Source organism: Malaclemys terrapin, chromosome 7 (genome assembly GCF_027887155.1).
Source record: "Malaclemys terrapin pileata isolate rMalTer1 chromosome 7, rMalTer1.hap1, whole genome shotgun sequence".
NCBI lineage: Eukaryota > Metazoa > Chordata > Testudines > Emydidae > Malaclemys > Malaclemys terrapin.
The window spans coordinates 18,863,032-19,121,418 of NC_071511.1; the positions used below are offsets into that span (position 1 = coordinate 18,863,032).

General features: G+C 43.3%; 1 protein-coding gene across 2 annotated transcripts; it reads right to left on the reverse strand.

Moving 5' to 3' along the window:
• Nucleotides 1-4,421: 4,421 nt before the first annotated feature.
• TMCC1 (transmembrane and coiled-coil domain family 1) lies at nt 4,422-204,957 on the reverse strand. 2 transcript variants are annotated; one of them, XM_054035730.1, is made up of 6 exons: nt 204,868-204,957; nt 197,780-198,040; nt 172,515-172,572; nt 20,325-21,250; nt 12,150-12,285; nt 4,422-8,677 (listed from the first exon to the last, which is right to left on the reverse strand). In XM_054035730.1, exons 3-6 carry the CDS (start codon nt 172,518-172,520, stop codon nt 8,363-8,365), a joined length of 1,383 nt encoding a protein of 460 aa, XP_053891705.1. In that variant the 5' UTR covers nt 172,521-172,572; nt 197,780-198,040; nt 204,868-204,957; the 3' UTR covers nt 4,422-8,362. The 2 variants fall into 2 exon arrangements, with proteins under 2 accessions (XP_053891705.1, XP_053891704.1); XM_054035729.1 differs by lacking the exons at nt 172,515-172,572; nt 197,780-198,040; nt 204,868-204,957 and adding an exon at nt 168,671-169,370.
• Nucleotides 204,958-258,387: the final 53,430 nt, after the last annotated feature.

The following is a 258,387-nucleotide window of genomic DNA, read 5'->3' on the forward strand; positions in this document are numbered from 1 at the left end:
TGTATGGAAGGAACCTCTGCTTTACCAGCACTCCTCTTCCACACCCCACCAAGTCACAGGGAACTCAAGTAATTGCTGATTCCCCCAAGAGCAACCCCTTCAAACTGTCAGGGGAATGGCAGCCTGCCCCCCCAGAGCCCAGTCAGCCCTCACAGTGGCCTTCCCTGCTCATATCCCAGCGTTAGAATATAAGTACGTGTGACATCTTTGCCACTAGGCCCTACCTTTAAAACAGGAGCAATGGCCTCTCAGCTGGTTCTTTGGGGGCAGGTTGGCAAACGAGTATCCTTCCTTTGACCTGACTTACCTAATTGTATTTTATAAGCCATTTTTGAGTTAAACTAAAAGACTTTTAAAAAAAAAATTACTCTTCACCACAAGGTAAATTTGTATCACACCATAAAACAAAGGGGAGGTTTTTGTTTGTGCAGTTTTAAAATATATTTTACAGAGACTATCTGGTAAAAGAATTGTGCTCATCCCCTGGTGGATAGTTTATTGGGGAACCTTCTACTTATTGTGGTCCCTAAAGTAGCTCTCGAACAAGTGTATATATCCATATAATATATACACACACCCTACAATGTGTAGCAACAGGATTGTCTTTAACTAGTTTTTTTTTTTTTTTTTTTTTACCTAGAGCCGCCCCTGCTTCCACCCTCTAACTTCACCATCTCAACCAAGCTTCACAATCATAACGGTGACCAGCATTAAATTGTTTGTTTAAAACGAATACTGTGTGTATACCTATATAATATATAGTTTTTTGTCTGGTGAAAAAAATTTCCTTGGAACCTAACCCCCCCACCATTTACATTAATTCTTATGGGGAAATTGGATTCACTTAACATCGTTTTGCTTAAAGTTGCATTTTTCAGGAACATCAATACAACGTTAAGCGACGAGTTACTGTAGATAGAGCGTACTTAGATTTTCAGAAAGCCTTTGACAAAGTCCCTCACCAAAGGCTGTTAAGCAAAATAAGCTGTCATGGGATAAGAGCAGGGGTGGGCAAACTTTTTGGGCTTAGGGCCACATCAGGGTTCTGAAACTGAATGGAGAGCCAGGTAGGGAAGGTTATGCCACCCCAAACAGCCTGGCCCCCGCCCCCATCCACCCCCTCCCACTTCCTGCCCCCCGACTGTCCCCCTCAGAACTCCTGACCCATCCACCCCCCCCCGCTTCTTGTCCCCTAACCGCCCCCCCTGAGATAACACCCCCTATCCAACCCCCCCTGCTCCCTGACCCCTATCCACAGCCCCAGACCCTGACAGGCCGTCCAGAACTCCCACGCCTATCCAACCCCCCCGTTCCCTGACCGCTCCCCCCCCCGCCCCCTGGGACCTTCTGCCCTTTATCCAGCCCCCCCTGCTCCCCGCCCCCTTACAATGCTGCTCAGAATACCAGGACTGGCAGACGCACCACCCGGCAGGAGCTTGCAGCCCCGCCACCCAGAGTGCTGGTAAAAGATAAGAAACGAAGGATAGGAATAAATGGTCAGTTTTCAGAATGGAGAGTTAAATAGTGGTGGCCCCCAGGGGTCTGTTGTGGGCCCAGTCCTATTCAACATATATATAAATGATCTGGAAAAAGGGGTAAACAGTGAGGTGCCAAAATTTGCAGAGGATACAAAATTGCTCAAGATAATTAAGGCCCAGGCAGACTGTGCAGAGCTACAAAAGGATCTCTCAAAACTGGGTGACTGGGCAACAAAATGGCAGATTAAATTCAATGTTGATAAATGCAAAGTAATGCACATTGGAAAACATAATCCCAACTATACATATAAAATGATGGGGTCTAAATTAGCTATTACCACTCAAGAGAGAGATCTTGGGAGTTATTGTGGATAGTTCTTTGAAAACATCCACTCAACGTACAGCGGCAGTCCAAAAAAAGAACAGAATGTTGGGAATCATTAAGAAAAGGATAGATAAGACAGAAAAAATCATATTACTTCTATATAAATGCATGGTACGCCCACATCTTGAATACTGTGTGCAGATGTGGTCGCTCCATCTCAAAAAAGGTATGTTGGAATTGGAAAAGGTTCAGAAAAGGGCAACAAAAATGCCCCTAATCATTTTTGTTGCCCTTTTCTGAACCCAGAGCGCTGGCGGCACGGTGAGCTGAGGCTGGGGGGAGAGGGAACAGCAGGGGAGGGGCTGGGGGCTAGCCTCCCTGGCCGGGAGCTCAAGGGCCGGGCAGGACGGTCCCGCGGCCGGATGTAGCCCATGGGCCACAGTTTGCCCACCTCTGCCATATGAGGAGAGATTAATAAGACTAGGACTTTTCAGGTTGGAAAAGAGATGGCTAAGGGGAGATATGATAGAGGTCTATAAAATCATGACTGGTGTAGAGAAAGTAAATAAGGAAGTGTTATTTACTTCTTCTCATAACACAAGAACTAGGAGTCACCACATGAAATTAATAGGCAGCAGGTTTAAAACAAACAAAAGGAAGTATTTTTTCATACACCGCACAGTCAACCTGTGGAACTCCTTGCCAGAGGATGTTGTGAAGGCCAAGACTATAACAGGGCTCAAAAATGAACTAGATAAATTCATGGATGATAGATCCATCAATGGCTATTGGCCAGGATGGACAGGGATGGTGTCCCTAGCCTCTGTTTGCTGGAAGCTTGGAATGGGCAACAGGGGATGGATCATTTGGTGATTCCCTGTTCTGTTCATTCCCTCTGGGGCACCTGGCATTGGCCACTGTCGGAAGACAGGATACTGGGCTAGATGGACCTTGGTCTGACCCAGTAGGGCCGTTCTTATGTTTTTATAGACCTTTGTAAAGCATCCAGATGGTAATGACTCCTAGTCCCCCAACTAGGCTGGATTTAAAACTGTTGACCTGAAGGACCACAGCCAACACTCTGAGCCATCCAGTCCCTCCCTTGTTTTCTGCTCTTGAGCTAATAGCAATAAGACTACTTTGCTCTAAGTAGCACCTTCCAGAGGAACCCAGAAGTAATACAGGAACATTGAGCCTCACACCAACCCTATAAGGCATTATGCCCATTTTACAGCTGTCCCAGGGCTCTAGCAGGAGAAGAAAAGGAATGAATATTTAATCTCTAGTACAATGCTGGAATTAACACTATGGCCCCATGAAGATGTGTGGGGAGTTAACATCTGGCAAACAGCCGCCTTTGCTTTTTGATCTCTAACTCATTCTGTGCCATTTGTCTGTTTCTCTAAGAATCCCAGGAAACTACCAGTCTATTCCCCCTATGTAATGTTAGTGCTTAGATTTGCAGACAGTTGCTCTAGTGCAGTGGTTCTCGAACTAGGGCCTCCGCTTGTTCAGGGAAAGCCCCTGGCGGGCCGGGCCGGCTTGTTTACCTGCTGCGCCTGCAGGTTCGGCCGATCGCGGCTCCCACTGGCGCCCCTTCCTGCAGCCCCCATTGGTCTGGAGCAGCGAACCATGGCCAGTGGGAGCCGCAATCAGCTGAACCTGGGGACGCAGCAGGTAAACAGGGAAAGCCCCTGGAGGGCCCGGCCAGTTTGAACAAGCGGTGCCCTAGTTTGAGAACCACTGCTCTAGTGGATGGCTTCTTTTTTTTTTTTTTTTTAAACTGCTCAGCTTGCTGACAGTCAAGAAGAGTACGAATCTCCCCTCCAGTAACGCCAAACTTAGTGCACATGTCCATTCCCATGTGTGCAAGTACCAAAAGGGATTCTGGGCATTGAGTTCCAGAGACTGGGAGGAATGGTTGAGTGATTAGAGTGCTAGCTTGGGACTTATGAGACCAGGTTCAATTCCTTGCTCTGCCATAGGCTGTGTGACCTTGGGCAAGTAATTTAGCCTCTCTGGGTATATGTACACTGCAGCTGGGAGTGAGCTGCCCAGCCCTGGTAGTCAGACTCACTAAATAGCGGTGCAGGTGTGGCAGCTCAGACTCTCAAGCCTACGGAGTTGGATGGGCTTTAGAGCCCAAGCTACATCATTGATACGACTATTTTTAGCATGATCCCCACTAGTGCAAGTCTGTCTATCCAGGCTAGGGGGCTCACTTTGAGCTGCAGTATGGACGTACCCTCTTTGCTTCAGTTCCCCAGCTGTAAAATGGGGATAATAGTACCTCCCTACTTCACAAGGGTGTTGTGAGGATAAATACACTAAAGATTGTGGGGTATCCTATCACCATAATGGGGGCCAGATAAATACAGATGGCTAGACAGAGGGAAATGGCCAAGACTCCACACACATTGGTGGTGGTTCTTCCTGTGTGATAGCCCACCCTGTATGTCTTTGATTACAGGGTGGTGTCCAGTTTGGGGACTTCTGGAGAACTTGACTTGAATTCTACGTGGTTATGAAATGTCTCAGTGCATTACAATAGGCCCTCTCACCATTTCCCTGTCTTCAGTCACCCACACTACCTTTGAAAACAACCAAACCACAAACAGTTAATAGCTGAGGTCTTTATTTAAATTTTTTTATATACAGTAAAAGTGTCGCAGATAATCTGTGACGATCAGACAAGACATATGTAAATCTCTCTCAACAATTAGCAGCTTAAGATCTATAAACTACAGTGTTACGTTCACAAGTGTCATTTCTGTACTTTTCAGACCGTGCAAGTGAGTTTTTCTGTTTTTGTTTATTTTTTTTACACTTAAAAAACACACTTACAGCTAAGTCAATTGCCTACTACGATACCACCTGGCATACACAACACAGACACACGTAGGGTTTTTAACTCTAGCCACATTCAGAATTCACTTAAAACTGGCAAAGCCATCCAATCTCAACACAGATCCCTTCATAGCTTGGCTTCTTCTGTTATAATGCTGCTTTTTGTTTAATATTTTAAAAATGCATATTTTTCAAAGCTGAAAGACAGTCTCTCTTCTGGCCCAGTGCAACAATGTACAGAACTCACCATTTAATCTGATCAGATCTTAAGTATTCACTAGATTGGAATAAACCAATAAAGTAATTGCTGTGAACATGCTCAGCATAATTAAATTAATGAAGCTCAAGGGAAGGAGAATTTTGTAAACCTGTCTAAAAATGGAATTTTTTTTTTTTTTTAAAACACGAGACAGGAGATGGGGGAGCAGGTGAACTTCATTTGAACCATGGAATATCATTTAACAGTCACTTCTTTTTGAACTAATGCAGATTATAGTCTCTCCTTCCTTATATGCCCCCGTGATATGTGCTAAACATATCTAAGCAATTTCAGAATTGTTTCGATTCCCAACATGAAATGTTCTGCAACTCAAAGAGATGGTCACACAAGTTTACATACATAGGGAAGGATGATAAAAGGTTCACATGCACACACACCCATGGAAGATACTGTCTTCTACAAGTCATCCAGGAATGCTTCACCTTAAAGAGAATGAACACAACCCACATACAAGGAAAAGGAGCTTTAAAGCTAGAATCACATTTTCAACAATATAATCATTGTTAAACTATTAGAAGTCATCACAGAACTTCCGATTGAAGGGGGAGGAAATAAACCAAACATTCTGCTAATGAAAGGCAAAAAAAACCTCACACTAGTCCTGTTAGAATATTAAAAAATAAAAATGGATGCAGCATCACATATGGCATTAACTGCAGACAACTTTTTGGAATGGAAAACTGTTGGAGAGAGACACACAGACAGACAACATTGTCCAGGACCAAGTAAATGGCCTTCACAAAACAGTTTTGGGGTGAACGTTCCATTACTTCTGGCAAATTGCTTCTTTACTAAAGAAGATTAAACACAACAACACCCAGAGACTGTAACTGAAGGTAGGGTACCTAGCAGAAAACAGGCAAATACTTCCTTCAGACATTACCAGGATGTGGGATAAATGAGTGTAAAGATCGGCTGGCTTTTAATTCATTCCCAAGTTTGTTCATGCACTAAACCAACTGTAAACTTTTATAGTGTGACCTAAACTATAAAGAGGTGCAAAAACTGGGCTTCAGAAATATTGAGGCAACAAAGCTCTTAGATCATGTGTCAAGGGTTTATTACTCTGATCTCCCTACTTTGTTTCTGAGGAAACCTAACAGGAACAGAGTATTTTTATATGGGTGGATGAAAATTACAGATCTAATTTAGTCAGACAAGGGCATTAAACCCCACTGAGTTTTGCCGTAGCTGGCAACTGTCATCTGTTAAGGGAATTGTTTATATATACCTGCTCTCTATCTGCAACTTTTGTGGAAATAGAAATGATTATTTTTGGCTTGAGTCAGTTGCAACTGGCAACTTGTTTTTAACAAAGACAGTAGTGGATTAGTGCACAGTGACAAAGTGAGGTGTGCTGGAATTGTCACAGGGTACCTGAGTTTAAAGACAGAAGTGTGGCTAAAAGGTGACAAACAATCTCTGAAGGAGGAACAAGGATGGTTGGGCAGCAGAGAACTTTCCTCTCCTGGCTGGCAGTGATCAGAGTATTAGGACCTTCTTCCCAGCAGAGAGGGAGGTGCTAACCTAGATCTGGGGAATTTCCTGGGGCTTAGGGTAGGCACAATAGCATGAATTCCTATACTTGCTATTACATATCATTTTAAGTCACTTGGCCATAATTTGGTTCCTACATAGAATTTAGGCCAAGGGAGAAGGAGAACAAGTCTGATTAAATACTGCAAACCATGTGAAAGAGAATCCACGAGTCTTATTTGTGCTCAAGGACTTTCACTGGAACTAAAAACGACTTTTTCCAGTGGAAACAGATACTGAGCCAGATTTTTTTTTAAAAAATCCTTCAATATGAAAACTTGCCAGTAACAACAGATCACTGGGAAAAGATGTTGCTGTGACTTGAGTCATATTTGTAACTGACATTTCCTCTAGTGCTTTGACAACGGAACTGTATTAAGTCCTTGCCTTCACGGCTGCAGGAAAGGGGGCTCTATGTGGCAGGCTACATGGATACACAGCATACAAAGAAGTTCTAAACATAAAGACAATGATCTTACCACAGTCTAATGGGATGACAACTTTGGTTTCAGTTATCAGAGGTGCATTTAAAAATAAATTATCAGGGATAATATGAGAGGATCAGTTGTTTAAACGAACTATCCTTTTAATAGTTATTCTCTCTTTAAGAATCTGTCTTTCCCCAAAAAGGGATGAGGAGAAATTCCTTGTTCTAAGGAAAACATTCTGAGGCCAGGTGGACAGATTTGGGAATGAGAAATCTAACACCCCATGCCTCTCTCACACCCACAAAAAGGACAGGAAAAAAATTGCATGACAAAAATGTGCGGAGAAGGAGGAAGTTATCATGATGCTGCATCTGCAAGCCCAGGAGGACAGTTAAATGGCATGGGAATAGATCTTCCTTCCTCAGACCGGTGTCAAGAGGAAACTACTTTCCGTCCTCCTCAAAACTGTTTCAGGACAAGACTGCTCACACTTAATTATTCACGCAATTCTTCATTTAAAAAACATCACTTCTTTATTAAAGAGGAAAATAATGACCCTCCCAACCCCTTCCAAAAAAACCCCCAATAATAATAATAATAATTATAATAAAAAATCCTATTATAGAAACAATAAGGAAGCACTGAGAGTTTGAGTATTACACTCTTCAAGTATGCTGTTCGGATTTTTTTTAAATCTGTGAATATACATATATAAAAAAAACCTTAAAAGTGCGACCAAGGGCTTTTGCTTAAAGATAAGTATTTAAAGGGCTACTTCAAAATACTGTAGTATGACTGTGCAGTTACTGTGTGTACAGCATGACGCTTCCACTTTGTATGCTTAGCAAGACTTAACAGGCCTCCTAGAAAATTATTGTATGTCAGGTCAGCACAAATGGCCGACCCAGAAGCTGAGTTGGGGGAGATCCGTGCGTTGTTTTTTCTCTCATTAAGGAAAAAAACAAGCCACCCTGAATCCATACATTCGGACATGGAATGTGAGCAGGCTTCACAGTAAACATTAGCGTTACAGATTCGCTGTGGTACCATTGTACAAGGCTGTGCACACTAGCTTAATCTTTGCTATTTTTAAGCTAACCATGTTCTCCTCTTCCTAACAGGTTTAGTACTGTAGTTCAAGCCATAATTTAAATTGCCCATTGGTGTGCTCCAAATTTTTAATTTATTCTTTTGTACACTTAAGAATCTTAAGATTTGCATCCAAAGAGAACCATGCTACATAAAAATTATCCAGGATTCTTGCCAAAAAGAGTTCTTGAATAAAATCTAAAAAATACTATTGCAATGCATCTCGCAGAGAAAAATGTTATTCTAAATGTAAACAAATTCACTCGGACACTTTAAAATTTCAGCGGAAGAGTTGCTGACTAATCTTTGCTGCGCTCACTTGCCCGTGAGCGCCAGGGTAGGTGGGTCAGTGGGGCGATGCAGCTGATTCCTTGCGCCATCATCTGGGGGGCGACAAGAATCGTTCCAAGTAGCCAGCGACGGCGTCCCAGTGCTTCCACATAAAGGCAATGAAAACCACCACAAATAAAGTGCTGAACGTCCTGTTGCGAGTTTTCATGAGGGGGACAACGCAGTTGGCCACGGTAGAGACGAAGACTAGGAGAACAGCCATGACCGCCAGAAGGATGTTGATGAATTTACCCAGCAGGTTTCTGGCAGTGGCATTTTCCAGGCCCTCCAGCTGCACCACTTGTTGCTGTTGCTGCTGAAGTTCCATCTTGGAGATCCTGGTCTGACAGGCTTCTAGCGCCTCCTGTTGGGAAGAATGGAATGGTTATGTTTTCAGTGTTCACATGGTGAATCACAGTGGTACTTAAAGACTAATTGGTGCCTACTGTCATGTGGCTACATTCTTTGGGTCCTGCTCATCTGCTGCAGGATATGAGTCACCCAAACTGATTTCATATCCTGCAGCAGGAGCAGAGGAACCCCGTGCCATTTCTCATGATTTATGAGTGTCCCTCATTAAGTAGGAACTGCAGGTTGCAGCAAAATACCTGATTCTGATCTCATTTACGAGTGTTTCTCCACTGACTGCTCCATTGACTTTAAATTCTTGATTTACTGTGGTTTTCACGTGTGTGACAGGCTAGGGGTTATATCTGCTTCCTCAAATTGATTTTGTGGAAAAAACCCACCATGTTTTATTTCAGCCTCCCTTTTGAGTGTTAACTTGTGTTTCACTGTATATTGGAACAGTTTTATTAGACTGCATCATCCCTCTTGTGTTGGAGGAACCTGACACGTAGCTGTCTAACCCTGAATGAAGATCATCAACAATTGAATAAGCTTCCCATATTAGGATGATGGAGGCCCTCCTCCGCTTACTGTTAATGAACCTCTAAGCAATCCCACAGAGGGTGGGAGAATGGAAAAACTCACCAGAAGGACCACGAGGTGTTAGAAACTGGTTTCAAAAAAAGAGACTCTCTCTGCCAGAATGAGTAAGGTTGGCTGGGAGGGATCTGGTCCCCTGCAGGACACTGACCAAAATCCAAATGATATTCAGGAATGGCAAGGACACTGAATGGAGGGTCTTGTGTTCAGGTGTTTGTTACTCTTCCACAGATCTGTAAATCACATGTACCTCCTAATAGTGAAGTGTGTGGGTGTTTAAGAAGCTACTTTGCAAAGCCCATCTGGTATTTCCTGTAACCGTCACCTAGTTCCCAATGAATTAAACTATGAACCAGAGCGCTCGTGTGGGTTGGGTCTAATACCCCAGCCTGGTGACTGCTCACCAGAGGAAATTCAACCAGGGTTGTAACAGAGGCAAAAGCATTTTCCACCTCTTCAGTGCTATCAGACATTTTAGAAACAAAACCAGATTCTGCTTAGAGAAATCAGAGATGGGAGCTTTTCAATTTTTTATTCCTCTGTTCTAATGCCATTTGGGTCAGTAGGTACCATCTGACAGCATCCTATGCAAAATGAGTGTGTGGCACTCATTGTGTTACCTTGGTTGGCAATCTCAGAGATATGTAGGACTGAATGGGCTATGGAAACTGAATTATCCCCTCTTGTTCCTAGAGATAATCCCTTCGCGTAAGAGACTCTTGCGTTACTTCTGCCTTTACTTTGCCTGTTTTGGAGCGAGAGGGCTGTTGTCCAGAGCCCAATGTCCAGGGCTGTTAATCTAGCTCCTTTTACCAACATTTTCTAAAATATTGTCTCTGATTCTTCCTCCTTTTCCCCAGTGGCCATCATTCTCACAACCCTGAGGAACCCCTCATTTGAACTGAGCAGCACTCAGAGATGATCCCTAATTGGCTTGGGGAGCCACTTTTGAGCAATCTTATTTCCACTACGATAAATCCGAACTCAGGTATCCTACACTGTGCTGCAGACTACAGAGCAACCATTAGGCCAGAGTCCAGGGAGAAACAGGTTCTATCTACCACTTCATTATTTTTAAAATTAGATTTCAGTACCCTATTATGAGAAGTTGTACATTGATTTCCTATTTAGCCAAATGAACTCTCTCTCCCAATTGTGTCATGTCACCACCCTGCCTAAATCTGGTGTGCTGAAGAATGCAGCACTGGCTAGTGGGTGGATCACAGGACTGAGAGCCAGGATTTCCTGAATTATAGTCTCTGTTCTGTCACTTCAGGCAAGTTACTCAGTTTCCTCATCTGAAAAATAGGACTAAGATTTACCTCTCTCACAGCAGCATTGAGGATTAAGTCATGTTTACAAAGTGCCTCATCAACATGGAAAATGTACATCAGAAATGCTGAATCATGAAACTGAGGTTAAGGAAAAGGCTACTGATGAATCCCACCTCATTTTAAGCTTCCTGTCCTACTCTTTTCTCCTGCCTGGGTAAATTTGAGAGAGGTGTACAGCCGGGTCCCTGTAGCACATTTAAAAGTGAAAATCTGATATTTGATAGGGTAAAGGCCATGGTACCACTGTCCCCAGACATTTATTTATTTTAGCTTTACTCTAGAAAGGTCATTGTTACTTGTTACATTTCTGCACTATTGCGTAAAACTCTGATATTGCTGTGGAGGTCAACTTATCGAGGGCTTCCCAGAGGTTACATAATTGGAAAGCAATAGGCAAAACTGATTCAACCAATCGTGCAGTTGGGTCAACAAATGTAGCCCAAAAGATATCACTGCCCCTGTCTGGTGGAACTAGCTTGTAAGACTCATCTGTGCAAAGGACAGACTGCACTTTGACCTAAAATTCTCCTCACACACAAAAAATATCCCAAGTCCTTTCCTCAAAACTGAGAAGCCTGTTTAAACCAACAATGTGAATTTAAAATAGCTTAGAGCTTGTTTCTAAATGGGCCTTTGTAAGGCTTAGCTAAAGCCCAGGTACTTTCCCAGATCACTTGACTTTTGTCTGCAGAAGCTCCTCCAACTCTATAAATCCCGTTTCCACAGGCTACTGGACTCTAGATACTTCACATACTGAAAGAAACTTCTCTTGCAAACACCTCCTTATTTGGGCATGAAAAACAGAATGGATTTTTTTTCCTGACTGAACACAATGGATACAGAAAGCCAGCCACTGTTTTCCCTTCAATATCTGTGCTGATTGCTCAAAAATTAGTGACACGCCCTAGAGCAGTCTACTGGGAACACTACCATAAAAACTTCCTGCTCATGTCTCTGCCCACTGGTTTCCAATACATGTGCAAATACTTGTATTATGGCCACCGCCAAAAATGGGAGCACGTTCCCACTGGGCCATAACCTAAAAAATCCCATGATGGGGCAGGTTCCTCTGAACATGGATACATGAACAGTCATGCATATATAGTTGGCAAATACACAATGACTTCCCCTGCATCAAGGCTGTTAGAGAATTTTGAGAGCTAAAGGTAGATTAAGGTGCTCTTGAAAGCTCAAGGTGCATGACTCTCCCATTAGCCTTTGTTATACTGCTATTAAAACACACACATATGGAACCAAGAACATTTTGGAAAACTAGGGAAATAGGGGGGAGGGATAGCTCAGTGGTTTGAGCATTGGCTTGCTAAACCCAGGGTTGTGAGTTCAGTCCTTGAGGGGACCACTTAGGGATCTGGGGCAAAATCAGTACTTGGTCCTGCTAGTGAAGGCAGGGGGCTGGACTCGACTCGACGACCCTTCAGGGTCCTTTCCAGTTCTATGAGATAGATATATCTCCATATATATAGCCATTGCTACTGCGTGCTTGAGTATTCTGAAGTGGAAGCAGGAACTTGCTAAGCCCAGCCTCTCACCAACCTGGATGTCTCGAGCTCGCTCATAGGACTGATAAGCTATTTTCTCTTCCATGCTGGCCAACTCTTGCTTTAGATTAAGGATCTCATTCTGGTGGAGCTCTGTCAGGTCATTTAGCTGCTCTTCTAGTCGTTCACATCTAGAAGTGAGAAACGTAGGGGAGTTATTTTAGTGAGAACACAAAGGTAAAATTACACCAACAAGAATCAAGAGATGAATCGTGGAGATTTTCCTTGAAAATCAGCATGGCTGATATTAAATTATTTACCTTTTCCTTGCCCCTTCACTCTGTGGATCTCAGAGTGATTTCGGACAACAAACTATGCCTCCTCACTGTGAGATAGGTAAATCTTGCCCATGAGGTAGGCAAACAGCCCTATTTCAAAGAGGGAGAAACAGGCACAGAGAGACTAAATGACTTTCCCAAGTTTACAAAGGAAGTTAAGGACAGATGTGGAAATAGAATTCAGAACTCCTTAGTCTCAGTCTTGTGTTTTAATCACCAATCACCCTCCATACAACACTAACACACAGTTTCTCCCCCCACCTCGCCCCGTTATACTCAGTGAAGCAATGTGGAGGATAACAACTCAGTAATTAATAAGACTGATGTCTAAGTCAGAGAATGTGATGGTCTTGTTTGGCATTACATCACTACATGTAAGATCACATGGATAGATTTTTTTCTGAGAGTGATTCTGTCTGATTGGCAAAATTACCATGTTCTATTATTTATGAGAAGAACATGTAAATCAGTAGCTTGTCGACTAATTTTTTAAGATTTCCAGTTGCAAGCGGACTGCAAGTGATTCCCATTTCGGGGACAAAGGTTTGAAATGTGAGTTATTCTAAAGGTGAAAAAAGTCTCTTCTATTAGCAAAACATGCAGTAATTGTGCAGCACTAATCCCACAATGCAATTGTAACCTATCAAATGTGAAGTATTTTGCATTTATACATAGCCCTTTCATTTGAAGATTTCAAAGTGCTTTACAAGCAATTAGGTTTCAATATCCTCTGTGAATTTAGTTAAAATATTCACATACTTTCTGAAGAGTAAACTGAAGAACAGAGAACAAGGACCCAGAAATCCTAAATCATAGGCACTGTTTAGACTGGCCTTTTTTCCCCTCTAAAGTTTCCCTCCATTACTACCACTGGTTCAACTGCATGAGTGGTAGCTATTGTGAGAACACTCACAATGCAACATAAAACTTCTGCTCTCCTGTTAGAGTTAATATTTGATGGTTCACTAACAAATAGTGGCTGACTGACTCACAGGCTTCTGACTCTATGAACCTGAGATACCTTTAGCATTAATTTTTTGCAATGAAAAGAACAAAACTCAGAAGATGTTTGTTACCTCAAATAGTGGGGCTTTACTTAAAGACCTGACTTTTTAAGGTACACCTCTACCCCAATATAACGCTGTCCTCAGGAGCCAAAAATTCTTACTGCGTTATAAGTGAAACCGCGTTATATCCAACTTGCTTTGATCCGCCGGAGTGCGCAGCCCCGCCCCCCCGGAGCGCTGCTTTACTGCGTCATATTCAAATTCATGTTATACTGGGTCGCGTTATATCGGGGTAGAGGTGTAGTTTGTGGTTGAAACAGACAGCTTTGGTACCTGAGAGTCTCAAACAATGACAATCATACATGGTCAACCAGTTGGGATGCAAGAGCACATCACTGACTGATGCTGCTCATTCTGAAAAAAGTTCCCAGGCATCTTCGTTGTCAAGATACACCATTGGAAAAAACAAAAGAAAGACAACAAAAGCACCTTGTCAGCACCGGGGAATCAAACAACATGAGTAGCAATGTAGAGATGGATTGGTGAAAAGTTTGGCCAGTTATTTATAATATAGCTGGTTGCTCCCACCTCACTTCCCTTTCCCCAAAATACTTAATTAAAAAAATAGTCTGCCACCAGCCAAGCACTCAGGATCTAAATTAACACCCCCCCCCCCAAAAAAAATCAATACAAACCCCTACGTGCAGCATAAATTAGGAGGGAAAGTATTCTGCATGTTAATACTTCAAATTTCAAGCTTTTCCAAAGGGTTTGTTAAACCAAAAGGGACTTGAACTTTTACAAAAAATACAGTGATTATGTCTTTATAAGAGACATACACCATAGAACAGTTGTTGCCAGGAATCTTAAATCCTGTTTTATTACAAACAACTGGATTTGGATAACTTCAGAACATATATCAATCGACCGGAAACATAAGAAAACCCTGCAAATCTGTAAACCTCAGGATTTGGGCTAACATAATTAGCAAAGAAGCTGGCATCATGCTTCCTGGACCCTGGAATGCAGGGCTACTGGTTTATTCCGAAACCAAAATGAACCTCAGTGACTCCTGCTTGCTAACTTAACAATGCTGTCCCCACTTACAGGAAGGAGCCATCCCCAGCTTTTGCAGATTGATTTGTTCCCATACTCCAACTCAACAATTATCCAATATACAGATTTTAGATATACTTATTGGGACTAACCTTACTCTGTTTATTTGATTTTAATTTCCTATTTTGTTTGTAACATCTGTGAGTTTAAGAGTTGGGGTTTTTTTGGGCTATCACATTGGAAAAGATGAAGAGTTGGTCTTATGACAAAAACGCAGGACTGGGAGCCAAAATTGATTTGAGAAAAGAGAGAAGTTTAGATTAGGTGGTATTACAAAGTAAATGCCTTATTTTGTCCCTTGTAAAGTCATCTGTAAAGAGGGTCTCTCTCTATATATACACACATACACATACACACACAACATATGTGAGGGTGGTAACATCCATGTGATAATTTTCCTTTATCAGACACATCTGGCTGCCTCATCTGTGCTAATCCTCAATGGGCTATTTAACATTCCTAGCCCCTGAGCAGATTTTAAGAGCTGCCATTTCTTTTTACTCGTCAACCATAAAACTGAAAATCTGGCCCAGTAGTTCTAGAAGTCAAAGGTTATCCCAGCCGTCTTTTAAACAAATATAATTAGTATGAGGTCAAACCAGTTCCAACGACAAAAGAATCGGATACAAAAATTAACGCATAATATTGTAGCAATTTGGTCAATGGGTTTCTGCGAGAGCTAACTGTCCTTTCCAGTGATGCTGGCCTGGCTTAAACCCTCCCCCCCCCGTGAGCTGGACACATCCCAACTATATGAGCTCATGATTTTGCTGTGTGCAAACAGGTTCCCCTAATGGGACAGGAACCATGAAAAAAAACTCCGCAGGAGCTTTATTTCGGGTTCTCCACAGAACGGAAAGTCCCTGCTTCTCTCAGTAAACAACTGCCACCTTTCAAAGGATGAGATAAGCAACAGGCTATATTGGAGTTTGTTCCAGCTGAAAAAGAAAGACTGCAGAGGACCAGAGCAGGATCTTCCTTTCTGGATGATTCAATTCTAAGAGGAGTGGTTAAACTGCCTGAGGCCATATCAGCTGGCCAATGGGCAGGTAGCACAGGCTTTCACACAGCCTTGGCAATGTGTACACTGGGACAGCTGGAGCAACCTGCAGTGCAGGGGAAATAAAAAGACAGACACAGGAAGAACTGGAGAGACTGCACTAATACCACCCCACCCCACCCCAGGGCTAGTTAGCACAAGAGCTATACTGATAGTCAAGAGCTGAAAAGGGGAGGGAATCAGGCAGGTCACGGGAAAACCTGCAGTGTAAGTATTGGCTGGTAAATAGAAACTAAGGCAACATAAAACAAAGGCCATCCACCTGCAAAAAAGGGTTGGGGTGGGAAGGAATTTAAGAAGACTGAGCTGGACACAGAAGTTTGATGGAAAAAGATTATAGCGCTTGTATTCTTCCAATTGCCAAGACAGATGTAAACACTCAGCAAGAGGTTCTCTCTCTCTCTTTTTTTTTTTTAAATTAAGAAGTATTTTAGAACATCTGCACTTTGTGCTAGTATCTGAAAGGTTCTCCAGAAATAGCACACACCTGTTAGCTATTCATAGCTTTTAAGGCCAGGTATGATCAATACAAATCCCCAGCCTGATAAATTAAACCACAATCTGTGTCTCCATCTTCCCTGGAGGATTTATTTTAAGGAAAAAGAGTGGACTAACAACAGGACTAGGAGTCAGGCGTTCCAGAGTTCTAATCTGAGCTAGGACAGTGGCTTCCTCTATGGCCTTGGGCAAAGTATTTAGCAGGACTAACTAGCTCAGCTGACAAAATATTAAAGCCCGACTGCCTATATTGTATTAGTTCAGGCTGCCATTTTGCTTGTGCTGTAGTTTGTATGCAGCATTGTTACCTAAATATGGATGGCTAGTGCTTCATGTGTCCAACAAAATACTAAATTGAAACAAACAAGCAGAACCTCTCTTTATTATGGATTGGCAGATCAGACTTCACATCACTTTGCTAAGGGACCGTAGGATAAAACGTAGGGCCCTACCAAATTCATGTCCTTGAAAAATGCATCACGGACAATGAAATCTTGTCTTGTGGGTGCTTTTACCCTATACTATACAGATTTTGCAGGGGAGACCAGTATTTCTCAAATTGAGGGTCCTGACCCAAAAGGGAGTTGCAGGCGGGGTCACAAGGTTATTTTAGGAGGGGTCGCAGTATTACCATCCTTACTTCTGCACTGCCCTAGAGCTGGGCAGCTGGAGAGCAGCGGCTATTGGCCGGGCGCCCAGCTCTGAAGGCAGCGCCTCACCAGCAGGAGCACAGAAGTAAGGGTGGCAATACGATACCATGCCATGCCACCCTTACTTCTGTGCTGCTGCCTTCAGAGCCAGGCGGCCGGAGAGTGACAGCTGCTGACTGAGGGCCAAGCTCTGCAGGTAGCAGTGCAAAAGTAAGGGTGGCAATACCATACCATGCCATCCTTACTTCTGTGTGGCTGCTGGTGGTGGTGCTGACTTCAGAGGTGGGCTCCCTGCCAGCAGCCGCTGCTCTCCAGCTGCCAAGCTCTGAAGCCAGCGCCGCCACCAGCAGCAGTGCAGAAGCTGTTTCGCAACCCTCTTCCCCCCCACAGCTCCTTTATGGGTCAAGACCCCTTCAATAGCTGAAATCATGACATTTACGATTTTTAAAATCCTATGACCGTGAAATTGACTAAAACGGACCGAAAATTTGATAGGGCCCTAATGATGAGCACTGGAAATGAGCTCTTGTGCTGGGCTCTGGTATCAAGCAAAAGCCTGATCACAACAAAAGAGAATTTGATGACGACACTGGCTTGGGCCATCCAGGTTTGCAAAACATACAGAAAACTCACTGCCACTTCAAGATTACAGTAGCCTAAACCCTTTCACATGGCTTCCAGGACACCAGCATCTCTAAGAGAGCTAGAAGGTGATGCTGAAGACATGGTGCAAATCTACACTAATCCCTGGCTGCTGTCCTCCCCTTTGGGGTGAAGAGTTGGGTCCCCTCTCATTTCTTGTTTTTCTCAGAGACCTTAGAAGGCACAGCTCAAGAATTCCATCGGATCTGGGCTCTGGTGCCTGGAGAAGCTGGCAGGGGACCTGCCTACAAAGCCATAGCAAGATACTGCTGGGGAGGAGTCCTAGAGTGTGAGGAGTAAGATCCAACGTGTTTTGATGGGGAGACTACTTGGCTTTGGTAGGTGGAGCCTGTAACTGATGGAGAGGAGTGGGTTCCTTTCGGCACCCTTTTCTTTGTACCAGTGGCACTGGCTGAGGGAGGTGCTGCTGCAATAGCTGCCACCCCTCCGGGTTGCTCCACTGAGGCCTTTGGAGTGCAGCCATGGTACCTACTACTTCCCCGCTGTGGCTTTCTCCACCTTCTCCTCCTTGGCTGATACTCTGTAGAGCTTAAGGCACTGGAGGGTAGGAGACACTGCTGTTGGAATGGCTCCACCTCCCTTCTGCCCCCTACAAAATGGCGGACATGAGATATGTAAACTACAGGGATACCCTCTGCTTCCACACCATCTCTGCACTGGGAATGCAACTGTTGTGTGGAATGATTGACAATACATTCTATTTAACCTTCTTTTGCCACTGTGGAGCAGGGGGGCACAGAACCCGGGTCTTTGGATACATTGACAATAGCATGCCTTCTGAGGGAGCTGCTGGACATATGGGAGGAAGGGTTGGGGTTAGGCTTCACTGTTCCCATTTTCCTAGCCAGATGCAGGTCCTCGTCTGAATGGTTGGAGGAGGCAGGGTTTCTTCTACTTTACCTGGGAGCAGGTACAGTTTTTTCAGGGGACAGCAAGGGTTCGATAGCTACAACTGAGGTAGGGAGCACTAGTTGTAGTACATTTGCCTCCAAACCCTCTTTAGTTAACTGCTTATCTTGGAGGGGCTCTGTAAGGGGAGACTCTTCCTTGCTATTCGCTTCTTGATCAGGAAAGAGGAGCGGAGCAGTGAGAGGGCAGAATTTATAGGAGTTATTATGACAGTCAAGCCCGAGAAGACCATGAGGAACTTCAGAGGTGAATTGGCAACATGATGGCAGATGAAGTTCAATGTTGATAAATGGTAAAGTAAGGAACACTAGAGGGAAAATTCTGAACTACTCATACTACTTCTACATTAACTGCATCAGCTCAAGAAAAGGACCTACGCATCAGTGTACACAGCTCAGTGGAGATTTCTGCTCAATGAGCAGTTGCAGTCAAAAGGCAAACAAGACACCAGGATGCATAAAAGTGGGTTTGAGAACATAGAAAATGTTATATAAATCAACCATGAGGTCTTGCCTATAATTTCATGCGTGGATCTGATCACCCTATTTCAAAACGTATACTGCAGAGTTAGACTGATTCAGAGTGTGGCACAGAACAATTAGAGGCATGGAAAAACTCCCTGATGAGAGATTGTTTATCTGAGAAGGGAGATGACAAGGGAACAAGTATATAAAATAACAAATGGTATAAATATTGTAAATGGAGAGTTTCTGTTCTCCCTGTCTCATAACATAAGAACAAAGGAGACAGATTCAAAACTCAAAATCCTCAGCTTGTATGGAAGGATACAGTGGCATTGGAACAATTTTTATAGTGCAGCACCCCCAGCACTTCTAGTTCCAGCCCCTCTGGAAGGATACTGCAATGCTTGCTAGGTTTGGGCCTAGCAGCCTATGCACATGCTGGAGAAGGCCCCGGCTCTCTTGTTCAGTTCAGCCATGATATCAGAGAGGAAGCTTGGAGCATGTAGGTCCCATAGGGCACTGATTCCTCAGAGGCTATAGTAGCAGCTTTATATACAGATGTATGGCGAAGGGGTTCTACGCCTCTGGGGCTGCTTTCTGACTTTAAGCAGTCTGCCTGATGGATATAGCTCTTCCAATTAAGTGAAGCTCAAGAGATGGTCAGACCCACATATAGAGGTGACACACACTGCAGGGAGTGAGCCTGCTCTCTGGTCATTTAGATGCTAAGTAATGCCCCAGGAGAAGCTGACTGGAGGCAACTAACTGATCAAGCTGGTGGGCTGGGTGGGGCAGAACTCAATTGGCCCCCTCAGACCAGGGCTGATAAAAGATATACAAGAAGGAAGTACAGGGGGAGAGAGGGAGGAACAGGGCTAGCTGAGTTGAGTCATACAGAGGCCTCAGAATGGGGAGACTTCTGTTCCCCTCAGGTCCTGCTGAGAGGGCTAAAGACCAGCCAATATTGTAAATAGGTGGTAGCATGGGAGATTGTGGTGATCTTGGTGAAGGGGATTTGAAATAAAGTTTCACTGAGAGCACACCCAGTGGAGTCTGTGCAGTTTCTGAAGGGAAGAGGACAAGGGCATAGTGGGGCCCTGTTATAAGGGGATGTGTCATAAAAGACTTCTTATTCTGTCTCCATCTGTTGGCTGGGAAGAATTATAATTGGAACATTTGGACTGGTACAGAAGATCACAGAGAACGTTTCCCTTGGTGAAGCTAACAAGTATTGCAGGGTGGCTTCCTGGAGATAGATATTTCCACCCAAAATATTCTAAAAAGATAAATGCAGATCTGCACTCACAAAAGCATTCCCACTGTCTCAATTTCTAACCCTGATTTCTATACTGGGAACATAATGATGGAATTTCCACTACACAAGTATACTCAGTTAGCATTGTCCTGGGAAAGGCACAATACATTGCCTGCCCTAAACTGTTTATAGTCTGCCGAGTGCTTTAGATTTTTACTGCTCTGTAACTCCTCAGTATTTAATATGGGGACTAATTAATAAAATGCCTACCTGTACCGCTCCTCTTGCAGAGCCTGCATTATTAACGAATAATCCCTCTGATAGTGAGCCTTAAGGTTCTCAAAGGATTCTTCCAGTCTTGCCTGTGTCTCTCGGATCTCTTGAATCTCATGTAGTATTGCATCAAACCCTGAGCTCTGCATATCCAGAGTGTTTGTTTTGGAGCTAGAAGCTCCCACTGGACCCCCTGTGGTGCTATTAGCTCCAACTGAACCAGATGTGGCACTTGAACAGTCCTCCTCACTACCATATTTTGGGCTTGACTGAAAGTTATGAATAACACCTAGAGTCTTCCCATCTTCCTGACCCTCTTCCAAAGAGTCCTTTAGATTAGCAATATTGTCCGCACTCCCAAATTTGTTCCTTATCAGGGAGGCAATCTCCCGGGGTTTGGAGACCACAGCCCCTGCTGCCGAATGTGTGGCTTGGGAGAAGCTGGAAAGCCCACCTTTAACACTGTCTACAACTCCTTCACTAAAGCCAGTGACCTTTGCTCCCACATCCTTCAAGCCCTGGTGCATATCCCTGAAGACATCCTTTGGCTGCCGAGGGATTCCATTTTGTTCAACCTCACGAAGCTTCCGATGGTAGTGCTCTAGCTTCTTCTGCAGCTGCAAAATGGTTTGGGCCGATTTCTGGTTCTTCTTCTCAAACACTTGCTTGATGCGGGCGCTCTGCTGCTTGTCAGCATTGTTGGCTAGTTTCAGGTATTCTGCCACATTGTCATCCCGGGCTGTTTGCTCAATTTTGATCTGCTCTGTCAACTTCAGTATCTTCTGCTGCAAATGAGTGATGGCCACTTTTGTCCGCTGTGGATCCGGGGTCCCATCAACAGAGTCTGCATTGATGCTGCCATCAGTGCTTGAGGCCACTGCATTAGGGGTTTGTGCTAGGCTGCTTACTTCTGACCGCTCGATCTAGACAAAGGGGGAAAGAATATGAAGGTTAAACATTGGCTCTCCTAATTCAAAACCCATCCACTTTGCTGGGCAGTAACAGTCAATGATCATAAACTGTATTCCAAGATCTTCAAAACTAAAAACTTTATTTAGAGTCATTGATACTGCACAGAGAACTCTACAGTACACAAAGTTACTCTAACTTTGATTTTTAAAATCAGTCATTTCCATCTCATCACCCACATTTCATTTTTCCATTTCGCTTTAATTCCCATCCTACAATGTGGGGAGAAGAGCATTTGTGAGCCCTATGTTGTTCCTGGGCATCTAAAGGGATGATGCTCAAAAGCCACCTCAATCAATTGTGCTAAAAAAATGATGCAGTCTTCAAAAAACCAACTGCTTAAGGAGGGTTTTTTTTGGTGGGGGGGGAGGAGGAGGTAGAAGTAGGGACTGATCTATAGGATGTAGTGTATCAATGCTGGGGGAGAAATACAAAGAAAGGAGAACAATGGTAGGCCAAAAGCCACATATTTCAAATACATTATACTGAACAGAGGCAATTCCTGACAACAATTTTTATTGCTGCAATAAATGCAAGTGACAACACTGCAATTCAGAGAACAAGAAATAAGAACTACTTAAGGTAGGCCATTGAAAATATGCACATGTATACTTCATGTTCTCAGCTCTGCAAAACGTGCTATTATCATAACAAGAAAGCATTCAAATCAAGTCCTAAAGTGAGTGCACACCCTCCTTCTCCTGCAGGGGGAACAGATCATGTCCTGAAATGCCAGCGTTTCAAAAATATAATTTACTTGGACTCTTTAAAACTCTTAATGCCTTGCAGTAAATAAATTTTAAACAATTATGGGACAGAAAAAGTGCCAAGCCTTGTTTCCATTCAGAACAGGAACGGACCAGTGCCCTTGAGTTGAAGCATCACACTTTTCTTTCTGAATTCAGACTTTATTACTATAGATTTTTTATTCTGCCAAGACTAAGACTGGTTTGGATCATACAATGAAATGAAGTGAGTTGAAAAACGAGCCGGGGCAGACTGTTTGCCATCTGCAAAAAAGTGCGATTGGTAACTATCCAACATACCAATAGCAATAAAAGTGAATGGGGAATTCTAAAGTATTTCTTCTCAGTACTAACAGCACTTGTTAGTCTCTAAGGTGCCACAAGTACTCCTGTTCTTCTTTTTGCGGATACAGACTAACACGGCTGTTACTCTGAAACTTAGCACTTATATACACATTAATGGCAATTTGCTTAGTAACCAGAAACAGACTCCAGCATATTCGCCTTTGAAAAAATGTCTTAATGTTGACGAAAAATAAAAGCATAAAATTTATTTTCACTACAGAATCTCCAATATCAACAACCCATGTTCTCAGTGTTTTTCCTGCCTCAGTCTTGTTTCCGTTATCTGGTCCCTTTCAACATTCTTACTGTTTGTATGCACTTTGTAAGGGGACATCACAACACATCTCTAAGTGTAGAGCACCAACCACTAGTCTGTCCAAGACTTTTCACTTTAGAAGAAAAGGAAATTGACAACTCTTTGTAGTTAATCAAAAGAAACTAACAACTAACTGATGCACTGTTACAACTCTTCAAGGAGGTGGAAGCTGATTTTAATGTAGGCTAACATTTTTGAAAGTGTCAGATTTAGGAGTCTAGACCCATTTTCAAAAGTGACATGCATTTAGGATTCTGTTTAGCTCCTAAGTGCCTAAATCACTTTTGAAAATGAGACTGGCTCTTAAATCTCTTAGTAACCTTTGAAAATTCTACCTGGTATCCTTAAAATTGACTACCAAGTGTATACAGTATGTCTGTACACAAACAATGATTTTTTGAGGAGAGACTACACGACTTCCGACCCCTACAGGCAGGTTTCCTTTAACATCTTTGAACAGGTATATTGATTTAAGCCATAAATGTTCACACCCCATGGATTTGCAGAGATGGCAATATATAGAAGCAGACACTGAAGTTATCCGCAGGAGGAAGCAATATAAGTTAATTCACAAAGCAGACATATACTGATCTACATTGGCAACAAAGTGCAAAAGGAGAATGAAGAAGAGTGTTTGTTACATTTAGCTTCCTAATAAAGTGGAAAATACTGAACCCTTAGAGTTGAAAATCTCTTTAGATTTTGCACTCCCTGCCCTCCACCCCGCAAGTACAAGAATGTGCTGTCTCTCATCTAGCCTACCTTGGCTTTTCTGAGCTGCAATAAATTTTCCCAGTGCATGGCTTCCACAAAGAAGAGTTAACATGCCTACAACCGCTCTACTAAAAGCCAAGCTCTTGTTCTGATCTGAGTCCAGCAAAACTAACCAACTGTCTGAAGGTAGCTCACTAAGTCACTACCTGAAACCATGAATCATGTAATTACTCAGTAACTCCTCCCCTTCAAGAGGAAAGGCATTATCCCTGCATCAGGCTTGGGGGTGAGAAATAAAAACATGACATCATCCAAGGCATGAAAAAAATATTAAAGGGACAGCTCATTTTTATAGCATTCAAAGTAAAGCATTAATGCAATCCTGCACATGAATGGCAATATCCAAAAGCATGAATTTCCATCTTACCCACTGGACTCGGTTGTGTAATTATAGAAGAGCAATCCCATTTTCACATACAACCTAGCTCATAGCTGCTGCTTTGTATGGAGCAAAAAGTGCTAGAGATATAGACAATGCAAAAGTTTGCTCTCTTTCTACCAGTCATGCTCCTTCCCCACAGCTTATGCTGTAAAACAAGCGTCACACAAGACAAAGGTCATGACAGAGTCATGGCCATACAGAACAAATTACCTAACTCTGATAAGAGCAGTATTAATACAGCACTGCTGAAAGAAAGGTCACAGCACTGTTTATTCCTGCGTTTGCCATGCAGGACACCAGCATAAAACAAGTTAGACAAAGAGAAAACAATGGAAAACACGTTTAATTTAATTAGGGCTACTATTTTTTGCTGCTTCTGATGACAGCACTTGGCCCAAACTCCTGGAGGGAAGTTTATTTTATAAAGCCCATTACACCCTCTAGAAAATATTTATCAATGAGCAGGGCAATTATAAGCCTCCGTTTTCCAGACGCAGTTCTTTTCCTGCACAGCATTCAATACATTTCCTCGGTCACAGTGAAGAAACAGTGGGGAATGACACTCAAACAATGCAGCTTTTAAAACTCTCTTTCTTTGGAAGTCCAACGTTTTTCCTTAGAAGTCCCTGGGGCTGTGTATTTCAGGAACCTGGTTACTAGGTAAAATGTAACTCCTGCTCTGTCCCCTAGACTTGACTGCTTTCTTTATGCCAGAGGGCTTTTTCTTTCTCATTGCTCACTGTAATCTGTTCAGTGCTCTGTGCCTAGAATGTATCAATTTACTAGCCCCTATTTTTATTGAAGTCTCTCATCTGAACACAATGAAATGGTGGAATGTAAAGAAACAAATAACCATGAATAATACGAAAGCTCAAACAAAGGACAAATGAAATGTTTGCAAGAGTGAATTGCTTTGAGTTGCCATTGTTAACACAGCATTCCCAAACTGGCCTATCAGTTATTAATAACTAATAACGTCTACTTGTAACGCATTCTGGAGATTAAAAGTACTACATAATGTTCAATAAAGAACACTTCCCTTGGACTACGCAATTTGTCCCCCCCCCCCTTTTTTTTTTTTTTTTTTTTTTTTTTTGAGATGGGGACACTGAGGCTGAGGTTATGTGACTCAGGAATTTGGGCTCAGGGCTGGGAAACAAAACCATCCTTTTGCCACTCCCTTCATGTCCAGCATTTGTACAAAAGGAGGCAAACAGTAGTAACTTATCCATTTAAAACAATCTAATCCCTTTCTCATTCTTGAAACTTTGTTGTACAAGCTGCAGGAAAAGCAAACAACGAAAAGCCCATTTCATGTTTGTTTCTAGACTTTTTCCACCACCAGGTTCTTATGCGCTAGTACAATGCGGCTGTGTTTGGTACAGTGTTTTATAAACTGCTTCCACTGGAATAAATAGAATCAGTGAAACATTTCTACTGGACTAAAGCGTTTAAAAACAAACCTGCATTTTGGGCTTCATGTGACCTTTAAAGCTCTACGTAAATAGGTTGTTAGATTTGCAAAGCATGGATCACAAACACTATAATGGTGCTCATTCTTTTCTCCCTGACTAGCCTGCTGACTGTCTTAAACACTTGGCAGCACTCCTCACTAGTCTATTTAGATAATTATTTTAATTCAATTTATATCTCAATCTGTAAACACCACAGGAAACATTCCTGCATTCATTTTAAGAACATGCACTTTGTCAAGCACAAAAAAAAATATCTATTCGAATAGATAGATTTCCTCCCTCCATGAAGTTTAATATACCTTTGACACAATGCAGTATACATACAGTAAGTTGTAATAAATACCCTCCATCAGATAGGCAGCACTCTACTGCACTGTCATAACACAAATTAGTGCTGGGCAGGGTCACTAGCTAGTAACCTAGCACTGAAGTTCACTGTATTATTACACAAAATCTTGTCTGACATTTGGAAGTTTAAGTGTTTGACGTTTCATTTTATGTTCTAAAGGACTCTGGTTGCTGGAAACCTAGGAATATTATTCTTCAGTCTGGCGTGACTATGGAAATAGCTACTGACTGAAGCAACCTTAGTCATAGCAATTGCTTGGTAATCAAGAGGGGATACTTTTTTTTTTATTAAAGGTTTCTAGGCAGCACCAAGAGTTAGTATTAATCTGTTCTGCTAATGGCACATAGGTTAGCAATACTACACAGAGAATATTAAATCTCTGCGATACAGGCTTACATGTATTTTGGAAGAGTATATAATTAAGTTTCTCTCCTGGGAATTTGTGATTTTCATCAATCTTTCCTTAGGATTGTAGCTCTGATATCTAATTACCTAATCAAGCTGTATATCGAACATGGCCCTTGTGCGGGATCCCAAACCGAGTCAACAAATACTTTATGTGCAGTTGTAGTTCAGTTTACAATTTCTCTCACTTGGTACTTCTGTAAGAATGTCAACACAGCCCAGTTTACTCAGCGTGTTGATATGATCTTATCACTCCTCTCAAATGCCTTATACAGCAGTTTTGCAGCTCCAGTGAGAGGAGTCTTTATTAAACTGTTCACAAAGATTTACCCTTATTGCTGGAGTAGGGAAAATACCAAGTGCATGTGAAAATGAAAAACTGAAAACTAATGCAAAATTCTCAGAAAATAATGGTTCTGAAAGAGATCAATTTCTTCCATAAATTAAGACGGTCTCTCTTAAGAGCACAAGGTGCAAAAAGTGAGCGGTTGTGGAATCTATCCAGGACATGAGACACAAACCTGTACAGAGCAACACAATTATGTTACAGTGGAGTCACATCTTACACAGGGGTTAGGTTCTAAAGTCAGCGCGTAAGGCAAAAATCGCATATAGTCAAAATTACCCTTGAAAATCCCTTAAATCGCCCATAAAGTATAGTATACTGTACATGGTTGTGTATACAACCCTGTATAGTAATATGTATAAATGTATAATGTATACAGTAATGTACAGTATATAATAAAAAGTACATATGCAAAATATAATTTTATAGTACTGTATTTTTAATTACAGGGTGTAATTACAGGGGGTCGTCAGGGCTTGATGTCGATCCAGGAAACGGAGGTGACGGAGAGCGAGTTATAGATGAAGTGGTTGGCTGTGGTTCAGCTCGAGAAGTTGATTGCGTAGGCTCGTCTGCTGCTGGCTGTTTTTCCTTGAAAAACATGGTGACCGGCAACTGTCGCTGTTGTCTCTTGAGCTGCTCAAATCGTCCGTAATACGTCGTGTGATTTTGAGACTTCGTTCCATAGAGGGATCGTATTCAGAAATTAAATTATTCGAGTGTTTCGCTGCTTGGAACACTTCGGCAAATTTATGAAGATTCCAACTTGCTGGCTCTTCCGGTTCGTCGTCGTCATCTTCGTCTTCTGTAGATGATTTCATCAGTTCCTCTAACTTTTCGTTAGTCGATGTTTCTCTATGGCTCTCAATTAATTCTTCAATTTCTTCCTCAAGGATGTCGACAAAGCCATCACCACCCACTTGCCTGGCCACCTGAAAAATGTGTTTCACTTCTTTGTCAATGGTCGGGAAACCCTTAAAATCTTTCACATTCTTTCCATAGGTTTCGCCAACATGCATTGACTGTTTCAGGCTTGATTGCATTCATTGCCTGTTTAATATAAGTGATGCAATCGGCAATGTTGAAGGACTTCCAACACTATCACATTAAGATTGGGATCAGCATCCATAGTGCTACGTATCTGTGAGAATGTAAGCCTTGTATACGTGGCCTTGAAACAGCGAATCATTCCTTGGTCGAGAGATTGGAGGATGGAGGTGGTATTGGGCGGGGAGAAAGATGACTTTAACGTAGTTATGTGCAAACCGGAGTGCCACAGGGTGGCCAGGAGCATTGTCTACAATCAGCAACACTTTAAAAGTCAAGTCCTTTCTCTTCAAGGTACTGCTTGACCTCCGGAATGAAACACTTATGGAACCAATCCAGAAATAATGCTACCATCACTCAAGCCTTTTTATTTGATTGCTAGAACATAGGCAGGAGATTTTTGTTCTTGCCTTTTAGGGCACGGGGATTTGCAGCCCTCTAGAGCAAGCCTGGCTTTATTAAATGCCCAGCCGCACTGCCACAAAACAATACAGTCTTTAGCTGCTTTGAAGCCAGGGGCTTTTCTTTCTGATTTCAAAATGTAAGTGCGGTTGGACATTTTTTTCCAGAAGAGCCCAGTCTCGTCAGCATTAAAAACTTGTTCTGGAAGATAGCCCTTTTCTTCTATGATTTTCTTTAATTGTTCGGGGTAGGCTTTTGCTGCCTCTTCATTGGCAGATGCAGCTTCACCAGGAGTCTGCACGTTTTTGAGACTGAAGTGGTTCCTAAAACTGTTAAGCCAACCTTGGCTGGCTTTGAATTCCTTCTCATCAGAAGGCTGTCCCTCTTTGGCGGGAGGTTTGAACAGCGCGTAGAGGCTAAGAGCCTTTTCATGCAACGTGTTGCCATCGATAGGCACACGTTTACGATTCATGTCTTCCAGCCATAAGTTTAATGCCTTTTCAGTCTTCACTAAGGTCTTATCACGCACCTGGCTTGTCACCTTAGCAGTTATTGGAGCACTTGATGCCACGGCTTGATGAATTTCTCTCTCTCCCCAATCTTGATGGCACGGATGCTAGATTCGTTGCGGCCATATTTACGCGCCACGTTGGAGACCGACATACAGTCTCTCAATAAGTTCAATACAGCCAGTTTTTTCTCCAGTGTTGGAGCAGATCGCTGTTTCTTCGGTTGAGTACCAGATGAAGTAGTTGGCTTGAGTTTAGGGGCCATGTTGTATGAAAAATACGTATCTTTAAACACTAGAATCACACTCAGCACAGCGAGATGCTCACACTATGAGAGGCATTCGGGAACTGAGACTGACTGAGGGAACAGCAGATTCACATTTCCCATCTCACGCTCACTCCAGGGCATACGCTCATTGGGTGGAATTGCCCGCACTATTTACAGGTATCTTGTTGTTTTTCTTGTGTCCAAAACTAATGATTTAGGATTACTAAAAAAATCTAACCTGGGTGGATGCTATGGGGATGCTGGTGGATGGAATAGAATATGTTCAATGTGAACACCTGAAAGTAAGTTAACATTCAATTGCTCATATCTCAAATGTGTTTCCCCAATGTCCTAATAAGTCAGTCCAGACAGGCTAGTATGACCTCCTACCAGCATATGAAGACAAGAAATGTACAGCTGTTAAATCCCCATTATTAAAAGGGAACTGGGCCACGTGAGGACCCCAGTTCTTTCCCTACTTCCTAGCAGGTGGAGATTGTCTTCGGGATGCCTTAGCTAAAGAGTTTAATTCATTGTTAATTCCCCCACTGTTCAAATTGCCAGGATTACTCCCCTGCAAGAGTTTTTCTACATATCTACTCCACAGTGCAGAGCCTATGAAGAATCAGTTTTTTCCCCTCATCCCCCCCAGTCTTTCTATAGATTATATATACACAGAGTCTTATTTACAGTGTGGTGGGTCTTCTTAAAAAACCTTGGTGGGAACATTACACACACACACAGGTACCTGCTGACTCATTGAAAATCCAGACTTACTTTGTTTCCAAGTAGGGCAGCTGGCTTTAAGCCAGTAACAGCAGTGCTCCGGGCACACATGGTTTTAGGAGCCGTTTATTGCAGCTTCTATTCCCTCTTCTCTGCTTGAAGCTTTGAAAACGTGACCGAGAAGTGTCGTGTTTCTTAGAATAAAAAAAACTAGGGCAAGGTGAGAGAGGATCTGGCTGTTGCAAAGGGAAGGATGACTCTGCTGGGAGCAGCTCTGGGAAGGTGCATAGCTAGTTTCTGAGCAGACTGGACTAGTCATGTCTCCTGATGATCAAGATCTCTCCTTACATGATAAACATTCACAACAACTAAACACTCAAGTGTTTGCACTGTACCGCCTTCTCCCCCCCCCCCAAAAAACACCCAGCGTCTCCCCACCCCCTGAAAAAAACCAACAACCCACACCACAGAATCAGAACAGAAGTCATGAGTCTGATTTCCTGCTGAAACTTCCCCTCTCTAATGAACAAATTCATTAAAGTACATTTAAGACAACGGATACACAGTAGGTGGAGAGAGAATCAGAGGATTGGTATTGAAATTCCTAGTAGCCAAGAGCTAACAAATTCACAAGGAATAGACAGACTGACTTATTTCCTCAAAGCATACAGGAGGGTAGAGACTCTTGGGATCCACTGATGGTTAAGAGGCAGTCAATCCATTAGTAAAGTGAGAGCTGTAATCACCACCTTTAGGGGAACAAAAATTAAAGAGGCGAAAACTCCTCTGATCAGGTCTACACTACGGACCCATATCAGTATAACTACATTGCTCAGGACTGTGAAAAATCCTCAACCCATAGTGATGTAGTTATATTGACTTAACCCGCCCCCCCAGTCCGTGTAGACAGCACTATGTCCCCTGTTCACATAGCTATCGCCTTTCTGGGAGGTGGATTAACTAGGCTGATGGCAGAAGCTCTCCTGTTCGCACAGGAGCATCTTCACTAAAGTGGTGCTGCTGTAGCACTGTACGTGAAGACAAGCCTTTTTCATGTTTAACTGAATCGCCAGCCTACAACTCTTTAAAGAATCACGTCTGCAGTCACACCTCCTCACGTTGTAATCTCATCTATTCCCCAAAGCAAAGGTGGTTAGGGTCAGATCAGTAGCTAGCACTACTTAACCAGGGCCTCAGAGTCATGGTAGCGACACCTGGAGTAGCAGTCTTTCAGGCGAAATGTAAAAGTGTGGTCCTGACCACTTATCTTTAGAGCTCCCATGGTAAAGTTCTGCAGTAGTTAAAACTGACAACCAAATGTTCAGTGTGAGTAATTACATTCTGCCTCTCTGAATTTCCCCTGCAATTTCAACTGTTGTGTAGTGGCACTGTGCTATGAGTTGACACATTCTTTTAAATGCACTTTTAGGCTAAGTCTTCACTGCCAAAAAGATAGTGTATTTTTTAAACAAGGTGGGATAGCTAATACCTGTTGCCCTGAGGTTTAAAAACAACGACAATGAAGCCCAAAAACCAACAAAACAAACTTTTTTTTTTAAGTCATGAAGACAAAGCCTGTGAAAGTAGGAGACAACATACAAAACCAACAGTTATTCTATTCTTAAGAGATTACCTGCTTTTAGAGAGAACAAAGTATTACCATAAAATCTGATAAAACTTGTTTCTTTGAAAATATTTTATTCATTACAATAGACAGATTTATCTTTCCACCTGTATAAATCACATAGCCCATTTTCTACATGCAATTAGAAATGCAGGTGTCCCCAGGGAACAGTAAGGTTTGTGTATATAAACTCAGTTTTTAAGCTCGGTTTAATTAGCTTTTTACAGCAACAAGGGGAAAAGATAATGCTGCAATCCCATTCCTGGGAATCTGGCATAGACAGACAGATGGGGGTGTGGGGAGATAGACAAAAATGCCAAGATATGGTACTAAAATAATCAGTTATCTGACATTAGTCAAAAGACCACTGATGTCCAATAGATTGAGTGCTTTCATCATCTTAAAGATTTAAAGTACCCTGGACAAGAAGAAAGTGGCTATGACTGAATTCTAGCAAAGCTGAAATGATTGCATTAGACAGGCATTGTAAATAAACAGCAGCAGCTTTCTGATTTTTTGGCAGAGAGTTTTCAGAGGGCCAGTGCAGGACACACTATCAATGTATATGTGTGTTGATGTTTTTTTATTAGGGCTGTAGAGGATCAGGAGTCAATTGTGGCCAGTGTCATTACCATTGCCACCACCTGACTAAGACACTTCCTCTTGCATTCTGATCTGGTTACTGTGAGGCATGGGTATGCAGTATTATGCATGAGTCACTATATGGGACTAACCTCCTCACAGTCCCAAGCAGCTGCTACAGGAGGTAAAAACAAGGTAAAAGGAAATTCTGTTTACCTACTGCTTTTCTGTGTACTAACTGCTGGTTGGAACATGGGTAAACTGTAAGGTTCCAAATGGATTCAGACCCAAGTATGTTAATGCCTAGCTCTTATCTGGAGCTCTCCAGACATTTTTATAAATGAGGTCAGTATTATCCCATTTTACATAAGGGGAAACTGAGGCACAGAGGGGCAAAGTGACTTGCACAAGGACATCCAGCAGCCCACTGGCAGGGCTAGGAGTAGAACAGTCTCTTGAATCCCAGACAAGTACTCTAACCATGAGGCCACACTGACCTCCTGGATGTTCCATATATTATTTTAACCTTTAAGAACACTGAGAACAGGGCTATTTATACTGAGGTAGGTTAAAGAGGAAGAACAGGTACAGCTATATCTCAACTCTCCTGGCATTTCTGAGCTTGAAAAATCCCTCTGAGCTTGAGAAATGATACTTTATAAAGGGTCTCACGTTTATTTAAAATAAAACATATACCAGGCATGGTCTCTGATTTAGCTTTAGTTGCTTTGTTCCATTTTAATATCAGTATTTCTTATTTTGGCGAGCAATGTTCCTTAAAAAGAGAACTTTTCACATCTTACTAATTACATAATACAGTTAATGAAAAACAGGCAACATTAGATATCCATTCAACAAACCTCAAGTGCAACATGAAGTGGTATTCTCTTTGAAGATGTCACTGTTCCCTTTGAATGAGTAATGAACCAATACTCTAGTATGGCTCTAGGGAGTGCTGTGCTGTGCTTCTGGAGGTGCAGTCTCACCCTAGGTGTAAGGGTATGTCTACACTACGGGATTAATCCGAATTTAGATAATTCGGATTTGAAAAACAGGTTGTATAAAGTCGAAATGGATGCGGCCACACTAAGCACATTACTTCGGTGGTGTGCGTCCAAGTACCGGGGCTAGCGTCGATTTCTGCACCATTGCACTGTGGGTAGCAATTCCATAGCTATCCCATAGTTCCCGCAGTCTCCCGCGCCCATTGGGATTGTGGGTTAAGATCCCAGTGCCTGATGGGACAAAAAACATCGTCGCAGGTGGTTCTGGGTACAGCCTCACCTCCTCCCTCCCTCCCTGCATGAAAGCAACGGACGGCAGACAACCATTTTCGCGCCTTTTTTCCTGGGTGGGTGAACACTGCAGACTCCATACCACGGCAAGCATGGAGCCCGCTGAGCTCAAGACAGCAGTCATGAATATTGTAAACACCTCGCGCGTTCTCGTGGAGTTTATGCTCAGCCAGGACCAGAAAAACGAGGCGAGGAGGCAGCGGCGGCGGCAGCGCAGCGACAAGCATGAGGAGGACACGGACACGGATACAGAATTCAGTGAAACCACGGGCCCCGGAGCTTTGGAGATCATGTTGTTAATGGGGCAGATTCTATCCATGGAACGCCGATTCTGGGCAAGGGAAACAAGCACAGACTGGTGGGACCGCATAGTGTTGCAGGTCTGGGACGATTCCCAGTGGCTGCAGAACTTTCGCATGCATAAGGGCACTTTCATGGAACTTTGTGACTTGCTGTCCCCTGCCCTGAAACGCCAGAATACCAAGATGAGAGCAGCCCTCACAGTTGAGAAGCGCGTGGCGATAGCCCTGTGGAAGCTTGCAACGCCAGACAGCTACCGGTCAGTCGGGAATCAATTTGGAGTGGGCAAATCTACTGTGGGGGCTGCTGTGATGCAAGTAGCCAAAGCAATCACTCAGGTGCTGCTACGAAAGTGTGTGACTCTGGGAAATGTGCAGGCTATAGTGGATGGTTTTGCTGCAATGGGATTCCCTAACTGTGGTGGGGCAATAGACGGAACCCATATCCCTATCTTGGCACCGGAGCACCAAGCCACCGAGTACATAAACCGCAAGGGGTACTTTTCAATGGTGCTGCAAGCACTTGTGGATCACAAGGGACGTTTCACCAACATCAACGCGGGCTGGGCGGGAAGGGTTCATGACGCTCGCGTCTTCAGGAACACTACTCTGTTTAAAGGGCTGCAGCAAGGGACTTACTTTCTGGACCAGAAAATAACCGTTGGGGATGTTGAAATGCCCATAGTTATTCTTGGGGACCCAGCCTACCCCTTAATGCCATGGCTTATGAAGCCGTACACAGGCAGCCTGGACAGGAGTCAGGAGCTGTTTAACTACAGGCTAAGCAAGTGCAGAATGTGCATTTGGCCGTTTAAAAGGTCGCTGGCGTTCATTATTGACTCGCTCTGACCTCAGCCAAAGAAATCTCCCCATTGTTATTTCTGCTTGCTGTGTGCTCCACAATCTCTGTGAAAGTAAGGGGGAGACCTTTATGGCGGGGTGGGAGGCTGAGGCAAACCGCCTGGCTGCTGATTACGTGCAGCCAGACACCAGGGCGATTAGAAGAGCACACCATGAAGCGCTGTGCATCAGAGAAGCTTTAAAAACCAGTTTCATGGCTGGCCAGGGTACAGTGTGAAATATTTGTTTGTTTCTCCTTCATGAAAACCCGCCCCCTTTATTGACTGATTTTCTGTAAGGAACCCACCCTGCCCCTTCCCCCAGCTTTCTTTCAAACCAAATAAAGTCACTATCATTTAAAAATCATTTATTCTTTATTAATAGATTAGAAAACGAGGGAGGGAACCCGGGTGGTATTTGGGAGGAGGATTGCTGGGAAGGAAAAAGCCACAAAGAAAAGCTTAAAAAAATGACAGCCTTTTGCTTGGGCTGTCTACTGGGGTGGAATGGGAAGGTGTACGGAGCCTCCCCCCCCGCGTTCTTACACGTCTGGGTGAGGAGGATACGGAACATGGGGAGGGGGGAGGGTGGAACAGGGGCTGAAGCGGCAGTCTGTTTTCCAGCAGCCGTTCCTGAACCTCCACCAGACGCTGGAGCAGCCCCAGCGTTGCATCCTTCATCCTCTGGTCTTCCTGCCGCCACCTCTCATCTCGAGCGTCTCTCCTCTCCTCACGTTGGTCCCTCCTCTCCTCACGTTCACTGACTTCTTTCCTCTACTTTGAAACTGTTTCCTTCCACTCATTCACATGAGCTCTGTCACTGCGGCTGGATTCCATAATTTCAGAAAACATCTCGTCTCGCGTTTTCTTCTTACGACGCCTTATCTGTGATAACCTTCGGGATGGAGGGGGGAGGCTTGAGGAATTTGCAGCTGCTGTAGGGAGGGGAAAAAAGAGAGAATCGTTTTAAAAGCTACATTTTGCAGAACAATGCTTATACTCTTTCACGGTGACCAACACTGTTCACATTACATAGCACGTGTGATTTCTGTGCAAGGTCGCATTTTGCCTCTTAATGCTGAGTGCCTGTGGCTTTGCTGCTAGAGATCACAGGTCTGGGCAACAGAATTCGGCTTGCATGCGGCCATGGTAAGCTTCTGCCCTCCTTTCCCACATACCAAGCATAGCTTGTAGAGTGCTGCAGAAGCCTGGCCAATCTAAGCCAGTTGGGGGGGGGGGGGGGGGGGGGGGCAGTGGGGGTGGGGCTTGTCTGGGCCCCTTCAGGCAAGTAGAGTGCTGCGGTTTTTCTGTTAACATTCAGCAGCACCAGAAAACAAACTAACCACCCCCCCCCCCCCACCATGAATTCTCTGGGATGATCACGGTACCCCTCCCCCCACCGCGTGGCTGGTAACAGGGAAGATCCCTGCTAGCCTAATGCAAAAAGCTCTGGGCCAATTCCCCCCCTGCGCTTGGCTAACTTCAGGGAAGGATTTCTTTTCAGACACAGGCAAACAGCCGAATAGGAACTGCCACCTCTGTCCCCTTAATTAAGTTCCCGTATTTCAACCAGGTTACCAGGAGTGATATCACTCTCCTGAGGATTACACAACAAGATAAAGAACGGATGTTGCTTGAATGCCAGCAAACACCGGGACCATACGCTGCCAGGCTTTGTCAGGCAATGATACCAGATTACTTGCTGCAAGCATGGCGTGGTCAAGTGTCCTACCATGGAGGAGGCAATAAGGATGCACTGCCCAGAAACCTTCTGGCAAGGCTTTCGGAGTACCTCCAGGAGAGCTTCATGGAGATGTCCCTGGAGGATTTCCGCTCCATCCCCATACACGTTAACAGACTTTTCCAGTAGCTACAGACTTTTCCAGTAGCTGAACTGACCGCGAATGCAAAGTCAGGCAAAGTAATCATTAAAAAACGTTTGCTTTTAAAACAAGTTTTATATTTTAAAAGGTAAACTCACCTGAGGTCCCTTCCATGGGGTCAGAGTCTTGGGTACTGGCTTGGGAGGGTACTTCAGTCAGGGTGATAAAAAGATCCTGGCTGTTGGGGAGAATGGAGTGCTGTGTGCTCTCTGCAAGCTCATCCTCCTCCTCCTCCTCCTCTACCCCATCGGCAGAATCCTCAGGCATCGCTGATGAGACTATCCCCGACCCAGAATCCACGAACACAGGTGGGGTAGTGGTGGCAGCCCCCCCTAGAATTGCATGCAGCTCGGCGTAGAAGCGGTATGTCCGCGGCTCTGACCCGGAGCGACCGTTTGCCTCCTTTGTTTTTTGATAGGCTTGTCTGAGCTCCTTGACTTTCACGCGGCACTGATCTGAGTCCCTACTGTGGCCTCTCTCCATCATGCCCTTGGAGATTTTTTCAAAAGTTTTTGCATTTCGTCTTTTAGAACGAAGTTCTGCAAGCACTGAATCCTCTCCCCATACAGCGATCAGATCCAGTATCTCCCTCACGGTCCATGCTGGTGCTCTTTTTCGATTATCAGCCTGCATGGTTACCTGTGCTGATGAGCTATCTGTGGTCACCTGTGCTCTCCACGCTGGGCAAACAGGAAATGGAATTCAAATGTTCGCGGGGCTTTTCCTGTCTACCTGGCCAGTGCATCCGAGTTTAGATTGCTGTCCAGAGCGGTCACAATGATGCACTGCACTGTGGGATAGCTCCCGGAGGCCAATACCATCGAATTGCGGCCACACTAACCCTAATTCGAATTGCTAAAATCGATTTTGGCACTACTCCGCTCGTCGGGGTGGAGTACAGAAATCGATTTAAAGGGCCCTTTACATCGAAATAAATAGCGTCGTTGTGTGGACGGTTGCAGGGTTAATTCGGATTAAACCTGATAAATCTGAATTAAAGTCGTAGTGTAGACCAGGCCAAAGACTGAAATCCTGACAGCCCGTGGTTGCTGAAAATACTATAACACTTGTTGCAGATTAACAAGAGTTAACCCCAATGCCCTGTGCTAAATTCCAATTAGTTTTTGTAGCATTCCTAACATAGGACAGAAATAACAGCATCTATCCCATATATGACGGTGCATCTCTATTTGACCATCCAACTACATACTGCATGAAAAAGCACATAGTAATCCTTCTCAATGGGAGGAGATATGCAAATACCAGGGATTACTACAAATCAGCTTCAAAACACACAATTAAATATAATTTGTGATCAACAGAAGGAAGACAGGTTCTTCCCTTAGTTGAGCAATAGTTGGATTAAGATGGTACCAGCCCTAAAGACATCACATTTCTAAGATTAACAACATGTGAGAAAGAAAGAAAGAAAAACTGTCAACCTCCATGCTAGAAGTTTTAAAATTGTGGTCTACAGACCACAGGTGGTTTGAAGAGAGCTGGCTGATCACATAGTGCTTCCTCATTTGCCACTGCTAAACTGAATTAAAAGATCGCTCAAATATATTAAATGCTTTCCTAATATTACTTTTCCATGCAGGCAATTGCTGTATATGCCACAGGGATGTTATGCAACTGTGAATGGTAGTAAAGGTACTCCATAAGATTGTGAAAGGAAAAGCGTGTGGTTCACATTATGTGTGTCCTTAATATGAAAAAATCTGAAAACCTCTGATCTATGGAAACAGTTAATCTCAGCTCTGCAAGGCTGGCACAAATAACCACATTCAAAAGTAAAAGTAAAACAAACTTTATAAGCCACCAGGAAGTCTTTGACATATGCATCGAGGCTAGTACATTGTCCATCCTAGCTGAAGTCAGGTCACTTGTGTAATAAAACCCTTCTCTTCAGTCCCAACTGCATTCCACAGAGAAGTAATGAGGAGATTACTTACCTGTAATTGGAGGTTCTTCAATGTGTGATCCCTATCTGTATTCCACTGTGTCCGAAGTTGGAGAATTTGTGAGCCAGGTGCATGCACGGACCAATGGACATTACTTTCAAATTCTCCAACTCCGGACGCATAGTGTGCAGGCGTAGCCCTCTCAGTGGACTACAATAGGGACCATCACTTGAAGCAGCAGCATTTTTCCTGCAAGATTTCACTTTGTGAGAAGCCTTCTTGGTATTAATTATTATTATTAATCTCAATAAAAAAATGTCATTGTGCTTTGGTGCTCCATCTACTCAGATTCTAAGTCAGAAATGCAAATAGTCTGAGGGGACATTATGGCTCACCCGAAGTGGTTTGAGAAATTCTTTGGCTACTTCAGCGTTTATTCAACAGTTAGCCTTTTGCTAGAACATGGAAGATACCCCAGTTGGTATCCATGACAGATAGGGTTGCAACAACCTACAGGCTAGGCATTGTGTTGGTGCTCTGTGATATCAAAAAAGGATAATCAGAAAATGTCATGAAGGTGGCTGGCTTCAGATGGAATAGGACAATTAAGGTGCATTCATGTGTGTAACAGTGAAACATCAGAACTGAACACAGCCCTGGTCTGAAGGCACAACACAGTAGGTGTGACACTTCTAGATTTTAATGGAAACAATATTCACATGAACTACAGAAGAGCAGCTTTGTTAGTGTAAGGCGCTATTCAGAGTCTCATTTTTATTTCACTTTTTTAATGCTACACCTGCTTCTTGGAGGCTGCTTATTAAATCTGCACAAAATATCTCTAAAGGTACGAGGACCCTCCCCCCGCATCACAAGTCTTTGTTTGTCCAGTGCAGAACTTCACACGTTCTCAGTCACCAGCCTTCCGGTTCATTGTTTATGAAACACCCAGACTTAATCATTCTTAGATTCTCCATACACATCAAGGAGGGGCCCTACAGTATAGATGTAAATAGTGGGTATGAATGAGGAAATTTCTGTTAACATGCAAGTCTGGATCACTGCAAGAACAGGTTGAAGGTCTAGAAAATGATAAAGTCAATGATTCACGGAGACATTCTTTTAACAAGGTTTTCCACACAATGCAAAGGAACATACACAACCATATCTTAAGGCAAACTGCCGACAGATGTACGGTGAAACAGGAGTTCCTAAAGGCTGAGTCTTCAGCACCCCACACATTCTTTACAGCTCCACACTATAACATATTCCATTCCACTTATAGAGAGGAGCCTTCGGTAAGTCAGCATCTAAGAATTGTTTTGAGCAACTCCCATTATGATCTTTACATTCAAATTCTCAATATATTCAGATCTAGAAGACAGAGCTTGCTAAATCAGACATGTGAACAGAAGCATAGACATGAGAGCCTTGCTAGTATTTTTAATACTCAGGCTAGTCAGTCAGGTCTAATTGGCATTAACAGGACCTCCCATAAGCAGTAGCATTCTTTGCCTGCAGCCAACTGTCCCTCACGGAGGTATGAAGTTCTTTCCTATCTTAGAAAAAGAAAAATCAGAAAAATTGCTTCCAATTTGATTCTTTTGCTTGCCCCAGCTACATAGTATGCGGGACCAACAACTTAGCACCAAGAGGAAATGGCTTTGTAATTTATTCATAGAAACTAAATGACCACTAAAGCAGTTCTATTGTATATGGTGCTTTACATCTTCAAAACACTATATAGACATTAATCACGCCTCAGTATCTCTGCCTGGTAAACATTTATCACCACCAATTTACAGAAGGAGGAATGACAGAAGGTACGTAACTAACCAGGGGCATAAGGACTACTTGCCCATCTACATTATAGGCAAAAATTTTAATAGCACTTAAATGAACTATGAGATGTAGGCTCCTAAGTGCCTAAATCACTTTGAAACTAGGACTTAAGCAACCTTGAAAATTTGCACCCTACAGTTTTAACTGTTGCGGGAGCCAGTAACAATATAGCTGTCCTGACCCAGTCAATAACTGGTTCTATTTTGTAATGTAGACATGCCCTAACTTGCTGGTTTAAGTGACAGAGCAACCAGCTTTATTTTCCATAGATTTGCAATGTACGAGAGTTCCAGAAAGGGACCAATATTTGAGCATTAGTAAGAGAAATGAAAGAAAAAAATGTTTAATGTTGCTACTGCCATGACGTTACCTGTCTGATCAGAAAGAATTACCTGTGGTGTCAGTTACCACATAACCAACACATTTCACATTTCTGCAGCTTTACTTAGTGCACTAACACACAAACACACTGCACAAACCAACCAGTACACCCCACATTAAACCTGGTTATTTCCTGGCTTGTTGAGGTCTACAAATCTGGTACCCCTTGGAAGATTCTATATTTTTCTCACTTCCCACTTGGCTGAAGCCCTGAATCTTGGTCACCATTCTTCTGGTCTAAGACTGGAATGGACTCTTAAGAATCAGTCACTACTAGTTGCTAGAAGGTAAGAGTTGAGTGACAAGAAACACCTTCTCCCTGGGGAATATATATGGTTCAACCACTGCCCAAGAAGCAGAAGCAGGTGGGGTGTGTGGAAAGGGATGAGACAAAGGTGAATATTTATTATGTAGGTGCTATATAGACATAGGATGAGACATGGTCCCCACTCTAAGGAGAGAGGAAAGGGCACAACATACAAGTGTTCAACAGGTGATTATTCACACACTTTACATTTTTAAAAATGATTAAAACTACCTCCAAATACCCCGCCATTGAGGCATGATCAGCCAGTTTGACTTCTTGTAGGTGTCACAGTAGAAGTGGGTCTTCAGGAAGGTCTTGAATGCACAGAATAATGATTTGGTGGATCAATTCAGGAATGACTTCCCATATGTAAAGAGGAGTGTGGAAGAAAATCACTGGTGATAGGCGAACAAGTGGGACATTAAGACTGGCATCATAGGCAACAAATTACAAGAATCTAGAGGTAGATAAATGAGGATAGAATTATGTGCAGGGCCTTGAAGGAGCTTAATCTTGGAGAGGAAAGAGGAAGAGATCGTAATAGACATTGCCAGAGCAATGGACAAGGAATATTATCTTAGCAGCTGCCTTTTTTTTTTTTTATTTATTTTTTTTTTTTAAATCAACCGAAGGGAAACCATGTGGGTGTCAGGAAGTCCAGGGAGCAGGCGGTTACACTAATAAAAACAGGAGAGGAGGTGGATGAATTTTAATAATAGGGATGGTTATCTTGAAAACAAGTCCATTTATTTGAAATACAGGGTATAATCATAGGAATGACTACATAAAATGGCACTCTTTTCACTCATTTCCGTTTCCCTTGTGTATCTGAGACGTATTTGCTTAATTTACTGACAAAACAAAGCTTTTACTGCTGCTAGCTTTGCAGAGCCAGTACAGTCTATTTTGTCTCACACATCAACCTGCTATCTAATAAACTAATGCAGAATATTAGTGGTGAATGTGTAAGGCATAGTAAAGAACAGAGCTTGGTTTTCAGATTGCAGGCTGCAAGTTAAATTTGACTTGTAAAATGAGTGAGCAAATTGGATATGGAATTGAATATCCAACTTCACAAGGTCATTTTTACAGGATCATTTTACACAGTACAACCACACTTAAAACAAGGGTTTGTCCCCCTTTAAAGAGGAGTCTTCTCTGTTGAAATCTAATTTGTCTTGTTATGTAACCATTTAATAGATCTTTTCTATTGCAATTCATCTCTGACAAAGTAGTCATTTTGAAGAGTTCAACTATATTTCCATACATTTTTTTGTTTGATACATGGAGAACTTAATTTTAGAAGTCTTCTTTCTTTTGCAGATATAACTGTCATTTAACGGAGCTGCACAGTAACCAAAAGCCATTCCCTAACCTTATTTCTGGGTTAATGTAATCAACAAATCAACAAAATTTCTTTTTTTGCCAGGAAGCTAGGCAATAGTTTGGATACTGCAGAGGTTCCTTTACTACCAAAATCTGCAGTGTTGTTCAAGCTCTAAATGCTGTATGGGAGCCACACTAACATCATGCTAGTGTCATGAGATAAGGAAGTGGCAAAGAGAAGACTAGCTCAGCTAGTCAAAGACAATGGAGAGCTAATATATGCCACTACAGCACAAAGAAAAAGCCTGCCTGTCAACAGCTCCTCCTGCTGGGCTGCCACACACTTAGGCCTGGTCCACACTAACCCCCCACTTTGAACTAAGGTACGCAAATTCAGCTACGTTAATAACGTAGCTGAATTCGAAGTACCTTCGTTCGAACTTACCGCGGGTCCAGACACGGCAGGCAGGCTCCCCCGTTGACGCCACGTACTCCTCTCGCCGAGCTGGAGTACCGGCGTCGACGGCAAGCACTTCCGGGATCGATTTATCGCGTCTAGACAAGACGCGATAAATCAATCCCAGAAGATCGATTGCTTACCGCCGGACCCGGAGGTAAGTGTAGACCTACCCATACATATGCCTTTGGAGACCTGAAAGGGACAAGCCATATTTAATGAGGAAGTTTCATTCAAGAGACAGGAGTCTCCAGCAGAGAAAGGCAGTGGAGAAACTTGTTTAAAAGTCTACAGTAAATACTATATTAACTGAAAGCTGAAATCAATATATTTACTGCAAACTATTCAATATATTTACTGCAAACTATCTGCAACAAACAAAGGCAGATTTGGAACTCCATCTCAGGAGGCCCTGCTAAGAACAAGTACTGTTGCTAATATTAGAAGAGGATCTATGAACAAGCAGGAACTGTGCAACAGAAGCAGTAATGGGAACAGATTCTAAAGCTGTATTTAAGGCAATATGGTGTGAATCTTCAGTCTTATATAAGATCCAGGTGTTGTATTCACTAGGAACAGACTGATGTATCCAACTGTAGTCCAGCAGGTATTTCCCCTGAAACTCCCCCAGAAACCTGAATACAAATAAAATGCTAGTGTCAATGGTAAACACAAAACCCTTCCCTGCCTCCAATCCACCCCCCATAGCTGCTTCCTGGCACAATTTCAGCTCTCAATTTTTGTTTTAACGGGTACTAGCAGTAGCCACCTCTACATTACTTTTATTAAAGAGACTGACAAATACAGTAAGAGAAAGAAAATGCGCTTCTCACGAGAACTGGTTGCTCTTAAAGAAAATGATGGGTATAGGCAGTAAGTGGGATTAGATATATATGCCTCAAACACAACACTAGCCACTGCTTAAATATGTGCATCATGTATTTAGGGACTGTTAATAAATCCAAGAAAATATCCCCTCCTCCCCCACATGGTAAAACCAAAATGTCAGGCGCCTGTGTTTCTCCTCCCTCCTTCTGTACACTGGAGTCACAGCAGATCAGAGAACCACTGGCAAGAACTTATATACATTTTTCATAAACGATCAGACTCCCAACCCCCGCTACAGGTTTCTCATACAGTAAATGTAAGTGGGGAATAGGTCTTGCTGTAACACACTTTTGTGGAGGGGGCAATTCCTGACTACACTGCTTATAAAGGCCAAAGAATTACACATTTATTTGTGAAGGTCACCAGGCACTCTGAGAACCCAGATGCCAATTTCTTTGCCTAGTGTCAGATATGATTCTGCAATATGTTTATGTCCTCCTGGAAATGCTTTTTACACAGCTGAAAAAGCAAAGCATGCATTCATATTTAAAGATACGTCTGATCAAAATACCCCCTGTGATACTGGGCTGCTTTTACTAGCCCTAGATTTCATCCTTCATTGTACTATGCAAGCACATATTTGATCTTGATTATAAATTGAAACACTCACTCAGACAGAAGCCTTTTCCATACTTTCCAGCTTCCAAGACGAATAAAACTAGATATATAAAAATAAGACCACAGAAATATAACCGTCAAGCCTGGAGGAAAACACGGTTTCCAAGAATAATGCTATAAATGAGGTCATGTGCTACTGTACTGGAGATTTAAAGAAAACAGCCAAATAGGATGCACTGATGTTCCATGATCTTCTCACCTTCACCGGCTCGCAGAAGTGCTTGTCGCAGCACATACAGGTACAGCAGCACCACATAAACATCACCGCATGGCCAATCTGCAAAGTCCTCCTCAGTGCTAGGTACTGCTTGGACAGTCTCCCACACTGACTACACTGCTCCCTACATCTGAGAGACAGAGGGCTCTGGACACTTGCTTTATAAACAGAAAGCCTTTGCCAAAACAAGCATCACTGTGTGCAGACCTCCAGTGCTGTTGATGCAAATGGTTACACTCAGCACTCACGCACAGTATATGCCTCTCTCCTCCAGCCCCACTGGGAGCATTTTGTTTACATACAAAAGCATCAGGATTGTTAGATTTAAAGCTACAGGGCATTCAATTCTATATTAATTACACTACACTATATTTACACTATATTTTATTTCTGCAGCACTCTCAAAAACACTGAGAAAGATAAACGGACAAAGTAAAAACATCAACTGACAAGATAACTGGCATCCCCGAGGGAGTGCAAAATATTGGGTTTACAAGAAAATTCTGAGATAGGCTTAAAAATACCCCCAAATATCCACCCACACAGCAGGGTATAAATTACACACCCCATTAAATCTCAATTGAAACAATTTTCAGCAGATTAGTTTGACAGCACACCAGAAAGAAACTCTGGTATGAAGGTAACATGGTCTGGTGCAGGGTTCTCAAACTTCATTGCACTGAGACCCCTTTCTAGCAAAAATTACTACACAACCCCAGGAGTGGGGGGAAATGAAGCCTGAGCCTGCCCAAGCCCCGCCACTCTGGGCAGGGGGGGCCAAAGCCGAAGCCCAAGGGCTTCAGCCCATGTGGGGGGCCTGTAAACTGAGCCCCGCCACCCAGGGCTGAAGCCCTTAGGCTCTGGCTTTGACCCCGGGTGGTGGGGCTCAGGTTTTGGCAAGTCTAATGCCAGCCCGGGCGACCCCACTTTGGGGTCCTGACCCACAGTTTGAGAACCGCCGGTCTAGTGGGCCAAGCACAGACCAGGAGGAAAGAACTGAGTTCTAATCCTGGCCCTGTCATTGATGCAGAGCAAACTTTGTCAAGTCACTTAATCACGGTACACCTCAGTTTCTCCGTCTGCTAAAGGGGATGCTTCAACACCATTGCTTGTTACAGTATCTCCCCACCCCAGCCATTTTCTTCCTCCAGACCTCACACCAACTTCATCTTTATTAAAAACAACTTTTTTTTCCTTTCTTGGTCTTTGCATCTCCATTCCGTGGTTGCTCCCCAGCCCAGTCCGTCACTCAGCCTGCTACTTACTGCTGGGAGTGGGAGGCTCATATTAGTGGCTCTATGAGGTTCAGACACATGCTGTTGATCCTGAGCCGTGTAGACTAACCTAGCGTGGGCAGTGAACTGCTGAAGAGCCCACGGTCCAGAATGTGCTAACGGCTCCTGACTCCAGCTGTATTAGGGACCAGCAGGAAGGGAAAGTGGGTTACAAGAGATTGCCTCTGCTTTAGCCACAGCAGCATATTTGCATCAGAGTGGATTCGAGGACATACAGCTTTTCCCAACTCTTTTGCTTCTCTTTTCTGCTCCTTATCCTCTGGACTACTCTGCTGAGCAGCAGATACCCTCATGCGTTATACAAGCGTGGAGTATATTAGCCAAGCTAAAACACAACTTTGAGCTTTTCCCCTTATGCTGTTTTGTAAAATCCATGTAATTCTTTGTGCCGTGAAGAAAATCTACAATTAGTTTATAAAAAGGAGACAACACCCCAGCTAAGGGGCAAATTCTAGAATAGCCCAGCATATGAGCAACGAGAAGGAAAACATTACATGGGGAAAAATTCACTTTCAGCTTTCAACTGCGGGAAAGAGGAATTAAAAAAAGAGGTTTGGATGTATTCTCTTAATGCACGTTTATTTGATTTGAGATGGTACTACTAGATCAGCACTCCGGGGAAGGAGCACCAAGTGCCTGAAGGGGGACAGAGACCAAAAGAGTGGTTGGGGTGGCAGCAGCAGGAAGTCTGTTGAGATTCAGAGAAAAAAACCCAGACAGTATTGTTATAAAGCAGTTAAAAGGTACTTCAGCTTCACGGAAGCTGCTGTAAAATTAGTTCTCAGGTTGAAAGCTTTTATCTAGCATGTATTCTTCATTTTGAGTCAGAAAAAATGGGGACACTGAGCAAAATAAATTAGTAGGCACCCAAAGCAATCGTATGTTATGGGCCACCTATTTCAAGCCCAGACTCAGAATGGGTGGTTCAACACAGAGTAGTTGAGCACCAAACCTCTGTGTGTGTAAAGGTAGGCATGCAAGACTGGAGACCTGGTGGACACCTGGTTCTTGCAAACTCCTGGATGCAAAGCCTCCTCATTATTACATTTCTGTTTGGTGAAAGTTCAAACCTTTAATTGGGATTGTCACAAGAAGATGACCTCAAAGAATTCCTATCAAGCTTTCAAACAATGGCGTCTGTGTCTAAGTCCTGCTGTGCTACTGTATATTGAACTTAATGCAAGAATTTCCTTATATAGAATGATATACACGATAGCAGGTACTTGGACAACAGGTGAGTTCTGTTGCTCAAACACTTTTTCAGAAAGTTTAGATGTAAAACTTCAAATTTCTACTTCTGCCTTGCCACCAAGTCACCTTAAATGTGGCTAAAAAAACATTATCTCCAGTGAGAATAAATATGATTAGTAGAGAAAGGCGACTTAGGCCTTGTCTACCTGTAGTGTTTACTCTAGATTAACTATTTCAGTTGGGGGAGGGTTATTTTTCTATTGAAATAGTTAAACTGATATAATGCCCAATTGTGGATGCATTCATATCAGTATAAAATTGCCTTATACTGGTATCGCTATTATTCCCCCTTTCTACAGGAATAGCTACCCCTTTGTACACAATGCCATTGACTCCTAGAAGTTGTTTATACCATGCAAAAACCCACTAGTTGGAACACTGAGCATATAACACTTGTACAGCATTGTGTGTCTACATACAGCTGCCGTCTTGCGTGTTTTACAAGTGCTGATTGCAACACTAGGAAGCAGATCTTTACCATAGATTAGTTGCCAATTTTGGTTGGATGTATTCCTGGAGATTTCATCATGACATAACCTTTAATTAAAGATTAATCTTAAATTCTTGGAGACTCCAGGCCAATTCTTGGCAACCCTACTGTAGGTCTGGCTATGCAGCACAGTCTACAATGGTTTCATCTAGTCTGAACAGGTAGAAACAATTACTGCAGCTGCACTACTTCAGTTGGTCTCTCTCACCTCATTCTACACTGCATTGCCACAACGCCCCTCCTTCCAGCAACAGTGTAGGGGAGCTTCAGTAGTCAAACAATGGAAAGGAGTGGCATTCACTCTACATTTATACAGCACCTAGCAGAATAAGGAACCAATCTTGTTGGGTCTCGGCACGACCATGATAAAACGTTAAATAGTAATATGAAAGGTTGCCATCAAAATGGTTTCAAGAATAGAAGATGCAAGAATAATTTCATAGAATTGATGTTATTACTGTTTCCTTGCTTAGTTTGGAAAAGCTCCGATATCTTTAGTCAGGTTGTTCAAAATACTGTAAATGATAAAAGATCATCAGGGATATGAGACGTTGAGACACACTGATCACTAGAAAGCACCGCTCTAAGAAGTGAAGTACAGCATTTAATCTAGGGCTTTCCTATATGGTGCCAGCAAACGTGCTCAAAGGTGCGATTCGTAAAGCACACTGACATGCTGTCCTCTAATTACCTTCTGTAGACCCTGCTGGCACAGGTTTCAAACAGGACTACGTTAATGCAAACAAGGTACCTTTAGTGAGTGCCAGCAGGGTCCACATGGCATCAGCAGAGAAATTTAAGAATCAAACCCTCTGCACCATGTAAACAAGGCCCCAGAGAAAGGATCCTAGGAAAGCTGTAGGTAAAAGCTGCTAGTATTCTAGCCAACACAAAAATCTACTCACTAGCTCTTTACCAGATTATGATATTTTTCTCATCTGCAAAAAAAGCTCATCTGAGACATGTGTGAGAAGAATTTTACAAAGCTGCAATCCACAGTATTCTCCCAGTAGTTTGACTAAGTTTAGGATTCCTTCCCTCTTCAGCTGTGTTACAGGACAACTGAGAATATGAATCCTGGGCCACCCAGAGGAATCAGGGTGCCTGGGGCAAAGCAATTTAGGGGGTCCCTTCCATAAAAAAAGTTGCAATACTATACAATACTATATTCTCGTGGGGGGCCGGGGCAAATTGCCCCACTAGCCCCCTCCTTGGGCAGCCCTGTATGAATCAATTCAAAGACATCTAGTCTCAGTTTTAAAGCTGGTACAAGGGCAGATGCTATCACCACTGTTGTGTACTTAGTATCACACACAAACAACAAGTTCAGTGAAAATTACATATTGTTTTCATTTCAAAAGTTAAGCTATGCCTGGGTTAGAAAAAGTTATAAAATTCTTTCAGCAGACATTTCTTAAACGGAACTTCATTAGTAAAACAGATTTCATTAACACACACACACACACACACACACACACGGGGAACAACAAGAAAAAGATCAATCTTTCTGGGTAAAATCCTAGTTCAGATAGCAGTGGAATCCCTATGGAGTAGACTCACCATAATGAAGCAACAAAAAGTGCAAACAACCCCCAAACCCTCTCTTCAATTGTCCCTATCATCATAGTATCTGAGAGTCTTCCTAAACCTTACAGAACAACAAGATTATTGAAAAATTAATCAACCTACCAGGCTCAGTATCACCTCCATTAAGAAAAATCAGTCACATTCCCCATTCAAGATGAGGGTATGTTTCTTCTTTAAGTTTTGTTAGTTATGCTTCCGAATCTCAGCCACACCGCATTGAGGTTCAATGGCATTAAGAATGGATTTCTACCTTCACAAATGTACTGAAACATCATCTTTATAAGAATGCCAAGAAACAAGTCTTCGTTATAAACAAAATTGAAAAGGTTCTTTCCACTCACTAACAAGCTGTAACCTGGCAGTCCGAATGTAAAGCCTCACATCTGCAATGAATTCTCTAGTGTTTCACTGCCGATTGTCATGTTTCCCCCTCACCTCTTCTCTCTTGCCTTTGTTCTCAATATGAAGCCATGTACAGTGGCAGACACTGCTTGCAGCAGTTTAACTACTTCAGCAGAAGCCAGATGACTTGATCAAGTCTTTAACTAATGTCAGGGACATTAATGTTTCATGGATCCTAGCCAAAAACAGAAAAAGCCTAATCAATACACAGCCTCCGCAATGCTATGGAGGAGATCATTCAGAAGGTCTTATGTGACGAAAACACTTGGGTTAAAAAGCCCCAGCTTGAGAGTAGTTCTTGTATACTCCAAAAGGCCTCTTCTTTCCCCTCCCACTCAGATTCCTGTTCCGGCTATTGAGTCCCTAATTGAATTAGGGACTCAGGAGGCCCAAAGAAGAGTTGCTGTCTTTGTCTGCCTGCAGCATTTCCTCTGAGCTGAAGTCACTTAGTGGAACTGAAAGCGGAGGGAGGAGGGCTGAGAAAACAAAGCACATGAATTTTGATGCGGCTTAAAAACTTTTGAGATTAGATGCTCATATGACTACAGTAACAAGAGGCGGCCTCTTTCCAGGGCTGCTTGAACCCAATTAGTTTAGAAAAGGGGGATAGAGGCTAGAGTACTGCATGTGCTTTGGAAGTTGGCTGTTGCCAAAAATTAAATAATGTAAAAATCAAGTAGCAGCAAGAGGCGGAGGGAACACTTCAGAGCGGAGTTAAACTCGTAAGCTTTATTGTGCATTTCCCCAAAGTGATGCTTAACATGTGAAATAAGACCTATTTAGAGAGCAATTTTTCAAGAATCCAGAGCGTTTTGCACATTAAAAGTATTTGTATATAGCACCACAGGTGATGCTCTGATACTTTTAGGCCATGTCTACACTATTGACCTTACAGCGACAGCTGTACCGATGCAGCTGTAAGATTGCTCGTGTAGCTGCTCTATGCTGACAGGAGAGAGCTCTCTCGTTGACATACTAAAACCATCTCCACAAGTGGTGGTAGTTACATCGGCGGTAAAAGGTCTCCTGTTGACATACTTGCGTTTCTGTTGATGTAACTTAACTCACTCAGGGGTGTGTTTTTTCACACCCGGAGTGACAGCAGTTGTACTGACAAAAGTGGTAGTGTAGACATGACCTTAGTGACATAAAAACTAGAAACAGGATCACCAGCCATCAAAGTGCAGCAACAGTTTAACAGCACACAATGCATAAATAAAGTTGGAATAGTAACAAAGTTAGGACAACCATTAAGGGAAAACACACTGAAGCAGCACAGGAATTTAGGGAGGGAGAATAATTACCAGTGATGGAACCTAGCCAGCATTGACAGAACATCCCTAATTCTTGCTACAAGTGCCACTAAGTCTTCAGTAAACAAGTGGTGAGGAGCTCAGGTTACATCTCATTTGAAAACCAGCACCTCCAGCCAGTGGCATCATACCAGCTAAAACCACCCAGAGGCACTGATTGAGGAGTAAGGGAAGTCCAACTTTTAGGGTATGCCTACACTTCAAATTATGGTGTAACTGGAGCATGGGTAGACATATGGATACTAGCTTTAATCTAGCGAGTGCACATAATAAGAACAGTGAAGACGTGATGGCATGGACTCCAGCACAGGCCAGCAACCTGAATATGTACCCAGAATCTCCGGCGGGCTTGTATTGGGGGCAACTAGCCCACACTGAAGCCTGTGTTGCTTTGTCTTCACTACTATTGTTACTCATGCTACAATTAAGTGAATCTACTGTGAATTATACTCAACACCACCACCTTCTGTACTTAAGCAAATGCTAGAGTTCTCTCATTCAAGTACTGAACTGACCCTGTTTGGCCTGTGGGGTCTTATGGGATTATAACAGAGACGGTGTGGCTGCAGTCATATGACAAATTATTCAGAGTGAAGAATTAATTGGTTCATTGCTGAACACAAATGCAACCTCTGTATAGATGTAGCATGTGACTTGTCAGTATTGCAGGTGCATTTTCCTCCTCATGTACCTGGTCTGCTAGACAGCACTCCAGAAGTTAAATCCTGAAATAGTTAAGGCAAATTTCTGTAGAGAAAGTTTTATTCTGAATTTACTAATTCATTAGACAGTCTTTGTCCTAGTTAAATTTCAAATCATACTTCTGTTTCTAATGTTTGTTTGATCAAGATTCCCTAATTAGGCCTTTCACTACTTGAATTTGAAACAACTGCATGTAAAGACATAGGGACTCTAGGTACAATCTACAAGCAGCAGGAGACAAATGGAAAAAAGAATGAAATGAAAAAAGAAAAGACAAATGGAAAAAAAACCTAACTCATGGCCCAATGCCAAAGCAGCATTCTTTTTAGAAACCACCACAGCTCCTCCAGCATGTGCAAGAGAAATTGGTTTGCTCCACTTAGTTCAAAGCTATATAGTGGTACAAGAGAAAGGGAATCTGGTTAAGGGAGCACTTACAGGCTAGGTGAATTCCAACCATGGTAAACTGCAAATTACTGATCTATGTCATAATAAATACACAGTTCCTCTTCTCCAATATTGAAAGTTAGTCATCAGTTGGTTAAGCTAGTTATTTTACTAGCTACTTACACTAAAGTTTTATATACAGACTCTTTCCATTACTCAATAATTCAGGATGGACTACTAGAAGGCTGACCTAGTGTTTGTGCCAAGCTACTCTGTGAATGAACTTGCGCTGTGGTACCAGTCCCATTCTGCCATTGCCTGGGGCCAGAAGAGCTGCAATCCCTGAGGAATCAAGACACTTGCATCCAATTATCTTGTGGAAGGAGGATAGACTGGTAAAGCCAAGAGGGTGGTATGGACTAAGCCATAGGTGGGGAAAAAAGTGTACACATTTGGGTGAATCAAATTATGAATATTAGAATTTACTTTGATATACATCACCAGGGCTGCCCAGAGGATTCAGGGGGCCCCTTCTATAAAAAAAAGTTGCAATACTATAGAATACTATATTCTCGTGGGGGCCCCTGTGGGGCCCGGAGCAAATTGCCCCACTTGCCCCCCGCTCTGGGCGGCCCTGTACATCATACAGTCCTAACACATTAAGGAACTGATATTCAGCATAGACCTCTCTCACACATGCAATTTTATTTGTGCTTCTGTGCACTAAGGATTTCATGCTCAGGCATCAGAATATGCCTGGATTAAATCATATCAAAATCAATTTTTTGTTAAACACATAAGTGTATAAAAGACTTATAGGAAAATTTAGGAAATTTTTACTGTATATGAGATGCCAATGAAGAGAAAGATGCCAATGCAGAGAAACACATGCAAAACTGTATGTGCACAAGTGGAGGCTGAGGTGCCACAGAAGACCAAGATGTAAGCGCTACTATAAACCAGTGTTTCCCAAACAGTGGGTCAATGGTTCTAGATGGGTGGCCATATCCTGGCCAGATTAACCCATCCCTGGGCCCTGGCTGGGGAGGGTGAGGGGGAAGAGAGAGCACAAGCGTGTGTGTCTGTTTTGAAGAGTGAGGCTGCCCCACGCTCATCCTGCAGTGGCAGCTCCAGTCCTGCGAAGTTGAGCCTGGCTCTCTGATCCTGGCATCGTGACCTGGTACAGAGTTGCAGCACCATGCAGGTTTAGTCCAGCTGCCTCTACACTGGGTCAGGATTAGGACTGTAGTACTGTGGTAGAGGTGTACATATGTAATGGTGGATCGCAAAAAAATGGAGAAAATGCAATTGGTAAAAAGTTTGGGAACCACTGCTGTAAGCCATAAGACGCAGCCAAAAATTTTCAAGTGTAGAAGAAGAGGATTCCTGTATTATAGTTTATGTCTATCATATCAAAATAAATTTGCATAAGAACCTCTAATTTAAAAAAAAAAGAAAAAAAAAAAAGGAAAGAGGTAGCTCGGAATCAAGTTAAGTGTACCAAGGAAAAGTCTCCAGCTGTGATTGTTCTGAAAAGCGGCTGTGTAACATGAACACAGCTTGCAGATTCAGATGTTTAACTATGGGATCAAACTGTCCTTATGCAGCTGTTTCCTAAAGTCTCAAACAGTATTACTTCAAAATAGAGGTACTTACTCCACACATTAGTATTTACGTCCTAAGATTTTTGTACATACACACAAAAGATGGATGCTACAGCTTTCAGAACATGCAACCCCTCAAAAAACGTTATGTAACTGCACAAGATGAAAGAACAGATACAGATGGATGGAGCAAAGTCGCTCTCCAAAGGAAGCATGGTCTTTAAGGAAACATGCACGACTGCCTATTATGCACAGAAAGTTCCAGGAAATGAACAATATTCAGCAGCTGCGGAAGGCTGAAGGGACACCAGTGAGTTAAGATTGAGACAGAGAGAATGTGTGTGAGTCATGGATCCACAGGATCTGTACTATGCCCCTTGGAGGAACTCCTATGTGACAGACCCCCAAGGGGTCCCAATCTTCCTTAAGGGTAGGCCCCACGGCCTTAATGCCTCCGAGACAGACTCTAGGCTCCAGCACTCTGGTTTCATGCAGGGAGCTTTGGCCAATGAGATAGACTCCTCGTCAGGCTTTTATGCCCTTCAGGGACCAATGCCCCATAGCAAGTATTTGCAGTGATGCCAGCAGCCTTTTCAAAACAGTAGGATTCATTAGCCAACTGTAAGGACAGCCTTGCAAAGTCTTTAGTTTAGAATAACCTTTAGAGCTAGTCCATTCCGGCCCCATAAGTGCAATCAGCCAGCCAAGCTGATACACACTCTACTTCTAGGCCCTCTCCTTCCAACTCCTTGTCAGTTCAAGGTGATGGTCCTATGTCTCTTCAAAGGGCTGCCCTTATGTCAGCCATCTGACACCTTTCCCCTTTGTTGATTGTTCGGTCCTTGGGCTTCTCATTGTCCCTCTGGAGCCCCCTGTTGATATTTGTCAGTTTTGACCAGTTCTTTAAATGACCCATTCATTCCACTCCAGGTGGTTGGATGAGAGAGACCTCCTGTCTCCTGCTCTGCTCTGAGAGCAGGTTTAACCCTTTTGCACAACTGAGTAGCAATGCAAAGTACAGAGGGAAACTGAGGCACGCACGATTCATAAAAATATTACAGAAAATTCCCACTTCGTCATAGCGTACGTTAATGAATATTTTAATGCACAGAGGTTTGGGGTCCAAAAATATCCTCTCTACATGCTGCAGGAGTCTCTTTCATTATTTGTTTAAAATAAATGGTCACTGTCTAGAAAAGGATTGGGGGAAGGCGGGGGCCGGGGGGAGAAAGAGGGAAGGATACGCATTCCAGAGCTTTATTCTTTGGAACTTATTCATTGGACCAATAAAAGGGATAACTGTAGTAAAAATGATGCAACTTTTTTTTTTTTTTAAAGGGACATGCAGCTATTATTTCTCGCTGAAGTAGATTATGTAATATGATCCTTGTAACATGATGTCTAATGCACTTGGAAATACTTCTATATGTGCATGTAAAATGTATAGGAATTACTAAAGCCCCTAAGAATGAACTGAAAAGCCAGGAAGAGGACAGGCTAGGAAGTAAGGGTTCTGTGTCCCCTACCTCAACTGACAACTTTGCTAGCACTTTAAGCAGTCAGTAAGCTTTATTTCTGATCTCCCTCAGTGATATCTTACATTGTCTCAGGGCAGACAAAGAACCATGAGATCAGGTCTAGGCAGGTAAATGAAGGAGAAAATGGAGTTTGGTTTTAAAACGTACAGTTTTTGCAATATGTAAATCGGTTTCTGCAATATTGGATATTAAATATTGGTTTGAAAACAGATTTAGCTAAACTTCTACAAACCATGTATGGACACACTTACAGCAGTTTAGATTGCATGTGTTAGTTTACCGACGCAAGCTAAACCTATATAAGGAGCATCCACACAGCATTTTACATTGGTTTATATGAAACAATCAAAATGATATGGGCTTGGCTTTCCAAAACTGGGGTTATTCACAGGAAATCATACAAACAGGACAATTGCTTGCCTTTCTTTTCTAAGAGGCAGAAGGGAGCTACAGGGAGCTGAAAGTAAGCAAGCAGCAGCAACAATCAACTCTATATACATTATAATTGCTTGTATTACAATAATGATTAAAGGCCTTAATCAGGACTGAGGCCCCACTGTGCTATGTACAAACATAACCATTCTGAAGACCTTACACTGTAAAACGAAAAGTTGCACACAAATTAACCAAAAAGGCACCTAATGGTTGCTGTGCCTATTGAAACCAATCACAGATTAGTCACTCGCCATCTGACATCTAACTTTGCAGGGAACAGATAAGAACAAGCAAAGCTCTCCTCTCCAAAGGTCCTTTGATTTAAACTTCAACAAGCCATGATGTAGCTGCCAGATTGTACATGACACTGTGAATGGCAAAGGAGTTGCACAGGAATAAACGGGTTTGTCCCCTTTCTATTTCTTTATGACATATAAAGAAGGCATAAAAGTTTTTTTCACCTGCTCAGTTTTAACATTAGAAGTATCAAGAATATCATTTCTGATCTCCTGTGGTTTTGCTGGAGGATTCAAAGGCTGCGTATGTGCCCACAACTAATGAAAAGATGGAGATGCTGAATCTTTTCTCCTACATGGCACTTGAGCTAAATAGAGGCTAATTGAAAAAGTTTTAAACCAGGGGTCGGCAACCTACGGCACGTGTGCCAAACACGGCACACGAGCCAATTCTGAGTAGCACGCAGCTCCCTGCCGCGGTCCCGGCCCCCAGCCCCACTCAGACCCCCCGCCCAGCGCTCCCCCCTGCGGGGGCAGGAGACAGAAGCTTGGTTCTGTGGCAGCCAAGCTTCCCCTCTCCCCAGCTTTTCGCCAGCGTGGTGCTTTCTGGCCCCGCCTCCTCTCCATCCCTGGCCAATCAGCTGATGGCCCTAGCAAGGGGGAGGGGGGAAGAGTGGCAGCGTGCACACAGCTCTGTAGAGGACGCAGAGAGAGGTAGGGACTGTAGAGGACGCAGAGAGAGGTAGGGACGGAGCCTGGGGGAAGGGGGTGGAACAGGGCATATCCCTTCCAGCCCCCTGCCATGAGCCGCTCAGGGCAGGGGGCTGGGAGCACCCCTACGAGCCGAGCACCTCAGCCTTCTGCCTTGCACCCCCCAACCCTCTGCCCTGAACCCCCCCCCACACACTCAGCCTTCTGCCCTGCACCCCCCAACCCTCTGCCCTGATCTCTGAACCCCCGCCACACACCCCAGCCTTCTGCCCTGAACCCCCTCCCCCCAGCCCTCTGCCCTGACCCCTGAAACACCCCCTCCCCCCAAGGTCTGGGGTCCCGGCTGCAGGCCCTGATCAGCCCTCTGCCGGCCTAGGTGAATAGAACCCCAGGCTGGCAGCGAGCTGAGCAGGCTGGCGGCGTAAGATCAGCATTTTAATTTAATTTTAAATGACGCTTCTTAAACATTTTGAAAACCTTGTTTTCTTTACATACAATAGTTTAGTTATATAATATAGACTTCTAGAAAGAGACCTTCTAAAAACGTTAAAAATGTATTACTGGCATGCAAAACCTTAAATTAGAGTGAATAAATGAAGACTCAGCACACCACTTCTGAAAGGTTGCCGACCCCGGTTTTAAACTATCTGAATAAAAATTACTAACTTTTATTTGCATAATATCGCTGATGTCATAGCCCTACTGGTTCTTTAGTTAGTTACAGAATCCAAGAAAAAACAAGAGATATTTCTAGTTTACTTTTTAAACTTTTTCTGGAGAAAACCCTTCAGGGCTTTTTATTTATTTATTTAAAGTATCTTGCACATTTTAAAAAACTCACAAACCACGTGATCTTTAAAGGGATTCTATCAAGACTGAAAAGACCAGGATCTGATCATCTTGGCTTCTCAGACATATTTGCAAAGTCAATTGGTTTGTCTTCAAAAATAAATATTTAAAAGCCACTGCAACTCAACATCAAACCCATGTATAAGATGAGAAACACAATTTTGCTAAAAAACAGATTTTAGGTTCAAGCTTCTAAGATGTTATTTACAAACAACTGAAGGGGAAAGCATATTAAAGTTATTTAAAATGCCACAATTGGGTTCTTTGAAATGAATGCTTTTTAAATACAGAGGACACAAGCTGAACCATAGTACTGCACTAGTGCTAGGGACAGGACATCTGATGGACAGTTACTATCATACTTTACAATGAACACAGATTACTGAGAGTTCAATGGCCACAAGAATGCCTGCAGTAACTACAGCTCTGATAGCCCACAAAGAGTTAACAATCATAAACCTAATTACTCACAGCATCTATAATCTCAGTGATACCAGACATCTTGTAAAATGCTTTGTTTAATCATGTGGTAATTAGCAAGTTTTTACACTGTCGCAAGAGGAACTAATCATCAAGATCTGGTCTTGACCCACATAACCCCCAAACACAAAGATGACAGTCTGTTTCCGTGCTTATTGTAATCCAGAAAGGCTGCAGAGGCTTAAAAACAAGCCCCCTTAACTTCCCACTGGCATATATGCAAGTTAGGAAACAGCATGCAAGAAATAATCAAGTTATTATGTAGACTTTCAAATGGTGGAGTTTTGTCTGGAGAACTTTAAATTAAACATGCATTTTATTTAATATTTACCTTCTAATCTAAGCTCAGGCATCTAGGGTTCTCACTATATCAGAGTTTCTCCTTGAACTTTATCTAGATGACAAGTTTCAGAGTAACAGCCGTGTTAGTCTGTATCCGCAAAAAGAAGAACAGGAGTACTTGTGGCACCTTAGAGACTAACAAATTTATTAGAGCATAAGCTTTCGTGGACTACAGCCCACTTCTTCGGATGCATATAGAATGGAACATATAATGAGGAGATATATATACACACATACAGAGAGCATAAACAGGTGGGAGTTGTCTTACCAACTCTGAGAGGCCAATTAATTAAGAGGAAAAAAAAAAAAATATATACTCACCAGCAACCACACATCACTGAACAAAACCACTAACCCAGGAACCTATCCTTGTAACAAACCCCGATGCCAACTCTGTCCACATATCCATTCAAGTGACGACATCATAGGACCTAATCACATCAGCCATACCATCAGGGGCTCGTTCACCTGCACATCTACCAATGTGATATATGCCATCATGTGCCAGCAATGCCCCTCTGCCATGTACATTGGCCAAACCGGACAGTCTCTACGCAAAAGAATTAATGGACACAAATCTGACATCAGGAATCAAAATACTCAAAAACCAGTGGGAGAACACTTTAACCTGTCTGGTCATTCAGTGACAGACTTGCGGGTGGCTATATTACAACAGAAAAACTTCAAAAACAGACTCCAAAGAGAGACTGCAGAGCTAGAATTGATATGCAAACTAGACACAATCAACTCCGGTTTGAATAAGGACTGGGAATGGCTGAGCCATTACAAACGTTGACTATCTCCCCTTGTAAGTACTCTCACACTTCTTATCACACTGTCTGTACTCGGCTAGCTTGATTATCACTTCAAAAGTTTTTTTTTTTTTTTCCTCTTAATTAATTGGCCTCTCAGAGTTGGTAAGACAACTCCCACCTGTTTATGCTCTCTGTATGTGTGTATATATATCTCCTCATTATATGTTCCATTCTATATGCATCCGAAGAAGTGGGCTGTAGTCCACGAAAGCTTATGCTCTAATAAATTTGTTAGTCTCTAAGGTGCCACAAGTACTCCTGTTCTTTTTATCTAGATGGACATTCATAGTCAACTCCATCTGTCTTTTAAGGATTTCAGGGGCTTGCTTCTCCTAGTCATCTGTCCCAGTCTCTTCAACCCATTATTAACCCCCATATGAAACCCTTTCTTCATTAATCAACTTTTTTTTAATATAATTATGGTTATTCTCATATATGGAACTTGTCCCTTCTTCCTGTACAGACTCCCATAAACAGTTTTCTTATCTGGTCTGTGTGATCTTAGCAAGGTGTTCCTATTGCATTTTAAAGTGTTTTTAATAATTAGTTTAGCTTCAGTCACTGTGCAGCATCCTGAATATCAAGGGAGTGCGGGAGGGTACTTTATTAACAAATTCCAATCCCAGATGTCTAAATAATAAGGTACACCCAACTTCCCACTTTCAAGCTACAAAATGTAGTTAACAGATTTCACAGTAGCAGCCATGTTAGTCTGTATCCGCAAAAAGAACAGGAGTACTTGTGGCACCTTAGAGACTAACAAATTTATTAGAGCATAAGCTTTCGTGGACTACAGCCCACTTCTTCGGATGCATACAGAGTGGAATAAATATTGAGGAGATATATATATACACACATACAGAGAGCATAAACAGGTGGGAGTTGTCTTACCAATTCTGAGAGAAAAAAATGTAGTCATGGTTATAATTAGCCAGTAGAGGGCTCCCTGTACTAAGTTAAGAGAATAAAGTGTGTGTAAAGAGGCAGATCATTTTAGGCCCTGTCTATAAATATTCCTGATCATTGCTAACAGTTCAACTTTACCAGTGTTAGCAAAATTGGGAGTACCACCATAGCTAGCTGCTGATCATGTTTTAGACATATTCTGATTAGGGTTTATGACAGGGGTGAGCAAACTTTTTGGCCTGAGGGCCACATCTGGGGTATGGAAGTTATATGGCGGGCCATGAATGCTCACAAAATGGGGGTTGGGGTGTGGCAGGGGGTGAGGGCTCCAGCTGGAGATGCGGGCACTGCGGTTGGGGCCAGAAATGAGTTCAGGATGTGGGAGGGGACTATGGCATGGCAGGGGGTTGGGGTGTGTGTGGGGGGAGGGAGGGCTCCGGCTGCGGTTGTGGACTCCGGGGTGCAGGAGCGGGATCAGAGTTGAGGCATGGGAGGTGGTCAGGGATGCAGGCTCCGCGCAGTGCTTACCTCAAGAAGCTCCCAGAAGCAACAGCATGTCCCCCCTCAGGCTCCTACGCGGAGGTGCAGCACTGGACGGCTGGCTCTGCATGCTGCCTTGTCCGCAGGCACCGCCCCTGCAGCTCCCCTTGGCCGCGGATCCCGGGCAAGGGAAGCTGCGGGGGGCAGCGCTTGGGGTGGGGCAGTGTGTGGATTGCAGAGCCTCCTGGCTGCCCCTACATGTAGGGACATGCCGCTGCTTCTGGGAGCTGCGCGGAGCAGGGCAAGCCCCCGACCCGCTCCCCGACAGGAGTGCTGGAGCTGGGCAAGCCCCAGACCCCTCTCCCTAGTGGGAGCTCGATTAAAACGTCTGATGGGTCAGACGTGGCCCATAGTTTGCCCACCCCTGGTTTATGCCATGGTGCTTCAAAATGCTGGCAGCCAGTTTAATTAAGGGATGTCCGATGTTGCAAACAGCCAGTGGAGCTGAACCAGTATAAACAAATGCAAGACATTTTTGAAAAACTCCTCTAGTATAGACAGGGCCGGGGTTGTGAAGGTACTGATTACTACACAGTACAGTATGTGGAAGATACATCATTAGTGCTGCTGAAGTTCTGTTTCAGATGCACAATTACAGTATTTTCATACAAATAACGTATATAGGCATAATGCAGAATGGCATTTGGCTATAGTACAAAGGAGTCTTTCACTGTGACCTTTCAGTTCTCATTTCAGGGTTCAATACCAATACAAAAGGCAACGGAGGTTTGGGAACTTGCTCTATTTGGGGCTGGAAATGGGCCTGTTTGTTCAATAGCTTCTCTGCTCAGAACATTCCCAACAAGCCTAAATACCCTGATCTTTTGTTGTCTGAGTGGTAGAGGGAGGAGGATTCAGTGACCTGCAATCCCTACTACCGCCAGTGTTTTTAGGGGTGGTCCCATTCTCATCATTCTCTTCCTGGAGAGGCTTGGCAAGGTAAACCCATTCTCCTTCACTATAACCAAATCCCCATTCAGCAGTAATGGAATCCACCAGCTCACCTTGTTTCAGAGGCTGTACTGAACTTGCTACCTCCACAGCAATGAAAAAGTCAAAAGAGAACATGAATAGAGCTAAAATCATACTTTCCTCAGAAAGAGATTTGCAACTTCAGCAAGAGACTGCAAAATGACCACTTTAGAGCTGCTGCTGGTTATCTCCCAAGCCTGCTATTAAAAGGTAAATACAAACTGCAGAGTTCAGCAATCGCCAGGTGGAGAGAAGGTAGCGCTTCAAGAAAGGGGCTGAATTCCCAGCTACCTGAAGGGGTACGACGGAAAAGCATTCTGAGATTTCCTAAGAGAGACAGCCTAGTGCTATATGCCTTCAAGCCACATAGCTGTCCTTTATTTTACTATGATCTTAATGTTGATACTAAGCAGACAGTGGTTCTCTCTTCAGACAGGTTTGTCTGTTACTGCTGGAACCTACAATACACCCACTTTCTATAATTTTATGGGCTAAATTCCATTAGCTGGAATGAGGCATCTCAAAATTACCTTATATTTCTCCAGACTTGAGGCCTCATACCCACTGTCAGTACTCAGGGTTTGTCTTGGGCTGTGCATTGCTGGTGACTGAGTCCACCCTCACCACAATCAACTTTTCAACTGCCATGGAACCTTCTGGGTTCTTTCCCTTTCCTTCTAGCTAAGCAGCTCCTGTGGAGTGAACTGGTATCTCCTAAGAAAGACTAATGACCTTTTATTGACCGGAGTGAAAAGTCAATGTTCAAATTTCTTCCCTTCCCATACCCAAACTGGTTTCTGCAGTTCATAAGGGAATCACTATCAAATTTCTAGATCCCAGTTCAAGGTGAACAATTTTTATGTCACCTGTTACAACTGTCTGTTGGCAACATAAAAATCTCTATTCCTTTTGGATATTATTTGGATTTTATTCCCCACTCTGCAGTTAACTAGCTTTGTGAATTTGGGAAATCACTTCACCTCCCTCCTCCCTGTGTTTTACTTCACTCATCTGTAAAATTGAAGTAATAAAAGCCTCTTTTCTAAAGTGCATGGAAATCTGTGGGTGTGACTGTGTATGATATATAACTGAATTTTATTGTTAATAAGGATTAACGGCCAATCACAGGTCACTTATCTAACTTTTGGGGCCTGATACCCTTCCCTCCTCCTGTACGCATTATACTACTTTCTTAATAGCTAATTAATCCCTCCAGTTCACAAAGACAAAGTGACCCATTAATCATTTCAGATTAGACACTGCATAGAAAAGATGAGATTTCACTCCAGGAATTTCTAATCAATGAACTGTAATCTCTATACTCACATAGGCTTCCTCCAATGTGTCTCTTCATACATTACGTAAGTGGGCTAATTGGCCAAGCGAATTGAGGCCCTACACTCAACTTGATGACATTTCTTTGTATGTAATATAATGTTTGAATGGTGCATCCAATCAACGCCAATTTTAGGGACACGGTCTAGACAGCAGTGGGCAGAATCGTATTGATTTTGCTGAAAATAGGAAAACTAGAAGGGAGAGACATCCTGAGCGCCAACAGCTTCAACCAGGTCTGTAACTGCATATAGATCAAAGACCCAGCTGATGAAACCGTTAACACTTTCCATCAGAACATCCCCCAGCTCAGCTCTGCCCATCATCCCAAGAGCCTTTAAAATGTTGACCCCCCTAAATAGCCTATCTTCGAGTCAGAAAAAAGAAATAAGGGGGGGTGGGGAGGTGGGGGTGGAAGAGATGAAGGGGAAATGGAGGAGAATGGGGGAAGGGAGGGAGACCGAAAACCCCTGGTGTGCACAATGAGAGCGGCCTGCAGAAGCAATGAAGTGTGTAACCTTCTAATTCCAGTATCAGGGGGTAGCCGTGTTAGTCTGTATCCACAAAAACAACAAGGAGTCCGGTGGCACCTTAAAGAGTAACAGATTTATTTGGATATAAGCTTTTGTGGGTAAAAAAACTTCACTTCAGCCTTGCATGTCCCAAATTCCCCCCACCCCCTCTTCTCAGCCCACTGCCCCCTCCCACCTACCCCGTATTCCCCCCAAGGCAAACAGCTCACCTTACATCTGCATCTTCTCCAGGGCCAGGCACCTAATTAGGGGAGCTACGCCTGCGCGGCTCCACTAATTAGGTGGGTGGCTCTTCATTCCCTTATGTGCGGCCAGTGAGGCACGCACTTGAGAGGGAACTATCCGCAGACCAACTGAATGGAGCTCGCGGACCACAATTTGAGAACCTCTGCTCTAAGACAAGGAAGCAAAAATCACCCTACAATCAATTAAAGCTCCTGGGCGGTGTGCAGTGTAGCTTACATTCATGAATATTACTCAGATTTGCTTAAAAGTAAGTAATAGAGTATTTTCTAATAAAGTAAAAATAAAAGATGCTCCCAGAAAGTCTTTCATGATTTCTAAAGGCGTTCCAAGTCCCTGCCAAAGATTATGGAGCCAGAATTCCCGTGCAAAGCATCAGTACAGGGTTTATTTTTTTCTGTTGCACTAGTTAATGTTCACATGACTGCTGTTTTATCAGCAATGGACTGGGATAAAAACACCCTATAAGTGAAAATCTGAAGCAACTATAATTTTGTTAGATATTCAGTACAACGTTGGTACCTGCAGAGCAAATCTCTGCAAAAATACTACTAACAGAAAGACTAATGAAACCTTTACGTCACTAAGTAATTTTCACATTAACCAAGTCCATTTGCCAGAGTTGCTCACTGTAATTAATTAAACAGTTGATTAAGACCATGCATTAGTTGCTAATAACTTCATGCCAGTCTAAAAATGATCTACTATCTGCTGTAAATTAGCCATGAATGAATCATCTAGAAAGACTCCATTACCTCAGATTACAAAAACCAAGCATGTGAACGTAAACTATGGACAAGGACACTGATTACACAGAGAATATCAGAAAATTTTGTTGCTGTTGCAAAACTTCAGAGATAGTGTTCAGTGCTAAGTACTGATCAGAATTTCTTTACGTGCCAGCGTTTGGATTATGGAATAGGCTGTCAAAGTCAGTGACTGGCACACAGCAATTTCTCTTTACATTTTTCTTAAAAAAAAAAAAAAAAAAAGATTAAGAATAATTTGCAAGACATCATTGCTGAATTACTCCCCAATGTGGCATAATTGCTAAACTCAGGGCTGGTCTACACTGGGAATTTACATTGGCATAGATGTGTCTCGCAGGCATGGAAAAAAATCAACCCCCCCCCCCCTAAGAGATGTAACTATGCCAACCTAACCTCTGGTGTAGATAGTGCTAGGCTGGTGGAAGAATTCTTCTGTAGACAAAGCTACCCTTTCCAGGAGATGGATTACCTATGCCGACAGGAGAACAGCTAGCTGTGCCACCGTAGCAGTTTAAGTGTAGACCTGGCACCCTTCATGAACTGAGGGTCTTATCCCAGAAGCGTATGAAGTTTCACCTGACTAACTAGTGACATGGACAAAAGCCTCTGATAAAATTTGACAATAAGATCAGCTGTTACCAGCGATCTGTTAAAACTCAATTCACTGACAGAAGAGGTTCCATCCCATTCTCACTGGCTGTAAAGTTGACTGGCCATCGGATTACCTGATGTTTCTTTTCTCTTTTTCTTTAACCCTTTCTGCCTCCACCAGTCTTTCCCTAAAATATGCACCCCCTTCATCCCACGTAACTGTTCGTCCACAGGGCAAAGTGTAGAGGAAGTTAAATGCAAGCCAGACACATTCGTGACAAATAAGAGATTGCTAAAATGATGTGGAATTAAGATGCTGATAAAGGAGGAGACATCAGCTTTTGCTTCTCTCTCCATGTCAGGACAGTTTTCAATACTATGGATTAGTGAACAAGAACTCATTGTCTCCAACTGGTTTGAATCCCACCTCTTCAAATGCTTCCCTCTCATTTCCGGGTTAGGCTTTAGGTCTTCCCCTCTCTTATGGAATTGCATGAAAGTTCTGTTCTTGGCTCTATACTCTTAATCATCTCCCATCTTCCTCTGGGATACCTCCAAACTAGTTCCAGCCTTGGTTACCTGTTCTGTTCCCTCATCTGCTTGTGAGCTTTGGAGTGTACCATAATCACAACTTACTGCATGCTTCATGAGACAAAGCCTTCCTTTAGGTAAAAAATCCTGACTGTCATTCTCATCTCCACTCTCAAGGTCAGAAATCTTTGGAGTCATCTTTGACCATGAAATGCCTTTTTCTCCTACAGCTTTCTTGCTGATATCTTACCTCTGGAAAATTGCCAGAACTACTTCTTACCTCCCACTTCTGAAATCTTTACCATCCATACATCACTTCCCCCTCAACTACTGCAGTTCTTCCATGATTTTCTAAGGCCTAATCACAACCTTTAAGCAGTGAAAGGACGTGTTGGGATGGCTGCAACCGTCGTTTAAATTGCCAACCATGTGGTGTGTCAGTCATCCTTAACGCTATAATGCTTCCAGTCAGGAGCACAGTTAGTACATAATGATATTCAAATGCCCCAAGGCAGAAAGAGGAAAAAGAAAACCCTCAGGAGCTGAGTATCGTAAAACAAAAGGCTGAGAAAGAAAAGGACCAAGCAAAACAGCAGGGATCCTTCTTGAAATATTTCTCTTTAATCCAAATAAAGATGGGAGCAGTTCACAGCATACAGAAGAAGGAATTTTACTTGGAGAGGAGGTTAGCTCACATCTGCATGGAAGCAGTTTGGAACATCAAGATTAAGGTATATTACTTTGAGATGAGGGTAGCTCACATCCACAAAAAAGCAGTTTGGAAACTCAAGATGATGGAAACTTACTTCTAGATGAAGGCAGCTCACAGCATCAGACTGATATGGAAGTGGAGAAAATTTATTCACCTTCAGAGAGACATGCAGAAATTGAAGTAAATGAAGTAGAAGGAAGGAAGGATGAGGAAGTTACAAACAAATTACAGAATGGGGATCCAGCTTCATGGCCCAGATGTGATGACAGTGTGCAGCAAATTCTTGTGGAACATGGACCCGAACAAGTTCATGAATTTCCCTTTCCTAAGGATGGAAATAAAATTCTCTGCTCAGAATTACAAGAGGAAACTCATTAATGGGGAAGAAATTCATCGAAACTGGTTCCAAAATTCAGTGTCAAAGGACTGTTTTGCTTTTGATGCAAATTGTTTAGAAATCAAGCAATTGGTATATCACACTTCCTGAAAATGGTTCAAAGGACTGGAAAAACAACTTCAATTCTCTCTTTACATGAAAGTAGTACAGAACATTTGGAATGTTTTCAAAATTGGAAAGAACTTGAATTATGATTGAAAAAAGGAAAAACTATCGAAGAAAATTTGTGTGTGACCAAGGAAAAAGAAGAATATTGGCAACAAATATTAGAGCGTCTGATTGCTTTAGTGAGAGTTCTTGATGGGCAAAAGTTTGCATTCCACGGCAGAAATGAAAAATTATACACTCCAGGTAATGGAAACTTTTTAAAATTTGTTGAATACCTAGCTTTGTTTGATCCAGTCATTAAGGAGCATCTATGTAAAATAATTGATCATAAAACACAGGTTCATTACTTAGGAAAAAAATATGCAGAATGAACTCATTCAAATCCTAGCAAATGCCATTAAAAAGAAAATTGTAGAAGCTACCCATTCTGCAAAATACTTTTCAATAATACTGGACTGTACACCAGATGTGAGTCATGTTGAACAAATGACTATGATCATTTGTTTTGTGGATATGGAAAAGTCTGCAGATTAAGATAATGCTGAAGTGCTCATAAAGGAACATTTTTGTGTTTCGTACCACTGAAGGAGATGACTGGAGCATTTATGACAAATTATTCTACAAGAGCTTGTGTCATCATCTGTTGAAAACTCACTTGGCCAAGGCTATTATAATGGGGGTAATATGAAGGGTAAAGACAATGGTGTGCAAAGAATGATGGAAATCAATCCTAGGGCTTTTTTCGTTCCTTGCAGTGCGCATTCTCTGAATTTGGTTATCAATGATGCTGCTAGATGCTGTTTGGAGGCAAGCAATTTCTTTGACCTTGTGCAACGTGTTTATCTCAGGCTCAACACGCCGTTGGGAGATTCTGACTCGCAATGTGAATTCTCTAACTGTGAAACCACTTAGTCAGACAAGATGGGAGAGTCACATTGATGCTTTGAAGCCTCTTCGCTATGAACTTGGAAACATTTATGATGCCCTCATTGAAATTTCTGATGACACTTCCTTTACTGGATCATCTGGCACATTCAGATGCAGAAGCTCTTGCAAATGGCCTTTCCAAGTTCAAATTTGTGACTTCACCCATTTTAAGGTATAATATGCTTTTTGAGATTAACCTCACTAGTAAGCAGCTTCAGGAAAAGAACTTGAACATACATTCTGCTATTCAAAAACTGCAGCAAACTAAAAATATTCTGGAGTGATGAAGGGTTCAAAAGAACACTGGTAGATTCTTTCGAGCTTGCTGAAGAAATAGACTTTCCAACAGAATTTGAACCAGAGCAAGTTTGCATTCGGCAAAAGAAACAGCAGTTTTCATATGAAGGATGAGACACACCGATTCAGAACCCAAAACAAAGGTTCAAAGTGAATTTCTACTTCGCAGTCCTTGTTTCTGCTATTTACTCCGATGATGAACGATTTCAACAGATGCAACAGCTACAGTCAGTATTTGGTTTTCTATACGATATCCACAGCAAAACTGATAAGAGAATTTTGTATAAAACTGGAGTCGGCATTGACTCAGGAAAATTCAAGACATTGATGCTACAGATTTGTGTAGTGAGCTTCAGGCTTTTTCAAGATGACTTAAGAAACATTCCACTCCTGAAGAAATTCTGAAGTTTGTTTGTGAAAATAAACTCAGTTTTCCAAACATTTGTATAGCTCTACGCATTCTTTTAACTTTGCCAGTTTCCGTAGCTAGTGGGGAACGTAGCTTCTCAAAGTTAAAATTGATAAAAAGAACTAGTGACTGAATTTTCAAAACTTAAAGCAAGAAAAGTCATGTTTTTAGAGCACAGATCGTTTTTTATTCAGAGTGTTTTGTAAATACAGGTTAAAGTTCATTGAAGAGTTCTCTTATTTCTTTCTATATTGGATGTGGTGGTAATGGCAGTTAAAGCAGAATAGCGTAATGGATGATTTCGGATTTGTAATAATAAAAATTGTAATTAACATTTTTAATGCATTTTTATTTGAAATTGGACTGAAATAATATCTAGCTGTCATGTACAAATCTATTCTGAAAAATTCGTCTCTATTTTATCTGATCTCAGAAACATTGGTTGGACAGACTGACGGACAAACTTGAATAATTAAGCCTCTGTTTAAAAAAAAACCAACTTAAAAAACATTAAAGGAAAAAAGGGGCAAAATGTTTCCCAGTTTACCAAAAATCTCAGCCTAGATCTGCCCTTGGAGTTTGGGGGTGTGCCGATTGCATGGTTTGCTTAGGGTGCCAGCTGCTGACAGCTAGTCTAGGGCCGCCCCTGGTGCTCAGACTTTAGTGACCTAATATAAAAATCTCAGAACTGCAACACCAAAGATAAACATTTTCTTAATGCACAGATCCCAATTCTGCAATTTTTTTTTTTTTTTTTGAGATATCCTATCTTCTAGAACTGGAAGGGACCTTGAAAAGTCATCGAGTCCAGCCCCCTGCCTTCACTAGCAGGACCAAGTACTAATTTGCCCCAGATCCCTAAGTGGCCCCCTCAAGGATTGAACTCACAACCCTGGGTTTAGCAGGCCAATGCTCAAACCACTGAGCTATCCCTCCCCCCATTTTCAGCAATAAAACGATTTTCCTTCCATTAAAGTTGACTTGCAAAGTGCTTCCCTGTCCCCTTTTCTTATAAACTTTAGAAATAGGAGGACTGCAAAGGATGCTTTGTTTTGGGCCGTGGCTACAATCAAAACTCCAAAGCGAGTGTGGAGAGAGCTCTTCCAGTGCTGCAGGTACTCCATCTCCATGGGGGGATTAGTTTACAGCGCTGGGAGCCATGCTGGGGCACTGTTTACACTGGCGCTTCACAGCACTTGCGCTCAGGGGGTTGTTTTTTCACACCCAAGCGAGAAAGTTGCAGCGCTGTAAAGCGCCAGTGATGTTGGGAGAACTATTAGTAGGCCTGCAGGCTGTTTACTGAGAGATCTCAGTTGAACGGCATAAAGGTGCTAAATCTTTAACAAAACTTCCTTAGTCAAAATATGACTTACTAAATTACAGAGGTATCACCAAAAATTTTTTTAGCAGATGGACTAAAAGGTCCTTCCCCTCTAAACAACTCAGCTTTCATTAGTCTCTCAGGCCTTGTCTTCACTTACCGGAGGGTCCGGCGGCACGCAATCGATGTTCTGGGATCGATTTATCGCGTCTGGAAGTGCTCGCAGTCGGCGCCGGTACTCCAGCTCGCCGAGAGGAGTACGCGGCATCGATGTGGGGAGCCTTCCTGCCACGTCTGGACCGCGGTAAGTTCGGACTAAGGTACTTCGAATTCAGCTACGTTATTAACGTAGCTGAATTTGCGTACCTTAGTCCGAAGTAGGGACTTAGTGGGGACCAGGCCTCACACTAGTTCTCCAGTCAGAGCCTGCCAGCCTAGACATCATCTGAATTTCTAATTCAAAAAACCAAAACAATTGTTTTTTTAAATTTTCAGGCCTTCTTGATAAATCATAAAAACCAACATGTGCACAAGCCCAATTTCTTTCCTTGCAAGTCACCTTTGGAGTTGTAATGGCTCAACATTCTAGTCTGGTGATTTATCAGAGCAGTATAAAAGAAAGCATATTCAAGTAAAAGCAAATAGTTTAAATGCTTTGACTATTTTCATGTTCTGTCCCAACAAAGCAGCTCTGTGCTCTGCGAGCAAGAGCACAGAGGCCAATACAGTATGTCATTTTCATTCCTATGGATCTCCATTTATTTGCAGCCACCGCTCCACCCCTCCCTCTCTGATATTTCCTGATACAAATTGTAGTTGGATGTTAAGCTAGATGCAGCCACAGCAAGCTGACCTTTTATAACCTCTGAACAAATGGAGATGTGTCAGTATTGCTGACTCAAAAGAGGGAGCATTAAAAAACCCAACAGTTTCAAACAAAGCCTACATTGAAAACATTAACCGTTAAGACAGAAAATAAATTAAGTTTAAACTTGCTGTGTGGAAAAATCTTTATTTGGATCCCACAAACTAGTAAACATTGTTTCAGAGTAACAGCCGTGTTAGTCTGTATCCGCAAAAAGAAGAACAGGAGTACTTGTGGCACCTTAGAGACTAACAAATTTATTAGAGCATAAGCTTTCGTGGACTACAGCCCACTTCTTCGGATGCATATGCATCCGAAGAAGTGGGCTGTAGTCCACGAAAGCTTATGCTCTAATAAATTTGTTAGTCTCTAAGGTGCCACAAGTACTCCTGTTCTTCTTTTTTAGTAAACATTGTGTATTTTCACTCCTAGTAGCATTAACAGACCATTTTAGTTACTGCAAAAATAACAATCTTCACCTCGTTTTAAGAAGACAGTTTTACTTGCCGGGAGTCAGAGAAGCATCACTGTTCTATTGTTCAAGCACCTGGTTTCAAAGCCATCCATAAAGACTGCTTGTAAAACCAGGAGAGACAGTTGGATGGATGCCAGAAGAGGTAGATTCTTGGCTTGAAGAGCAAGGAGTTATGTGAATAAACTGCCTACATACTAGGATCAGAATACATTTTATGCTATTTAAAAAACAATTCTAATATTAAAGCAAGTATATTTGCTTCCTCTGGACCTACTGACAGGCAAATCTGTGCTTTGCATTTTTTGTCAAATTCTGAACATTCTATGCTGCTTGAGACGCAAGTTCAGCATCTCTGTTGCGTACTGCTGCAGGAAAGTCTGACCTCAGCTATCAAGGGGAAAAAAAAGTCACTTACCATAGCTGGAACAACCCTAACAAGGAGACAAAAGACAAGGACCTTTTGAATTAAAAATGATTTCTAATAAGTCATCAAACCAAAACAGCTTCATTTTGCACACGAGCCATCTCTCATCACGAGAGCCACCCACACAGTAAAACTGAACAAACCTTTTAAAAACAAGTAGTCCATCAGTAGCCCAATTGGTTTTCTAGTTTTTAATACTCAGAGTTGGGGCAACAACAGATAAGGCAATATACAAGTCCCAAGTCTCTCTCCTCACAAATCCAAAGAGATGAAGAAATGTGGTTTAATTAGTTATACAAGAGAAAGTACATGATATATATTTAATTTTGTTTCTTTCGTAGTAGTAAATAGCAGCCATTATACAGAATTTTAGAGTGCAAATACCAAAGTTGTAAGCTGTGCCTGACGGAAATGCTGTGCCTAGATATTCATTGCCTATTCACATGTCTATCTAGCAAACTAGCCATATTTACAACTCAATATCACCACATTCGAGGGGAAAAGAAAAAACATACTGTTTCAGAAGAAGTCAATGAAGTTTCCATACTGGTTCTGAAGTAAGTGAAAGAATTTGCAGTCTACGCAAATGCCTCTCCTTAGCTTGAGCATGCTGTACTACGGAATGAGGTTAGCAGAGACAGGCTCCAGCCATGCTGGGCTGAATTCTACCCTGACAAAGCAGTGTCACTGTAATATGAAACAGGAGTACCCTGTGTATGTTGGCAAAAGCCCTGAATGGATATTCTAGAAATCAACAGCAACTCCAAACAAGTGAACTGCCCTTGTCACATGAACACATCACAAACATTTCTGAGCCCACTAAAAATACTTCCAGTCACTGACACAGACAGGAGGAGATTTGAAGATAGGCTTTTGGTCTCTGAAAATTAATAAAGCAAGAGGGAAGGTGCTTCTTGTTAACCTGAAAGTGATCAGGGCAGCTATAAAAAAAAGTGTTTTTATAAAGGGGGAAGAAATAATGTTTTGTTGAAACCTAGGTAGTGTCAAATGATCAGAGCACAGGACTGAAAGCCAGAACTCCTAAATCCTCACCCCACATTTTACATCAATTTCGTCTGGGAAATGTGGGCAAACTGTATCCTCTGCCTTAGTTTCTCCATCTATGGGGGGCGGGGGGGGGGGGGGGGGAAGGGAGTGATTCTTTACTTCCCGGGCCCTTTAACAACAGATGCAGAAATGAGTAATCAAGTAGATTTAAGCACCTACAAGGTGAAGGACAGTGTGGAAAGTTGTGAATTACGTGGACAAGTGTGGCAAACAAAGCCACCGTTGCCCCTTCTGCCAGAACTGAAAATATTTCGCTATTTTTAATCAGAGCATTTATGGAAAGCTTTGAATGGCTGAAAATGGGGTCACTGAGTGTGGTAAAACCAGCTACAATCTCAGACCCAAGTGGACAGAGGCTGCAAGTCTGCATGACCTCTTCTGGGCAATCTAGAAACTACACTAACAAGCTCTTGGAACCGGCTTCCAGTCTTAATTCTGAGGAAGACAGAACAGAATAGATTCTGAGGGTTCTAACATGGATACAGACCTCTTCCAAGAGGCAAAGGATTTAGACAAGAGCTGCATCCTCTTAACTAGGAGACTAATGGGTGCCTTATGTGTTTTAGGGGATCATTAGTTGAAAGTGAGGCAGTGACTTATAATCATTTTGGGGGGTCTCGTGATCAGCTGCTCAATGATAAATGACCTTCAAATAACCCCTCCGAAGGGCAGACCCACCCCAAAGGAGGAAGTTATTTTAAGACATGTTAATTTATTGTCCAGACAGTACCAGAACACAGCACCTGTGTTCAGTTAATTGCTAATCAGCTTGGCTGTCAGTAATGTATGCACTCAAAGGATGGAGGTGGGGGGATCAGTGCCAAGAGAACGTAGTGCATTATACACTTCTTTCATTCAGGAGCATGTCACTAGCTCTGTAGATAGGCCATATACTGTTCATCTTGGGGCTTGTAACCATTATCTACTTCACAGTGGTTCCAACTAACTTCTGAAATGAACAAATTCAGTTCCTGGTTTGGAGAGCTCCATGCCACGGTATACTCTGATGCCAAGCTAATTATTCCCACCAATCAAATTTCCACATTTGGTAAGCATCTCTGCCAAATAGTAACATGAGCAATTGCCCTAATTTAGAGAAAAAAATATTGGAAGACAGGTAATATCTTCACAGAACAGTGAGATTGAGCTATAACTTGAGTGTTAACCCTGACTTGACTCTGTCCACACAATCTCTAGCTCAAGTTAAGTGGAGCTTTTTAAGCTTGCGCTAACTGGCCGGGGTAAGGGTGGTGGGGCTGGGTTTTGAAGCTCGAGTGATGCTGATGCTCGAGTTAGTAATGAAGTTGTAATGCAACAGCTCAAGTTACGAACTCGTCAGCAGCTAATACAATCATTCAGGGTAGACTCAGGGCTAATCTACACTGGCAACACTAAATCACTGCCGCGGCAGCGCTTTAACGTGCCTTGTGTGGTTGTGGCGCAGCGCTGGGAAAGAGCTCTCCCAGCGCTCTTAAAAAAACCCACCTCAACGAGGGGCGTAACTCCCAGCACTGGGGCATTGTTTACACTGGTGCTTTACACTGCTGAAACTTGCTGCACTCAGGGCTGTGTTTTTTCATACCCCTGAGCGAGAAAGTTGCAGCGCTGTAAAATGCCAGTGTAGACAAGCCCTCAGACACCTGCAGCTGGCCCATACCAGCTGACTTGGGCTTGCAGGGCTCAGGCTAAGGGGCTGTTTCATTGTGGTGTAGATGTTTGGGCTTGGGGATCATCCCACCTCGCAGGGTCTTCGAGTCCAGGCTCCAGCCCGAGCCTGGAAGTCTACACCACAATGAAACAGCCCCTTAGCCTGAGCTAGCTGGCATGTGCCAGCCACAGTTGTCTAACTGCAGTGTAGACATACTCTCATTGTAACTCCAGTGTTGTTTTGAAGGCCTGGTCCCCACTAAGTCCCTACTTTGGACTAAGGTACGCAAATTCAGCTACGTTAATAACGTAGCTGAATTCGAAGTACCTTAGTCCGAACTTACCGCGGTCCAGACGCGGCAGGAAGGCTCCCCCCGTCGATGCCGCGTACTCCTCTCGGCGAGCTGGAGTACCGGCGCCGACTGCGAGCACTTCTGGGATCGATTTATCGCGTCTTAGCCAGACGCGATAAATCGATCCCAGAACATCGATTGCGTGCCGCCGGACCCTCCGGTAAGTGAAGACAAGGCCGAAGTGTGGCCTCTCTCACTGAAGCTAGGCTAGCTTGAGTGCAGTAACAGATGTGTACTAACTTGTGCTAACATTGCAGTGAAGACAAGCCCAGGAACACGATCAGAAAATCTTCAGACATAACTGATGACTCAAAAAAACATGGGCGTGGAATATCAAGCACATGGGTTTTCCCCATGTCAAAACACAAGCCTGATATTTTGCCTCAGCTTCTACCTTTTCTGGGTTTTACTAGTCTTAGGTGTCATTTCTCACTTCTTCTCTGTCGGAGTGGTAACCACCTTCCACTATTCCATAGCAATCTCTGCAGGATGATCAGGATGAAGTTGCTGAACTTTGAAGGGAACCTCATCCTGTCTCACTGCCCAGATGCTGTGTGGCCAATCTTTCAGGGCAGGCTCTTCATTTTACAATGTGCTGAAATGCCTTTCACCTTTCTGTCCCCAGTTGGCTAGGTTTTAATATTTCTACTCATTTAGAAACGTAAACATTGGTGGTTTTATATCAGGAAGCTCTAAATATTGCTGTATGAATAAAGGGTATTTAAAACATGTTATAAACAGCAATTACAGCAAATTAAAAATGCTGTTGGTACAGCTTACACGGGTATACGTCCATGTTCTAACAAAATTAATTATCCACCCCAATAACTATTCCTCTCATCCCACGTTGCCTATCACGAGGAGCAGTTCAGTTTTAATGACTGTGTTGGTAAGGTGGTGACTTTCCCAAGATGCAGCTGTTCTCAGAAGTTAGTGCTGTACATTGTAGAAGATTAGAGTCTGAACAGGTGGCTACAGAAGCTTTTGGGACAGTGAACAACTAGAGGGCAAGTGAATATCCCTTAAACTCAACATTCCTATGTTCTGTTGGTATAAATATCCACCCATTGTAACCATCCCTCAATTTCATTCTCTACAAACCACGTCCCCCATACATGATTTGATCTGATTGTTGGATCTAGTAGCCTGGAGTATTTCTGTATATGACAATATTTAGTCTTCTTTGCTGACAGATCTATAGTCCTCTTGTATCTTCAAGAAAACAAACTGACCTGAAGCCTTATGTTCTTTGATAGAAATATATAATCTGCAAGTTTTTGACTCCTGGATCAGTAGATGGGTTGAAGTCTGCTGCTGTGTGTATTTTAAAGATCCTTATTTGGAACCGGAAGAGGCCTTAGGTGATGGAGCTGGGCTGTAAGGGCACAGAGATTACCAGGATCCCTCAGCCAACACAGCCATCTGAATAAGGAACGCCTAAGTCTTCAGCTCTTCTTCTTGGCTCACCATAACAGCAAACCATGCGAGACTTTGTACTGCAGCACTTGACTTGTTTGGTGCAAAGAAAGGGAAACACTGGGGCAGAGACAAGGATTAGTTCAAATACTGTGTCTCTGCTCACATACAGAGAGCAGGACAGGGCAACTCAGAAAGGCCCAGACACATGCAGAGCTAGATCTGAAGAAGAGCTCCATGTAGCTCAAAAGCTTGTCTCTTTCACCATCAGAAGTTGGTCCAATAAAAGATATTGCCTCACCCACCTTGTTTCTCTAATATCCTGGGGACCAACCTGGTTATACCACCACAGCAAATTAGTGTTTGGCAGTTACTAGCCATGCTGCTCAGTAGCTGTTTCTGAAGCTGTACAGGAAGTTTTCAAAGTGAGTAAGCCACCAGACAGGTCACACACCTAGTTACCCTGTCAGAGCATCTTGAGGGATGGCTGTCAGATTCTAAATATAGACGTTAAAGACAGCCCTATGGACTCAGAGGCTGACTGATGTGAAACCAAGAGATGTCTGAAATGAGGGCTGGATGGGTCATTACTTTGGTGGTGAAACAAATCGGCAGCCTGTATCCAATGTAGGACCAGTCAACTATTAACTCAAGGGCTGGAATGATGCAAGCTGTGGAGATCCCGACTGTTTATCTACCAACAGGGTTTTGAAGAGATTGAAAGGATTGTGATGCTGCCATTCTTCTCAAGCTGTTAAGAGTTGAGGTGACACACTATGTATGATCACTCTATAAAGACTGAAATAACTACGTTCAGAGGGGAATGTGTATGCATGTGCACATGCATGCTAAAAGTGGGGAAATCTATACATGGAACACTAGTAGACTTACTGCCTAGCAGTTTTTGTTTAAAAGTTAGCCGTAGTATTCCAAATACTATTTACAATGCTTTATACTACTTATGATAATAAATAAACTTTAAATGCACACAGAAATTAAGAAACTATATGGCAGTCCCTTTGAAGTCTACTGAGAATTAACAACACTTGTTTATCATGGCTTTACATACAACAGCCCTGAAGTTTAACTTTGTGTAATGGTTTCAGGAAAGTCCTAAAAAAAAAAAAAAAAAAAGGGGGATACAATCTTTGTCTGGTATCAGGAGGTAGCCGTGTTAGTCAGTATCTACAAAAACAACAAGGAGTCTGGTGGCACCTTAAAGACTAAGGAATTTTTTTACCCACGAAAGCTTATGCCCAAATAAATCTGTTAGTCTTTAAGGTGCCACCAGACTCCTTGTTGTTTTTGTAATCTTTGTCTGTGCTTCAGCAAAGAATTAAGCTGAGGTGCAGGAAGACCGGGAGGGTAATAAAGTTATACATAATATTGCCTCAACATTCCCCTAACCCTGTTACAAAACCTTTGAAAGAAAGTCCTTTGCAAAGGTGCTGCAAAGTTATATGCCTGTAGTGACTCATTTATTTACACTTTTGGAAAACAGAATATTAGGCTTGAGGGATATGCACAAAACCTCGCACGGGATGCACTACTCAGGAAGGCTCCATGACTGCATGACCAGCCTCACAAGTATGGGTCTGAGAAGGCAATCTCATAATGGAGAAAATACCTAGCTCTAGAGCTAAAGTGAATCTGCTGGCTATGGAGATTAGCTCTGAACAACTAATTTATCTATCAGTGTTTGCCATGAAGGTAATAGCCATCTTCAGTAGCATAGTCTAGACAGTGGATGACAAAGACGCCAAATCTTCTTAGGGTATGTCTACACAGCAGCTGGGAATTCCCAGCACACACAGACATACGTGCACTAGTTCTGCTTGAGTTAGTGCCTAAATATAGCAGTGCAGTTGCAGTGGCACAGGAGGCAGCTCAGTCTAGCTGCTCAAGTATGTACCCAGGTGGTCAGACAGGGTTGTACTTGGATGGCCAGCCTAAGCCACCACAGCCTGCCACACTACTATTTTAGGCATTTGCTCAAGTAGAGGAATTCCTGTGCTCGGAATTACATCTCCCAGCTGCTGTGTAGACATGGTGATTTCTATCCAAAGTATTCTATTTTCCAGAGGGATACATTCAGTTTGTGTCTTGCACAAGGTCACAGTGCTAGTCAGTGGCATATTAAAGGATGGCATCCAGGAGTCCTGACTTCCAGTCCTTGTTCTGACTCTTTAACAACTCTCCCGGGCTCAAAATCTGATTTTTCAAAGCATAGAATATATTATGTCTAAAATATGTACTTGCTCCTTAACTTGAGAGTTTTCATCATAGCTATTAATGGGAATGGCTCCTTTGATTAGTTGAAAAGCTTAATCATAAACTTTAACAACTAAGAGTGCACAAGAAAAATTACACACTTAAGCCTTACCCAGGAGAGTCAAAAGTGGTGCATGAAAATGCACTCTCAAAAGTTAGTCTGGTGCCTAATTCCACAGGGGTTTTCTTATGCTGTCAAAAATAGAACTAATTTCTACATTGACAGATAGAGTTTCAATCAAAATATCCACTGATCCCACTTACATAATTGAAAGCTACTTTTCTCTGGCATAATGCATAAAATCTAGCATAATTTACTTGTCTTTTTATAAATGTAATATAAATATTGGTTGCTAATTATTCAGTAATGACATTAATGGGAAGAAAAGGTTTATACCACTTAAAAGTACTGCATAAGAAGCCTCTGCTGAAATATCATCAAGGCTGCCAAGACATCAACACCATTCTTTACAAACAGGCTATTTAATCCTTCAATTAATTAGCCCTTGGAACAGAGCTGTGGTTTAATCTAGAAATCAGGTTTGCTCAGAAAGGAAGAAGAAGAAATTCTTGACTGTTAATCCTTAGTAACTTGAAATATGTGGCTAGAAAGCATGACAAGGTAGTACTTGACACAATGTGAGATTTCCCCACCCCCATTATGATAAACTGGGGAAAAATTAAATACATAATTAAATTAAAATATTAAATACATAAAATATAATGCTTTTATGACAACTCAGACCTGCCCCCTCCTCTGTATCACTGCTGGAATTTTTGAGAACTGTGTGAAGTTTTCCTTTTCAGTCTTTCTCGGCTATTCATCTCTTTGGGCAAGCTTCAAAAGGCTAGTATGTAAACGGAGGCTATCTCCATGAGGAAAATTATAGCAACGACCACCTTATTTTTTTATTTCAGCATCTAGGATAATCAGCTATGTACTATTATATGTAGTTCCATTTGACCTATATCCAAGAACAATGTATTTTTCTTTGCTCCCATTCCCCTCCCTTCCAGTGTTCATAACTTCACTTTTTCAGTCCATTTGTGAAGGGTAGAGAGGATGAGGAATTAAAAAAACAACCAACAGGGTTCGCACCCAACCCTGTCTTTCACTATAGGGGGCCTCCCTGTAACCTCCTGTGTTACTATAACAAATTACCTAAAATAATCAAAAAAATTCATGGAGGTATAATGACCTCAATAGTACTGTGAGAAAGATACACACAGCTTAGTTAAAGGTCACCAGCTCATTTGAGTTCCACCCATTATTAGCTTATGCCGCTAATCAGAATGTGAGAATTACTAAACATCTTTAAGCTTCACCTGTATTGAAACTGTTCAGTGTGAAGTCATGGAAGATGTATGGAAGGAATTAATATTTAAAGTGCCAGTATGATCAGCAAAGTACTCATGTAGTAAAGATCAATAGATCTGCTCCCTGTGGGTATTTTGAGGCATAGCTTTATGACTCATACAGGTTTTCACTCCTGATAGCACTGCAAAGCCAGTACAACTATGGGGGAGCTGGATTTTATTCTAATTCACATATAATCATTAAAGTTCCAACTTCAGAATTACTGGTAATCAATGTTCCCTCTAATTTTTTACATCCATGTGCGGAATGAATTTTGTCATGTGCACCAATATGGAGATGATGTGTGGCAGGGCTGAGGAGTTCGGCATGTGTGGCAGGGCTGGGGCAGAGGCTCTTGGTGGGGGTATGGGCACTGGGGTGGGGCCAGGGATGAAGGTGGGGTGCAGGAGGGGCAGGGGCTGGCATGCAGGGGGTGAGGGCTCCGTCTGGGGGTGTGGGCTCTGGGATGGAGCCGGGGATGAGGGGTTTAGGGTGCAGGCCTACCTGGGGGCTGCAGTGGGGAGAGAGGACTCCCCCCCAGCTCTCTCTTGCCACAGCAGCCAGGGCTGAGAGGTGCCTCTCCCCAGTTGCAGCAGCTCCAGGGCTGGGGAAGAGGTGCCCCGCTTGTGCGGCCCTTGATAGCTTGCTGCATTGCAGCACAGCTTAGAGGGAATTTAGCTGGCAATGTGTGCGCCATCAAAAATCCAGCTTGATTTTCAGATCCCAGGGGGAGCTTTCAGGCCAATGGTTAGAAAAACATTTTCACTTATAAACTGGCAAATTTGATTCTGAAGTCACTAAGAGGAAAAAATGGAACTCCATGATATCATTTTAAGAAACATTTCCAAAAGTATAGCCACACTTAAAATTATCGACCCACATTTCCAAAGCATACAATACCCTAAGTTCAGGGCCTAAAGGCAATTACATGTATGGCAATTTGGACCAGTAGATTTTCTGTGAACTCTCCCCACCAGTGTGGATAGTGGAATTATACTTCCCTTCTCATTCATATTAGAGGCAGGATGACAAAAACTCTTCCAGAGAGGATGCCTCTTGCTACTACTTCAGTCTGTAAAGTATCTTCATAGAAATCTCCGCTCTAGAGAAATCTAGATCTCATGTATCTACTTTTTCAGTTTGGTGGGGACACATTTTGAAACACATTTTTCCTGATTTTGAATACTTACAGCTATGCCAGACTCATTGTATTCAGAGGTGGCTCCTTTAAAAGCCAGCGTAGACTTGTTGCCAAACCAAAATTAAGAGCCCCTTTGACTTCAGTTATTAGTTTTTCCACTTTCACAAAATTGCCTTAATCCCCTCTCATTTCGGTTACTGATTACTTTTATTTTATTAAAGGTATGTTTAAATAACTGAAAAACAATCAGAACAAAGACTAGGAAGAGCTGCAGCGAAAGTAGAGGCTGAAGCACAAGATGTAGCAGGCAGTACACAGCAACCACTAAAGGTCTGACTTTTTTTCTTTCGGCTACATTGCTATTGAACAAGAACAAACTTTGCTTTTATCTGGATAATCAACCTAACAATTCAGAACAGGACTCTGAGGGACAAGTTGAGGGGCTTATATGATTAGCAAACTTTACCCATATGCCAAAGTGAAATCACAATGACTTAAAGGGGACTGAAAGATGTTTAACTTGCCAAAAACTGAATTCAAGGTTCTGTGTTTATAATCTTGTAATAAACATCTGACATCACTGACACCTAAAATAGAGGCGCTCCCTGCTCTGCTTTAGGAGTTACTGATGTTATCACTGGAGAAACAGAATCCTGACTTGGCAGGTAAATGAGAGAAAATAATTGGAGTGGAAATTCAACTTTTTCTTGCTGTAAGGAATATTTTTCAAACCCAGGCCCTAAACCTGGCAAAAGTTATACTCGTAGAATGATCACATACTGACCAAAAATTATTTGAGGCCTCACACAAACTAGCTCCTACAAGATCAGATCTCCCATACAAGGCATTTTTCCACCACTAGGCATAGATAGGACTTTCATCTGTAAATTGTGCAATGAATTAACAGTACGAGTTTGCAGTCCTGATTAAAGAACCTGTTTGGCATTGAAGTTCAGATAACCTAAGATGTTTATTCCCCTATGTACCACAGTACCTGCTGCAAAGAGCCTGTACAGCCACTCCGTGTAGGAGCCAGGGAGGCAGGAGGGAGGGAGAGAAGCCGGACTAGAGATATAACTGATCTCTTGCTGATTACCAAAAGGCCAGTCGGACATCAGGACCCTCAAACACTCTCATTCTATGATAGCAGTATGGAGGGGTGAATCCTAAAATAAAAGTGGAACCACTTTATTTTCTTAAAAGATAACTATATGATATCAGTATCAGATTCTTCCTCTATTGGGGTACTACATCCTGCCCTTAAAGAGGAATGACTTGCTCTAATAGTTTTTTTTCCCAGTTCCCAAGTACTATGTTAAAAAAATTAATATTTTGATTAGGGTTAGTGTTTCAAACCGCACTGACAAGAGAGAGCTAACCTATTCTAGCAGCAGAGGAATGAAGCACAACCTAGCAATGGTAAGATGTCAAACCCACTTTAGATGTAAAGTAGTGTTGGAAATCCAGTCCAAAAGCACCACTGCAGAACAGGAAATACAAGCTGGTCTGAGGAAATTGTAGACCAATCAATGATAAATACAATGAGACAAGTCAGCATTATTTCAATGCAATATTTCAAGCGTTCAGGGAGCCGGCTCCAACTTACCATCTCTCTCTCTTGGCAGTTTTGGATTGCATAGCATTTCATTGCAGCTTCCCTCAATTTTCTCCCTCTAGCTTCCTTTGGTCCTGAACTTCTCCTCCTTACCTCTGTGCGAACAGCTTTATGGGGGGTGTCATGCTGTGGTGCTAAGGCAGGGGACTTCATAGTGAAGACCAGCCTATACCAATAAAGATTTGGTGCACATCGCAGCTCAGCTTTTCAGTGGAATCCTTCTCAGCAGTACAAATTGCTCTGAAAAGAAACCTACAGCTACAGTGATCAGCCTCTAGGTGCAGGGTTGCCAGACATCCTGGTTCCCAGGGGAAGGGGGGGGGGGGAAGAAGAGGAGGAGGGAGGTTGCTGTCTTTCTGATCTCTCACAGTTTTACTTTCCTGCTGCAGTATGTTGATGCAGTTGTATGAAAGAAAATCATAGGATTTTAGAATTCAACAGGCCTTTTCTTCCTTGATTAGTGTTCAAAATACATTGGTGGGGAAAAATATCCTGGTGCTTATTTTTATTCTTTAAAATAGTGCTCACGAATGCTAAGCTAACTGAACCTCAGATCATGCTAAATTCTCAGCATAGCTACATCCAAATTCTGGGCTGAGTAAGGTCACCAGAGCTATCTGTAAAGGATTTTCTATTTCACCAACAATAAAAACCATAGGGGATGCACAATGTTTACTGCAACTACTTTATTCAAGTAGCATTACCGAGGAATTTAAGGGAGTTAGGCGTCCAACTCCCATTGAAACTTCATCACTTTCAGTAACTACATTTCACTCTTTACTTTCTGAAGATTTTTGTGCAAGATTATGGGATAGCCTGAGCAGATGCGGCCTTTATGAGTTACCATAACAAATATTAGATAATGTTTTTACAAATATTACACAGAGCTTCACTGAACAAAGACAGATGACTTGAATGGCGATGAGGTGACTAAGCACAAAGTATTTTACGAACTCAAGGCAACAGACTAATGTGAGTATGTATTCCAGGGAGGTTTTAGCAGCAAAGGGCTGCCTCTCCCAGAGGTAACTCCAGCACAATGAAGAAAGACAACACTGAAAACATACACGCTGTTTCACAGGTCTGCGAAAGAAAAAACTGCAGAGGAATGATATACTCAGAACAGTTTGTATGAAGATGCCAAATACATGGAAGTGAAGGAGGAGAAGGAAATAAATTGCTCAGTACGACACTGGTGGAGTTCTGTTGACCAATTAATCAGAAGGATTTAATAAGGAGCCAACAAAGGACATATACACAGCCCAACTTTGGGAAAGGCATGCAGAAACAACTGTTCTGGGGTGTTCTTAGAGGCCCACTGTTGAAAGCAATTGTGTTACTTTTGAAAACACCCAAGAGCTAGTTTACAGCATAAAGTTTGATTAGAAATATCACAGAAAGCTCCCAGGTTTGTGGCTGGCTGAAGAAAAAGAATGCACATTAAAAATTGTGTTATACTACCCAATCCTAAATTTTCATTTTACAACAATGTAGTAGTGTGTCCTAACCCAGAACACAGCATACTGTGGCATTTTCAACACGTACAGAACAAAGCACCACCTATTGAATCAAAAGGAGACTATTTCTTGAAGGTCTCTTATCGAAGTACTGACCCTGACCCATCCTGCCCATCAGATCACAGAGCTGGAGAAGGAAAAAAGCAGGAAAAAAAAAGATTGAATAATAGAAACTGAGAATCCATTATAATCCAGCAAAAAATCAGAGAAGTTAATGGGACTGCTTCAAAATTACTGGCTTTGGGGATGAATTTTAATTACTCTACTATATGTAATGTAGGCTCTAATGCCAAGCTCACTCAAGCAGTAGATGGGCATTTATCAATAATTATATTGATTTAACTGAATTAAAGGCTACATAGCATCATTAATTGTGAAGAAACTGATTTTATGGAATTGAAAATTTCATACCACCCAACATCAAATTAGAAAAGACAGCAGCAATGAGAGATTTCGAATGCCACACAGTGCCCCTTAAGTTATTTGATAATATAGAATAACTTTAGTGACACAAAAAGAACAGGAGTACTTGTGGCACCTTAGAGACTAACAAATTTATTAGAGCATAAGCTTTCGTGGGCTACAGCCCACTTCTTCGGATGTAGTCCACGAAAGCTTATGCTCTAATAAATTTGTTAATCTCTAAGGTGCCACAAGTACTCCTGTTCCTTTTGCGGATACAGACTAACACGGCTTCTACTCTGAAACCTGTCATTTAGTGACACAGACTACCAAGCACATACTGGAAAATAAAGATTCGTTTAAGCGGTGCATGTAACTTTAACGTGCTGAAGAGCAAAACTAACTAGTTACAACAATTTCTCTTTAACAAAATGTAAATTAAATTACAAAATGTAAAAAAGGAGCAAAGGTCACATTTTAGGTTGGCTAGTACCATTATCCTGACAAACGCAACTGATACAATCTGATACTGAAGAATTTAGGCATAAGTGAGGTAATAACAGGGGTGGATCCTGAGAAATAGTACAACAGAATGAAAAAATACCCACAGGGTGAAATGTGACAAGACACAGAAAATTCAAAGATTGTATCTAGAAATTGCACAATAGCTTGGAATAAGCAGTTTAAGGCACCATACTCAGCAAAAGGACAGCGCACCAAAAATACCAGTAGTGTAAGCTCCCTGATTGCAAGAAGTGATTATACGTTTAACTTACTAAATGCTTGTTTCATATTTGATAGTTCAAAGAGCTTTGCTACATGAGTTCGCTTTTATAACATGATATGACACAGAAGGCAGTAGATAATCAGCTGTACTTTGTATTCATGGCTACGTCATCTTTAGGAAAGCTTAAGGCTCAAGGTCTCCCCTTGATTTCTACACCAAGGTATTATCTGTGTGTGGCAGGAGATTTTCTTTATATACTTTTCAACCTGGGATTCTCCCAGTTTCCCCAACAAAAAAACCAACCAACCAAACAAAAAAATCAACATTTTTCCAAGTTGTGCCAATAGGGGGAACTTGGCTTCCTTTATTCTGAAACCAAACAGCCTGTGTGAGAGTGTTACCACATCAGGCCATTTAGAATATCTGCATACTACTCCAGTACTGGTAAGGAAAGACAACTCTCCCACCCCCTCAGGGGTGTATCATATCTTGGGTAATCCAGCACTACACAGCTGTCAGCAAGAAATTGATCCAAGCTCCATAAGGATGGAGACAGCTTTTTGAACTAGAGATAATTCAGCACACAGTATCAAACAAATTCATCTTGCCGGGAGGTGGAGGGGAAGGTTTACAAACCTAGTCTGTCCACCATAAGCTTTTCCTCCACTTAAAAAACTGTGAAGTAATGTTGAACTTTATCCCCTCCATCTCCATAACTGTACTTTCACCAATACATCAAACTGCAGTTCTGCAATAGGAGTAGGCATATACTGTATATGGACTTCAACACGCTGTTGGTACAAAGAAACTAAAGTACAACAAACTATCAACTAAAATAGCATTCTTCTTCCAAGAGATAAATTTATTTAAAAATAAGATATCTTGATTAAAAAAGTGTATTAACACTCTAAAGAACCCATCTGGAAACATCAGTGCAAGCTTTGTTTCAGTCCATTTTATAAAAATCCAAGCTCTAATCTACTTAAAACATCAGAATGCAAATGTCTTAATGAAAAAGATCAATTAAAGCCAAAACATTATTGTAAGCAAGTAAGTAAATAAAGGTAACTTTCAGAAGAATAGCCAGTCACATTTTCCTGGGAGATGAGGATAGAGGACTAAGGACAAGTCTACACTTAAAATGCTGCATCAGCACAGCTGCACCAATAAACTTGTGCTGCTGTAGCACTTTAATGAAGATGCTCTAAGTCGATGGGAAAGAGCGTAGTTAATCCACCTGTCCAAGAGCCAGTAGCTATATCAGCAGGATAAGCTCTCCAACCAACTTAGTGCTATCTACACAGGGGACTCGGCTGGTAAAACTATATTGCTGTGGGGTGTGGATTTTTCACACCCAAGCCAGGGCCGGATTTAGAGGCAGGTGACCGACTGCGGTGCTGGGCTTGGCGGGGTGTTGGGATCAGTGTGCTGATTTTGTTGTTAGCGACAAAGGGGAAAACTGAATGTTTGAAGTAACATATTTCAGGTATTCTCTATGTGGATTCATTTCTCACTAACCTCTTCCAGAATGTTCTGGACCTTTGTAGAATGTTGTGGAACCTTCCCGACTTTGAGAACTACATTTTCCTTGAATCTCTTAGAACATTGTCAGCCATGCCCTTGTGGATATACAAGGGGCAGGGTGTCACCAGTCAGTCACTGAGATATAAGAATGAAGTGAAGTGAGAGCCCAGCTGCGATATCATGAACCTTGTTTAATTGTGTAATTGTGAAAGTGTACTTGTGTTTTAAGACTAGAAGAGTGTAAGCAGTGACTAATAAAACTGCCAGCTTTCTACTGACAAAACCGAACACCATTTCCCCACCCACTCCAACCCCCCCTCCCTCTGTCACTCACTTTTCCCCACCCTCACTTACTTGCTCATTTTCACCAGGCTGGCTCAAGCAGTTGGGGTACAGGAGGGGATGAGGGCTCCTGCTGGGGGGTGTGGGCTCTGGGGTCAGGCCAGGGTTGAGGGGTTTGGAGTGCAGGAGGAGACTCTGGGCTGGGGCAGGGGGTTGAGGTGTGGGAGGGAGTTTGGGTGGGGGGGGCGCCTCAGGGCTGGGGCAAGGGGGTGAGGTGTGGGAGGGAGTTTCGGTGCAGGGGGGGGCTCAGGGCTGGGGGAAGGGGGTGGGATGCAGGCTGTGGGCAGTGCTTGTGGACATGTTCCCCCTCCAACTCCTATGCGCAAGGCCCTGTCTGCAGGTGCCACTCCCACTGGCTGCGGTTCTGCCAATGAGAGCTGTGGAGCCAGTTCTTGGGGTGGGGGCAGTGCGCGGAGCCCCTTGGTTGACCCTATGCCTAGGAGCCTGAGGGGAGACTTGCCACTGCTTCTGGGAGCCACAGGGAGCCTGTCTTAGCCCCATTGCACTGTCGACGGGTTGAAAACTGGACACCTGGCAACCCTAAATAAAGGACACATATCTCTAGCATCTCATTAAATATCAAACCCCATCTACACAATATAAAAGAAATACCATTACTTCTTTTCCCATGCTGAACATGCAACATTTGATGACTTTCTATGACTGAGGAATAGACTTTTTGCTCACCCTAATACTGTCTGAGATAGTTTGGTTATGAGGGCGGAGATGAGGTGATCAGAAGCGTGGAAGAAAAATGTAAGAGGGTCTTTTGTTTCTTTTAAACTTGTTTATTGACCCTGCTCGAGTGTCCATCGAAGAAAGGTTTGGACAAATGAAGCACCACGAAAGACACCTGTTTTTTTTTGTTTTTTTTTGTAGGACCTTAGTAAGCTGCCGGCAGACAGGAAAACACTCTTGAACAATTGTACAGACCTTTACTGGACGCTAACACATGGGGTAGTCTGACTTCAACAATAAAGACCTCTATGTCGAATTGGACAACATCAGTCACACTTTGCAACATGGAAAGCACTCTCCATTCCAAGTTCTCCAATTCATTCATGATGCAGAGCTGAAGGATGCTTTCATATTGTTATAGGCATAATGGTACTGCCCAACTTGTTAAAGCTAAATGTGAGACAATGACCCAACAAGTGGAACAAATCTTAGAAGGAGAAGAGTAGACTGTAAAACAATTTAGGCCCAAAATACACAATTACAAAACCTAGTATTAAGATTAATGTATTTATCCTCAACACCCTTAGGAGGAAAAATACAAACATTTAAGATTATGAAATGCTTTGAGATCTACTGAAGAAAAGCACTATACAAGAACAGGGGATTATTATTGTGTGAAATTCTTTGTTTTATTTTGATGAAAACACTTTCTGGTCTAGATTGCATCATCCTTTGCAATGTTTTCAATGCAAACACTACATCACTATACTAATCTAGGAGTTCTAGAACGTGAAACTAACTAGAAACAAAACTAAAAACTTGATATCTATTTTCAGTGTCCAAAGAGCATGAAATGGAGAAGTAAACAGTGAATAGTAAATTCATTTTAAAAACTTTCATCTTTAATGATATACGGTGAGGTAAAAACAGGTATGGAAATTTACTTTCTAATAGGTGTTCCTTAAAGCTGATGTATATAAGCTGAGTTTCAAATTCAAACCCTCAGATAATGATGCATGTCAGGTCTCTGTGAAATATGGTAAATCAGTGTTCAAATGAGGGACAGAAGAGTTCTGTCTACCTTAGTGTTTTGTACTGCAACTAATCACCATAATATCGGAGTGCCTACATGTAAAACTGATAGCAGTAGTGAAATCCTTAGTTGACTTCATGCAGTTTCTGCCACCTCCATCTTTTTGGGGGTAAAAACTCTGCTTGTGATAGGGTTTCTGTTTTTGATGGCGTGAAACGCTCTCAGACTTTGCATTGTTAAAATGCACTGGTATTGCTTTTTGTACATATACTTGTTATAAGAAAACCAAACTTTTAAAATTAAAACTTGTAGGACAATTAAAAAAAAATTAAGACTTCAAATTATCAGCTAGTAATCTTTTGGAAAAGCAAGTTTTTAATTTTCACATGATATCAACAGAAATGAAGCAGCATCTCCCTTTACAAGTTCTCATCCTAAAGGAAAATACATTGGAGGCCAGTTTGAAATTTTTTTCACATAAGTGAAAACAGTTTTATTAACTCAAAGCAAGAGTAATTTCTACACTGAAATTTTATTGAACAAAACAAGCCCAGTATTCAAGGCAGAATTTTTCCTTCCTTCAAAGTTTGAACAGAGTGATGTAACCTTCCCGTTCTAAGATTATCTAGGATAAAGTTCACTGTAAACACAGATGTCAACAAAAGTAATAACACTACAGCTATTATCTCTCATTCTCTTCATGTGTAAAGGGATAAAATACAGCTATTTGGAATGCTTTGTGTTCAAAGCATCTAGTGCTTCAAAATATGGACTTTTAATTTACCAAACACAAAAGCAGGGTGTGTAAGGGAAACTGGGACTAAACTAGATGGGCACTAGATAGTTTAGGACACCACCCAGCCTAGCATTTAATTTAAGAGTTTTACAAATTAGTTTCCTGGTTAGTGAACCATTCCACACTGTCCACCCTCTCAAAAAATATTATAATCCCTCCTTCAATTACTCCTTTACCTGTCATTACTATAAACATTGCTGGATTTCAATCCACCATGTACAGACCAATTAGAAACATCTGGTCTCTTTACTAATCTAAATGCTCCACAGTTGGGAAACAAATATAATTTTAAGCCAAGCAACCAACATAACAAAAAAGCAGTATGAAGATTTACTGGCTAAAGCATATAATCTACTCTCTCGCTTTTTACTTGATAATTGATACAGGGTTTTTATTTTTGGTACGGGAAAATAAAACGTGTGCAAAGCTCTGTTAAACCATCTTTAGAGTGGATAAAAAAAATCACCATCTTGAAGTCCAATAGCCATTCTGAAAAGGGTTCCTCTGCTTAGAAATTTCTTTGTTTCTCTTTTGGGTGGGAGAGGTGCATATGAGGAAGAATACGAAAAGTATCTATAAAACAGTATAGTGCACTCCAAATAAAAATAAATATTAAGACACTATTTAACTATTCATCAACACAATGGCAGAGCTCAAGAACTAAGCAGAAGAGTGTAGGTAAGATCGATCTAAATTTCTGAAGGTATGCTTCAATATAAAGTGACAAAATATAAGGAAACCTTTGTACAATGCGTGGAGAAAATATGCTTCGGTGTGCTGGGGAGTTAGACAATTTTAAGTGTCCCTTCTATTTTGTCTGCCTCCCCTTCAATATTTATTCAAGGATCAGAACATGGAGGAAGGCTGTTTCCAGTGCTGGTGACAAGAAAATTGTATTATAGAAGCTCTCACCATTTAATCTAGGATCTAAAGTGACGAATTATTGCTGCAACAGTGGTAATAGGTAAGGCTACGTTTTAGTCACAGGTATTTTTAGTAAAAGTCACGGACAGGTCACAGGCAGTAAACAAAAATTCATGGCCCGTGACCTGTCCATGACTTTTACTATATACCCCTGACTAAAACTTGTGCGTGTGTGTGTGGTGGTGGGGGGAGACGTGCAGCTCGGGAGGGTGGCCCTGGGGGTGCTGCGGGGCGTAGCCAAGGGGGCGTTGTGGGTGCCACGGGCAGGCTCCCTACCCAGATTCTGGGAAGTGGCAACCCCAGCTCCTAGCTCCACATGCTGCCTCCGCTCCGCCCCAAGCCCCTGGTTCTGCAGCTCCCATTGGGTGGGAACCGCGGTCAATGGGAGCTGTGGCGGAGGTGCCTGCGGGCAGCGGTAGCATGTGGAGCTAGGAGCTGAGGGAGGGGAGTTGCTGTCACCCTTCCAGGGAGCTCCCCCAGGTAAGCACCACCCCCCGCTCCCCAGCCCTGAGCCCCTCCCCCCCCAAACTCCTGCTGCTAGAGGTGTGGGGGGCCCTGAGCTGCTCAGGTGGCCCCCGGCCAGGCACACCAACTGCTGCAGAAGTCATGGAGGTCATGGCCTCCATGACAAACACGGAGCCTTAGTAACTGAAGCATCTTCTTGGAATAGGTCCTAACAGCTAATTTAAGGAGTTAAAAAGTCTATTTTACAGGTGCAAATTCATGCAGGCTGAAGGAATCTTGAAACAGGCACAAAGGACTGAACACCACAAGGAAAACTATTTGTAAAAACAATGAACTTATAATAGCAGGATCATCACAGGAGTGCAATGCCAAATGAGGTCCTGACACTAGCTGCTCTCTAGTTTTCTCACAGAAACCATAGCTCTGCTTTTAAGGCAGTAGCTCCAACCCTTCATCTGGAAGTCTGTTCCATTCTGCGAGGCCACAAAGGATTACACAGACATTTAAACTGAATAAACATCAAGTGTTTGCCTCCTGTAGACCTAAAATACACCACTGGTGTGATCCACTGTAGCAATTCCTAAGTTTAGGACCTAAACTATTTAAGGCACTTTTATTTAGAAAGTACTGGAGCAAAAATATTCTTGCAAAAATTTAAGAAATGAGTAAATGCTCTGAGAGCCTATAGTTGACCAATTTCTAGAAAAAGCCCCATTTTCCTATTCTGAGCCTTCTCTATCCAGTACCACTCTGGCACTACGAAGTACTCTTTCAGGTACATAAGCAGATCGCCTTTAATCTTAGTAACAAGGTATCAGATGTAAAGAAATGAAAGGAAACATCCTGTATATGATCTGCTGTATTCTTTTCTCATCAGTTACTGTTGTCTCCCCTCCCTACTTCAGTCACCAATTGTGTTAATGGATTTGTCTAATATTTTAAGATCTTCAGGGACCTTTTCTTCCTGTACACCTGTAAAATATCATGCCCATCAGTGGCCCTGTAAATAAGATACAAGAAATGTGATATAATCTAGAATTTTAATTAGCTTGCAAAATGCTTAAGTCTAGGCCTATTTAGAAAGGCACTTTGTGGGATCTCCACAACTGTCCTGGGTCCCAATTTTTCTCTTTTTCTATTGACTTTCAATTAATGGTGATGTAAAATTTGAAAAGCCTAACTATCTTCTAAACACCACAGAAATTTCTCTTACCATCCTCCTGCAACAAGTTGAAGAACTTTACATGATATCGTACATACCACTACAATACTTGAGATTGTACATCAGACATAGCTATTTACTGAAGATAGAGCAACAAATCTCAAGAACTTATACAGGCGGAAATCAGGATCTCCCCAAGAAACCTCAAGACATATTCATCAACACTATTCCTGGACTAGGAAGCTGATTAGAATACATTCAGTGGAAGAATGTATTCTAAACTCGCTTAAAGGAAAGCATAATCAAAAAGCAATTTAAATGACAAACGTTCTGAAAAACGATACCCCTTCTATTTTAGCCTATTAAGCCATAGTCAGACCGTTTATTGCAAACTACAGATTTTTGTTTATATGTTGCTTATTTGATTTTTCTAAAGTCAAAAGGTCCAGTTACGTTTAACTTCTTCCCTAATCAGAAAAACCACACCTGTGTTACTGTTTATATAGCGAAAGAGAAAGACCATGTTTACAGTGACCCCTTATCTACCTATGAATAAACTGCAGATAAAATTACATTATGTGAACTGTGTTTGAACTCCAACTGTCAATCTAAGTCCCTTACCTTCTCTTTAGCCCAAACTGCAAGTTAATTTTCAGTCTCAAATGACACACAGATATTAAATAGAAGGCAATCTCATGATAACTAAACACTAGATCCATGGCTTCTGTGCTCAGGCATGAAAAAGGATTTAAAGGTAAATACATCTTGGTTCGGAGGGTTCTAACAACAAAATTCTGTGGTGGAAAAACTGGTTAACATCTCCTCTACCTGCTAACAGCTTCTTCAGCCGTGTGTAAGATTTGGGTCACAGTGTGTGCCTGATTACAAACTAGAGCTATTAAAAAAAACATGCAATTGCTTTTGCACTTCTACATTATTTTGCACCATCTTTAGAAAACACTAATTAGGTCAGGCACTCTTAATATTGGCTCCAATTTCTACCAGCGTGAGAGGTTAAGCTCTCACTCTTCATTTCAACTCTCTCAGGTTATTTAACGGACAACATTTTTAAATCAAACACAAATAAGCTTCATTTTGGAAGAAAAGTTATTCACTAATGCCCGCAAGCAAATTATGACTGATTCTATGCAAACTAAGGACTTTATGCAGGGTGCTGAGTAGCCCAACTCTCAGTAGATAGCCGTTGTAAGGTGGTAAGATGTTAAACATTTATTGTATTTGTAACAGTGACAGCCATTTCTTCAAACTTAACCAACTGTACAGTAGTTTCACACATTCCCTGCATGTAATCTTCTCCATGGTTTGAGCCAACAACATGCATTTTAGTATCCCAGAACACAGAACAAATGGGGTAATATTCACAAAGCCACATTATTTTCAATTGTGACCACTGCATTAGAGTGTGATGAAGGTATTTTTAAAGGATTTGAATTGGTATTGATGATTCCTATCACCTAAGCATACATGGTGCCCCACAACACATGAAAAGACCCTACCGCCAAAGGATTTGCCATCTCAATACACACAAAATGGAGTGCGACCATTAAAACTTGAATTCTTCAGAGAATATTTGTAGGTGGGTTTTTAGGAAATTCTGAAGTGAGGAGAAGGAAGGAAGCTTGGTTTGTGTTGGGTTGAATGATGTTCCAAGCACATGGGATAGTATGGAATAAGATCCTGAGTTGACAGACGAGAGTGGTAAGGAAGGTTGGATGAAATATGAAAGCAGGGGTGTGGGCAGAAACAGAGAGAGAGATCTTTGAGGTGAAGGAGAGGCGGCATAACATACATCCACTAATATTTTATCAATAGTTTACCTACATAAAGTAAAAGGTGTGGGCATCATATTGAAGAACCAAAAAGAAGAACAGGAGTACTTGTGGCACCTTAGAGACTAACAAATTTATTAGAGCATAAGCTTCTTCGGATGCAGAAGTGGGCTGTAGTCCACGAAAGCTTATGCTCTAATAAATTTGTTAGTCTCTAAGGTGCCACAAGTACTCCTGTTCTTCTTTTTGCGGATACAGACTAACACGGCTGTTACTCTGAAAATTGAAGAACCAGGAGACTGAGGTATAGAAAAGATCAGAAATTTGAATTCTTCCTGGAAAAGATCTGTTACCTATGCCCCTGAAGTAATAAACAAGAAGGACAAAAAAAAAATTATGCACTTGGTTTGATTAAAGAGCTCTTTGATTTTGACCCCATTATTCCTCTCAAGCCCCCACCCCAATGGTTTTTATGGGATATTTCAGGTCAGATCACAGTGAGCCTTCAGGTTAAGCAAGACATACACAGAGCAGAGGAAAAAGAAAAACCACTCCAGCTGGTTATAAAATGAGGCATACTAATGTTACCAGACCTTTCCTTGAAGCACTAATACTGGGTGTAGCAGTCACTGTTGGGTGCACTGGCCTCATCTGTTACTGTGTAAAGTCATCCTTTATTTTTCCTTCAATGGGGGGGCGGGGAGGGGGAAATCAGAGAAAGGAAAAGAAGTTCTACACAGGAACTTTACTGAACTCCCTCTGGGCACTGAAAGGGCATCTCTGAGCAACCTCTTTTCCATGAGAGCAGTGTGTTGCTTAAATTGACTGCATTTATGCAAGAAGCAATTCTAAAGTGGATTTGCCTGTTTATCTGTGGATTATAGGAGATATTTATTCAAGAGAGACCTTTAACAAATACTCCCTTCAAGAGGGCTGAGCTGCTTTAGAAGTTACACTGCAAAGGCTGGAGTAAAGGAACAGACAAAAAACAACACACCGGAGAATTTAACAGCCAATGTGTACCTGGACAAATAATTTGACAAAATCCTTGAATTATTTTTTTTCTTCCTTGGAAATACCAGTTATCTGAAATGCCGTGAATACAAAGCCTTTGCTAAGTCTCTTATTTGCAGAGGGGAAAAATGAAGCACAAGGTCACACAGAAATACAACAGAGCTGAGAACGCAACCCAAGTCTCTGAACTCAGTCCTATACTTTAACCATTAAACCAGTGCTGGCAGCTTTTTAAAACAGATACCACCATGCTTCAAGTTCTATCTACAATCAAAACAAAAACAAAACAAAAAAAAACCCCATTTATACTAGGGAAATCTGCTAGAACATAGTAGCCCTGGACATGGCTAAAATAGGGTTACCATACGTCCGGATTTTCCCGGACATGTCCGGCTTTTTGGGCTCCAAATCCCCGTCCGGGGGGAAATCCCAAAAAGCCAGACATGTCCGGGAAGATCAGGACATGTGGGCGGCGGTGCTGGGCCGGGGGCGCCCAGCGCCGGCGGGGCAGAGCGCCGGCGCTGCCGGGGGCCGGGGAGCCGGGGACACCGAGCGCCGGCACTGCCGGGGGCCGGCGGGGCAGAGCGCCGGCCGGCGCTGCCGGGGGACCGGGAGCCGGCGGGGCCGAGCGCCGGCGCTGCCGGGGGCCGGCGGGGCCGAGCGCCGGCGCTGCCGGGGAGCCGGGGGCACCGAGCGCCGGCGCTGCCGGGGGCCGGCGGGGCATAGCGCCGGCCGGCGCTGCCGGGGGACCGGGAGCCGGCGGGGCAGAGTGCCGGCCAGCGCTGCCGGGGGCACCGAGCGCCGGCGCTGCCGGGGGCACCAAGTGCCGGCGCTGCCAGGGGCCGGCGGGGCAGAGCGCCGGCCGGCGCTGCCGGGGAGCCGGGGACACCGAGCACCGGCGCTACCGGGGGCCGGCGGGGCAGAGCGCCGGCCGGCGCTGCCAGGGGCACCGAGCACCGGCCGGCGCTGCCGGGGGACCGGGGGCCGGCGGGGCAGAGTGCCGGCGCTGCCGGGGGCACCGAGCGCCAGCGCTGCCGGGGGGGCTGAGCGCTGGCCGGCGCTGCCAGGGACCGGGAGCGCCGAGAGCCAGCGGGGCCAGGGGGTGCTCGGCAGGGAGTTCAGGGGGTGCTGAGGGGGCCGGGGGGCCGGCGGGGCTGGGGGATGCTCAGCCGGGGGGCCGGCGGGGCCAGGGGGTGCTCGGCCGGGGGCCGGCCCAGGCTGGAAACGCGGGGGGGGGGCAGCCTGGGCCGCTCCTCCTCCCCCCACACTCCCCCTTACCTGCTTCAGGCTTCCCGCGAATCAAATGTTCGCAGGAAGCAGGGGAGGGGGCGGAGTTGGGGCGGGGACTTTGGAGAAGGGGCGGAGTTGGAGCGTGGGCGTGGGCGGGGCTGGGGCCGGGGTCCGGTGGAGTGTCCTCCTTTTGGAGGCTTGAAATATGGTAACCCTAGCTAAAAGAATACAAATCCTGCAGCATGGGACAGAATGAATCATGTTTTTATGGGTTCCTGACTTGTGCTATAGTTGTGGACATTTAGAGGGCTAAAGGATGGTTGGAGACCAAAGTTAATGCATGGTTTGATCCAACTTATGCTGCCAGAGTTTGAACCATTCCCAAGACTAGTATTGTAGCAGTGTTCCCCAAAATGATGTTTTCTTTTTTAGTGCAGGTCACTGAGCAAGATTTTCTAAATTTGGAAGCCACGATTTAGACTCTGTTCATTTCCAGGCAGGGCTTGTCTTCCCTTTGCTTGGAAAGCTCTTAGTATGTTTTGGGCAATACATAAATCAAAATAAATAGTAGTAGTAGTAGTAGTAAATACTGCCTCCAGCAAGAAAACCCTGTCAATGTTAGTCAGGGAAGTTGTGCTAATAAACCGTGTTGTTGTTTGCTTAGTGCAGTGGCCCCCAACTTTTTCCATCTTGTACCGCCTTATGGAATTGAACCTGTCCATGTCGCCCCCGGGAACCGCAGCGGGGGCTGTGAGCGAGGCTGTGGCCAGGGCCCGAGCTGGTCTGGGGCTGGGCCAGAGCAGAGCTGGAGGTAGAATGGGACTGGGTGTTGCTCCCTCCCTGTCCCCCCCCACCCCGTGGGGACTGGCCTGGGCCCCTCTGTGTCCCCCCCAACAGACATTTCTCCACGCCCCACAGTTTGGGGACCACTGGCTTAGTGTATGGTTTCAGCAGCAGCATTCACAATGCCTACAAGGATTTGTTATAACCAACCCTCGCTCGTACCTTAATATAGAACTTCTTTACAACTCTCAAAACGCTCTGCTCCCAAGCATAGTCTGAGAATGAAGTTAAGTTAGTATTTGATTTTGAGAAAATCAGATTTACAGTCCTTAAGTCCCTTGGCCTCCATTTACAAATAAGAGATTATGCATAATCGTGTGTGGAATGTTTTGTTTTTAAAAGCGTATTCAGTTACACAGAAGTCAGCCTCATCACCTCAGCAGTTTGGCAGCAACTCTACTTAAAATCACAACTGTAAGCAGAATCTTCCCTTAACCACACAGTTCACACAGCAGTGATGTGAGAGAAGAGACCAAGAGGAGCATTTACGTTTTCCTGAGTTCTAAAATGAGTGCTTTGTAACTGTAGCCGATTTCAATGTTGGATGCAACATCTAATATCTGACGCCCTGGTCTCATTAGCGGTGGTTTCTTCATCTGTGTACTAAAGTGCTTCTGATTATTAAGAATATCCAGCAGAGGTCCTTAATGAAATTAAGATTTCTGAAAGTAAGATTAATGAAAAAAAGAGTCTGCTTTCAAATGTCACATCAAAATTAAAAATATACCCTTAAAAAAATACCATATGTACAGAACGTTAAGCATGTCACACAAACACTATTTTCTATTTCTCTGTAAACATAGTTCTGTTTAATGTGCTAGGCAGATATGTTGCTCTGTAGACACTTTCCCACATTCCTTTCACTTAAGCCACTAAGCAACTATCAGATAGTAATGGTCTTTCAGTCACTACTGACCTGGGCAGGATTTGAACGAATGACCTGAAAGAGGTAAACGATATTATCCTATTAATAATGTATTGAGCCATACAGTCTCTCTTTTCCTTTAGATGTATATTCCTATGAAGAACAGAGGCGATCGATGCTAGTCATGTTGCTTAATGCATCAGCACAGTTTAAGAATCTGAATACAGTTAGAACAGTGAACATGCACGGAATATTTTCTCTTTAGCTTTTAAAGAAAAAAAAGAACCACTTATAAAAGAGTTGCCCACCCCCCTTAAAAAAATCCAAAGATCTGAACAGGACTAAAATATCAACCTAGTCTGAACTAGTTTCATAAAGGAGGAAAAGATAAAATTGGTATCTCAACAATAAAAAAAACTAGGTTAAAAAGTCTGACACCAAAGAAAGCAGCATTCCATTTTCCTCCTGTCTGATCAAATCATAGATTTTAATAATTCATAGCCTGCTCTAGTCAAGTTCCAAGACAGGTGTTGGTGCTGCACACAGTCAAATCTCAGTTAAGTTACCTGTGATGTGCCCAGTGTGAATAAAAACTGTGCAACTCCAGTTTTTATATGCATTATTGATGATCACACTAGATTCCAGAAGGACACACCCCTTTGAAAAGCCCCTTGCATAGAGTGCACATATGATTATTTAAGGGGGAGGGGGAGGAGAGAGACTTAATTAAAACTAGGGCTGTTGATTAATTGCAGTTAACTCACGAGATTAACTCAAAAAAATTAATGTCGATTAATTGCAGTTTTAATCGCACTGTTAAACAATAGAATACCAATTGAAATCTATTAAATGTTTTTCTACATTTTCAAATACACCTCTACCCCGATATAACGCGACCCGATACAACATGAATTCAGATTGAATGCAGTAAAGCAGCGCCCCGGGGGGGGGGGGGGGGGGGAAGGAGGGAGGGCTGCGCACACAGACGGATCAAAGTAAGTTTGATATAATGCAGTAAGATTTTTTGGCTCCCGAGGACAGCGTTATATCCGGGTAGAGGTGTATACTGATTTAAATTACAACACAGAATACAAAGTGTACAGTACTCACTTTATATTTTTATTACAAATATTTGCACTGTAAAAATGATAAAGAAATAGTATTTTTCAATTCACCTCATACAAGTACTGTAGTGCAATCTCTATCGTGAAAGCACAACTTATAAATGTAAATTTGTTACATAACTTCACTCAAAAACAAAACAATGTAAAACTTTAGAGCTTCAAATCCACTCAGTCCTACTTCTTGTTCAGCCAATCGCTAAGAGAAACAAGTTCGTTTACATTTACGGGACATAATACTGCCTTCTTATTTACAATGTCACCTGAAAGTGAGAACAGACATTCGCATGGCACTTTTGTAGCCGACAAGGTATTTACGTGGCAGATATGCGAAACATTCATATGCTCCTTCATGCTTTGGCCACTATTCCAGCGGACATGCTTCCATGCTGATGACGCTCATTAAAAATATAGTGCATTAATTAAATTTGTGACTGAACTCCTTAGGGGAGAATTGTGCGTCTCCTGCTCTGTTTTACCCGCATTCTCCCACATTTTTCATGTTATAGCAGTCTCTGATGATGACCCAGCATATTGTTCGTTTTAAGAACACTTTCACTGCAGATTTGACAAAAGGCAAAGAAGATACCAATGTGAGATTTCTAGAGATAGCTACAGCACTCGACTCAAGACTTAAGAATCTGAAGTGCCTTCCAAAATCTGATCGGGATGGAGTGTGGAGCATGCTTTCAGAAGTCTTAAAAGAGCAACACTCTGATGCGGAAACTACGGACCCCAAACTGCCAAAAAAGAAAATCAACCTTCTGCTGGTGGCATCTGACTCAGATATTGAAAATGGACATGCGTTGGTCTGCACTGCTTTGGATTGTTATCAAGCAGAACCCATCATCAGCATGGAAGCTGTCCTCTAAAATGGTGGTTGAAGCATGAAGGGACATATGAATCTTTAGCGCATCTGGCACGTAAATATCTTGCAACGCTGGCTACAACAGTGCCATGCGAACGCCTGTTCTCACTTTCAGGTGACATTGTAAACAAGAAGTGGGCAGCATTATCTCCTGCAAATGTAAACAAACTTGTTTGAGCGATTGGTTGAACAAGAAGTAGGACTGAGTGGACTTGTAGTCTCTAAAGTTTTACATTGTTTTATTTTTGAATGTAGTTTTTTTTGTACATAATTCTACATTTGTAAGTTCTGATTTCATGTTAAAGAGATTGCACTACAGTATTTGTATTAAGTGAATTGAAAAATACTATCTTATTTTTACAGTGCAAATATTTATAATAAAATATAAATATAAAGTGAGCACTGTACATTTTATATTCTATGTTGTAATTGAAATCAATATATTTGAAAATGTGGAAAACATCCAAAAATATTTATATAAATAGTATTCTATTGTTTAATCGCACTATTAATCGTGATTAATTTTTTAATTGCTTGACAGGCCTAATTAAAAACACAATTGTGCAATATGCATAAGTTGCCTCTAAGACAAGCTTGTTAATAAGAGTCCCTAAAAATGTTCAGTTACTTGTTCCTTAAGTCAGTGAATAGCACGCACTTTTGGAAATGGAGCCCTTTATTCCTCCACATTTTAGTTAATTTGTTTCAATGGGAGAGAAAGGGGGCGCTTTGAGGAGATTCTTACCCCTGAAGAAAACCTGGGAGAAGTGTCTTACATTCTCTCTCAACGGACATGATATTGTTGAAAGAATACTGGAATGAAAATCTGTTGCCATGGATGTCACAAAAACTTCAGATTTAAATACATCACCAAACCATACAGTAACCTACATTCCCAAGGATTCCAAAGGGCTTCACAAATGAATACCTGCATAGAATGAACTCTAAATTTAACAGAGCAAGAGACCTCTGTTTCCCCATCACCTCCTAAACAGAGAAGCTAATCCATTTTGCAATCAAATGAGGGGGTGCTAATCCAGTGAGAAACCAGGACTAAAAAATTTTCAAGAATTGGGTTCCAAGCAAAGATTCTAGTACATAGAGGATCACACTGAAGTAAATTCTTCAGCATTGGGCTCAAGTTGTAAAAGGTTTCCTGGAATAGAGTTGATATTTCAAGTCATAAAACCACACAACTTCCAAAAACATTACAGTTCTCAGATTTTCAGATGTAAGGGCTGTATATGTCTATAAATCTTGTCAAGATGTAAACTGAGCACTAAAGAAGTGATCTAATCAACATTTAGTGTTTTTAAAATAGTTCTGAATGATTAGATCTTAACTTTCCTTCCCTTCTATTGTTTGAGCCTAGAATAGGGGTGGACAAACTTTTTGGCCCAAAGGCCACATCTGGGTGGGGAAATTGCATGCAGGGCCATGAATGTAGGGCCGGGGCAGGGGTGTGGGAGGGAATGCGAGGTGTGGGAGGGGATGCAGTGTGCAGAAAGGGGCTCAATGCAAGGGGTTGGGGCAGAGGAGGGGTGCAGGGTGTACGAGGGAGCTCAGTGCAGGGAGTTGGGCTGCAGGAGGGGTGTGGGCTCCGGGGGGCTGGGGGGAGGAGCAGAGAGCTCCGTGTGCGCTGCCCTCGCCTGTGAGTACTTCCTCCGAAGCTCTCATTGGCTGTGGTTCCCTGTTTCCGGCCAATGGGAGCTGCAGGGGAGGTACCCGCAGGCGAGAGCAGCACATGGAGCCCTCTGCCCCCCACCTCACCTCCAGGGGCCGCAGGGAGGTGGTGCCGTCCGCTTCCGGGAGTGGTGCGGGCCCCGCGTCGCCATGGGGGTGGCAATCCTGCGGGCCAGATCCGGCCCGCAGTTTGCCCACCCCAGTCTAGAAACTGAAACCAGCGGTTCTTAGTTTCACTCGAAGAACAAGGCTCTAGAAGCAAGTCTTAAAAACAAAAAAAAACCCTGACTTTTTCATTCATGATGGAAATAGAACTGCATAATGCGCTATATATAATCTCCCTTTTTTGTAACCTTTTTATAGACTGTAGAAGATGCCAAATGGCACAGTATGGCCACATCTTACTCCCTCTTATGGAAAGGAGGGATTACTGAAATTTGTTATACAGTTTAAGTCTGTCTTCTATTATGGGTTGAAAAATCCTTTGACTGTGATTCTTAGAGAAACAAACATGAGACACTCAATTTCATTTCCTACTGTCAAACTAGACAATAGAGAGATTCTTCTCTTAAATTGTGTACCGAACATAGCCTTCTCGCTAACCCTCAGACTACAACATAATTTCAAGATTTACACAGCAGTTTGGTTGTTAACAGACTACAGAATGCCACCTTTAATAGAATAGCTGGGGTTGTCCTCTCAGTGCACATTCTACGTGCACCGAAAATAGATGCAAGGACAGGGCCCCCAAGTTTACATATTCTGCTTGAATCTAGTTCACAAAGCCAAAGAAATGAGGAATGGGCCTGTCTGCTGAAGCATGAACCTTCAGTTAATTATCAACTCACTACATCATCAGAATGTGCTAATGGAAAAACTCAATGAAAGCAACTTGGCTTGTTGGGGTGTAAGGAGGGGGAAGCAGAGGGGGCCCACACAATAACATGCATTAATGTGCAATAGTCCAAATTGGAAACAGTATTTAATTAACCAGCACTAATCCCAAGGGCCAAGATATGAAACATACAGAACACTCAATCCAAAGTACCCACGTACTTGTGCAAGGGTCCCCAAGAGGTTGTTTTCAACAGCCAAGAATTGCTAGTGACCACTCCATAGATGGAAAATTTGACCTCAAGTTGCTGCCATTCATTATTTGATCTTTGTGTTCTGCAAACAAAGTACTTCTATATTTTTGGTTTATTATTCACCTTATAAACAAGCACTTAAAATAATCAATGTAACTGATTTTTTTTAAATACTCTTCCAAATGGACAGTTTTATGCTCCTGATCTCTCTGAAGGTTGCTACTATAGCCATGAAATCCAGCTGGTTCAACTAAAAATGGATGTTGATGCTATGTGGAAATTTTAAGCTATGTACTCATTTCCCCTCCCTCAAAGTCTGAGCATAGTATGCTGCAGCTCACAGGACCGCTTGGATAATTGAGCAACAACCAGACACACGCCAGAACTAAGGACCCAGAGCGCACTGAAGCGCCATTGCCAGTGCCAATTCTTCTATGCTACCACCCTCTCATTTTAGCGTAACTTATTCTTCTTCTTTACTCTGTTGACACCTGAACTTTTGTTTTTTCTTTTAAAAAGACACACAGAAGCAGTGACACTATAATGATTTCTTTGGTTGTTTTATAGAAGTTTTCCAGGAAGGCGATATGAATGTGATTATTTTGTTAACTAAAGCAACACTAGTGTTAATTTTAGTAAAAACAACAGTCAAAAGGAAATCTAAAAGACATACTCAGTGATTTTACAACTCTGGCAATGGGTATTACAATGTTAACAATCATTTTGTTGTTACACAGAATCTTACATCCCCCAAAAAATCCCAAAGCATTTGAGGAACTAAATACAAACAAGCACCACCACGTCATTGAAGTGTGAACACTCCTGGGATCGTGGGAAGTAGCCAGTGCAACACCACTCCACAGTACACTGCACAAGTGTGACGGCAGAAGAAGTAGGAATGTCATGCGATCTCTAGTGTCCATCCATAGCAGATAGGACCTGTGTTTATGAAGTCCTTCAGTAGTCTTACCTGAAATTCAGTTTATTTACCTTGGAAGACTGAAGGGCTGAATCAAACCTGTTCCAGGGTGTTCAGGTGTTTCAAATCTGATGTTCAGATAACAAACCCAGTCAGTTGGGTGAACTGAAAGTGATCTTTGTGGCCCTCATGCATCATTGTAAATCCTATATTTCCACTTCCCGTGCAAGGGATGGCTTTTTCCCCTCTATGTTCCACTTCCCAACAGTGCGGTTTGTTTGCACTGCCACCTGTTGCTGATTTTGAGGAAAACAATCACTTGCAACTTTGCCCCACCACCAATGTTCATGATTCACTTTCCACACCAAAGCTGGAATGTAAGTGATAAATTGTGCAATGATTCTATTCTCTGATCTTGAAGTTTTATTTGCATAAAAAATGTTCTCTCTCCAGATAGTCTTCAAGCTGTCAAATTAAGCTTTGTAGGTTCTCCATCTCAGATTGCGCTGTGACAAACCACTTGCACATACCTCTCTGCCAGAAAATGGTATTTAAGAAAAGTTGCCCTCTGTTACTGATGCAAAATTAGCGCAGCATCTCCCTCCTCCATTCTGCATAACTACTATATCTAGATTTAGAAGAAAAATGCATGGCATTATTGTATCTGTCTATTATACACAATATATTGCATGTCACTGCACAGTTTTTCAAATCCTGTACTAATCTTAAAATTTTACTAAGGAATGCCTTGGATTTCTACGCTAATGAATGCTAGAGCTTTAAGAACTCTTAACAAGATAGCCCGGAGGCTGCATCGTGGTTGCAAAATTTTGTGATGTCTTATTTTTCTCTGACGGGGGAGTGGGGGGGAGGGGAAATCAACCTCCTCTCACACTTGCACGACACTATAAAGGCAAAAAATTGGGCGACTTCGGGCCCCTTTCTCCAAAGGATTTGTATTGCATCTTAGCCAAAGGTTCCCACATATAAAAAATAAAGCAAATGTCTGGGTACCAGGTTAACTAGCATAATTGCCATAAAATTATCTTCTTTTACACGCCCACCCACCCACTTCATTACCACACCTTGCCATTTTCCACAAATATTGTGCCTCTCCCTTCCCAGCAGTAATATCAGTAACATGCACAGAAAGGAATATTCCACAAGTGATGTCTATGGCCAGTCATTTGTTTTTGTTTCCTCACCACCCCACCTCATTAAATCTTAGTACTCATGAAAAGCACTGGATTTACAGTCCTGGAAACTGAAGCATCTATTTACAGCCCTGACTGTCATAGAACACAATTCCCATATTCACTGTTCAAAACCTTTATTAAGGCAGAGTTAAAGTTGATGACAAACTTTGTACTTTTCCAGAATGTCAAGTATACCTACACTTAACTCTCTATTTCCTGATTTTGAGATGTTTGAGCCCCACCCTGCAACCTTAATTCTGACCTCTTTGTCCAACCTTCCTCTGGATTGATTAATGGGTAAGTCTAAATTCTACCCATGCAATTGCTATGAAGTCAATGGGAATGTGACTGAAGGCAAAAGTTGGCCATGATCAGCAGACGATGGTTCAACGGTCCTTCAGCAATGCTATACCTACTGTTCAAATCCTGAAAATAGTAAATGTTTAAATGCATTAAAAAGCTAGGATGATTTTTTGAACTATTTAAAAACAAAGTTCTTAAATTATGCAGCACTGCAAGAGATTCATTTGTCATCTGTAACCTGGTATCAGTTCTGGTCATTCAGGTCTGTATGGTAAGATAAAAGCTATCTGAAAAAGGCTGAAATGGTGTTCAGTTGAGCAATGCAGCAGTTGCTCAAACCTGTGACATACATTTTTGTTGGCTACAGATAGTATCTGAGGTACATACAATTAGAGGGAGACATGACAGTACGAAATTGAAGGATATTTGGAACACAGTCTCTTCTCTTTCAGAATTAGCAACTTGTTTAACTAGGGCTGCTGTCACTTAGCAAAGGAGAGTCAGAGTGGTTTAGATTTTCTCTAGAATGGCACTGACAATATGAGCTGGGGAATTCTCATGTCTAAAAATAACAGTATATGAAAAGAATGGGCTTTTAAGACCGTCCTTTGTTCAGTGGATGAGCCTCTTTCACCTTCTCAAAACAGAGGTGCCCAATTATCTACATAGCTTGGATGAACTTCTCCACCTGCTACTTTGAGGAGATTACCCAGCTTTTACTATACCATCTAGTCATGCCTCTCTGCTCAATTGTATTATATTGCTATGGAAGGATCATTGTTACACACTGTATGACAGAATGAAGGCATACAGGAGGCTACAGCACAATCTGAATTGCTGTAGATAACAAGCAACAAACAACACACACCACCACCACCACACCAACAACAACTGAGTTGCCACTTCTAGGTTAGTGATACCAAACATGACTCGCATTTTTAAACCGGCAGGGAGAGTACAGACAAAATTATCAGTGAAGTATTTTTAAAAGATGTGCTAGCAATACATTGTTTTTCTGTTCAGACTCTTTACACTCCGAGGTCTGAACTTGAACCTGTGTAGAAGAGCTGTTAATTTCACAAATACTTCAACTTACAATAGCTTCTCCTTCCTGGAAGAGTTCAGCTTTCTATAACTGTATATTACGACTCAGAGTATGTACTTTCTACAGTAGGAAGTACTTCCCCAGGGCCCAGGACACCTCACCCTCATTATATACTAGGTATTGTTTCTTATATTAATGGGCCTGATCCTGAGAGATGCCAAGCTCCCACAACTCCGACTACGGTTAATGCTGTACCTGCTATCCAAAACAGGAGAAGAACGTGTCTTGATTTTATCTTAACATAAAAAAATAATAGACAATCTAAATCCTGTTGGAACAAGTGCATTCCTATGAAAAGCTCATTTTAAAGCAAGAGAAATGCTTGCAAGTTTCAGACCCATTCCAGAACACTGAGACCAAACACTGAAGACCAATGGGCAACAGTTCTGGACTAATATTTCATGTTTTGCAATCCAACCTCAAATGAACTACCTCCTCCTTACCAACTTGAAGCTTTTCATTTCCTCTGCTTCTAGTGTTCCACAGCCCATGTGATCAGGCTAAAACAATTTATTCCTGCTGAAAGAAGGTTTTCTTCCCCGTGACTCCTTTGTTCTCCACCAATAGGGCCCTGCTTCTTTTGCATTGGTGACGTAGGCAGTAGGCTTCAGTGCCCTTCACAGGCATGCACACTTAAGCAAGCAAAAAAATTTAACACCATTTTCCCACCTGAAGTTTTGCAAAAACCAAAAGAGACCAGGCTTCTGAGCATAGCGTCTTTGCAACTAGAAAGAAACATTTGTTTTTTAGCCTTTGAGAAGCATGGATAATTTGAGGAGACATTTTAGTGTTTTGCGTGTGCTTGGGGAAAAATTTTCATTAAAAACAGTAACAGCCACAAATTGCAACATATTATCTATAGGATCTTTCCCCTCTCCCCCCAATGGTTGTTTCCATATCAGCAGTATCTAAACAATGGTACAATAAACCACTTTAGCCATCAAGCTGCTTTGAAGTTCCCTTCTATAACTATTGTACACTGGTCTCCAACTTCACGAATATCCACTACAAATCATCTTTTTTCTCCTCTTTCAAAAATAATTTTTAGCTGTAGTCATTAGCCATCCATACAGTCAACATGCTTAAGTGGGTGAAAACATGTGCTGACAATGGACACTTAAGGCAGATGACAAGTTCACAATGGACTCTTTCAAAATCAGGATTAATCTTCCACTTTTACTTCCCCACACCATATGTACAGTTCATGTTACAGTGATTTTTTTAGCTGGCAAAATAACAAGCCAATACATTAAATAATGTTCATCTTTCATTCTTGAAGGATTCCAAAGTGCTTTACAGGTTGTGTGTAAGGAGATCATGTCGCCCAGGATTAAGCAGCAGTTACCCAATGGTGATGAAAATACAGAATGTGGCTTTCCAGCGTGCCTTATCACTTCTGCTGGTCAAAGCACAGATATACTGTAGAGAACCATCCCACACTCGCAGTGAGAGAGACTGGGTGGCCCAGTAGATTTTCATCACTATAGTGATGCGGGCAGAAGTTACTCAAGTACACAAAGCACATATGGCCCAATACTTCCATAGCAAGTACCAGAGGTATCATAGGAGGGTAATGATGTGATGTTGCATCATAATTACTACCTTAATATTGAGCTTCAAACGAGAGAGCTGACATCACTTAAGTGCTTTTGGACCCAAACATAACCAGTAGATAATCTTTAGGAACATGCCAGCAACGTGTAGTGAAATAGCATTTTTCAAGTTAGAATCACGTAAAAAGAAGTAGGTTCCAGCACATCCGTATACTGCCCATATTCACACACAGGCATTCTGTAGTTGTGTTGTTTTGTAGAAGGCATTGAACCTGGGCTCAAAAATATTTCAGCCCCTTCTTTAGGAACCCATTTAGGGCCTCACTCGTCTATCAGTATTCAAGTCTTTCAATGCACGAGAATCAATATTGACTGTAGAACTGGTTTGCCATGTTCAACCTTCAAACAGGTTAGTTCTTCACATTTTGTTTTCAACAACAGTTTTTACCCCTCAGAGGTGTTAAAAGTTGTGAATTTTCCACTCCTACAACCCCGGTTGCCTTTTGTGATTTAAATAATGCATATGCAGATGATATGGAAGAAGCATACTTTCTTCTATTACTGAATGCTTTTTCATTAAGGGAAGTTTTAGACCTTGAGCCTTATAACTTCTCATTTCTGTATTCTTATGATCTTGGCCTTAACTTGTCAAGGGCATACTCTTTGAATGACCCTTACTATGAATCTCAAATGTTAGCAGTTACCTTGTGCTGCTATAATAGGTTACTTAAAATTGCAGACTGAATTTAGATAGTGTATTTTTCCCTCTTTTTAAAACTTGCTACTGTTTGTAGCAATACCTCAAGTGATTAAAATCTTGTTCCACTTCTTTATCAAATTTCTCCATTAACTTTCTAGATCCCCAGAGCCTCACAATTCAAATAAATAGCAAAAACACCCAAAATGTTTGTAATCTGAATTCCTGATCCAACGGTCATGGAAATTATCAGAAAGCCTCCCACTGATTTCAATGGGCTCTCGATTAGGCCTTAAATGACTGTATGGAACTTTTACTATAATTTTCACGTTAGCACAACAAATTATATAGCTTCTTGGTTTGTGCCTGGAAGTAAAATGAATGTCTAAGTTTAGAGAACAAGTTCCCAAATGATTGAAATGTCTGCCTCAAACTCTGCATGCAAGTTTATTTACCTCAGAGTAATAAGAGCTCCCATTGTTTTAATTATCTTGGTAACAAAATTATTCTGAAATGATTACTTTCAAATCTGTATCCTATCATGAACTTTATTTACAGGAACTTTAATTTGGAGCCTAGAAATTCTGTTTCCCCCTCTTAAAATTGGTAGGAGGGGAAGATTTGTAGTAATTACATATCAGTGGTGTCTGAACATTTTACTTATTGTAAAACTAAACCAGCTGTTCAGATGAAACCATTTTTATAACCATAAAAGAAAAGCTATGGAACTACAGAAAAGATGAAAACTAGAATAAAGTAAAGTATTTCAGGTAACTTAACCAACAGAGCTCCACCAAATTCACGTCTTTGTCATGGGACACATTTGTATGCTCCCTCCCACCACAACCTCCCCCTCCCCCCACTGCTGTATAGTTTTAAACTTAAATAGCAGGTCACCAACAATTACAGCACATGGAAAAGATGTTCTATGTTCTATAAATGTCAAAGAGTTGATGGGACAAGTGACAGCTACTCTGCTTTGGTGGTCAGGAAAATAGCTGCTATTTCATCTGTTAATATTCCAACAAACCAAATTAAAAAATTATATATGAATCAGAAGAGTGCAAACACTTGCCAAGAAACATTCTGGCCGAGCAAGGACCCAGGAAGAACGTGTGCCATTGCACACAGCTGTCTTACTCAGATTAGGTTTTCAGTTCAGCTCCTAGTGCACAGTCTGTCCGTTGTCGGATTTATTTCCTTTTCCGACATATGTTTTATTTAGGAAGGGGACAGAGACGAGAGATTGCTGTGGATAAGAATTTCACTTTTTTAGCCAAACACTAATTTAAAGAAAGATTCTATGATGCAGATTTGTGGAGAGCTCTCTAATTCCGGGGCTATACTACTGTCTTCTCAGACAGTTGCATACCTTGCAATCTACAGTCCAGTAGTTACTTGCAGCAGCAGAACACCTCCTTCCCCAGTGTAGATGGTATCTTCAAGTCATCTGGCAGAAAGACTTGCAGAAGATCTAACATTTTAAAGATTCCCTTTGGTTTGTCAACATGCATGGCAGTTTTATGTGCTGCCTTATTACTTATTCTATGTTTGGTTATGCAAGGGAAACTTTAATTCATTATTTTCCCAGAAGCAGTTATTGGACGCTAACCTACTTATGTTTGTTCATATCAGTGAATTTGCTTACTGAAAACAAACTGGAGATTTCCTTTGGGTGTCTAAGAACAGAAGTATGTATGAAGAGGATGAAAGAAAAGGTCACAGACTGCATTTTTCCTAGGACCCCAAAGGCATTAAGAGACCTGAGGCCAAGACATAGAAGTATTTCCACAGTAAAAGTGTCTATACTGGATATTTCTTGGTCTTAAAATAAATAAGTGAATTTAGTGCTGATGAAGTGTTCTCCATTGACAACCCTGCAGACAAATCCTATTTAACAGACAGAAAAGGCACAGTCCAGGAGTGTCCCTAATGCCCTGCCAACGTGACTTAAATATAACCTGCAGGAAGAAGCTATGGGGTGTGTGTGAAAGGATTACTTAAGGTTTTATGGTCGATTCAGATATTGACCTCTCTGCTAGAGGGGTATCAATTATGGTAGGTTTTTTTTTTTTTTAATAAAGATATGACCATTTATCTATGAGGAACGAGACAGACCATCAACGCATTTCAAGGACAAATACCAGTCTTCAGACGATAACTTTCAAAACAACTGGGCCATATTTGAACTGCTGATGTAGAGGGTCAGAGGTTCTGGATCCCATCACCATTTCCCTGAACCACACAGGGTCTTACAGCTGAAGCTTTGGAAAGTGCTTTGTCTGCTAACCAGCAAGCACCTTTTACAAAAGCACAAACACACCTGTTACCAGAATTATTTCGAAGATTCTCACAATTCTAATCATGCACCCTATCCAAGCTACTGGTCAATGCAAACTAAAACTAGGTGTCAGGTAAGTGCTATAGACAAATTTTAATCAAGTCCTTTCTTCCTTGTACCCCATGAGTTGTTCCATTAAAAAAAAAAAAAAAAAAGATCAAGAATTGGGCTTTGTTATCCTTTCCCTCAAAGATCTTTCCCATCCTTTCTGAAACAGGCCTGTGAGTGTGTGAGAGAGAGAGAGAGAGAGAGAGAGAGAGAGAGAGAGAGAGAGAGAATGTTATCCTGGACTGCCACCCTGCAAAAAGAAAAGGTAACAGCCAACTAAGATCAAAATCTTTCCCATCTGCAGAGTTTGGAAACAAGCTGGGGGAAAAGGCAAACCAGTTATATCGTAAGGTGCTAGACCTAGGGGTGCTGCTGCACCCAATGGCTTGAAGTGGTTTCCATAATATACAGGGTTTACAGATTGGTTCAATGGCTCTCAGCACCCCCGCTATAAAAACCTGTTCCAGCACTCCTTTTTAATACTTCCTTTGATCACTGCTGGGGGGAAATTCCAATTGTTATTGCTATCCACCCCCACACAGGCATCTATTATAATGTATGATTATATTCTACAAAGTATACAACCATGAGCAGCAAAATATCACTATAAGAATGCATTATTTTAAGAGGCAGACTACAAGTGGAATGTGTTTATATCCATTAAGGTCATAAGTCTATTTGGCAATGAATCATCATATACAATTTACCAGGCCCCCAGCTGGTATGTAAATGTGTAATGGGGGTTCTTTGGATTATCTAAAGTTTTTCTTAGAGACATGCAGATTCCTGCCTCTAAACTCTCTTTAGATACAAACTTATTTTCACCAGGTACAGCTAAATACCTGCATCATGGAGCAGGGGAGGCAGTGCTCCTCTGAGTTCATCAGGGCCTATTTCATTTCTGCACCCTCATTTCATCCAAGACTTTGCCAACGGTGTTGGGAGTTCTGTCCCGTCTCAACGTTTCAAAACTTGTCAATCCTGCTCTTTTAATTGGATGGAGGGGTTACTTCAGGAGCTGAACATGCTACTAACACTAGATATTCCTGGGAACAAGAGTATGCAATGGAAGTTATTCCCAGTCTCAAGAGCCACGACTACATTAGTTTAGCTCCACCATTGCGAGCATTAGCGTTTGTATCCCATCACCTGCCAAAACTGTTTAGATCAGTGTTTTGTCCAGTCATCAACTGATGTCCACAATACAGTATTAGATAGTGTTAATGCAGTTAATAGTGTTATCTGACATGATGCTGAAAAAGCTGGTAGCAGCTGATGGATTTGTCTCAACTAGGGCTTCCACCATTGTTAACGTGAGTGGACAAACAGGAAATTTTTTGCCATCCTTGCCCCTAGTGAAGATGGGGAAAGCATGGCAACAGGCTATCACTTAAGAAAGCTCCGGCTAGTTTGGATTGTCCAATTTCTCCACACTCTGCAATATGTAGGATTGCAGTTACTTGCCACCATTTAGACAAAGAATGGAGCAATGTTTGAAAAAAACATATTAAAACTATTTTCCTAATGACCTATTTAACATGATGTGGCCAGGATCAAGAAGAGTCAGAACAGGGATTAAACACAATACATTAACTCCTCGCTTAACGTTGTAGTTATGTTCCTGAAAAATGTGACTTTAAGCGAAATGATGTCAAGCAAATCCAATTTCCCCATAAGAATTAATGTAAATGGGGTGGGGGCGTTAGGTTCCAGGGAAATGTTTTTCACCAGACAAAAAACTATATATTATATAGATATACACACAGTATACGTTTTAAACAAAATTTAATACCGTTCACAGCTATGATGATTATGAAGCTTGGTTGAGGTGGTGAAGTGAAAGGGTGGAAGAGGAGGGATATTTCCCAGGGAATGCCTTGCTGCTAAATGATGAACTAGCACTCGACTGAGCCCTCAAGGGTTAACACATCGTTGTTAATGTAGCCTCTCACACAAGGCAGCATGAACACGAGGGAGGGGAAACAGCATAGCAGACAGACAGACACACACCTTGTGTGTGTGTGTGTGTGTGGGGGGGGAGAGATGCACACTGCCCCTTTAAGTAAGCTGACCCACTCTTAAGTGCATCAGGAAGTTGAGACAGCAGCTGCTGCCCAAGCTCTGTCTCTCAGTCGGTATCCCCTCCCTGCTCTATATGGAGAAGGGGTAAGCGGGGTGCAGGAGCAGGCAATTGATAGCCTGCTGGGTGACTGCAGCACAGGGAATTTAGGGGGAGCTGATAGGGGGCTGCCGGTCCACCCTGATTACAAGCCTCCACCAGCTAGCTTTAACGGGCTGCTCTTCCTGCAAGCAGTGGACAAAGCAGGCAGCTGCCAAACCACATTAGCTGCCAAACGACGTTAGAAGGGAGCATTGCACAACTTTAAATGAGCATGTTCCCTAATTGATCAGCAACATAACGAAACAACTTGAAGTTTCTGTATTTGGAATCTTGAAAGCATTTGCCCCCACCTCCCCATCAGCTAAATCACACTAGATATCAGCTCAGCAAGAGGTATATATACCATGTTTTAAACAGTTTCCAAATACTGCTTAATTTGGAATATATATTCAAGTTTGATGCTATATAACAAAATCCAGCATGTCAAAATAAACAGTATTGCTCTTCCAGCCATTTGACACATGAAAACATGGATTGTGATCATACCCCACCCGAATGTAATTTATGGCTTGGGTATTAAATACTACCAGAGTTTCTGCCTTGCCAGACCAGATGGCACTGCCAGCTTTTTACAATGTGCTTCAGTGGGTGGAGGTGGAGGGGCTTGTTAATGAATCACACTGCTAGAAAAATGAGCCTCCTTCATCCAGGAACAGATTCATCTTAAAAGACAAGCAGTACCAATTTTTTTTTTAAATGGATTCTGTATAAGTGCATTTCTTAAATCACAGAGATCACATTAAAGCTTGCTGTCATGATATAGCCCTGACAGATGGGAGACAGCCACATGAGCCCTGGCTCCTGAACCCTGGGGAATACAGCCACTCTACCATTAACTTACCGGGAGACTATTCCATTAATGAAAAATGAGTGAGTCTGATTTATTTTCTCACTACAAACTCTTCAAGTCACAGGCAGACATATGTGAAGAGTTCAAGCCCTTGACTCTGGCAAATTGAAAAAGGACTGTGATTTCCCTTTTACCCTAGGCAAAAGGATTCCTGGCTCTTTAAGAATCATGATCTCCACCTTAGAACATATTTTGGTTAGGGATTCCAATTTCAGGCTTGTAGTTGTCAGAGTTTAAGACCAGAAGGGACCACTAGATCTAGTCTAACCTCCTCTATATCACACCACCCAGCATGACACACTAAACCCAACAACTGAAAATTTCATGTTCAACCGAAATTAGACCAAAGTATTACAGCCCACAGCAGACTAGACTATTATGTTCCACAAGCAGAGAATAGGAGGGAAGGTGTACCAGTGTCCAAGGCCCCTGCAACGACAAGGAAGTGAGATATACCCAGATAATCCTGACAAGTGACCTGCACTCATATGCTACAGAGGAAGGGGGGAAAAAATCCTAAAGTCACCACCAATCTGACTGGGCGAAAATTCCTTCCCAGCAACACATGGGGTGATCGGTTAATCCCTGAGCATGCAAGGATCGGTCAGCCAAGCAACTGGGACAGAGAATGCTCAGTGTCACTCAAAGGCCTAGCCCTCCTCATCCAATGTCTTATGTCTAGCCATGGCCATCCCTGATGCGTCAGAGGAGATAAAACCCAGAGGAGATAAAAAATCTAGAATACAATGGTGGTGAGAGAGAATCCATTCCTGACCCCAGATGGCGTCCAGCTGAAACCTTGAAGCATGAGCTTTTAGGAACATAAAACGTAAGCCAAAAGTGAGCCCAGAACTGCTGAGCCCTGCCCCCTACCATTACAAGCAACCCCATTATACAATCACACTCAAATGTGTCCAGTTCTCTCTAAAAACTAATTCAGTTTTTTACCTCTACAACTCCTATTGGGAAGTTATTCCAGAACTTCATCCCTCTCATGGTTAGAAACCTTTTAATTTCCAGCCTGAATTTGTTCATGGCCAGTTTATATCCATTTGTTCTTGTGCCCACATTGTCCATTAGCTTAAGTAAGCTCTGATAATTAGCCCCTTAATATATTTATGGAGAACAATCACATCACCACTCAGCCTTCTTTTTGCTAGACTAAACAAACCAAGCTCTTCCAGTCTTCTCTCATAAGGTAGACCCCCGCATTCCTCATCATCCTAGTAGCTCTTCTCTGCACCTGTTCCAGTTTGAATTAATCATTTTTGAGCATGGGTGACCAGAATTGTACACAGTGTTCCAAAGGAGGTCTTACAGTGCCTTGTACAATAGCATTAATGATTCTCTAACTCTATTGGAAATGTCTCGCCTGATACACCTTACAATTGCATCTGTGTGGCTCAGTCATCCTGTGATCGACCCACACACCCTCTCTCCTCCTCTGTCGCTTCCAACTGAGTAGACCCCAGCTTATAGCAGAAATTATTATTGGACCCTAAGTGCATGACCTTGCACTTCATACTACTGAATTTCATCCTAAAACTGTCACATCAGTCTTCCAGATCTTCCTGTACAATATTCCATTCCTCCTCTGCATTGACGATGCCTCCCACCTTTATGGTGTAAAATCACTGGGTTTTCTTAAATAATCAATATCATATGCTAGTATCTGCTTGTACAGAGGAAATTTAAATTACAGGAATCCCCAGGTTTAGACTACATTCCTCTGCACAATATTCCTGGTTTCTATTCCAGAAGGGCTGAGATGAGTGTACTAAAAGAGTCCCCTCAAGTGCTCTAGGTTAATAAAAACAGAGATCAGTAGCAACCAGAATGAAGGAAGTGATCAGTAGACAACTAGCATAAAACAGACCCTCAATGGACCTGGCTTTGAGTGTTATGCCTTACCTGTCCGGAGTCAGACTCAATGAGGTAGGAAGGAATATAAGGTGGAGAAAGCTGTTCTGAGTAAGCATGGTAGGGGAAAAAAACCTGCTTATGGAAATGGGAAAGTAGGAATGTAAAACTCCGCACTGGGAGCAACATAGCCAATTCATGCTCTTCAACACTACAGCTAGATTACTACTTCCTTCAGTGAATAACCTGACATCTTTCAGTTTTAATGTAGTATGATCCCAACCTCTTATTTTGCCATGATCAGTTTAAGTTCCAGTCCCCCAAGTAAAACTTGGTTCACATGAGCAAGAAGGAAAAAACTCAGATGTTGATAACCCACTCAGTGCTTCAGGGCAACGTAGTAATAGGCCACTTTTTAAGAGGCCTGTTTGTCCATAAGAAGTGCCTCAAATGCAGGGCCATTCCAAGACTTTGCAACATTCTGGTTAAACTCACTCAATACCATTCCACTTCAAGGAAGGGTCTAGTCAGACAAAATTAGTAATGTCCTTCACTTAGTCAAAGTGCAGCTACATAGAAACACTGCATTTGGCATATCTAAGGGTTGGTCACATTGACCTGACTATGTCAGTGTCTACACTACAGCCTTGCTCCCGCGGATATCCTCCACAGACATAACAACTTTACCTCCATACGAGGAATAGGGCTTATGTTGATGTAGTTAGGGCAATGCAGCATCTGCGTAGATGCTGCCTTACTTACATTGGCTGACAAATTTTAGTTTGTCAATTTCACAGCTCCCTGCTGGAGCCCTGAAAGGACAAGAAAGTCTGGTAAGTTTCCTAGTAGAAACCCTGCACCTGGCTCACAGCTGGGGCTGTCACACCCCAAATTGGATGGGGGACTCCAGCTAGAAACCAGCTGCTCCCCTGGGCTCTTAGTAGGTTGCTGCCGGGGTTCCCCTCTCCACACTGGGAGCCCTGCTGCCCCTGGTGCTCCCAGCTGGGCTGCTGCCTGGGCTCCCCACTCCAAACCCAGCTGTCAGACCCTGACAGCCTGGGCTCCCAGCTCTCCAGAGAGTTCCTAGAGCTGTCAGAGTGTGTCTGCTTTGAGTGGAGACAATAGCAGTGGGAAATTGAGAAGAAAGTCAATTTCACTGCTGGTAGATTCTGTGCTGAGAAACTGAGCACCTCTGGGGCTCACAGCTGGGGCTGTCACCCCACACAGCTGTCAGTGCCCCACAATCCCCCCATTTCAGTCGGTGCAAGCACTCCTGGTGAGGATACACTCCACCAGCAGAAAGGGGGGGGGTAGTGTGGACACCAACAGCTGTTTGAATTACTGCAGTGGCTGTAGGTCAACCTTAGGCCCCGTCTACACTGGCAAGTTTGTACTCAGTAAAGCAGCTTTGAGCACTGTAACTCCCGATGTGTACACACTGGCAAGCCACTTAGTGCGCAGAAACTGCGCAGATATAACGCTCTAAAAAAACCACCCCGATGAGAGGGGTAAAGTTTTCTGCGCTGTGGCTACAGCGCTGCGATGCCAGTGTAGACGCTGTGGTGATTACTGTGCTGCGATTGGCCTCCGGGAGGTGTCCCACAATGCCTGTTCTCACCTCTCTGGCCATCGGTTTGAACTCTACTGCCTGCCCTCAGATGACCAACCATCAGCCCCACCCCATACATTCCTTTGCAAATTTGAAAGTCCACTTCCTGTTTGCTCGGTGATATGTCCAGTGGTCTCAGCACATCTTTCCAGGTGGCCATGCCTGCTCCATGCCCGGCTTGGAGCATTGCCAAGCTGCTACACCTCATCAGCGTTTGGGGAGAGGAGGCAGTGCAGTCACAGCAGTGCTCCAGCCGTTGGAATTACGATAACTACAGACAGATTTCTAAATGCATGATAGAAATGGGCCATGACCAGGACACTTTGCGGTGCAGGGTCAAAGTGAAGGAGCTGCGGAACGCCTACCACAAGGCGCGGGAGGCAAACCGCTGCTCCAGTGCTGCACCCACGAGCTGCTGGCTCTACAAAGAACTGGACGCAATACTCGGTGGCGATCCCACCTCCACTGTGAAGGACCCTGTGGATACTTCATTGGCTTGCGTGCCAGTCGAGAGTGAACCGAGCCAGGAGGAGGCAATCTTGGATGAAGAGGGGGAGGGGGACCCAGAGGCAGAAGATGACTCGGAGGCCAGAGATGCATGCAGTCAGGAGCTCTTTTCTACCCCGGAGGAGCCTAGCCGGCCACAGCAGTCGGAGCTTGGCGAAGCGCGAACAGGAGAAGAGGCCCCTGGTAAGTGGATCTGATTTTGGGAATTGCTGAAGCTAGTTGTTGGGATCAGGAAAGTTCCAGAAAGCAGGCTTGTCTCCCATCTCATGCCTAGCCTGAGCGGTGGAACAGGCTGTTAATACACTCCCTCACTTCACGGGAATCTCCCTCAGAGATCTCCAGGAATCTATCGTGGAGATACTGGGCAATCCGCTCCCGCAGGTTCCTCAGCAGGACTGCTTTGTTTCTTGCCCCATTAACAGTAACTTTCCCACCCCACTGTGCTGTCACGGGGGGGAGGAAGGTGTCCATTGATGCACATAGGCTATCCGCATAAGCGCCAGGGCAGAAGCTGCAGGTTTGGAGAAGACACTCCCTTGATTCCCTGCTCACCCTCAGCAGCAAAATATCTTCCATAATGATCACCTCCTGTGGAAAGTGTGGGGACAGGAATGATTATCAGGCCCACCCTAGAGTGCTGGCTCTCCAAGAGCCACGTCCCCAGTGTACAGGAGGGTCCTGCAACAGTGATTTACCCTGACCCTGCAGCTACTCACCATTGTGGGAGTCTTGTGGCTCATGTGTGCTTGCCTGGTGTCAGCCAGTTAGTGACAGGTATGTGAATACTGGCTGTGTTTTAAAGCACTGAAACAGTGTTGTCTGTGTTGCAAACAATACTGCTTCTGTAAAATGTTGCATTTAAACTTCACAGAGATGACCTTGGGAGCACAGCCTCCCTCTGTTATCGGCGGCAGACCAGCTGCACAGAATTAGAAAGCATCCAAGAAGAACTAAAGACGACTTCATGCGTGATGTTATGATGCACTCTGCCGCCGAGAAAAGAGAATTGAAGGAGTGGCGGGATAGCGAGAAGAGGAACCGAAAGGAGAACGTGACACCAGAAAGAAGCCAAGGAGCGGCTCTTAACAGCGCCAAGCGGACATGCTCCAGGCAATACTAGCTCTTCAAACAGAGCAGCTCCGCGCCCGCCCGCGCTCCCCTGCAGCCACCATCGCAAAACTCTTACCTATGCGCCCCCCAACACACTTAAACTCCTGGCTCCACTCTCTACCCACAGCATTCCACTCCTCCCTCCTCACAGTCCAGCAGTGTGGACACCCACTACACTCAACACCCATCCCTCTTGAGTTTGGCCCTGCTGAAGTCCAGCACCCGCTGCATCATACTCCAAAGGAGGAGGTTGGGTATGATCCCTGGACATACACAAATCTGTAGCCAACCCAGTACCCCATCTCCTCTTGATTCCTTCTCTTCCCCCATCACCCTTCCTGATGATTTTTTTTTGTTTGACTCTCTCCTCGGTTTGTTGTCTTTCAATAAAAGAATTGTTTGTTTGAAAGCAATCTTTATTCTATTAAGTGAAAGCAAAAAGAGCACTGCAAAGCAACATACAATTATGTGAAGGGCCCTTCTTGCATCATGTGCACCAATCACCTCCTAGCATTACAAGCACTGCAATCCCAAGCATAGCAACAAATATTAGTGACTTTCAGGTTCAAATTGCTGCCTCAAAGCATCCCTGATCCTTATGGCCCCACGCTGTGCCCCTCTAATAGCCCTGGTCTCTGGTTGTTCAAACTCAGCCTCCAGGCGCTGAGCCTCTGCGGTCCAGCTCTGAGTGAAGCTTTCACCCTTCCCTTCACAAATATTATGGAGTGTACAGCATGCATCTATAAGCATAGGAATATTGTCATCAGCCATGTCCAGCTTCCCATACAGGCATCTTCAGCGGGCTTTTAAACAGCCAAATGCACACTCCACAGTCATTCTGCACTTGCTCAGCCTGTTAGTGAACCGCTTCTTGCTGCTGTCAAGTTGCCCCGTATATGGCTTCATGAGCCACGGCATTAAGGGGTAGACGGGGTCTCCCAGGATCACAATGGGCATTTCGACTTCCCCTACAGTGATCTTCTGGTCAGGGAAGAAAGTCCCTGCTTGCAGCTTCTTGAACAGGCCAGTGATCTGAAAGATGCATGCGTCATGCACCTTCCTGGACCAGCCTGCGTTAATGTCTGAAATGCTCACGGTGATTCACAAGCACCTGGAGAACCGTTGAGAAATATCCCTTGCGATTTATGTACTCGGTGGCTAGGTGATCTGGTGCCAAAATTGGAATGTGTGTGTTGGTCAATGCGAGCAGCATACTAGTCAACAGCTCAGGATTCATTCCTGCAGCCCGAAAGAGGCAGGGCAGGGCGTGCGCAGTACACAAACCATTGAAAGATGGCACCAAATGCAGACGGAAGCACAGGGATTGCTGGGATGCAAAGCAATGCATCAAGGGGCATTGGGACAGGACCCAGGATGCCCTGCGACCCCTTCCACCTTCCCACAAGTCTTAGCGACAAAAGAGAAAGAGGTGCTCTGTGGGATAGCTGTCCAGAGAGCACCGCTCCGAATAGCGCCGCAAGTGTGACCATGCTATTGCTCAGGCAGCTGTCAGTGTGAACAAACAAGTGGTTTTCCTTTGGCGCTCTGAGCAGCGCTGTAACTTTGCTAATGTAGATGTAAGTTAAGTCAAGTCAACCTAATTTTGTAGTGTAGACAAGCCCTCAATCTTCACAAGCAGACCTAAAATGTATACATAAAATGAAATGGCATGTTTTTTATTTGGAAGATGCTTCCTTGAACATGGTTCCATTTATTTCCATTATTTTGCTTTTCACAACCTTGGGTTAAACATATGGAGAAAGTCAAGCCACATAAAGCTAGATAAAGTTGTGCTCCTTCTTTCAAGAGAAAATCAGAATATCAGGGTTGGAAGGGACCTCAGGAGGTCATCTAGTCCAACCCCCTGCTCAAAGCAGGACCAATCCCCAGACAGATTTTTGCCCCAGATCCCTAAATGGCCCCCTCAAGGATTGAATTCACAACCCTGGCTTTAGCAGGCTAATGCTCAAACCACTGAGCTATCCCTCCTCCCCAAGTGAAGGAATTCCCATGTTACAAACAAGGCAGCAGGAGCACTTCTTGAGATTTTGCTATTGGGCTGACAGTACTTCTTAGCTGTTTAGGGGTCTTTAAAGAATTGAAGGGCGACGATGAAAATTAACACACTTGAAAAGGCCTAAAGAAATTTTTTTTTGTAGTATTCCACACTATAACGCAAAAATTAAGATAAGGTTTATCCAAAATCAAATGCATAACTGGAATTTGGCATGTTCAGCTATTTATTGAAACAAATTCACATGCCACGAAGTGTTTTGCCTTTTTAAGATTTTAGAGTGAAAGATAAATATACTAAGGCCCCAGTTTCTACCACAGGAGACTTCCTAGGATGTCCAAAATTCCATATATGGACACTCAAATTGGTAGAAAGAGGCAAAGAACAGGCAGTTACACACAAGTGCACCTCTACCCCGCTATAACACGAATTCGGATATAACGCAGTAAAGCAGTGCTCCGGGGGGGGGGGGGGGGGGGGGGGCACGCTGCGCACTCTGGAGGATCAAAGGAAGTTCCACATAACGCGGTTTCACCTATAACGCGGTAAGATTTTTTGACTCCTGAGGACAGTTTTATATCGGGGTAGAGCTGTATCAATATGCACCTCTAAAAAGACACCAATATTTAGTCCTTTTAAAGTGCATGACACAAATGCAACTCAAAGGAATCAGTAACAAAATTGATTTCTTCTGGTAAAAGCTTTTTCTTGTGGAGTGGACATTTCATAGCTCAATACAACATTATATACTTCTACGGCTCTGATACGTATAGTATCCGAGCACCTCATAACCATTAGTTAATACTACTTCCCTTTCTCAATTAGGTTATCCCCATTTTACAGATGAGGAATGGAGGGCCAGAGAGATTAAGTGACTTGCCCAAGGGTCATGCAGGACATGTGTGGTAAAGTTGGAAATTGAAGCTAGCTCTTTGACTCTCAGTCCTGTGCCAAAAGGCCACCTTTTCTCCCTTTCTGTGGCTCTAGATTCCCCTTGCTAGTTTTATATTCAGTGGTGACAATTTCTCAGCATTTGTAAACCATAATTCTGTGTCGTTCCATGCTCCCAACTTAAATTCCTCTCCTTCAGATTCAGCTGGAGACTATCTTTACTTCCTGACCTTAAGAGTTCATGACATTATACACCCATTTAACATGTCACATTTAATCCAAGAGGTGACTGCCTGTCAATGATGGGTGAGCCAATACCTTATCACTTTGCCTACTTTACACACATTAAGGTTAAACTGCCATGTAAAGCTTTGAGATCTTAGTATGAAGGGACTGTAAAATTGTTTTATATGATCTATGCATTCCAGCTTCAGTCATTCTGCTGCCAAGACTGCTCATAATAAATATCACCTACCTTTTATATAGCACTTAGCAGATCTCAAAGTGCATTAGAAAGGGTATCATCTTCCCCATCCTTGCAGATTGAGAAACTGAGGCACAGAAAAAGGATAAGTGACTTGCCCAAGGCCACCCAGCAGGCCATTGGCAGAACCAGGAACAGAACCCAGCTCTCTTGAGTTCCAGTCCACATGAGAGTGAGATCCATTTTGATTGTTCCTTTATGTAACTATGCTTTCAAACCAACCTAACAAGCTTATGATGTGAGTAGGCAGGTCCTATTTGGGGCTAACGGAACACTGCATGAACCATTTTGTAAACTGGTGGGATATAATTCAGGCTAATTCAGTTTAAAACACTGTTAAGCCTGCTAGCGTGAAAAGGGCCAGATGTGTTTAAAACCCCTAGGAACAGGTTTCCTAGGCTAGAAGTTGAACTCTGTTTAAACAGAATGCTCCCATTCACTCTGTTTGGCTCTGTTAGCCAGAATGGCTTTTAAAACAGAGTTCAAACTGATTCAAGTAATACTAGGGCAACTAAAATGCTAGGCTCATTATTAACCACACAGTCATTTTTTAGGGGGAAATTAAATGTGTATTGCCTCCGAAGATTTGCTTTGTTTGAAGGCACAGTTTCTGGCACGAAACAACAATGTGAACAATTAAAGGGAAAAGATATAGGTTTTTCCTTTTCACGGCCACTTGGAATGCCCATGGTTCAGTATTTTACAGATGCTGATGAACTCCAAGGGACATAAAGAACAACAGTTTATTGCAACATCATAGCCTTTCCCAACATACTGTCTGCAGGGAACAAGTTTTGACCTATTTTAACTGCTGATCACAGTGTTTTTTTTTTTTTTTAAGTTAAAAACCCTTTAAACACACTTTAGAAAAGAGCTTCAAATGTCAAATATTTTTTAAATACTAGGTTAACTATGATAATCTCTCTTTTCAGAGACAAGTCTGCATAATCTACATGATTAGAAAGAAAAGAATGGGGTTGCTATGTCTGGCTTGTAGCACCAGCATACTTACCTGAAGGGCACTGCATACCCTCATTTTATTTATGGGCTGATTTTCCTGAAGCAGACTTAAGTGTTTTTCAGATTAAACACATTGGATTTATTCTATGACAAATCTACAAAACATGGATTAAATACTCACACCTCCAGAATCTCTTCTTAAAACAAAGAGGCACACACATATAGTTATTAAGCAGCAAAATCTCTTAGCTCCTCCTTTGTTCTTAATTAATATTATAGTCAGAAAGCCCTGCCTAATACTTCAACGTGAGGAGTACAAGCTTTCAGGTGGATGCCTGGGACACTTTGTGGTCTCTCCTACTGGCTACCCCTATTACTTAAACTGTAAGTTACATAGAGCATATGTCTAAGTGACCATGTTTTAATTTTGTGTATGTCCACATTCTGGCATAACTGTTAATTAGATTCCCTCTTTCCCATAGCCCCCTCTACCCCAAACACATCAGCAATTCAAGTTAAGAGAGGAAGCTGCAGCCTCCCACAAATCTGCAGCTCCAGTTCCAACCTAAAGGGAACAAAACCTGTGCCTACCAATGGACAGTCCGCCTTAAAAACCTTTGTCTGTCTAAGAGAAGAGAACAAAAGGCAGAGCTGCATCTCCCACACGGACTCACCCACCTCTGTATAAGCAGAGATTTTACTGCTCTGTAATCAGAAAGGAAGCTATAAGTGTCATGCATATCACAATTACAGATACAACCCACCTTTGATAGCTGCCTCCTGAGGCTAAAGCGCTGAACCATGGTCACCCTCTGTCTTCAGACAAAGCAGTCCACAAGAGGGGAAAGGGGAAAAAAAAAAAAAAGAGGGCAAGATTGACAGCTACCTATAATTGTCTGAAGAAACACATCCTCCAGGCTGTCAGAGGGACACGACTAAGTGAATTTCTTGGCAGTCCTAAAACTTAAAGCCACTTCATTGTTCTTCAAAGAGATCCTGGGAAACCTACAAGCAGGGAAAGAGGGAGGAGCAGAAGCCTGGAGCTGCTCACCCTGTGCCAAGCTTTTTTAGCACTTCCTGTGAGTCAGCTGTGAGGGGTCCAGACAGATGGACCACCCCCTCCCCAGATTCATTAGCTGAGCATTACTGTGGAGCCACCTGAGCCTTTGAGGGACTGACTGGCTGCTCTGGTTATTGCAGGGTGGGGTTTGCAAAGCATCTGCCTGAAGTGCAGATAAGGAGGTTAACCAGCAGCCAAAAAATCCTCCCAGTGATTAACCCCCCCTCCCCATCCCCGCAGAGGAGCTGTCAGCTTCCTTCTCAACCCCCATCCAACCCCAGACACAAATTAACCAGCTCACCCCTCTGAGGGAGAAGAAAGGGTTACTGTGGCTAGAGGAAGCAACTCACTCCCACCCTTGGGCTCAGCAGCTGCAAGGCTTTGTGTAACACAACTGGCTAGAGATTTCCTCTTATTCATAGGGAGGGGCAGCCCTTCAGGAATGAATATCAGGTGAAGGGATGCATATTACAGCAGTGATTTCAACTTTGACTCCTTAAATAAACCTAAGAGCTGACTCCAGCGGTGTTTGCTTTGTTCTGGAGGTTTAGCAACCAGGAGAAAGATTAATACAAAACATGTCAGTGTAAGCACAGTGACAGGAAAGCCAAACCACCACCATCCTGAAGGTAACAAAGGGCTTTAAGTTATAAACCCTGTTACTACAATTAATCAGTTTAACTCCCTCCTCCCCATCAACCCCTTCTTGATTTAATCCCATCATGAGTTACTCTAGATGATGCATAAGCCACCTTCCTATGAAGGTGGAGGCTAAAAATTCATTTCAATTCAATGTACTAGCTGTGCGTACACCCCCATACCCCCTAAACTATTTGGTGAGTGAGCCATGAAGGGGCACGAGTGGAGCAGTGCCAATCTGCATGCCTAGTAAAAAAAAAAACAAAAAAAAAAACCATGTTTCTGGCACGAAGGTTGTTTCAGGGAAGGCAGCCATAAGGCACTGAACCTTTGGAAATAAGCAGCATATGCTACTGATCACAGCACACATGTGAGGCAGCTAGAAACATGGCCACAACCCTCTGTGGGCTGATCAGTCCAGGGCTTGGTGTGATGACCAGTAAGGTAGCCAGGCCATCTCAACATTTTCATTCGGTGGGTAAAAATCTTTCCTATGACAGGCACAGGGGTTTCCTAAAAGCACCTTCTTATCCCACACCTGGTCTAGCCCATGAATTACCTACCGTTATGCTACAGTTATAATTGCCTACAAAGATTTATGGGGCAGGAACTGTAATTTATTATATGTTCATACAGCACCAAGCACAATGGGGCCCTGATCTAGCTGTAATGTGGGCAGTGTAGACACTCGTAGGCCCAAATCCTGGTCCCCACTGACATCAATAGGAGTTTTGCTACTGAGTGGTGCCAGGACATCATGCTTTGTTTTTAACCCTTTCCCTGCCCCACCTTTATTGTAAGTGCTTCTGATTTAAATAACCCTCCCACTGACATCAAAGGGCTTCTAAATGTACCAGGTATGGTCAGCAGAGATTTTGGTTTCTTCCTACTTATTACAAATTTACAGCAAGGAAACATACATGTAAACAACAAAAAGAAACCATTATTTCAGGATACTCTTGTTCATATAAATGTCCTGGTAAATCAGGGTTTTTATGTTCTTACAATGTCCTCTCTATTGGATTTGGGATAGGCAATACTATCCACATGCAGCTCTCCAACCTGGAGACTTTCATAAATAACCAACCCTCCACACAAATGGACTTTACTAAAATAAGACAGGAGATCTACATTACACACTTCGCCTCTCTACAAAGGAAAAAGGACCGTAAGCTGTCTAAAATCCTACCTGCCACATGGGGCCACAACAGGGGTACCCCTAACTCACCCAGCAATATCGTCAATTTATCCAGCTACACACTCAACCCAGCAGAAGAGTCTGTCCTATCTCGGGGACTCTCCTTTTGCCCCAGCACCCCCACGAACATGATACAGTTCTGTGGTGATCTGGAAGCCTACTTTCGCCGCCTCCGACTCAAAGAATACTTTCATGATAACACTGAACAGCGCACTGATACACAGATACCCTCCCACCAACAACACAGGAAGAAGAACTCCACATGGACTCCTCCTGAGGGTCGAAATGACAGTCTGGACCTATACATAGAATGCTTCCGCCGACGTGCACAGGCAGAAATTGTGGAAAAACAACATCGCTTGCCTCATAACCTAAGTCGTGCAGAACGCAATGCCATCCACAGCCTCAGAAACCACCCTGACTTTATCATCAAAGAGGCTGATAAAGGAGGTACTGTTGTCATCATGAACAGGTCTGACTACCAGAAGGAGGCTGCCAGACAACTCTCCAATACCAAATTCTACAGGCCGCTTTCCTCAGATCCCACTGAGGAATACACTAAGAAACTGCACCATCTACTCAGGACACTCCCTACACTAACACAGGAACAAATCAACATACCCTTAGAATAACCCCGGTCGGGGCTCTATCTACTACCTAAGATCCACAAACCTGGAAATCCTGGACGCCCCATCATCTCGGGCATTGGCACTCTCACTGAAGGACTGTCTGGATATGTGGACTCCCTACTCAGACCCTACGCCACCAGCACTCCCAGCTATCTCCGTGACACCACAGATTTCCTGAGAAAACTACAATGCATTGGTGACCTCCCAGAAAACACCATCCTAGCCACCATGGATGTAGAGGCTCTCTACACAAACATCCCACATACAGATGGAATACAAGCTGTCAGGAACAGTATCCCTGATGATGACACAGCACAACTTATTGCTGAGCTCTGTGACTTTATCCTCACGCACAATTATTTCAAATTTGGTGACAATATATACCTCCAGACCAGTGGCACCGCTATGGGCACCCGCATGGCCCCACAATATGCCAACATTTTTATGGCTGACCTGGAACAACGCTTCCTCAGCTTTCGTCCACTCATGCCCCTTCTCTACCTACGCTATATTGATGACATCTTCATCATCTGGACCCATGGGAAGGAGGCCCTGGAAGAATTCCACCATGCTTTCAACAGCTTCCACCCCACCATCAACCTCAGCCTGGACCAATCTACACGGGAGGTCCACTTCCTGGACACCACCATACAAATAAGCGATGGCCACATTAACACCACCCTATACTGAAAACCCACCGACCGCTACGCCTACCTTCATGCCTCCAGCTTCCACCCCGGTCACACCACACGATCCATCGTCTACAGCCAAGCACTGAGGTACAATCGCATCTGCTCCAACCCCTCAGACAGAGACCAACACCTACAAGATCTTCACCAAGCATTCTCAAAACTACGATACCCACACAAGGAAATAAAGAAACAAATCAACAGAGCCAGACGTGCACCCAGAAGCCTCCTGCTACAAGACAGGCCCAGAAGAGAAACCAACAGAACTCCACTGGCCATCACCTACAGTCCTCAGCTTAAACCTCTCCAACGCATCATCAGTGATCTACAACCCATCCTGGACAATGATCCCTCACTTTCACAGACCTTGGGAGGCAGGCCAGTCCTCGCCCACAGACAACCTGCCAACCTTAAGCATATTCTCACCAGCAACCACGCACCGCACCATAACAACTCTAACTCAGGAACCAACCCATGCAACAAACCTCGATGCCAACTCTGCCCACATATCTACACCAGCAACACCATCACTGGACCTAACCAGATCAGCTACAACATCACTGGCTCATTCACCTGCACGTCCACCAATGTTATATATGCCATCATATGCCAGCAATGCCCCTCTGCTATGTACATTGGCCAAACTGGACAGTCACTACGCAAGAGGATAAATGGACACAAATCAGATATCAGGAATGGCAATATACAAAAACCTGTAGGAGAACACTTCAACCTCCCTGGCCACACAATAGCAGATGTAAAGGTAGCCATCTTACAGCAAAAAAACTTCAGGACCAGACTCCAAAGAGAAACTGCTGAGCTCCAGTTCATTTGCAAATTTGACACCATCAGATCAGGATTAAACAAAGACTGTGAATGGCTATCCAACTACAGAAACAGTTTCTCCTCCCTTGGTGTTCACACCTCAACTGCTAGCAGAGCACTCACCCTCCCTGATTGAACTAACCTCGTTATCTCCACACTGATATATACCTGCCTCTGGAGATTTCCATTACTTGCATCTGAAGAAGTGAGGTTCTTACCCACGAAAGCTTATGCTCCCAGTACTTCTGTTAGTCTCAAAGGTGCCACAGGACCCTCTGTTGCTATCCACATGCAGAGAAGGAGCAGTAGATAAAATGGGGATTACAGATCCCCATTAGTGTGTTATAATAGCCTGCAGTGATGCTTTAGAAGGGAGCAGAGGCATGTGCATTTCCAGTTTGCACCATACAGCAAGGAACCAGATCTTAATGGATCAACACACACTTCTACCAGGATGCTGCCTGGTGGGGAGAAGCTGAGGAAATGAAGTAAAATACAATCAGTTCCCAAAATGTATTGGAAATAAGTGACTCATAGTCTAAACACAGGCCTGCCAATATCTAATCCTAGCTCCATATTTTCAAATTCAAGCTGCTTGGCCTTTCTTTTGAGCCTCTTTGTAATTGCTTCCTACCTACAACTTTGCTCATTTCCTCCTACTCCCCATCCTAAAATCCCTTACAGTCCATTCTTGTTGTCATGCTTTCTTCCAAGTAGGAAGAATACATTAGATGTATTTAGCCAAGCAGTCTTTCCACAATGATGCATTAAAGGAAGTATGCAACAATTTGATACAATGCCATGTAAATTTAAACACAGAATAAATGTTTGTTTCAAAAAATAAATTAAAAATAGAATGTGTCCATGATTTTTCTTATAAAATTGTGACAGAATATAAAGGAATATAATATTACATAGCCGCAACTGGAATATCTTGCTAGTGTCTGAGCACTAGCTAGTGCAAATGATTTGGTGAATAGTCTCTGAAATATTGACTAGTCTGTGTGCTCAGCTTAGAGAGCTGGGGAAAATAAAAAAACAAAACAAAAATCCTAAACAGCACAAATGGTGAAAAGGTAGATTTAAAATACATATATATTTATTATCTAAGGTAGTATTAGTAACACTGGCAAAGAAATTTTTCTAAAATGTAAAATGCAATGTGACAGTGCCTATTTGGGATTTGCCTACAGTCTGGCATATATGTATCTTTAGGCGCTGTCCTGCTAACACTTACTACTTTGTGTGTGACCGGGGGTAGGTTGCCTCGTCTCTATAACCCAGTTCCCCCATTTGCAAAGTGGGAATAATGATGTCACATTACACGACAGAATATGCATTGATGCAGACAACGAGGACAAGACGCATGCATTAAGCAGCAGGCTGGAAATTATTAAATTTTAACAAGGGGCGGGGAGCTACCTGCCCATCACCCATACTCTCCCATATCATGAATTTAATTGGTTCCAGTGCAGAGGTTACAGGGCTCCTTAGCATATTATCCGTAACTCAGGGTAGGCTCTCCTTAATCCACCCTCCAAGAACTCGGCTCTCAAAATCCTAGCACACCATCCCTCACCCCCACAAGAGAGACAGTGGGTGCAGAAGGGTGGGGACCTCGGGCTGTGAGGGCCATAAGATCTGACCTCAGTTCATGAAGGCCACAAGGTCTCATCCTATCCCATGAGCTCAAGGCCCACTGCCAAAATCCCACATTTTACCTCTGGGGACTGTTCATGTTATCCTTTCAAAAACACTGGAAACTGGCCACAAATTGTAACAAATTAACAACTCAACCCACCTACCTCAGATACTAAGCACATTCCTACTTAACCCACTGTGGCTTGATGGTGCTGCGAGGAAGGCAAAAAAATTCACTGGTCTTCTACCAATTGGTCCATGGGAGAAAAAAATCTTTCCTGACCCCCAAACAGGCAATTAACTAGGAATGGGATGCTGGAGGTCTAGCTCAGGGTGGGGCTACTGGAACAGAGACGAAAAAGACTCCACATGACCCCCACTCCAGGTTAAATCCTGGGAACCAGGGAATGTTGGCCAATCAGAACCCTCCCTTGCAGCTGGTTAATGGGTACCAAAGACTATGGGGAAGGGGAGAGGGAGGGCGGAAAGCTACCTGGTGTCCCTTGGTGCATGTCTCCTTCCCTTGCTGCTGGGACTGTTCCCGTTCACTGGCATCCCCATCGAGTTCCCCCACCCATTGAGCTAGGTGGGTGGCATTTTCAATTCAATTCTTGCCCTAAGAATGGTAAGTGTATGTGGAAATGCACTAGGCTGAATGGGGCTTGGTACCTAAGACTAATGCCTTAAAAACTATATTTGTAAATCATTTACACATTTTGCATGAATGGCAGCTGTTGTACAAATGACTAACCAAAGATGACAGGTTTCAGAGGGGTAGCCGTGTTAGTCTATCAGCAGAAAGAACGAGGAGTACCTGTGGCACCTTAGAGACTAACAAATGTATTTGAGCATAAGCTTTCGTGGGCTAAAGCCCAAAGATGGAAGCTCATACAGTATCAGTGTTCTGACGCAACGCTGAGGCAGTATGTTTGGAGAAACCTGCTCAGTAAGGGTGTGTACTTTATTATTCCACGTTGCAAATAGACAAAATTAATCTTTCAGTAATTCAAGTTCTGATGTTATCAGTTCATAAACATCACTTCTAGTAGTTATATGTACACATGTATATAACTTCTGGACAATGTCACAATGTACATTTTGAAACAGAATATGCAATAGTTGTTACACACCCTTCCCCCCCAAAAAAGGAAATGGACAAAAAAATATACCACCACTTTCTATCCAGACCATCTTGTACTACCAGCCACACTGGAAAACTCATAATCCCATTGTCATTCATTCATTCAATGATTGCTTTAAAAGACACATGGGTAGAATTTTGCATTTAAAAGATATAAAACTAGATGAATTGCAATTAAAAAGACGCAAGATTTGATGGGCAGAAGAATTAACTAACATACTTAAATATATTAGTAGTTACTTCCGTATCTACAATAGATAGTTTAGAAGATTTGAAAACAAGGGTTCCTGGCTTTTGGTCTTGTACTAAGATCACCTGTGTCAGCGGAAACACTTATAGTTTTTGATTATTTTAGTGACCACAGTGCACTAGTTACTTCAAACAAACAATCATTCACTATCATGAAGGGCGTGTAACTTAAATGAGACATCACAAGTGAGCGCAGCAAACAGTGGGGAAAAAAAGAGTTCTATTAATAAGGTAATGAGGTTACTCACATTAATTATGCACATATCACTTAATCTTCTCTTTATGTCTCCTCACTGGAAACAATGGCAAATTTTAGGCCATGTCTACACTACTAAATTATGTCAAGCTAACTTACATCAGCATACAGCCACTAGTTATTAAATTGCTTGTGTGTGCACACTTACCTCCTTGTGTCAGTGGTGCGTGTTCTCACCAGGAGCACTTGTATGGATTGTATTGTCAGTGTGGGGCATAGTGGAATGTCTTGTGAAAGCCACTAGCAGTCTATGTAAGCAATGCAGTTTCTACACCAACACTGCGTCAACCTAATTATGTTGACTGACTACGCTGCTTGGGGAGGTAGTGTTACTAAATTGGTGTAGAGAGGCGCTTATGTTGGCAGGAGCCAAATTTAAATGAAGACACTTCTACAGTTAGTCAACACAAGGCAGCTTACGTCGACCTAACCATGTAGCGTAGACTGGGCCTTCGCTTCAGGACTGAGGTAACCCATGCTAGCTAAAAATGCAGTGAGCAGATTTCTAACCAGGATGGAATGAAACAAGGTGTTAAAATTTGATCACCACCAGAAATCCAAAACACAGAAAATGGGCAAAATTCATGGCACTGGGAGATAAAATGACATTTCTAAGCATTGAGCTCTCATTTCCAATGGATAGTTCTCTCACTCATACTGCTGGTACCTTGTAATGTGAAGGGACACTGGACACTAAAATCTCAGCAGATGATACAGCCGCCTTCTTTTAAAAGACAAAGCATCTGTGCTTTATTTTCAGCCTCACTCACATTCCACTGCAATTCAGTTCAATGTCCTTTTTTGCAGAGATGAAAGAGACAGTGCATGCTTCCTTAGAGTCTTATTTCAGTGTTGCTTGACAGTTCTTTATGATAAAAAGCTAGCCTAAGAAATGCACTGCTTGCGTTCAAAACACTTCCTATGGCGAGATGAGCCCCATGTATACTTCTGTCAGGGATGCGAAACAGCATGCCCCTTAGCCCCCCACCCCATACTTACAAAATCAGTGGCCAATATTAGACACCTACTTTAGTGCTATTTTGACATTTTGCTGTGGTAGTTGGATATTCCAATTCAAAATTTTCAAATGTGATTACCAAGATGAAAAAGAAAAGAAATCCTATCTGGATGAATTTGTAAAACCTACTCAAAGATTCTTTTTTGACGTTGGAAACAGGCTGCAGTAACGTTTTGTCCAAACTATATGTTCAAATATTTTCACTATAGAACACACTTGAAAATATAAGTTCTCAGGTATCAGAGCTCAGACGTAACCCATTTATTTGGTCAGACCTCTAGGTTACTTCCATTTTCTCACACCACATTTTTGAACTCTCAGATCGATGTCTCTTCACTGTATATACGTTGTACCTCTCAGGTCACCCAAGAAAGACATGCCACCAGTTTGGCTGATGGAGTGGGAGAGCAAAGAGCAAGCTACTGAACACCACAAAAGATTCATTACTCCAAATATAATTAAACAAAGCTTATTGTTCAAACACCACTGTGGGTTTAAACTAGTTTTCTCTGATCATCCACAATAGCAGCAGTTATTCAGTGCCAGCTACACATACTGATTTGCCAATAAAACTTAAAACCTTTAATAGGCTCTCATTCAGCTCAAAAAGAACATGAGGCAAGCATCCGGAACTAGGTCATGAAGTTTGCTTGAGGTGGATGAGCTACTGGGCAGATTAAACAAGCACTCATGATTGCCTTTCAACATCCTTACTCACAAAAAACACCTGCTGCACCACCATCATGGGAGCCATCTGAATGCTGTTTGAATTTACATGAGGTTAGCATGTAGTTAAAGTACAATACTTCTCTTTCCTGACTGAATATATTGGTATTTCACATATCTGAAGTCCAATGATACACATATGGTGTCTAACTTCCACCCATATGGAAATTACCTTAGCATGAAAGATTTTGGATTATCTTTTACCCTGAAACGGGAGAGAAAAACAATGAGTCACTTACTGCTTGACAATTTCAGCAAGAAATTTAAAAAGATTAAACTAGAGACCCGAGTTAACTATGTGGTGAAGATATACTGGATGCTTTGGAGTGTCCAACTGAAGCTTCTCCCAACTGCTGGAGTCAGGAGCAACTTCAGTAGAATCCAGAAGCTCTGTATAGAGGTTGTGATATCACCAAATGCCCAGTGTTCTTCTATCTCCACCTACTGCTGCGTCCATCACTTGGGGTTTAGGCTAGCACGAGGATAGAGAAACAACTGCCTCTAACCACAGGGTCCCTGCTGAGAACTTAAGAATCAGATACAACTTTATACAAATACACCACTTTCTTCAAAGCACTGTCTATGGATGATGGCACTACGTTCCATATCTCTCAACTTGCCAAAACCCAAATGAGGGACACCATCTGTAACAAAAAGACCCAAAATAAGGGGCACATTCATACAGGACATTTTAAATCCTACAAGAATTCTTCCTTTAGCATAAGGCCTTGTCCACACAGGAAAGTTCTCTGTACAACTTAAGGCGTGACTTTAAACCAATACAGCTAGAGCATTATAGCCCCCCTGCGCCGCTGCCCCCCCCCCAACATATACTCCACGTAGGTACTCTTATTGCAGTATAAGAGTGCCTTACTTTAAATCATCAAATTAGCTTATGTCACTTAGAAAGGGGTTTACATTACACTGAGGAAAAAAACACAAAAAACAGAATAAGAGTGTCCACATATGGAACTGTAGAGGTATAACTATGACATGTAAACAAGGCCTAAGTAACTCCTAAAACTACCGTTTCAAGATTCTTTATTTCTGATGTAAACAACTGTCAACAATAAAATTCATTGGATGTCAAATGTGTGGCACAGAACGTTGGAACTAAAATAAATGACCTCATCTCTCAAAATGAGGGACACTTGAGAGGTATGCTTTATTCCCATGCATGCTTGCATAAAGTCACATGCAAGGATGTAGATGGGTGTAAGGCTACAGTGCCAGTCTCTTCAAGCCATCAGACAACACTGTGGATCAAGTCAAAAAGGCACTTGGATGGGCTAGGGAAGAGCTATGGGAAGGTCATTACATTTCTCTCTCTAGAATGCTCTAAGGGAAAATTGAGGAAAGTGAGTTACATAAACACCTGTATTTAATATCATCCAGGATTAACATTTCAAAATTCATGCTATGCATATTTCAGCATCTACATTTCAGCTGCAACATCCCAGTTCAAACCACTGTTCAATGGCATCCTGCTTCTAGCAGTGGCAAGTCCATGATGTATCAGAATGCAGGAAACAGCCTCCCCCTTCCCCCACATACAGTACATACAGAAGGTATTCCTTCTAGATCCCTTTCCAAAATGTTCTCTTTTCTACAGCAAAAGAAAGTAGTATGCAACCCAATTACTACCACATTTTGTACTTGTCATGCAAAGGGTCCATAGTGATGGAATTACCTGTAAATGACAGAACTGAAATCCTAGAAAATCCTGAGATTCTTGGGGGCACATACCAGACATTCACTGGATTCCATATATAATAGGTGCACCATTTTGCCTTTAGCAGTGGGTTCAGATCTTTTTGATCTGCAGTTTCATTACATTCCAAAGCCCTTGTATGTTCCATTCAATTCTTATTGCAGGAAATAGATATATTTTAGCTACTCTCTTTACTTGGAAAATTGCCACAAAATTATTGCTGTTAAGACCAGTAGGCTTTTCAGCATTCCTGATGCAATATCACCTCTTGGGTTGAAAGTAACTTCTCTGATGAACTCTCTCCATAGTATATTGAGCTCTTATTTGTGCTGGAAATACATCTGGTAGCTTCCAAGTGAAACGTGGAAACAGATTACCAATAACAAAGCTTGAGAAGAAAGTGTGGTTAGATATTCTCACATTAGCCGACTTAACTAGTAGTAGCAGCATACCCATTAGGTTCACTGTCCTTTTAACTCTTGCATCTATATTTTCCTGTGTTCAGTCCTATCTCAACAAAAGAAGGGACAGTATTGGCTAACTGCTCTACTCCCCCCCGCCCCAATCCTTTTTGGCCAGGAGACAAATAGTTTTCCTTAAGTGGACCTTTTTTGTCAAGGTCCAGATTTCTTGGTTAAGGCATAATACAAGAAGTGTTAAAACTACAGTAATAGGATCTTTAGAAGTGTCTGGCCTACTCAGATTCATAGATTAGAGGCCATTAACTATCAAGTGCAGGCAGCATGTATGTACTAATTGGCTAGGAATCAAGAACTCGTTCTTCCTTTGCTCTGCCACAGACTTGCTGTGTGACCGTGAGCAACTCACTTAACTACTCTGTACCTCAGTTTTCGTCACTGTAAAATGAAGTTATTTCCTGGCCTCAGAGAGGTGCTGGGAAGTAAGTTATTATGTGCACAGTGTCATCAAGTTTTAAAGCATGATGCAAGTATCACCATAACTAGGGCTGGAATCTAATGAATCTTTCAATGGGACAAGAGCTGGCTGGCTGTTTCTTCTGACAGCAGCTACCTCCCTCATGACACTGTTGTGCTAGAAGGTGTGGTGGCTGCCAGCAAGCATGTCTCATCTATAGGCATCACAACCTCACAGAGGGATAGATTCCCAGACAAGAAGGGACCACTGATCACTGTCATAGAACCTCCCAGAAACAATTCCTGTTTGAACTAGAGCACATTTTAGAAACCCATCTGATCTTGATTTAAAAATCACCAGTGATGAAGAACCCAATACAACCCTTGGTAAATTGTTCCAATAATTAGCAACCCTTACTGTTAAAAAATGTATGCCTTATTTCCAGTCTGAACACGCCTAGCTTCAACTTCTAACCAATGGATCTTGTTATGCCTTTAACTGCTAGACAGAAGAGCCCATTATCAAATATTTGTTCCCAAGCCCCCTTAGCCTTCTCTTTAAGATAAATAGATTGAGTTCCTTGAGTCTATCACTATACTATAACTCCTTAAAGCCGATGGTCTCTCTCACTAGCAGAAGTTGGTCCAGTAAAAGATGTTTAAAAAAAGTGAACAATACAGAGTTTAAGCATAAATAAATAAATAAAATAAATAAATAAGCATAGAAGTTTCTGGTTATCAGGGAATAACGTACAGATTATTGAGGGGTGCAAAGTTCGGTTTAAGATCGGGTGGCATAAGGAATACATAATCTGCAATATCCCCGATTGGGGGTAAAAGGTTGATGCGTCAAAGTACAGACATTGAGATATGAGGGTATGAAGTTCATATAATGGCTATGTTCGGGGTTACCTTGTCTCTAATATCCTGGGCCAACATGGCTACACCACCACTGCATGCTAGCCACCTTTCATTCAAACTAAATGGAAGAATAATTAATCTCCTTTATAGAATAAATGCTGAAACAATAGAAGCCATGGTCGTAGGCTCTGGGATGCACACGGAAGGCCTGAGCAAAAACTAACTCAGAGAAAAAGAGTGGTTTTCCTGGGGGCTGACTGCAAATGCAGGGGCTGGGCACTGATTGGCTGCGTGTGTCTGTCTGTGGGTCAGAACAAGGAGAAAACCAGCAGAAAGCGAAGGAAAAAGCAGAAAGCCAGGGAATCACTGGTGAACGTGGCTCTGGGAGGAAAATACGTTTCTTTTGGGCACAAGACTGGCTGGAAAGCAGGCTTAGATTTCTCTGAGCAAGGAAACTGCCTGTCTGTTTCTGCTGTGTTCAGAGCCGGGCCGGATTAACCTTTTGTTAATCCGGCCCGCAATAGAGCATGGTGTGGGGAGATCAGTCCCCAGACCAAAGTGCTGGCCGGGGCAATGAGGCTGCCTGGCACCTCAGATGGTGGCCCTGCTCCGCTTAGTGCGAGGGCACTGTTTACAAACTGGCAGTCGCCAGACGCACGCTGGCCTGCCCAGCCCTGTGCTGCCAGTATGCCCCCTCCCCTCGGGGGCAGGCCCATGCCACCCCACACAGCCCCTCTGCCCAACACCCCCTGGACCCACTATGCCCAACACCCTTCCCCACACAGACCCTCCACCACTACTGCCCACCGCCCTGCACACCACCACCACTGCCCAGCGCCCTCCCACCTACTGTCTCAAAAGTAAGAAAAGTAAATCCTTTTCTAGTAGGACATGGTCTTTTATTACAAGAGTCTAGAACACATCTGTGAAGAAACATTCTTCCCTCCCCCCTCCCCACCTAAAGAAGTTTTACAAATGGAATCAACGTTTTAAAAATATTTATGTTGGTGGGTGCAAAAACATTCCAATGCATGTCAAATCATAACTTTCACATTGTATATATACAAACTCCTACATCATACCTTCTACAGAATGAAGAAAGTAAAGTGAGAATAATCAATGCTCAAACTCTGGCTTCATTCTCATTGAAACTGAGGTGGGTGATATGCCTTTTGATTTAGCAGCATTATATGGAAAGAAGTTTTAGTTATTTTACTTGTGTCTCTGCCAGTTATGTATTTTGCTTAAGTCACTAGATGAGCTTCAACAAACTTACCAAATGGTTTAAAATGCATTTTCTTTGTGGCTCAAAACATCAAGAGCTCTCTTCCGGGAGGAATGAAGCTTCATCTTCCTTTTTACAAACTGGTAGATTTTGTTAAACTCAACTGTACATTTTAGCATGAAACCAAGACTTTCAGTTGCAGAACTTCACTCCAGAGCCCCAAATTTCCTGGGTTACTTGTGATTTGTCATTGGTTACACTTGTAAACGGCAAGTCATCCCCTTGTTATAGCTACAAGCAGGAGAGAGCCTTGCGATTGCTAGAAGTTACTTTTTCTCTATTGTTTCATACAGATCAAGATTCATTACTCCAGTGTTTGATAGTAGAACATAAAAACCATCACAAGCAATAATAATGTACTTCTCATTACATGCTCTTGTCATGTAAAACAAAGTTTACTAGCTAACCTTGACAGGTTAGCTAACAGAACCCCAACTTTTCTGCACCCAAGAAAGTTGGACATGCAGTAAACAAGATATGGGACTCCCCCAGACTCCATGGAGGCAAATCACAAGGTGACAGAAGGAGACGGGGGATGGGGGAAACCAGCTAGCCAATAGGAGTGAAACTTTGATGGAGTTAATGTCTCTGTCAAAGACAACTAATGTTATTTCACCATGCACATGGCACCCAGATTTGGTAACAGTAGCGAATGAATTAGAAGAGGGGCAAGAAAAGAAAATAGACTCACCAGGAGGGAATAGGCAAAGAAAAAAAAAAAAACACACCAAAACACTTTACATTCTATCAATGCTCCAGAACCAGACATAGATCTTAGATAGGTGGAAAAAGCTTTCAAAGCAATGCTATATTTAGCAAAAGCTAGGCAATTAAGGTTTACACAAGAGGGTATGCTCGCTCTCTCTCTCTCTCTTCCCCTCCCTCTAGTTTACACAGGTCTAAAACCCTTGCAGCAGAATTTAGGGCCTTATTAAGAGCTCTTCCAACAAAGCCAGCCAAATGGAGAGAAATAGCAAGACTGCTGTGTAATCAAGCCTGGCAGAAACAAAGACAGGAATCCTGATTGCAGCACAGCCTTCAATTAACAGGAGACACCATTTGGTATTACTGGTTTAGGAATATCACACCATAAATCTTTTAGCATACTACAGGTCTCAAGCCACACAGCAAGATTCCCCCCCCCTTCCCCCCCGGCTTAAATCAATGACCATCAAATTCTAAAAATGATAAGATTACAGAGGAAATTAATTAGCTCACACTAAATACCTTCCATTAATATAGTGTATGAATTAATTCACACTGTTTAAATGGAGCCACTGTGCAGTGAAAACTTGCAGCTGTTTAACCTAGCACTATACCACCACACAACGGTTTAGGTCAAAAAGGGAAGGCTGCCCCAGTCAGTTGAAACTACAGGAGGAATTTAGGGAAGCAGAACGTAAATAGCAAAAGCAAAAGAATTGTGGTCCCCAGGTCACCGGGACTAATATGCTACAACTCCTGCAAAGTGCACCATGTGCTCTTTAGTGACAAGGAGTGGTTAGGATAATCTTACTAAGAACATTTGTGCTGAAGTATAAAGTTGTAAACCAAGAGAAGAGATTTCATTCAGATTAAGAAAAGGAATCTAAAACACCTAGTTAATGTGTTAGGGTTGCCAGGTATCTGGTTATTGACCGGAAAGTCCAGTCACCCACAATAACCGGCCTCTGCCACCGAGGGTGGGAGAGGAGCAGCTACTGTTGGAGAGAGCAGCGAGCAATGCTGGGGAGGGGAAAGAGGTGGAGCAGAGGATGGGGGAGGTTTCAGCGCTCAGTATCCACTTTTCACAAATTAGACAGTTGGCCCCCTACCCCACTGTGCATAGAACTTGCACCTCTAGATCCTTTTAGGGAATGTCTACACAGCAAAGAAAAACCCGCGGCTAGCCCATGCCACCTGGTTGCGGAGCTTCTTTCATTGCTTTGTAGACATCAGCCCTAGGGCCCTGTGAGGTAGGAGGGTCCCAGAGCCTGGGCTTGTAAGTCTACACTGCAATGAAACAACGCTGCCAGCTGAGCCCTGTGAGAGCCCCAGGCAGCTGGCACGGGCCAGCTACAGGATTTTCTTTGCTGTGTAGACATACCCAAAGAGGCCCCTGAAAAGGCCTCTGCATGCAAATGAGCTTTATCCTGTGACAGCAGTTCTCAAACTTCATTGCATCATGACCCCCTTCTGACAACAAAAATTACTACACAACCCCAGGAGGGGGGGGGGACCAAAGACCGAGCCTGCCCAAGCTCCGCTGCCCCAGGCAGGGTCCAAAGCTGAAGGCCAAGGGCTTCTGCCCTGGGCGGGGTGCATGTAACCTTAACCTTGGGCGGTGGGGCTCGGGCTTCAGACTTGTTGGGGCCCAGGGCCAACACCAGCCTTGGTGACCCCATTAAAATGGGGTCACAACCCACTTTGGGGTCCCAACCCACAGTTTGAGAACCCCTGCCTTACTACAATATATGGTTGTAGCAGATAACATTACCTTATGGTGCTGCAAGGCCAAGTTCCTTCAACAACCTGAAGCACCACACATTACTTATCTTGTATGCTTTAGGTGATTATTAGGTTGGGGATTTGTTTTTGTTTTTTGTTACTTTTAAAAAGTTGACTACATTTTTGTATTGGCTGAAGAACTGTTCCCAAACAGCTCTAATACCTATTGCTATCAGCCACCAAGCTGCCTCCCTGGAGAATAACTGGTAACCCCAAACCGCAATATTTTGGCTAGATGTGCTGCCACCTTTAAGAAGCGAGTCTCTCCTTTCAGCTTTGTCACAGACTTTTCCCCACTAAGATACTGTCCTCTGGATTAGACTTTACATATAGGTCATGTATAACGTTCAATTTGAGTGAAAGAGTACACTAGCCCATCTATGAAACAACAACCCAGCTCTTTAACAATGTAACCTCCACTCTCCTACTCAGTTTGCTGCTTACCAAGGAAATGTTGCTCTCTCAAAGTATCTGAATGTTTTCCATGTAAGCATGAGTCTCCAATCCTGCCAACACTTACATACTTAACTTTACATATTAAAGCATATATGTTTATGTTTACAGGATTCAGGCATATAGTGTCCATTATGGCTCTACCCTCAGCTATTCTGACCCTGGTTTCTAACAGTCACTACTGATGTGTATCAGTGACTTGTAACAGAAGAATATATTTTCTGCCACATACATAATTTCTACTCCTCAGGGTGGACATTACAACTCCACTTGTGGAAAAATTTAAAGGAATACTTCACCAATGCCAGAAATTCACTCAACTACACCTCTACCCCGATATAACGCGACCCAATATATAACATTAATTCAGATATAATGCGGTAAAGCAGTGCTCGGGGGTGGGGGAGGGGGGGCTGCGCACTCCGGTGGATCAAAGCAAGTTCGATATAACGTGGTTTCACCTATAACGCGATAAGATTTTTTGGCTCCTGAGGACAGCGTTATATCAAGGTAGAGGTGTATTTCACTAAATGAAAATGGGAATTTAATGTACAAGATTCTAATTTCTATACATCCAAAAAAGTAAAATGACTCAATTTTTTTAAACCAATTGTCAAAAAAGCAGCTTCCTGTTTGTCTTAGCCTCCTGAGATAGGTCAGGATGGAGAAAATTCAGATCTAGCTAGAATCCACTGGAAGAGACTTTCAAAGTTGTTTAAGGTAAATTTGATATTTCTATTAATAGTTTGGTTCAACTGCCAGTGGTCTTTTTATACGCACACACTGATTATATAATATATAGTCATTTAAAAACAATTTACCTTAGACTACATTTCCAACTGTTTCTAATGAGACTTGAATTTTCTGTCTTAAACTGCCTCCTGCTGGGAACTTGCATTGGCAGTGGCTTCACATTTCAGCTACTTTAAGCAGTAATTGCACTAATTCTTAGCTTTAGAAAATAAGACGAGCAAGTAGTTTAGGTAAGAAAGCAAAGTCACCACTATCTCTAAACACGCAGATGAACAGCTCCATGTCTTATTGGAAAAAAGTGTTAGAAAATGGTGTGGTGGGATGACAGGCCTGGCTAATCTTGAGCTATAGTAACTTTCTATTTGAGTAAGAAGCAGAAAGACTGTAAAAAGATAAGAGATTTGTTAATGTATTCAAATATATACCCACACAACTTACATTTCATTGAACTACAGGAAAAGTAAGACTTATACATGTTACAAAAAAGATATAATAATAATTTGTATATTTTAAATTTGTTAATATCACAGACTTACATTTTGTTCAGGAAAACAGTGTTCTGTTCAAAACATAAATTGCACAAATTTCTTTTTAACATTTTAAAATTAAATCCTTTTTATAATTACTAGTCATTTATGTTTTGCTGGAAAATGTACATGCATTTCCATACCTGCTGTAGTGAGATAACTTTACTTCTAAAATGTTACCTATACTATAATCATTTAGCATAGTCTGTCTCTGAATACCAAATTAGCTCAAAACAACTTATTTTTAGAATGATGGTAAAGTGAACCATTTGTAGTGTCATGAATTTTCAGAAAAGGTCCACAGCTCCCTCTTTTGGCAAAATAAGGGCTGCTGCGGAATTGATTTTAGAACAGATTTTGGAAGCATCAATTAAAATGGTTTTTTTTTAAACCCATTTTGTTTTAAAAAACTGCAGGCCACTTTTACTTTGAGTAAAGTAAGAAATCCAACTGACAGTGTTGTTGCTGTACAGATACAATTTACTTACTGAGAAAAACTAACATTTATAAAACATTTCTGTTCTAGTCTGACTGCTCAGTCAGAAACAAAGGTACAGAAGTGACTTCCGCCAAATTTACATAAAAAGTCTAACAGAATAAAAACCAAGATCTCTTGCGTCCTCATCTCAAATTTTAACCAATAAACACAGCTCCCTCAAATTAGCATTTATTTGCTTTACTAGAAACTTAATGCAAACAAAACAAAATATGAACACTTCTAGGATGTTCAGATTTCTCTGCCCACTGTATTTTGTTCTGTTTTAGGTGGTTTGGTTGGGGGGAGGGGTTGGTTTTTTTTGTTTGTTTAACGTGTCTGCCCTGGACACACAACTGTATAAAAGTACAGTTCACAGGATATAAACATTGAATTTTCATATTGCTGAACTGTTAATTTTTTTTTTAAGAAGTCACTATCAATGGTGGGAGGGAGGATTTTAGTTAATAGACTTGGGGCATGTCTACAATCCCCTGCATTTTGAACTACGGGGGGGGGGGGGGGGGGAGGGGCATGAATTATAGCATGTACCAAAGTGCCACGCTATAACTCCCCTATGCGAACACTGCAATTGCAAACAAGCTCCTCTTCAAACAGGACTACATTAATGCAATCCCAGTCCTTAAAAGTTTGTGCCCACAGCATCCACATGGGGGAGTTACAGCACAGCCCTCTGGTGCACACTGCTATTTACACCCCTATAGACTGAACTACAGGGCAGTGTAGACATGTCCTAAATCAGGAGACCAGGTCTATTCCAGCCACTGACAGACAAATCACTATACCTCTCAGCTTACTCATCTCTAAACATAGTATCCCCACTGCCCCATCATTATCAGCACAGACACTGAAAGACACTATTACCATGAGTCCCAGTAAATTATTTTTTCTTTATTGCATTTTAGATCCAAATTATTTGTTTTTTCATTTAGGGCTCCTGGCTGCAAGAAACATGCAAGAAATACAAGGTTGTGCTGCAAGCCTATGTGCCTTGAGCTCTCTGGGAAATAATGTTATGTTTATATTAGGTCCTGGTCTATACCAGAGGTGCTCAACCAGTGGGGTATGTGTACTCCAGGGGTACTTTGAGGTCTTCCAGGGGGTACATCAACTCATGTAGATATTTGCCTAGTTTTACAATAGGCTATATAAAAAGCAGTAGCGAAGTCAGTACAAAATAAAATTTCCAAGACAATGATTTGTTTATACTGCTCTGTATACCATACACTGAAATGTAAGTACAATATTTATATTTCAATTGATTTGTTTTAGAAAGTATGCAATTTTTCACTAATAGTGTGCTGTGACATTTTTGTATTTTTGTGTCTGATTTTGTATGTTTTTAAGTGAGGTGAAACTTGGGGGTACACAAGACAAATCAGACTCTCGGAAGGTGTACAATAGTCTGGAAAGGTTGAGCACCACTAGTCTACGCTACACGGTTAGGTTGACCTAAGGCAATTTACGTCAACCTAATTAAGTCTGTGTCTTCATTACAGCCTTGCTCCCACAGATTAAAGTGCCCTACTACACCAACACAATAACACCCCTCCACAAGAGACGTAGGGCTTATGTTGGTGTAGTTAGGGTGACACACTGCTTACTTACATCTGCTGTTGGCTGTCTTGTCAATTTAATGGCTCAGCCAGGTAATTGACAAGGCTGCGCGGCTCCCAGCAGGGGAATCAAGAAGCTGGGGTAACTGGACCCCACTCCTCGGGGGGCAAGAAACCTCAGGCAGCTTTCCCCCACTCCTGGTGGAGAATGGGGAAGCAAGAAGCCAGAGGTAGCCTCCCCTGCCCCCAGCGGGGAATGGGGACCTGGGGGGAGGATGGCTGGGATCCTGTGGGGCAGCCAGGCTCCCAGCAGGAAGCTGCCAGCGGAGTTAAGAGACTGAGCTCTCAGCTCCCCACACTGCCTCTCTTAGGTTGGTGGAAACACTCCTGAAGAGGACGCACACCACTGATTCAAGGAGGGTAGTGTGGACGTGCATCACTGCAGTAATTACTGTGGTGGCTGTAAGTCGAACTAATATCGATCAACTTAGGTTTCTAGGATAAACGAACTGTAGGATTTCCTCACCCTACCCCACATAGTTGCATCTCCATCAAGGGTAGTAATGGTGGGTAAATTAGTGCCAACAAGGTGCCAGTGACTACTGGTGTTTTACCCACAGTGTAACATACATCTGCTTTTCAAAATTCAGGCTGGGTTCTTTATATAATGGTTGCAACAATTACAAAACTTTTGTGCCTCAGAAGTACTGGGATATGACTGATGAGTGCTCAGAAGTAACTATGTATAAGAAACAATAGCACACAGTCAGATGGGTGGGCACATTTACCAAGAACTACATGGAAAATCAAAAGCTTGTGTGTGAGTTAACTACAATATACTAGTACTGCCACTGGAAACAATGGGAAATGGAAGTATCTGTTACCACCACAGTTCATACCAATAAGAAGAAAATAATCTCACTTAAATGAAATTAAGGTTTCAGGTAGTTTGACTAGTTAAGTACAATCTAGTTCTTAGGCAAATTTCTTGACTTGAATGGTTTTGGATGGTCTTTTGTTCTCTGAAGTGGAAGTAACACTGCCCATAATGCCAGACATCCAAGAAAGTAGTCTTGTTACCAGCGATTATGTGTGTCTGCAATTCACTTTCTTGTGCCTCTGAAATGCCTCAGTTAAGGATGTATGGCTGGGTTTTAACAGCACTGCCTATAGAAAATTGAGTTTTCAGCTTCATAATTGAGCAACCATGCAACATTTGTGGAGGAAGTGATAACCACAAATAGCATATACTCTGAGCTAAAAATCATAGTACTATATTACAGAGAAGTTTGAGATAGAAACGGCCTATTAGGTCATCCAATCCACTTCCTCACCAATAGAGGATTGTTACCTACAGTACATATTTAGTGCCTTGCCCATTTCAGTTCTCACGGTCATTAAGCACCCCCACTCCAGCTATTCAGTCTGGATTTCCTCTGTCTGAATTTTATCCTGTTATTCCTAGTGATGCTCCCTTGATCTCCCTGACCTTTTCAGTCTGTGCACTATTATTTATTGTATTAAATACTTGCAGATAATTATATAAACAGTGTAATACAAATCCTTATAAAGCATTGGGTAACTACACTATATGGCATCTTTCTATTTTTGGAGGTAGAGAAGGAAAGGGAATTTATGTAATAGCCAACATACCAAACATGAGGAAAAGATGCCCCACACATTAATTTGCCCCATTGAAAGCCCCTAAATTCCACTGCTCTGGTTTCAACCTACAGCATTATAGCCCTGAATCTATTTATCTTCCCATAAAACTAATGCCATCTTAAAAGCAATAGCTCCTTTACAGAAATTATCTTTAACCTCTCTCACAAAGCAATAGTTAGCTGTAATCTGAAAAGCACTAGGAATATTGAGATAAGGTTAGTTATTCAGTAAGGACAGATGACTACCGAAGCACAAAAACTGGTCCAAGAAAAAAGAGTCAGTTAATGGCTTGTTAAATCAGCCAACTTCTTATGGAAAGCTCATCTGCTTACTCACTGGTTCTCAAGTACCAACATAATGCTGAGATGTTTGAGTTACAAGCTATGCATATTAGCTCTGAACCAAAAAAAAACCCCAAACATAGAACTCCACATAAAACACACCAAAAAAAAAAAAAAAAAAAAGGAATTTTGAATATTGACAGAGGTCTGTAGATCTTAGATTTCATAAAAACCTCAATTTTATGAAAGCTAAGCTTTAGGCCTATTCTGACATGTCCCAGTAATTAGAGACATAAGGTGAGTGATGTAATATCTTTTATTCGACCAGCTTCAGTTGGTGAGAAAGACAAGCTTTCCAGCTAGAGACCTAAAGAAGAGCTCTGTGTGGTTCAGAAGCTCGTCTCTCTTGCCAACAGAAGTTGGTCCAATAGAAGATATTAAACTGATAAGAACAGATATAACTTAGATAATATTTTTACTTCAAGGTCCTAGAGACAGACAAAGTTTTCATCTCGAGGCCAAAAGACCAAAAACATCAAGACACTTGATCACAGCCTTGGATAGGCCAAGAGACTACTGACACTTGACCTTATTTTACCTCACCTATCTTGTCTCTCCAATATCCTGGGACCAAGACGGCTACAAATACACTGCATACATGTCCCTCCCAGTCATGATATTTTGACAACAGGGCTTTTGTTTCTTAATGATAAAGACTAAGGGAAGACAGAATGATGCAAATTATTGTTTCTAAGCAGTACATTTAACATTTTCTGAGACGTGTGAATTACTTTTTAAATGTAGAAATAAGGGAGGCATAGGGGTACAGGGAATCAATCCTTCTCTCCTTACATTGTGTATGGCTTTGATCACCAGGTGTTTTTAAACCTCCAAGATGTCATTACTATTGCTCAGTAAAGTAATTCTAGATGTGATACATTGTGCTGAGGATTTAATGGAGTTAAATCTAATTGATTTACTCTGCCTGGCCCTTTTATTGTTCAATAAAATAAGATTTGCTTCTCCTATCATGGAGTCCAAAACTGACGCTCCAGTACTTTGGAATGGAATTAAGCACTAACAAATTCAAATTTTAATGAAGCATTTTTCTTCCTTATTGTAAACCCACAAACCTCTCCGTATAATTACATGTAGCTATTGCCAACTAAACTCATGCTGAAAATCAGAAGCTTGATTTCACCACCCCTTGGGGTCCAATTCTTATGGCAGTAATACATTAATACACCTGTACAATGGGTTATGGAATCTCTTGTATTATCAGCCCTGCTGTTGTAAACAGATTTTTACACAAATGCACTCTAGCTTCAACTTAGACAAGGTCCTATTGCTTACTCAGCAATCCTGGGGTAATGGGATAAGTTAGTTCTTGCAAATTCCTGCCTGATCACATTTTCTTGGTGTTGGAGGCTTTACAGAGCATTAAATACTCTTCACATTACCCAATTACCTCAATTTTATTTTTAGAACCACTTATCTAACTCTGTGGGGCCAATCTTTGTACACACAGTTTTAAAGAGTTGCTCATGCTTCATGGATATACTCAGAAAATCATTCTGCTTCTCTCGTTTTCTGTATTTCTTCTCTGTTTATTCAGACAGACATGCATGCAGTCAAATATTACCCACTTGAAGCCATAAGACTTGCTGAAAGTTTTGTTTCTGTGAAAACTGAGGATAATGTAGGATGAGGCTGGGTCAGTAAACTTTAGATATGAAACATCCAGTTTAGATTAAGGGGGTTTCATCTTTTAAAAAAAGGTAAAACAGACTGAGAACTTGTGGTCATTGAAGAACTCAGAGTTCATTATGAGAAATCCCAGTGTGCTGTCCAAACTAACTCACAGGGTACGTCCAAACTACCCACCGGATCGGCGGGTGGGGATTGATATATCACGTCATCGATCCCCGAACGCGCTCCTGTCGACTCCGGAACTCCACCGGGGCGAGTGGCGGTAGCGTAGTCGATGGGGGAGCCACGGCCGTCGATCCCGCACCATGAGGACAGGAGGTAAGTCGAAATAAGATATGTCGACTTCAGCTACGCTAATCCCGTAGCTGAAGTTGCGTATCTTACATCGACTCCCCCCACCCCCAGTGTAGACAAGGCCACAGAATCAGTCTACTGACATGTCCCATGGAATTTCAAGGTATTCAAATTCCTCTCCTAAATTGCTGTGTAGCATATGTTAAATAGCTGCTGCATTCCACTACAGAGGTGGCTGAAGTGTCCATATACACCCTACCTACTTCACATCAGTGTGTGGCTTAGTTAACATTTGTAAAATATATTTTGAAAACCTCAAAGACATTACAACAGAATCTTTATTAATTCATGTGGATACCCCTAATGTTTATTCAAAAGCAGCATTGCTTCTAACTGGTTTCCAAGGTTTGATATGAGGCATGTCTGGATGTTTGTTTCCCTACAAAGGGCAGTAAGAGAGCTTCCTCATCTCATCTCCTACTCCATAACAACTAAAGATGGCCAGTGTCACTGGATGTCGTCATTTAATGCGGTCAGGATTGGATCCTATTAAAAAGAAGCCTGCTAAGATCAGCAGCCTAGTCAGAAAATGCATCGTATAAGCTATTTAATTTAAGTATTTAGTGATTCCCAGTTCACTGTGCTGTAAAGTCAAATCGTGTAGTACAACTGTCACTGTGCAGGAAGGAACACAGTCTGATGCAGTGGTAGGGGCAAGGAGAATCTGAGGAGGTATTTTGCAGTATAGTAGCATTTGCTATAATTACCTGCCAGCATTTCTATTAAGAATCCTATTTTTGGGTGATTTATGACGACTAAGAATTTACTGTAAGCTCAAAAGGTGGCATGGAGAAAAGAGCTTAAGGGGCTGATGTTTTTTGTTTCTAATGACATACTTTGGGATGCTTGTAAATCAAACTGCCTCTTCCTCCCCCCAGTCCCTCCACCCAAGAGGACAGTTAAGGCCAAAATACCAGCCCAGATTTTCAGCCTAAACCCTTAAATCCAGTTCTTCTGTAGATTTATGCTAGAGTCATGGTATGAAATGTAATTGCTTGTAGTTGGTATTACAGATACATAAGAACCAGACTTCAGAGTAGCAGCCGTGTTAGTCTGTATCCGCAAAAAGAACAGGAGTACTTGTGGCACCGTACTCCTGTTCTTCTTTTTAAGAACCAGACTGAAATCCTTAGGGTTTGTCTATTCAGGGAAATTTACCAGCATAATTGTAACAGTTATACTGCTAGGTATGCTGTATAACTCCCCAGAATAAGAAGTGTCCACATGGGGAGTTACACCAGTATACTTGGACTGGTAAATTTCCCCACACAGACAAACCCTTAAAGAGTTGTATACACATGGGAGTTATTCAAATACAACTATTTCTTAATAATTCTATGTGGAGACTCTTATTGCAGAATAATTATTCAGGAATAGCTATTGCACTTTAAATTCACAACCTACCTTAATCCAAAACAACTGTCAAGTGTAGACAAGCCCTTAGATACATTAGATAGTCTCATTCGAGAATGCACCTCACATTGTTCAAAGATTTCTCCAGGTCTCTATGGGTATATCTAGGCTGCAATTACAAACCTGTGGCCGAACCAGGCCAGCTGACTCAGGCTCTTAGGGTTGTTGAATTATGGTGTAAATGTTCAGGCTTGGGATGGAGCCCGGGCTCTAGGACCCTACGAAGTGGGAGGGTCCCACAGCCCAAGCCTGAACGTCTACACCACAGTTAAACAGCCCCTTAGCCCAAGACCCTCGAAACAGAGTCAGCTGGCACAGGCCAGCCACAGAAATCCAAATACAGTGTAGAGATACCCTGACAAACTACAAAGCATCACCGTCTACTACTTCTGAGCTGGAAAGATAGTAGTTCCAGCTTGGAACCTGGAGTGACTGGTATATGAGGGGAATGGAAGGAAGGGAGAAGATCAGAGTCTTCAGTGTTTCAAAAGGAAAGATCACTGTCAGCAAGTAGGGGAAGGTTTAAAAAGGATCTTTAAGTCTCCCATAGGATTTACATTTCTATATTGCAGAACTCGATCCTCCAACTAGAGAAAAGTTTAATTAAAAAAGCAGTTAGTGACAATAACTGCCACATTCTTGAAGGATGGGCAGATCTTATTTCTACAGATGGATAACAAATCTGTGGATTTTTGTATCTTTGGGATCTTCTGCAAGGAAAAGATACCACGTACCAAAGTAATTATTTAGCAATACAGAGAGTCATCAACTGTCTGGGACTGGATGAAATCTACTTATTGTTAGAGATAGTGAAAATAAAAGCAGGGTCTTGCAAACACAAATATTCTAATAAGCATTATTCTCTCTTCTCATATAAGCAGTATTTCAGACAATTAGCAGTTAAACAAAATTGCAGAGTTTTATTGCTCCACTCTTATGCTTTACAAAGGTTACTGTATTCAGGCAGGGAACAGAAGTGCCTGGTACAGCCATGGTCTTTCACTGCAATTCAGGAACTGGGAGATTAATTTCTGAGCTTGTAAAACAATCTTCCGCCTGCTCTTGACCTATCAAATCTGCAATTAAGCCACTTGCTGGGATTTGACAGTTTATCTTATCTTGATGTCAGACTCACACAATGCAATCCTATCTTTGTACAAACCATCAACAACCAGTCATGGCTTTTTAATTGTTCAGAAAAAACAACACTCACTGTTACATGGTCTGGTCGTCAGATTTTTGTTAAGACATGCACAATTGTTTATTTAGGTTTGCTGGAAGCCTATATCCATAAATCCAGGCACTTACACCACTAGCTTGAGGTAAGGGTTACCTGCTACTGTCCTGAAATTCTCCCTATCTATCCATCCAAGGCTTCCATACTGCCTTGTTTCTTCCCCTCTCAATACGTTGCCTAAGTCTTCAAATGAACACAAGCCTTCTTTCCATTATACTTATAACCCTGACAACTACTTTGGTTTCAATAAAACTCCATTCCGCATACTGGAAGCGGTGTGCACGCATATACAAATGCAAATTTTTAGATGGGCAGACACTCTACAGCAAAAGTTTGATGCAAGGACCTTGAGCATATCCATTATCTTAAGATCCAGGTTAAACCTGACAAATAGTAGTTTGGTATTAAGACATTTAAAAGTGCACACTTACTTTTCTAAATATCAGTTTAGCAATACTAGATACAAATTTCTACCCACAATCTTAGGAAGGCAGTGTTCCCAGGGAAGTCAAAGGGGGGTTAGGTCAAAGGGAGCACTAAATGGTCTATCAAGTTAAATACTAATCATTTTAGATATCAGCTTGTTTAAAGTTGTAAGCAAACAAATTATGCTATTCACCTCCAGCTCTCAAAATTATACCAAGACTGCACAGTCAGATTTTTTTTTTTAAGTCACTACTCTAGAAGCATACATGAGAGCATTTCTGGAAAGACTACATAAACACAGACTCTAAGTAAGTTTGATACATAAATGAACTTCAGTCTGAAGTTAGTAACCAAAAATCCAAAGCTATTTCAAGCAGTCACAAATGATCATCAAAACTTTTAGGACAGTCCCCAAATACAGAACATTCCAACAGGAAGCAAGAGAAATGAATGCTACCTTAGAAAGCTGCCATATCAGGGTCTCTCTACAGGAAAGTACATTGAACTACACTTGCAGTGACAGGCTTTGAAGTCATACTGTCTACAGAATTTGTATCAGATATCCATGGCAACTTTTCTGACAAAAGCAAAAATCTTCAAAATGTACACTAATCTTAACCCAGAATCTTATCTCGTTAACATTTCAATTTGAGAAGAATGAGCAGGGCTTTTGCCAACATTGCAAAGTTAAGAATTAGTTTAAACCCCACTCTTCCTTAACCAGGAAGGCAACCAAGTGACGGTTTTGAAATAGCTGTATCAGAGCTAGAGTGTATTCAAAAACTCCAAAGAATTGTGAGTAGCTGTAGGTCATGTAGAGGAATGTGCTATAGTGAATTAATATCAATCTAACTTCTTGGCAATACCAGAAGATATCAGCCAAGGGCTTCCACCAACTGGTCTGCCAAGACTGAGGCAGACAATGCTTTCCACAGCAGTGTTTACTTCCTGAATGAATGAAGTCATACCAGTAACACCTTTTCATAAGACTGAAGCTTGGTGTGCAAGATGAAAAGATGAGAATTTGGTGGAAGAACCTTATTCAGAAAGAAACAGTTGTTGCTCTTTTGCAGTCATCTTTTCTTTTGTGAAGACAGAATGTTTGTTCCGTAAGCCTAGTGTCCATCTGTTTAATATTTCTGCTTAATAAATGAAAACCAGACAAAGAAATTATCTACTATCAGAAGTTCATAAGCATCCTCTCCTCTATTTTCTGAAGGAGCCACCCAATATTAGTATTTGCTGTAAGTCATCTCATCATTCCAGAGATAGTAGTTACCTCTGTTTTTCTGGCCCCTCCTTCAAATTAACTGAAAAATAGTTTAAAAAAAAGTAAACTTTGACCAAAGTAAGTAATCCTTACTCTGCTCACCTCACCTCTGGTTCCTTTGTGATCCAGGTGCTTGTCCATTGCTCACTAAATCTCAGGAGCCTGGCCAGTTTCAAGAATATTTTGTATTCAGCTACACTGTGTTAATACTAATTTTTTCCTACTCATTACCAGCTAGGCAAAGATAACAAGCCTCACACCGGGAGGAGGAAAAACAGATATTAAGCATCCCACTCCAATATCTGCGAGGAAAGTCCTATTTGGCAAATGTAACAGCACCTAGGGCAAGTCTCCTACTTGATGTGGAGTGGAGGGGGCAGGGAGAGAACATTTGCTGCATAAAGTGCCTGGGGCTGGCACCTTCCACTCCCATTTCATTTAATGGGAACTAAGGATGGAGATCGGGCATGGCTACACTGGAAGCTTCAAAGCGTTATCGTGGGAATGCTCCTGCAGCACCGCTTTGAAGTGCAAGTGTGGTCACGCGTGAGTGCTGGGAGAGAACTCTCCCAGCGTTCCTGGTAATCCACCTCCACAAGGGGATTAGATCTGAGCGCTGGGAGCAGAGCCTGTCTACACTAGTGCTTTTAAGCGCTCAGACTTGCTGCGCTCAGGCGGGTGATTTTTCGCACCCCATAGCCAGCAAATTAGAGCGCTGTAAAATGTAACTGTAGACAAGCCCTCAGGATCTGGTCCCACGGGTAAAACTCTCCTTTTGGATCTCTACAGTGGATTTTAATTTCCAATATATTACTCTCCTAACAGGAAACCTGTGCTTGTCTGGAGAGAGCAGAATATCAATCAAGATCCACTGTGTACGAGAAAAGAATTTTGCCTTTTAAGGTAACAAGCACCATACAGGTGAAGGATGTGCAATGGTTCAGGCACTATCACTGCCCTCATGGCCCTAAGAGATTTCAGAATGATACTTCTGGTCATGGAGCCCACAGAAACTGTCTACAAATTGTCCATTTGGATACCGTAGTTTTGGGATGGGGGAGACTTCAGTGCATCCATCACTCCATGGGTGACTCATTATCCCCAATAAGAGCTGTGCATATACAGCGATATAAGAATCCCATGTATGTCATGCCAATAATTTTTAAGCCACCACAATTCTGATTTCTCAGCTCAGTAGGATGATTATGAGGACAGTTTTATGCAAAAATATTTAAATTCACACTGATTAAAATAAAAAGCGACTGAAGAATCTCAACGTAAGACTTTATTATATTATCTTCATGCGACGACGCTTTCATTTGTCAATTTCTTCATGGAGCCTGACAACATGCAGCAGGAATATTACACATGCAAAATTATGTAAAGGAGATGTTAGAACAAATGCAATTTGTGGTTTTGTGATGACATATTACCCTTCTATTTCAATAGCAAACAGAGAGCAGAAAAATGGAACAATACAGCAGAGACTATAAAAAAAATACTTCAGATAGTTAAGATTATTAAGAACCTACGAGGCCTTATACTGCAAAGTACTCAATGTCATCAATTCCCAGTGGCAGTTGAGGGTCTCCAATCCACAAAGAATTGGGCCCATCTAGTGTTTTGCATCTTCGAAGTGTTGAGCTGACATTAACTAGCCCTTGTAACACCCATCCATTCTTAAACACATCTGAAGCAGATGACATAAGCACTTCTGCAGTTCTCCAAAGAAAATCTTGAAGGGAACTTATGACTTATTTCTCAGCATGTCCAACCACCTGTCCTTGTGATACAATATGAACAGCTCCACTGGCCCAAATTAAAAAATTATAGCACTGTGCAGATACGAAGAATCCTTGTTATGCCTTAGTTGGTACAGTAAGAAGAATCTTCTGCATTGTACCAAAATATCAAGATAATTTTGTTGCCTTCAATAATACTCTAGCTTATATATAGCGTTTAATTTAATAAGTACTGACACAGTGTTAGGCATTCTATAGAATGTGGAGGAAATACGGTACTTGCCCCCAAAAGCTCACATTTCAATAGACAAAGCATCCAGAGACCAGAAGATTGATTTACTACACCAGTAAGTGTTCTCTAATATATGGAAGCAATACTTTGCAGTGATTAGCCCTGATTGGCTTCCTGGAATTATGTTTTATACAGGTGGCTGAAAGAGGTGAACAGGAGTACTTGTGGCACCTTAGAGACTAACAAATTTATTAGAGCATAAGCTTTCGTGGACTACAGCCCACTTCTTCGGATGCATATAGAATGGAACATATAATGAGGAGATATATATACACACATACAGAGAGCATAAACAGGTGGGAGTTGTCTTACTAACTCTGAGAGGCCAATTAATTAAGAGAAAAAGAAAAAAAACTTTTGAAGTGATAATCAAGCTAGCCGAGTACAGACAGTGTGATAAGAAGTGTGAGAGTATACTCAAAAACCAGTGGGAGAACACTTTAACCTGTCTGGTCATTCAGTGACAGACCTGCGGGTGGCTATATTACAACAGAAAAACTTCAAAAACAGACTCCAAAGAGAGACTGCAGAGCTAGAATTGATATGCAAACTAGACACAATCAACTCCGGTTTGAATAAGGACTGGGAATGGCTGAGCCATTACAAACGTTGACTATCTCCCCTTGTAAGTACTCTCACACTTCTTATCACACTGTCTGTACTTGGCTAGCTTGATTATCACTTCAAAAGTTTTTTTTCTTTTTCTCTTAATTAATTGGCCTCTCAGAGTTAGTAAGACAACTCCCACCTGTTTATGCTCTCTGTATGTGTGTATATATATCTCCTCATTATATGTTCCATTCTATATGCATCCGAAGAAGTGGGCTGTAGTCCACGAAAGCTTATGCTCTAATAAATTTGTTAGTCTCTAAGGTGCCACAAGTACTCCTGTTCTTCTTTTTGCGGATACAGACTAACACGGCTGTTACTCTGAAACTTGAAAGAGGTGAGAACTGAGTCTAGCACATAAAGAAAGGAAGTTAGGTGCAGGCATAAGGGACAACATGGAAGAAGACACAAAGGGGAGAGAGGATATGGGCAGAGAAGTTTGATGTGCTTAAAACTCTCACCTAACAGTGAGGGATGGCAAAGATGCCCAACAGACTAGATACCAGCAGGCAAAAACTAAAAAATACATAATTTAAATTACATAAGACAGGCACTCTCCCAATACAGAGAGAGAGCACGGGTGACGGGTAGAGCCCCCTTTGAGGAGGCTAGCCCCCAGCTTGGCCCCTTCCCCCTGTGACCCCACCCCATGGCCGGAGCCCCAAGACCCCCTTATCCCCGTGGCCAGAGCCCCAAGCACCCCTCCCCCCCTGGCTGGAGGAGCCTCAGTCTACCCAAAGCCCTGAACCCCCCCTCGGCTGGAGGAGCCCCAGACCACCCGAAGCCCCGAGCCGCCCTCCCCCAGCTGCCCAGAGGAACCCTGGGCCAACTGCAGCTGCGCCTCCCCTACCCAGACCCCAAGCCGACCCGGGGAAAAGCCTCTCGTCCCAAAGAAGCTTTTGATATGCCCCATGCAGGTTCCAGGATGACTGAGGAGGCAGAATTTGCTATTCAGCTTCCAGGGTTCATCAGTAATCTCTCTGGAGTCCAGGGAGGTTACTGATGAACCTGGGAATCTGTCACATTCCATAGTCAGTAGTTCAATTTTTCTTTGGCACTGTCCAGATGGCCAGTGTATGGCTCATAAGCCAGGAAGCTAGATGTAGGCTGGGACCCCCAGAATTACTATGAGCATGTCTACATCCCTAGTGGCAATCTGCCACATGGGAAAGAAATGTCCCTGCATGCAGTTTTCTGAACACTACTATGTTCCTAAAGATGCAAGCATCATGCACCTTTCTCTGTCCAATCCACACTGATGTCAGTAAAGTGTCCTCACTGATCCACTAGCACTGGCACAACAATGAAAAACTCTCTCTTTCTGTTTGTGTACTCAGCAACAAGGTGGGCCGGTGCCACAATAGGGATATGCATCCAGAAATCCCATTGCTGCAAATCCATCCACTATTTCTTGCACACTGCCAGGAGTGAGAGATGATTAATGGCCCTACACACTTGCCTGACAAGAGTCCCAGTGTGGATTTTCCAACCTCAAAATTATTTCCCACTCACTGGTAGCAATCTGGTATTGCAAGCTTCCAAAGCATGTTCAATACTCACTTCACTGCCAAAACAGCTCCCATTATGCTGTTCATGCACTGCAGGGCTGGGGCTAGGGCAAGGGCAACCTTGATGCAGGAATGAGGTTTTTTTGCATCCAAGAGTGCTATAGCCAACGCTCTTCATCCCAAACCTGGATTACTAAGTGACCCACCAATCAGTGCTTGTCTCAAGCCCAGAAGTGGTGCTTCATTGTCTGCAGCTGCTCTGTGAATATCACCAGCAAGCTGGATTTATTTCCCCCCCCATGTCCAACAAACTCTCCTCAAAGATATCCTCATCTTCCTCATTGTCAGCCCAGTTGTTGCAGTGCTATTTGGAGGTCTGTATTTACAATAGGAGTACTTGTGGCACCTTAGAGACTAACAAATTTATTAGAGCATAAGCTTTCATGGACTACAGCCCACTTCTTCAGATGCATACAGAAGTGGGCTGTAGTCCACGAAAGCTTATGCTCTAATAAATTTGTTAGTCTCTAAGGTGCCACAAGTACTCCTGTTCTTTTTGTGGATACAGACTAACACGGCTGCTACTCTGAAACCTGTATTTACAATGCTCATGAGAACAGTGCTGAGTTCAGTGGACTCCACGCTTCTGTCAGAGAATGAAAAGCCCTATGTGGGTTTGTTGGATGTTTTAAAAAGGCACAAAAATTAGGGGATGTGGAAGGTATTCTGGCATCGAGAACATTGCATACTGGGAACTTGACTCTTACCTCCCAGAGATCCCTGGATGAATCATTACTATCCCACAAAACATTGCAAAAGTGTCCCAAAAAGGCACTGTGACAGACAGCAACGCAGGGCACACAGGGATACCTTCCCATGTTGCACAGCACTCTACAGATACACAAACACTCCTGGCAAGTATGTGCATCACTGATACAAGCAGCCAAGTATGCACATGTCCGAGTGATATACAAATTTAGGCAGCTGTATGCCCATATAACTTGTGTTTGTAGTGTAGACATGGCCTAAGTGTAGCAAAATGTTTACAACTCACAGCTCAGAATTAGGACTTTGTGGCAATATTTAACTGAACATTAGCACTTTTGTAAATAAAGGGGTGAATTGCCACTTATTTCAACATGTTACAGTGTGATTACAGAATCTTTGGCCAAAAACAAAACAAAACAGGAAGCAGCACTACTCCTCCAAAATGAAAAAGGGAATGATCTGAAGACTGGAAGAAAATATCTAAGATGTGGAGTCCAGAGAGGGTGTGTCCATTGGAAGAGTACGTGTGTTTGATTTGAAAAAAATCTCTAAGGACATAAAGGATCTGGGCAAGAAAAAACCCAAACCAAAACACTTCCACCCCCCAAAAACCCTAAGCAGTATTGTATAACTCTGATACAAACAAATCTTGCAGTCACATACCTGATGGAAACAGAAGAGCTACACAACGTCAGACATTCTATTGTAAGCAACAACAAAAAGTGTTGTCCCATGACCGCTGTAAGTGGGTGACAGCCCAACTGAGGAGAAAATATGGAAAACCAGAAGAAAAAAAGTTCTGACTGAAATTCCTGTTTTTTATGTAATTGCATCAATATTAAATCACAGGCCCCATATGGCAGCTTCACTTGCTATTTGCATCCAATTATCCCTTGAAGAAAGTACACAGCAGTGACAATGTAAGTTACAGTCTTTCCTCAGACACTGCCATTCAACTGCCATCAGTATCAAGAAAATGAAACACTATTAGTGTTATTTCTAGGATTAATAATACTTTTTAAAATGATTTAAGAGCTTAGGCCACAAAGGGCTAACATGGTCAGTTAAGCAAAACCACTGAAGATTGCTGAGTATTTTTCACTTGAAACTCAATCTGAAATTTGCTACTTTTTTTTTTAAATTAAAATAGCACAACAGCTTCACCTTTTGTGTTCAAGAACTCCTAGCAGCTTTTATTTGGATTGCAATTATTTTAAAAGATTCAAAGTACACTCAATTGACATAGGCTGGAACAGGACCCAGGAGTCTCAACTCTGAGCCCCCGATCTGATCATTACCCGCTGCCTTCCACTTAGGTCTCCTTAAGTTGCCTATGTACTTCACACAAAATCAACCATGATTCCGGATGCAAAGCTTTTACAGTCTCAAGTCAGACTAGACAAAGAGGGTTAGAAAAACTAAAAGTTAAAAATATGAATTGCACATAAAAAAAATCAGACTTACAGAATTTATTGGGTTCACTATTTTTAGCTTCATTTCAATTCTATCTTACTTTTTCCTCCATTAAATATACTTTTCACCTCTTCCCAGTGCTATCATTTGAATTACATTGTACTAATTCTGCAGTATAAATTGTAGCAAAAAGTGTGAGCACCAAATTTTGGCAATACAAATCATGCACGACTCTTGCAGAAAAATCCCTCTAAATGGCCACAGCGAGGCAGACTGAATGCTGAATTAGTTTTTCAAAAGAGCAAAACACATTTTGAAATGTGTCGAATGATGTTATTGTGCTTGTACTGAATCATAAAGCAATGAACTCTGCTAGTAAACATGTATCAGTGACTTGAAATGTACATGTAGTTTTTTTTAATGCACCACACATTTATACTGTAATATTAGCCAAATATTGCAGCTTTAAGTAATTTTTTAACATTTTAGACTGAATGCTTAATCTATGGAACAGATTACAATAAAATTCTCATTTCAGGCAGAACCAATATGCCTACATCATTTCTGCAAACAGCCATTTATGCAAATCCCAGGCATGTTGCTCACTTGTTAGTTTTGTAGCAATTTTTTTTGTTTTTCACTTAGAAATTTCAACCAATAGGGCAACATTTCTGCTTTACTTCCAATGGAATAGAAGCTATTTCCCCCCAACCCCATCCCATCACGCAGATTAGTTTTAAGGGCAGGTCATATGTCTAGTAAGATCTCTGAGTAAAATTATTCAGCTTTCATAGCATTACTGTAATAGACCTTTTAGAGCCCTGTAGGATAGAGAGATCACCTTCAACCCTATCTTTGTGAGACATTTTAAACTCTGGATTAAGGTAGCATGAAGAACGAGCATACCTCTTCCAATCTCCACTGCCTGACAGTCTGCAACACAGCATTGGTATCTGCTCTAGGGAAACAAGTGGGGCTTCTCACTTGTAACATGTAAAATTTGTCTAGAGAAGAGAGAAGGAGCTGCTCCTCCTAAAGCTTTTTCTCTCTATTTTATTCCCGTGGACTAGTTTACTGTTCATTAAAAGAGCCATGTGCAGTGCCAGAAACTGCACAGGCAGGTACCATGGCATCTTCTGCCAATGAATCACAGTCCTGATCCGCAGCAATTTTAATTCAAGGTCCCATTCTCAACAGTCATGACAAATTAGGTCAAAGGGTGGATTTGTTTTAGGATGTGGATTATCATCCACCAATAAATCAAATGGGATCAGTAAATTCATTCTCACGTGTAACCCTAATAGTATTTGAAAGTTTATAGAAAGATCTTATTAAAAGATGGGGAAGGGACAAAGGGAGTTGCCCATCTAAATACTAATGACTTCCTTCTCTTGGTTTCTACACTGTCCCCACCACAGTGGTATTTAAGGCCTTGGCTACACTTTTGGATTCACAGCGCTGCCGCGGTAGCGCTGTGAAAAACCAGTGTAGTTGCGCTGCCAGAGCTCTCTCGCAGTGCTACAAGTACTCCACCTCTCCGAGGGGAATAACTTGCAGCGCTGCGAGCGAGCGTGCAGCGCTGCAGGCGCTGATTACACTGGCACTTTACAGCGCTGCACTCGCTGCACTCGGGGGGGGGGGGGGTGTTTTTTCACACCCCCAAGTGCAGCACTGTGAATTGCCAATGTAGCCAAGGCCTAAGTATTTAAAATCCTGCAGGTGGTCTACAGAGAGGCGACTTACTTTCTGCTTCTCTCCCTGTACAGAAGAGGATTGATTAGAGCATTCCGTCCCTTTCATTCTTCTGCCTAGGTCTTCTCTCCCCCATACGAAGAGTAGGCAGAAGCATATGCATGTCTCACTGATGTTCCACAGATACTAGAAGAGCTTTAGCATGTGACATGCCAGGATCTCATGGTAGCCACTGGGGACTGTCATTGAAAAATCAAACACTATAGGGCAGGGTGCCTGCTTTCCTAAAGAGAATGGTCACTAAACACATATTCAAGAAACCAACCAACACTAATGACATAGCCAGTTATTGCTATATTAGAATTGCTTATTTTAGTTAAGGTTATGGTAACTTGACCAGAGTAACAAGAACTGAAGTTCTTATTGATGACCTTTCTTTCACTAAAAGACATCACTGTAGATTTGAAGCAGCCTTTGAAACCAGAGTTTGTTGCCTTCTGCAGAGTTTGGTTGGTGTAGAAGTGATTTTGGGAGGGAAAGCGAAGGAACATGCTTTTGTAGTGGGATAAGACTTCAGTTCAAAAACTGTTTATATTTTGCATGAGGACTCTGATGGACATTTATATAAAATGAAAATTACCACATATTCTTAGACCCCTTTTAATCCTTCAAGTGCACCTCATAGATGACAGACCTGGCTTCCTGCACCTCAATCTGGGTGCAACCATGCTATGCAATGACTCTCAGACAACTTCTGGGCTGCAGCCCCCATTTCCCAACCATGTTAACGCAACTGGGCCAGCTCTGTTTTGGCCCCTCTTGTCGCTATGGGTAGCTATGACCAGAAAAGTGGTTAATGGAACTCCAAAACAAAGCATTGTTTATTTACTCACCCAATAGTACAAAGCACGCAGAGCAAAGGGTAAAAAAAAAGTGTCTACATGCATATTTCCCTTCACATAACCCTTAAATCTTTCCTGCGTTTCACCTAGACTACTTATCTCCACTGCTGGATTGTGAGAAGCCAACTGCCCCCTGTAATGCTGCCTGCAGCCACTCAAAGGTATGGAGTACCAACCTCAGGGCACAAACCTCAAATTGGTTGTGAGTTCTAGTCTTAGACTTTACCAACCAATCATCAAATGGAAACTCTTCAAGCACTATAACAGCCTTAACATGGAATCACACACAGATCGGCGTACTCAAGGGGACTATCTCTTCACCCAGGTGACCATACCTTTGTGATAGATGGTCCCTTACACCAAAAATCACAGCAATATTCAGGTTACTCCTTGTTCCAAAGAACCAGTCATCTACCCCTGGTCAATTGCAGCTTAGTTCTCACACGAAAGACAATGCTACTAGCCAGTCCTATAATAAACTGTATAAAGATTTATTAAATAGGAAAAGGAATTTAGCGAGTTATCTACAAAGTTAAAGCAAGCAAACAGACACAGGAATGAGTTACAGTCTTAGGTTTCAAAAGGTAATATAGGCGTCTATAGTCAGCAAGTTCTATTTGACCCTTAGGGCTAACCCACTCTAAGCAGCTGGGGATTTCTTGCTTATGCCTAGAAACACTGCCTCCCCAGAGTCCAAGCAGCAGAGATATCTAGTTCCTTTTGTTGTTTTTTTTTTTTTTAAATCCCTCTCCTTCCATGTGCTCTGAGCTGCAAACCAAGTTGATCGGAGGAATCCACTTGCAGGACTCCTTGATGGGAAGCAGGACAGAACAATGAAAGTCTTTTGAGCTCTTATTAACAGTACATAGGGAAATTCCAGTTGCAATGTAGTCTTCTGCAATTGGTTTAATCAGCCAGGTATGCTGACAGATGGGGCAATCAGGGCTTCCGCTCCAACTTAAAACATCTAGACTAGTCTGAAGACACTTATTTCAGCCCAACACTTTATGAATCTTCATTCTTTGGTCTTTGAGCAGAATGTTATTTGTGCAAACTATGGAAGAGCTGACATTTAATTGAAGCTAACTAATAGAGTTAAGTTACTGTGACATTACACCCCATATTCTTTATTGAAATATGGTTATGATATGAATATGATATAACTAAGATATATTGTATGCAAGATGGGTCTTGTAAGATATCATTGGAAAGGTTATAATTTACTGAATGTTTATCCAATTTGTATGCATGTATCATTTTTGTATCTGAAACTGGGAATATTGACCATGTCTCTGTATATCAAATGTGCTACATTGGATGAGGCCAAACAATGTTAGTGGCTTACTGAAGAAATGCACACAAGCATAAGGATTACCCCATGAAATGTGCAATAGAAACCTCTCAGAGATAGCTCTATACAATGGGAACTGTTTGACCGAGGTCACAGCAAAAAAGCTTTCCAGCAAGTGGGGAGAAGATATAAAAGAAGGACAATCACAACAAGGGGCCCTCACTCTCCCTACACCACCACATCTAAAGAACAAAGACTGAACTGTGAGAAGTGATGGTCCCAGGCTAAGATCTTTAGCCTGTGTAAGAAAACCTGGGGAAGTCAAGGCAACTTGTGCCTTAAGAATCTGCTAGCCTGTTTATCACTCAGGGTGAGAATCTGTTAAATTTATATCCTACCTATCTAGTGCGTTAAACAAAAACTGCAGACTGAGCTTATTTACTAAGGTAATCTGCTTTGTTCTGTCTGCTATCCCTCTAACCACTTAAAATTCACCTTTTGTAGTTAATAAATGTATTTCTTGTTTATAATAAAACCCAGTTTATGTAATTTCTAACAGGGGACAGGGCAAGAAGTCATGCACATCTCTCTTCACATTGAGAAAGAGGTCGGATTTTTATTAGCTTGTGCTGTGCAGATTTTTCTATACAGTGCAAGACAGTATTATTTTGGGTTTATCTCCAAAAGGGGTGTGCAGGTGAGTGTTGGGGGAGGCCACTCACACAGAGCTGACTTCAGTCTGTGACTGCAGCGGGGTATGGTCCTGTGTGTCTGCCCTGCAAAAGCCCAGAGAGCCTAATTTAGCAAAGCAGGGAGCGGGAACCCTGGCTGGTTGAGCAAGAGAGGCTCAGTGAAATTCCAGTACATCAGGTGGCACCCCAGAATGGGAGTCCAACCTGTCAGATACCCAGTCATAAAATGAGAAATTCAAGGCACATATTAACTTGAATATATTTTTAACTGACTAATTTAAAAATAAAAGCAGATTCTGAAACATCACCTTTTAAAGTTCCTTAAAAAAAAAAAAAAAAAAAAAAGGTGTGCCTTTTCTGCTCCCCGCATAATTTTAACTGCCTTTTCAGCTGGGGAGAAGCTGACTATATGGGCAAAACAGTGAAACTGACAATGTAAAAGGCTGGTAAATGCACAAAGTGAACTGAAATTTTTTCCCTACTAACTTCTCAGCTGTAGTGTTCTTACACGTTCCTTATTTTACTGGGTACAACATAGGACTTTCAACCTGCTATGCCACTTTAACACAAAATGGAGTCTGTGTGCTACATTCTGCCACCCTTATTCACAGAGTAGCATCCTGCTCCACAAATATTCCCAATAAAGTAAGGGTGGCAAACACAGACCTGTAACATGAGTCCAGAAGAACACTGCAGTGGTCTTAATTTGCTAAACCTCGAGTACAATCGGTATTGCCCAATAGTAGGTTTTTTCGATTGGGTTGGTGAAAAAGAATTGGAGTTTCTTCAGTGTATGAATTGTTATCAAAGATTAATAACTAAGAATTAACACAGTTACTGCAATACCTACATTTGTTTTATTTTCCTTCCCATAATCCACTCTTCACTTGCTATTTCTGCAAAATTAAAACATGTCTTAAGAGCAAACACATTTGAAATCCATAGTTCCGGGTAGTCTGATGCACTGGCCACTTTCCCCTTTTATTACTCTGAGGCTAGGTCTACACTGGGGGGGAAATCGATTTAAGATACGCAAATTCAGCTACGCAAATAGCGTAGCTGAATTTGACGTATCCGAGCCGACTTACCCCACTGTGAGGACGGCGGCAAATCGACCACCGCGGCTCCCCCATCGACGGCGCTTACTCCTACCTGCGCTGGTGGAGTATGCGCATCGATTTGGGGATTGATTGTCGCGTCCCGAGGAAACACGATAATTCAATCCCCGAGAGATCGATTTCTACCCGCCGATCCAGGCGGGTAGTGAAGACAAGCCCTGATTGTCTTTGATGATGCACTTATAGACAACTGTAAAGGCATTTGAAACTAGAAGTCTAATGACAGGTTTAGATGACACTTTGAAAGAAAGTAATCTGAAGATTCAAAAAATATCTATTCAGCCTGCAAATCCATCTCGTCCCCTGGAAGTTTCAATTAGTAACATTATTATTTACTTTGTATCTTGAACTGTTCTAGTGATGCTGTACATTCCACCTGCAAAGGCTCTTGATTAGAGAACATGGTTATGGTGCTGTCTACACAACAAAATGGAACAGTATGGAAATGTGTCATGGGGGACTCAGGTTGTAACTGCATCCCCAACTTAACTGGAACTAGTGTAGATGGGACTCAAGCATGTTCTCCAAAACTTATGGTATGTACTGAGCAGGTATTTTAGACAACAACTATTTTCCATCTCTAATTTCCATTATTTTAACTCATCTGAATGTTTCTTAAAGTATATTAAATCCCACAAACAAAATAGGAAGTTGGAGTAAATGTGTCAAAGGACCAACAGCCATATCAAATAATGTTTTGCTCCTGAAGATTTTATTCAATATACCTAAAGAGGCCTCAAAATACTACAGAATGTCCTGTAGGAACAATCCTTCACTGCCACGGATGGATTGGTTGATCTAATGGATCTTTTCCACTTTTAAATTCTAATGATTTTAAAACTATTTCTACACAGGCACATGAGAAGCTGTAGCTTCTTCTACTCAAAACTTGCCTTGCTGCACAGATTCCATCTATACCCAGAGATCAGTGGCCTGGGTTCAAAGGGCAACTCAGAGATGACAATCTGTATAATGCAATAGTCCTGTTGTCTGTCCTTTCCATTGTTACCTTTTCAGCAAAGGTACAAAAAGTTGATTTCTGTGAATGATCAGTGAAATAGTTCAGACAAGTCCTCTAGGACTTCTGACAAAGATTGTAAAATACAAAAAAGGTAGAAAAAACCAAATATACAAGCTGTACACTTCCACAGAGCATGACCCAGACCTTTCTCCGGTTATATATCTTCAGACATTGGGATAACGAACATCCTTCTCACTTTGACAGAAAAATGGTGCAATACGCAAATATAAAAAAGCAGATGGCACCAATCCAAGAAAATCCAGAACGAGGCCCAAGAAGGGAACCTGATCACTGAAGCCTCTGAATTGTTTAGACCCAGGAGACACTCTTCTTTTATGTGGCACAACATAACTCACTATCACAGAACTTTACAACAGGCAAAAATGTAACCTTCCTTCTACTGTTATTCACATTCTGTTTTGACAGTGAAAACATGAATCCCAATATTATTATTTTAAATTGCATAAAAGAATGAACGACTCACACCTCGCTACAGTGGGGTTTGCTGCAATAGTTCACTTGTCACCAAGCAGTTACATAGTTTTTGTTCCTGACATACAGTAGCAGTGACAACTTTTTACTACTCCTGGGGAACTGGAAAATCTACACTCCTCACAGTTCATACTGCACAGTAACATTGTTATTATCTGTTCTGTCTCTCTGCTACGGGCAGCCCATGCCTACGAAAATATCCAGCACAACACCTGACTTGATTCTTATATTGATTCCTCACTCTAAATTAGTGCATGGAATGCCTGTATTTCATGATCATGCTAATCTTCTAACGGGGCAATCAGCAGAGACAGAGATTAGCATCCCACCATTATCGCAGTACTTCAAAAAGGGGAGTGAACATGTTCGGCAGATGACAACCCAGCAGCAAAAATCTCATAAAAATTAGACTCTTCATCCTCGCTTTCAGTCAGCAGACTCAGTTGGCTGACAGGGTTAGTGGAAGTCATGCAAATCACTATTCCAGACTGGGAAAAAAAAGAATCCTCGGTAAACCAGGTGGTTTTGGAAAGGGGCTCCCAGACTAGGGAGAAAACCATGACAAAATTAACATTTAAAGCATGCTAAAATACGCAATATCTTACTAATCAAAAAGTATTTTGGATGATTAGCTTTTCAGGGCAAGGACAGTGTCTTACTATACATCTGTACAGCACCCAGCACAGTGCGGTGCTGATACTGATTGGAACCTTTGGGTGATACCATAATACAAATAGGTAGGATACAGACCACGGACACTAGGTGCTGATTCTAGCAGTAGTAGTAAAAAAAAAGTTACCAGGTTACAGCACAGTTAGGGATCAAACAAATCATATACAGAATCAATATCCAGTGACCATGGTATGTATCCTATCTTTTATATATTAGGTACAAAACCAAGCAAGGAGAGTTTCAGCTCAAATGCCCTACCATTTCCAGTGAAAACATCAATCAATCACATTCGTTTCCCAGCAAGTATGCTCTAAGGTAGTGGTTCTCAAAGCCGGTCTGCCGCTTGTTCAGGGAAAGCCCCTGGCAGGCCGGGCTGGTTTGTTTACCTGCCGCGTCTGCAGGTTCAGCCGATGGCGGCTCCCACTGACCGCAGTTCGCCGCTCCAGACCAATGCGGGCTGCAGGAAGTGGCATGGGCCGAGGGATGTGCCGGCAGACCGGCTTTGAGAACCACTGTTCTACGGCACAAGCAATGTCTCCTGCAGATAATTAAGTTTAAAGCCAGGGTTATTTAAGTTCAGCCCCAGTGATAGGCTGTCAGTCACCTTAACCTTTAATGAACTACAAACAGTGCTACTACAGTTTTCAGCTTTGGGTTATGGGTAATTAGGTCCTTAGGAGTTCTTATGTCTATTACCTCCCCCTAAAGTCACACAAAATATGAGCCTTCTCTTGACAAAAAGGGAGCCACTATGTAAACTAATTTAAAACCAGAGAAAGGGCTATCTTTGGTAGAGTTCAAGTATGAAGCCAACTACTCTTGTAAGGATGTACATTCTACATTACTATTTATTGCTATTCGATTAATTTCTGTCATGAAATTAAAGTCACAGATACCGCTCCAGGCATTGAAGCAGTCTGCCTATCTCAGGTGGGATCTTTATTCTATTGATACATCTGCCTTAGAATGAAATTGTAATTGATGCTACTACTATAATTACTGGCTATATATAAACAGAACATGATACGCTAATTTTTGGCTAAATACCAGGGAAAGCGTAGACAGCAAGACATATTAGACTGGAATAGTCCAAGGAAAGTAGTTGCACTTTTGTGATTTGGAGCATTTAAAAGTAAAGTAATAGTTTAACAGTTCAAACCCTGTGAAGTCTGGTAGCAATTGATAACCGCCTCTACAGAACAGTCAGATGTAAGCAGTGACCACCACCCAAAAATTCACATACACAAGTGGTACCATTTACCACCATTCTTGGAAGTCTCAAGGGAGAACCCATGGACTACTTTCTCACTTCTCAGGTGGCCACTCCAAAACAAGGTTTAGTCTCATCATTGGAGCAAACTTTCAACCATTACTGTTGTACCCATTCTGTAATTTAAGAATCTCAGTCTCCACTACTATTAATTTGAGAGGTTTTGTATTTACTAAAATGGCTTCAAGCTCTTAAAGAAATCTAATTCTCCATCTGGCTAATTATACTAGTTTATATTAAATCAAATTAGACTTGGAAATCAGTTTTGTGTATTTGAAAAATACTGTCCTAATTAGAGTATTTTTTCATCTTTGACAAAGCATGATGAAACAAGTAGTAATGAAGTGGTTGGTATTCCTTATATCTTTAACAATAAACTAATTCCAAGATCTTGTCCCTAACACATGGATTTATTAGGGTCCTCATCCTTCAAAAGCTATACTTGATAAAAATTATATCAACATTGTACAAACATAAAATCCTATAGTGCATCAGTTCTGCATGTGATTTGTTCTGAACTATATTCTTACAAGCGTTACCTTAATAAAGAACATGAAAACCAGAATATATTTAACAGCACAGCATGTTTTCATTATCACATTTATTCTCCTGTGAATAAAAAGTATACCGTTACAACACTTATCTGGACATATGAAGGCTTTTTATTAATAGCACCACGTATATTCCGAGCAATAGCCTTGGTTAAATCAGAAGGCTAATTTTTCAAATGGAGGAAGTTTAACAGGCAGAGATGAATCTTTGCTTTGCTCAGTCAGCACTTTTAAATGTACCAAGTAAATCGATGTAGAATAGAAGAAAAGTGCAAGACAGACTTTTCTCAACCTTACCCCCATCAATCCACTAACTGAAATAGCTTTGCAAGCATAAGTTGGAACAGATACCACTAGACAGAGACTACATCACTTGCAAACATTTTTCCACATGGATTAGGTAAACTAAGACACTATTAATACAATGCAGCTTCCTGGCTGCTCTAAACAGGATTAATCAATCAGTATACATGGCAGCGTGAAAACATCTTAAATAGAGTCCCACGCTGGGTTCACTAAAAAACCCAGGTTTGTGGATGCTGAGCCTATCCCCAGTCTACTTGGATGGAGCCATAGTTCCATTCACACAAACTAAACTGTCAATTTTTCTGTAATTGAAAGAAGGCTAAAGAGTTACCCAACTTTCTAAATAAAGATTAGAATGACAGATGCTAGCAAGAGGTAGAACTAAAACAATTGTTGGGGTCACCACCATTTCTTCTTTGATTATGGAACACAACACGACCAATATACTGCACTAAGTGTAGCTCTCCAGTTCTGGAGATCAAACGCATACAAAATAAGCCACACACCATTTGAGAAAAGACCTAATGTTGGAATCTTTTCAAGCTCCTTGCTCCATTGGTGAAGATGCTATTTTACATAGTAGCTCTAGTCTATGGCAAGAGAAAAACTTGCTTTAAAACAGAATTCAAACAATTTAACAAAGCCTACAAGTGGACTGATAATAAATAAAGATCAGTCTGGGTAACTTACCCGCTCCGCTGCTGAGGCCTCCTCACCAGCTACACAAACCGAAGTCATCTCCAGCACAGACAGGTTAGTAGGAGCATCAGTGGTGGAGGAAGACCTGGGCCGGCCTGAATGAATATCTTGGGAAGATTTCCTGTTGATCTGTGGGCTTCCCTTTGGGACATCCGATTTGCCCCGCCTGCTATGCAGGCTTGTCCCTCTCTTCATCTTAGGTGGCACTCTGATCTGCTGAAGCACTCGATTCAGAGCTGTGGGGTGGGTGGAGACACCATCAATTTCAGTACAGGCGCTTTGGCTTTCCAAATCCATTTCGGGCTCCATATCAGCCTGAGTTTGTTGCACATCATGTGGAGACACCGAGGACCTCCTGCGCTGGTGCTGGAAAAGTTGCTTCAAGCCTTGGCCAATGACATTAATGTTCTCCAAAGCATTATGAGTAATTTTGGACAACTTTTGCTCAGATTCGTGTTGCTTTTTGGTATCTTGATCTTGGGATTTGCCTCCAGGATCAGGGTCATCATAGATCTGTTCACTGCCAGAAGGCTCCATTAGATGACACCCAACACGTTTATTTGACAACTCATAAATACAGATGTCCCCTGTCTTTATATATTTTTTTTAAATGCCAAGATTGTCAGCCAATTAGGTGTGCAATTGCTTCAAGAGCGACTACACATGCAGCTGTGCCACGGAGGTCTCATGCTTATCTAATGTTAAACAAAAGAGCCAATATTACACATCCATGCAGAAACTAGCAGGTTAAAAAAATCAATACAGAAAACATGCTGTTAAAGTCTCTCTCTCTCTCTCTCTCTCTCATTCAAGCATCCTTCAGCCATTATATTAGAAACATTTATGCTGTATGCAGAACACAGAGGCTATGAAAGGACTGCTCATTCTTTATCAATGAGAAAATGTCCAAGACAGGAGGTGGAGCTGGGGAAGTGAGAAAAAAGTTAAAAATGCTGCTCATGAAGAACAGGGAGTGCATGCAATAGAGCCCAGAACAGTACCTGACAGAACTTGAGCCACTGGGATTCATAGTTACATCAGTTATGCCATAATAGGTTAATCCCCACTGCAAGGTTAATTGCTTTCCTTATCAATGATCTGATCTTCAAATGTAGTAGCTGTTCTAACACCTATCATATTTTAGATATACTGGAAAACATAGTAATGAGTCCACAGCTCATTACCAACCACAGCTGTTTATTTCCAATCAAATACGGTGGAATGGCTCATTACTACTAGTATCCATCAAGGCTACTGGTAACTGGATGCTAAAGCTTGCCTTCAAGTGGGGACAGGGAAACTACTTAGGTGTAACTGGTATAATTTTGTCTATAAAAGTATCTGAGCAAACAAAATATGCCTTTCTAAAAGCAGATTACTAAGTGACTAGACAGGCAGAGGCAGCAGCACAGACGTTTCTAGCTCAGACATTTGAGAAGAGAAAGTGTTCAGCTTCTCCCAGCAAGTCTCAACCCCGCCTCCTCCCTTGCTTCAGATGGGAGTTGCCTACACAACGCTGACTGCAGTTGAGTGCTAAGATGGTAGCACACTGCAGGAGGAGTGCAGCAAGGGGATGAGGAAGGGAGCACAAAGGATCTTTTAATATTAAAGCAGAATATTTAATGGGGGCTGGAGTAAGTGTGGGAAGGTTCACATTATTGCCATGGTTAATGAGATCACATGCACAGAAATTGGAGGTTGTTTTCTTGCGGGAGAAGATTTTGATTGTGCTTGTATAAATATAAACACCAAATCACAGAAGTCCGCTCTCAATCTTGGCAGGAGACACCATGAAAAAAACATGATCTTATTAAAAATGCAACATATGTTTAGGATTTATTAGAACATTCATTTTAATCTTAACATAGCTGTATTGAGAAGGGATTATGATCCAAGATCTCCCTCAGTTTTGTGCACCTTAGACATAACACAATGGGTTAAACTGACATTCCAAGGTACAATTATAGCAGGCAGCACAGCAAGACCAACCAAATGAGCTGCATCAAGCTCCTCCTCTTGGATGCCTTAGCAGATAGAGGCAAAGTGAATTACAATATTTAATAGGAAACAAATACTTTGTGTTGTACTTTTCCTCTGAAGATTTCAAAGCACATTGCAAGCCTAAGTCTCAAAAACTTTGGGGGTAAGTTTATAACCCCATTTTACACAAAATGGTAGACTGAGGCACAGAAAGGTTAATGACTTGACCAAATTCATACAGTAATTCAGTGGCAGAGCTAGTAATTAAATCTAGGAGCCCCAACTCCCAGTGGCTTAGTTTTAACTGCTTAACACAACCCTTCTCAAGTGACCTGTGTCTTTATGACTAAGGCTACGATTATGTCACAGAGGTCGCAGAAGTCACAGAATCCATGACTTCCAGTGACCACCATGACACATTGGGGCCCCCCGCAGCTGACCAGCCGCCGTGTAGTGTGAAAAACCACTATCTGACTGAATTTGCTACATGGGGTGTACTGAGCATGCTCAGTAACCTCTGCTGACGCCAGCAGCGGGCGACCCCTGCAGCAGCCCAGCCTCCTCGGGGGAACCCTCCTGCAGCTGCTCCAGTCCAAATCTAGGTCTCCATTCAGGATGAATTTTGGAAGAAAAGACAAAACTAGGAAACATTTTCCATTTCGTTCAATAGGCAAAATGGTCCAGTGAACAAATGTCAGTGGTTAACAAGAGAGCCCCCAAAACTGTTTGGCACTAAATGTATAACTTGACATATGATCCATACCTCCATATTTACTTTAAGATTCCCAAAATTCATTATTCAGGCAGTCCTTGTTGAACTGCAATTAAGAACAAAGATGGCCAACTTATTCACTAAATAATACATATATCGTCTCCTGCCATAGCACGTTTAATAGCTTACTGCTGGTAGCTTTGTTGATCAGTTAAAACACCCGTAACTAGAGGTGCATTAATTATTTGGTGAAAATCACTTATCTGACTAATGTAGCCCTTTTTTTTGTGTACAAACTAACCACAAATAGATGATTTTAACCTTTTTATATTTGAAAATAGTTTGATGAATGAATAAGCTTGTTTGCACACAGTGTTTGCAAACTGGTCATTAAGTATTCTCTATGTGCATTTATGACTGGACTACTAAAATGCCTTGACTTGTTCCTGGTTCCTTAGTGGCAAACATAAGGAAGTCCCTTTTTCTGTTTGCAAGTTATCTGCCTAACTTTGTATTTTTGTTTAATGTGAACCTACTGTTGAGCAAAAAGTCCTTTTAAAAGTGGTTAAGACATGCATTTCCAGCGTGAATAGTGTTCTTACAACCATTTACTTGTGACTAGCCTTCACGTTCCAGGAACAAATAAAAACTTGCTCTCCCAAACACTCACAAATGAAAGAGACTGTGAATACCAGCACGGTTAATCACTGCATTTTATTTGACTGAACAGTCACAAGTGGTGTTTGCTGTGATCACCCATTTCTACCCATAACACTTAAGACAAGATCTACAATATAGATGTGATCTAAAGTACGTCAAATTTTTCACCGAACAACCTTCACATTGTCCCTTTGGGAGGAAATTAAGTACAAACTCTTTCAGTATCTCTCTCAAAAGTCTGCAAATCTGGTTAATTTGAGAAGAAAGGTAGCAACACATCAAATTAATTTTGTAATAAATCCATATACGCTGTCAAAGACTTGACTGAGTACTTTACAACACCTTTCTTATTACATCTCAAAATGCATTCAAATATTCATTCGATTGGACAGTTATTTCATAATAGCTTTGGGAAGTAAAGCTGCTCAAATTGAGCAGTTGGCAAAAATAGCGCAGAAGTGTAAAAAAACATTTAGCACTTGCCTCCATCACTTGTCCTTACGCATGGCTGACTGGTAGGAGCCCCTCCATTGAACAGAAGCTGCAAAAGAAATTGGACATGAGGTCTAGCTCCTAGACAGAAGAGAGAAATGTATACATGTGGAAGTGATATAAAATGATCATGTTCTAAAACTAAATTTAAAAGATAAAGTGCATCAGGAATAGGTTGAGCTTTCTAAAACTGTTTCAAAGTAGCCCAAGAGAGATAACTATAACTGAAATTTAAACTAAGTCTTACAAGATTAATTGTGAAGTTCATGTGAAGGACTGCTCTCTATTTCTCAGAGTTTATGGTCTTTGGTATGTGTACACAGCATAGCTGGATTTCAGGCTAGAGTCTGCAAGAACAGACTGGTCTGCAGCCATTTTTCTTTCCCTTCTATTTATTTTTAAAATGTCCTGGATACAGGTTAACCAGCTTTGCTCTGTGTTTATTTTGGGCTCACCTGCCATTAAATGAGAACTGTAGGCACCTTTGAAATAAGACCACTTTTCAGCTCATTTATCAATGAAGCTTGTGCACCTGTCACCTTGGCTGAACTGATATTTTGTTAAGTCCAATGGCAACGCTTTGCCATGAATCACTACAGATATCTTCAAGTCCAGTACAGCAACTATGTTCTCCTCCCCGCACCCACCACGCCTTTTCTGGTGATGGAAGCATACAAACGGTCAAAAGACTAAAGCGGCAGTGCTTTAACGTGCCTGTGTAGTCATGGCACCAGCGCTGGGAGAGAGCTCTCCCAATGCTGTTAAAAAACCACTCCATGAGGAGAGTAGCTATCAGCGTGGTTCCCAGCACTGGTACACTGTCTACACTGCCACATCACATCGTAGAATCCACTTTTCACAGCTCCTAAAGACTGATTTGGAGATTTATATCATGACAGTTGCTTGCCTTTTCCCCTTCTTGACTCTGGTAAGGATAAGTGATATTTTCTAGTTTCCATTAAAAAACAATTTTCTCATGCATGAATTTTCCATGAACAAAAACTTTCACAGGGACTGGTTTAATAAAAAGTTTCAGCTTGTAGATGGTTTCTTTCATGAGTAGTCGTCAAAACCTCAGCCTACTTTTTATTTTTGGGGAGGGGGGGCAGCATACAAATGGAGATGCCCTGTCCCATTTAATCTGAGTGGCATACAGACAGATGCCTATCAGAGGCAATTTTTTCTTTCTGTAACAGATCAAATATTACTGGTGATGATTGGTCCAAAACACAACATGTTGCTGCAGAGAGGAAGAGTTACATTCCATTCTCGGCTCACTTTGCTTTTAAAAGAGTGTTCAGTGACACCACTACATCAAAAGTCAGACAGATTTCTGAGATCTAAATTCTTGGTCCAACAAATTTTGATTTAGTTGTGTTAGATTGCTGCATTGAGGGCTCAGTTTTACTCCAATATATTTCTCCTCTCTCACAAATATAAACACTTGAAAGCAAAAGCTGAAAAACAGCTTAAGGTGGTTCCAAATAACAATAGCTTAAGAGCAAGACCACTATAGAACTACAGGATAAAGAGAGGAGAGGGAGAAGAGATAATTTCCTTTATTTGCAACATGAAAAAATAAAAAATTCTGCCTGATTTTTGCAGAATATTTTGAAGTAGTGTCACGTATGTTACAACTGCTAGGTGTTATTAGGGCCCTCAACAGTGTAATAGCCAAGCTCAATTAGCCAAGACACTATTATTTCTGCTTCTAACATGCTATAAAATATTCACTCTAAATCAGCAGATACTACTGCAAACTGCTAGACATGGGTTGCAATTTTATGAAGTCACTTATCCATTCTCCTGGCTGGAGACAGTGCACTGTATTTCTGTTGCTTCCAGGGAGGGAAAATATTAGGAAATGAAAAGGAGGATAAGAAAAAGCCCAGTCTATTTCCAAAAAGCTAGCCCAAAAGGGATTCTGTATCAAAGCATAAAACTTAACAAATGAGACTGGAAAGGCAGTATGAAGGCATAGGCACATATGGTAAAGTACAGTATTATAGGAACACTGGTAAACAACTTCAGTTGATAAGAGGGATTAAGACAAAAGGGTTCATTGTTAAGCAGAATCAAGCAGCAAACAAATATAGGAGGCATAATCTTGGGTGTGTACAAAACTGGTAATCCTTTCAGAAAGAGGATCTGGGAGAAACCAGAACAGGTGTAATGTTCTAAAGGGCTGTGGTTTGGAGAACACTCAGAGGAAGTTGGCAATGGACATAACTGTGGGTGAGCTGACCTGTGTGAACAAATAAAAAGTGAAATGACTACATACCTGGCAAAACAGGTGTATTTGGTCATAGTGCTACAACAGAACAACTTGAAGGCAGCCAGATTGAAGAGTTATATTAAATGGGGAAAGGGTAAGGGGGAGGATTTGAGCAGGGTGGGAGAAGGATTATAAAAATATTACTACCTATGTAAGAAGAATGTGGGACAGTTAATGGAAGAGGGGTAAAAGGGGGGAAAAAAATCAGTAAAAAATATATTGAACAGAGGACACACACAGTCTCTATGACACGTACCACCCCTCATGTTGATTCATGAAAGATAAGACTTGCTGGAAGTCTAGCGTTTAAATTACCAAAGTGAGACACAAAGGGGAAGCCGGGGTTCAAAAGCAATCTGGGTTGCACATAAACTTTTGTCACTACACTTGAGATTAAGTTACTGTGTATGAGAGAAACAAAAGGAGTGCTGCCAAAATGGATTAAGGATTAAATGAAAGGAACAGAGGCAGAAAGCTTTAGCAAACTCGAACCACTGCAGACGTGAGAGGTAACAAATTGGCTGCAGCATGAGCAATGTGCGCCCCACCTCCTTTTAGGTACCATGTAAGTGGGTAAAAATCTCAGGAGTGGCTACATTTGATGAAACAGAAAGAAGGGGAGGCCAGTATGCACCAAGGAATCAAGAGAACTAATCCACAGTGGCTTGGGTAGAGAGCTCATACCATTTAACGCTCAGGTGCCACCCCCTAAGTAGGGGTCCCAGAGCAGTCCCTCCCATTCTGCTCCTAGCTCTAAGCTTTCTCCCCCTGCACCCAGCCCCACACACTTCCTTGACCCCACCCCTTGCCGCTGCACCCAGACCTACACTCTTTCCCGCCCTGCACTCATAACCAGACACTCCCTTCCTGTTGCCCACAACCAGCTCCACATTTTCCCCCACACCGAAGCTCTGAGCTCTCCCCTCTGCACCCAATGCCATGATCTCTGCACCCCAAGCCCAGCCCAAGCTCTTACCCAGAGAGGTGGTCCGTGAGCCTGAAGAGCGCCATCCCTACTAGGGATCAGGTTGTTCTGGAAGTAACACACACCACCCTCTTCCTGCTTCCCCAGAAGAACCAAAAGCCCAGATTCAATTCTGTGACCCTCCTGGGAACCTGAGGTTCCTAGTCCCGCCTTGCTCCAGTTCTTCCCTGGGAGCTGGTGTTGCCTGGTGCCCATGCAGGGGCCAAGCAGGTGCATGGGGTTGCAACACTACTCAAAATTTGGTCCAACCGCTCCTCCATTTTGAGAGGGGGGCAGCCGGTCCAAATATGACTAAGGGGAATTGCAACTTGGCACATGACGTCTCAGCGCCACTCAAATTTGGCCTGGCTGCCCCTCTGTCAGGATGGAGGAGCAACTGGGCTAAATTTCCAGCTCCAGTCAGGGCTGGGAGGGCTAGGCCCCTCCCTCCCTCATTGTATACCTGATTCAAATCAACAAGATGCAAGACAGTGAAAACAGAAACCACAGCTTAAATGGGAACAGAGAAGAGGAAGCAGAGCAAAGCGATTAAAGCCAAATAAAAAATTCAGACCACCTGCACATTGTGAATGTAAAAAATATTGGAATACATGAAGAAATTAGCATTTAGTATGCCAGACTATTTTCCCATAATCTTCACGATAAATTGTTAAATTCTCCTAACTTATTCTTGAAATTATCCAAAATAGTAAGAAGAAAATCAGGTAAGTGTTGCCTATGAATTCGTAGAGACCCTTTTCTCTTACCACAAAAGAACTCTGTTACCGGCTATGTCTATACTGTACTACTGTGGTACGTCGACCTAAGTTATGCAACTCCAGCTATGTGAATAACGTAGCTGGAGTTGATGTAGCTTAGGTCAACTTACTGCGGTGTCTACACTGCGCCGGGTTGACGGGAGACGCTCTCCCATCGACTTACTTTACTCCTCTCGTTCTGGGTGGAGTACCGAGGTCAAACAGAGAGCGCTCTGCTATCGATTTACCAGGTCTTCACTAGACCCACTAAATCAATTCCCGGTCCGTTGACTGCCAGAGTGTCAATCTGGCAGCAATGTAGCCAGCCACAGATTTGGCAGGAACACTGCCTAGTGATTAGAGTAAGGGACAGAAGACTGACTGAACCAATGATGCCAGAGTCTTCCAAAGAGACCTGGGGTAAGTCAACCTCTGTACCTCAGGGTTTCCCATCTGTAAAATGAGAAAAGTCAACTGTCTCCAAATAAAAGGAGGAGTGTTAAGGTTAAAGTTGTAGAGATACTTGAATAAAATATTCTGTAATCAACAAATACTTACCATTTCCATTTAACCCAATATAAATATACACAAAATCTCATTCACTATGTTAACTGTTCATATTTATGATGAGATGGTACTGAATTTTATAAGTTAGCAAGTAAACAAGTATAAAAAACCAAGGTAATCACAAAATATACTTTGTTAATTCAATATGTATTTTAAGTTACATTAGAAGAATATTTATAGTATACAAGTAGTCTAGTTTATTGTGTGAAAGTATTGATGTCACAGAAATAGAAAGTCTTACTACAGAACCGTGCTATTGATCTAGCTGGGAGAGATTGCCATTTGTGTATGTAAATTAGCAAAGTCCATAATAATCAGGTTTTACTGAAGTCAGAAATAAAGTTACGTTAAGTTTCAATTATGTGCTTAGCCCTGTAAAAACATAATGCAGACAATCCATGTTCTGGAACACTCACAATCCTATGTTATATTCATGTGACTAGATTTCAAAATCTTCTGAGACCTGTCCCTAATTTTCTTTGGACAAATCTTCTGAATGCTTAATAGTTTTGTTAGGGCAATTCTTTAAGTCATTTGGAAAGGTATTAACCATCTTCAGGCCTTCAGCCTTCTGGGACGGGGGAGAAGAAGCCACCTCTCCTTAACCCTCCACCACCCCCATTAACAGATGGTATTTAGAAAGGCTCACCTGCAGAGCATTTTATGCTTTGATACACAGGAAATGTATTCATCAGCTCTATTCTTGTAACCATTAATTCTTCACATACTTCTACTTTATATGGGGCAGCATGTTCAGAGACTCATCAAAAGGTGCCTCAGTCTAGCTAATTTTTCACCACCACCCTTACCCGATCCAAACACCTGCATAAGTATTTTCTGGCTATAACTTTAGTTTAAATAATAGTGCTGACTAATACATGCCGCCTAAATATTCATAAGGCCTAATAAGCTCAAAACTCAGGGCAAATACATGAGAAGAGAAAGATGCATATAACAAACTACTCAAGTAAAAGAGTACTAGCTACTACGCGATCTCTTTTGCTATAATAGTTCAGGAGTGAAAGACACCTTACTGCTTGGACTATTTCAGAAATGTTTCAGAAACTATTTCATGCTGCTGTTCTAGAATAAAAGGATCTTTGTTCATACATAGCAAAGCCTCAAAACCATGATTTCCCACATAAAAGTATCTTTTGATTATGCTGCTGGTATAGAGGACAGCAATTCTATCATTAGGTTAGATGCGTACAGTACACCTTAAACACAAATATCATCGTAGATAGTTCTCCGATAACATCTGTTCAATGTGCAGCAGCCGTTAAAAAAGCTTACAGAATGTTAGGAACCACTAGGAAAGGGATAGATAATAAGACAGAAAATATGATAATGGCACTATATAGATCCATGGTATGTCCACACCTTGAATATTGCATGCGATTCCAGTCACCCCCATTTGAAAATTGTGTGTGTTAGAAGTGGAAAAAATACAGAGAAGAGCTGTGGAGCCTGCAGGTTCGGGGCATGAACAGACTGGAAATCGCTTTCCCCCTGCCACTCCAGAGCTTAGCTGAGGGGCAGAGAGGCTTCCCCATGCCAGTGCTGTGTGGGGCTTTGGCGCATTCAGGGCTTGGCTCCTCCTGGACAGCGACCTGGACCAGGGGGTCTTGGGCTTTCCTGGGGTACCAGCCCAGTCAGAGGCAGTGGGGGAAGGAAGGAGCCTGTTGGCCAGACTGTTGGTGAGCTGAGAGCTCTGACCAGCGGCTGGTTCTCCGCACAGCACTGGGAGTGGGACGCACTCCGTTGGGGGAATACAGAGGAGCAATGGGGCTGGCGGGGCAAAGCGACAAAACATGGAGAGGGGCAGAATGTAAAGGGCCAATGCGTGGCAACAGAGACAATATGTAACCATCCACCACCAGAAACGGGGTGGGACCCTGCTGACTGAAAGCCGGCACGCAGCAGGGGCTGTGCTGGCAGACCAGCGGGGAGAGTGGCTGGCCCCATACTCAGCATCTTCGCCCCACCACCAGCTTTGCACACTCCTCCCCCCATCGTTGGCCACTTGACCCTCCCACTCACCACTGGTGGGTGGGCGGCTGGCGAGCAGTGATCCGTCCAGCAACAGGACCTGCCAGTAGTTATGGGGGGGAGAGGAGACAGAAAATATGGGACAATTTGCCTGTTTTTAAGAAAAAGTCAGGTCACCTGCAGGAGGGCTTAAATATGGGACTGTCCCTTTAAAAATAGGACCTCTGGGCACCATAAATAGGTCTATAAAACCTCTCAATCACAGCTAGCAGGAGTATGTCTCCTCGAGCTGGGAATCATATCCCAGCTCAAAGCGAAGATATACCATTATGTGTGATGTTTTGTAACCTGTTTCAGTAGAAAGAGACATTTTAAAGGCCTGAACATATTGTTTTATTTATCCATTTAATACCTACCTGATTTTAGAGGTCACTATCTAGAGCATAGCTAGAAAGAGAAACCAAGACTTCAGCCATTCTAGTAGCTATGCAAGGATACCAACTATAAATCACTAGCAATTAAAATAGTGGTGATGAAAATCATGTCAAAATCAAAGTGGGGCTGAGAGGGAGGAAGCAAGATTAAAGTCAAAAAGATATTATTTCAAGGTATATACTTGTTGACTAGTCAGTACTAATAAAAGATTTCAGGCATTCCAAGAGTATACAGCCTTTGCTTCTAGCACAAAGAGTCTACATGATATTGTATCTTGAGCAAGTTACTGGTTCCTTCAGTTGAGCAGTTTTTTGTTTTTTTAAAGGGTTGGCCCAGCCACAGTTTCCCTTAACCCCTGAAGGGTCAACATGGATCCCCTTACTAGCATCAAGAGCAGTACTGAAACTATAGTTGCCTTCACTTTTTAGCACCACTGGGATTTTATGAAGATCCCTAAGTACAAATAAATTTAAGCTTCCACATTTTACGAGACATAAGATGTGAACACGCCCTTGTTAATACTGTAAACCAGGGGTTGGCAACCTGAAGCAACCCCAGGCCGGCAGCAGGCTGAGATCCCGGCTGGCAGGAGCCAGCAGCCAGAACCCCAGAGCAAGGGCGGGCTGAGACGCTCAGCACACCACCGCTCTGGGGTTCCCGCTGCTGGCCCCTTGCCAGCCGGGATCCTGCCGCCGGTCCCACTCACCTTGCTTCCGGTTGGAGTTCCAGCGCAGGCCCCCTGCCAGACAGGGTCCAGGCCTCCGGCCCTGCTCAGCCCTACCAACCGCCAGCTCCACTCACCTCAGCTGCCCATCTGGGGTTCCAGCCGCTGACTTCCTGCCAGCCGGTTAACAACTGATCACTCAGAAGCCTGTGTGCAGCTTAAAGTATCCAAATACGTGCCAGACATTAGAAAACTCAGCAAGGAAAAGCAAGGGCAAGGATCACACTAAACTGATAAGATCTGCATTTTGATTTAATTTTAAATAAAGCTTCTGAAACATTTTGAACACCTTGTTTACTTTACATATAACAGTAGTTTGGTTATACAATATATAGACTTATAGAGAGACCTTCGAAAAAACGTTAAAATGTATTACTGGCACGCAAAACCTTAAATCAGAGTGAATAAATGAAGACTCGGCACACCACTTCTGAAAGGTTGCCGACCCCTGCTGTAAACGCTTTTGATGCATTCAGCGCATGTGCATTAGCCTTACAACTAGACAAGGAAAAAGTTCACTGGCCCGGCATCAACTCTACTTGCTCATTTTTTACCATGATAATTGAGTAGAAAATTAGTGATATTTTATATTTCTCCATCCGAAATATTTACCCACAATGAGTCTTGCAAGGCTGCTGTAGATTCACTTCCTCCTTGTGGAACTGTACAGATTCAGCTACACACCTGGCAGTGGACATTTGTAACATTCACACTATTTTGTGACTAGCTTTCAAATATACCACATAACTTCCTCTCCCCTTTCCTCCCTCAAAACCAAACAATGGTGACAGCCAAGCCAGTTACAGCACTTCCTTTCAAAAGTGGCTCTGTTCTTTGCTTCCTTTGTATAGCTAAGTCTTTTCATCAGAACTTTTGAAAATATAAATAAAATGAAAAAAAAACAGCTCACAGCAAGATATTACAGACCATTCCCTTTAGAAAAAAGTCCACCTATACAAGGTGCGTTCTGAGTTTAACTCTTTATTGCACAGGGGATCTGCCAGGAACATCTCTGCAGACAAGAGAGTTGGTATGATCTAGTAGTAGTTCCCAGTCAGAGTCAGTAAGGCGGGAGAGCTAAATTCTAACCCTAGCTCTGACAAGGACTAACTCAGGCAACTCACTTGACTTCTGCAATTCAGTTTCCCCTCTATAAAACTGCAATACTTACCTACCTCTGTAAAAGCACTGTGCGATCTACAGGTGAGAAGTATTCCAGAAGTGCGAAAAACCTCCCCATGCAGCTAAAAATCACAGTGGGTGATATCAAAAGTATTTCCACATCAACCAATTAGGAGGTTGCCTGAACTGATTCAAACTGAGACATCAGTGGGGACTGGATGCATAAAAAGTAACAGAGGGCTTCCCCCAAGAACTAAGATGCCTTTTCATATATTGGTCAAGAAACAAAAATAGGATAAATAATAGGAAAAATGGTTTCCTCAATGACTGATAGCAAGATCACCATTAGGCATGAGCAGACTTAGCACTGTGAAGTCACAGCTGATCACCAGTAGGAGGAGTAGTGGGGCTGGGAGGGCAAAGGGGCAAAGCAGGGAGAGGACAGTGAGAGTAGGAGATCTCAGATCTCTGCTGCAGTAGATGCAGAGGCCTTATTTGTTATGACAAGCCCCAAAGTGAATATCTATCAGAGTATTCCCCCTTCTGCTCACAAGCCAACATCAGTACAGCAGAAATCAGAAAAATCTGCTTTGAGACAGCAAACAAAATGCACACAATCCAAAGTGAGCAGAAAAAACTCACCCCTTCTTCAGGTCTGTCCCCCACAAACAGTAGAAATCTGTATTTCCCATTCCCTTTCCCATAGTCTTTATACCTACAAGTTTGCCTGAACAAACCTTACCAGTTCCCCACATGCATCTCAAATTCTGCAGCTGCAATCTGCTGGGCTCCCATTGTTTCCTTTTGCTATTAACTTTTCCTTTCCTCTGGATCACGATATAGACTGCAGAATCTCCAGGCTCTGGAGTAACACAGCATCCTCGGGCCATGTCAGGGATTCTGGTGATCCCTTTTCAGAAGTACAAAGAGAAAAGCTGCTCTCATCCTCATTGCCTTTCTGCCAGGCAACGCTGCCACTTTCAATGTGTCAAAGCTGACTCAAATGTCAGGAACAAATGAACCACAAACAGTGGAAATAAGGGCATTGCAACTGCACTTCCCAAGGGAAGACAAAAGGCTGCAGACTAAAATAGAAGTAGAATTTGGGATTGGTTAAATACTCAAATGCACTGCTTATGATAGTGTGGAGATGGAATCTAATTTTAATCCCTAGATGAATCTGCTATGTGACAATGGCAGTATATGATTTGGAATGAATTAGCTGCTTCAGTTCTAAAGATACCCAGGACTGGAATAAGAAAAATCAGAGAAATTCAAAGTGAGTTGCCTTGGCAGACTTGTATAGTATGCTGGTGTAATTTATAGAAAATTGCTTTCTTAGAGAGAATGGCTGAGGGATTTAAAGTGGGGCACGAATAAAAGTTTTTTAGATTCAAAAGTCAGCAAGACAATTAAGTCAGACTTTTATAAGAGCCATAAGTAACAGGTCTTGTTTACTTTTCATCAACAAAAATGTGTGTCTTGCATATTTTGCATCAGGTCAGAAGAAATGCAAACACTTTGTTGGTGGTTTTGCTGCCTTCCTACTGCTTTTCAAATGACAGCAATCCGTGTCTGCCAGGGAAGAAATTGCGTAGCGTCAACCACCACCAAACACACATTATGCATGGTTTAAACTAGTACTGTTATTCCTTCACTTTGGAAAGCACATTTACAAAGTGATGTTTAAAAACAAAAACAAAACAAAGAAACTATCCAGGTCTGGAGTAATAAATTCCTCCCCCAGTGAACCAAGTCCAACATTCACTATTAGAGCTTTCAGTGCTCAATAGCTGACTTACCTATGGGGACAACAACAGAAGACACTTCAGACCAAGAATAGTTTTCACACAACTCAGCAGAATCACAAAACTTTCTTGCTGACTTCACCAGTCAATAGAAAATGTACAAAAACTTTGATCAGGGCCGGCTCTAACTTTTTTGCTACCCCAAGCAGCAAAAAAAAAAAAAAAGCGCCCCCGCCGAGCGCCGCACCGCCGGAGCCCGCGCTCCCCCCGCCGAGCGCCACGCCGCCGGAGCCCGCGCTCCCCCCACCGAGCGCCGCGCCGCCGGAGCCCGCGCTCCCCCCGCCGAGCGCCGCGCCGCCGGAGCCCGCGCTCCCCCCGCCGCCCCAAGAATGTGCTTGGGTGCCTGGTGCCGGCCCTGACTTTGATGCATAGCTTTAGTAAAAACAAAAAAATTGAACCATTCCACTTCGATGTGAAACAACTTAAGAGAACTGAACGTGAACCAGAAACTCTTAATCAGCCATAGAATGGAAAAACATCCACTGCAGACCCAAATTACTCATTTTACCCCTCCAGTTCCTAAGCTGGTCCTGCTTTTATGAATTATCTTTGAAATATGCACCTAAAGGGCTCTCCTGCTAGATATTCAAAGGAATTCTTTTGAATCTACCAAATGAGGGTTAGTTCTCCTGCAATTGTTGACAGGGACCTTAAAGTTCTTCCATGACAGAAGCGTTGAAAAGCGGTTGGCAGGCAGCAAAACCACCTCAAAAGTATTTGCATTTCTTCTGACATGATGCAAAATATGCAAAACAAATTTGGTTGACAAAAAGTAAACAAGACCTGTTGGCTAACTGATGGCTCACATAGAAGTTTGGCTTATGCTGCTTTACTGATTTTTGAATCTGAAACACTGCTATTCATGCCCCGCTTTAAATTCCTCAGCCACTCCTTCTAAGGCAGTAATTCTCAAACTTTTGTACTGGTGACCTCTTTCAAATAAAAAGCCTCTAAGTGCAACCCCACTTATAAATATATAAAAAAGTGTTTTTTAATTTAACACCATTATAAACGCTGGATGCAAAGCAAGGTTTGGGGTGGAGGCTGACAGCTCGCAATCCCCCATGTAATAACCTCACGATCCCCTGAGGGGTCCCGATGCCTAGTTTGAGAACCCCTGCTCTAAGGGCTAGACTACACTGATGATGTTAAAGCATGTGGCTTGTGTAGTTGCAGCAGAGCGCTGGGATAGAGCTCTCCCAGCGCTCTAAAAAAAAAAAAAAAAACACCTCCACGAGAAGCGCGGCTCCCAGCGCAGGTGCATAGTCTCCACTGGTGTTTTACAGCAGGGGTTGTTTTTTCAAACTTGAGCGAGAAAGTTGCAGTGCTGTAAAGTGCCAGTGTAGACAAGCCCTAAGAAAATTTTTCCTTCCTGACTGAAATTTTCCCAAATAAAACAAGCAGGGAAGCTTGTCCGCTCATTATGGGGATGGAATGTATCATTTAAAATCTGTGTAGTCTAAAAAAATAATAAGTTTTTAAAATTAATTTCACATGAGATCTTAATTTTGGGTTGGACTTTTTACATGGATTTTACTAAGTTCACTAAGAAGGAATCCCTCCCACTAGTGCTGCATACAAAAAGTATGTTAAGTCAGGAAAGAGCAGCACAACACAGACACTTTTCAGAAGTCTATACAGTGCTTCATGGAGTGGAGAAAATTATTCTTGCACAAAGTTTTTCCAAGGAATGTGGAAAGGCAATAATGATTACAGCACAAATTAGGAGTTTGGCATTATGGGTTCTATCCCAACTACAGCACAGGATTGGTGTAACATCAGGGAAGTCAACTGACCTCTGAGCTTCACCAGCTTAACCAAGGGGATACTCACACGTATCACAACAATGCTGATATTTATTCAATTTTTTCCAAACTGATCTGAGGTCTTTAGGTGGAAGGTGACACAGAAGTGCATGTTATTGATGTACTAAACCTGGATCAGGGTTCACATACTTTATCAGGTCACCTTTCTTTGAAAGGTTTCAGCATCTCCACTTGGAAAAGTTTAAATAACTCACTGCAAGGTCAGAGACTCAATGTAGTAGATTGATCCCAACAGGTTGTTTTGTAACAGCAATGAATGACTACACATCTGGAGTTTATGGTGCTCAGAGGCTACAAAAATGAATGTTAAGTACATACTGATAAGTGATATCAGTTGTTTTTGGCCTATGGCCCATCGTCTCTTCCTGCAAGTCTAATTACGGCCCCTCCTGGTGATGTCATTGATTTTCATGGACAAAACAGGGCTACTGAGAATAACTCACACGCATCCACATACTAGCTCTTAGAATGACTACTTACTTGTTAGAGTAGTCACACTGGAACTGTGCTTAACTTGTCCATTTTGATTTGCACAAGGTGAGCTTGACAACAAGTTTGCAAATGTTTTGATTCAAGTGTTCATGCACCCGATATTTCTATGCAAAGCCACCATAAAAGTGTGACCTGAAAGTGTGGCCCCACTTTCATGTCACAGTTCAAACCATAAATACCTTCCCCAAAAAAAGCAATGGGAGGGATAATGGATTTGTTTGAAATGAAGCCCAAGTTCACCCAAAACTAAATAGAGGCTCAGGTTTACAGCCCAAAGTTGGCTAGAATCAAAGCGGATTCCTTAAGGGAGCATCATACGCCTGTAGCCCTGATATTACAGTATGTATCACTGATCAGCCTTTTTATTTCTATATCAGTTAAACACTTTATTTGCAAATCTAAAGCTAGGCTTTGGGCAGCTGCCTATTCAGGATATTACTGCCTCTGAACTGACTACAGTTTAAGTATTTTAATCTGCCTTCATACTATTATAGTTTAGTTTGATTTTTTTGTTTAACAGTGGGGGTTATGCTTCCTAAATTTTCCCTATGACTAGTCTTGAGGTGTGTTTGAAGAATGTACATATTAACTACACAAACCATGTGTATCCTATGGATATATGCAGTGGTCATCATTAAAAAGTTGATGTTTATCAGCAATTACCACACTGAAGTAGGTACCTGGCGCTATCTGCCATGGTTAACAACTCACAATTTGATTCCTCGCACATTTTAGTAAAGAACAGCAACAACTCACCAGCTAACTACAATAATATGGTTGAGGTTATATATTGGATAATATATCTACTGGGGGGAATGCCACATATGTTGTAAGCAGTAGGGATGTATGGGTAAGGTGGAGGAAAATGACCAGCAAATACACCTGCAAATTACTAACTAAACCCCTGCTTGGAATAATTGACAGTAGATTCTCATTTGTTTTCTCTATGATCTTTGTGGACCTGGTAATTTACCATGGCACACTCATTTTCATTATAATATTTCAGCATGAGAGATAACACTACCATACAGTATGCTTGAACCTGCACTTCAGTTCAAAGATCTGGTTTCTATTATTCAATGGTTTGCAAAATTCAATATTTCCCAAAGGGTCTTTAGTCATTAATGTGAATCAGCGACATTCTACTCTAAACTCCCTGTGTGGAAGACTTCAGCAGGGCACAAGGAGGAGACTTGCAAGCAATTTCCTTTTTTCAGAGGTCTTGCACCATACACTGTGGTATTAGTGTATGTTCCTTCCTCTGTGAAGTGTTTGAGGGCACTAGAGCTGCAGATGCCTCAAGTCACTTGTTCATGAATATCTAATAAGTGAGTCTGCCCTCTCCCACTTGGGTTTATTCCTTCAGCTAGCAGGAAGGAAAAAAGCATTCAGAAGAGACAATCCAGTCAGCTGTCTGGACATATGAAAGTAACTAAAATAAGTGATTAAAGTACATTCCACGATCAATTTAGGAGCATTCTATTCTTTTAATCCAGTATTAAAACATCAGTAGGTTTATACTTAGATTCATAGATTCCAAGGCCAGAAGGGATGACTACAATCGTCTACTAGTCTGACTGCCTCCTGTGTAACACCGGTCATAGAACTTCCCCAAAATAATTCCTAGAACAGATCTTTAAGTCAAGATTGGATATTTTTCTAAAAATGGTGTGCTTGAGAATCCACCACAATCTTTGATAGAGTCATTAACCACTGGAATAATTTAACTGTTAAAATTTTATGCCTTATTTCCCTTCTGAATTTGTATAGCTTCAACTTTCAGCCTTTGGATCATGCTACACCTTTCTTCTTCTAGACTGAAGAGCCTATTAGGTATTTGCTCCCCAAGTAGATACTTCTAGACTATAATCAAGCCTCCACTTTAACCTTCTGTTTGTTAGGTTAACCAGATTGAGTGCTAAGTCTATCACTATAAAGAATGTCTTATAATCTTTAATCATTTGTGGCTCTTCTTTGAACCCTCTCCCATTTATCAACATCCTTCTTGCATTGTGGGCACCAGAACTGGACACAGTGTAACACCAGTGACTGAACCAGTGCCAAATACAGAAGTAAAATAACCTCTGCTCCTACTTGAGATTCCCGTTTATGCTTCCCAGGATTGCATTAGCTTTTTTGGCCACAATGTCACACAAAGCTCATGTTCAGCTGATTACCTACCACGACCCCCAAATCTTTTTCAGAGTCACTGCTTCTCAGGATAGAGTTCCCCCATCCAATAAGTATTGCCTACATCCTTTGTTCCTATATTTATATATTTAACTGTACTAAAAACACATTGTTTGCTTGTGCCCAGTTTAGAAAATGATCCCGAGTTCTCTGAATCAGTGACCTATCCTCTTCATTATTTACCACTCCCCCAATTTTTGTATCATCTTTAGCTTTAGCAGCGATGACTGTTTTCTTCCAGGTCACTGATAAAAATGTTAAATAGAAGAGGGCTAAGAACCGATCCCAGCAGGACCTCCACTAGGAATACACCTGTTCAATGATTCACCATTTACAGTTACACTGTGAGTCCTATCAGCCAGCTTTTAATCCATTTCATGTGTCATGTTAATTTTATATCCTCCTAGTTTTTCAGTCAAGATGTCATGTGATACCAAAGTCACATCCTCACAGAAATCTAAATATATTACATCAATACTATTACCTTATTTATAATCTCATAAAAAGTATACCAAGTTAGTTTGACAGGGATATATTTTCCATAATTCCATGTTGACTGGCATTAATTATATTACCCTCCTTTAATTCTTTATTAATCTAGTTGTGTATCAGCTGCTCCATTATCTTCCCCCAAATCTATGTCAGACCAACAGGCCTATAATTTACCAGGTAATCCAGTTTCCCCTTTTTAAATATTGGCACAACATTAACTTTCTTCTGGAAAATCAAGATTAACAGTTTAGCCCACTCCACAACTGTCTTTATAAAAACTTCTGGATCCAAATTATCTAAACCTACCGATTTTAAAATGTCTAACGTTAGTAGCTGCTGTTTAACATCCTCCAGAGATACTAGTGGAATGGAAAGAGTGTTATATGATATGACTACATCTCCAAATACTACACTTTGAGATTGGAAACACTTAAATCTAGAAGGAAAATTACCCTACAAGTTACTACAAACAAACCAGTATTATAGAAACAGAGACATTCCTACATCATTTTATTGATACTGAATTAATTTGTATAGCATTTTGAAGACAAAGCGATACACTGGTAGTAAATTAAATATTACTAGATAGAGAAAAAAGCTTGGATCTCAGATGCGCTCCCTGCCACCATACATATAATTCTATTCTATTCCTTTTGTTTTTATTGTCTATAGTGATGTTATTAAAAAGGATGTTGGACAATCTCAGTGGCAAGGCGTGAACTACAAAATACAGATCAATTACATTTAGAAAAAAGTATTCAGTGATTGCTAAGACTGAACTTTATCCTTTAGAAACAGTCAAGTCTATGGCCTGTGGAACAAGAAGAGAAAGGAGGTCTATATAACCGGATTAGGCATTTTGCTATGAAGTTGCAATGGCTCATGTAGCCAGAGACAGTATACGAGTTCAAATTCACTATTTATTTTCCCAAAGACACACCTGATTGATTAGGTCAAGTGTGCACACATTGATGACCTTTTATAAAAAAAATTTAAAAAGCCCACAGCTACTACTTGCCCTTATAAAAATCTACTCACTTGGGCACATTTTTTAATGAGTAATATTTTGGGTTTTAGCATATTAAAGACAAGCATTTAAATTCTGTGCCTGAAAGAAGGACAAAGTAGATGAATTTTTAAGGCCTCTGTATAAAAGTAACTAAAGACTGATAGAGGGTTATACAAAAGAACTAACATATACTCCTTTGGGCCTGTCATTTGTCCATCGCATAAATCTCTATCTAGGTGCATTTATAACTAGTCAGTTTGCACTATGGTAATACAAATAATAAATAATAGTAGTAAGTGTTATGATGCCAATAACTAGCTGTAAGGACAATTCAAGCTTACAGCTACCGCAACAGGAATGTCTCAAACTAATAACTAGAACCATCTCTAAAGAACACACCTTTCCCCATCTGCCAAACTCATTTGAAGGCTTGAGTAAACAGGCTTTCACTATGCACTGCTCATCAGACTACTGACCCATGTGGGAAGCAAGCTCCAAGTTAAGGGCAGCCCACAGAAAACACTCTGCCCACATCTAAGGCCTTTCAGAATCAAAGACTAATTGGGGAAACTGGTCAGGCTTGTAGGCTGATCAGCTAATATACACACCCAGGTCCTCAAGGATTCTTACTGAAAGAAATGTGACTCAATGTGGTCTTAAACAATTTATTAAACAAAAATAAAATCACATATCACTAAAACTAAGCTACTGTTTGTAATGCTAAACTAAAAAATAAATAATACAATTGTCCAATCAAGATGAAATCAGAGTTAGCATCAATATTGGATTCAAATTAAATTATATTTGACTAATTGCATAATACAACAAATAACCCTTATAAATCCTAAAGAAAGCATCTAAGGAGGTGGCTGTCTATTTGTTATCAACTAAACTAAAGCATTTTACCAAAGTGAATCAAATCAGAACTCAGAGCTGGTTAAATATTTTAAACACTGAAACAAAAAAAGTATCTAATATCAGAACCACAACCTCAGAACCAGCTACAAACTTCCTCCTGGGACAACCTGTTTGGCAGTTTACAGCTGACAGGTTTAAGTTTCTCGGCACTCTCAGAAGATAGCACACAGTCTAATTATCTTTATGAGACTGTGCTGAGGGCTATTTAAGTTTGGGTAATTTTCCGGTGCCTTTTCCCTGTGTGGACTTTACAAGTGCTCATTCACACTCATGCATACCATCACATCCTAAAATTAAAGAATAAAAAGGCTGGGACACCTCTCAGCTAACAAGAAAGGACAAAAATAGAAAAATAAGGCCATGTCTACCTTACACGATTAGGTCGACATAAGCTGCCTTGCATTAACCTAGCTACGCAAGTGTCTTCGCTTAAATTTGGCTCACGCTGACCTAGGTGCCTCTCTATGCCGATTTAGTAAGGCCACCTCCACGAGTGGTGTAGAGCACTGGTTTTCATCCTTTTTTCATTGGCGGACCCTTAAAATTTTTCAAATGGAGGGCTTTGGAAATCAGTCTGTGGACTGCCAGGGGTCCACGGACCACAGGTTGAAAACCACTGCTGTAGAGTCATAGTCAATGTAATTAGTTAAACAGGTCAGTGATGAAACTCAGGCTACATCTACACTACAGTCAGGATTGATGCTCTGAGATCAATCCACTAGCAGTTGATTTAGCGATCTAGTGAAGACCTGCCAAATCGACAGCAGATCGCTCTGTAGTCGACCCCTGTATTCTACCCACGACGAGAAGAGTAAGGTAAGACGACAGGAGAAACTCTCCCATCGACCCCCTCTGGTGTAGACCCTGTGGTAACTCGACCTAATGTACATTGACTCCAGCTATGTTATTCATGTAACTGGAGTTGCATAGCATATGTCAACTTACCGTGGTAGTGTAGACATAGCCTGAGTCGCTTACATCAACTGCTACTGGCTTTCAGGAGCAGTCCCACAATGATAATACAATTGATACATGTGTGCCTGGTGAGGACACGCACCGCAGACACAAGGAGTCAAGTGTGCACACGCAAGCAATTTAATAACTGCGGTAGCTCTATGCCGACATAAGTGAGGTCAACAAAATTTTGTAGTGCAGACATGACCTAAGATAACACGGGGTTCAAAACTCTTCAGCTCTTGTAATCTTAGACATCAAGTTCCTTTCAGTAGTAAACTGATGCTGAGTTTTAAAGTCCTTTAAATTAAATACAAAAAATATTAGATTATAAATGTAGGCCTTAGCATAGGTTGTCAACTTCATATTTTAAACTGATTTTTAAAAAACTATTAATTTAAATTTTAAAAATCAATTTTTATCAACCCTCCCTCCGAGTGAAAAGGTCTTGAGATGACCGTTACCAGTGTATTGAAAGTTATGCACAAAGTCCTACAAAAAAAAAATGTAAAGGACCCTGGCAATTAACAGCCACTCAACATTCATTGATCAAAATTAACACATTTGAACATGTGACCAGATATCATTGTCTTAAAAAAAAAGACTACATTTTTTTTTTTAGGAACTGGACATTAGATCAAATAGCTTATCTTTAGAAGTTTCCATCTGGATAGAGAAAAGTTATTGCAAAGCTTTAAGATAAAACCTATTTACAATAAAAACAGAGTTTGTATCAGGTCTGTATTCCCATATATGCTATTTCTCTCACAGGTCTATTAGCAAGAGTCTATCTGTTGACTTTAACTGCCAAAGAGGGGCACAGAGAAAGGAGGTCTCAATTAGCTTTCACCTCCTAGGGCTTTATAGATCAACACCTTAAATCGCATCCAGAAGTGAACATGTAGCCAGCACAGCCTAACACAAATGTCAACAGCACACTATTTAGTGCCATGTTTTGAATGGAGTCCCTCCCGCCAGCCTTGCTAAGCAGTGAGCTATGACATAGTTACAGTTTGCTTGTGTAGCCCCTTTTAGCACCACTGTAATCCAATCTGGAGGTCATTAAAGCAGGGATAACTGGCTACTTCCACTTTTTCATGTTCTCTGTATGTATATGTATCTTCTTACTATATGTTCCATTCTATGCATCTGATGAAGTGGGCTGTAGCCCACAAAAGCTTATGCAAATTCCACAAATACTCCTGCTCTTTTTGAGGATACAGACGAACACGGCTGCTACTCTGAAACTTGAGGGAAGCGATCACAATGCTCATACCACGTACAGACAGAAAAATATTTTGGCCACTGAAGCAAGCTGGAATGCCAGGAGAAAATGGGAATGCAAGAGAAGCCCTAAATCATGAGCCTTCTTAAAGCAGCAGCAAATCCCTTCATTATCATACCGCCCCATGCACCACCCCTGCCTTACTGTTAAGCCACTCCACTGAAAGCCAATATCAAGCTTCAACCAGCTCATACTAATCCAAACGCCTATCCTGGACAGGCAACAGGAACGTAGAGCCATTACACTGGATCAGATTAAAAGGATTTGTAGAATTTACTACCTATGCCAACCGTACAAAATGCATAACAGGAGGTATGACAATACAGTGCTATGGAACGCTCAGATAGCCCTTAGGGTTAGGAGTTACACATCTGTGCCTATGATAGCTCTAAAAAGCAAAGAACAATCACTTGAGTGATCCTCTCTACACTTCCACTGCCTGAAAATTAAACAGCTACAATGAAGGCTGTCAATTGATCTAAGAGTCAGCCTGGACAATTGTCCTTTGTCCATCACTAGCAGAAAACCAATGAACAAAACCAATAAAGTTCTGGCCTGAAACTGTACATGGAAATGCACAGTGGGAAGGAAATCTGAGGACTTCAGATATTGCCAGAGCCTGGGTAATCCACCATCCCCAATGGGACTGGGCACATTTTGGGGGTCATGATTTGGCCATTCTCCCTTTCTTTACAGCTAGGTAGGAGGGGGTTTGAAAATATTTCTGCCGTAACACAGGGTCACGGAAGGAAAGGTTGAAAGCCACTGTGCTAGTCTATCCCTGACCTTCCCAATATCCTCCTCCTAAGGATATGTCTTCACTAGCAATGTTAAAGCTCTGCCATGGCAGCGCTTTAACGTGGCTGTGTAGACGCAGCACCAGCGCTGGGAGAGAGCGCTGTAAAAGAAACAAAACCACCCACAAGGGGAGCGGCTCCCAGCACTGGGGTACTGTCTACACTGCCACTTTACAGCGCCGAAATTTACAGCGCTTTTCACACCTCTGAGCGAGAAAGTTGCAGCGCTGTAAAGTGGCAGTGTAGACAAGGACTAAGAGGAACTTGGGGGAGGGACAGTTATCAAGATCACTATCTAGGGCAGGGGTCTCAAACACATGGCCCGCGGGTCGCATGCGGCCCGTGGGGTTATTTCGTACGGTCCGCCAAACTCCCCGCACTCCCCCCACCACCTACCCTGTGTCATCGCGAGCCCCATGAAGTGGCTGAATTATTGTATGTCCCTGCAGCCCCGAGCAAGGGGTGGGAGGCAAGTAGAGGGCTCCGTGCTCTTGCAGCTCCCATTGGCCGGGAACTGGGAACCGCAGCCAATGGGAACTTTGGGGGAGGTACCTGGAGGAGCAACAAGAGCAGCACATGGCGCCATTTCCCCTCTCCCCTCCGGCTGCTTCCTTTAGCGGAGCGGGGCCGGGGCAGGCAGGGAGCCTGCCCTGGCTGAGGGGCGCAGCGCTGCCACCCCAGATCCGCACTAGGTAAACGGTGCCAGGCCAGAGCCTGTACCCTGCACCCCAACCCCCTGCCCAGAGCCCCCGCCACATCCCACACCCCTCCTGCACCCCAACTCCCTCCCCTGACCCCCCTGCTACACCCTGCACCCCAACCCCCTACCTGGAGCCCCCTGCCACACACTGCACCCCAACCCCCACTGCACCCCTCACCCCTCCTGCACCTCAACTCCCTGCCCTGACCCCCCTGCCGCACCCTGCTCCCCTCATCCGTCCCGCACCCCAACTCTCTGCCCTGAGCCCCCTGCCGCACCCTGCACACCTCCTGCACTCCCTGCCCTGAGCCCCCGCTGCACCCCTCACCCCAATTCCCTGCTGTACCCTGCATGCCTCCTGCACCTCAACTCCCTGCCCTGAGCCCACTCCTGCACCCCCTGGGGTGAGGACTTCGGGGAAGGTATTGGAATGGGGGCAGGGAAGGGGCGAGAAGAGGCGGGGCCTCATGGAAGGGGTGGAGTGGAGGTGGGGCCGGGGGCAACGAGGGGGGTGTCAGTGATGCGGCCCTCGGGCCAATGCACTAGTCCTCATGCGGCCCTCGAGGTCATCTGAGTCTGAGACCCCTGATCTAGGGTGTTTCTTGATCAAGGGCCTAACAACCACTCATTTGACAGACACTGGCACCTAGCCCTTCCCTTAGAGGAGCATTGATTATTTCCTCTCAAATTCTACAAGCCTAGGGCATACAGATCCAGTCCACAGGTCACAGCCAGTATTCTCCCAGCACCTGTAAAACTTCAAAAAGTCAAACTGGCCAAAGCTAACCCAGAGTCAATGCAGTGTTTGCGTCCCCATATGAAGCCAGCCTGCAGCTGAAGCAGAGCCGTTGCGGGGCGGGGGGGGATGGGGCGGCGGGGTAGGGAAGGGAAGAGGGATGAAAGGTCATCAACATGAGAAATGCTTGAGGTGGCAACTCATTCACTAAACTATCCATCACCAAGAACTCTTTCTCTGGATGAAAGTTTGCACCTGCCCTTGCACCTTCAGCAAACCCAACTAAAAAAAAACAGACAGAATCTTCACCTCACTGAAACATGCACACTTCATCTAGCATGTCTGTAGTTATTTTATCTTTCAAAGACAACAGTTAACCCTAGAAGAGTCCTAAAACATGCCAGCTGACTTAATACACATACTATGTTCCTAGAGAAGCACTTGCTGTTTACAGATTTCAGAGTAGCAGCCGTGTTAGTCTGTATCCGCATCCGAAGAAGTGGGCTGTAGTCCACGAAAGCTTATGCTCTAATAAATTTGTTAGTCTCTAAGGTGCCACAAGTACTCCTGTTCTTCTACTTGCTGTTTAGGCAGTAAACCATCTTTGTATTTTGAAAAAAAAAAGGATGTTTTCCCCCCTCAATCTGCCTGTCTGACACAGTGTTCTCTAGTTGTTAAAACAAAGGCCTGTGAGTCAGGACCAGGGTTTTAATCACATTTCCACCTTAGCCCCGCTGTGTAATCTTTGACAGCCACAACCATTCTTCCCTCACTTTTCCTGTTTTTACACAAATATTTACCTATTTCCAAAGATGCTGCATCTTAATGTTTGTAAGGTGCTTTGAAACTCCAGATAGGAGTTATCCATTAATCCAAAGGTCTAAAACTCTTATTGTGGGCATTCTAAGCCACCATACCTGGAGGAGATCAGAAATCTCACTCACCGGTTGCACGTACATATATTCTGGTTTGGGAGCAGCTGTTCTTGATGTGTTCTTGAAATGATCATGGCCATCTAAACTAGTGAAAAGAAACTCAAACTAATAAATAGACTACAATGAAAAAAGACCAAATTAGTTCACATAACCAGTGAATGCTGGATTTATATCCTAGTAGTGTTTTCATAAACCAACAGACATTCAGACTGATTTTAATCATGTGAATGGGTGTCACAAGATGTGAATGTGTGTCGATACGTCACTCGTTTCACCACACTTCAATGCCCTGTAACTGGAATGCAAGTTTTGAATAACTAGAAAAGACTATCCAGCCTTTAAGGCAATCTCCTTGTAATGTCTGTAATTTCTGCAGGTGGTTAATACCACGTCAGTATCTTTCTTTTAACAAACTTGTCTAGTTACTATTATAGATGTGTGTTATTTTCCTAGTTAAAAACAATGTTCATCTGCACACAATGATGAGTTCTTGCTTTTCTGCTACAAATTACACACTTAAATAAACTCATCTCTCAGAAATGGGAACAGAAGTCAGGTCTCCTTACTGACTACCAGTCCCCTACTCTAAGCAATGCTGCTATGCTAGAGAAATTAATCCCCACAGCATTTTAAATTTCCTGCTTTTAGTCTGCCTCTGCCACCATTTGAATTTCAGGATGTTAAGTATGCTCCGTATTACGTATTAAATTAGTGTAAAAATGATCTAGGTCATGTAGCATGTTGTGTATTTCAGTTACACACCAACCTTCAAAAGGCCTTTCCTTCTCTTCCTCTCGCCCCCCCTCTCCTCCAAATAAAGGAGGCTGAACCATCACACTCTTCTAGAACAATGACCTGCTTTGGCTAAATTCCACCATAGTGAGGTGGAAGTAGATTTTCTGCCTGCCACTGCCAGTGGATGTCAACATGGAAGTCTAAAATGGAGAGAGATGGCAGTATTTATAAAGATTCATAAGGAGAAAAGACAGTATCATTTCAGGTAATATTGTACACGTAGTGATTCCTCCAGGCCTGAAGATACAAACCTAACGGATGGAATTAATATATTTCAGGTTCTTTGTTTCTTAATATAAGAAAACGACTCAGCTAAATAGAATTGGAAGGCAAAAAAGAGTCAGGTACACTGCTGACTGCTCTCTAGCCCCCAAGCACTGAGGCATTTTCATGGGACAATCAAGTCTCTTTTCCCGTTCCCATTATGTTATATGTGGAGGATGGTCTTGTAGCTCACACATGACAGGGAGTCCTGGCTGTGGTGGACTTGTGACCTTGAGCAAGTTACTACTTTTCTGAGCCTGTTGAATTCTGTAAGATGAGAATAATATTTACCTATCTCTTAAAGGGGTGCTGTGAAGATTAGTAATGTTTGTAAAGCACTTTGAGATCTTGGGATGAAACAGAAAGTATTTTCATTTTGTTTCTGACTCAATGGTTGACAAGCAGACAAGGTATTAGCACAAGGAATATGAATCAGGTATCCCCCAGTTCTAGTCACCATTAATACAGACACCTTCTGATTTTGGACAAGACTTTTCATCTCTATGCCTGTGTCTTCTCTATAAAATGGGGAAAACACCATCTGCCTTAGAGAAGCATTGAGAAATTAGCTATGTTAATACAACACTGAAAATTAAAAGCTCTATAAACATTCTAAATCACTGTTACTTAAAGGAGTGAAAGTGTGTGGATAAAAGACACCGGTTACAAAATAAATAACTTGCTTTTTTGAAAGAAACCTTCAGAAGAATCCTACAGTAGGTTCAAATGAGGTCATCTTACATATAATGCAATTCTGATATTCTGGTGCCAGTAATGCATCAGTGCACATGTGCATATTCAACCAATTTATTCTACAAAGTTCTTTATATTTTAGCAATATGTATTTAAGAACTGCATATCAAGGGTTCTTTTTCCCAAGGAAAGAAAAAAAACCTGTCAGATCATATTTTCTTTCTAGTTTGATTTTCCTTCACTACACAAATAAAAATATTGCTTAACTACAGCAAGGGGGAGCCCAGGTTTCAAGAGTTTGCTTTCTGTTCAGCTATATAACAATTTACTATATGGCTTCTTTACTTTCAAACTCCTGGGCAACTGAAATTGTGTTTCACTGCCTACACTGCAAGGTAACACCACCAGTTCCTGTCTCTAGTAACCAAGTGCCATTGTTTTATTTCCCACTTTTTTTAAAAAATGCATTATTTAGGACTTACACTGTCTTTCTTTTTTTAAATAAATGATGCTAAGAAGCATACATACCTCCAACAAATAACCACACTAGCTCTTCTTTTCTTGCATAGAAGTGCTCGCAGTTATAATCCAAAAATCTTCAAAAAAGTTTCATTTTAAAAAGAAATTGGAGATCAATTCCATAGGAAATAGGATACAGTCTGAGGTGTGGGTGTGATTTGTCTTCTAGATTTGTAGACAGCTGTAGTTAGTACTTTAGGTCAGTTTCAGAGCAAACCTTGACAAAAATGCTTCTTTGCACAGGAATAAGACCTGCTGGAATTAACAAGCCTAGCAAGAAACAGAAAAGTCATTAATAGCGGATTGCTGCTGTTTCACAGACATATACTCATGGTCTGCTAAGTCAAACAAAGTCTGATGCAGAGGAAAGAAAATTAACTATTACTTGGAACACTGAGCATTTGACATAAGTGTCAATGCCTTGTTAAGCAACAACACATTTGAAATCAAAGGTAGGAAAAGGAGCTATTAAAATTAACACCCATGCCAGCCACTTTGAGCTAACAATGTAGAGACGGTGAAGTAGGGAGTGAAGAATACAAGTTCTTTAAACCTCAAGAATTTGTGACTATTATGGACTGTATTGCCATCATAGCACAAAGTACCTTGTTTCATGGACATGTAAAAAGTGCTGCAAGGAATCCAAGACCCAAAATTTTCATAATTGCATGTGGATAAATACACAGAATTACACTGCTTGCAAATGCAATTGTGGTAACTGCTTGTGCACCTATTTTTTTTTTTTTTTAAATCTGGTCCTAAATAGTAAATTATAAGTGAAAGATCAGATCAGACTGCCCTGTAAGAACAACTTGTTTTTCCTCTCCCTCCCCCCATTTACGGATTTGAAAGTTTTATCAGAAACCTGTAAGATCCCAATAAGGAGAAAGAAAGTGTCTTGTCTTTCATCCATGCTTATGAGACCCTGGCGAAAAGCCCAACCCTTAGTCCCCAACCTAAGCTGTCTGGACTCCTACTAGCATACTGCCATCAACTCTGCTTAAGGATTTAATCTTTTCCAGTTTGATACATTTCAAGACTCCCTTCACACCACTGTTGGGAGACTATTCTATCTTTTACCCCATCCTCTCACCACACCAGTGGCTTCTAGTTGTTGGGGTGTCCCCCCTATCCTTCTCCTGTCATCTCCATTTATGGAGTCTCTCCCCCTTTGAATAGCCTGCGTATCTGCTTCTGATCAGCTTTGCCAAACACCAGCAGACTGAAACTGGAGACTTATTTTTCACTGCTGCCCTCAGGGTTCTGGACAGCAGCCATGAAAATGACCAGAGATTTGTCAGTTTCAGATCATTGAGGCTTGACAAAGCTATGAACAAGCAATTTGGGCACTGAACTGTGTGCCAACTCAAACAGCACTGCTTCAGTTCATATTCCGGAGGATTTAGCAGATATAGGATGAAATATTTTACTTTGGGAAAATTAATCCCCTTTAGAAAACTCATTTACAATCTACCTGAAACAATGTAAAGTTATCCTGAAAGGGGGAGATTCAGCTTATAATTTCCATTAAGCAGACATACAGATAAGCTTCCTGCACTGTTTGAAGTGGGTGCTAGCCCACGAAAGCTTATGCCCAAATAAATTCGTTAGTCTCGAAGGTGCCACAAGGACTCCTCGTTTTTGCTGATACAGACTAACATGGCTACCACTCTAAAAATTGTTTTAAAAGCATCCTCCTTCATGTCTAAAGGATTGAGCGCAGATAAACAGGGATCCAGTCTCTTGGGCAGCCATCTAAGCCATTCCATACAATCCCTCAGAATCATACTATAAAAAGCCTCATTACATGCTAAGGAATAGCCTACTACATGATAAAATAATCACTGTCCATACTGCTGAGTGAAACGGTAAACAATGGAAGTCAGTCCCGGCATGGATATGACCTGAGACTCAGCATATGATGCCATAACACACAAGTAATCAAGAATTTCAGCCTTGTTACTGAATTTATTTGCTTTGAAGCATAGATTTTTTACAAATTTCTGTATCTAGGTATCTCCTTGGGTTTTGTTTTATTTTCTCCTAGCAGCATGTTAAAGGAAAATAACTCAAGAAGAATACTCAGAGTTATTACACACTGCTTGGTGATATCATAAATTTCTTTCTAAAGCAGGAAAGACTTTGGCTGTATCCTTTTTGTAGAAGTTGCTGACCTATCATTTTAATCTACCTGACCAGAGGATTAAGTCTGAGCATTAAAAATTCTTAATCAATTTTTTGTTGAACAGATTTGTAGTACAGAGACAATGTCCAGTTTTTTTTAAACTGTTAGATTATTTTTCTTAATACTAAACAAAGCATTTAGACCATAGACTTGACACAGAAGCTTATTTTGGATTATGTTGGAAAATCAGTGTCCCCAGGCTGCCAACTTTTACAGTAACTTTCAACTTTAAACTAACAGCTGATTTACCAGCCACTAAATCTTGGGTTTATAACAAATACTCATTTAACTCATGTGTGTGAATCTGCAAAGGTATGTGAAATAGGGCATTTCTAACAAGTTTCACTGTGGTAAAGAATAAGGGAAAGCTTGAAGTTAGAGGATGGGGGTAAAATTAGTTTCATGAAGCAAGGGAGAGTGGGGTTTGGTGGGATGGGTTCCAGGTGTAGCTGGTTGGGGCTCAGTGGTGTGGGAGTCCAAGGGCTCATCGGGGTGGTCCAGCTGTAGGAGCGGGTGGGGGTTCCATTGCAGGGAGTTGAGCAGGGGGTGGTCTGGGTGCAAGGGTGGGGATCTGAATGCAGGGGCTCTGGATGCACAGGTTGTGGCTCAATGGGTTGAGGGTTCAAGTTGGGGGGGGGGTTCAGCAGGGAGTGATCTGGGTGCAGGGGTGGAAGTCCAGATGCAGGAGGTGGGGCTCTGCAGGGGGATCTGGGTGCACGGAGGTTCCGGATGCAGGGAGTGAGGGGGCTCAGCAGGGGGTGGTCTGGGTGCAAGTGTGAGGGTCTGGATGCAGAGTGGAGTGGCTCAGCCGGGGTCTGGATGTAGGGAGAGTGAGGCTTGGCAGGAAGGTCCACATGCAGGGGGGCTCTGGATGTAAGGGGTGAGCTCAGCGGGGTGGTCTGGGTGCAGGGGTGGTCCAGATGCACAGGGGTTGGGTGGACAGGGAAGCTGATCAGTTTTACTTTTCAACTCAATTTTCAGCAGTGACTTACCTAATAACCACTATCTCTGTAAGTGATCACAGCAAGATACTAACACCAAGTTCAACTACTTAAGTGTGAACACTTCAACAGGAAGCTCAATCACAATGTAAATTTCAGAAACAGACAGCCAAAGCAGTACAGTTAACCCATTTGTAAACATTGCATAGCATGCAACAATTCTCTCAGAATTTGTTTTCCACTGTTTGGAAAATTTCCAGCACATTTTTGGCACTACTACAGCCTACATAAGTTGTAACTTAGGATCCAACAAGTACTACACTTAGTTCAGATTCACTCATGCCTATTGTAGATCTGAAACATGAAGCATTGAAATATGTATGACTAACTAGTTTTTAGCAAGTATGCTAGTGTTTGAATCTCTCTCTCTCTCTATATATAGTGTCTAATTTTCCAGCTGAAAAGAGTTACAATTAACATAGCACGTATAGCCTGAAGGATGTACAGCCATCACTGCCATAGGAAACTTTACACTCTTTTACTTATTATTAAAGTAGTGTGAAGTCTTGGAGTCCTGTTTGACTCATCACCAAGCCTAGTCAGTCAGGTAGCATCAGTGACAAAAACGATCGTCTTCCACCTGTTTCCATGTATTTGTCACTTCTAGATTATATTGGCTCAGTGAACTACAGTAATTAAATTAGGAGGTGCTCAGAAACAAAACTGTATGATGGGATAAAAAGATGTCCATTAGGGGACTAACCCTACTACCCCGGGGGAGCAACAGAAACACCCCAGCAAGAGAACAAACATTTACATTTGACTATGCCACAGCAAAAGAGAGGCACTGGGATTCCTACCAGGTCATATCAACCACTGGTCAGTAGGTGTCCAATATAAACTGGAAGTCCCCACTCCATCCTCAGACTAATAAAAAGGAGGATCATTCAGCATCAGTTGGGTAGCTACAGCAAAGGTAGAAGGTTTCTGCTGATTTGCTCCTCCATCACCCTCGTAACCTTTCCAAAGGAGAAGTGGACACTTCTATGCCCCTGCTGCAGCTCTGTGCGATGGGACGGTCTCTACTACCTAACTTATGTTAACCTCCTTTTATGTCCCCCTGCTATTCAAAGCTGCCTCAAAGTGAGATAGAGATGAGTATCAATTTCCCTGTCTCCTCAACTGTGACCATCTTGAACCTTGCTAATGCACTCTAAAGCAGCTTGAGACCTGGTTGGGGGGGGGGGGGAAATGTCGTTCCCTTTCAGAGTGTTATAGAAACTGAAAGAGCTACAAATAGGTTTTTAAAACGTACATTCTGTTGAAATGGCTGGTTTAACCTTCTGTATGTGCAGCACACTTACCAAAACAAGCAGATATTTCAATTCCCGGTAGAGTGTTACTCTCCTCTCCTGCATTTCTCCTAACCTTCTCTGCTTCCCCCTTCATCTGCTTCAACCTTTGTTTTCACATCTTCACTCATGCGGTCACCCTATATGTGCAACAGCCTTCTACTTCCTGTCCATCATGCAGCCTCTCCTACGCCAAATCTCCCCAAGTTCAAATCCTCCCTTTGCTGCCTGTCAGTGCCAATGATACCTCAACCTACTACATATGATCTGTTGCTCCCATGTTTTGTTTTGACTATGGAATCGTAAACTCTCTGAAGCAGGAACCTTGTCTTTATATCTGTCAGAAAACACTTGATACATCATGGTATTACATGAGTTATTACAGCTACACTCAATAGTTAAAGCTGCCAACAGCCTATTCTAACCCTAACATCTTTATACACTCAGTGTTCTGAAACAACTGCCTTTCATGCTTGATCCCGTCCCTGAAAGTGATTTTTAAAACAATTACAGCCCATTTTTTAAATTCCTTGATGACTGTCAATATATTAAGTGAGACTTCATTTAGTACTCAACTTCTTATACAAGAAATATAGTTAAATGGGGGGGGAGGGAGAATGGACATCCTGGCATGTAGCATTTAATTAGGGGTGGTCTACACTGGCACTTTACAGCGCTGCAACTTTCTCGCTCAGGGGTGTGAAAAAACACCCCCCGAGCACAGCAAGTTTCAGCCCTGTAAAGTGCTAGTGTAGACAGTGCACCAGCACTGGGAGCACACTCGTGGAGGTGGGTTTTTTTTAAAAAAAAAGACTGCTGGGAGAGTCTGCCACGACTACACAAGCCACATTAAAGCACTGCCCACAGTAGACTAGCCCTTACTAAAAACAGTGAAATCAGAAATTGTCGTGAAGCTGGAAAAAAGCCAAATAACTAAAACATGTTACCTGGGCATTTGCAGAAGTGTCACTGCTACAATATCTGAAGATACCACAGCATCATCATTGGCACTGAACGCCTACAAAGTATTCAAATTTCCTGTAGATTTAAACAGCATCTTTCACAGAGGCATAGCAAAGCCCAGTTCAACACACATGTCACTACTTTTCAACTATTAGCTAGAGAAGCTGGAGCTCACAAACACTGTCCCCACCAATTACTTCCACTCTCTGAACCGCATCCATAATGCACCGTAAAGTATAAGGAGCCCTTGCTTTTCCTTAGATGCACCTACACAAGTGTCTGACTCACAGTTCTCCTCCTACTCCCCCAGCCTTATTCACTCCGTTCATTGCTAAATCAAGACAGCTTCAAAACATAAAGGTGTCAAGCACAGATTTTTTTTTTTTTTTTAAACAACCCCTCCCAAAAAAGGAGATGACTCAAACAAGAAAGTCGCTGCCCAGCATGTTTATGCTGAAATTTGATGATACAAACAGTCTCGGCCGATGTTTTAACAACAAAACAACCTTGCACAGTCCCATTTTTCCCCTCTGCCCATTTAAAGTGTTCCATTCTCGCTATGGTTATTCCACCCTGGAAAGCAAAAAGTAGAGAAGCTGTTTCCAGTGGCAGGAAACACAGTGGGATAGGATTAGAAGAGCCAGTGTGAACAACAGATTTAAGGGAGAAAAGGCAGTGATTTTAAACTATTCCAGGAACTGATCAATAATGCTGAGGGGGCACATCCTCCCCCCCCCAAAAAAAAAAAAAACAGAGGTTGCTCCCTCCCTTTGACCCACTACTTTTCCCCCCAGACATCCTCCCCCTCCTCCAACTGGATGGGAGGCTTGTTCCTCTCCCACTCCCTGCCCCCAACTCCAATTCAGAGCAGACACTTTATTTTGGGGCAATGAGACCAGAGACCCTTAGGGCCAAGCAAGGGTGGAGGCTAGGAACACAACCAGCTGGAAAGGGGATTAGTGACCTCCAGGAAAGGACTCACAAACACCCCGAGAAGAGAAAAGTGGAATCAACCCCAAAAAGGAAGAGAAATGTGTGAACTCAGCCCTGGGGAGGAGGAAGGGCAGAGGGATTCTGGTAACAGAGAGAGGAGGGGGACTCCAGGCTCCGGGGAAGAAGTGGAGCAGGCGGGAATGGAGAGAAGCTCGGGCCCTGGGGGTAATGTAAGTGCCCCAGGGTGGTAGGAGGGAATAGAGGAGAGCTCAGGCCCAGAGGGGACAGAAGGGGAGAGGGGGGACGGGACGGAAGGGGAGCTCAGGCCCCGGGGAACAAGTGGAACACGGGGGAACTGAGGGGAGCTCAGGCCCGGGGGAAGATGTAAGTGCCTCGGGAGGGGGGGAGGGCCCCGGGGGAGCTGGGAGGGGAGCTCGGGCGGGTCCCGTGGGAGCAGTGGGGACGGGAGGGGAGCTCGGGCCCCTGGGGGGGGGGTGGAAGGGCCCCGGGGGAGCGGGGGGGGGGACGGGAGGGGAGCTCGGGCCCCTGGGGGGCGGGAGGGCCCCGGGGGAGCGGGGGGGGGCGGGAGGGGAGCTCGGGCCCCTGGGGGGGGGGGTGGAAGGGCCCCGGGGGAGCGGGGGGGGGGACGGGAGGGGAGCTCGGGCCCCGGGGCGCACGGGAAGACAAAGCCCCTGCAGCTGGAGGCGGGAAGGGGCCACTTACCGGCTTAGGGGCGGGAAGCGACACCCGGTCCCCGGCTGCTCTGGCGGCGGCTGCCCCATCCCCGGCTCCCGGCGCCGCCACCACCAACCGTCCCGCCCCACTGCAACGCCCCACGTCACCACGCAGGCAACGAGATAGGCCACGCACTGTGATGTCAGGGGGCTGCGCCAGCTTAGGACACGCCCCTCGGCAGTGGGCGGAGCCCTCTCCCCAAATCAGCGCAAGCCCCGCCCCTCGTGGGAACCGCGTTTTGAGACCCCCCTTTTTTAGCTGAAACAGAGATTTGGGTTTAGGGGAGTTACCAGGGGCTAACTTGGCCCTACCTGACTGAATGAGGAGGGGTATTAGTTTCATACAGGCACATTTATCAGGTGTCAAAGGTTTTTCGGCATCATTTGCCATTGCACACAGAAGCCAAGGACTAAAACCTACAACCAGGACAAGCCCAGAGCTAAGGTTGCCCACTGTCTAATTGCACAGAACCAAACATCCTTTCCCCGCCCCTTCTCCGAGGCCATGCCCCCCACTCACTGCATGCCCCCCGCCCTCTGTTGCTCGCTCTCCCCGACTCTCATTCCCACATTGTCACCGCGCTGGGGCAGGGAGTTAGGGTGTGGGCGGCAGTGAGGGCTCCAGCTGGGGGTGCAGGCTCTGTGGTGGGGCCAGGGATGATACTGCGGAGCCACAGTATTCTCGCCAGCAAATTAAAAAAGTATGGATTGGATGAATGGACGATAAGGTTGATAGAAAGCTAGCTAGATCATTGGGCTCAGCAGGTAGTGTTCAACGGTTCGATGTCTAGTTGGCAGCCAATCAGGGCCGGCGCTTCCATTTAGGCAACCTAGGCGGTTTGGGGGGGCCGCATTTTGTAGCATTAGTAGGAGCATTGCCAGCAGATCAAGAGAAGTGATTATTCCCTTCTAGTTGGCACTGGTGAGGGCACATCTGGAGTATTGCGGCCAGTTTGGGGTCCCCCACTATAGAAAGGATGTGGACAAATTGGAAAGAGTCCAGCAGAGGGCAACAAAAATGATTAGGGGGCGGGGGGAGAGGCTGAGAGAAGAGACGTCTGCAGAAGAGTGAGGGGGGATTTGATAGCAGTCTTCAACTACCTGAAGGCGGTTCCAAAGGGGATGGAGCTAGGCTGTTCTCAATGGTGGCAGATGACAGAACAAGGAGCAATGGTCTCAAGTTGCAGTGCGGGAGGTCTAGTTTGGATATTAGGAAACACTATTTCACTAGGAGTGTGGTAAAGCACTGGAATGGGTTACCTAGGGAGATGGTGGAATCTCCATCCTTAGAGGTTTTTAAGGCCCGGCTTGACAAAGCCCTGGCTGGGATGATTTAGTTGATGTTGGTCCTGCTTTGAGCAGGGGGTTGGACTAGATGACCTCCTGAGGTCTTTTACAACCCTAATCTTCTATGATTCTATGAGGGGTTTGGGATACAGGAGGCGGCTCCAGGCTGGGGCAGGAGATGGTGAGGGGTGCAGGATCCGGGTGGCGCTTACCTCAGTCAGCTCCCTGGAAGTGGCAACATGTCCCTCGGCTCTTAGGTGCAGGGGCGGACAGGTGGCTCTGCGCACTGCCTCCACCCACAGGCGCTGGGGCTGCGGAGCCAGTGCTCTGGGTGGGAGCAGCGGGCGGAGCCCCCCTTGACATCCATCCACCGAAGAGACTGCAGGAATTTTCCGGCCGTTTCCAGGGAGCTGCGCAGAGCCAGGTAGGGAGCCTGCCAGCCCCACGCCAACTGGACTTCTAATGACCTGGTCAGTGGTGCTGACCGGAGCTGCCAGGATCCCCTTTCAACCAGGTGTTCTGGTCGAAAACTGGACACTTGTCAACCCTACCCAGAGCATCATCAACTCCTGCAGCTGCAAATGACTCCAATACTCCCAGGCACCTTAGCAGAAGTAAGATTTAAATCAGTTGAAGCTTTTCTGGAGGGGTGACACAGATAGGAATAGGGAACACACACAGGCACATGTGGTTTCAATCTTTATTCAAGATAACCCAGAAGTGACAGGGGTTAGTCTGCACTATTTTTGGGCGGACTGGGGATAAGATCTTCAACGTTAACCCGAAGTGCCTACCAGCATGATTTTTATGCTTTTGCGGGGGGAGGAGGGTATATATGGCAGTTTACATTGAGTCCTGGAAGACCTCGAGCCATTCCTGACTACAAGAATGGGCGTAGAGTGCTGTGTGCTACACACATTGAAACAGTTCAATGGCTATCTCTTGTCTCTGCTGCCCGGGTCCAGCTAGGCTGAAGATCTTGATTTAGGCAGCTGAGGGCAGACCCTGAAATACAGTGAACCATCCGCTCTCTGGACAGCCTCCTTTTAGATGAGATGGGTGTTATATTTGGAAGAGAAGGAAGAATAAGAGGCAGCAGATACAGGAGAAAATAACATCAAGTACTGTGCTCTCCAGTAAATGGACAGTGTGCTCAAAGGTGTAGTGCATAACCCATCTATTTTGTGGGTTTCTGTAAGGCCGTAACTGCTCGATGTAAGCACTAATCAAGCTGGAAAACAGAAGACCCACAAAATCCTTGTCTGTAGCCCAATCACTTGCATTACTGCTTCCTGGATCATATTGTTATGCTGGAAGGTGTTAATGGCTGATCAATCGCAGATCTGAAGCTGATGTGTGTGCTAAGGATGTGCAGTAGGGCTGGATGGTTAGTGGTGGCGATGCTGGGAGCTGGGGATGGGACAGCCGCCACCAGAGCAGCCAGCAACCCTAAGGTTCCCTAGGAGGAAATGGGGAGCCTGGGCAAATAAATTATGTAGTCTGATTTCCATCAGGGGCCAAGCAAGCCCCACACAGCCTGGCCCAGAAGACTACACCTTAGTGCTAGCTTTGCCTTATCCCTGCTTCTTTATTTTTGTGTTGAGTACACCTCATCTGGAATAGAGAATCAGGCCTAGTGAATGAATTTGGCCTACGGTAGCTTGCCCTAGGTGTTTTAGCTCTGGTACTTGGCTTCTACTCCCCTTCTTGTGATGTGAGATCCTTCTGCAGTGGGAACAGCATTATTAATGCTGTACAGTAGACCCCACCAGGAAGATGTACTGATTAGAGGGATACACGGATCAAACAATGTACCTTTTAGAAAAGACGAAAGCAACATGGTGGATTTGTTTCAAGACAGTGCCACAGATCAGAACCCAACAGAAATTACATTCAGCTGATCTGTGACATTATCCAATGTGACTGTGCTTGTGTATTTTTAGAAGTTGTAGCCCTTTCTGTGGAAGCTGATTTGATGAAAAAAGGGGCCTTGATCTGTGTTTGTCTGATGCAATTAATGTAGTAATGGTGGAAAAGTCTGAAATTTATACAATGACTCATTAAAAATAATACCCATCTCTTTTGATGTTAACATTCATATTTCCTCGTAAATCACATGTATTAATCTACGCTGGCCAATATTTCTCCCTCTACTCTTCTTTCTCTGTCCCTCCCCCCACCAAAGCACAGCAGGCCAGAATAGCTGGAGGCAAAAAGAGAATTCTGACTATGCTATGTTGGGGTGTGGAGAGTGGCATGAGCTGCATTTTGAATTTAAGCACTGCCAGCTGAATTTATAGTCACAGGAGGACCAGCAAGAACATGGATCTTGACATGCCAAAAGAACCTAAAGGCAGGAAAGAAAAAAAATCTGAGGATCCTTGCACGCTAAAGCTAATAACCACCCTTGACAATAGCACTGCTGAGCTGTGGAAGCAGAATTCTATGGTGGGTGTTTCACCCTTTAATAGCACCCCATTAATGCTCCAGTGAATGGAGTGGCCAGTTTCAGTAGTCAAAAGACATCTTATGCTTCTTCATAAATGATTAGTCCTCTAAGGTTCCCTGCTCTGTACTGCATGAGGATTTGAAGTGGTTCTCAACCAGGGTACGTGTACCCCTGGGGGTATGCAGAGGTCTTCCAAGGGGTACATCAACTCATCTAGATATTTGCCTAGTTTTACAACACGCAACATAAAAAGCACTAGTGAAGTCAGCACAAACTAAAATTTCACACAATGACTTGTTTATACTGTTCTATATACGATACACTGAAATGTAAGTACAGTATTTATATTTATATGGTAAAAATGAGAAAGTAAGCAATAGTGTGCTATGACAATTTTATATTTTTATGTCTGATTTTGTAAGCAAGTAGTTTTTAAATAAGGTGAAACTTGGGGGTACGCAAGACAAATTAGACTCCTTAAAGGGGTACAGTAATCTGGAAAGGTTGAGAGCCACTGATCTAGAGCTAATGTCAAGTAACTTAGGGACAAAAGGTAGGTGATTTTGTTTTATTTTGTTGTTTTCCTTTATTGTTTTTACAAATTTAGAAATTAACAAGAATGTTTTTATCATGTTTTAAAACATCAGTGTAAACTATTTATGGGGCTATAAACATCTCTCTTTGGCAATGAAATCCCAAACACTAGGATCCTGTGTCTGTGCATAAGAACCAGAGAGTAAAACTGATGGGTCCAGTTTCATTGCCTAAAACTAGAGGAATACACAAAGTAAACAAACAACATAAATGGTGAGAAGCAGATAAGATTTTTTTTTTCTGGTTGTATTTATCATTTCATAAGAAATGAACCATTCACTAACTTATTAATGTCAGACCCCAGCTAGGCATCAGTTTGGCTTTTTATATAAGAATAACAACATCACTAATAACCCTGTTAAAAATGCAAAAGCTCCCAGATTATCTGTGGTTTTATTCATTATGCAAAAATGACAAACCAGGCATCCAAGCAAATAATTATAACATGACTATACCCTATGTCAAGGCTGTATCCCCACTTTGAACATTAGGGTACAAATGTAGGGGCCTGCATGAAAACTTCTAAGCTTAACTACCAGCTTAGCTCTGATCCGCTGCCACCATCCCAAAGCTAATTTCCTTCCCTGGATAGCCTTGAGAGACCTTCACCAATTCCCTGGTGAATACAGATCCAAACCCCTTGGATCTTAAAACAAGGAGAAATTAACCATGCCCCCTCCTTCCTCCCACCAACTCCTGGTGAACACAGATCCAATCCCCTTGGATCTAAAACAAGGAGAAATTAACCATTCCCCTCCTTCCTCCCACCAACTCCTGGTGAATCAAGATCCAAACCCCTTGGATCTTAAACAAGGAAAAATCAATCAGGTTCTTAAAAAGAAGGTTTTTAATTAAAGAAAAAGGTAAAAATCATCTCTGTAAAATCAGTATGGAAATTAACCTTACAGGGTAATCAAACTTAAAGAGCTCAGAGGACTCCCCTCTAGTCTTAGGTTCAAAGTACAGCAAACAAAGATAAACACTCTAGTAAAAGGTACATTTACAAGTTGAGAAAACAAAGGAAAACTAACACGCCTTGCCTGGCTATTTACTTACAAGTTTGAAATAGGAGAGACTTGTTTAGAAAGATGTGGAGAACCTGGATTGATGTCTGGTCCCTCTCAGTCCCGAGAGCGAACCCACAACCAAACAAAGAACACAAACAAAAGCCTTCCCCCACCCCAAGATTTGAAAGTATCTTGTCCCCTTATTGGTCCTTTAGGTCAGATGCCAGCCAGGTTACCTGAGCTTCTTAACCCTTTACAGGGAAAAGGATTTTGGAGCCTCTGGCCAGGAGGGATTTTATAGTACTGTACACAGGACAGCTGTTACCCTTCCCTTTATAGTTATGACACCCTATATAAAGGGATCACATATTGCATGTTTTGGCATAGTTACTTATGTTTTAAAAGAGGTCAAAAACAGCGTCTGTGAAGAAGTAGTACATTTATAAATAAGTATAATTGATTTTAAATGTTTAGCTTCAGTACTTAGTAATCATTTTTGAGTAATATATGGATGACATTTCATATATGTTCTATTTTATGGAGCTTTTTATACTACACCCATAATATATATATATGAATTTATTGGCCTGATTTTCAGAGCTACTGAAGTCAATGGAAACACCTTTGAAAAATCACCAGTTCATGTGTATACACATACATACATGCACGCACAGTTCAGATTTTTAGACCTGCATGTAAAAGAGTTCAAGGGCACGAACTGGCCTCCGGTAATCGAGTGGTTAACATAAATCCAGATTCCCCCTCTCCTTACATAGGTGCATAGGAGAATGGGCTGGAGGATTGATTCACCATTGCCCTGCACTTTGTGTAGTCATTTATACCAGGGCAAAATTAATGTAAGAGATTATTCTGATTCGGTAGCACCTTGCACTGGTGTAAATAACTGTCCAAGGTGTCAGGCAATATTGAATTAAGCCCTGTAAGGGGATCTGCTTGGGAAACAGAGGTGGGAGAATGCCTTTGGAAGTCTGGTCTGCACAACCAGTGATGGGTCTGGCTTGAGTCCAAAGCTGGGAAGTTTTCTTTTCTGCTACTTACTTGACTTCCTAGAGGAAAACACCTCACTGACTAACTATTCTTTTTGCTGTTGAATCATTCAACTAACTTGCAATCCACAAATGTAGTGAGCACAATTCTGCTTAACCTTTATCAGGCCACCCTGATAAAGGCAAGTTGGTAACGGGAGTAACTTTGTTAACCAGGCCCTTCAGTAAGAGGAGTGTCCCTGTACTTGTTGGGATCCATCCTCACTCCTTCTTTCCTCTGCAGACTTCGCTGCTGTTCACTACCTTTCTTTTAACTAGACTTTTATATGTGCTTCTTTACATCTGAAGTTGCTGAGAAGAGTCTGAGTAGTAGATGGGAGACTGGGACTTGCAATCTATCATCAGTAACCTAACCAGGAACTACTGTTAAATGTAATGTGTTGATAAATTGCATTCAAATCAAACCTTAGTTCTTTAGTCACTATAAAAACTAGCACTGGATGGCTGCTGCACTATGGTTTTGAAGGCTCCAACATGCATCAGCTGTATTGCCAGAAATGGTAATTGAGATTAAATCCATTGCATAAACCTGGGGATCTGAACTCTACCAAACTTTGGAAGTAGAGGGGTTTGAAATCAAGATGGTGACCCTGACTTCACAGCTTGGGTCCCTCTTTAACTCATCTATATTATGACTCTGACAGAAAAACCAAGGCCAGGTCTGCATTACAAACTTACATTGGTATAACTACATCGTTCGGGGGTGTGAAAAATCCACACACCCTTGAGCGATGCAGTTATGCCAACCTAACCCCCAGTATAGACAGCGCTGTGTTGACAAGAGGGCTTCTCCTGCTGACATAGCTACCATCTCTTGGGGAGGTGAATTAACTATGCCAATGGGAGAAGCTTTCCCATCAGTGTAGTAGTGTCTTCATTTAAGTGCCGCTGTGGGGTTTTAAGTGTAGACCTGCCCCAAGAACTGCATCAAAACAGAACTAATGCTTAGGGGATTGGGAAATTCCTTTGTCCTGGTGAAGTCTGGGGTCTGTTCTCTTGGCTATGCTTTTGAAGTGTGTGTGATAAAGAAGATATGTTCCTGAATTTTGCCTTAGCAGGCAACTAATCATAGAACAGCAGGGTTGGAAGGGACTTCAGGAGGTCATCTAGTCCAACGCCCTGCTCAAAGTAGGACCAATCCCCAGACAGATTTTTTTATTCCAGTTCCCTAATTGGCCCCCTCAAGGATTGAACTCACAACCCTAGGTTAAGCAAACCAATGCTCAAACCACTGAGCTATCCCATTTAGCTGCTCAGTTAGTGTTTATTTTGCATGGAAGAGACCTGATAAGAACTATACACACAACATAGTACAACCCAAGGATATACAAAATCACCTAACAGGATTTATCAGAGTTTGTGAATGGAGTCTCTTCTGGATTGCATTTAGATGTACCTGGAACAGATAATAGTGCTTAAACAGTGTATCAAGTATCAGGGGGTAGCCGTGTTAGTCTGTATCTACAAAAACAACAAATTTCAGAGTAACAGCCGTGTTAGTCTGTATCCGCAAAAAGAAGAACAGGAGTACTTGTGGCACCTTAGAGACTAACAAATTTATTAGAGCATAAGCTTTCGTGGACTACAGCCCACTACAGCATCCGAAGAAGTGGGCTGTAGTCCACGAAAGCTTATGCTCTAATAAATTTGTTAGTCTCTAAGGTGCCACAAGTACTCCTGTTCTTCTTTTTGCAAAAACAACAAAGAGTCTGGTGGCACCTTAAAGACTAACAAATTGCCACCAGACTCTTTGTTGTTTAAACAGTGTATGTCAGTGTATTCTTCTCAAATCTTTGCTTTGGCTTCTTACCCCAGTCCACCTCTTCCTTCCCTTCCAAGGACATCGAGAGAACAGTAGAGATGGGGACTGACCCCACTGCATGCTTTGATGGAGCAAAGCTTATCGAATCTGGAGCTTGCTTTGCTAGCTCAGTAGTATTTGGGCACCTCGGAGTCTCTCCACTTTTCCCTCCCCAACTCCTTTACCAGGCAGCAGCATGTTGAAAAATCCTGGAGAAAAAACACACAGATATTTGGTACAAACCAACCTCCTGCCAGCACCCACGTCAGTCTCATCCTTACAGCCATGCCACCTTTGGCTGTGATCTCATCAGATCTCCCAAACTCGGTGAAGAACTTCATCAGCACTTAACTGGGAGACGTCTAAGGAAAACAGAGGCTGCAGGAAGTAATATGGATGCCTCAGCAGATGGCACTCTTCCTTCAGAGTCAAGACAGACTCAACGCCCAGTCCTTGTGCTTGGGGGTGCTGTGTTGTTTGCGGTGTTGTTTTATTTCTCATGCAAAAGACAGGGATAGCTCAGTGGTTTGAGCATTGGCCTGCTAAACCCAGGGTTGCAAGTTCAATCCTTGAAAGGGCCATTTAGGGATCTGGGGCAAAAATCTGTCTGGGGATTGGTCCTGCTTTGAGCAGGGGGTTGGACTAGATGACCTCCTGAGGTCCCTTTCAACCCTAATATCTATGATGAGCTTTTGGGGGGAGGGATAGCTCAGTGGTTTGAGCATTGGCCTGCTAAACCCAGGGTTGTGAGTTCAATCCTTGAGGGGGCCACTTGGGGATCTGGGGCAAAATCAGTACTTGGTCCTGCTAGTGAAGGCAGGGGGCTGGACTCAATGACCTTTCAAGGTCCCTTCCAGTTCTAGGAGATGGGATATCTCCATTTATTTATTTATTTATTTATTTATTTATTTATTTGATGCTGGCAAATAATATAGATTCCCTGGGAACTGGGCCATTAGTTTTTGTTCCGTGGTTTAAATCCAACTGAGTTAGTACATTTGGTCTCTGTACATCCTCCTGTGGTTTCAATTGGATTCCGCTTTTTGTCCATTAATGTTGTGTAGTTTTGCTGTGTGCTATTAAATAACTGCTACTTTCCACCCCAGAGATGGTTGCATTTCAGAGGTTCATATATGTGTGTGTCTCCTCCCACCGTTTCTTCCCTTATTTACACCACTAAATTCTGCAATGCAAGCCTGTGGGTTACACGTGCAATTATCCCAAAGTCCCACACAATATTTGGACATACATAAATAGACAGTTCTGGTAATTTGTTTATACAAATATGTTAAATACATGCACAAAGTTAGGCATGCAGTTGCATTCTGATTTTTTTTAAACGTTAGATGCACAATTGCACATGTAAAGCTTGTCAGGCAAAATGTGTTTCAGGATCACCCTCCCTTGATAGATTCCATCCTTAGCAGCATTTGCGCAAGTGTAGGCGGGGACAGTATCTGTTCTTTTAAAATTAAAAATAAAGCAGCACAGTTAGCCTTGTTAGCAAACACAATGCCGATCACTTGAGCATATTTTTTTTTTTTACTTCCGTCACTCTCATTCCAGCAAAAATGTCAGCAGTCATAATAATGCTGCTTTTGTTATCATGGCAGGAAGAAAAAGTGCTGTGCAGCAAAGCTTACCATTGCAAAAAAAGAAATGTGTCCTGCAGGGTTTAACTGAAAATGGACCAGCAACTGGGAAAGTATAAAAAGCACGAGGGGAGTCAGAAGTTCACTGAGAGGATTTTCAGAACTATGCATGCAATAATCTTACTTTAAGGGCAAAACCACTCCTGGTAATTGGGTAAATCTGGAGAGACTAGATAATATGAGAGCCAAGGTTTTTTGAGACTTTTCCACTATAAGCTAGTGATGAGTGAACTTCAAAAGGGACCCAAAATATAGACCCAATAATCACAGACCTTTGAACTAGAGCAGGAGAGAACAAACAACAGCCCACAGGCCGGCTCCACCCTGTCAGGACTTTCAATCCAGCCTGGAGGCTGGCTAGTCCCATGCTGCTCCCGGAAGGGGCTGGCACCATGTTCCTGTGGCGCCTGGGGTTAGGAGGGCCCTGTTCAGTACCCTTGCCTGTAGGCACCACCTATTGGCCAGGAATAGGGAACTGTGGCCAATGGGAGCTTCAGGAGTGATACCTAATATATGGAGATATACCTATCTGGAGCTGGAAGGGACCCTGAAAGGTCATTAAGTCTAGCCCCCTGCTTTCACTAGCAGGACCAAGTACTGATATTGCCTTAGATCCCTAAGTGGCCCCCTCAAGGATTGAACTCATAACCCTGGGTTTAGGGAGCCAATGCTCAAACCACAGAGCTATCCCTGTACCTACAGTCAAGGGCAGTGCATGGTGGAGCCACCTACCCCACTCCACCCCCAGGAGCCACTGCTGGACATGCTGGCCATTCCAGGAGCGGCACGGGGCTAAGGCAGGCAGGAAGCCTGCCTTAGCCATGCTGCGCGCTGCTGTCACCCCGGAGCTGCTCAAGGTAAGCAGTGCCTGGCTGGAGCCCACACCTCAACCCCCTGGCCTGAGCCCCCTAACCCCCTGCCTTGAGCTCCCTGCCGCACCCCTTCTGCACCCCAACCCCCTGCCCTGAGCCCTCTCCTGTACTCCACACCCTCTCCTGCACCCCAACCCCCTGCCCTGAGCCCCCTGCCACACCCCACACTCCTGCACCCCAACCCCCTGCCCTGGGCCCCCTCCTGCACCCCGCACTCCTCCTGCACCCCAACCCCTTGCCTTGAGCCCCATGACACACCCCATACCCCCTCCAACACCCTGCACTCCCTCCCAGACCCCAGTCCCCTGCCCTAGCCCTACATTCATTGCCCTGCATACAATTTCCACACCCAGATGTGGCCCTTAGGCTAAAAAGTTTGCCCACCACTGAACTAGAGGGTGATCCAAGCAAGTAGGATGCAGATCCAGATGTGAACTTTGAACCTCTTTAATGGATTAGCCCAAAATTCCAGAATCCAAATGCAACAAACTTTGGGGATACTCAGAACCATATTGATCTGGACCTGAACTTTACAGCTGGCCTTTCTCTCTATAATTATAGAATCATAGAAATGCAGGGCTGGAAGGGACCTAGGAAGGTCATCTAGTCCAGCCCCCTATGCTGAGGCAGGACGACGTAAATCTAAATCATCCCTGACAGGTGTTTATCTAATCTGTTCTTAAAAACCTCCAATTATAAGGATTTCACAATATCCCTTGGTAACCTATTTGAGTACCTAACTATCATAGTTAGAAAGTTTTTTCCTAATATCTAACCTAAGGGCTTGGCAACACTTCCGAGTTAGAGTGCATTAAAGCAGCCCTGGGCGCCCTAATTCATGATGCGTCCACACTGGCAAGGCACGTAGCGCTTCTGGACTCCATGGCTGGAGCGCTCCTGGTAATCCACCTCCACGAGAGACATAACGCTTGCTGTGCCCCGGCTGGAGCGCCGTGGCGCCAGTGTGAACGCCCTGGTCTATTAATGTGCTCTGATTGGCCTCCAGAAGTGTCCCACGATGCCAGTTCTAGCCACTTTAGTCATCACTTTGAACTCTACTGCCCTGCCCTCAGGTGACCAATTGTCAGACCCGCCCTTTAAATTCTCTGGGAATTTTGAAAATCCCCTTCCTGTTTGCTCAGCAAGGCGTGGAGTACTCTCAGCAAATCTTTCCAGGTGACCATGCCTCCATGCACCCAGGCGATCCCCAGTATGGAGCAATGGTGAGGTGCTGGACCTCATCAGTGTTTGGGGGGAGGAAGCTTTCCAGTCTCAGCTGCGCTCCAGCCATAGTAATTACGATACCTTCGGGCAGATATCAAGGGACATGATGGAAAGGGGCCATGACCGGGACGCACTGCAGTGCAGGGTTAAAGTGAAGGAGCTGTGGAATACCTACCGCAAAGTGTGCGAGGCAAACCGCTGCTCTGGTGCTGTCCCCGCGACCTGCTGTTTCTACAAAGAGCTGGACGCAATACTTGGGGGCAACCCCACCTCCACTCCAGAGACCACCATGGACCCTTCAGTGCCCAGTTCAACAAGGCAGGAGGAGGAGGAAAGCGGGAGCGAGGGTGCTGAGGAGGACGGGGACACCCTGGCATCCCTAGATGCATGCAGCCAGGAGCTGTTCTCAAGCCAGGAGGAAGGTAGTCTGTCACAGCGGACAGTGCTTGGGGAAGAACAAACACCAGAGGAGGTGCCTGGTAAGAGGCTTTTATTTTGGGAAGGAAGTTGTTCGGTGCGGGTTCTTGGGGCGAGGAGGGTTAGGGCTGCATGCATGCCTAGATGCAGAATAGGGTGTTGATGTGCTCTCTCACATCGCGGTAATCGGCCTCAGTGATCTCTTCAAAGGTCTCATGCAGAAGCTGGGCAATCTGCTTGCACAGGTTCCTTGGCAGAGCTACTTTGCTCCTTGTCCCAGTAAGGCTAACATGGCTGCGCGCCCTGTGCCGTGACAGGCGGGGTGACCATTGCTGCACACAGGCAAGCTGCATATGGGCCAGAGCAGAAGCTGCATTGTAGTAGAAGACCCTCCCTTGCTTCCCTGGTCACCCTCAGCAGAGAGACATCTTCCAGGACGAACTCATCCTGTGGAAAATGTGGGGACAGTGTTCAGTATAGGTCCCCCTGCAGGTGTTAGGCACAGATTCTGCAGGCACAGAATCCCAGAGGACAGTACGGCCGTGAAACAATCAGTCCCCCTTGTCCCGGTGCTTCCTCACCATTTTGGGGCTCCTGTGGGTTATGTGCACTCGCTTTGGGATGGGCAATTTCTGCTATTGTGTACACTGTGCTTGTCTTTAAGTACGGCTGAATCATTGTTCTGTCTGGTGTGAACAATGCTGCCTCTGTTAAGTGTTGCATTTTGGCTTTACAGATGCAACCTTGAGATATCAGCCGTCCTTGTTATCAACAGCCGAAAGATTCCAAAGAATCAGGAAGCGTCCGCGAAGAAGCAAAGAGAACATGCTGCATGAAGTAATGCAGCAGTCCCTTAATGAAAGTCAAAAAGTGCAGGAGTGCTGGGAGAGTGAAAGGAGGGTCCGCCAGCAGAATGCTGATTGCCGGCACTAAAGAACGGAGCAGCTGCTAAGCATCATGAAGGCAGAGCACCAAGCAAACTCGATACAGGTGCTTGTAGCAATGCAGGTGGAGCACTTCCGTGCCCGCCCCCACCTGCAGCCCTTGTCCCAAAACTCTTTCCCTTGTGCCCCCATGTCACCACCAACCCACTTTCCCCAACATCCTGGTTCTTAGCCACCAGCTGCCTCCAACACCTGTAGCTTCACCATCCAGCCCTGAAAACTATGACCCAAACCCACTGCACTCAACCCCCATCCCCATGCATTTTAGCCAGCCTGAAGTGCAGCACTCATTGCACGGCACTCCAGACAGGAAGGCTGAGTATGATAACAGGACATACACAAATATGTGATTGTCCCATTCCCCACCCTACCCCCTTGCCCTGTTTCCCAAGCAGTTGTGTTTATTTTCAATAAATGAATTTTCTTTTCAATTAATGAATTTTTTGGCTTTGAAAACATTCTTTATTATTGCATTAAGTAAAAAATACCGTAGCCCAGGAAAGCAACAGGCACTGCAAGTCAGTGCATCATACGTAGCAAACACAGATTCCTACTAACATTGGAACCACTGCACTTCACTCCCGTGCAGGGCACCAAACATTACTGGTGGCTTTCAGCCTCAGATTACTCCCTCAAGGCATCCCTAATCCTTGCAGCCCCGCGCTGGGCCCCTCTAATAGCCCTGTTCTCTGGAGGCTGAATTTGAACAACCAGCTATTGAACCTCCGAGGTCCATGCCTGAGTGAATCTTTCACCCTTCCCTTCACAAATGTCATGGAGGGTACAGCCCGCGGATATAACCATTGGGATGTTATCGGCCTGGTCCAGCTTCCCATACAGACAGTGCCAGTGGCCCTTTAAATGGCCAAAAGCACACTCCACAGTCATTCTGCACTGACTCAGCCTGTTGTTGAACTGCTCCTTGCTGCTATCAAGGCTCCCTATGTAGGGTTTCATGAGCCACGGCATTAAAGGATAAGCGGGGTCTCCAAGAATCACAATGGGCATTTCAACTTCCCCTACGGTGTTTTTCTGGTCTGGGAAGAAAGTCCCGGCTTGCAGCTTCCTGAACAGCCCTGTGTTCCAAAAGATGTGTGCATCATGCACCTTTCCGGACCAGCCTGCGTTAATGTCAATGAAACACCCACAGTGATCGACAAGTACCTGGAGAACCATAGAGAAATACCCCTTCTGATTTATGTACTCAGAGGCTAGGTGGGCTGGTGCCAGAACTGGAATATGCGTCCCATCTATTGCCCGTCCGCAGTTAGGGAAACCCATTTGTGCAAAGCCAGCCACAATGTCATGCACGTTACCCAGAGTCACGGTTCTTCTGAGCAGGATGTGATTAATGGCCCTGCAAACTTGCATCAACACGATTCCAGCGACTGACTTTCCCACTCCAAACTGGTTAGCGACCGATCAGTAGCTGTCTGGAGTTGCCAGATTCCAGATTGCAATAGCCACCCACTTCTCCGCTGGCAGGGCAGCTCTCAATCTTGTGTCCTTGCGCCGCAGGGTGGGGGCAAGTCCCATGAAAGTGGCTTTTCTCATCCGAAAGTTCTGCAGCCACTGCTTGTCATCCCAGACTTGCATGATGATGTGATCCCACCACTCAGTGCTTGTTTCCCGAGCCCAAAAGCGGTGTTCCACTGTGGTGAGCATGTCCATGAATGCCACAAGCAATCTTTTGTCGTAAGCAGGGCCGGCTCTGGCTTTTTTGCCGCCCCAGGCAAAAAAGCCGCCACCCCCCCCCCCCCCGCCCCCTGCGGGGGGGGGGGGAGGGCAGCTGGAGCCCCGGGGGGAAGGCGGCGAGCCCCGGCGGGGGCTCCGTTCTCCCCCCAGCGGCCAGAGCGCAGGGGGCAGGGCGGCGAGAGGGCGGCGAGCCCCAGCCAGGGCTCGCCGCTCTCCCCCTGGCGGCCGGGCAGGGCACTGGGGGGGAGGGCGGCCAGAGCGCCGGGGGGAGGGCGGTGAGTCCGGCCGTGGCCCCGCTCTCCCCCGGGGCCGGAGCGCCGCGCCGCCCCCCTCCAGGTGCCGCCCCAAGCACAAGCTTGGTGGGCTGGTGCCTGGAGCCGGCCCTGGTCGTAAGCATTATGCGAGTCAACATCATCGTCGGACTCCTCACTGTCAGTTTGTAGCTTAAGAAGTAACTCGACTGCAATTCGTGATGTGCTGGCGAGACCCATCAGCATATTCCTCAGCAGTTCGGGATCCATTCCTGCAGACCGAAAGGGAAGACAGAGTGCGCAGTACAAAAAATGTTGAAAGCTGGCGCCAACGGAAGCACAGGGATTGCTGGGATGCGAAGCGATGTATCACAGGGCATTGGGACAGGACTCAGAATGCCCCTCCCCCCCTTCCCACAGCGCCAGAATGGGAACAGGTGTTCTGTGGGATAGCTGCCAATAATGCACCACTCCCAATGCCGCTGCAAGTGCTGCGAATGTGGCCACGCCAGTGCGCTTGCAGCTGACAGTGTGAACACACTGCAGCGCTTTCCCTGCTGCAGTCTCCGAGGGCTGGTTTCACTCACAGCGCTCTACATCTGAAAGTGTAGCCATGCCCTAAACCTCCATTGTGGAAGATTAAACCTATTACTTCTTGTCCTACCTTCAGACATGGAGAACAATTGATCACAATCCTCTTTGTAACAGGGCTTACCATATTTGAAAACTTATCAGGTCCCCGGCCCCAGTCTTCATTTCTGAAGACTAAACGTGCAGTTTTTTAAAAATCTTTTCTTATAGGTCATGTTTTCTAAACCTTTTATCATTTTTTGTTGCTCTCCTCTGGATTCTCTCCAGTTTGTCCACATCTTTGTAGCTGAGGCCTCACCAGTGCTGAGTAGAGTGGAAAATTACCTCCCATCCCTTACACATGACAATCCTGTTAACACACCCCAGAATATTAGCTTTTTTTTTGCAACTGCATCACATTGTTGATATACTCAATTTGTGATCCGCTATAACCCTCAGCACATTTTTAACAGTTCTACCACCTACCCAGTTATGCCCTGTGTTGTAGTTGTACCTTTGATTTTTTCCTTCCTAAGTGTAGTATTTTGCACTTGTCTTTAGTGAATTTCATCTTGAATTTCATCAGACCAATTCTCCAATTTATCAAGGTTGTTTTGAATTCTAATCCTGTCCTCCAAAGTGCAACCCCTCCCAGCTTGGTGTCATCCACAAATTTTGTAAGTATGCTCTCGACTCCCTTATCCAAGTCATTAATGAAAATGTTGACTAACACCAGACACAGGACTGACCCCTGCAGGACCCCGCTAGATACGCCCTCCCACTTTGACAGCAAACCACTGATAACTATTCTCTGAGTACATTTGTTCCACCAGTTATGCACCCACCTTACAGTAAATTAATCTAGACCACAATTCCCTAGTTTGCTTATAAGAATGTCAGGTTGGACTGCATCAAAAGCCTTACTAAAATCAAGGTATGTCACATTTAGCTCCTATCCACTAGTAACCTTAACAAAGAAAGAAATTAGGTTGGTTTGGCATGATTTGTTCTTGACAAATCCATGTTGGTTTTTACTTATCACCTTATTATCCTCCAAGGGCTGATTGCTTAATAATTTGTTTCACTAGAGAATCATAGAAGAGTAGGGTTGGAAGAGACCTCAGGAGGTCATCTAGTCCAACCCCCTGCTCAAAGCAAGACCAACACCAACTAAATCATCCCAGCCAGGGCTTTGTCAAGCCAGGCCTTAAAAACCTCTAAGGATGGAGATTCCACCACCTCCCTAAGTAACCCATTCCAGTGCTTCACCACCCTCCTAGTGAAATAGAGTTTCCTAATATCCAACCTAGACTTCCCCCACTACAACTTGAGACCATTGCTCCTTGTTCTGTCATCTGCCACCACTGAGAACAGCCTAGCCCCGTCCTCTTTGGAACCACCCTTCAGGTAGTTGAAGGCTGCTATCAAATCCCCCCTCACTCTTCTCTTCTGCAGACTAAACAAGCCAGTTCCCTCAGCCTCTCCTCATAAGTCATGTGCCCCAGCCCCCTGATAATTTTCGTTGCCCTCCGCTGGACTCCCTCCAATTTGTTCACATCCTTTCTGTAGTGGGGGACCCAAAACTGGATGCAATACTCCAGATGTGGCCTCACCTGTGCCAAATAGAGGGGAATAATCACTTCCCTCAATCTGCTGGCAATGCTCCTACTAATGCAGCCCAATATGCCGTTAGCCTTCTTGGCAACAAGGGCACACTGCTGACTCATAACCAGCTTCTCGTCCACTGTAATCCCCAGAAACTTTTCTGCAGAACTGCTGCTTAGCCAGTCGGTCCCCAGCCTGTAGCAGTGCATGGGATTCTTCCTTCCTAAGTGCAGGACTCGGCACTTGTCCTTGTTGAACCTCATCCGATTTCTTTTGGTCCAATCCTCCAATTTGTATCGGTCACTCTGGACCCTATCCCTACCCTCCAGCGTATCTACCTCTCTCCCCAGCTTAGTGTCATCCGCAAACTTGCTGAGGGTGCAATCCATCCCATCATCCAGATCATTAATAAAGATGTTGAACAAAACCGGCCCCAGGACCCAGGGCTGTCTCTAGCCATTTTGGTGCCCTATGCAGCACCCCCGTGGGAGGGCTGTGTGGGGCCCCAGGCCTCTGCTGGGGTGAAGGGCTGGTCCCAGACCTCTGTGGGGGGGGGGCTGACCCCAGGCCTCTGCGGGGAAGGGCTGGGGGACAAGGGGGAACTCCCCCCAATCCCAGACTGCTCCGCTATGCTCCCCTGGCTCCCAGCCTTGGGGGGATGGGGGAAATCGCCCCCCAGCACTCACCAGTGGTGCAGCTGGGAGCCAGGGGAGTGGAGAAGGCTGGGGCCGGGTCGCTCCACTTACCACATGGTGAGTGTAGGCCCGACCCCTGCAGCAGTCCTCAGGGGAGTGGGGGTGGGGCTGGGGCAGAGAAGGGGTGGGAAGAGGCAGGGCGGAGCAGGGGTGGGGGCCATGGGGAAGAGGTGGAGCAGGGGCTGGAGCAGCACGCAGCTGTGCAGGGCACCAGGAAATGTGGTACCCCAAATTTCCTGGTGCCCTACGCAGCTGCGTACTTTGTGTATCAATAGAGATGGCCAGGGAGGGCTTTAGCAGGTGCGGGGCCCCACGCCTGGATGCGAATTGTCTCGCACCCCCCCCCACCCCAACTCCACCCCCTCACTGCCCCATTGGATCCCTCCCCAAATCCCCACCCTGGCCCCGCGTCTTCCCCAAGCACGCCGCATTCCTCCTCCTCACCCCTCCCTCCCAGGCTTGCGCTGATCAGCTGTATGGCAGCGCAAGCACTGGAGGGAGAGGGGAGAAGCAGGATGCGTTTCCCCCCCCCCCCTCCACCGGCAGCCCCGGACGTTGTGGGGCCCTCTTAGGCGTGGGACCCCATTCCGGGGAATTGGCCGAATCGGCTTAAAGCCGGCCCTGGGGACGGCCCTGCCAGGACTGACCCCTGGGGCAGTCCGCTTGATACCAGCTGCCAACTAGCAGGGCCGGCTCCAGCTTTTTTGCCGCCCCAAGCGGCGGAAAAAAAAGAAAGAAGAAGAAAAGAAAAACCCGATTGAGCTGCCACTGAAGAGGAAGACAGGGAGTGAAGGGCCCGCCGCTGAATTGCCGCCGAAGACTGAAGCGGAACGATTGAACTGCCACCAAAATGCCAACGACGACGACCTGGACTTGCCGCCCCAACAACGGACGGACTGCCACCCCTTTCTATTGGCTGCCCCAGGCACCTGCTTCCTTCGCTGGTGCCTGGAGCCGGCCCTGCCAACTAGACATCAAGCCGTTGATCACTACCTGTTGAGCCCGACAATCTAGCCAGCTTTCTATCCACCTTATAGTCCATTCATCCAACTTTTTTAACTTGCTGGCAAAAATACTATGGGAGACCATATCAAAAGCTTTGCTAAAGTCAAGATATATCATGTCCACTGCTTTCCCCATATCCCCAGAGCCACTTATCTCATCATAGAAGGCAATCAGGTTGGTCAGGCATGACTTGCCCTTGGTGAATGCATGTTGACTGTTCCTGATCACCTTCCTCTCCTCCAAGTGCTTCAAAATGGTTTCCTTGAGGATCTGCTCCATGATTTTTCCAGGGACCGAGGTGAGGCTGACTGGTCTGTAGTTCCTCGGGTTCTCCTTCTACCCTTTTTTAAAGATGGGCACTATATTTGCTCTTTCAAGGTGTCAGAGTTAAGCAGACTGGTCTATAATTCCCCGTGTTCTCCTTTTCCCCCCTTAAAGATAGGTACTATGTTTGGCTTTCTCCAGTCCTCTAGGACCTCACCTGCCCTCTGTGAGTTCTCAAGTATAATTGCTAATGGTTCAGAAGGTGGGTGTTCAGTCCTTTCTGAAAATCAGGCCCCTTTCTGGTGTCTCAAGTTGGGGCACCTAAAATCACTACACAATTTTGAAAATTTAGGCTAGATTTAACACATTTATTTTAAAGGTTTCTATTGGCCATGGACTTTCTAAGCCTTAGAGCAACAATAAATCCTATTTTAAAATAACAGTATGTTTGTTTTTTTAAAGCAATCGCAGGTAGAAGAGAATACTACAACCGCTATTGGGGCTTGTCAAAAGCACTTATAAACTAAAAGCTTCTATGCTCTGTTTGCTGGCATCACTGTTTGCTTGAGCCCTGCCTCCCCTCCCTCACTCCCAGCAGAACTGGCATCGCTGCTTGCCCCTCCCCCCCAGCACGTTCCTCCACACCCCACTTTTTTGACAAAAGTGGATATTTGTCCCATTTGTTCTTACCAACTTGATCAAAAAAAGTCAGGACGGCTGGGACAGGGCTTAAAAAAGGGACTGTCCTGGCTAAAACGGGATGTATAGTCACCTACACTTCCAAGACCTCCCTGCTTTAGGAGGGAGGGATTTCCATAGGTAGAATTATACAAACGGTGCTCCCTCCAATCCTGCCCTGCAAATACCAAGCTCCAGCAACCTATTCCCTCTGATGTCTGAAGACAAGATGGTTCATTGAAGCTTTTGCAGCCAGTACTTAAAAGGCTCTAAAATTTTCCAGTCAAAGCTTTGAGCGCCAGATTTTCAAAGCCAGCCATGTGCAGTTGCATGCATAGATTTGTGAAAGGCTTATTGTCACGTGCAAGTGCCCTGTGCCCAATGCTTGTGCAAAAATACTTGATTAAGTGCACTGACTGATTCTCTGCTTATATACCCTGCACAGTCCTAACTGTGAAACCCTGGCCTTGGATATATTTAGTCAGTCTACACATTTTGGCAGGGGCAGGTGCTGGCAGTACAGCTCACTAGTTAGAACTGGGCTGAGGGGGTGGGGAGGCGAAGAACCGGAGCTGGGGGCCAAAGTTTGGAGTTGAAGTTGGAAACCAGAGCCAAGGGTCACAGCAAGAGTCAGGAACCAGAGTCAGGGAACAGAAGGCTGGAGCAGGACAGGAACAAGGCAGGGACAAGAGCAATCACAGCTGCGGGCAGAAGCAGTGAACAGCTGGTGCGTGGCTACAGCTGCTGAGCTTAAAAGCAGGCCTCCCTTTGGCCAATCAGGTGATCCTACCACAACCCAGCTGACCTTGTTAATCAGCCTGGAGGCTAGCCTGGCTAGTCCACAGGCTCAGCGGAAAGTGCTCAATCTTGACATATCTCCTTCCTTTCTTCCTTCCCCTCCCCCCGGTAACTTCCATCATTCTTCTCAGACATGCCTGATATTATTCCCTTTGCTTTGCTGAAGGAGACCAGATATGTATTTCTGTTCTTCGAGGAAGATCATGTTATGGAGGAGGAAAGAAAGAGAAATGGTTAACAAAATGGCTCCCAGAAGAAATGCACCAAGGGTGATTCATGTGGCCAGTCACGATGAACCTGGGCCTAACTTAATAAGGTTGAGAACATGACTGAGACGGTCCAGGGTGAACACTTAGAGCAATCAAGACACCAGGGCAGGTTTGCCTAAGAGGTTAATTCTTCTCTCGGCAGAGCTTTGCTTACAGGGGGAAAGTGAGCTAATTAATGCATTGTTAAACACCACTTAGTACTAGCGTAGCGAAAGGAAGTTGGGTTTTAAAACATGTTAGAGGGTCATGGTTTAACAAGGTTGGTATATATATACACATCTGTGCATCCTGTCTTGCTGAGGTTTGCAAGTTGCTGGCAGTCTGCAGTTCGGTGATGATTCCGGTGTCTGATGGACTGGTACTTACACTGCAATTCCTCTCTACGGTGATGTGCGTTACAGTGCAGGCACAAGGGGAGAACACATGCCCAGAGAGGAAACATTCCGGTTTGTTTTTAATCTTCTCCCTGATGAAGCAGAAAACCCCACGGAACAAGACAAAAAACCAGGCTGTGGCAGTGCTGTATTTAGTACTGTTCATGCTCCAGAACTCCCAGAGCACATTGCAAATATGGTAAATTAAATCTGATTTTCATGCAGTTTTGCATGCATGCTGGAAAGTAGGAGCAGGGACCTTATGTAACCCCTAAGCCATTCTGAAATGCTCAGTCAGTTTCAACATGATTGCTAGGAGATGCTGTAGGGGCTCCCTCTGGTGGATAATGATACATAAAACTTTTCATTGAGATTTCCTAACTGTAAAGCACTAAACCAGAGATTGGATTTCACTCTGAAGAATTGACTGCCCCATGGAAAAGCGCTCACTGGGACCCGAACTAGACTCTTAATGAGCAACATCTAATAAAAAACAATAGGGTAACAAACAATGGTGCAATATAGCAAAATATCTCCCATACCATGTGAAGCAGGATGGAATCATAAATGCGTGTTTCAATTCCACCTCTTCCAAAATCTTCCTCCAGAGCCAAACAGAACCCACCCATACCCTTCCCAATTTTCCCTGACTCTATAGCTTTTATGGAGCCTCATCCTGTCTAGGCATCCATTCAAGGTGTTTTACAAGCCCTACACGAATCCCTCCACTCCCGCTGCACAGGTCGCCTGCACCAAACCTATTTACTCCAGCTTTGTTCAGGGGACTGAGATTTGGATCTTGGGGATGTAACTTGGCCCCTGTTTGTGCAGAGCCTATGAGTCAACACAAGCACATTATAAGTGATGCAAAGCCTGACTGGTAACACATGCAAGTGAGCCAAAAATGGGATGGATCTGCCCTAGTATAACTCAGGGTCCTGGCTACTGTATTATGTACCAATTGCAGATTATTAATCATGGAAGCTGGCAAACGAATCCAGAACCCATTGCAATCACTGATTCTGGAAGACACAGTCTACGCACCAGGCATGGCCTGAGGTCCTGCTTTGTCACTAAGTGGTGTGGTTTTTTTTGAATAGTGCTGACCTGCCTGGAGCTGTGACATTCAGACTAGAAGTATGTAAGCTAAAGAATTTTTTTTTAAATGTAGGAACTCCAAATTCACCACACTTTCCAGAAATGCTCTGTCAATGTGGCCCATTAGTTCTAGAGTGAATCAGTAATCTACTAATGTCTCTACTGGAAAACATAGCTAAAAGAAGAAGCATCATTCTATTTCCTTCATCCTCTCACCAATGCTTAATATCCAGAGAGACATGCAACCGTCTCCTGCTAAGTGAAGTCCCACTAAGTGCCACTACAAAAGGCCTGGGTGTTGTCAGTCAAGCCAGAGCACAGTAATGTGGTGAGATCATGTTTTCTTTCATCAAAAAGCAAAACTTGTGTGGTTGCAAAAGAAAGAGACGGAAGCCAAATGAAGAACAGAATGCTCTAGTTAGTCAGGAAATCTCTGGTTGCTACTTAACATGGGTAAACTTGAAGCTGACTTTTCAAAAGTCAGTGGTAGGAAGTAGACAGTGGTGGGTTTACAACAGACAGAACTGCAAGGTTTTTGGTGTTCTGAACTGAGAAACTATTGAGTAGCCGGAAGCCAGAGCTAGCCCAGAGCAAAGCAGACAGATAAAGTGGGAGGATTCTTGGCTCATAAACCAGAATTCCACCAATTGTAACTGTCCTTTCCAGGGTTCTGGTTGCCTCAGACCTCTGAGAACGCCTCCTTAGCGCCTCATCTAATCCCTGGATACCCGGGTGATGGATGAGCCTGGTGAAAATGCCTGGAATGATAGAAAAATGCCAGAACTGAAAGATCTCAAATTTAGGGGAAGCTCAGACACACAAATCTGGAGCCAGACTTTGTAGCTGGCCCTCTGTTGCTATAAGCGGCTCAGTCAAAACTCTGGCTATGACAATACTCCTGAACTTTGGTCTGAACTTTACTTCTCATGCCTACTCTACCAATGTGTTATCCCCAGACTGCAGTATGAATTACACCCACCTGATGTGCAACAAAAGACTGCTGCACTTCAGTGCACTCCAAGGAAAGTGAAACCCTATATCAGGGGTCAGCAAACTTTCAGAAGTGGTGTGCCAAGTCTTCATTTATTCACTCTAATTTAAGGGTTCGCGTGCCAGTCATACATGTTAACGTTTTTAGAAGGTCTCTTTCTATAAGTCTATAATATATAACTAAACTATTGTTGTATGAAAAGTAAATAAGGTTTTAAAAATGTTGAAGAAGCTTCATTTAAAATTAAATTAAAATGCAGAGCCCCCCGGACCGGTGGCCAGGACCCGGGCAGTGTGAGTGCCACTGAAAATCAGCTTGCATGCTGCCTTTGGTATGCGTGTCATAGGTTGCCTACCCCTGCCCTATATGTAACCCATGTTGAAGTCTTTTGCAACAAGGTTTATGCAAACAGACTTCTCCCAAACGCGGCCAACCTTTGCTTCCATTATTCTTGAATTCAGCAGCTGCCTTCTATTCCAGAAAACATTTCTTCTGAGCTCTTCTCTTTGTTATTCCTAATGCTTTGGATAGCTGAACAGGACCTGCGAAGCAGGACCAACCAACCAGCTTCCATTACCAGATAGTCTCTGAGCTCTGACCTTGATGTCGGAGGACCAGGAAAGTGTCCTGGAGCCTGGCGTGACTCTGAGAAGCTACTGTGATTTGAAGTGCCTTTAAAAAGGTACAATCCATCCTGCCTTAATGTATTAAAAGCACTTAATCCCAGCTGGGGTATATCAGAGCAACAGAGTATCCCCAGTTGGGTACTAGAGGAGCTGTAATTTCATTTTCTGGCCCCTGTGGCTAAACTGCTGCAGCTTTGCTCTTGTGGTCCAGAAATCCTAGGAAGCCTTCAATGAAATTATAGCCTGTAATACCCTGAAGGGTGCACTTTACTCCCTGGATAATGGTATAATGCAATAGTATGCTGAAAAATAATGCACTTTTATTTTAAAAGTGCTCTGTCTCTTGTGAGAGCTCCAGCCCTGCCATTAAAATTAATAAAATAAAAGTAATTAATATAATTAACAAAATATATAGCCCTTTCCATTTGAGGATCTCCAAACAAGTAAAGCTCATAACATGCATGTAAGGGAGGAAAAGATGATTAGCCCCATTTTACAGATGGGGACCCTGAGGCACCTAGTGAACAGCCTACTGTGTTATAGACTTCAAGGGGTTTTTGTGTCTTACTCATAGGGCCCTACTCCTACAGTTTATTAAGGTGCTACTATTATGCAGTCCCTCACACCTGAGATTCTGACTCAGCTACTTTAAAGAAGCAGAGAACATATCAAGAGTCAACTGGTGCCCAACAAAACTAGTATAGTTCTTACAGATGCCTGGCCTCACCTGGTCAGTCTTGTCCTAGCACAAAAGACATCTGTCAGAGCAAAGAGCAGCTGGGCTAGATTCTTTGCTGCTGTAAATCCATTGACTTTAGCAGAGTGACATCAGCAGAGATCAAGTCACTCAAAGTCACCGCATTAGAGAATAAGGAAGGCCAGTATGGATCTGCCATGCTCATGTTTCTTTCCACAGCCAGTGGAAAAGAGTAAAGGTGGCCAAGATCTTTTTTTTTTGCATACTAAACCCAGTGAAGCTCTGCCTCATGCTGTCATGATGATGGCATCGGTGAATGGCTACTGCAAAGTAAATCATTAGCATGACTGGCTTCCTGCTGCTCAAATGGCAAAATCCCAAGCAGCGTTGCTTATTTAGAAATTAAAGCCAGTTTACCTCAATGAAAAAACTCCTTGTATCACTAGATAAAGTGTTAATGCTCAGCATGGCATCCCAGCACTGGGGCCTGACTTCCCTCATCTCTGCATTCTCGTAGCATTTACTTCATAATGGACTAAGTCTTGGTCCAAATGAAAGTAAAGGCTCCCATTGACTTTAATAGGACCAGGACTGGATCCAATATATTGGAATGAGCAATTGACCCTACAGTGATACATTGCAGACATTCTAAGTCTCCGTCCCCCAAGAAAAGCTTAGGTTGTCTGTAATGTAACAGACTTTATATATTTCAAAGGAACTGGGGAGCTGGGAGGAAATATAGCCGCACAGTACTTCACACCTGATGTGGATATGCCTTAGCGACCACAGTAATTTTCCTAAGAGAAGAGGGGGCAGACCCCTCCCAGGGGAAGTTTAAGACTGGACTGAAGAAAACACTGGAAGTCATAGGTGCTGGAACTAGGGGTGCTGGGGGTCCTGCCGTACCCCCTGGCTTGAAGTAGTAACGACAGCTCAAAATACAGGTTTCCGCCTTCAGCACCCCTACTATAAAAATTGTTCCAGCACCACTGAAAGAAGGAGACGGGTCTGAACCAATACATGCCTCAGTTCCATTGTAGCTCTTCAGCAGCGCACCTAACTACACCTCCTGCTGCTTCCGTTGTGTGGCTACTGCAGTGGGCACTCTTGGGCTTGTGCCATCCCTCCATACACCAACTTGGGAGGGTGAACAACTCCCTGCTGATAAGGACCTCTATACTTCTTGCCTCCATCACCCCTCCCAGATGGGAGGGAGTCTCCAGATGTAATGGGGTCAGCCGCCTCCCTAACAGCCCCTCATGGCCAGGGTGGCTCTGCCTCCATTCCCGGTGCTGGACCTCTCACATACTCACAAAAGACATCCACAAATCCAATAACAGCCCTTTTTGGGATCTGGTTTATTAATATGAAGTTCAAAATAAACACAAAAGAGTCTTGTACCTGGGCCGTAAACTGGCACAACCTCTTCTCTCTAAGGTTCTGCCTTTTCAGACAGAAGGCCTGTCCTGTCTTCTTTGTCTTCCCCCCGCAAAAAAAGAAGAAAGTCCAGCCAGGGCCTTCTACCCAGCCACAACTTCCTTCCTCAGGACCAGTGCCAGAGACTCTCTCTTTCTGCAGCTTCTCACTGCAGCCCCCTTCCCTTGGCCATCTACAGGCCCCACCTCAAGCATGGTTTAGTTATGCAGCCATCTATGACTACGTGACTTACTCCATTTCTCTCCACCTGAGGAGGCATATTGGCTGTGTCACAACTTTTGAAAATCTGGACCTTATTTAGGTGCCCAACTGGGAACTGAGCTATTCTGCCCACATTGTGGGAGCTGAGATTGACAATTTGGCCCTGAGCATCTTTGGAAATCTCACCCCACTGGAGGGCTGCAAGGGAAGGGAAGGTTCCTTGTTCCCTCCTTCCTTTCTTGGGCACCTGCACAGAGTGTGCCAATATGTAGCTGTCAAAGGGTTGGTCTCCAGCGCGGTCCCAGGGGCGTGAGTGGGCTCTGAACTCACCCAGCCTTGGGTCTCCAATCTCCAGGCTGTTGACATTGCAGGTCTGGTTGTGGGAGACTCTGCCCTTGGGCTGAGAGCAATGGGAGTCCAGCCCTTCCTGGGCTGTCAAAGATCCAAAGGGAAAACACATGAACTGCCACAAGCGCACAGTAGGCCTCTCTTTCTCCAGGGAGCCTCTAGCAGGCCATAGCCCTACACAGCGATCATATGCGAGTCACTGGGTAACAGTTCCAAAGCATTCATCCAACACCAGGCCCAGCTTCCCCTCAGCGGCCTCCGATAGGCAGCGGTCATGCAAGCAACCCCTGTTCTTCTCTTCAGGAGCTGAGGGTTGAAGTCTCGCTTTCTTCCCATGACTGCCATGACGCACCTTTGCAGAGGTGGCAGGGCAGGGCTGCCCAAACCCAGAGCAGTTCGTTAGCTCTTGCCTGGCCCGTTTGACTTTTATCCCAGGAGCTGCATCACAGGAGCCCACTGTCTTCTTAGGATAAGAGGAATTATTTCCAGGATTTGATTGTAAGAGTTACTGATGATCCCATCCCTTTTGTATAAAAGCCCTTTGCATCCCAGCTATTCCTTCACCCCTCTTTTTCTTGATTCATTTAATTCCTATGTCTCTCTGTATGTACATATACATGGGGGAGAGAGGAATAAAAAGAACAAGAAGGAACCAGGGCTAGCCTGGGAAGCAAAGAGCTTTCATGCAACGTCCACTGAAGGTGCCAATAATGCAGTGGGAGTTGCACTTATGGGTGAAATTGGCCCCCTATGTTTTTCAGTAGTATGCCTGGGGCCAAACCCATGCCGGGTGGAACTCCATTTACAGCAATAGAGTTCCACCAGGGAGCAATTGTATCGCTAAGAACTAGGTCTCCTTTTATTATTTGATTTACAGTAGTCCCTGGAGGCACCGATCTAGATCAGGGGCCCATTGTGCTATACAAACAGGAGGTGCTGTCTCAACTGCGGGTGCTATTGTTTTCACAGGGAAAAAGAAATATCTCCTCTGTGCTAAACCAAGTCATTAGAAGAAAAGAAAAAGAGGTCAGTCTCCAGTTCTGAAGAATTATTACCCTTACTGTGTACATCTTCAGAGGAGAGAAACTATCTATCATGTACCTGTTCCCTTCTTCTTGGCACGTTAAGTAGGTTAATGTCTCCATAATCAATGGGACAAATGCAACCTGGATGTAACTCTGGCCTTCAGTGGAGTTACGCTGGGGATGGATTTGGCCTAGCGTGTCCCATTTTTTGTAGCATCCTCACATTTTTTCAAAGAAAACCCCCCCTCCTCATTGCTGCCAGGCACCTGCTGCTAAATAGGTCACAGCGAGAGAGTGCTGCATCTGCAAGAGCTGATCCAGCAAGGTGAGAAGAGTGGCCTCAGTGAAACTGGAGGTGAAGTGCAGTCACGTTACACATCTTCTTTCAGTTCTTTTTCAGTCTATCGTTCTTTTTGGGGGTTTGCTTCCAAATTACAGCTAAACATGCTTTGGAAACCCACATTTTTGTTGTTCTACATTGCATTCGCTTTTCCAAAGGAGCAGGTACTTAAATAATCTGGGTTACTCGTGTGTCTATTTTTGCATGACATAGCCATTGCTATTAGACTACTTCCGTCATCCTGCTCTACCTGGGAAAGGGCACTGATGATCTTGTTGGCTTTTTGCCATTAACCTCAGTCTGCTGGCTTGAAGATTGTTTATGCCCTTTCAGTTCTTCTGGGAAAAGGTCTGGTGTCCACATGGTACTCTTTGTGCTGTCAGCATTAAGCCATGAGGGATCTGAGGAGCAGTGAAATCTAGAAACAGATTGGTCCCCTTCAGGTGTCTGGGGTCTTGATTAGAAATTCTGGTGAGCTCAACCTAGCTGATGGGGGATTCACCTTCTACACATCATGTGATCTGTGTTTAGTCCCATACAAAACACTGTCAGGAAAAAGACAACTTTGTACCATCCAACCTTCTGCCCATGAAATAGGGGTATTTAAGGAAAGCACTTAGAAACTTCTAACTCTGGAATACTGGACAAAGATAATGTATAAAATGAGGGTGTCTAATTGGACACAAGCCATTGCTAGCATTCACCAAGAGAAAGTCCTATTTCCTGAGGATTACTAATATCAATATTTGCTGTCCCTTCAGCTAGCTAGAATTAGATGTCTGAAAGTGTATCCAGATTAGGAGAAGTAATGAACAGTCACTTACAGTTATAGGGCCAAATTCACCTCTTGCTCCCTGAGATGTCGCTCCATTGATGTCAGTCAAGTTGCACCCAGTGCAGCAGGGAAAACTGAGCCCCTGCTCTATATGCATACAATTAAAATGCTCTTTTCATGTCTGGTTTACTGGTTCAAACCCAGATCAGCTGGTGGCTGGTCAGAGGCCCAGGTAAAGTGAGTTGCTAGTTTCGGCCCAATTCCTTAGAAGTATCTGCATGAAAAAAACTTGTTGGATTGGAAGCTCTTTGGGGCAGAGATTGTCTTTTTGTCCTGCGTTTGTACAGCACCTAGCACAGTGCAGTTCTCATCCATCTGGTTTCAAGACTAAGCTTAATAAATTTATGGAGGGGATGGTATGATGGGATAGCCTAATTTTGGCAATTAATTGATCTTTGACTACTAGAGAATTCTTTTATGGGTGTCTGGCTGGTGCGTCTTGCCCGGATGCTCAGGGTTTAGCTGATCGCCATATTTGGGGTCAGGAAGGAATTTTCCTCCAGGGCAGATTGGAAGAGGCCCTGGGGGGGTTTCGCCTTCCTCTGCAGCGTGGGGCACAGGTCACTTGCTGGAGGATTCTCTGCACCTTGAAGTCTTTAAACCACGATTTGAGGACTTCAGTGGCTCAGACATAGGTTAGGGGTTTGTTGCGGGAGTGGGTGGGTGAGATTCTGCGGCCTGCGTTGTGCAGGAGGTCAGACGAGATGATCATATTGGTCCCTTTTGCTGACCTTAAAGTCTATAAAAAGAAGAACAGGAGTACTTGTGGCACCTTAGAGACTAACAAATTTATTAGAGCATAATAAAGCTTTTGTGGACTACAGCCCACTTCTTCGTATGCATCCGAAGAAGTGGGCTGTAGTCCACGAAAGCTTTATTATGCTCTAATAAATTTGTTAGTCTCTAAGGTGCCACAAGTACTCCTGTTCTTCTTTTTGCGGATACAGACTAACACGGCTGTTACTCTGAAACTTAAAGTCTATGACTCTATAACTAGGGCTCCTAGGTGCTAAGGCAACACTAGCAATAAATAACTACAGTGGCTCTAATCGTCTCTCTTGCTAGTGATTGCCTTAGCGGAAAGGCAAAGAACTGAAGGGGCAATGGAAACTATTCTCCCCTCTTATCATAGAGCTGAGTCCTTCCAGTCAGGGCTGAGGCTTATCATAAGGGTTGTATAGGGGAAACTTCACCTGCTCTTGTCCATGCTGTACCTGTTCTTGGTTAAACAGAGGAATCTGTCTCCACAGCAGTCAGTTCAGTGCCCTTCAGCAGCAGTGAAGGGAAACACCCATACACGGACACTCTCCTCTAGAAACAAACAGAACATAAGTGGACAAGATTGTTTGTATATTTGCATGATAATTATAAGAGACTTTCAATTCCAGCAACAGAGGCACATGAATGGCTTCCTACTGAGGTGCCAAGCCCTCATATGCATTTGTAACTCAAGAACCCATCAGGGAAAAGTTTGTAGCTTCTTTCCCATTTATTTATGAACAGGCTGGTGTGACGTTGCACTCCATATGTTTTATAAAAATATGTTTATAAGTGTGAATATGATGTAACTGGAATATGCTTTATGCAAAAGGTCTTTTGTAAGGTATCATTACGAAGTGTATAATCTACCGAGTGTGTACATCCTATTTGTATGAATGTCTCATTCTTGTATCTGAAATTAGGAATATGAAGTATAACTCTGAGGTCCTATTGTAGTTATGCAAAGTATGGTCCATTAATGGTGGTTTGGAATCTTGATGGCTCCCATTAACTATGACAATTGGTTGTAGATGGTTCTGTTTACTTGTAAGCCTTCCTGTATAAGTGTGTGCCAACAGAGTGGGTAATGAAGTCTGACAGGACATGTGACCATGTCACATGATACTGGAATCCATCTTTAACCTGATGCTTTTCCATTTAGAAGGAGGGGTGGGAACCCAGAGAGAGGCAAAGGATTCCCACCTTGTGCCAAAGCTATAAAAGGGGGTGGAACAGAACAAAGGAGTCCCAATCATGTGGAATCCCCTGTTTTTCACCTAAGATGCCTACTGGAACTAACAAGGATTGTACCAGGGGAAAGGATCGGGCCTAGGAAGGAGTCTAGTCTGTGAAAGAAGCTCATTGGAACATCTCTGAGGGTGAGATATTATCTGCAATCAGTTTCTTAATGTATTAGGCTTAGACTTGTGTGTTTTCTTTTGATTTGCTTGGTAATTTACTTTGTTCTGTCTGTTATTACTTGAAACCACTTAAATCCTAATTTTTATACTTAATAAAAATCACTTTTGTTTATTAATTAACCCAGAGTAAGTGATTAATACCTGGGGGAGCAAAGAGCAGTGCATATCATTCTATCAGTGTTATAAAGGGCAGACAATTTATGAGTTTACCCTGTATAAGCTTTATACAGAGTAAAATGGATGTATTAGGGGTTTGGATCCCATTGGGAGTTGGGTGTCTGGGTGCTGGAGACAGGAGTACTTGCTGAGCTGTTTTCAGTTAAGTCTGCAGGTTTGGGGGTGTGGTTCAGACCCTGGGTCTATGTTGCAGGAGGCTGGCATGTCTGGCTCAACAAGAGAGGTTCTGGAGCCCCAAACTGGCAAAGAAAATGGGCTCAGAGGTAGTTTCAGCACATCAGGTGACAGTCCCAAGTGGGTCTCTGTGACCGAACCCGTCACAGCTGGGTTTGGAAATGGGGCTTTTCTATTGTAGACTAGGCCTGGAATAAGCGTTTGGAGCGTGTCCACATTACATGTGGCTTCCTTCCTCGCCTGCTGTCCCTCACCATAGCCTCACTGGGGGTGGGGGATGGGGCTGCCCCTTGCCCAGTTTGCAGGAGTGGTGGCTGGAGGGGGGGAGGGGGCGGATCACAGGGTCAAACAGTACACTCACCGGAGCCCCAGCAGCTGCTCAGGTGAGTGAGGTCCACTGGCTGCAGATGATCCTGTCTGTCTCCCACTGGAAGCCCCCTCGGCATCTCCTCCAGGTGGGTGCCGGGGGAGGGGAGGGCTGTGAAGCACACGTGTGCTTCCTCCCCCGTCCTGATGTGCAACAATTCCTGATGGACTAAAGACTATCAGGGCCTTATTCTCTGAGGTGCAGAGCACCCTCCACTAGTCTATATTAATGTAAATTAGTGTAAGTTTGACAAGTCTTACGTAGTGTAGAAATCTTGCAGATGTCACCGTTGAGAGGCTTTGCAGCAGAAGTATGATATAAGAACAGATTTAGGAGAGGAAAGGATTTGTTTGTCAGATCAGAAAACAGGGCCGCCCAGAGGATTCGGGGGCCTGGGGCAAAGCAATTTTGGGGGCCCCTTCCATAATAAAAGTTGCAATACTATAGAATACTATATTCTCGTGGGGGCCCCTGCGGGGCCCGGGGCCTGGGGCAAATTGGGGCGGCCCTGTCAGAAAAGAAGAAAACAAGTGAACATCCTCTTGCAGTTTGCAATCCAAACACTGAGCATTGTGTTAATGGGTGAGGAACACAAAGTGATTTCTGGTCTAATTTCACCGCACATGCTGAGCAAGCTGCCAAAAATAAACAAAGATCAAGAATGGGGAGAAGTCAACTTGTCCGCAGAAATTCTTTCTGTTCTGACAGTAACATAGGTAAGAATTTTATAAAGCATCCAATTGCTAGCTTGGCAATGTCCTTGTAGCTTTCCATGGTCTCCTACACGGTATCACACAAGCCACGGCGCTGCCCAGCTTGCATCCAGTTCCACAATGATGTACCCAGGAAATTCAAACCTTGAATTTCTTTCTTTCTGATTTCAGAATGTCCACTCCAGTGATCGGATTTTCAAAAGTGCTTAGCATTGGCCCAATGCTGCTCCCATAGAAGTCAATGGGAGTTTTACCACTGAGTTCAGTGGGAGGAGATTTAGGCCAGATCTATGCATCAAACTTACATCGGTATAACTACTTCCCTCGGGGAGGTGACAGATCCACACCCCTGAGCAACACAGTTATACTGACGTAACCCCCGGTGTCAACAGCGCTACGTTGGCAGGAGACGTTCTCTCACCGACATAGCTACTGCCGCTTATTGGAAGTGGTTTAATTATGCCGACTGGAGAGCTCTCTCCGGTTGGCATAGAGCGGCTAGCTGGGACACCTTACCACGGTGCAGTCGTACCGCTGTAAGGTCTGTAGTGTAGACGTAGCCTTAGATTAATGCTAGGCTCTTTTGAAACTCCCGCACTAGTAGTGCCCCCTCCAATACTTAAAACACAGCAATCCACAATTACAATGAAATGCAAACACCACCTGACAACCACCCAGGCCATCCTAATCCATTCCCACTCCATTATATCACCAACAGCATATATCCCCCATCTTACCCTTTCCCCAAATCCTTGTGGGAAACAACAAACAAACAGACACTCTGAAGCAAAGAGATTGCAAGGAGTCAGCCAGGTCAGAATCTGACACTTCCCCTTCTGCACAACTTCAAGTGTGTGTGTGTGTGTGTGTGTGTGTGCGCGCTTCATTTATCCTTTACATCAGAGAGAGCAATGACACTTTGCAAGCACAGGGAGGCAGCAGTGTCACAGATACGACTTTATATTTTGCAGTAAACACAGTAAAACTTCATCTCTGCCCAATAGTAACTCATTCACTAGTACACTTTGGCTCTGATGATGGGTTTACTGCTGCTTTGCACTGGTGCTAAACTGGCTGAGGAAACCAGGTTTATGGTTGCTGTGCATTGCCTGAGTGATGCAAGACAGCCAGAACATACCATTGAACCTAGCTCATTTAGTATACATTATAACTATTAACAGGTTACATGCTAACCATTTCTTCGTGCTTCCCCTTTGGCGCTCAGAAGTTGCTGCACAGTCTGTTGTTACATGGTTAGGTCCCTCAACTATCTCCACCCTGTCCAACTCATTGGTCCAAGCCAGTGACTGCTCTACAAAAGGGCCTGTCAGGATGCAGGTGGTGCTTGATTTTCACTCTCCACCTTATTCTTGGCCCTGTTATAAATTCCTAGATCTATATGCTCCTGAATTCCAGCTGCATGACGCAAGGGGAGCAATTCTGCAGTGAGCCCGTGTAAATGGGGAAGAGGGCTAAGTGACATAATTTCCCCTTGGATTATGATGTCTGGGGCCAGATTCTCAGATGGAATAAATCAGTGCAACTCTACCTGGCCCATTATTGTTAACCAGACAGTCTCTCTGGGGTGGGGGGAATGGGGTAGACAGACACTGTACAGGCCTCCTTCCCTGGAGTTCATCTTGTTGCTGTAATGCGATACACAACTACATTACAGCTGATGCCAATTAATCAAAGGTGAACACAGAACCCATCAATTTGACTTTGTGCAAGTGATTCTCATGCAGCAGTGAATCACTCAGCCTGATCATTGTCTGTTTTCAGCTCAGAGACTTCACTGCCATGAGCATGCTTCACTATTATCTCTTGTTCTAACTACCAGTGCTGGATCACACTTTGGCATGTGTCCGAGGAGAGGGCTGGAGCAGTCGGGGGAAGGGGAGTCACTCAGGGAAGCCAGACAGGGGTCATTTGGTGAGTATGGGGCTGTGTATGGAGCTGAGTTGCAGGCAGGTATGTCAGGAATGAGAGGAGGGGGTTGGGATAGTGAAGAGAGGCCTTATCTAAACCAATCTCTGCCCAAAATAGATTCAGGGGCTAGGTAGAGGTTTAGGTCAGTCAATAATCAATAAACAAGCCAACCATTATTAATACCTTACAGTTCTACAGTGATTTCATCTAAAAGTTCTTTACAAAATTAAATGCAAACTATCCCCTGGGATCCCTTTATTTGCCACTGAAATGCAGTGCGTCTGGGGCTGGATACGGAAGCAGCTGGCCTTAGATTTAATTAGGGATGCTTGAACTGGTTCACGGAACAGACTGCAAAGGACAGACTTGTACGGAGCATTTTCTAATTGTTTCTGAGAGACTTCTGAGTGCGTAGACTTCACTCTGGCTGTATCTATATGAGCTGAATATTCAGTGTCTGTCCCAGAGCACATGGCACCATAGGTGCCAACTTTCCCCGGTGCCGGGGGTGCTCGCGCCCCCCTGCCCCTAGCCCCGCCCCCATTCCAACCCCTTCCCCAAAGTCCCCACCCCAACTCCACCCCCTCCCTGTCCCTACTGGACCCCTTCCCCAAATCCCTGCCCTGGCCCTGCCTCTTCCCTGAGCGTGCTGCGTTCCCCCTCCTCCCCCTTCTCCCCCTCCCTCCCAGCCGCACGAAACAGCTGTTTTGCTGTGCAAGCACTGGGAGCTAGGGGGAAAAAGCGGGCATGCAGCGCGCTCAGGGGAGGAGGCAGAGGCGAGCTGGGCAGGAGGGCGGGGAGCTGCCGGTGGGTGCTGAACCCCCACCAATTTTTCCCCATGGGTGCTCCAGCCCCAGAGCACCCACGGAGTCGGTACCTATGCATGACCCACTGAACAAAACATCAGTGTGCTGAAAGCCCATGTTGCCTGCTCAGTGTACTGCCCATTTTAACTGAGCATGTGTGGGAAGGTGATGGGCTGGTGGAGGAGGGGGCAGTTTTACACACAGCCTCTGGCAGGTAGAACAGAATGTTGCTGAGGCAGAGAACAGATCAAGCTAAAGAAGTGGTGCTGATACAAGTTAGGCTGCAAAGTTCAGATGTGGCTCAAAACTTCTAAGTTTAGCGTGTTCAGATCCAGGACTGTAATTAAATTTAGAATTCTACAGACACTGACGGGTCACTTCACCTTTCTTTGGCTCAGATTTCCCATGTGTCAGCTGCCAATAATAATATTTGCCTTTGTAAAACAACATTTAGAGACCCTTGTATGAAAGGTAGAGATATGTCAGGTATTACTATAATAGCATGAGAAAGGTTGTGCCCCTGCTCTTTCCAGGCTTAGCAGAAGCAAGAAATGTCCAGAATTTTCATGCTAAAAAGATTTGTAAGCCAATTTTACAGACCCAGTTTGATCCAGGTTGATTGGAGAAATGCCAAGTTTTAGGGCACTTATCAGAACCAAAGTGAGGTTGAAACTCAGAGGTGACGTCTGCCAGATGATGTAACTTAGATCCCCTAGCACTAATGTAAACCCCCTTTAATCTACTCCCATCAGTTTACCAATATGCGTGTATCTAAATTAGTGTAGCATCATAGGTTCATAGACTTTAGGGCTAGAAGGAACCATTAGGATCATCAAGCCTGCCTTCCTTCATGACAAGGCCAAATAATCGTACCAAGTAATTTCTGCATCAAGCCACAACTTCTGGCTGAACTAGGTCATATTTTTATAAGGATATCCAATCTTGACTCCCCTCTTATTACACTGGTGTAAACCTTATTGCCTGGAGTAGATCTGCTGAATTCAAGTGTAAAGCCAGTGTAAACGACAGGAGAATCAGGCTCACCAAATCAAACTCAGACGTAATGTGCCAGGGGTGGTGGTGTACGTTACACCTGGGTTGATGAGTGTGAGTGTCAGTAAATATGACTACAGGAGTTTAGAAGGTGACCAAGTTGGTGCAGCAAACACTTTGAGGGGCCCACAAGAAGGTCCAACTTACGCTAGCTCAGATTCCCTTAGGACTTGCTTCTGAACATTGCCCTCAAGCTTTCTGAGGCTTGCCACTTTAAACTCTAGTGCCACTGAGCTCACCCTGTTAATACAAAGCAGCTGCATCCTTTGGGGCGTTCTGCTCATTATTTCTTCATGGTAGCTGAATAGCAGCCTCTCTCTTTGCATTGTTTGCACCTAGCTCACGGACTGCATAAGTCTGATGTAGTGGAAAATCAAATCTCCTAGTTTTAATATTATAAAAAGATGTTTTCTATTCTAATAGTGATGGGATCTATATATCCCACCCAGGCAGTCAAAGCATCAGGAGATCATTCAGGACTATAGCAGGCGTAAGATTATATAACTATGTAATTAGACTGTTTTTAATTATACAGGTGGCCCTTACTTATCAATTTGTGACTCCCAGGCTCTGTAATTAATCTTTCAGAGTGTCACTGCTCATGACACACCATTATCGCGTATTGTTTCAATGAACCTCCTACGAAGTCCATATTTCCCCCCTTCAGATATTTGCATTATGTAAATCTGAAAGTGAATATTATTCTGTATCATCTCTTTGAACCTCCACTCATCTTCTGCAGACAGGAGAGACCCAAACATCTTCCCATGTGCTTTTGAGGAAGGGAAGAAAACTGGAATCTGGAAGAGTGCTTCTGTCGGTATAGCTAATGTCATTTGGTGCTGGCAGAATAACTTCCTTCTGTCAGTGTAGGCTGCATCTACACTAGGGGCCTATGCTGCCATAGGTTCTGTGGTGTAGACATAGCAATAGGAAGGGCCCTGAGATGCTTACAATCTGACAAGACAAAGGGTGGGAGAGGTAAAGTGACACAGAGTCAAACCTTTCGATAGCTGTATCAGTGACATGGGCCCAGTCTTGCTGTTTGTGCCCCCAAAACTCCCACTGAAGCCAATGAGTGTTGAGGCCATAAGGAATGAAGGTCTGGATCCAAACTCAATGATATATTTGCCTCACAATCCTGCCCTCTCCCCATCCCTGCTGCATAAGCTTTATAGAAGGAGAAGATAAGAAAAAAGAATGGAAACCTAACAAAGTCAGAACTAACACTGCAGAGGGAAACTTGCATGAAGAGATAATTAAAGAAAGATAATAATTAACGTGAGGAAAGTCATTAGCGGAGCTGCAGCAATCAAAAAGAGGGCAGGAAAATGGCTGAAATAATAGAGTATGAGAACAGAGAGAAACAGAAGGAAATTAGAGTGGAAAAAAGCCACACCGATGACAGCAGAGATGGGACAATTTGCTAAATGAGAATCTGAAACTGATTTTGGAACAGCCCGGAGTTAGGAGGAAGGGTTGGGGTTTGTTTAAGGCAGAGATGGAAGTTTGGGCCCAGATATGGGTTTGCCTTTTGAAGTTTCAGGATGACTGGATCTAGGTTTTGGATTCAAGGCTATCTTCAGGTTACACCATAAAGATTCAGTGGGAAAGGTACACACAGAAGGTAGACAGTTACTAATGAAGGGAGCTTGTTGACTGGCAGGGTGTTAACATGGCTGCAGATACTGACGAAGGGGCCATGGGCAAATTCCTGCTTTGTCCAACAGAAGTTGGTCCAATAAAGGTGTGACGTTTTGCAGTCTATATGGTTTTATAAAAATATGGTAATGTGAATATAATGCAACTGGAATATGCTTCATGCAAAAGGTCTCTTGTAAGGTATCATTACAAAGCTTATAATCTACTGAGTGTGTACATCCTATTTGCATAAATGTACCACTCTTGTATCTGGGACTATAAATATGAAATATAACTGAGGGCCTATTGTAATTATGCAAAGTGTGGGCCATTTAATGGTGGTTTGGCATCTTAATGGCTCCCATCAACCAGGACAATTGACTGGGGCTCTGTTTGCAAGCAAGCCTTCCTGTGAGTCAGGCTGGGAGGAATGAAGGCTTGGGGTCTTAAAATGACATGTGATCATGTCACATGAACTGGAATCCATCTTTAACCTGGTGCTTTTCCAGTGAGGGGGCGTGGAAACCCAGAGAGAGACAAAGGATTCCCGCCTTATGCAAAAAATATATAAAGGGGTGGAACAGAACAAAGGGAGAGCCATCATGAAGAATCTCCTAGCTACCACCTAAGCTGGAACAAGAGCTGTACCCAGGGAAAGAATTGTGCCCAGGCCTGGAAGGGGTCCAGTCTGAGGAAAAAACTTACTGAAGCATCTCTAAGGGTGAGATTATCTGTATTTAGTTTGATTAGACATAGATTTGCGCATTTTATTTTATTTTGCTTGGTGACTTACTTTGTTCTGTCTGTTACTACTTGGAACCACTTAAATCCTACTTTCTGTATTTAATAAAATCGCTTTTTACTTATTAATTAACTCAGAGTATGTATTAATACCTGGGGGAGCAAACAACTGTGCATATCTCTCTATCAGTGTTATAGAGGGCAAACAATTTATGAGTTTACCCTGCATAAGCTCTATACAGGGTAAAACTGATTTATTTGGGTTTAGACCCCATTGGGAGTTGGGCATCTGAGTGCTAAAGACAAGCACACTTCTGGGAGCTGTTTTCAGGTAAACCTGCAGCTTTAGGGCAAGTAATTCAGACCCTGGGTCTTCGTTGGAGCAGACGGGAGTGTCTGGCTCAGCAAGACAGGGTGCTGGAGTCCTGAGCTGGCAGGGAAAACAGGAGCAGGGGTAGTCTTGGCACATCAGATGGCAGCTCCCAGGGGGTTTCTGTGATCCAACCTGTCACAAAAAGATATTATCTCACCCACCTCGCCTTGTCCCTATGTATTTACATAATGAGGCTGCAAATGCTGCAGGCTAAAGGTTCCATCCCAAAATTCACCCATTTCATTCAGATCACATAAGAGATCATGGAAATTCAACACATTGCCCTGCTGCAAAACTATTTATTTGAACCAAACTGAAAAGTTTGTTCTAAGCTACTTAAGAAGGGAAAGCCAGGGAGGCCTTTTCAATCTACCCTCATCATGGGAGCCAGGTGAAGCTAAAGGACTTTTTCCCCTGTACGAAGCCATCTCGGCTTCTCCCCAGCCTTATGTCTGGCTCAGGAGGACACGGAAGGAAAATCTTGCAGCCCAAACATGGGGGACCATGTGAAGTTGATAATGAATCTCATTATGGATGAAGATTGGGTCCAGAGCACACTGGGTCCCAGCTGAGACCTAAATGAATGTGAGGCGGCTGGCAGCATTCTCACCTCCGCTGCAAATTATTCCCCCAAGTTCTTGATGAACAACAGATGACTGGTAGCTGCCAAGGCATCACTGGAACATGCAGCGGGGGCAGGAAGGAGAATATTGATCTGGTTACCAGAATTGTGAGCAGCTGGCAGGGTTTGCTTTTGCAAGAAAAGGGGATCAATACCAAAAATGACAGCTTGGCAGGAGTGACTTGGTGGCCCAACCAATTCATCTCCTTGCTGGTAATCAAGACTAAACTCCCCTTTCCCCAGGCTGCATGTGGAGATGAAAGTTTATGGGATGGCTCGAAGGGAGCAAATGGATTTAAATAGGTGACTACAGCTTGATCAATTGTGTTTCTCAGAGGCTCAGCATACTCTTGCTTCACCAGGGATACAGGAAGGCAACGTGCACAACTCAATTACCAGTTCAATTTCCTGCTGCAACCATCTTTATTCAACCAAAAGGTGACAGTATTCCATTGTCGCAGCCGACTGCATAGTGTGGTGTTTGGGGGCCATTACTAGATGGAGAGATCCTGAAATTGCAAAATTGGGGGCTCCTTTTGAAGAAATCAGTGGCTCTTTTGAAATGCCAGCCCTTGACTAGCTAGTCAGTTTGTGGTCTTTATTATGAGATGCTCAGGACCCCCGTGTCCCTACTCGGTTCGTTCCCGATTTGTATGTGGATGAAGAATTCACACACAGATAACAGAAGCAAAATACAAGCCTACATTACCCATAAAAAACAAAATTACTGCGCCTCTTCGTTTGCATTGGGGTAGCACCTAGATGCCCCAGCCAAGGTTCCTGGCCCCATTGTGCCAGGCATTGTCCACCCATGTAATTAAAAGACCGTCCCTGCCCCCAAAGTTTACAACGTCCGCATATGATGCGGCACAGCAGCCAACTATAACACACGAGGACAAGGCAACAGCGAAACGATTGTGATTCGCAGAATAAGCAGCAGTCCCAGCATACCAACTGTCTAGCCAGCAACCCGAAGAAAGTCTCCCTCCCCATCCTCTTTTTTTAAAAACGGAACTTGAAGTTTATCTGAGATCTCAGCATTAAAGGCCTGCTCCCAAGAGGTAGGCAGCTGACTTCAGTGCTGTACTTCTCAGGATCAGGCCCTAATGTAACAAAGCCGTTTGCTGCACATTTACCTAGATAGATTTGCATCCGCACCACTGGAACTACAACCTGATCCTTCATTGCATAAAACCTATGGTCCTATTGCCTACCTGGCTGTGTAGCAGGTCCCTAATCTTCCCACTGGGCGAGGGTAGCATTATGCACACAAATGACTCCACGCAAAAGGGAAAGATGCAAGGGACTCTAATACTGACTAGAGCTGGGCAATTCTTTTTTGGCTAATACCAAATCTTCCAAAAAAATTATTTTGGGGTGTCATGAAAACTACTCAGGAGTGCAGACTGAATTGGGGCAATAGTTACAGATGAATTTTTTTTTTTTTGGCCATTTCATTTTGAAATGTTTCAAACCAGCGTTTCCAAAGTGAAATGTTGATTCGAATCGACCTTTGGAAAGTTAGTTATGACCCAAATGAAATTTGGAGCGGGGTGGGAGGTGTCATTTTCTCAAGAAAAACTGAAAATATTCTGTTTTGGTTCAAAAACTAACCACATTTCTGGAGGATTTTTCAGCTTAAAAAAACCACCCAGTTATTCACGCCTCTTTAGGACTGATGCTGTTTCAAGAGGCCAAACTTCCTTTGACCCAAAAGGACTCACTCGCTTAGAACCAGGTATTTGTCCAGCTTTAGCTCAGACACATCATTTTGTTCCTTTGTTACTTTTGAACATTTTCTCTTCTCTGATGACTAAGCCAGGGCTTGATACTAAATATGACATGTGATAGGCATAGGAGAATAGCTCCTTGCAGACCTCAGAGGAGCACTGGGTGTTGAAACTAGGTCTCTGCGATACGCATCTGAAGGTACTCATGTGAGGACTCATCTCTGTGGTCAGCTTTTGAAACCAGATGGTACTGTGACCCATTCGGATACCCACACATGCAACAAGAGTGACCTTGGGAGAACACATGGGTTTGGTAGGACGTTGTGAAAGTGCAGGGGAATCTGCAGGTTAAGGTTTCATATGCAGTTGAGCAGAGCACAGAGGTAGCTTAGAGACAGCACAGTGATAACGGGCATTGGAGGGTCGTCATCTGCACTTTCCGATGTAGCTGTCACTGCTGTGAGAGGGGGCAGCTGCAGAGAACAAAGGGCCTCCTCTATTTCAGGAGGCGGGGCTCTGAATTGCAAGGGGTGGAACAGCCTGACAGGCTAATGGAGGGGTTCTCAAACTAGGGATCAGGACCCCTCAAGGGGTCACGAGGTCATTACCTAATAGTCTTTCCTCTAAGAAGATGCAAATTATTCCTGGACTGAGAATTAAAACTCCTGCAGGCTCAGTGGGGGAGAGCTCAGACTGACTGCAACACAGCAGGGTGGCCCCCCCAGCCCCCCATATTGTCCAAAGGTAAAAATGGGGCTCTGGGTGCTCCCATGGTTTTCTAGATAATGTGCAGTAAGGAGATTTTTAAAAATGACATCTCATTTATGTGCTGCAGGCAGTGGTGTTGGTAATATATTTGTATGGACAGATATGCTATAGACTATGGCTAAGATTCTCCAAAAAAATGGGCGTCTAATGTTGGGTTTTTAAGTCCCCACTTAGGCTCCTAAACTCATAGACTCATAGACTCATAGACTTTGAGGTCAGAAGGGACCATTATGATCATCTGGTCTGACCCCCTGCATGCTGCAGGCCATAAAACCGTCCCTACCCCTTCCCTGGACTCTGCTGTTGAAGTCCCCAATCCTGTTTTTAGTGACTTCAATCGGCAGAGACCCTCCTGCTAGAGATCCCTGCCCCATGCTGCGGAGGAAGGCGAAAAACCTCCAGAGGCTCAGCCAATCTGCCCTGGAGGAAAATTCCTTCCCGACCCCAACTATGGCGATCAGTAAGACCCCGAGCATATAGACAAGAGTTTTTCCTTGACTACTATGTTTTACCATTAAACCATTCCCTCCATAAACTTATCTAACTTAATCTTAAAACCAGACAGGTCCGTCGCCCCCACCGTTTCCCTCGGAAGGCCGTTCCAATATTTCACCCCTCTGACGGTCAGAAACCTACGTCTAATTTCAAGCCTGAACTTCCCCACGGCCAGTTTATATCCATTCGTTCTCGTGTCCACATTAGTACTAAGCTGGAATAATTCTTCTCCCTCCCTTGTATTAATCCCTCTAATATATTTAAAGATAGCAATCATATCCCCCCTCAGCCTTCGCTTTGTCAGACTAAACAACCCAAGCTCCTCTAGTCTCCTTTCATACGACAGGTTTTCCATTCCTCTGATCATCCTAGTGGCCCTTCTCTGCACCCGTTCCAGTTTGAGTTCATCTTTTTTAAACATGGGAGACCAGAACTGCACACAGTACTCCAAATGAGGTCTCACCAGCGCCTTGTACAACGGAAGCAGGACCTCCTTATCCCTACTAGATATACCTCGCCTAATGCATCCCAAGACAGCATTGGCTTTTTTCACCGCCACGTCACATTGTCGACTCATAGTCATCCTGCGGTCTACAAGGACCCCTAGGTCCTTCTCCTCTTCTGTTACTTCTAACCAATGCGTCCCCATCTTGTATCTAAAATTGTTATTAGGCATCCCCAAATGCATCACCTTGCACTTTTCACTATTAAATTTCATCCTATTTCTGATACTCCAATTCACAAGCTCATTCAAGTCTCCCTGCAGGATATCCCTGTCCTCCTCCGAATTTACAACGCCTCCCACCTTCGTATCATCCGCAAACTTTATCAGCCCACTCCTGCAATCGGTTCCGAGGTCAGTTATAAATAGATTAAATAAAATGGGTCCCAAAACCGAACCTTGAGGCACTCCACTAGTAACCTCCCTCCAACCTGACAGTTCACCCTTTAATACGACCCGCTGCATTCTCCCCATTAACCAATTCCTTATCCACCTCTGGATTTTCATATCGATCCCCATGTTTTTCAGTTTAACCAATAATTCCTCATGGGGTACAGTATCAAACGCTTTACTGAAATCCAGGTATATTAGGTCCACCGCATTTCCCTTATCTAATAAATCCGTTACTCTCTCAAAGAAGGAGATCAGATTCGTTTGGCACGATCTGCCTTTCGTAAAACCATGTTGTAATTTATCGCAATTGCCACTAACCTCCAGGTCCTCAACTAGTTTCTCTTTCAGAATTTTCTCCAACACCTTGCACACTACAGATGTTAAACTAACAGGCCTGTAGTTACCCGGATCACTTTTTTTCCCTTTCTTGAAAATAGGAACCACATTAGCTATTCTCCAGTCTAACGGGACCACCCCCGAGTTTACAGATTCATTAAATATTATCGCTAATGGGCCTGGTTTTCCATGGACTTCAGGCAAAACTCTCACTGAACAAGGGCTGAGTAAACAGTGAGCAAGTCAAACCCAGAAGTCATTATTTTTAATCTTTATTCTCTTTCCCTTCACTTCATCATAGCTTCAGCCTCGGGTGTGGGAAGGGGAAGGGGAAGGGGATTTTTATTTTGGAGCTATAAAGTCCTAAAATAATATAGAGAAAGCTGTGACCTTAACAAGAGCAGCAAGAGTAAGTACAGTGGGGCTATACGTTTGGTTGGAGATAATTGCTATCTGATTGGATGTTAGTCCATTCTGAACTAGTGAATTGCCACATGATCTTGGGCAAGGCTTGAGTGGCATCTGTCCATAGAGCAGAAGTCTCATGTACCAGCATGTGCTCTGAGCTGCCTTAGGGGAACTAATTAGCAACACTGGGTAAGTATGTTACAATCATGACTAAAATTCGTGGCTCTACGAGCAATTTTTATATGGGCTAACTCCAAAGAGGTGCTGCGCACCCACTTCTCCCTTTAGCCCAGAGGCTGGTTTCAGCTACACCAGTGCAGACCTGGAGAAATAGCCAGGAGCGGCGCCAGGGTTTTTGGCGCCCTAGGCGGGGGTCCTTCCGCGCTCCCGGTCGTCGTCGGCAATTCTGCGGCGGGGGGTCCTTCCGCGCTCCCGGTCGTCGTCGGCAATTCTGCGGCGGGGGGTCCTTCCGCGCTCCCGGTCGTCGTCGGCAATTCTGCGGCGGGGGGTCCTTCCGCGCTCCCGGTCGTCGTCGGCAATTCTGCGGCGGGGGGTCCTTCCGCGCTCCCGGTCGTCGTCGGCAATTCTGCGGCGGGGGTCCTTCCGCGCTCCCGGTCGTCGTCGGCAATTCTGCGGCGGGGGTCCTTCCGCGCTCCCGGTCGTCGTCGGCAATTCTGCGGCGAGGGGTCCTTCCGCGCTCCCGGTCGTCGTCGGCAATTCTGCGGCGAGGGGTCCTTCCGCGCTCCCGGTCGTCGTCGGCAATTCTGCGGCGGGGGGTCCTTCCGCGCTCCCGGTCTTCCGGGCACTTCGACGGCGGGTCCCGGAGCGAGTGAAGGACCCACCGCAGAATTGCCACCGAAGACCCGGAGCGTGGAAGGACCGCCCGCCGCCGAATTGCCGCCCCCCCCAAATCCTGGTGCCCTAGGCGACCGCCTAGGTCGCCTAAATGGAAGCGCCGGCCCTGGAAATAGCTCAGCTGACTGCACGACCGAACAGGGCTGTTGGCTGAACATCCTGTGTGGTCTTGATGTTGATTTAACAAGCAGAGTTGTATCAAAATGCTGCAGAGTCGGGTAGAGCCAGGACTCGCTGTTCCAGTGGGCGTGCCTCTTGGAAGATACAGGAGTGTCCATATTTAGAGGGAGATTTGAGAAGAGCTACTAAAAAATAAAGGCCGCATACTCTAATGACCTGGCCAGAAGTACTAGCCAATATTGAAATTACGGTGCCGTGAAAATACATTGCAGTGAACACACACGCACATACCCCACTGCTCTTCTCTCGTCTGTACAGAATCAGAATGGCTCAGGTGTTTGTCATATGGCTGATACTTGAAAGAGCAAGGAGTGTGTCTCCTTTAGTTCAAGGGGCTGGGGACTGCTTTTGGCGTAGTGGAATCCTGGCTTCAACCCCACTGTCCCTGCAAGTTTTTGAGTGGCCACAGTGTGTAGGAAAGAGACAACCATGAACTCCTAGCTAGCTCTGGATTTGTAACAAGATATTCTTCATGCCTGAGGGGGCCAGGTAGCCAGAATACCTGATGCAGAGTCAGCATGAACTTGATCAAAATCAGACTCGGTTATTCATCATCCTATAGTGATAGCTATCAGTGCTCAGTAGAGGCAGGTAGGAAAATGTTTGATTAGGGGATGCTACACCTTGCCAGTTTTCATCTCCCCATCCCCCCCACAAAAAAGCTAGTAAGGTAAATATGCTGCAAAATTCCTAATTCCCTATAGCTTTGCTTGACAATGACTCATTTTGCATGATATAGCGATTATATATAGATCCACACACACGCATAGAGTCCAAGAAGATTTAGACTATCATTATTTTCCCAAAGTACTTAACAGTGCGAGGACCTTCTTCGTTTAGTTTAAGATGCTTTATGGAACCAAAGCAGCTACGTGTACACAAAGAACTGGTGTATTATATAATAGGAATCCATCAACAAAACCTGAGACACACAGACATGGTGTTTTGTGCCTTTGTTTTAGAAGGTTAACTCCTAAAGTGCTCATGCTCCATAAAAGAAGCCTTCTCTCTCATTGATTCAATCAAATGTCGAGAGAACAACATGAAAGTCTTTCTTGGTTTCACATTAAGAAGCATCAGGAGCTTTTCTGCTCCATATGAAGTGTCACTGGATCTATCCATTAAGGGCTGAAAGGAGACACATTTCCATTCTTTTCGGGGGATAGTTAGGTTCCAGCGTGCAGAAATAATGCATTGTGTACAACCAGGAAGGTATGTTAATTGGGCTCATAATGAGGTAACATTAAAAGCATCTGTTGGGCATGTTCCCCTGAGTGCATTATTCAATCAATCAGAGGGAAGGTGCATTACTGTAACTTCCAAAGTGGAATGGAGAAGCAAGTTAGCAAACAAGCTGTAGTTCTTGCTGTGTACACCAAATGATCCTTGATTATTCTGGGCCTCACTTTCAGACAAGACTAAACCTGTTGCAGGAGGCTATTTATAGTGGGGGTCTGAGAGCCATTGAATCAAACCGTAAACCCTTTATGTAATGGAAACCTCTCCAAGCCAGGGGGTGCAGCGGCACCCCTAGTTCCAGCACCTATGACTTGTTACACCATTTTGTGGCTACCAGTATTTAAGGACTGCAGTGGATTGTGGGCTTAACCAATAGTGCTTGGGTGCCCAACTGACTAGCAGGTACAGGAGGTAATTAGACCTCTAACTCCTAATACTTGCACCTATAGTTCATTTTGGGTGCAGAGATGTGCCTGTGAAAATAGAGGCTGGATTGAGGCCCTGCTGAAAATCAGGCTGCTAGGAGTGGATGCCAGCACTGGAATCTATGTACAGCATTGCATAGTGCACTAGGTGCATTATGTAAGGCGTTTGCTATTCTAAGCATAGAGTTTAAGGTGTTAGTTTTGACCTACCAAGCCCTAAACTGCACGCCACGCCATGCCACCCACCCTTCTACCCAAGGTATTCTCTCTCTCCTGCTGTACTGCTGCCGCTGCAATCCACAGTGGCATCGAAGCTGGCTCTCCCTCCCTACAAAGGAGAGGGGTGGCTGACAGGACATTCTCCATAAAGTTCCCTCTCCTGTGGAATGCTCCCTCTTTTGGCCCAGAAGAGCTGGAATCAGTGGAGCTCTGGGACATGGTGCAAAGCCCATCTCTTTGATCAGTCATTCCAGAAGGACTGAGACTGTTGTGGGTAGGATTGGTGTAGGTCTGATAGGAAATTCCTCCATCGTAGTGAGGAAAATACTAATACTGTTGTGCTTTTAATGTGTTCTTAAAGTAAATAAAATCAGAAAGCAGCAGGTATTGGACACTGCTGTAGGCAGGATACTGGATCTGATGGACCATTGATCTAAGCTAGTTTTGTAGAGCAAAATATGTGCTGTGGGGTGCCAGGATATCCAGTAGCTTCCGTACAAATTGTTTTGCGATCTCTCTCCCTGCAAGTGTATTTGTATGCCCCATTCTCCTCTCAGCAAGGCCGATGCAAGCACCCAAGTGTGCAGGGGCTGAAGCTATATAAAAACATCAATGCCGGAAGCCAATGTCACTTGCATTGATTAAACTTTGTCCTGTAGCTATGGCAAAAAGCAGCAAAGAGAGCAAAGCTTTCCTATTTGTGAGGAATTAAAACTTATCTAAATTAAATGCGAAATCGCTAATAAAACAATAATATTTATTACACACTTCATCACCTCCCCATGGTTAAATATAATTGAGTTACGTTCTGACTAACTGCAACCAGCGTGTTAAGAACACGGCAAAGCTGCCCCTTCTCCCAATGGTTCTGCAAGACACACCAGCCGCCGTTAATTAAATAAACAGTGGGAAACGTCTTTTAATCAGCAAATAACAATCCAGGGCTCTTGTACTTATTAATAAGGAAAAATGCAATTCATTGAAATCCTGGAATTATTGGGCCAGAGTCTGGTCTCAATGACACCTGGGTAAATGCAGAACAAATCCACTGGGCTGATGCTTCAGTCCGGCTCCTGGCATCCTTTACACCTGTGCAAAGGGCTTGTAACCCTCTCCCATCGACAGTTCTGGGTATTTCACACAGCGGCTCCTTTGTGTCACGTTGCCAGTGGAAAGGGGCTGTAAACACAGCAGAGCTGGTAACTGGGGAATTCCCCAGTGTAACAAGAATCCATAGGGGGTGCAGAGCCTCTGTAGTGCCTTTCTTCCTCACCTCGGTACAAGGAGCGTGGCCAGATGAACGGGTGTATGTCTGGGACGCTGCTGCAGTCTGGCTATTTCCCAGAACGACCCCTTGGGGCCACAAGCTGCTGGTCACAAGTTAGAGTAGCAGCTGGAGGCAGGAGGGGAGAAAGAGATGTGTCAGTGTGGCCCCTGGCTGGCCCCAGAATAGAGGGAACACAGAGGAGGAGTAAAACTAGCTTCCCCACCTCTATTCCTACTTTAAGAGCAGATAGTCACCTTTTCCATCTACTTGCAGCCAGCCTCCAGGCCTGCAGCCCGCCTCCTAGGCCCTGCTCAACAAGCCACGTTGGTAATGGGACTCTTCCACAAATTTCTTATACAAGCCCTTTACCACCTGGCTGCTTTGTTTCCAGTGCCAATCACACTGTTCTCACAGATACCACCCCCTTCCCCGCCCCCCTTCAGAGAGGGGAAGGGTTGTGGTCAGACAGGTAATCGCCAATTCATATTTCAGAAAGTGCCCTTGGCAGGTGGTCTTTAAAAGTCAATGGGCTGGTTGTCGGTCTCCATTGTATCTCCAATGTAGCGCTATTCACAGGTTGACAGTTCTTGGTGGTTTAGTCATCTCAACCCGGACACATCTCTGTGACCCACACCCACCCAGGCCACTCAGCACTTATTCCCCTGCTCCCCAGCACGTGTCTCTGGAAAAAAAGTTAATCCTTTGAGACCAAGCCCTGGTCTACCCTTAATTTAGCATGACACAGCTACCTCGCACACAACCCTGAGTGCCGAAGTTAAGCCGATCTAACCTCTGGTGTAGACGCAACTAGGTCAACAGAAGAATTCTCTCATCGCCCTAGCTATTGCCGCTCAGGGAAGTGGCTTACCTACGGTGACAGAAAAACCCCTTCCATCGACGTAAGAAGTGTCTACACTACGGTGGTACAGCGGCATAGCACATGTAGTGCAGACAAGCCCTAAGTAGATAGCAACACACAAGTAAGCGGGTGAGCTGAATCACACATAATTTTCACAATCCAGTCATTTCCAATGTTCTCCACAAATAACTAATCACTGCAGAATCTGACCCTGTGGATTTGATAGGAGCTGTGCATGTTTACAGGGTGTCTGCATTTTAACCCCTCGCTCTCCAGCTTCATGGCGCTTCAATGTGCCTCCCAAGATGTGACATAATCAGTCCAGAAATTCCCCATCGCGTATATTGCTCAAGGTTACTAATTTGTTATTGTGACCGGGCTCCCAGGGAGGTTAGTTAATGAGGGAAAACTGCAAAGACTGGGGCCGACAATCCCCAAAGCTGGTGGTCATTCCAGTACTTAGATCCACCAAGCTAGCCTCAAACAGCTTTTATAATACCTTACTGGTTACCCAGAAGCCAAAACACAGTTCCCTTAAAGCAACCCAGCCTTAGGCCTCCATCCAGACACCAAGTCAAATATGAGGAGGATCACTGAAAATCTTATTCATCATATAAGAAAGTTTTACCAATCCCAAAGGATCGGACACAATTCCTCCCAAATACACGCCTACAGCAGTTCTTATTAACTAAAATTAAATGTATTAAAAAGGAAAAGAGAGAGTATTGTTTAAAAGATCAGTATACATACAGACATGAGTAGAGTTTTGAGATCAGTTTCATAGAAGAGATGGTGAGCTTTGTAGTTGCAAAGAGTTCTTTCAGAATTAGTCCATAGGCTATAATCCAATGTTCATATTCAGGATGATCCAGGTGGGACTGGAGATCTCAGTTTTGGACTCAAGCTTCCCCTGGGTAAAGCATTAAGCAGATTTGAGATAAAAAGTGATCAGGACCCAAGACACCTTTATACAGTTCCAGGTCTTCTCTTGATAGCACGGAGTCATTAGGCGAACAATAGGCAATCATGGAGACTGTGAAGTAGACCTGTTTCCTAAGCATCATCGGTAATTAGCTATATGGATTGACATAAGGCAATTATCTGTTTTCCACCAATCGCAGGTGAGTTGCTATATACTTCAAAGAGAGATGAAGACAGTGATATCACTATAGTTACAGTTCATTTAAATGTTAAGATCTTCTTTTGATCTCTGAATTAACAGAATACAGTATAGACAGGAACTGTTTGATTACATTGTTAACCTCTAACAATATATATGTAAACACACAAAAACACAAACATTATCTAATAATATGTCCCTAGAGGTTGAATTTGGGGTATTTATCCTACAGGATGCTTAACCCTTTCTGGCCATGTGTCAGTTATTTTAATTTTATTATTGCTATTCCAAGATGAAAGAGATTCTTTCGCCATAAGAGATGCCCAAAGGATAAAGATCTCCCAAGCTATGCTTTCCAGACTAATCAGAGTACCCTGGCCATGGTCACAGGTCTGCTGCCTGGCCAGACGACAGATCAAAACCACTTTCCACTTCACCTGATTAGTGGAATAAATTAGAAAGGCAGAGAGCTCTTGTTTTCAAATCTTGCAAGGGAAGAAGAGAGACTTAATTTAGAGACATCTTGTACTGTCAGGAGCAGCTAAGTGATCATTGATTTTTTTCCAATGTTAAGGTTTGTGTGTGTCGCTTTAGAAAAAAAGGAAACGTTCATTATGTGTGTTCTCTCATTATTCCCAGATCAGATGCAGTGTTTGCGTCAGATGTACTGGGGTGGAACACACCAGACTGAAGAGGCTGGGCCCAAACTCTCAGTCACACTGATGGAAGATAGGAGTCTCTCCACTGAATCCCGGTGTCAAACCTGTGTATGTGAGAGGAGGATCAGGTGCAGTCATTTTGCAAGTTCCAAGGCAGGAGAATCATGCCCTGTATCTGCTTTCTCGTATGGAAACTTCACTTCTGATCTCTTATTTTGTTGTTCTCAGCTTACAGTGAAGGCCCTTCTGACTGGAACTATCTGGCTGCAATTTGTGGATGGTAAAAGATAACCATGGTAAGATTTTTGGGGAGACCAGGATCTAATTTTGAGGTCTGCAGAGCAGCTCTCTAAAAATTAGCTCTAAAATGATATATGGGTTGCCACTGTCTCCAGAGACTCTGGAAGTTTGTACTGAAATGCTCAGACACGTTCACTTCCCAAATTATAATATGGAAGTAATTAGTTTTTTAAATGAGAGGAAATTACAGATGATTTTTAGTGCGTCTTCCTCTAGAACATAACAGGGCAGGAAGTAGGGTGACCAGATGTCCCGATTTTATAGGGACAGTCCCGATTTTTGGGTCTTTTTCTTATATCGGCTCCTATTACCCCCCACCCCCTGTCCCGATTTTTCACACTTGCTGTCTGGTCACCCTAGCAGGAAGTGTCTCGTCGTGTTTCCCCATTCATAATGAACAACTGTATTAACAATGTACTTCCTACATCTTTGCTACCGTGTTTATAATTCCCTGAAATTCAGAGTGCACTGAATGGCAGTGAACACTGTAGGGCAACTGGGATGAGCTACTCTCACCAGGGACATTTAGCAGCATTACCCTTATAAGTTTCTAGCCAGTCATGCATTTCTGTAGATGTGTCTTTAGTTTGCTTTTTAGAGACAGTGCCCCACTTCCCAACAATCTTAAATTCTGGAGAACTTCAGATCAGAGACCAAGTGCCCTTTCTCTGCATGATGGGACAAAACTACCATCCCAGAGCCAGATACCCCTGGATTTTGGAAGTGTTTCAGAGGTGGAGTTGGATCAACCTGCTGTGGTTTGGGACCTCTCCCAACTAAAATTGTAAGAAGGTAAAATGGCTGTTTTTAGAGGACAAGCTTTCAAGTGAGCCATTGTGGTCTAGTGAATCAGGCAACTGGACTAGGAATCAGGCTACCCGTATTCTGTTCTTGGCTCTTCTACTGGGTGATCTCAGGTAACTCATGTCATCTTTCCATGCCTCAGTTTCTTCATCTGTAAACTAAGGATAATGGCATTTACCTGCCTTTAGAAAGCACCTTGAGTTCTATAGATAAAGATGATTATAAGAACTCAGCTTATCCTGCCCAGTATCCAATGCTCCATGCCTCAGTTTCAATGGTCCTCCAAAGAGTTGTTTGTCATGCTGATGTTTTTGACTCTCCAGTAGAGGTTTCCTCTTCCAGGCATAACAAAGACTAACCAGCAACAACCACCACCAAAACAAACAAACAAAATGTCTAAGGCACATAGGGTGTGATCATGAATGTACTTATGTGCCTAGGTCCTGTTTTTAGGCACCACTGCGACCCACGAAACTCCACTTGGCTTCTGTCTAACCAGGAAGGTGCCGAATGAGTTTAGGTACATTCAAGTTTTTTTCCTCTGGGTGTGCACTCTAAGTGCCCGGGCACCTATCTTCTGCTTGAGCACCGTTGACTCTTGATTGGTGTCCAGACAACTATTTCCCACCTAAGCCACAGAGCGATTCACAAACCAGGAAAGATTAGACCTCTGAGTCCACCTATTGGATTGGGCCCCTCACACAAAACAGCTAGAGGAGGAGCAGGCCCTCCCTTATCATCTTTAGTTTAGTGGATAGGGTTCTCACTCCTAGTTCAAGTCCTCCTTAGGGGGAACAGGGATCGGAACAGGGATCTACCACTTTCTCAGGTGAGTGCCCTAACCACTAGGCTATAAAGTCATTCTACCTCTCTCGGGCCCAAATAATCTTTAAGTATTCCATTGTTTAATTAAAGTGAAGAGATTGAGGGAGACCCCCATCAAAATATTCCATAGTCTAGTGGTAAGGGCACTCACCTGAGAAGTGGGAGGTCCCTGTTCAAATCCTTTCTGTCCTTAGGTGGAGTGGGTGGACTTGAAGTGGGGGTCTCTCACATCC

What these genes read in the sequence shown, in the direction of transcription:
- TMCC1 (XM_054035729.1), bottom strand. Translation starts at nt 169,216, where the DNA reads ATGGAGCCTTCTGGCAGTGAACAGATCTATGATGACCCTGATCCTGGA. An exon ending in CTGCAAGAGGAGCGGTACAG is followed by an intron (nt 12,286 to 20,324) that starts GTAGGCATTTTA and finishes TCTCACTTCTAG; the next exon opens with ATGTGAACGACTAGAAGAGC. An exon ending in AGCGAGCTCGAGACATCCAG is followed by an intron (nt 8,678 to 12,149) that starts GTTGGTGAGAGG and finishes TCTTCCCAACAG; the next exon opens with GAGGCGCTAGAAGCCTGTCA.